Below are 279,884 nucleotides of genomic sequence, written 5' to 3'. Positions count from 1 at the left end.
GTAATTTTTCTATTTCCATAAGGAAACAAGTAATGTCATTTACAGACATAGACTTACAAGTTACATATTTATTATATTTATATTTATTATTATATTATATTTACTTCAGTCGCTTAGAAACCTTCATTAAATTATTAATCTGGCTCTTTACTTTGGAAAATCTATTCAATATCCAAACTCATTGGCAAGCCCCACGCACATTATGAGTGTCAACTTATCTCATCATATTCTATTATTATGTAACATCAATTAGCTGATACACATACAGGCAGTACAATACACAGTATTTATTATAAACACACAAACTGACCAACAGCACCACAGCTAGCCTAACTCACTCCAGTCTAAATGCTGGACAGCCTGGATCATTAGCTTAAAAAGCGCTGTTTAATTTTACGTGCGTGTATGCATTTTTCTTGACGCGGCTCCGAGACAAAGTGGATCAGATCTTTCGCGCTGCGTGGGGAGATTGATTTTGTTACTAAAATTCTTTAATTGTAGTATACTTTAAGATTTGAATATTTTTAACATATTAGAGAGACACTTCTGTAAAAACAATTAAAACATCCCTAAAAAGGGGCTATAGCGACGTTCCTGTGTATAGACACCTATTCACGGTTTGCAGATGTCTTGTCATTTATTTGCCCTAAGAAAGGCCTTTAAATCTTACTGTAAATCCTTTGAATTTAACATTGTTGTTGTGTACTTTTTGCAATTTTCATATTTTCATAATTTTGTCTCTGGTGGTCTTAAAAATCATTTATTTGCACAAACAGGGGCAAATCAGCCTGGCATTGATTATATATATATATATATATATATATATATATATATATATATATATATATATATATATATATATATATATATATATATTTAATTTATTCTTATTAATTCTATTTTCTTACTCAATGTTGTCAGTCCCTTTTAAATTGTAAATGCTCGGCTACACTGGAAATGATGTACTCCCGAGAGGAAAAAAAGGTTTATTGATTGAATTATTGAATTATCGGTAAGTTGAGCTATCCAGTGATTGAGAGTGTTCTTCGTGGAGTATAAATTTAGCCGTCATCCTTCTCTCTACCAACACCTCCGTGTCCTTGAATATTCAGCTGTCGGGGTGTTTTTTTTAAAGTGTTTTTTGGTTTATCACTGTATATCTTATAAACATTTACGTTTCCTTACATTTTATGATTACTAACACTCCTGTTATTTAGATCCTTCAAATAATATAAACACTGATACAGTACCTGGCCAAATATTTAAGAGCTAATAAACCAAGAAACTCTTGTAATATAGCAGAATGACCCTATTCGCTATCATTTACCAAACGTAGCCTAAAAAGAAACACACTATTAATTAATAAAATTCATGCACAAGGGGCGTCCCTACTACTATTAATTTTATTTAAAATACATTGAACAGCATAAATATTAGACTAATAAAAGGCATGAGCACCAGCGGGAATGTCTGAAGAAGGTATATTGTAAATTTGTATTTAAAAACTGAAGAGCTCTGGTTCAGGAGCTCGGATCTGCAGTGAATTGCTTTAGACTTAGTCTCTCTGTAAGAGCATTGGCTGAACAGAGTTTAAATGTATTGGCTTTCAAAACTGGAAGGTGGAGCTCATTATCTTATTATTAAACGGCGCTTTTTACGCCGCTTTTTACGGCGTCAAGAGAGACACTAAAACGCCGCTTTTTACGCCGTCTCAGCTCTGTACGGCGCGCCAAAAGGGTCGAAAAACGCCGTGGGAAACGGCGTCTTCTGTGCTTTTAGCGGCGTTTTTAACGGCGTCGTGAAATCATACGGCGTATATTACGGCGTCTTGAAATCATACGACGTATATATTACGGCGTAAAACCCACACAGAACGGCGTATTTTACGCCGTTCTTTTCGATAAAAGGCGTCTGGTCCAGGCGTTTTTTGGGCCTTTTGGCGTGCCATAGAAAAACGCAGTGGGAAACGGCGTCTTCTGTGCTTTTAGCGGTGTTTTTAACGCCGTCGTGAAATCATACGGCGTATATTACGGCGTCTTGAAATCATACGGCGTATATTACGGCGTAAAACCCACACAGAACGCCGTATTTTACGCCGTTCTTTTCGATAAAAGGCGTCTGGTCCAGGCGTTTTTTGGGCCTTTTGGCGTTCCATAGTGTTCAGCAGGGAGAGAGAGAGAGGAGAGGCGATATATTTCTCCTTTGACGTCGCGAAAAACAAGATAACGTGTAAACCGCGTGGAGCGACTCCATCTCCGGTAAAAACACCACTAATCTTTCAGCTTCTGCAGACCAGAGTCACACAGATCTCCATGCAGAGATCCGCGTTTTAATGCTGATGTTATTTCATGAGCTGATGTGTTTAACTCGGCAGTGCACTAAAACACAGAACTGATACAGAACCCTAACTCATTAAGATCAGATCATCTGCTTAGTCTCACACTGGGAAAGATATAGCTAGTGTTAAAGCAGGAACAGGTCAGAAAGGAACTCAATAATATATCCAAAATAAAACAATAAAATAAGTGAATCTCTGAACCCAAAAGTCTGTGTAAAGTTCCTTACAGCACTTTCTCATCAGTTTCTCACTTTAACTCATGAAGTCTCTCAGTACATCCTGAGAGCATCTCTACAGGACAGTGTGTGAAGGTGTGTTTTTGATCTCATTTATAGACTGTAGCTCCAGTAGGTGTGCTGGGTTACTGCTGGAGATAAAACTAGATCATTTAAAAGCTGTTTTTGCATCTACAGCTCTGTTTAAACTATAATTTAACTATTCATTTGTTTTATGACCTGATTTCTAGAGCAAAATTTTAAATGTAAAATATATATAGTCACACACCTATAATAATAATAATATACATTAAATCATATATAAATATATTTCACATTCAAACATTAACAATATTACTCAAGTGGTTATTAAACGTTTCATTTCATATAAGTGTATAGTTAATAATTCAAGGGAACTGATGAAAAAGCATTTACATTTACACCCTTTACATTTTAGTCGACTAAATTTACTGTAATTTTAGTAGACTATATTCTTATGACATTAAGTCGACTAAAACTAAGTTGACTAAATTACTAAATTGTGACTAAAACTAAATGCTATTTTCGTCACAAGACTATAACTAAGACTAAATCAAAATTTGTTGTCAAAATTAACACTGGTGGCAAACCTGCAAGTAGATAGCTCACAGTTGTTGTTACATTGTTTGGTTTTAAATTGTTTTATTATCAATTTATAGAAGTGTTTCATAAAATTGTTTGATGAAATGGTTTCATAAGTATTTTTATAGAGTGATTGAAAAGGCTTTTTTATTTGTTTATCTATTTGTTAACTGGAAAGAAAAATAAAAGAATAATATGCAATATGTGGTTGCTACATTCATTCAGGCTTAAAAAAACGACAATATTGTAAGTAATCCAAAGTAATCAGATTACGTTACTCACTTGAAGTAATGTAACTGATTACGTTACATTTTGAGTGATGTAATCAGTAATCTGTAAGGGATTACATTTTAAAAGTAACCTTCCCAACACTGCCAATCAGGTTGTAAGGAGCAGTAAAGCCATTCCACTTAAGTGCAGCGTTATACAGGAGTTTCAGTTTAGTTCTTCAGTGCCGGGGCTGAAGCAGTATTAGCATTAGCTGCTAACTGCACTAAGTGCTAGCTCTTTTGCTGTTCAGAGGTGAGTATATTAGACTGTAGCCCGTGTGTTTACCAAAGCTAAAACAAGCTAAATGGGATGAACCGCTAGCTAATATCGCCCTGGTTTACGGGAACACTCAGGGTTCCTCAGTGTAGCGCTGTCGGGCTGCATTCAATAGCACTAGCTGTTAGCCGCTAATGCTAATGGGGCTGCTCCAGACTTAATGGAAATCTGGAAATCTAAGCTTACTGTACATAAATGGAAGCACTTTACTCACCCAAATATGCAGTTTTTAGGAGAGAAATCTGTGTAGATTAACATCCAGTGTATGTTTAACTTTAAAATATATATTTTTTTAAGAATTACAGAATTATTTACGTAGAACTACTTAGCTTAGGTTTACTTAACTCAGTTACCACTCACCACCACCCAGCAGCGAGACCTGCTGAATTAGAAGGAAAACATGGCAACACCCCTGTTCCTTACTAGTGTTGCATAATGCACCTTATAACGCAGTGCACCTTATGTATTAAAATAGACCTGAAAATAGACGTTCATTGATAGTGCGCTTTATAATATGGTACACCATATAGTGCAAAAAAACTATATAAAAGTACGTACATAAGTGCCCTCATCATTGCGATGCATCTTGCGCAGGGTGTGAGATAGAACCCTCTTGTATTACAGTGTTAAAAAATAAAGTTACCACATGATTCTTTGTGTAAAAATAATTGAATTGGTACAGAACCTGTACTTTATTCTGGCATTCATAGATCTTTAAAGATTTTAACCAAGATCGATGTAGAAACTAAATTGGGGTCTAATAGAGTTAATGTACTGAAACATGTCTAATTATGTAACTGGAATAGCAAATAATAGCATAAAAATAGATTTAAATGGCTTAATCTGCCACAATTTTTTTTCTGTACTCAGCTATTTATAGACGCTGAAGTGGTGGCATGGTGTTCTTTGTCCCAGACACCCCTTTGATGATCAAATTAAAACATCCAACATGATTATGTACACCAGGTCCTCTGAGAAATCAGCATGTTATAACTGACCTGAATGAATGTTAACTGTACTGTGTGCGTCCGGAGAAGTGCAGGAGCTGTAGCTTTGTCGGTTCGGCCTTCACCACATTTAGCCTTCACATATGATGACTGCAATTATCTGCATCCTGACACGGGGGAGTGATAACTGTTCATACGCTGCTTCTGGTTGGAGTGACCACCAAGGGCAACACTGACCTTAAAATGATATATAACGTGATTAGTTTGCTTCTTTGTAGTTCTTGTGCAGCATATGAATGTAGCTGCCCTATCCTTTATCCTCTCAGTAATAAAATAATTTAGTTGTCATGCCATGCTTCTCTTACAGACCTAAAGCTATCAAACCAATACCTCTAGTAGTCCAGAAGCACAGCATAAAAAAACAGAAACCTTATCATCATGTCATTCTCTTCATTTTGTGCAGACAAATAGATTTAGTTAGACCAGTGTTGAGTGTACCACTGCTGGTATAGGTACAATCCCAATATGGTATGTCAGATGACCTTAGAACATTTGCTGAATACTAAAATATTAGAATTGAAGTCTCTAGAATGGAAACCTATAATGTTTTAATACATTTAGAATTGTTGTGTTTAGTTCTTAACCACTTAGTCTATGTATGTAAGTACTAGTACAGTGCTAATACATTTTTAAGAATGAATTAATTTAATAGACCCTACAATAGAACCATGTGGAACTCCACAATTCCCAATAGTTGCTTTATTAGGATTAGCTGAAGAATTATGGGAATGCCATGTATACAGTCACTGCAGTCTCATGTTTTCTGAGATGTCTCAATAGGCATACTGCATTGACCAGAAAACTAATCAATAATTTGCCCATTTTAAAAAGCAGGCAATGTCTACGTATTAATCCCAGAAGGTGGTACTTTAAGTTTAATCATTAGAAGTACACAGAGTTAAATAGAGTTTAAAAAATCTGAATGGTTACTTAAAAGTCATTATCAATATAGTCTATTAAACCTTTTAAATGTCCTTCATGCTGCTACAAAATTCATTCTCAACACTTATTTAAATAAATGCATTCACATTTATGCACCGCACCTGACGACCTTGTTGCTGAGGGTCAGGATGTCTAGAGGTCCTTCGTTTCTTATACCATGCACAAAGGTGCCAAGTAACCTTCCACAGACATTGAATAAAATCACTCCTCCCCACCAACACTGTAGAGGATAATAACATATTTATGAAATTGGCAATGGTGGGTACAATGTACGGGTGAAGGTGACACTCGAAGTACAGAGTTAAAGTAAATTTACAAAATTAATGGAAATTCAATTCAGTTCAAAGCATAAGTGGCCTTTAAATAAATATCAGCAACTCATGTATTTACAGTATAAAGGCCACTTGTGAGTGAGCGCACTGAATAACATGGAGTAGAGAATTACTACTCCAGTCGAGGTCACTGCTATTGTGAACATTGTAAGCTTTCTCTGGTAGAGCTTTACTGTAATAAGATCACCGCTTTCACAAAATGAACAGTCCAGAGGAAAATAAATCTATTCATTATCATGTTAACCATCCGATTATAAAGTTAAAAAGGTGCATATTATAAGCACAATAAATTTGATTCTATATTGAACACTAATTCTTTGAAATATGTATTAATATGGTTAAAGCTCCTACAAATTCTATTACCGTATTTTTCGGACTATAAGGCGCACCGTATTATAAGACACACTATCAAAGAACGCCTATTTTCTGCTATTTTTCCATACATAGGGCGCATCGCATTATAAGGCGCGTTAAGTGACACTAGAAAGGGTGCCTATATCAAAGTGAACAGGGGTGGCGCCATGTTTCCCTTCCCCCACTGGGGGTGGTCGCTTGCCGGTGGAGCGTCTCAGTATATATAAATCTAGCTCTTTCAAAGTCAAACGAGTGCTGGATATTAATCTACACAGATTCCTCTCCTGAAAACTGTTTATTTGGGTGAGTAACGTGCTTCAGTTTATTTACAGTAAGCTTAGATTTCCAGATGTCCACTAAGGCTTGCTGCACCAGCGTTAGCATAGCTATCCGCTAGCACGCTAGCTAGTCACCTAAACTAGTAAAGTTAACCCAAACTTAAACGACAGCGTTACACTGAGTAATCCTGCGTGTTCTGGTAAGACAGTGAGATATTAGCTAGCGATTCGTCCCCCGTAGCTTGTTTTAACACTGTAAACAAGCAGATTACAGGCTGATAAAACTCACCTCTGAGAGAGTTAGCGCTTAGCATCTAGCTAATGCTAGCCAGGCAAAGCAGCACAGACTTACAGGCCGATAACTCACCTCTGAACGGTGAACGCTTAGCGATTAGCATCTAACTCTAATAATACTGCTCCAGCAGTATTAAAAGTGCTAAATTTAGAAAATACTGATCTCTGAACAGTGAAAAAGCTAGCTAGCTAAGCGGTTAGCATCTAGCTAATGCTATTGCTGCTCTGCACGGAGTGTGTGTTTACTGCTCCTTACACCTGACGGGTAAAATTTAGATAATACTGATCTCTGAACAGTGAATAAGCTAGCTAATGCTATTTGCTGCTCCAGCCTCGGAGCGGCACGGCTCTGCACGGAGTGTGTGTTTACTGCTCCTTACACCTGACGGGTAAAATTTAGATAATACTGATCTCTGAACAGTGAATAAGCTAGCTAATGCTATTTGCTGCTCCAGCCTCGGAGCTGCACGGCTCTGGACTCTGTATAGCACTGAAACTCTGTATAACGCTGCACGGAGTGTGTGTTTACTGCTCCTTACAACCTGACGAGTAAAATTTAGATAATACTGATCTCAGTGAATAAGCTAGCTAGCTTAGCGGTTAGCATCTAGCTAATGCTATTGCTGCTCAGCCTCGGAGCTGCACGGCTCTGGACTCTGTATAGCACTGAAACTCTCTATAACGCTGCACGGAGTGTGTGTTTACTGCTCCTTACAACCTGACGACTAAAATCCATACAAAAGGCGCACCGTATTATAAGACGCACTGTCAATTTTTGTGAAAATTAAAAGTTTTTAAGTGCGCCTTATAGTCCGAAAAATACGGTAGTTCTAGTTTAATTTACTCGGTTACTTCAATCTGTCTTTCCCCAGTATTAAACTATACACTGCTGGTTTCACTGGTTTGGTCGAGCTGTGGAGTTTTTTCATTTATGATCGTCCCAAAGCAGCTCTAGGTTTGTTGTGGTTCTAAACCCATATACTTGTGGCTAGTCTAGGGATCTCATAATCAGAGCATCAGGAAAAGGACCAGAAGCCATTATAAAATATTCATAAACATTAATTCCTGTAAAAGTCAATTTTGTCTCACCTGCCATAACAATCAACCTAAACAGATCAATAACTACAGTCATATGAAAAAGTTTGGGCAACCCTATTAATCTTAATCATTTTTAGTTCTAAATATTTGGGTGTTTGAAACAGCCATTTCAGTTTGATATATCTAATAACTGATGGACACAGTAATATTTCAGGATTGAAATGAGGTTTATTGTACAGAAAATGTGCAATATGCATTAAACCAAAATTCGACCGGTGCAAAAGTATGGGCACCCTTATCATTTTATTGATTTGAATACTCCTAACTACATTTTACTGACTTACTGAAGCACAAAATTGGTTTGTTAACCTCATTGAGCTTTGAACTTCATAGCCAGGTGTATCCAATCATGAGAAAAGGTATTTAAGGTGGCCAATTGCAAGTTGTTCTCCTATTTGAATCTCTTCTGAAGAGTGGCATTGTTCAACATTGTTCAAAGATTGTTCAACATAGTTGTTCAGGGGAAGGATACAAAAAGTTGTCTCAGAGATTTAACCTGTCAGTTTCCACTGTGAGGAACATAGTAAGGAAATGGAAGACCACAGGGACAGTTCTTGTTAAGCCCAGAAGTGGCAGGCCAAGAAAAATATCAGAAAGGCAGAGAAGAAGAATGGTGAGAACAGTAATTTTTCATATATAGTCCTACATAAGAAGGACACTTGATTCATAGGCATGCCACATGAAAATTATGGTAAAACATGTCTTTTTACCTGTGAAAATTAACTGTTGTGCAGAGGTCAAAGTCCATATAAGAAAGTCTGTCCACATTATATGTATGTTTCATATCAGTCTGATAAAAAAAAAATATGATTAATAGTTTAAATTATTTAGCAGAGCTTTTAATGGCCAGTGCGCGTATGCACAGATCTCCACATTGAGGTGAGGCCTTCCCACTAGCACATTTGTGTTCTAACATTATACTGTATCTAACTTTTTAATACACAGATAGAGACATACTTTCTGATGTGATTTGAATAATAATCTATTGATATTTAAGAAAGGAATAATTACAGCAATATACAGCTCTGGAAAAAAAAATAAAAGGCTACTTCATTTTCTGAATCAGGTACTCTGATTTTGTTTGAGTAAAATGAACATTGTTGTTTTGTTCTATAAACTACATACAATATTTATCCAAATTTTCAAATAAAAATGTTGTAATTTGCAGAGCTTTAAGACCTCAAATAATGCAAAGAAAACAAGTTCATATTTATAAAGTTTTAAGAGTTCAGATATCAATATTGGTGGAATAACCCTGGTTTTTAATCACAGTTTTTGATGCATCTTGGCATGTTCTCCTCCACCAGTCTTACACACTGCTTTTGGATAACTTTATGCCACTCCTGGTGCAAAAATTCAAGCAGTTCAGCTTGGTTTAAAGGCTTGTGATCATCCGTCTTCCTCTTGATTATATTCCAGAGGTTTTCAATTTGGTAAAATTAAAGAAACTCATTATTTTTAAGTGGTCTCTTATTTATTTATTTTGGTCGAGCTGTATGCAATATATTCTACAGATTGCATTAATTTAATGATACATATGATATAATCATATCATGGTTGTATAGCTTGTTTGAATGTGCAGTCCTGACTCTGGACTTGCACTGAAAGACGGCCGGTGTTCCAGACTAAACTGCAAAAGATGGAAAATGGAAAAAAAGGAAAATATAGTTAAATTAGTAATGACAGTGGAGCCCACCAGCAGGAGGAGAGCGGCGCTGCAATATTGATGAGAGCTGTACAGGAGCAGTCAGATTTCTTGGCTTGTCTATGCAGTGGCTTAGAGGCATAGTGAACAGCTCATTATCTAGCCTAATATGTTTAATTTCCTGCTTACTAAGCTAAGATTAAGGCTTCACGTTTTTGCCAGACACAGGATTCCCATGCTCTTACCCATAAGACCAGAAGGCAGAGTTCATTAAGTAAAGAAAGGGCATATTATCGACATGTGGATTTTATTTAGTAAGAAATGTTACTGTTGTTATAAATGCATTTGAGTATCAGTGCATTAGATGGTAAAACTCTATGATAACTAGCATTTGTATATGAGGACATTATTTCATTGGATTTGCTCAGTGATGCTCCAGGCTCTGGAAATCGATAGCAGCATCCACACAATCCTTGAGCTGACAAATTCACATTCAGTACAAATTCAATCTTTCTCAATATTGCAGTGGTTAGATGCCCTGTAGTCTGCAGAGTGCTACATTCTGTACACTCGTAATGATCTGAATCAAGGGCCACATCCTGTGCAAAAAAAGACATGGAGTTTTAATTTATATACAGCTCTGGAAAAAAAAAAGAGACCACTTCAGTTTCTGAATCAGTTTATCTGATTTTGCTATTTAAAGGTATATGAGTAATATGAACATTGTTGTTTTATTCTATAAACTACAGACAACATTTTATGTAGAGCCTTTATTTGCAGAAAATAAGAAATGGCTGAAATAACAAAAACATGCAGAGCTTTCAGACCTCAAACAATGCAAAAAAACAAGTTTATATTTATAAAGTTTTACTATTTCAGAAATCTATATTTTTAATCACAGTTTTCATGCATCTTGGCATGTTCTCCTCCACCAGTCTTACACACTGCTTTTGGATAACTTTATGCCACTCCTGGTGCAAAAATTCAAGCAGTTTTAGCTTGGTTTGGTGGCTTGTGATAATTTATCTGCCTCTTGATTATATTCCAGAGGTTTTAATTTGGTAAAATCAAAGAAACCCATCATTTTTAAATGGTCTCTTATTTTTTCCAGGGATGTATACAATCTAACTGTTCAAATGCTTGGCTCATCAGACAATATGTACCATTGTATGAGTTTTTTCTACCTCTACCACTGAGCTTCTAATGGTGTCCAGGCTCTCTACTAATTTTTCTTGGAGATTTGCATTTGCTAGAAGACAGATTATACGTTGGTCGATGTTGGTTGATTATTAATTATTATTGTACTTTTAGTATCATTGACATTTAGTTGATTTGAGGTAAAATAATGAGTGATACTTTGTTTCTTGTGTCTCATGACAAAATTCGTATTAGCATCATAATTAAGCTTCATTTCATGATTGTCAGTCTGCGGTTAAAAAAAGCTATGTGTTTGAAGATGTTTGAAAAGTAAGAAAGTTACTTTTTTCCCTCAATTTGAACAGTAGTGCCGAAACTTGTGTACTACTATATATACAAATTTGTTTAAGAGTAATTCAAGAATGATATATTTTATCTAAATATATAGAACAGGAATAAATGTGTAAATGTGTCAGACATTTATCAGACAAAGGAAACGGATCTACAGTATGAACTTGGAAGAAATGTCCTCTGATTTAGATCTAAATGTCTCTGTACTTCTATTGTCTGTGTGTGCTTTTGCTGCCTTTAAACTGTGTCGGAAATATCGTATTTATGAGAAGAGAGCACATGAACGCAACCACAAACTCATATTTACCAGTGGGGGAAACTCGGATTTTTAGATAAGCCCTGAGGTGCCCAGTTGGGGGCGTGTCAGTAACAAGAGGTCATATGCATCCTGCTCCTACAGTAAACGGTCAAGTTTTAAGCTGTACAGGTTGTTGTTGAGTTTAGGTTTGAGGGCAACTTGCACTAATGTTATTAAGGAATAGCAACAAAGCTCATTAGAAGGACCGAAAAAGTGTTGCCTCATGCACATATATTGATTTTATGCGTGAATATTATTAAACAGTTTTTTTTTAAACAACCTGCTTCACATATAATATAATAAATAAACATATATAATTTGTATGTATAACATAATATACAAAAAAGGAATTTTTCTAATGGCGTCCATTTCCACCAGACCAAAAAACACTCGAACGCATGTCAAGTCGCAATTAGACCTACAAACTTGTAAGTAGGAATTTCCGAGTAGGACTTGAAGGCAGCATTAATCACATTCTGATTGGTCAACTTTATCACTGAAGAAGTTAAATTGTTGTTGTCTTTTTGGACTGTTAGTACCTTAATATAAGACGTTGATGAATAAGAATAATAATAGCTCTTCCATAAATTTTACATACATAATTTCACACCATTAGCAACATTTATATTGTGTATTGATAAAGGTTGGTAGATTATAAGGACTGTGAATGAGCCGCTGAGGCTCAATGTCTAATTGGGTTTTTGGAGTTAAATATTGTTAAACAGACATTGCAGTCGTGTTATATGTGAACGTGTGGGTGGAGGGTATTGGCTGTCTGAGTTGGCTCATTGTCACTGTAGACGAGGCATACATAAAACTAATAAGATCTGGAGTTTAAAAGAGCTGGATTAGTCTGACTCTTGGCTCTTCCACTGTGTAAAACGCTCACATTTTGAGAACATATTTAATAAAGGGCTGAAAATTGGCAGTTTTCCTCTGTCTTATTTGTGATGCATTTCTTCCAATTCTCACCCAAGTCTAAAAAAAAGTTTGTTTTAAGGATCTGTTGTGCAATTAAAGCCTTTTCAACTGAAGCAAGTAAATATATAAAAAAATATGCAGCACATACTCTACTGGCAGCATTTATTTATTAATTTATTTTTAATTTTTTAATTTATTTATTTTCTTTCAAATGCAGTAGTACAGAACAGGTGTGCTTACAAGTCAATACAGGTATAATATATCTTACTTAACAGTCCATGAATCTTTACATCTCCTCCAAAGTCCTTATACAATTCCTTGAGGAAGACAAGGAAGAAAAAAATGCAGTACAAAAAAAAAATTATGTAAAAATATGTAAGCAGTTATATAAAATATGTAACCCTTTCCCTCCATTGTTGTATTTAGGGGGCTGTGGCTTTAGCCAGGAGACGGTTATAATTTTCTTAGCAATCAAAAGAAGAATTCTTGCTATTAATATCTTTTTTTTTATCTCCTCTGGTATAATTCCTAAAAAAAATGATGGTTCTAATGGCAATTCTATATTTAGGCATTTGTTTATTTCGGCAGCATTTAGTTTTAAGAAAAAGGCTTTCAAAGTATTTCAAGTTATCCTGATAATAATATATTAAAAATGAACTGTTGCTCTGCCTTCAGCATAGTACTACTGCCAGTGCCTAGTAGTAATTAATCATTTAAAATGAATTTCATTTATATTTTTTGTTTTATTTGATTTTATTTGACTTTGGTAAGAAGCACAGTTAAAAAGTACAGCCATAGCCATATACACTAATAAAATAATTCTCTACTTTGATATAAATGAGTTATCTTTTCCTCCTCTGCTCATGTCTTTGTTTTCTTCATGTCACTCTCCAGTTTCATCATCAGGAAAGCTCAGGCACTGCTGTTAGCATCAGCCTCGCTGCTTATGAGTGGGTGCGTTCACTTATTACCCGGAGCTGGATCACTGTGGGCTGCTTCGTCCTTCATTTGATTCAATTTACAGAGCAGGCTTTCAGACAGTAGAGCTCAACACACTGCATGCATGTAAAATGCCTCAAACACAAGCTTCCCACAGCAGCAGCACAACGGCTCCTGTATTCTGTTTTTAAAAATAATGATAAATGAGGCAAAATGAAACGGTCGAGTGTTGTTTTTTAAAAATTGGCCAGTCTTTTTTATATTTCCTTTCATGCTAATTAGTCTGGCTTCTTATGTTGTTTACCACCTTCCTCTGATTGCAGTCAGATACATAATCCTAGCGGTCACGGCTATTCAACTTGGTCACCTAATTGGGATCAGTCAATGGAAGAACAGTGGCACTATTATCAGACAGAAAAACAACATGCTAGGATTAGGTTAATTAAAAGCATTAAGAGTTAATTAATTAATTAAATCATCCACAGCTCAGAATGAAAGGATAGAAGTGGGTTCATTTGGTTTGTTTCAATTCTCTTGGTCTTTGAGCTAAAGGTTGTGTTTGTGCTTAATGTGATTTCTACTGTCTCTGTGTCTGCTGGTGATACACATTCATATTTGCCTTGGAAAGCCCATTAATGTTTATGTTCAGAGTGCAGAGGAAGTTTAGTCATTTTTGAAATGGCAGCTTTCAAGACATACCTTAAAACATAGACCCCCGCACACATTACTTGCTTAAGTATTCAGATACATCATTTCCTCTTTCATTACTGAAATAAAACAGTATTTTGAGACTTTTGACTCACCCTGTAGAAAGTATATTTTGGAATTAGCCCATGTTCTAAGCTTTCTTTAACTGTCTGATCTAGAATTTAGCCTAAAATAGCCACATGACATTAATTTACTCTCCAACAGTTTGATCTTTAAAGCTCAAACTCCAATTAACATACTGTCACAGCCATGCAGGCCAACACCTTGTTTCTCCCAAAGGGCAAGTGTTCCAAAGAAGAATATGATCTTCTTAATGTCAATGTAAAAAGATTTTATTTAAATCTATTTTGGATAAACATGGATAGGTCTTATGAGCCGATATTGATGTTCAATACTCTTTCAGCACAATCAAATGATCTGATTGAGCTGAGCTCTCAGGATCAGATAGAAATATTGACCAATCAGCAGTCAAATTTTGGCCTGAAAATCGGCTGATACCAATACATAGCTGAACAATATTCAGTTTTTGTTTTGGGAAAATAAAATTCCATAATACAGGATGCAATTAGACCCTGTAATCACATGTTTTTTTTTTCATATTATCATATAACTGTGCACATGTGACATTGTGTCAGTTAAAAGTTAGTTAAGTTAAAATCATATTGGTCTATTCATCAGGATTTTTGACACAGTGTAAAAAAACAGCTGCCAGATTCACACTGTGTCAAAAAGAAAAACTGCAAAAATAGATATGCAATGTTTTTGCATGACAGCAACAATATGAAAAAATTGTATGTGTAGTTTATATTGTCAAAAGTGGGAAATGTAACTTTCCCAACGATATACAAACATTCAAAATTTACCTTGTAAGGTTCAACAATACACTTTAATCATGTTTTAAGATGCACTACTGTAACTTTATCAACAGATATGTGCATCTGTACAATTTCTTAGACAAAACAAGACAAGGCAAGACAAGACAACCATATACACTATATTTGTACTGGGCACAGATTGAATTTGTCCTCCGCCTTTTACTCATCTGTGCAGTGAACACAAATATATACGCACTAGTGAGTACAATAAGACGTGATTTTGTGAGAACATGTGCCCAAAGCCATTTTTGCGGCACCTGGGGATAAGTGAGGGTAATGGCCTTCCTCAAGGGCCCAACAGTAGGGCCCGCCAAATCAGGGTATCGAACCCACAACCCTGTGGTCGATAGCCCGGTGCTGCTGAGCCACCACTAACCTGTATTTTTTTTTTACGTTTTTTTTTTTGATAATATTAAAAAAGATAAAGACTAAAGCAATTTCATTTTAATGAAAAACAAAATTAATTCTGGTCTCCTGTTAAATCCAAGTTAAATCTCAAGCTGAAAGTATCATATACATTATATCTTTCTCTACTGCCTCAGCAACAACCAGCAGCATAGAATCTAGCACACCATGTGGAGTTAAATCCAGTGTGATCTCCAAACAGATTTTCCTTCCAGACTGTTAGTTTCTGAACAAGCCACTTGATATGCAAGCAGTTTTCCAGCCAGTCTACATTACTGGTGGAGCATCTTCAAAAGGTTCCAGGAACAAAGCTCAATGGTGGAAAGTCCAATAAAGCATTCATTGTTATCCTGCCGCTCAGTTTCTGTAGAATCACTTGAGATTGAAGTAGTATTCCAGATCTAAGTGTGTTTCAGTAGCACTGAAGGGTCTTCAGATTCCAGCAGTAATAATCAATGATCTGACTTTTTTTTCCATTGGACTCTCCTGGTCTATAAGTAATTCAGAGCCGAGAAGTCGAATTTGAATTGAAGCAGCCAGCTTCCACTTCATTCCAGCAGTAGTGAGAGCTTTCTCATACAGAAAATAAACGATTTTGGCAAAGCTGATTGAACCTCTGGTAACTTGCCCAACTGAGCTGAATGCTGCTTGCATTCATTCATTTTCTGCATCAGTACAGGATGACCTTCTTAACTTTTATTAGTCAATCTAAAAAGATTTTATTCCCAGTTATTTCGGATAGAGATGGATTGATTTTACTTGATATTCAGTCCTTTCCCAGCATACACTCTAAGAAATATAAGTACAGATTTGTACTTAAAAGAGTACAAAGCTTGTCGCTGGGGCTGTACCTTATATTGAGGCACAAAAAAGTACCTTTCAGTGAAAGTCCTTTTTTGTACCCATGGTTTTTGTGGCAGTAAAGATTATAAAGATTATAAACATTATCATCAACTAAAAATGGCTCAAAAACTTGATGATACAAAATTGTCTGGCTTTCAAATTAAAAAATGTGCAATTTAAATATATATTGTTCATTAGTACAGTGATGCAGAATACTGAATGTACCCTTTGGCTGGTTAAATGGTACAAATTTGTACTTATTGCTGTTAGAAATGACTTTGTACTTCAGAGGGAACAAATCTGACCCTGTAAAGACCAATATTGTACCTTTGAGGGTACAATTATAAAGAGTGTACCTTCGAGTACAAAAAAGTACTCATATCGTACCTCTGTTTTTTAGAGTGTATGATGTTTCATTAAATATGATACCACATTAGCCCCTGAAACCATATGGTCACATGCCCAGTTAGGCTTAATGCTGTTTTTTTCATGCACTTATTTTCTAAAAACGAATGCATCAGTATTGTGGGACATTGTGCAGGAAAGTACAAACACTGATCAAAAGGTTTATACAAGGTATCTTCCCAATTTAACTTTTTCACTAATGAAAAGAAAAAAACAAATAAAGTAAAATAAAATAATTATTGAACTACACATTATAATTGTACCCACAACGGTAAAACATTGGTCTTCAGAGGGTCAGATGAGTTCCCTCTGAAGTACAAAGTCTTTCCTAATGGCAGGAAGTACAGATTTGTACCATTTAACATTTAAGATTTGTACCATTGGTACATTCGTACCATATACTGTATCATTGTAATAATATACAATTTTTATTTAAATGATAAATTTTTCATTTAAAAGCCAGACCGTTTTGGATCATCATGTTCTTGACACATATTCAGTTGATGATGATGTTTATAATTTTCACTTAAAGGTACTCTATTGTACCTCAATATAAGGAACAGCCCCAGCGACAAGCTTTGTACTCTTTTAAGTACAAATCTGTACTTATTTTTTGTGTGTTAGAAGCAGAAGAAGTAGACACAAAAGACAGAATAGTGTGGATCAAATAGCATTTAACAATTGGTGGAAATTAGAATCCAGAAAGTGAAATTTAACCAATTTTATAAAAGAAATCAAATTGTTATGCTGCCTATAAATCCTGTTGAAAATATTAATTTAAACACAACGCAAAAAATTTGCCAGTGGAAAACTCTGGAGGCATGTAAAAAAACTCTGTTATAACATATAATATGATGCTCTATTAAATTAGTGATTCATTTGATTGGAATCCTTCCTTCTTCTGTACTCTACACTCCCACCCACAGCTATCTGCATGGCATATAATATTACAAGATTTTATACCTAGCAATTAGGTTGCTGTGGTTTTTTATGATCCAATCAGCAACATTTAACAATAATACACACATATAGTAACTTACTCATTAAATAATGTGCTCGTTAATCCTATTTTTATCATAAAATCAGCAAAGTAAGTGCTGTCCATACAATAAGACAGGAACAAGTTGTGTTGCAGGAGAAATCCACAGTAAACCATCTTCATTCAAAATACATAAAGGGAGAATGTAAAGAATACAAAACCCCAGCACTGAGCTCATTCTACTAACATATAAAAGAGCATTTCTGAAAATTGCACAACACCAGCTGCCCTAATGCTGCCCAAGAGCTTCTATGGGTTATCAGATTGTTTCTCTTGGACATGCAGCAAGGCAGTAACACAGGCCCAGTGAATTAAACTGAAATGAATTGGCTGGAAGGCTTGATTTCCTAATGAAAAGACAGTAATGTCCCAAACCTTATTTCATGCAGACTTGGTATTTAGTTACTGCTCTCTCTCTCTCTCTTCAGATGATACAAAAAAACTAAAAGTCTCATATACAGACATTGTACTACATCCCCTATCCACTGATAAATATTTAATCAAAGCATGGCTTACTGAGGGAATATCCAAAGAGATCGTAATGCATGAAATACAGAAAAAACATGCGCTAATTATAATAACAAATAAATAAGTAATACAACACCAAATCTGAAACTGTTGGTACAGTACGGGAAATGCAAATAAAAAAACAATGTTTCTTACATTCACTTACACTTTTATTTCACTGAAAATGCTTTAAATGACAATATTTTTATTTGGAATTTGGGAGAAATGTTGTACAGAGCTGTATATTATGAAATGAAATGAACTTTATCTTATCTTATCAAGAAATATCTTTGGTTCATACTGTCTGCAATCAAAAACCTGTCAAAATAAAAGTAGAAAACACAGAATTTATTTTTGTACTTTATTTACAGTATTTTCTGTACTGTGCCAACTTTTTTTCTGATTTGGGGTGGTGCAAGGCATCTGCGACAGACAATGTTCTTTTCATAAGTACATAAATCTGTACTGTATACAGGGGGGGTATAGGAAACCCATGATAAAAGTCAAAAACGGAAACGCAAACTAGAGTAAAGGCTGCTTTTGCCTCTTTAAAATAATTGAATAGCAGCTTAATCTAGGAAGTCTATCTGGGGTCCAGGCGAAATCATACAAGACATTTATGGGTCAGAGAACAATCTGTTTAGTACTACATACTCTATAAAGAGAATGATAAATCTGATCTCCACAAATGATCAAGGGGCAGTGTCCCAGAAAGCAATTAAACTTTAGCATAGACTCAAACAGACCCAGAATGTATACATATAATTAGTATTTTTTATTAAATGTAAGTGCACTTATTACATTAATTTTCTCAAATGAATCTGATGCATACCATAAAATACATCCTGCCTTTATTTGAATTGTTAGAATGATTTTTGTGACTACATACCTACAACCTAGATTTTTTGGCTTTGATTGCATCTTAAGCTAAACCTACCTGTTATAATTGTTTCAAAAGCTTTGTATGCTTTACGTATGACTTTGTTTATTGTTGATTTGATTTATTCTTTGTTTTGGACTTTTTTTTACTGTTTAAATCATCAGCTATATCTTTACCTTTCATACTTTCAGAAACCTCGAGTAAGTTCTGCTATATTTGCACCCAACCAACACGTTGTCTTTTTAAAATGGGAAATGGGTGTGAAGACAAATAATTACACTATTCATTGTGTGCCTCTTTGTTTGCATGAATAAATCTGTGCAAATGACTGCTAATTACATTAGTGTTCTATTTACTTCTGATTAATTTGTTTCTCTTGTTGCGCACATTTCAGACAGAAGCCAAAGTGTTTTCCACAAATTAGTCCTAAAAACCAGTATGAGCTTAAATGAATAATACTGTAGGTGCACACAAGGCGTTTTCTGTCTAAAATCTTAGATGTTAATGCAGGGAAAAGTTTGTGTAAAGATGTTTTTAATTTATTTACTGCTATTTGCAGTAGTTGTAGCCGTCAGTAGACATTAGTCAGTATTAGTTTCAAACACTGAAACATTTAAGCAGCAATATGTAACATTTTACCTTAAATAACAGCACTGCACTGTCCACTGTGGGAGGTAATGCTTCCCTCCTGTAAGTGAAGCCCAAGATTAAGAAACACCAGTTCTCAAATAACGCTGCCCTAAACACGAAACTGATTACTTAGGCTACTCATTTGTGAGGCACAGTGATAAAATACAATAGTTATCTTTGTTCTCTCAGAGCATATAGTGTAAATGCAATCAAATCATTTAAGCAGCTGCAGAAAAAACAGAGGCAGTGAAAAGTCTGCTAAATGGAACTATTTTAAGGTTACTATGAGGGTCATTAGCGAAGCAGTTTGTAATCACTAAGAAAGAGGACGCAATCAAGAACTAAAGAACTTCTCCACTTGATTCCACTTGAAACATGACATCCCCCTCAAGATGCAGAATGCAGTAAAACAACAGAAACGCCCCTACTGAGACTTACAGTCACTTATAGTGGTTTTAAAGCATACAATCTGTAATTACTGTAAGTTTTATATATATATTTTTTACAGTTAAGGATGTAATGGCATAAATAAATGAGCAGAAGAGTCTGAAATATTGGCTTCAGTTAAAGCTATTCAAATAGACTTTTTCCAACAATTCGGAGTGAAGTATTCCTTAAAGTGCTTCTTTTACAGATGATAGAAATTGACAGCATCACAGCAGGACTGTCGCAGACCCAAAAGTTTCATGATCCAGAGTTCAAAGCATGCAATAACCAGTGTCCTCATAAAGTACAGCAGCAGGGAAGAAGAAACATGAAATGGTGGAATTTAATTACACTTCACAATTAATATGCCTCTAAAAAACAAGCAGACGTAGTCTGGGGCATGGCACTGTATGCTGATGCCATTACAGAATTCCAGACAATTTGTATCAACTGTGCTTAAGTGGATTTAAAGGAAAAAAATTAAATGGCTAAAACCCAAACTAAATAAATAGTTAAATAAAAGTTAAGACATAAACTTCCTTTTTGTACAAATGACCCTCCTCTTCTGTTTTATGTAAATTTATGTAAAAGTTGTCTCTATAAATAAATGAGTAGGGGACTCTAAGTGGTCGAGCAGGCTAAGCGCAGCCACTACAATCAGGAGATCACCGATTCGAATCCTGTCCATGTAGCTTGCCATCAGCTACCAGAGCCCTGAGAGAGCTCAATGGGTCTTGCTCTCTCTTTGGGTGACTAGGTGGCGCTTTCTCCCCGAATCACTCCAAAGGGTGATGTCTCTCATCACAAGGTGTCTGTGAGCTGATGTATCAGAACCAGGTCGCTGCGCTTTCCTTTGAGCACTTGTGCTGGCACGTGCTAGTCTTCACCATCCTGGTGTTGGGGCATCACTAGTGATAGGGAGAGTCCTAATTAATGGGTTGGGTAATTGGATGTGTAAAATTAGCAATAAAGTTGTATAAAAATTAAATAATGTATAACGTAATAGAGATCAATGATTGCATATAAGCATTACCATGGTTACATTGCATTCTGTTTTTAAAAAATGCAGCAAAAAATGTCTATCATGTTATTAATTACTGCCCATGGTCATATCAAAGTTATGTAAATTGTGAGTTCAAATGAGGCCTGATAGGGAAGGCCAGATGGTAGGAACGATCTACAGTGTCACATTTGAACTAGATGATAATATGTCATATAAAGCATTACCTCCCACAGTGGACAGTTCAGTGTGTGGTAATGTATCTGGCTTGCAGCATTTGATATAAAGTGGTTAAAATCCACCCATATCCCAAAACATAATCTATAAAAATGTGACCAGCAGTAAAAGGGTTTAAATAGTTATTTAGTATTATGAAAGCTTGTGAAATTTACACCTATTACTATTACACAATGGAGGCAGAAAAAACTATATTTCCCTTTTCTTTACTAACTGCATTTACATAATGCCAAGAATCATGGGGAACATCATGTGAAATAACATAAAGAGTAATTATTACAAGCTTCTACAATCCAAAAACAGTGAAAGCCTGGTCTTAGAGCCCCCCTGACCTGTACATTGTTTTGTGGGGTTCCCAAAAAACCTGACTCAATAAGTCAGCTCATTAACAGGTGTTGTAAAGCAGAGTGCCCCAGAACCAGGGTTGAGAATCCCTGCTTATAGTGAACCAGTTAAATTCTGTGCTCAGTTAAAAAGTTTTGATTGATTAAGTGCATTGGTGGAAACCCTTTTTATAGATGGCTCTATGTGGAATATTTCCATATAGTAGACCCAAAAAAGGGTCAAAAAAACCTCTTTCAGCTTTTTTTGAAGACACAAATACTGTGCCATGGCCAGCCGCATCATAGGACTCGCAATCGACATTCCACCTCACTGCAATAGTATATTTAAGGTGCATAGAATTAATTAATGCAGGACATCATTAAGACCTCTACAACTCCATTTTGAGATGCCTGTCATGCACATTACTTCTGTATATGTAGCCCATAAGTGTTCCCTATATCAGTCTAAATTTGCAATCCTTTATTGTTTCTGGGTACCTTAACCTTGCTTCCGAATAGCACTGCAATCCGACACTGTGTACAACTATTTTATTGATGATGAGTGTTGAAACCTTTATTTAATAGCAAACCACATCTCTTCTTCTGTTGAATTGTGTGGTTCATTGTACCCTGGTTAGCACGTGTTCACAAAATAACCATTTAGTCCAAGTATGTGGAGTGTTTGTCGAAAGACTGAAACAATGCAGCAGTTTAAAGTTGACATTTCTGACAAAAGCACTTGATGAGGGTGATTAAAATGGTTCTAGTGAGGAGGTTTGTTTACGCTCCTTTCATTTCTCTCTCACAGACTCACACATACATCCATCAATTTCATTTACCCTCAGCCCTGTTTACTCCCACACAAACACACACACACACACACACACACTCCACAAAGAATCAAATTAGCAGAGTCACAGAAAGTGCGGATAAAGTAATTATGGTGGACTGGCACCAGAACATATGCTCTTTGGCATGGACTTTGAGGAAAGAAGAATGCATGTAATCCAGGGGGCAGAAATAATTTCCCGTATTGACTCAGGGACTATGAATCAACACTAAAATATGTGCATTTATTTTGTAAACAAGGTTTTTCTGTCCTGGTCTCACAGTACCTTATGATTTTCTGCTGCTGGTGACATTCACTGATGTCTGAGCATGGATCGTGTTGCACAGAAAACAGCAGAGAGGACCAAGATCCTGCCAGAAAAATCAATACTGCCCTTTTCTTCACTAACTGCATTTAAGTACTGGCAAAGAGCCACTAAAGCACCATGTGACCATGTTCTATTTTTTGTTTTGGAGTAACAGCAGAAATGTTTTGAGTGCTGAAACGAGTTGTACGGTAATCTTCTCAAGCATTCCTCATCCTGAATAATAGGGAAATTATTAGCTCCAATTTTCTGTTCCAAAACCAACAATGGATACCATTATAAAAACTGTTTTAAAATTGTCACATACATACACACATTACCTAACAAGCTATAACATTAATATAACATTTATTTAACATTGGTCAAGATCCTACAAAACCACCACAGAGTATTAGTATTTGGGTTGGACACTGGCATATTGGTGAAATCTTTTCTAAATCATTGGTCACATGACACTGTTGGCTTGATATTTCTGGTTGGTGGACCATTCTGAGAACAGCAGTTACTATTGGGGCTTGGGTAGAGCTTAAGACTTTGAGGCTTTGGTAAAGACTCGAGAGTCTGGAGGCTTGGGTAGAGCTGAATGTTCTGAGGCCTTAGACAGAGCTGAAACTCTGAGGCCTTAAAAAGCCTGGAAGCTCTGAGGGCTTAAGGAGCCCTGGAGACCCAGAAGCCATGGGTTGGGATGGAGCTTTTTGGAGCTTAGGCACACCTTGAGACTTTGGGAGTGCTAGGGGCTTGGGTAGAAACTTTGAGGCCTTAGGTAGGGCTGGGGATTCTGGGGGCTTGGGTACAGCTAAAGACTCTGAGGCCTTGGGTAGGGCTGGAGATGATGCAGGCTTAGGCACACCTTGAGACTCAGGGAACTCTGGGGGCTTGAGTAGAGAGAGAGTAGAGGTCTTGGGTAGGGCTGAAGACTCTCAGGCGTTGGGTAGGGCTGAAGACTCTCAGGCGTTGGGTAGGGCTGAAGACTCTCAGGCGTTGGGAAGGGCTGAAGATTCTGAGGCGCTGCGTAGGGCTGGAGACTCTGAGGCCTTGGGAAGGGCTGAAGATTCTGAGGCATTCGGTAGGTCTGGAGACTCTGAGGCTTGGGTAGGTTTGGAGACTCTGAGGGCTTGTGTACAGGTTAAGACTCTGGGACCTTGGGTAGGTTTGGAGACTTCAAGGACTTGGTTAGGGCTGGAGATTCTGGGGGCTCTGGGGGCTTGGGTAGAGACTCTGAGGCCTTGGGTATGGCTCTAGAAAGCTCCAAGACCTGGGTAAATCTCTGCAAAATAGGTCAACTAGGTCAGATTGAGCCACTTAGAACAAGACAGGATTAGTTAGAAAGTCAAAGACAAACCTGAATTAATTTTCCATGCCAAGAAAGCTTAGCATAGAGCCAGAGAGTAGCTCATGAGTGTTCATATGAGTGGTGGTGCTACGAAAGGCTTGTCCACACATAAATGTAATATACAGTTTACCGCTACTTGACAGAGTCTGTCAGCAGAGTAAAACATCATGAAAGATCATTCAAGATGTAGCACTATTACTGTATATTTTTGGTGTTCTAACAAAACCATGAGAAGTAAATTTTACTTTATTTTTAATTTTATTTTTATTTAAATTATTTTGATGCATATTAATGATGGGACATTTTTCATATCAGCAGCAGTACACTCTCATCATTTATAAATATAGAGGTCTCTTTATGTGATGACGGGCCTTTTGTAGAGTCTTAAAATTGTGCACATATCACTTTACACACTCCTCTCAGCCAGTCACTGAGCAGAACATGATCCATTAATTATTAATTGAAAGTAATGCACACTTTGGCCATGCTGCACAGAGTAGCACTATTAAAAATTAAACCACTTTCAGAGATTCTCTCAAACATTAATTAATTACTTCATGTTTCCAGAGTGCTAAAGTTCGGACCTGGATGGACATGCTTCTGATTGCTTTAAAGTATGTGGAATATCATCAGAACTGTTCAGACAGTTCCTTTTCATCACTGCAGGTGTTTATGGAAGACCATAGCTCAGAAATATTCAATGAACATTTAAGCTTCATTTGTACAATATTGAGAGATGGAGCATATATAATTAAACACATAAAAAATATTTTTAAACATAAGTTGTAAAATGTACTGAAGAAACATGGATATTTTTTGGGAGAAAAATGTTAGGACAGTCTATACCCTGGCTTATATTTGCTAATTTAAACCTCAATTAAATGTTTCCTGTTACCTGTGGTATTGACTGGGAAAAAGGTTTTCCCACTAATTTTTTTCACATGACTGTATTCTACATCATTTATTCATTCTTCTTATCTTGCTTGATAATGCAAAATAATCATTCAATAGTCATCCAAAAAACCATGAAACACATCTACTTCCAGTGGTGTAATAAGCCATGGAACCTTTTTCTGAAAGCAAACTATGATGAATAGCCTCAAGATCAATGCAATTGGAGGTGCATATTGGATCTATATATGGTAAAACCTGAATCACATTTCTTTCGATGAAAGTCCAATTTGAGCGCAGCTTCACATGGGATTGATTTAATTAATCTGGATTGCTCCAATTAGCCTCTTTGTTACTGTCTTAATTACCAGGACAAAAACCGGGACACCCCAGTCTGAATTAGCGTCATGCTGGAGGATTCTGGGCCTTATTTTTATGCAGAGAGGTCAAATGTTTCCGTTCTGCTCTCGCTGCATTAATGAGTAAGAATTTGCATGTGCATTGAATTAGATCTGACAGATTACTGTTCCTTAGCTAATATGTGATGCAGGTCCCTGAAGTGATGTTTTTTTCTCAAAGACAATAGAGACCTCCCATTAGCATACCATGATATTCTGCACCATAATATAAAGTACATTAATTACATAACCACAGAGGGCTGCGATGAATAGAGATGAGACTTTATATCGCATTCATTTGAACCTTAAACAAATGGTACTTTTTCTTAAAGTAGGAGAGAAGAATAAAATAATCAGAGTTTCTTTGCAGAGCCACCCAAGATACCAAGACACACGGCAGAAGAGCAAGACATACCACACTTTGACTCAAAGCAAACATGACTCAACAGAGGTGCTGCACTCAAAGTTTTACCAACAGCCTTTGGCCGTTCAGCAGCTTTAATTAAAGGAAAAAGAATCAGAGTCTCCATGGTAACAAAGTTGGGATGGCCTATTCTGTTGTGTGGGGTCTTGGTCTTCTACTTTTTGTCTTTTTTGTGATTTCAGCTGCTTAGGAACTTTAGGCAAAGGCACTTGGTGAATAATGATGTCATTGCTTTTATTGGCAGACTCAAGCTTAGAGTTACTCAATGCTCCTTGTCATGATCTAAATATATCTGTTGCCATTACAAGATAGAAATGGACATTCATAAAAAAGTAGAATGGACATTAAAGGAGCGAACATTAAGTATGAACAGAAATTGTTAGTTGATATTTTTAAATTTAAGTATTTTAGTATTGCTTGGTTCTATATTGAGGACCTTTATTAAACTAGGATACACCAAGTGGATCTATTTACACAGACTAGCATTTTCATATGTAAAAAAATATTACAAAAACATGTTATATTGTGGGAATTAAATTTTTATGTCCATACAATTTGTGTTTTATAGCTCTGGAAAAAAGTTATCTGAATCTGAACTATTTATAGGTATATATTTGAGTAAATTTAACATTTTTGTTTTATTCAATAAACTACAGACAACATCTCTCCCATCTCTTACAAATAGAAATATTGTATTTTGGAGCATTCATTTGCAGAAAATGAAAATGGCTGACATAACGAAAAAGATGCAGAGCTTTTAGACCTCAAATAATGCAAAGAAAACAAGTTCATATTCATAAAGTTTAAGGGTTCAGGTGCAATAACCCTGTTTTTTAATTACAGTTTTCATGCATCTTGGCATGTTTTCCTCCACCAGTCTTACACACTGCTTTTGGATAACTTTATGCCGGTCCTGGTGCAAAAATTCAAGCAGTTCAGCTTGGTTTGATGGCTTGTGATCATCCATCTTCCTCCTGATTATATTTCAGAGATTTTCAATTAGGTAAAAACAAAGAAACACATCATTTTTAAGTGGTCTTTTTTCAAGAGCTGTATGTTTAAAAACACACTGTGAGTTGGAACCGACCAAAAGCCCAAGGGAGGTTTCCATGGCGAGGGGTATAAAAAGGGTTCAGTCCCACGATGACTGACAGGAACTAGAAGTGGGGACAAAAAAAATCTGTTAACATCTGAGTGGTTTCGAGTCTGAGAGGGTTTTTTTTTTTTACTGGTACTGATCTACAACAGCATGATGTCTAGACACGAGTTCACGAGTGCCATTGACATTCTTTGCTTTGAAAAAAGGAAACATGTTTGTTCACTTTCCTACTTCAGCATTCACTGCAAAGCAGAGAGCAGAGGTTTCTACCATGCATCTCCAGGCAAAGGGATAAAAGAGAGGAAACCACTGTGGGGGAAAATGCCCTTCATTTTATCCTTTAAAGCCTGAAGAGAAAAACGCTTCACTCTCAGTATGCCTAGATATTCAACTCTTTAAACCCTAAAGACCTGTATGTGAACCCATCTTTCAGTTCCAGTTCCAGTCAAACACATATTACAGTACATTTGAACAGTTCATTTGCAAAAACAGAAAAAGTTATATTTAAATACCCTGTCTATATCTGTGTCACTGCAGTGCTGACAAAGAATGACCCACCATCTAAATAATATCTGCTCTGTGGTGGGTTTGACCATTGAATAGCAGGATGAAAGGGGGGTAATAATAAAGTATGCAGAAAAATAGAATACAGGACTACAGTCTGTAATTATAGAACTACAGAGTGCTCCTACAATATGTGCTCAGTGTAGCTGAAAAATGGAAAATGGGTATTGAAACAAAATTGGTCATAATATTATGCTTGATTGATGTATAGATAAAGAAATACTGCTATTTGATCAAATGAATCAACAAAGCACACAGGCCTTCAAAGGCTTATACAGTATTGTTCATAGTCTGCAGACTGCACCCTGGTTATTGTGTCCTCCCGCTGATGTTGTTTACATATGTTTTGAATAGATGTTTATTTGTGTAATGAGACACTTTTTATGCCCCTTTCAATTTACGCCACCCTACAGTCATCTGCCACAAACAATGTTGATTCATCCCTGATCCCCCTGTGGCTGCCACTGCCAGACTAATTTGGCACCGTCCAGCTCCACACAGTGCTCCCTTAGACAGGGAGTTTACAAGCACAGCAGCCGTCCACCTCCACCGTCACAGAAGCACGTCATGTCCTCTATCTGGGGTCGGGGAAAATGTCTTTGAATCATAACATTCTTTGTGAGGTCCTCTATTCAGTCGGTTTATTTTGTTCATGTAATACAATATGTCAATATGTGCTATATGATACTATTTACCAGTCTAACCCCCTGAACCATCTACTATGATTTTTTTAACATATCTACTACTAATTATTTGGTATACACTACAAATTTTTAAGTACCTATTATAAATTTATTCAGATTCCACTACAAAATATTTAGTATTTACTACGATTTTGTAAGGATCCACTATGAATTATCCAGATTCCACTATGGATTATTAAATATTTACTATTTTCTTTAGGATCCACAATGAAAAAAATCTCTATCCATTATGAATTGTCAGTGTCCACTAGAAATAAATAATCACTGTGTCCACTGTGAGTTACTCAGAATCTACTATAAATCATTCAATATTCACTATAGATTCAGTACTCACTATGATTTACTCAGTATATATTATAAATTATTCGTTTTAAATATGTAATTTAGTATGTATTAGGAATTATTACTGTACATATATTATACAGACACTACTATAAATTGTTTAGAATTCAATATTAACTATTCTGGACTAACTATGGATTATTCTGTAACTGCTAATTATTTGGTTACTATTATAATTAGCTTCATAACTGCTTTATTATCCTTCAAAGCAGAAGCCACAAACCCAAAGAATCCATTCTTTCTACTGTGAGTAAATGAACATGAAACAACACAAACAATTAAAACACAGTAATGTATTATTATTTAACCTAGGTTACTTTAAACAGCTATTGTTTGTAAGTATTATAAAGTATTGTTTGTAAGTATTATATAATATAATAGTATTATATTATTATTAGTAAGTATTATATAATTGACCATGCTTTGTAATCTATACATGTATATTTATTTTCATTTTACGGGTTTCCCTGAGAAAAGTGAGCCATTTTCCTCTCCATTTGTGAGATTTAAACAGACATCGTCTCTCAACTGCACCCATTTGAACCTTCAGCATTCCTAAAGAAAGGAACAAAAAGTAAGTGTGCAATATACACTCCCACTCACTAATGTCCAACATGTTATTCATTACATTACATTTTACATTGCATTACATTTAGAAGACATTTTATCCAAAGCGATTTACAAATAATAATGTACATTTAGCATAGAGGACATAGCATAGAGGGCAAAAAAATAACATTTTTAGGCAGGGTCTTAAGGAGGCCAAATGGTTGGTTAGAATAGTTTGTTTGTTAGATGTGTTATGTGAGTTATTTATCACATCACAGAAGTTCACAGTATTTTAAAATTATTAAATATATACTGTAATTGATAACTTTGCATTTTTAAAGTACAACCATGGTTTACTGTAGATTTTTTGTGTCTTACAAAATGCATATATATATATATATATATATATATATATATATATATATATATATATATATATATATATATATATGGATTTTTGCCATTTTTCTTTTTTTATACCACATAAATTGACTATCAACATGGTAGGAGCTCTGGGTGATCCAGAAGACGGATGTGTTGCCACTATGACCCAAGGTGATCAGTTTAAATCCTGAATCATGCTGCTTGCTTTCAGTCAGCAGGAGTCCAATGGAGCATAAATGATCATGTGTGTAGATGGTGCTCCCTGCCCTCATCAATCAAAAAAGTGGCGATGACTGGCTTCACATGTGTCTTCACTCTCCTTTAGGGTTGGGACATTACTACTGACTACAGAGTCATAATGAGTGTGCTGGGATGATTGGCCCAATTCTTCCAAATTGGAAAGAAAATTAGATTAAAATAAATAAATAAATAAAAATCATTTATGTCATTCTGAAGATTGTAAAACCTTTTTGTAAAACAATTTTCCCTTTCATATTAGTTTTTGACGAGATGTGAGACTCAACCTGTGGAGTAATATGCGGCATAAGGCATGTGGCACAGCCAGGTAATTGTCATGGGTGAATGCTTCTAATCTTCCAAAGAAAAAATGGAGCAGACCTCAAGTGTACTGCAGAGACTCTGTTTTACTTCTCTGCCTTTTTTAATAAAGTGCAGCACAGATGCACCTAAATCAACTCCCCTCCACTGAAGGTCCAAGCCAAGTCACGATTGGGTTGCACTCAGGATGCTACATGAGCTCTGGTTACTATGGAGACTGCAGTAAGGTGTTCCTAATCTAATACGTACTGTAAAGATTAAGCACAGATTATCCACCTCACTCCCCACCTCAAGGGACAACTAGTCCTGGTTGCTATGGATACTTTCTCCAGACCCCTCATATTTTTATCAGAAAGAAAACACTGCACTCTGAGCAAAATCGGCTCTGTAAGTTCTGAAAAAGCACTATTTGACTCTCAGTGTGAATAACACTTCAAGCACTTACAAGGGGATTTTTAGTGATTCTACACAGAGCCTAAATCTGTACAATATAAGGGTTCTTTTGGTATACCATTTTAAATTTGTACTACACATACAGTTATGGCATTTAGCTGATACTCTTATCCTGAGCAACTTACAAGGTTATTGTTACTACAAGGGTGAGCCAATGTAGCGTTAGGAGTCTTTTTGTTGTAGTGTCACACAGCCACACAGCCCAGGAATTGAACCCCAGCCTCCCACTGGGTGTTTTAAGAAGACAGGCTATAGAACTATGATTGGTGTGGTGCAATGGGCACCAGTAGGCAGTGGTGTTATGGTACGTGTCCACTGGCACTTAAGCCTTGACGCATCCTACTCATTTAAATAGAAGGAGAGCTGCTGCATGCTAGGTTGCGTTGCGTTGAGCGCAGGACTGCCCTTCGGCCATCGCACTGCGTCCAGCCAATCAAGGAAGAGAAGGCTGCGATTCCAACATACAAAATTAAAAATAAACTTAGGATTGCCTACTGATGTAGCTTCATTTGAATTCAAAAACATCACGGACATGCCCCCACACAGCGAGCCAAGAGATCCAGCCTGGTGACCTGCATTGAAGAAAAGTGCCAGTGGACATGTACTATTACCCATTGCACCACATCAACCACAGCGCTACAGTCTGTCTTCTTGCTTAGTAAATTACAGTTATGTGTAACGCTGGAACAGGCAGGGATACACAGAGCAGGACGTTCACGCAGGCAATGTGGCTTTATTATATAAATAAACAAATAAACAAACCAGAGATAATAATAACGTGAACAGACAGGGAGGCTAACAAACAAGTAACTAAAACAAGACAGAATAAACTAACAGGGCAGGAACAAACACAAAGGAATAAACAAGAATTAAACACGGAGAAAAACACAGAGTAATTAACTGAGAACACGGATACACAAAACAACAGAGGAAGGTGCAAAGACCGACAAATAAACACAGACATAAGGGGACTATATATACACACAGGAAGCACACACCTGGGGAAACAGGTAACGAGGGGCGGAGCTACAAATTACACGCACGTGATGGAAAATTACTGGGGAACACACTGGGAAACACAGGGAAACAGAGCAAGTGCGTGACATCATGCAATGAAAACGTGCAACGGAATTCAGTGCCGTGTAATTTAGACACATCACAAACAGCACAAATGCTAGCACCAATGTTATTGTGTCTCCTTTCACACACAGATAGTATAAAGCCCCTGCCCTTAACCCCATCCATATACTGAACACATGAACACACTAGTAAGCATGGGCGTGGTAGTGGAGGGAAAAGTGGACCTGACTACCCAGAAAAAAAATCCAGATTTTTTTTTTTTTTTGCTCATGTTTCTTGTGTTCCGACATGGATAGGGACCCACTGATATTGAGAGTATACAGGGCCCAGAATTTGCTGCCACGCCCCTGCTAATAAGCACACAAAATTTTAAATAGTGAACACACATGCCCATAGGAGCATGCAGTTAGGGGTCTTGCCCAAGTGTCTAACTGTTGCAGCATGTTAAACCAGGAACTGGTACTCTAACTACTAACTACACCACTGCTCACCCTATTCATCCATACATTCCCTAATTTTTTAGAACCAAGTAAATCCTATGGTAGACATTTTTTAGGAGTGTATCTCAAGCTACAGATATCACACAACTATCTTGGTATTATCTGAGATCTGAGACCCTCTTAAGCCCTATTGTCTTTGTTGAAGATTCACTGCATCCTTTTTTTAGCTTCAGGTCATTGAATGGTTCTCGCTCTTGCATACAGCCAAATCGGAAATCAATGAAGCACATGCGCCAGTTGACCAGGTCTACATGCCTGCTTAAGCAGACGTTCGAGGTGAGCCACACTGAGAAAAAGAAAGTCCTTCCACAATGATGAGAAGCCAATAGTTCCTTCTGCCTCGCTGTGTCTGACTGAGGTGGGCTTATCAAGCAGAATTGATGTCTCAGTGTGTTCGAAAGCTTTACAGTGAAGCTTGATTGATCTGTCAAAGCCATTCCATTTCAGATAAAGACTGACTCTATTTTTGGACTATTGGAATGCTGATAATTATTAGCTTGATCAAGCCATGTCACTGGAGCTGGAGGATAGCAGACGATGTAATGCACACTAAGGCCGTGTTCACAAGGGCATTTTTGTTCCCATCAAAAGCAATCTTCTTGAGGACCACATTGTAGAACAGATTTCTGTGGCTAGAGATGTGCTTCCTGTTAACTACGCATTCACGTATGCATGATTGCTGTTTCTTGCACAGATTTGCTGTGTCGGTCACTGGTTGCAGGACCTTATTAATGTAACGTTGGCCTGTCAAAGTGCCTGTAATGAAAACCAAGAGTAATCTGGCATCGTACAAAATTGAACTCTTCACCATGACACCAGCCTTCTGGATGTGTGACGCTTGACAACAAACTGCAAACTGCAAAAGTTTCTTGTTAAAGATGATAAGACCAACCCTCTTTGCTGAAGATGACTGGCTTTGAGATGGTTGTTTCAATTATAGGCACATAACAGCTTAGTGTTTCTTTTACTCCTTTTTAATGCTGCAATTTCAAAGAGCTTGCCTTAAGGACTTGTTGTAGAAATGAAAATGAAAGGTGGGCTACCCCCACCTCTCGTCCGGGGTACAACTCCCCTGCGTGTTCGTTTGATAGAGAGAGTCAGACAGGTGGAGTGAAGTTGAAAGCAAACCAAGTATTTATTACAAAGTACTGGATCCAGGAGAACATACAAAACCAATTATTAGCTGTCTCAGTATAAGTTCTGACCCCCCTCTGATCTGACTCCATGTTTATACCCCAAATGACGTGAAGCCTGCTGATGAGGCGTTGCTAAAATCATCTCATGTTAGTAGGCATATTTTCACGTGTTAGTGTTCAAGTTTCACAGGTCTGACCGGACCACTAATGTTTGGCCTTGATTGTGTCCAGCCGGACAGTGTGGTATTGTTTTAAGAATTGACTGGGTCCAGTCAGACAGTGTGATATTGTTCCAGTAATTAGACAGTGCCGCCCTCCCTATGTGCGCGCGTCCTCCCGCTTTGGTAGGTGAAGGACTTTGCACGCATAGAGAGAAAGGCCACACTGTTCGTCCCGAAGCCTCCTTTGTATCAATTTAGTTAATACAGAGTGCACTAGCTGATGATTGATGGTCGTTAGTCAAAGACATGCAGTAAACAAAATGCTTCAAGCATGAGCTACACGAGTCTCACAATAAATCTCATATGTTATATGTTAATGTGTTAGTGGCGCGTGGTTAGACCGCCATACAATAGACCCTATGTGTTAGTAAACGCCTTATGTGTCGTGTGGGTTAATTTGTCATAATAAAGTCTGTGTTAGTCACATGCTTGATCAAACAATGTTTTACTATATATGTAAAGAATATACTGTGATTATTGGTTAATCTTCTACATAAATGCGTGTAAAATACACTGTGAGTAAAAATGATCAAATGTAAGGTGAGTATTGGTTAATGCATATAAAATACAAGGTTTCACACAGTGATTATGTAATTATAGATACTAAGATAAGTAATCATAATTGAAAGATATTTGTCAATACACTCAAAGTAAAATAAACAGTTACTCTTCAGACTCATACTACGTCACGGCCGGCAGTATCACCAGACTTATCCTCAGTTGAAAATGTGTGTGATTCTATTCTATGATGTGTCATCAACACTCCACCCTTAAAGAATCTTCAGGATTTTCAAGCTGCACAGGATGGATTATGGCAGGAACTATTAAGAACATTTACAACACTGTAGCTTAATAAATATTGTCAATTTCAAACAAACATTTATTGTTGTTCCTGGTAACCTTTAACTTCCCACTAATAGCACTGCAACCTACAGTACCAGTCAAAAGTTTGGACACATGTGCTCTCATTCAGTGTTTTCTTTCTTTTTATGATTTTTTCCATTGTAATACAGCAAAATTATTAGGTAAACAAAAAGTGTAAAAAAAAAACAGAATATGTTTTGTACTTTAGATTCTTCTAAGTACCCACATTTCGCTTGTGTAACAGATTTCCTGGAGGTGCTGAACAATAGTTGCTGCTTTTCCTTTACACTGTAAAGCTCCAGCTCATCTCAAATCATTTCAAATCATCTCATTTGGGTTTAGGTCTGGGGATTGTGGAGGCCAAACACGCTTTATTTGTTAACTATGTAAGTCAATATGAATCCCTTAATTGTTATAATATTGTTAATATTACTTGACAATGTAGACAATTATTAAATAACAAAATAAAATAAAATATTAAATGAGGAGGTTTGTCCAAATATTTGACTGGTACTGTATGTGAGACTATTAACAAGACAATGTTAAATTACACAAAGTGTTATATAAAAGCAAGTGAAAGAATTAATTCTATGGTTTACTTTGCAAAACAAAGAGGCCACTGCAAGAAAACAGTTGCATGACAGTGACTGATATGAGATGGGCTCGGGTGGGGCTTCAGTCAGTCACGTCAATAATGAGCAAAATGGACAAGAAATTAATTGCTATTGACAGCCCATATCTAGTTCTGCACAATGCAATCCTAAGGTTCTATAAAACGTGTCAATAATCTGAATAAGAGTCGATATTGGTTGCACATTTCCAATCCAATGATACCTGATTCTGTTCAATCAGTTTTTCTCAATACTCAAACAACTGATTAGAAAACCTACAGCCTCATCAGGCCTTTATTGACAAGACTGGTGACCCCCGATCTATGAGGGCAGCTTCTTCAATGAAGAATCATAACCATTCTCATCAATTATCATTATTTATATTTACATTAGTTACTGAGTTTCAGTACTGACAGCAGGCCTCCTGCCACTAACACACCTATAAATCAGCTACAGGTACCAAATTGTCCTTGTATGTATGTATTCAAACAGTAACACAACCCTTTAGTTGTACTTTAAAAACTTGCTATGCTGATGCTGTAGCTCTTACTATTCACTGGTTTATAAAAAGTCACTTCCTGGGGATGTACCAGTAAGTGCCCAATCCAGACTCCATATTACTTCCTAATGAACGTCCATAGCTGTTGATATAGAATAATTGTCATTATTAGTTGAAATTACGTCACTATTATCTCATTGCCAGCCACAATGGGCAATTCGGTGCCCGTAACAGAGGGGCACAAGGCTATCAATTCCAGACAGGATATTAAACATTAGGGGGTGCAGAGCCTGGAACATTGCATTTGGAAGAGAGAATATATCTGTAAAACCACTGATCTGAATACATATCGCCTCATCAGTCATGTGGTCTTCTTATTAAGTGCCCTGGTGTCCTACTGTGGGTGGAGGTGACCTCTGCTGAGGTAGGGTGATCGTGTGAGTCCGCAGTGCTTCTCGCCATCTGTTTGTGCTGGTCTGGAAGACGGCTTTCTTCTCTGTTTCATCAATCTTCCATCCAGCTCTGTCTCCATTTCTCCATCACATTATAGTGGGTGCAGTCAGACAGCAGTGCAAGAACAAGTCTGAGTTCTTTTTATTATTAAGTGCTGTTACGCTGATTCCAACTCCTGGAAACTCATAGATACTGTCCTTTTAGAATATTCTGTCTACTGGTCATTATGCTTCTTAATGGAGTGTATATATCTTTCTGCTGAGCGTCCATTTTCTCTTTTCCTTTTAACAGCATAATGGTATTTTCCCTGTAAAATGTTTCTTCCTCGCCTCATGATATAGACCTAGAACAGGCAGAGATGGACTGCATAACCTTACATTATTTAAATGTAATTAAAATTCCATCAAATACATTTTATGTTATTTTTATATGCAAACACAAACTGGCAGACTTCCGGTGCCTCCATGGTTAAAAAAGTGTCACTAAAATACCTGGGTAAGTTGAATTTACTCTAGTAATTTGACATAATTCTTTGCCTCAATACATTTTTTTGAGGTTTGCACTGAAAATTTCAGGTAATTACACTTAAAACATTACTTTTTTATGCCTAAATTTAAGTTATATTAATTTATGTTTTGGTCAGGTGAATAAAAGTGATTTATATATAGTCTTCTTATATATAGTCGTCTTGATTTTATGTATGTAAAATACAGATTTTAAATACTATAAAGTTTAAATATTATAAAGTTACCAGCATAGCACAGCTAACACAGGTAATAACTCAGCTTGCTCTTACAACCAACAATATAGAGACCGCAGAGTTAATCATAATATATGATCTTATATATGAAGTTTGAAGTGTAGCTTGGGAGCTTGGGGGTAATGTCTACACACTGATGGTGAGCTTCAGAAACTGGGGGACACACCCAAATGCCTTAACTAACAAATACATGGTGCTAGAAGCCAATAGAAAAGATGTGGTCAATGGCAACAAGTAATTATGATGTGCCCTCTAGATCAAGAACATTACATCATGTGTCTTAATGAGTGCCCATCTTTGGTTGCCCTTTGCCCCTTCCAATAAAAAAGCTTCCTGTCATGTAGTGTCTTCTATGCCAATCCTACGAGACATTGTCCTTCTACAAGTGCATTGTGGATTAAATGTGATGCCATTAAGGTGCCCATAGCAATAGGATAAACGGTATTTGATGGTACAACACTAAGTAAATTATGATACTATGATTTTTTTAAATATAATTTTCGTTATAACAGCGGCACGGTGGCGTAGTTGATAGTTGGCTTCCAGCATGAAGGTCTGGATTCCCAGATAGATGTGTTGACTCACATGTGTTGACCCCGTGCATGAATATATCTAAATCTGGTTGAGATGGAGAGTCAAGTAGAGTGAGAATGTGTCAGTCTCAGAAAAACTCTGAATAATATCCACTGATTCTCTACATGGTTTGCTATGAAAACACCCTTAATTAGCATTATAGATGAGGGGTTCTTAACCTGGGAGTCACAAACCCCATGGGGTCACATAATTCTATTGATTTTGGTCCAGTTTGTCAATATCTATGTAGTATTATGACCATTTTAACTGATAGAGAGAGTGTTAGTGTGGCTTTTAGGAAACCTAGTCCTGATGTTGTTAGTAAAGGAATTTGTTTGTCATCACCTGTGACCAGAAATGATTACTGTGTGCTTCACTGTCAGGGAGCAGTGTAACCCCACTGGTGGGTTAATTGTACTTCTACTTTTATTTGAGAAAGGTTACCGACATGTTAAAAAACCTAGATATTATCATTATGGAGAGCCAAGTATCTTAATCACCTTTTTCATACCATCTTATCACATTGCTAAGTGTAAAGTGTGCATAGACTGGCTAGTTTAGATTTATTCACAAGGTATACACTGTATGATACAGCATATATAAAAGCAAAAGCCATATTAGGTCTTAATCCAGGCATGGTCCATAATAAGATGTTAAATTTTGGTTATGTGGGTTTTGAGCAAAAAAAAAATAAGCTTGATTTAATTTTTTAAAGCATTGTTATTTTTTTGCCTGTCCAGCCTTTTATTGTACAGTTTTTTTACATTTATAAAAAAAACACAGGAAAGACCACAGCCTGTGCAATCCTCTTCTCTGCTTGTAAGGTATTTTTATGATCTGCGCTGCTTTCTAATCTCACTTTTTCACAGTCTTTTTTTAATGCCTAATGTGTTACCCATTGTTCACACAGTAATCAGCAACTAGATTATATAAATCCTTTGCTAATATAATTAAAATGACGCTCTTATGCACCCAGGATGCCTTCTTATTAGTGGACTACATCCTGTTGAATTACTGCACAGTAATTAATTTTGTATGTTTTGTAACTTACTGTGAATAAGAGCATCTGCGGATAATACAAAATTTAAAGGTCTCAAATATAGCTTGGCACAACACAAAAGGCATTTGTGCACCTATTTTTGGATCATGATTCAGTATTCTGGAGAACTCAGAACATGGATATCTACTCAGTCCTAATAAAAAGGGTCATGTGCTCAAATTTCTAAAGCAGCTCACACAAGCAAAAATCAAATGATAAAAAAGAATGTTACGAAGCAACTAATGTAATTTTATTACCTGAACATAGGCCACAGCCTAAACTTATTCTACATATCAAAATAAACCCAAACTTAATTCCTCAACATAAAGCTAAATTTAACCTAATTTTAACCTACAACTTACTCTAAACCTAAACTTAACATACACCTCAACCTAAATTTAAATTTAACATAAAACTCAACCTGAACTTAAATCTAACCAAAACCAAACCTAAATTTAACTAATGTGGAATTTTTACAGTTTCTGCATGAGATTTTTTCATGAGTTTTTTAAAATTCATTAATTTTTTTCAGAATCTCCATAATGAGTTAAATAAATCAGGATGAATGTAGCATGTTTTCCCAATTCATCTCAATGTACATGACAGATTTGGCAAAATTGGGCCACCAATGGTGGGAGCTGTGTGATTTATATATATTTGACAATGTATTAGTAAAATATCCTTGGAATCCTCAGGATGCACTTCTAGTCGTATGTACATATTTTATGAAATCTTAACTCTCTCAATTACAATGTTCTTTTGAAAACTAATGTTCTGTGGCATTGTTCAAGCTCCTTTATTTTTAAGAGAGTATATCTGTTCTAACCAGATACCTGCTGTGATGTTAAAAAAAAAAAAAAAAAAGGTTTGGGTATGCGCTACTAATAAAACAGCTTCCCTTAGCAAATGCTTCTGAGAGACAACGGGATATTTTGATAACATATTTTGAGCTACAGAGCAGAACCACATGATGTCAGTGATAAAAATGTCTTCCTTTCAAGGCAGGTTGAAACACACAATACACAACATGCAGAAAAAGATACCTGCTCATACAATGTTTCTTCTGATAACAATAGTACAGACTCCTTCTCTGTGCTGCAGCAACAGCCTCTTTTCTTATGGTATAGCTTTACACTAGATTTTGGAGTTGGTTGCTGTGAGCGCTTGATTGCAAAAAGAGTATTACTCATGTTAAATTATTAGAATGGTACAATTGGATCCTTTATTGCATTCCATTTACCTCTGAAGTCAGATGTCAAAGTTGGGAATGATGTCGCACCAGAGTTGCCTGTGTTTCAGTTTAATATTAAAATAATTTTACACTATTTCAAAACATTTCCAAAAAAAAAAGTTTCCTAAAGGCTTTGGACTTTACTCCAATTGATAGGACAATTAATTACTTTTTTACAATTATTCATTTTTTTGTTGTTTTTTTTTCTGCTCCTGTCCACTGTTCTCATGTATTTAGTCTGTCCTTTTATTAGTGGCCATTACAAAACAAAAAGACAAAGAAAAAGGCTTTATCACATATGATAAAGCAGGGTACAACACAACAGCGTCAAACAAAAAGCACAACAGAGAACAAAGGAGCACATGGGGTATTTATACACAGGCACAGACAAGGGACACCTGGAGAAGTAATTAGGGGGCTGTGTTACAAATGAGACAGGCGGGGCTAAGGCTGAAACAAGACCAACACTAAACAGAGCGATGTGCTCAAGGAGCACATAGAGAAGAAAAAATACAAAAGAACAGAGGACAGGGGAAGAAAGGACCAAACACAAGGAAAAACCCAAGACAGACACAGGCTAAGGTGTGACATATAGCATTATCTCCCAGGTTAGCATTGTTAGCAATAACAATGTGCATTGATGCATTGCACAATATTCTGTACATCTAAACACCATGAAACCTGGACAGGACTTGGTGTAAGGCTGATTTATTACGACACAATAAGAAGAGAAGAGATCAAAAACTATAAAATACTGCTGCTTGTATTAGTGTACGGCAGCCATCTTGGATTTTGAACTCACTGTTAGTTAGGCTTTCCAGACATGCCAAATAGTAAATCTGATTTGTGGGGGCATTTCAGTTGAAATTTCCTACTTGGAACATGACAATTCTGATATCCCAGTTCAAATAGAGCACAGCATCTGTCTTCAAACAGCTGATTAGTTATATAATGTGTGTTCTTGTTTGGCTGAACTGAAAATGTGTCTCCACAGCAGCCCTTTGCAGAGAATTTTAGGCTCATAAGCAGCTGCTCCCAAGTGTCCTATATTAATGGTGAATCATACTATGGATCATAAAAGTTGCACACACTCTCTTTTCATTGCTTGTGTCAGCAAATTGTACACCTTGAAGTAGCTGAATAGAAACATAATACAAACATAGAATAGCTTTATTAACTTTAGTCCATCTACCAATATGTTTGGCTAAATCAGAACCATTGTTGTTTTATTCTATAAACTACAAACAACATTTCTTATAAATTAGAAATACATTTTTTTAATTTAGAGCATTTATTTGCAAAAAAATAGAAATGGCTGAAATAACAGAAAAGATGCAGAGCTTTCAGACCTCAAATAATACAAAGAAAACAAGTCCATATTCATAAAGTTTTAAAAGTTCAGAAATCAATATTTGGTGGAATAACCCTGATTTTTAATCACAGTTGTCATGCATCTTGGCATGTTCTCCTCCACCAGTCTTACACACTGCTTTTAAATTCAGTTCAGCTTGGTTTGATGGCTTGTGATCATCCAGCTTCCTTTTGATTATATTCCAGAGTTTTTTTTATAAAATTAAAGAAGCTCATCTCTCTTTCGTGGTCTTTTTTTTTCCAGAGCAGTCATGCAACATGCAAATGCAGAAAGTGTGGCTAAAATAAACTCCTTCCAGTGTTTTGCTGAATTGGCAAGATATTACTATAGTGGGCAGTGGTCTGAGTGGGTTTGTTTAGTGTGGTCTTATGCACTATAATGATAAGGCAGAGGCAGTTGGCACTGCTCCCTCCTCAGTCTTTTATCTTCTTCTTCTTCTCCTTCTCTGCAGTTATAAAATGGAAACGAGTTCTGATCAATCACTGAGCGTGGTGCTGGTTTCATTACAGTTCGGCGCCAGACAGGCCTGCTCGGTTGATGGTACTCCAGTTTATTACCAAAACTGTCTGCCCAGCAGGCCTACTTTCATTGTGCTGTTGGCACTGACAGCCGGAATCAGCAGAGAGGACTTTACCAGAGCATTTGTGCCACACAAACCCCACTGGCCCTTCAGCAGAGATGATGCCAACAGTGATTACTAGCATAACAGCACAAAACCCTGCTCTGTAATGAGGCCTAGTGGTCATTTGAATGCAGTTCGTTTCGGAAAGTCCTGTTCGGCACACTGATGGGGTTTGTTCTGACTGACACATATTATGACATAAGTTAATAGCATACTTTTATTAGGTAATCCTGAAATAATTCTTAAATTAATAAGAACACTCTTTGACTACAACCTCAGCCTCAAAAAAGTTGTAACGCTGTGTAAAATCTATTGGCAAACTATTGCATTCTGATTTTATTTACATATATAAAACAGAATGCAATTATTTTAAAATTATATAGTCTCATACTGGTGATCTTCAGGCCCTCAGACACTGCTTTTAAAACAGGCATAATTTTGTACTGAAAATCACAGCATGGGCTCAGAAACACTTCCATAAATCATTGTGTATCTGTGTACACAGTTTGCTGTACATTCTACAAATGCAGCATAAAGCCCTATCATGCAAAGAACAAGCCATATGTCAACACCATCCAGAAATGCTGTCATCTTCTCTGGGCCAAATCGCATTTAAATTGGACTGAGGGAATCAATTTTCATATTTCAATATGCTCTATTGTGAATAAAATATGGGTCTATGAGATTTGTAAATAATTGCATTCTGTTTTTATTTTAAATAATGAACATTTTACAGAATCCTAACTTTTGGGGAATTTAGGTTATACTTTAGACCAAAAAGCATGTGTGTGGGTCCAGGTTCCTCACTCTCATACTTCTATAACGTTTATACTATTATCACACTTGTTACAGAATAGTAGTGTTGTTTGGGGTTGCTTTTTATGTATTATAATAATTCACATCATAACACATGGTCTAATACTTTATTATTTTTTTCTATACATATGTTTTCTTGTCTACTGTATATTTAAACACAGCAGAAGGATACATAAGTTATGTAACAGGGTTTGTTATTGTGGCTTTTTAGTTTATTTTGTGATTTTTTTTTTTTTTTTGTGAACCTAATCAAGAAACTCAAGTGCCACTGCTGCCACCTAATGTGACACTCAGGAGGTACAGGACAGAAATATCAAAGGGGCTCAGCAGCACTGCAGGAAACATCTTAAATAGAACAATCTTCATGAGGAAGCACAGTATCATGCTTTACTCACTCTGCATGCTCTTCACTCAGAACGAGTGTTAGCTGAAGGGCACTCAGACTTTTATATTTACTCTGTGCAGCTTTTGTGGGAGAATTTTTATGCTGATGCTTTTTTGTGCTGTATTGTATGGAAGCCCATTTCCGCCACCTGAAGAAAAAAAAAACGTCCTCAACTAAGTCATAATAATGAGATAGAAAAGTCATAATTATGGGATAGTAAGTCATAATTATGAGATAGTAAGTCATAATTATGGGATAGTAAGTCATAATTATGAGATAGTAAGTCATAATTATGAGATAGTAAGTCATAATTATGAGATAGTAAGTCATAATTATGAGATAGAAAGTCATAATTATGAGATGACTTTTTATCTCATAAATATGACTAACTATCTCATAATTATGACGTACTATCCCATAATTATGACTTTTCTATCTCATAATTATGACTTAGTTGAGGACATTTTTTTTTCTTCAGGTGGCGGAAATGGGCTTCCATAGTATTGCAACTGTACATAAGTCATGAATCCTGAACAGATTTGCATTTTCAAACTGTTCAAATGTCCAAGCTGAACCTTTGTATTAGGATCCTGCTGAAGTCTTTGAGTAAATGATGAATCTTACCACCGATAATCTTCTAATCCAAGATGGATGGAGACTAAGGCGCAATCCCATTTCACCCTTTGGCCCTACTACCACTTACTCCTACCCCTCGGTTTTGCATGTGCACACCAAGGGGTAGGAGTGTCCTGATTCTTGATAGGCTGGAGGGGTAGGGGAAAGGGGGGATAGGATAGGGCTTGTTAGCCCTTTAAACAGAGATTTTTTAGAGGCACACTTCAAGTCGAGGTATATGAGAATCATTGGTAAAATGGCAGAACAAGCGACCAAAGAAACCCACAAATGTAACTACTTTTCCTGTTAAAAGTGAAGATCAGCACCATTTTACCAGAGCTTAATGTGTAGTTTCAATGTTTTATGGCTGAATTCTTCATAACAAGCATTAAAAATATTGCTAGTAGTTGCAGTAGCTAGCTAACTAGCAAACAGCTAGCGAACTTTCCCGTTCCACCTTAAGTGGTACAAAAAAAGGCAGTGGCTGCGGCATTTAAGGTGAAACAGGAAAATATAATAAAATTAAAGCTAATTTTAGCTCCCCATCACAGAGGAATTAAAGAATGGACAATAATAATTCTTTTCTGCACACCCCCCCCCCTCCTCCTCCCCCCTTTCTGAATACATACAATAAAGCCCTAGCTAACCAGCAGCTTGTTTACAAAATTTAGCATCCATGATGATGTGTCAGGTGCTTGAAGTGTTGCCCTAATTCTTAGGTGGAGGATTTCAACCCTTTTCTTGTAACTCTATTCCAAGGGTTAGGGTAAGTGGTAGGGCCAAGGGGTGAAATGGGATTGGGGCATGTTTACAGTCTTGTAGACAGCATTCTTATTACTGGCTGCAGTAATATAAAGAAGCACCAGTTTCTTTCAGGTCTAAAGAAAAGCACTATCAATAGAACAGCACACTCTATAGCATTCACACAGGATCCTATGGTGACCATACTTAGGGATACCCACTGGACCAGGGACCAGGCCCCAGGCCAGGGCAGGGCACAGTATGAGGATTCTCTTAATATAATTTTTAAATGTTAACAACTGCTATGATTTAAGCAACGATTCTCTCAGGCAGCCAGGCTGGCTGATGATGATACCGAGGTTTATTATGAGCACTGGGTCAGTATTCATCTCCTCTCTGCAACAATATTAATCTACTCTCCCCTTTTCACCACATGCAGGTGCTAAGCACTGAAGTCAACTAAAGGCTAAAGACCTAATATTTTGTTGTCAAGTGCTGCTCCCTGTCTTTAAATAAAGCTACTTTTTAAGCCCATTAGCTTTTAAACACAACTCCATTCCACACTACATTTACTTTAATGTTCTCTAAAGCACAAAGAGTGCTTTGTGGGCAGAGAGCCCAGGAGGACGGTTTTGAATGTTTATCCAAATGTCAATGCTGCCACCTATGGTGATTCAGAGGAAGTGCGGGATATATAATTTCTATTAAAGGATGACTCTGGTGTAAAATTGACTTTTGGTGTAGTAAAACATAAAAAGTACTTACCTTCTCCCACAGCATTCTGAGATCAAGAAATTTTAACAGTTTGTCCAAACACCCTTCAGACTGGGTGACATGGGGCATAATTAGCACTGATAAAACGCTTTTTCCACTGGTATCCAGGCTCAAAGTAGCTCCACACCTTCTTGGTAGAAACCGGAAGGCCCTGACATTTAAATCGAGGCATTAATAACTTAAAAAGTGCACAAGAAGCTTATTAAAGAACACTGTTTACATAACATAACACTAGCTTCTGCTCCAGGCACCGCCATCTTTGTACTGATAATGACAGACCAGACATATATACATAGATTCCGTATAGCCTGCCTCCTGGCGCTGGCTGTTACATGTAGGGATATATATGTCTATGACATTTTCACCGCGGTCACGCCATCTGCACTTAGAAAACGCTCGGTCGCGCTATCCACACAGAAAACTGGAGTGCGCGTCTAAACCGTGTTTTACTGTAGCAGCGTGCACAGCGCACCCGGAGGAGCGGAGACTGGCGCTTCTCGTGCAGAGACTTAAAATGGAACAGAAACGAGTTTTACACCTAAATAAACATGATTTAACGAGGTCTAATCCACAAATATACACCAGAAAGACCACTTCTTATCTGTAGAACAGTGTAACGTTTTGAAAAGGGTTGGAGTGTTATTAAATAAGCAAATCAAATTGTTATAAAATCACAGCCCTAAATTCTTAAAGATCTTATTCTCATGTATCCCAGATATATGTTTGAAGTGATATTACTGTATCATTTTTGAGTAATTGAATACCAAAACTATCTATTCGGTTTTGTATAAAAGGGATTTTGGAGTGCTATAAAACCAAAAAAATCTAATTCTTCTTAAATCAGAACATGAAATCCTTAAATAATACCTTCCATACTATTAATGTCATGCATGTATACTGATTGTACAGTATCATTTTGGAGTAAATGAATACCAAACTTAGGAAAAATGTATATTCGGTTGTGCATAAACCAGATTTCGGAGTCCTATAAAACATGCAAATCAAATTGTTATCCAATGAAACCAAGAAAGTCTTGACAATCACATTGCATACTATTAATGACATGAGTAACAAATGATATTACTGTATCATTCTGGAGTAATTGAAGACCAAACTTAGGAAAAATGTCTATTCGGTTGTGCATAGACCACATTTCAGAGTCCTAGAAAACCAGCAAATCAAATTGTTATCCAATGGCACTAACAAAGTCTTGAAGAACACATTCTATACCATTAATGACATGAGTAACAAGTGATATTACTGTATAATTTTGGAATAATTGAATACCAAACTGAGGAAAAATGTCTATTCGGTTGTGCATAAACCAGATTTCAGAGTCCTATAGAACCAGTAAATCAAATTGTTATCCAATGGCACTAACAAAGTCTTGAAGAACACATTCCATACCATTAGTGACATGAGTAACAAGTGATATAACTGTTTAATTTTGGAATAATTGAATACCAAACATAGGAAAAATGTCTATTCGTTTGTGCATAAACCAAATCCTATAAAACCAGCAAATCAAATTGTTGTCTAATAAAACCAAAACAGTCTTGAAGAAAATATTCCAATCTACCAAGAACATTAGTCACAAGTGATATTACTGTGTCATTTTTGAGTAATTGGATAGCAAATTTAGAAAAAAAAATGCCTGTTCAGTTGTGCATAAACCAGATTTTGGAGTCCCATAAACCATCAAATCAAATTGTTATCCAATGGAACCAAGTCCTTCTTGATAAACACATTCCATACTAGTTTTATAGGACCCCGAAATCTGGTTTATTCACAACCGAATAGACATTTGGTATCCAATTAATCCAAAATTATACAGTAATATCACTTGTTAAATATTAAAAAAATATTTAACACGGGAAAAATGTCTATTCTGTTGTGCATAAACCAGATTTTAAGGTCCCATAAAACCAGCAAATTAAATTGTTATCCAATGCCACCAAGACATTCTTGAAAATCACATTCCATACTATCATTGACATGAGTAACAAATGATATTACTGTATCATTCTGGAGTAATTGAATACCAAACTTAGGAAAAATGTCTATTCGATTGTGCATAATTTTTTAGAGTCCTAAAAAAACAGTAAATCAAATTGTTATCAAATGCCACCAAGACAGCCTTAAAGAACACATTCCATACTAGTAAGGACATGAATAACAAAGGATATTACTGTATCATTTTGGAGTAATTGGATACCAAGCTTAGGAAAAATGTCTATTTTCTTTTGCATAAACCAGATTTTAAGGTCCTATAAAACCTGCAAATCAAATTGTTATCCAATGCTACCAAGACTACCTTAAGAAACACATTCCTTACTATTAATGACGTGAGTAACAAAGGATATTACTGTATCATTTTGGATTAATTGGATACCAAATTTAGGAATAAATGTCTATTCGGTTGTGCAAAAACCTGATTTCGGAGTCCTACAAAACCAGCAAATCAAATTGTTATCCAATGCCACCAAGACTGTCTTGAAGAACACATGTCATACTATTAATGACATGAGTGAAAAGTCATATTACTGTATTATTTTGGAGTAATAGAATACCAAACTTAGGAAAAATGTGTATTCAGTTGTGATAAACCACATTTTGGAGTCCTATAAAACCAGCAAATCAAATTGTTATCCAATGCAACTAATAACGTCTTGAAAACCACATTCTATACTATTATTGACATGAGTATCAAGTGATATTACTTAATCATTTTGGAGTAATTGAATACCAAACTTAGAAAAAATGTTTATTCGATTGTGCATAAACCAGATTTCTGAGTCCTAGAAAACCAGCAAATCAAATTGTTATCCAATGGCACTAACAAAGGCTTGGAAAACACATTCTATACTATTAATAACATATGTATCAAGTGATTTTACTGTACCATTTTGGAGTAATTAAATATCAAACATACGAAAAATGTTAATTCACTTTTGCATAAACCAGATTTCAGAGTCCTATAAAACCAGCAAGTCAAATTGTTATCCAATGCCACCGAGACAGCCTTAAAGAAGACATTCCATACTATGCATGACATGAGTATCAAGTGATTTTACTGTATCATTTTGGAGTAATTGGATACCAAACTTGGAAAAAATGTCTATTCAGTTGTGCATAAACCACATTTCAGAGTCCTATAAAACCAGCAAATCAAATTGTTATCCAATGTGACTGAGACACTCTTGAAGAACACATTACATACTATTAGTGACATGAGTAACAAAGGATATTACTGTATCATTTTGGAGTAATTGGATACCAAACTTAGGAAACAATTCTATTTGGTTGTGCATAAACTAGATTTGGGAGTCCTATAAAACCAGCAAATCAAATTGTTATCCAATGCCACTGAGATAGCCTTAAAGAAGACATTTCATACTATGCATGACATGAGTAACAAAGAATATTATTGTTTCATTTTGGAGTAATTGGATACCAAACCTAGGAAAAATGTATATTCGATTGTTCATAAACCAGATTTCGGAGTCCTATAAAACCAGCAAATCAAATTGTTATCCAATGCGACTAAGACACTCTTGAAGAACACATTACATACTATTAGTGACGTGAGTAACAAAGGATGTTACTGTATCATTTTGGAGTAATTGGATACCAAACTTAGGAAAAAATTCTATTTGGTTGTGCATAAACTAGATTTGGGAGTCCTATAAAACCAGCAAATCAAATTGTTATCCAATGCCACTGAGACAGCCTTAAAGAAGACATTTCATACTATTAGTGACGTCAGGAACAAAGGATATTACTGTATCATTTTGGAGTAATTGGATACCAAACCTAGGAAAAATGTATATTCGGTTGTTCATAAACCAGATTTCGGAGTCCTATAAAACCAGCAAATCAAATTGTTATCCAATGCCACCAATACAGCCTTAAATAACACATTCCATGTTATTAATGACATGAGTAACAAAGAATATTACTGTATCATTTTGGAGTAATTGGATACCAAACATAGGAAAAATGTATATTTGGTTGTTCATAAACCAGATTTCGGAGTCCTATAAAACCAGCAAGTCAAATTGTTATTCAATGCCACTGAGACAGCCTTAAAGGAGACATTCCATACTATGCATACCATGAGTATCAAGTGATTTTACTGTATCATTTTGGAGTAATTGGATACCAAACATAGGAAAAATGTATATTCGGTTGTGCATAATCCAGATTTCAGAGTCCTATAAAACCAGCAAATCCAAATGTTATCCAATACCACCAAGACAGCCTTAAAGAATACATTCCATGTTATTAATGACATGAGTATCAAAGAACATTACTGTATCATTTTGGAGTAATTGGATACCAAACATAGAAAAAAAAATCTATTTGGTTGTGCATAAACCAGATTTGGGAGTCCCATAAAACCAGCAAATCAAATTGTTATCCAATGACACTAACAAAGTCTTGAAGAACACATTCTATACTATTATTGACATGAGTATCAAGTGATATTACTGTATCATTTTGGATTAATTGGATACCAAACTTAGAATAAATGTCTATTCGGTTGTGCATAAACCAGATTTTAAGGTCCCATAAAACTAGCAAATCAAATTTTTATCCAATTCCACTGAGACAGTCTTGCAGAACACATTCCATACTATTATTGACATGAGTAACAAGTGATATTACTGTATAATTTTGGATTAATTGGATACCAAATGTCTATTCGGTTGTGAATAAACCAGATTTCGGGGTCCTATAAAACTAGTATGGAATGTGTTTATCAAGAAGGACTTGGTTCCATTGGATAACAATTTGATTTGATGGTTTATAGGACTCCAAAATCTGGTTTATGCACAACTGAACAGGCATTTTTTTCTAAATTTGCTATCCAATTACTCAAAAATGACACAGTAATATCACTTGTGACTAATGTTCTTGGTAGATTGGAATATTTTCTTCAAGACTGTTTTGGTTTTATTAGACAACAATTTGATTTGCTGGTTTTATAGGATTTGGTTTATGCACAAACGAATAGACATTTTTCCTATGTTTGGTATTCAATTATTCCAAAATTAAACAGTTATATCACTTGTTACTCATGTCACTAATGGTATGGAATGTGTTCTTCAAGACTTTGTTAGTGCCATTGGATAACAATTTGATTTGCTGGTTTTATAGGACTCTGAAATGTGGTTTATGCACAACCGAATAGACATTTTTCCAAGTTTGGTATCCAATTAATCTAAAATGATACAGTAATATCATTTGTTACTCATGTCAATAATAGTATGAAATGTGCTTTTCAAGACTTTATTAGTGACATTGGATAACAATTTGATTTGCTGGTTTTATAGGACTCCGAAATCAGGTTTTTGCACAACCGAATATACATTTTTCCTAAGTTTGGTATCCAATTACTCCAAAATGATACAGTAAAATCACTTGATACTCTTGTCAATAATAGTATAGCATGTGTTCTTCAAGACTTTGTTAGTGTCATTGGATAACAATTTGATTTGCTGGTTTTATAGGACTCTGAAATGTGGTTTATGCACAACCGAATAGACATTTTTCCTAAGTTTGGTATCTAATTACTCCAAAATGATACAGTAAAATCACTTGACACTCATGTCAATAATACTATGGAATGTGTTCTTCAAGACTTTGTTAGTGCCATTGGATAACAATTTGATTTGCTGGTTTTATAGGACTCTGAAATGTGGTTTATGCACAACCGAATAGACATTTTTTCCAAGTTTGGTATCCAATTATTTCAAAATGATAGAGTAAAATCACTTGATACTCATGTCAATAATAGTATAGAATGTGCTTTTCAAGACTTTATCAGTGGCATTGGATAACAATTTGATTTAATGGTTTGTAGGACTCTGAAATCTGGTTTATACAGAAGTGAATCAACATTTTTCGTATGTTTGATAATTAATTACTCCAAAATGGTAAAGTAAAATCACTTGATACTTATGTTATTAATAGTATAGAATGTGCTTTTCAAGACTGTCTTGGTGGCATTGGATAACAATTTGATTTGCTGGTTTTATGCGACCTTAAAATCTGGTTTATACACAACTGAATAGACATTTTTTCTAAGTTTGGTATGCAATTATTTCAAAATGATACAGTAAAATCACTTGATACTCATGTCAATAATAGTATAGAATGTGTTCTTCAAGACTTTGTTAGTGCCATTGGATAACAATTTGATTTGCTGGTTTTATGGGACTCCGAAATCTGGTTTATGCACAACCGAATAGACATTTTTCCAAGTTTGGTATCCAATTATTTCAAAATGATACAGTAAAATCACTTGATACTCATGTCAATAATAGTATAGAATGTGTTCTTCAAGACTTTGTCAGTGCCATTGGATAACAATTTGATTTGCTGGTTTTATAGGACTCTGAAATCAGGTTTTTGCACAACCGAATAGACATTTTTCCAAGTTTGGTATCCAATTATTTCAAAATGATACAGTAAAATCACTTGATACTCATGTTATTAATAGTATAGAATGTGTTTTTCAAGACTGTCTTGGTGGCATTGGATAACAATTTGATTTGCTGGTTTTATGCGACCTTAAAATCTGGTTTATACACAACTGAATAGACATTTTTTCTAAGTTTGGTATCCAATTATTTCAAAATGATACAGTAAAATCACTTGATACTCATGTCAATAATAGTATAGCATGTGTTCTTCAAGACTTTGTTAGTGCCATTGGATAACAATTTGATTTGCTGGTTTTCTAGGACTCTGAAATGTGGTTTATGCACAACCAAATAGACATTTTTTCCAAGTTTGGTATCCAATTACTCCAAAATGATACAGTAAAATCACTTGATACTCATGTCAATAATAGTGTAGCATGTGTTCTTCAAGACTTTGTTAGTGACATTGGATAACAATTTGATTTACTGGTTTTATGGGACTCCGAAATCTGGTTTATGCACAATCGAATAGACATTTTTCCTAAGTTTGGTATCCAATTACTCCAAAATGATACAGTAAAATCACTTGATACTCTTGTCAATAATAGTATAGCATGTGTTCTTCAAGACTTTGTTAGTGTCATTGGATAACAATTTGATTTGCTGGTTTTATAGGACTCTGAAATGTGGTTTATGCACAACCGAATAGACATTTTTCCTAAGTTTGGTATCTAATTACTCCAAAATGATAGAGTAAAATCACTTGATACTCATGTCAATAATAGTATAGAATGTGCTTTTCAAGACTTTATCAGTGGCATTGGATAACAATTTGATTTAATGGTTTGTAGGACTCTGAAATCTGGTTTATACAGAAGTGAATCAACATTTTTCGTATGTTTGATAATTAATTACTCCAAAATGGTAAAGTAAAATCACTTGATACTTATGTTATTAATAGTATAGAATGTGCTTTTCAAGACTGTCTTGGTGGCATTGGATAACAATTTGATTTGCTGGTTTTATGCGACCTTAAAATCTGGTTTATACACAACTGAATAGACATTTTTTCTAAGTTTGGTATCCAATTATTTCAAAATGATACAGTAAAATCACTTGATACTCATGTCAATAATAGTATAGAATGTGTTCTTCAAGACTTTGTTAGTGCCATTGGATAACAATTTGATTTGCTGGTTTTATGGGACTCCGAAATCTGGTTTATGCACAACCGAATAGACATTTTTCCAAGTTTGGTATCCAATTATTTCAAAATGATACAGTAAAATCACTTGATACTCATGTCAATAATAGTATAGAATGTGTTCTTCAAGACTTTGTCAGTGCCATTGGATAACAATTTGATTTGCTGGTTTTATAGGACTCTGAAATCAGGTTTTTGCACAACCGAATAGACATTTTTCCAAGTTTGGTATCCAATTATTTCAAAATGATACAGTAAAATCACTTGATACTCATATTATTAATAGTATAGAATGTGTTTTTCAAGACTGTCTTGGTGGCATTGGATAACAATTTGATTTGCTGGTTTTATGCGACCTTAAAATCTGGTTTATACACAACTGAATAGACATTTTTTCTAAGTTTGGTATCCAATTATTTCAAAATGATACAGTAAAATCACTTGATACTCATGTCAATAATAGTATAGCATGTGTTCTTCAAGACTTTGTTAGTGCCATTGGATAACAATTTGATTTGCTGGTTTTCTAGGACTCTGAAATGTGGTTTATGCACAACCAAATAGACATTTTTTCCAAGTTTGGTATCCAATTACTCCAAAATGATACAGTAAAATCACTTGATACTCATGTCAATAATAGTGTAGCATGTGTTCTTCAAGACTTTGTTAGTGCCATTGGATAACAATTTGATTTACTGGTTTTATGGGACTCCGAAATCTGGTTTATGCACAATCGAATAGACATTTTTCCTAAGTTTGGTATCCAATTACTCCAAAATGATACAGTAAAATCACTTGATACTCTTGTCAATAATAGTATAGCATGTGTTCTTCAAGACTTTGTTAGTGTCATTGGATAACAATTTGATTTGCTGGTTTTATAGGACTCTGAAATGTGGTTTATGCACAACCGAATAGACATTTTTCCTAAGTTTGGTATCTAATTACTCCAAAATGATAGAGTAAAATCACTTGATACTCATGTCAATAATAGTATAGAATGTGCTTTTCAAGACTTTATCAGTGGCATTGGATAACAATTTGATTTAATGGTTTGTAGGACTCTGAAATCTGGTTTATACAGAAGTGAATCAACATTTTTCGTATGTTTGATAATTAATTACTCCAAAATGGTAAAGTAAAATCACTTGATACTTATGTTATTAATAGTATAGAATGTGCTTTTCAAGACTGTCTTGGTGGCATTGGATAACAATTTGATTTGCTGGTTTTATGCGACCTTAAAATCTGGTTTATACACAACTGAATAGACATTTTTTCTAAGTTTGGTATCCAATTATTTCAAAATGATACAGTAAAATCACTTGATACTCTTGTCAATAATAGTATAGAATGTGTTCTTCAAGACTTTGTTAGTGCCATTGGATAACAATTTGATTTGCTGGTTTTATGGGACTCCGAAATCTGGTTTATGCACAACCGAATAGACATTTTTCCAAGTTTGGTATCCAATTATTTCAAAATGATACAGTAAAATCACTTGATACTCATGTCAATAATAGTATAGAATGTGTTCTTCAAGACTTTGTCAGTGCCATTGGATAACAATTTGATTTGCTGGTTTTATAGGACTCTGAAATCAGGTTTTTGCACAACCGAATAGACATTTTTCCAAGTTTGGTATCCAATTATTTCAAAATGATACAGTAAAATCACTTGATACTCATGTTATTAATAGTATAGAATGTGTTTTTCAAGACTGTCTTGGTGGCATTGGATAACAATTTGATTTGCTGGTTTTATGCGACCTTAAAATCTGGTTTATACACAACTGAATAGACATTTTTTCTAAGTTTGGTATCCAATTATTTCAAAATGATACAGTAAAATCACTTGATACTCATGTCAATAATAGTATAGCATGTGTTCTTCAAGACTTTGTTAGTGCCATTGGATAACAATTTGATTTGCTGGTTTTCTAGGACTCTGAAATGTGGTTTATGCACAACCAAATAGACATTTTTTCCAAGTTTGGTATCCAATTACTCCAAAATGATACAGTAAAATCACTTGATACTCATGTCAATAATAGTGTAGCATGTGTTCTTCAAGACTTTGTTAGTGCCATTGGATAACAATTTGATTTACTGGTTTTATGGGACTCCGAAATCTGGTTTATGCACAATCGAATAGACATTTTTCCTAAGTTTGGTATCCAATTACTCCAAAATGATACAGTAATATCACTTGTTACTCAAGTCATTCATAGTATAGAATGTGCTTTTCAAGACTTTATCAGTGGCATTGGATAACAATTTGATTTAATGGTTTGTAGGACTTTGAAATCTGGTTTATACAGAAGTGAATCAACATTTTTCGTATGTTTGATAATTAATTACTCCAAAATGGTAAAGTAAAATCACTTGATACTTATGTTATTAATAGTATAGAATGTGTTTTTCAAGACTTTATTAGTGGCATTGGATAACAATTTAATTTGCTGGTTTTATAGGACTCTGAAATGTGGTTTATGCAAAAGTGAATCAACATTTTTCGTATGTTTGATATTTAATTACTCCAAAATGGTACAGTAAAATCACTTGTTACTCATGTCATTAATAGTATGGAATGTGTTTTTCAAGACTGTCTAGGTGGCATTGGATAACAATTTGATTTGCTGGTTTTATGCTACCTTAAAATCTGGTTAATACACAACTGAATAGACATTTTTTCTAAGTTTTGTATCCAATTAATCCAAAATTATACAGTAATATCACTTATTACTCATGTTAATAATAGAATGGAATGTGTTCTTCAAGACAGTCTCAGTAGCATTTGATAACAATTTAATTTGCTGGTTTTACAGGACTCCAAAATCAGGTTTTTGCGCAACCAAATAGACATTTTTCCTAAGCTTCGTATTCAATTACTCCAAAATGATACAGTAATATCCTTTGTTACTCATGTCATTAAAAGTATGGAATGTGTTCTTCAAGAATGTCTTAGTGGCATTGGATAACAATTTGATTTGCTTGTTTTATAGGACTCTGAAATCTGATTTATGCAAAAGTAAATGAACATTTTTTGTATGTTTGATATTTAATTACTCCAAAATGGTACAGTAAAATCACTTGATATATATGTTATTAATAGTATAGAATGTGTTTTTCAAGACTTTATTAGTGCCATTGGATAACAATTTGATTTGCTGGTTTTATAGGACTCTGAAATGTGGTTTATGCACAACCGAATAGACATTTTTCGTATGTTTGATATTTAATTAATCCAAAATGATACAGTTATATCACTTGTTACTCATGTCATTAATAGAATGGAATGTTTTCTTCAAGACTTTCTTGGTTTCATTGGATAACAATTTGATTTGAAGGTTTTATAGGACACCGAAATCTGGTTTATGCACAACCGAATATACATTTTTCCTAAGTTTGGTATTCATTTACTCCAAAACGATACTGTACAATCAGTATACATGCATGACATTAATAGTATGGAAGGTATTATTTAAGGATTTCATGTTCTGATTTAAGAAGAATTAGATTTTTTTTGGTTTTATAGCACTCCAAAATCCCTTTTATACAAAACCGAATAGATAGTTTTGGTATTCAATTACTCAAAAATGATACAGTAATATCACTTCAAACATATATCTGGGATACATGAGAATAAGATCTTTAAGAATTTAGGGCTGTGATTTTATAACAATTTGATTTGCTTATTTAATAACACTCCAAACCTTTTCAAAACGTTACACTGTTCTACAGATAAGAAGTGGTCTTTCTGGTGTATATTTGTGGATTAGACCTCGTTAAATCATGTTTATTTAGGTGTAAAACTCGTTTCTGTTCCATTTTAAGTCTCTGCACGAGAAGCGCCAGTCTCCGCTCCTCCGGGTGCGCTGTGCACGCTGCTACAGTAAAACACGGTTTAGACGCGCACTCCAGTTTTCTGTGTGGATAGCGCGACCGAGCGTTTTCTAAGTGCAGATGGCGTGACCGCGGTACATTTTCTGTATGTAAACAGTCTGATCGGTGTTTGGACAAACTATTAAAATTTTTATTCATCAAAGGTAAGTACTTTTTAATCATGTTTTACTACACCAAAAGTCCACTTTACACCGGAGTTCTCTCTTAAATATAACATATTCTATAACATAATGCATTTAGTTGTCACAGTGCCTGTAATGTAAAACAAAGTTATGGTCACGTCTGATTTCACCTCATTTGGTTTTGGAGGGAAAAAGAAAATTAGGTCTTAAGTGTTGCTTTTATCTGAGAAAACCAATAGATACACGCATACATAAACAAACATACAAACAAATTAATTAATTAATAGTGGATTAACACAGCTGCATAAGGTATAAAAGCAATATGAAAACAAAATATAATTTTACTGTAGACCAGAGCAAAATCAAGTTGTGGCATGTCCATCTAAGAAACATGCAATCCAAAAAAATGAATTTCCAAAAATGTCACTTCCTTATGACTGACTTTTAATACATATTAGTACATCACTATGTTAAAACAGATGGGCAACATCAACATTGGTTTCATTTTAGATTGAATAGTTTTGCTGAATTAAGATGTGAACCCAGTTCTGTCCAGCAGAGAGCAGTATCTATACATAATGTGAAATGATTAAATGGCTTTTTTCCTTCAGATGTTATTGTTATGAATACTTTTATTTTTTAGAGATATATAAAATTATATAAAATATATAATTTAAAAATAGACAATAAGCAAACAAAGATTGCTCTGTAAGTATTGTTCAAAACAATTAATTAATATTTTATTGTGTCTTCATTTTGTGTTTGTTTACAGATAGCAATAATGACTAACACATTTATATTTGTGCTTACATCTAAAAATGTCTACAGTTTAAAAGTCTTAAAATACTTTATTGGAGAGTAAGTTTGATGCTTTGTCACAACTGGCACTGAGAGCGCACACTCAGCTCTGCCTGTGATATCCAGTCCCCAGACTACATTGCCCAGAATGCACCACACACTGACATCACTCCCGTTTCAGATCACATGACACTGCTGCACCTCCAGGAAGCCAATCACCTGAATTTTGACATCACCTGCTCTAGGCTTTATTTAAGTCACTCACTCCTATTCACTCATTGCTCATTCTAGCCTGCTCTCTGATACGGCCTTGCTGTGTAAAACCTCTGGACTGTATTTCATTTGTGTATGTTATTTTATATATATATATATATATATATATTTGCAGTTATTGCCTAATGCGTGGTTTTGTTAACTAATGAAGAAATTCATGTTGATTTATATTTCATTTATGTTTGGTTGAATGTATTCTAATGCTACACACCAATCAGTTGTAAAATTCAAACCACTTGTGTGACACAAATGAAGGAACATTGATTATTGTTGGCTGATGCTGAAAGTGAAAAGTCAGATCTTACTAAAATTGGGCCAAGGAAGGGCAATCAGTGAACCAGTGAGAGGGTCATTGATGTGCATGGGGAGCAATGGCTAGCCCATCTGTTCCATTCACACAGATGGCCAACTGCAGCACAAATTGCTTAAAACTTATCACAGCTTGCTTCTTACTGGTTTAAATAACTGCAGACTAATCAGAATGCCTACGCTGATCCCTGTCCACAGCTGAAATTACCCACAAATGGCAAATTAACATCAGAACTGGAACATAAAAGAAGTTTGTCTGGAACTACCAGACACATGTGGGTCACACACCTGGGAAGGAGACGGCATCAGGATGCACTGTGGGATGAAGGCAGGCAGCAGAGGCAGGTGTGATGCTGGGAAACATTGTTGCAGACCAAATGTTCATATTCAGGGCAACTTGAAATATGCCTTGTAATACTGCAAAAGATTGTTCTACAAAGGTCTGAGTTTAAGGTGTTGAAAGGCTTTTCGTGTTGCTGAAGCTTTTTTAATTTATTTATTGATTGCACAACCCCAATTTTGAAAATGAGGAGTCATAATAAAATCCTATTTCTGACATAAGCATTAGTAATCATGATAGTTTAATCATAGGTAATGAGGTATGTACTCTTCTTAATTAATACAGAATTTTACTGAAGGTCAGTGAAGTGCTGATAGAACTGGGCTGATATGTTCAATTTTTTAAGTTTTAATAAGGACCCTGCCTGCAGCATATTGAACTTGCTGAAGTTTATTATGGGTTTTGCTGGACAGCAGACAGTAGTGCTCTGAAGTACATGCTCAGGTCGAGGAGGTAAAAAAAGGACAGGCAGCTTTCTTTTGCTGTTTTTGCAGCTATAGCTGCACAGCTGCACCAAGAGTGTGTGGGTACGAGAGAGAGGCACGTAGTGCAATGCGTCACATGAATTCAGATTTGACTGTTCACATTCATGTCACATTCATGGATAGGATACATATCAGATTTAGGACCACAAATTGAATTGGCTAAAATCTGATTTGAAAAAAATGAATTTGGCACGTTCACACAGTCATGGGAAAATTAGATCTGAGCCACATTGAGCAAAAAACTTCAGTCTGGTAATGTGAACGTAGTCTTAGATTCATCTGTATCTACAACGTTCTTTCTGAAGACCTCAGGGAGCTCTTTGGATCTGGCTGTGGTGACCACTCACCTCAACAATAAACATCAAACCAAACTAATGCCTTAGGTATAATTACAACAGAATCCTCCAAAAACTGTAGCTGATTTGCTGCACCTGTTTCTAATTTTAGACATTTTTAAAAGTAGTAATAAATGTGGGCATGTCCTACATTTTTCTTACAAGTAAATTGCATTTCTCTTGATTTTTTACACTTTTACAGTTTTATTCTAGAAAGTTCTTCAGTTTTATATGTTTAGTGATATAACATCTCTATCTCTCAGTACTGTGCAAAGAAGATCAAATGCCCAAATGTATAAATATAAAAAATGACAAAGGTTTGTGTGGCTTGTTCTATTTTTCCACATAACTATATTTAAATGTAAAATAAAATATATTTTGAAAAATAGAGCTTTCAGTTTATCAAGATAAGTATAAACAGGGACATAGACAACTGCATTTACGTACTGAAATTATTCCTGTGTTTTGCTGCTAAAATTCATTTCTTGTTTCACCTATCATTTTAAGTAGTATAAACTTCAGTCAGTTTGTAGGAAAAAGCAGTTAGCATTAATGTTGCCAGAACATGTACTGTAGCACGTACCAATAAGTTATAACTGCTATTTTGGGCTCGTGTTTATGGCTTTTATTATCTTGTACAATGAGCTCTGATGAGTCTGTCGCTTATATATTGTAGTATCATAGTTGCTTTTTTTAAGCACCATATGAATATACAAGACAGACCACATCATATCACACTATAAACAAACAATGTTACAGTAATTTCTCTTACATAGAGCAAAATAATTCACTTTATACATGAATTTACAGTTTTCCTTTATACACACAGTTCACTTCATGTGTTTCATACTGTAGTTAAAGACACTGAGGACAATGAGGATGATGGCAATATTGTGTATCTCAGCACAAGCTGGTATTGACACACAATGATGAGCAGAATAAGGCTGAATAACACAGTGAAGACAGAAGAGATACAGGGATTAATGGTATCAGCCAGTGTTGGGTCAAATTCATGTATAAATGAAAGTCTGTCAGTTCAGTTCAGTTCATTTAAACCAAAGCATTTATGGCATCTTGTCGACATCATGTCAAGATATATGTATTTCCACAACCCAAGTCTTTCTTCTAAGCCCACTCAGGCATTTAGCACAGGACATATGATTTTCATTTGCATATGTCCCATCCACTTGGGGTCTGTTGTGTCTCTGCTACTTGGCAGAGTTGGTGCTCTTTTTTTTATGAGGGTATTTCTGTGCTATGCCGTAGGGCACGTGTGCAGCAATGGTGCCCATCTCCACAGCTCCTTCTACATGGAACATCTGATCGTCAAAGTAAATGTGGGGTCGTATTTTCTCCAACATGGGGCCTTTAGGAGCCCCGGCCAGAAACAGGGCTTCATCTGTCTCCAGTCCCCAGGCACGGAGAGTCTTTAGGGCACGGATACCCGAGCTGGCTGCACTGCGGGCCGTTACTAAGTAGGTGCGAATGGGGCAGTCCAACCTGTGGCCTTTAGCATAGAACTTCTTCTGGAGCTTTCCAAGAGTCTCAAGAAAACCCTTCAGAGGACCCTACAATTTAAACAGATGTGAAAAAATATGGATTATGATCTATATCATTGTATCTGTATCATCATTATCATGCATTTAGTTATTGTTATACTTAGGATGTAATAAAAGGGAGTGTAAGAGTGATAAAATTTATAAAATGTCATATCTCTACATTGTGTATTATTTGTATTATTTATCCAGGTATCAAGTATTGTGTACCTCTGTATCAGCACCGACTCTTGTGTCTGGCACTCTCACCACAAGTGTATTTTTAGGCCAACTATTTACACTAGCTAGGCTATATTTTATGAGTAGACTACAAAACACAGATGCAAGTCTGTTAAATGCCATAAGTGTAAAGGTAAAACAATATTTGTTTATGTAACTGATTGAGTTTTGCTTTGTGTTTTGTATACAATGAATTAATTACAAAATTTAAATTATTAGGATTACCCCTGTATTAAATGATTACTAAGCCAGTATGCCGTACAGTGTTGAAATTCAAAAAGTGTAAGTAACATTGTAAAATGCATTTATTGTACATTACCAGCCAAAAGTTTGGACACACCTTCTTATTCAAGGTTTTTATTTTTTATTTTTATTCCTACATTGTAAATAAATACTGAAGTCATCCAGACTATGAATAAACATAGTCTGGATGACTATAAGAAATCGTGTAGTAAGTGAGGCTGGTAACTTTGATGAACTTGTCCTGTGCAACAGAGGTAACTCTTGGTCTTCCTTTCCTGGGGCAGTCCTGATGAGAGCCAGTTTCATCATGACATTTTTGATCGTCTTTGTGACTGCACTTGAGGATCCTTTTAAATTTCTTGCAATTTTTTGGCTTGACTGACCTTTATTTCTTTCATGTTTTTCTTTACTTAGAGTAGTTCTTGCCATAACATGGATTACATCATTACTTAAATATGATTATTCGCTGTATACCAACTCTACCTCTTTACAACTTTACAACTGATGCTTTCAAACACATTAGAGGTCAAGAAGGTTCAGCACAGCTGTTAACTGAAAGCAATTCCAGGTGACTCTACCTCATGAAGCTGACTGAGAAAATGCCAAAATCTACTTTAAGGTTGTTTAATAAATTATTCCATATGTTTTTCTTTAACGTTTAAGTCCAAAGTTAATGTCCAAACTTTTGACTAATACTGTATACTAACCTCAACAGTGCAAGTTTGGCAGGTTATTACAAAAACTATAAAAAATGTATATGATTTTTACTTTGCCTCTCCAAAATAATCACAGTTATTAAGAAGCAAACATAAATTGGTGCGTACATGATCCAGCAGTGTGTTCTCATTTTCTCTTTCATGCTCAAAAAACTTGTCCAGACCATGAGCTTTAAATATGCGTTCTGACTCGTCAGAAAACAGAACTGCATCTCCATCAAAGGCCACTCTCAGCTGGGTCTCTGACACCTCTATCTGCTTCTCTGGCATGAACATGGTTGCTGCTGCAATGCCTGAGAGAAATAAACAAGAAATATAAATTTAAATAAAGCAAACTTGTAATCTGGCTACAGTTCAGTATGGAGGGCCAGCGAATGGGATCCATGACACATAAAAGCCAGTAACCATTGGAACCCATTAGAGGGCTGCAATTCAACGAGGTCATTGGATTGTCACACATACAGAACTCTCAGCACTCGCCACAGGGTATAATTTACTGTGGTAAATTTATGTTAAAAGGATTTGAAACATTGTCCTTGGCTGCAGTGATTTACCCTAGTTTAACTGTAAAAAGATTAAGTGGATCTTTCACTATAAAGAGAGGTTGTGTTATTGATTCCACGTATAGAGGTAATACTGTTGGACCTAAAACTGAACCCTGGTGAGCTTAAAGTGAAACAAGAGCTAGTGTAAATAGGGACTCATCAGTTAACACTAAATATTGACTATCTGTCTGGTCCTGCTTACACCAGGATAACTCAAACTCATTCAGTTCAGGCTGCGTTAAATGCAGCAATGTAGGCCTTCTTTATATCGTTGCCAGTGTCAAGTAAATCACACGTGTGGCCTAAACAGTGTATTATTAATATCAACATATTATATATTAGAAATTGAATCGAAACTGACACTGTAGAACCTTTAACTCAATAATTTCCATATTAGTTATTTTGTTGTTTTTCATTTCATTTTGTTCATACTTTTTTTTTATTCTGTCAATATGTTATAGGCAAGGATTATATTTTTTTGTTAATGGGAAAATCTCCATTCAAAAGGCTGTGTATTCTTATTTTAGGCTTAATCCCTGTCTAGAAAATAGCCCCTTAGTTAAATTTACACTAACAGTGTTAATTTTCCACTAACAGGTTTGATTGAACACTCGCAAGTTTAATCTGTCCTTTTCCCCAAAGTATAGTACCACATGTAAAGCTACAGTATGTGACTCCCCATCCAGTCCCTTACACAAAAGATACATGGAGGGAAACTTAAACACTGAGCCAACTGAGCAACTCCAGAAGTTGCTCTGAAGAGTAACAATGCTATGGGTGTCATTAAAACAATAATCCATTATTTGTAATTCAGTAATTGAGGTAAAAAATCAATATTGATTTGTGCTCAGTGTGCCCAGCACTGAAATGTACAATACAGTGTGGGTGGGATAAAAAAGATTTGGGTGCTTTTAAAATGAAGACAATAATAAAAAGGGAGTTAAAAGTTAAGACTAAGAAGTATGCTAAGAAAATTGTATGAAAAGGTAAGTTTGTAATCATAATCAGAGCATTCCTGGCTCTGACATCACATTGGGGCAACCTTGACCAGTTGGCTAAGCAGCACATCATTTTAAAATCATTGACAGGTAACCTCTCCGATTACCATCTAAATATACCACTGCAACTCATCTACCCTGCCTGTAGCGAGTATTCCTGTCTAATATCCAACATGGATAAACAACACACAACTGGATGGATTTTACAAGACAAAGGGAATGGCTTGAATGTATGTTTGAATTTATTCATTAACTTATTAAACCCTGTATAGATGGATACTTTATGTATTCTCCAACATTACTGCTGTTATTATTAACACCAGTTTCATAGGCCCAAATTAGAATCCTGTGGAACGCCACAAAACAGTATTTCTGCATTATGATTAATTATAATAGGATTTAAGGGGTTCAAGTATATTAATATATTAAAGTATATTAAGTTCAGTTTTGAGGAACTTGTTGCAATGCATGTTTTGATAGTGTGTAATGGGCTGTTGACAAGAATTTTACTCATTATGGCTTGTTAGTCACATTCAGAACATTTAGTCAGTGATTAAAATACAGGTTTTTCATAAATTCCCACTGATCTCTTAAAGCTGCTCACCTTCAGACAGTGCCTCCTGGACCTTCTCTGCATCAGCTGACAGGTACAGGTTAGTGTGCCACGCTTTCAGGTAGCCAATGGGGCTGCTTCCTCCTGTCATGCAGAACCGCTCAATAAACAAATCTGTACAGAAAGAGAAATTACAGTTAGCTATTTGGTATTTATTCTAAACTTTAGCTGTCCTGCAACATTATCACCTTACCTATCTTGTACCTTCAGTATTGTTAATGAGTTTTGTGGAGATAAGTAAAACACATGGTTTTGCATTTGTGACACAATTCGGAGGTATTTTGCAGTCAGAAGCAGAAGCAGTCTATACCTGAGCACGTAAACACACACACACACATCTTTACAGCATTTTTGCAGAGAAAAAGCTTTCAAATAAATGAAATAAAATAAATAAATACATAAAAATATTTGCACTATTCAGTTGTTGAGGTGCAACAGTAATTTTAGTGGTTTGAGTGTACAGAACATTTTATTTATAATGACAGTGACAGAAACATGAGTATTTCTAAATAGTGTGTGAGAGCTTTGCGTTTCTCAAATCAATATAAATACAAAAAAAAATACAAAATGAGGAAGGGGTTCGCGAAGGCAAGACAAAAATATATAAACCTGGGGATAGGGGCATAGCCACCGTGACCCACTGTAGTATGGAAGCACAGAGAGACAGACATGGGAAGTAAAGGAACTAAAGGAAGGAAAATGCCCTCTACCACACCCAAATAAACTCAAAGAAACATATACTTGACGGTCAAGTTAGGCTCTAGTAGCTTAGTTTTAAAGTTTTTTTGTTCCGTTTTGCCTCAGCCCTTTGCTCACCACAAGCGGCTCTCTCCCAAGTGAAGGCAGGGTTGCTGGCAGCCTAATCAGTCCAATGTATGCCAGCTGGGACAGACCGGGGCTTCAAGTCATGGCATGGGGCAGACCCACAGTTCCTCTACTTCTGCAGGTCTCAATAGACACATCTTTACAGATTTAGCTTAATTCAGTTCTTGCTTAAAACCAACCTACTTTTTTAGTCTGACATAGACTTCATGTTAAGAAATTTAGAAAATTTGGATTTTGTAGAAAGAAATTGGACCCATTGTTTTTATTATACCTCAAAAAAAATTAAATGCAAAAATTAGTTGAACTGAAATGTCTGTGCACTCTGTGTATTATGATCACTGTGACTCTGAAAAGTAGGACAGAAATCCCAACAAAACACGAGGCTTAATCTCTCAGAATCAAATGTCACCCAGACATTTAATTAAGAGACTTTTGTCGGTGTGGCATTATCCCAGTATGGTGAGATTGCTGTGTGTATATTCAGGATGGTGGGAAACAGAGCCTGGTGAGAAGCTCTGAAGTGTGTTCCTTCTTTAGCTGATGACACTCTGCACCAGCACACACAGTGCCCTGGCCAAACCTACAGAAGGAGAAGTCATCAGCAGGTATTACAGGGAAGTTGGTGGTGTGGTTTAGGTTTCAGATTAAGACTAACTCTGGCAGGTGGAATCTTCTACATCTGTGTGTGCCAGCCTGCTGACAGTGAGAGGGTGGTGTAGAGATACAGCATGATGTGCTACAGAGAAACTGACATGAAGCTTAAAGCACTGCTTTCCTGGACATGGACATGAATCCTAGTCCTGCAGTAAACTTGGACGGTGATAGAAGCTATTTTTATTCAGCGTTTAATGCTTTCTGAGAAACTTTGAGAAAAGGAAGAATGATTATTGATTAATATTGTTCTGCCTACAAAACAGAAATAAACTATGTTTTGGGAATAAACTGAAGAACATCCTCAGAGACAGAGTTAATAATACAGAACTAAAGATAAGGCTGTAGATTAGAAAGTGTGAATGTTTGTACAGTAAGTGGTTGTGAGTGAACAGTAGCTGGCTGGTTTATTTTTAGGAGACTGGGGGTACAGGAAGAACCCTAAAGCACGTATTTCCCCATGAGATGAACAGCAGAGCGTGGGAGACTTTCCAACCTTGTCCTTGATGTTTTAGTTCAAACATTCATTCATTACAATTGGGCAGATCATCTGAGGACTGGTCCAGCGCACTCATTTAATAGCACTGTAACAACAATCAGCTTTCTTTAAAATTATAACAGACTAGTGACTCTGTTTTTGTCTTGTCTATGTTTGCATACATGTTTTAACATTATGCTAATTTCTAATGAAACAATCACAAGAAATGTTTCCAAATTATTTTTATTACAAAAAATAAATTATAGAAAAATAGATTTTATTTGCATTAAAGCCCAGAACATTCATTTCCTTCTACTGTAAAGTTACAGGTTGGAAATGATGCAAATCATTTGTTGTGTTCTTGAGCCTATTTTAAATGGTTTGATCTGATTTTTTTTTTTTTTTTTCAATCTAACCTAGTGGATTTCAAACTGCCGGTTGTAACTCACTAGAGTATTGCACTGTCAGATAAATATAATGTTTATTTTTATTTTTTTCCTCTAAAGAAGAGCTTGTATCAGTTTGTATAGTTTTAAACCAGAAAGGGGAACCACTCTGACTCACTACACTTTTTTAAAACATTCATGTTAACAATAGCTTGGTCTGAATTTGTGCATTATAAAGCACTGACTACATGTGCAAATCCAGATCACTACATAAAGCTCTATTAAAGGGAACTGAATTTGACATGGTGCTAAACAATTTCAGACTCCTAGTTATGTGCAATGATAGATTGTGTCATAAAAACTGACATAATGTTAATGCAGTTAACATCTCAACAATGCAATTAATGAATTGTTTGAATTTCTGTCTTCATTAGAGAAGCTGTGTGTGAATCTTCAAACAAAAGAATGTGATGAATTAAGTGCATTCCATGTCCAGTCTCAAGTCCAGAGTTGATAAGAATAAATCTCAAGTCAAGCCCAAAGTCTTAAATTTCAAGTCCTAGTCAAGTTGTCAATGTTAGTGCTTTAATATTTAACACCTATACAGTAGATTAGTACTATTTTTAATTAACAATTTAAAAAATGTAAAGTTTGTATTTATTAAAACAAAAATAAACTACATTTTTAGACACATGAGTGTCTGGAGATTTGAGTAGAAAATTCAGCACTACATTTTCATATACAAGCGCAAAATGACAAAACCCCACTATACTGTATAGTGAAGAGAGCACAATTTCAGTCATCAGCATGATCATGTGCACTAGAAATGTGCTGAATCACATGTAAGTGGAAACCAAAAGGTCATGTGGTTGTGGTTGCTTTGAGAAATCCTTGTAAAATATTGTATATTAAATTGTTCATACTAAAGACTGAATGAAGTAAATCAAAAGGCAAAACATCCAATCTTTTATTATTTGACTAAAAGTCAATTTAAAAAGTACTTGTTTTAGAATAATATATTTTTGGAGGGAAAAAAGTATGCTGAGTAAACTGTGTAGTTATGTGTCTCAGTGTCACAGATCTACCCCATGTTTTTAGGGTAAAAAAAAAAACAGAATATGTCTATTACAACTTATTATTGTTATTTTTAATTTTGTGCCAAATATAAATAAATTCTGCTTCAGATAATTTTTTAACACCCACTAGCTACAAAATGTCAGCATCCCCTTATTTGTTGTTTTTACTGAGAGAGGCCGAAGAACAAGCTGTTGCTTGTTGGTTTTGTGAATTTGCCACCAGGACGATCAAAGCAGGGAACAGAGCAGGAAGTGGCTGCCTCGTGACACGAAGGTTAGAAGCTGCTGTACAGCACTGTGGGAAGATATGATTGGCCAGCTGGATATATAACCACCAGTGAAACATACGTCAAGAAAAATGACAGAACCTGGTGAGATTTGCCCTGTACATCCTAAACCGTGACCTTCTGAAGCTTATGGATAACTGATACATGAATATGTATTACTGACCTGAGCACAGCTGTGTTTGCAGAGTATTTAACATCAGTTGTTTAGGCATTTGAGATATTGAATAGTATGTAACTGTATCCACTGTACAAAACAGCATACATTGTTTTGTATATACAGTATATCAGTACCTATGACACCACAGTTAAATTAACTGCAGTGTTATAATTATATATTTGTAGTACTTAAGTTTGAGATATTTTACCCATGCAGATATGTGCTCTCCTTCTCACTGATTTAATGTCCTACTTTAATTACTGTCAACATATTTAAAGAGACAGTCATGCATGCATTGTGGTGTGACCTCCTTTCTGATGAATCTGATGATTTCTGTAATGACTCTTTCTCTCTCTTTTAGATTTTCAGAGCCTATCAGTTCTAATTCTGCATTTCTTTGCTTTAGTGATGCATTAAATGGGCAGAGTTTAACTTTTTTTTCATGTCCACAGTAGCTATTGTTGCTCTGACAACCAGCAAAAGCTGCTGTTGTGGCTAGACCTGCCAAACACCTTGTTTTTAGGATGAATATATTTGGCTCTGCAAAATGGTCACAGAAGCACACTGATGCCATTTTTTAGAATTAGAATTGGGTTCCATTTTATTTGGATGGTCCAATGCTGATGCCACGTAGATGCTCAAGTAACAGTCAACTAAATGTCAATTAAATGCAAATTAACTCTTAGTTGAATGATTCTCTTTTGAATGTTACCTTACACCTAACCCTGTACCCTAACCTTAACAGTTAAAATTTAAGTTAATGGTCAGGGTTAGGTTTTAGAATTGATTTAGGGTTAGGATAACGTTTTAGATTAATGTTAGGTGAACATCTATGAGGCATTTATAATGGACCACTTAAGTAAAGTGATACCAAATATTTTGTCCCCTGGCTAATCAGGAAAACTACTGCTTTAAAATAAGTTCCGCTGCTTTAAATATTTGATTTACGCAGTAATGTTGGATCTTATGTAAAACTTTCACTGACTCCCGCTAAAAGGCAAATGTCTGTGAATATTCCTGTTAAGTTTTCATTTGGTTCCCAAGCTGAATGGTCAAAATTGGGTATGCTGAGTACTTGGAGTCCTGCTGTTAAACAAACTATTCAAATGCAGTGAAGACGACAAACGGCCATTTGCTGATATTCCCACTGGAGGGGGTCCTGTCAGTCGATCTGAGACTGAGCTGAGGTCAGCAGGGATGACACAGCTGAGGTTTGGGAGGTTGGCGGTGTTTTTGTTTACGAACATGAATCCGATCCAGATTGTCACTATTTTTGAGGATTAACAACTGCAAGGCTCATTTTAGAGGTGTGTGTGTGTGTGTAACTGTGCCACTGGTAGCCTTTATTAAGTAAACCTTCATTTACTCTGGCAGCAAACACATTGTTAAACATATGAATGAAGTAAACAAGGAATCAAAAGTTCAGAGAGCAGAAGTTGGGGACCTCAAACCTTGTGTCTGCAACTGGTCTAAAGAATTTGTTCAGCCAATCGGTTCAGAATGACGCTTCATGCTATAATAATTCATTACATGAAGTAAAAAAAATCCCAGATCAATTTATTGCTTGTCACTTTTCACAAATTCACAATTACAAACCATGTCCTTTGATTTGTCACTGTAGTTAAGGTGCAGAGGAGGTCAAAAGACACTTACTGTGGTGGTTGATGGTGTTGATAAGCCTCACTCCTACGTTTGCGTGGTTGTAGGTCACCAGAACAATATCAAAAAGCTCCTCGCTCTCTGGATACAGTTCCCGTAATCTTGTGTTAACTGACTCCAGGGCCTGAAAGAATACACATACAGATGTTCTGCTCGTTATAGTGTACTACAGAGCTTTGTGTTTAGAAAGAAAAGGCTTAAACATCTTATGTAAAATGATTGATGCCTTATTTTACTTGTTTTAGACTTTAATATTGTTAGCAAAATCAGCCATTTATAAAAGAGAGTGCCTTTCAATAAATGTTTCTTTACAAAAACATTCACTCAAACAAGTTTATGTTCCTCATATACTACATGAGCTATGTAATAATATTTGATTTTGTTGTGAATTCTGCACTTTTACAGTCTGCAACTCTGTGAACATGGGTTAACATGGGTATTTCAGCATTACCTTAATAAATGGAAACGCTGGTCCAGGAGCAAAAGGTTCATTCTCATGTTCCACCTGGTATTTGAGATACTCCTCCACTCCTTTCTCCTCAAACACCTTCTGCTCTTTCTCTGTACGGAACAGCACCCGAGATGACACCGCTATTGTCACTGCATTCTCTGGCTTGGGCTGAGTAGAGAAGAAAAAGTGCAGTGAGAAACAGGCTAAGAAAGAAAACAAGTAACTATACACTGTATTAAAAACCCAATTTAAAGATATGTTGTAGACAATAAGCAATCAGTTCTGCTTCTGGAGGACCTGAGTATTTCACAGTTTGGTGATTTCCCTGCTCTTATTTAAAACTATAGCAATTAACTGATGATTTAACCCCTCATAATCTATAAGCTAATACTTGAGTTTTACATTTAAGACCTTGATTTTAATATTTATTATGAATTATTCTGTATTTGCTGTCATCTACAATTAAGTATCTTAAGTGTATAATTCTGTATCTACAATGTATTATTCCGTATCCACTACGAATTATATGGTAACTTTTATGAATTATTCTGAATCAACTATAAAATATTCAATATTTAGTATAACTTTGGCAGTATTCACTCACATTCATTCACATTTATATAGTATCCAATTTATTAATTATCCAATACCTACTACTTTATGCATTATTCAGAATCTACTATGTAATGTTCATTATTTACTATGAACAATATATGTTGTTTGGAAGTTTAAATGGTTAAATGAGGTGTGTCTAAGCAGGGGAATCACTAAGCTCCAGAAATGCAATTGTATACCAACTGTAAACCTTCACAAAGACAACATTCCTGTTGTTCTCATTGCTGGACTGCTCTCCCCATATTCATTACACGCACTTCCACAGAGAGACTGAAAAGTTTTCTACATATTTCATAATTTATTTAATTAATTCAGGCATGTAGGTTTGATACTGAGAGTTTGGTTTGACTTGACAGTTTTAGTAATGTCATGTTACTTCTAGAAACAGTTCAGACACAGTCTGTCATGCTGTAGATATTAATACCAGCACATACAGAACTGTATAGTAAACAGCCATGCATGGAGTCAGTCACATCTCAGCTGACAGTACAGTGACTTTACAGTGTGTAATGGAATGAGCAGCAGAAAGAGAAGATGGACATGTCAACTTCAGAAGGGAATTCTGCTAAACAGCAGTGTGTGAAGCACGGCACGACAGCCAGGATTCACCCCCTATGAGTGTATTCTGTTCTTAGGGGATGACCTAAAAATGTTGGGTCATGTACACTACATTACAAGTTTGGGACCAAGTGACATATTAATAGCATTTGCTACTTGTATACAATATAAAATGGACATAATACATATTTAAATACTACAATCTATTATCAAAAATGTTTGGGTAGGTGTAATTAAGTTTATATATATCAAATCAATTAGATTAGTCTTTATAACTTATAAAGAGCTGAGAAAAGTAATACGGGTAGTAACTGATAAACTCATTACAAAGAACTATCAGATGTTAAATACCATCAACATTTATCACAGAAGCAAACCAGTACAAGACAAATTGTAAGTATTTATATGTTTATAATTACATAATCAGCAATCTAAATGCTGTAGGGGGTAACACCACATATAAAGACACAGAATCTAAAATATAAAACATATTCTTGTTTGTTTAACATTTTTTGTTTACTAAATAATTTAATATGTTTTTCTTGATAGTTTGGATGAGTTTTGACTGGTACTGTATATGGTCTCCCCCCAGCAATATAAGTTAAATTGCCATGGGCAGTTACTCACGCTCAGTGTTAAATAATAACTATAAGTAGTATTTTTCTACAATTATTTAAAAAAAATCACTAGGTTTCAGCAGTGAGTCAGTAACCACTGTGCTTTTCAAATTGACCAAAAGCACACTAAAGTACACTATGTGAGCAAACATAGGCTCTTTCACAGTTTCTTCTTTAATCAAGGGTTTTAAAATTTAGAGTTTACCCTGTTTTTGTTGAAGTAACTGTCTTTACTGCCCAGGGTAAGCTTCTACAATAATAGATTCTGCAGCATTGCTGTGAGGACTTAGCATTTAGCGACAAGAATGATAGTGAAGTCAGGGCTAATGCCAAACTCTAACACAGGTAGTGACTGATAAACTCATTAAAAAGGACTATCAGAAAGCCGGTACAAGACAAACTGTAAGTATTTATAGGTTTACAATTACATAATCAGTAAGCTAAATTGTTTTAGTGGGTAATGGCACATATATATATAATACACAGGTCCTTAATGCCAATCATGGCAAATGTAACTGCTATACCAAGAAAGTTACATGTATGTATATGGCAGCGACGATAAGACTTGAATAAAGATTTAAGAGGCTTGCTTTGAGATAATTGTCATAAATCTAAAAGTTCTATAAGGTGTATATATCAAGGATTTTATCTTTCTATTCACATTTACAGTATAATGCTCTACTAGGATTAGGCTTAACAACACAACCAGTGCTCTGTGTGTATGTGTGAGTGTGTGTGCATATGTGCAGAACAGCACGACCCTCAGGGCAGCCAGCATTCAACCCCCCAATCAGTGTGTTCTCAGGGGGCTGACATGTGAAAAGGACAGAGCATGTAAGCCGAGAGCATCTGTGACAGAGTGAAAAACTGCAGCTCCTCCCTCAGGAACACATCCGAGGAGATGAGGACACGGCTGGCATTCTGTAGAGGGGGTGTCTGGGAGATCCTAAAAGGGGTCTGGGGGTCCTTTTGATGAGATGTTTTCGGGGTTGGTGAAGATTTAGCTCTGAGACCCTGACATTAGCCTGTAGGTTGCTAGTTTCCGTGGCTATGGTGGCACAGTATAACACTGCCAGGGCACTGGCATTTACTCTGCCAGTCCAGCTCAGCCAGGCTGACCCATGAAGCCTCGGGATCTGTCCTTAACGTAAGCAGCAGTGTTTGGACAGATGCCCTTAAAATGTGGCCTATTTAACTGCAGGGTGACACGTCACCTATTTACCCACAAAACACATACGAAGATGGAGGAGCTGGACTGGGCCTGAAAAAGGGGAAATGTCTTTGAATTCTGTGAAATGAATTTCATCTTATGTATAGTTTTCACTATTCCAGGAAATGCTTTACAAAGGAAACTAATAAAGTGTATTAAAGGAATACTACAGGAATACTACTCTTTTAACCTAAGCTCTGTTAATGATATCTGTGACATTCAGTCATTTACCAAAGCCTTAAATAATGATTATAGTAATAATGAATACTGAAGTCATCTGTACTATGAATAATACAAATGGAATCATGTAGTAAACTTATATGTGTTAAACAAATCAAAATACATTTAGGTTATCTGGGGTGCTGTTTACTTGTGGTCTCTGAGGCTGATACCCTGTGAAACAGAGATAAATCTTGGTCGTTCTTTCCTGGTACAATCCTGATGAGAGCCAGTTTTATCATAATGTTTTGGATGGTCTTTCCTTTACTTAGTTGAGTAGTTACGTTTACATTTACGGTATTTAGCAGACGCCCTTATCCAGAGTGACTTACAACAGTGCTTCGATGTTATTTCAAATATCCAAAGCTAGCTTGTAGATTAGGATCAAGTGATACACAGAGCTTGATCATGTTTAGAACCCTAGGAACCTTTTTTTTTTTTGGATTAGTTTAGGAACTCTTTGAAAAGATGCCTCTTTCAGTTGACGTTTGAAGACCGCAAGTGACTCTGCTGTCTGACAACCAGTGGAAGTTCTTACTATAATATAGATTATAATATAATATAGATAATATAGATATTAGAACATTACTCAAATACGGCTGTACTATATATGGTGGTCAACAGCACTCCGATCTTTTTGTATTGTGTTTTTGAAATAAGAGTTTGATGAAATAAGGTAGATACTGCTGTATAGACTATTATCACTATTATATTATAACTTTTATGTTTTTCTCCAGGTAACTAAACAAACTATTTGGTTGTTATCTGCAGTAACTCAGTTATCATTGCGCTTTCCAAACTGAAAAAGAATAAAATACATTACGCGAGCAAACATCTGGAGACATCTGGATGGAGACATCTGCTTATTTATTGTGTCTTCTGAAATCAAGGGTTTAAAAAAGTGTTTACTCTGTTTTTGTTGAAGTAACTGTCTCTATTGCCCAGGGAAAGCTTCTATTAGATTCTGAAGCATTGCTGTGAAGCCTTGATGGCATTCAGTGACAAAAGTGATAGTGAAGAGAGCCCTTTTCTTTTGGTAATACATCTCTACAGATACTAGACAAGCTGTGTGTGTGTGTGTGTGTGTGTGTGTGTGTGTGTGTGTGATTTCACATCAGTGTTAGCAATGGGTGGAGCAACTTAATGTAGATGAAGGCATCCACAAACATCTGGACGTATAGTGTATAACATTCACTGATAAAATATACAGTACATGCATCATTGGAAAATCAAAGTCAGTATAGAATGTTAGTCAATATAGAACACGAAACATTGTTATTAATACATGCAGTTTGTCTAGATGTGATATCAAAAAATGTTTTTTCCAAAAAAGAAACAAAAATGTAGCTTGAGTTTTTTTGAGCTATTTTTGCTTGCAAGCTTTTTGCATTTGTACCCCTTGGACGATGTGATTTGCATCATGGATTTGCATCCACACTTTAGCCTCTGCTTTCATGACTACATTACTGTCACTGTCAACTGACATAAATTTCATAGGCCCTTATATAGAACCCTGCGGGACTCCACAATATATAGATACGGTAAAGCAGTCATCACATGATCCAGCACATAATAGTTACTGCAGAAGGGTTAATACCTGAATACTAAACCTAGATTTCAAAGGATTAAGTCACACAAATTGCTGATTGTGCAGACAGATCTGTGCAGATTTATGATGACCTTGAACGATGTGATGAAAATGTGCCCAGTGTAATATTAGCTGCATGTTAAGTCAGAGCGTCTGAAAAAAAAGCATTAACATGTTTATTGTTAGTATGACCCAGCAATACCCCATGCGTTCAGTGCAGATCTGTCCGGGGACAGGATGTTAATGAGAGGGCAGAGATGAAGTCACTGCCACGCAATTCAGAATACTTACAAAGAAAATGCCTCCCTCCACCTTCCGGGCCCGTCTCACTGGTCCCTTTACAAAACACATTTCATGTCAGTCTCTGAGACATATGTGAAAAAACTGCATATATATTTAGATATGATGTAGTATGAGTGCAGATACAGTAATGAAAAAGCTTCAGGAGCTGTGGTTATGATACATTTAGGAGATTAAGGCAGCAGACAGTTTCATCAATAAAAGCTATGAGAGGTTATTGCTGTATTTTATGTGTTTTATAAGAAGTATAAAAATTGTGCGTTTTTCAGGTGGATAGAAGTGGCTTATTTTAGCATGCCTGTAAGGTGGAGCATGGATGGAAAGGTGGTGATGAAAAGCTGTGCTGAGGGTATGATACTGTAAGGACAGACCTATCCTGAGTCAGTGTTTTATATAGCCTTTGCCCGGTGCTTGGAAAACCTACTCATAGTGCTTCCCCTGTTGTGATGATATTCATAGTGTGATCTCATCTCTCTGCTTTCTACTTTTAATACAAACCTTTAAATTACGCCCTGCTAGTATAACTGTGTATTTATGGAAGCCAGTTGTCGAATCTATTCATCATTTTACATGGTTATCTTCAGGGATATCTTCAGTTTGTCTAAGATTAAATGAACTTCATTACACTTAATATCCACCAGAACCATTACCTTAATAGATCTGGTAGATACATGGGTCTGGTTATCTTAACAGAATTAATTAACCATACACACAACTGTTCAGTGGGAGTGTGTAAAGACTGGGGAAGCTGCCTGTTGGCTAGCTGAGCCATGCTAGCACCAGGATAATGATTAGACGAGGCTCTTAGCCAGCATGCTAACATCACTGTAGCGATGTGGAACAAGGCCCATAGCCTCTCTGCTAACACCATGTTAGTATTGTGGGAAAACCTGGTTGCCAACATGGTAAATGGCTACATGGTAGAGGTAGTGGATGAGCCTGGTGCTAACACCACAGTAGTGATGTTGGACAAAGCCAGTAGTTATGTTGGCCTATGTTTTGCTTTAGGGCATGGCTTAAATATTTCACAGCAGTGCGTTTGTTCATTTTTTCAGAAGTTAAAAATATACGTTAATTTACTTTTTACTTTACTGTAATTTTCCAAAAACTTAACCTTAAGCAGCTCACTTAGATCAGCAGCAAACACTGACAATGTAAGGCCACCACATATATATATATATATATATATATATATATATATATATATATATATATATATATATATATATATATATATATATATATCCAAATATTTGAGTCTGTAGAAAATGTGGAAAGTAGAGGACCCGGTGTGCAGCTTTATTGATTTTTGGGGGGATTTTTTTGCATCTATACACCAACTTTTACTCTATAATGAAGTAATAAAGTATAAAGTTTAAGCTTTTAGGTTTTTCTTTTTAAACTAATAGGATGTTGTGTAGTAGTACAGAACAAATTGATAATGATCTAAAAAAAAGACAACTTTTTGTATCCTTCCTCTGAACACCTATGTTGAACAATCTTTGTTTTTAGATCATTTGAGAGTTGTTTTGGTGAGCCCATGATGCCACTCTTCAGAGGAGATTCAAATAGGAGAACAACTTGCAATTGGCCACCTTAAATACCTTTTCTCATGATTGGATACACCTGGCTATGAAGTTCAAAGCTCAACGAGGTTACCGAACCAATTTTGTGCTTCAGTAAGTCAGTAAAATGTAGTTAGGAGTATTCAAATCAATACAATGATAAGGGTGCCCATACTTTTGCACCGGTCAAATTTTGGTGTAATGCATATTGCACATTTTCTGTACAATAAACCTCATTTCAATCCTGAAATATTACTGTGTCCATCAGTTATTAGATATATCAAACTGAAATGGCTGTTGCAAACACCCAAATATTTAGAACTAAAATGATTAAGATTAATAGGGGTGCCCAAACTTTTTCATATGACTGTAAATATGATTTTTACACGTAGAATGTATGGACAGAAATGTTGGACGTAAATGCTGGATGCAGGATGTAAATGCTTTGCATCACAATATGAATTCAAAAGAGATTTGCAAAATTCTCCACATAGAAGCAAATACTGTATCTGGCTGTGGGATGAAAAATGGAATATTTATAGAGCTTTATTTGTACTGCACCCCAATTCTTCAGCTATAATTGGTCTAATCCCCATAACCTTTCTAATGGCTCTCCAGGGCTTTGAGTCACTGTGTGAGCTCTGGTGTTTCCCCCGTTAATAGAATGCAGTAGGGGGCAGGCAGGCCAGGTACAGAGTAAATGAGAGGAGAGGGGAAGATATTAAAGGGTAAAGAGGGAAACAGGGTTATTAATAGATGGGAAAAGGCCAGCAATTGTTGGAGCCAGAAAAGAATCAAAGGCTCTTGAAGAGAAGGGAGGGTTGGTGGGGCTCTGAGCAACTGGCACTGTTCACTTCAAACAACACACACATATCTCATTCACAAAACTGCTCAGAAACTTATTCATATCATTCTTATAGTCTCTTTTACTATATCTTTGACCTCTCTATATATATGTTTTTTTCATCCTTTTGAAATACTAATACTTCAGTACCGTACTTCCTTCACTCCACTGATCACGTGACGCTATGGTTTTCCTGCTCTCCAAGCTACTGATTGTTTTCACCTATCCTTCCCTGTATAAATACCCCTCAGTTTGCTATGCTCAGTGCTGAGTATTGAATCTAGTTCTCCTTTTATTGTTGAATTTACTGTGTATAACTACTCCCTGGTATGTTGTTTATACTTGCTGCCATTTTGCTACTGACCCTGCCTGTCCCTCTTTTCTCCTGTAAGCCTAGTCTCTTTGTAACAAGCTTTGTGATTTTTTTTATCTGTGGGTGTCCATCCTGAGTTTGGCCTGTGTGACACTATGACCAACCTTTATTTCCCAATATATATTTCTTTAACTGATCCAATTGAATTTCAGTATCAGTTTGAACACTATAAAGCTGCCGAAAACACTCATAACAGAAAATGAATTTGCCTATTCTTAAAATGCCCCAGCTGAAGTGGAATTCTGAGAATACCATCTCTATCATTGGCACTTCTGGCCAGAGCACTCCTACTACACTACATAACTTTGGCAGACTGTGCATAGATACATTTAAAATCCTGTAATATTACTTTATCACACTAGAATACATGTTTTTCTTCTGATACTAGTTCTATATCTTTCAGATTGTCAACAATTGCATGTTTGCTGCCCTTTTAAGGTAAAGCATATTTTGTATTTACAACAGAGGTGTAAAAGGAATTTGTACTCCTCAGTCATTTTTTTTTTTGCAAAATGTTGCTTTAAAATTATATTTAAAAATAATACAGTCACATTTGTAGCAGTAATTTAAGAAGCATAATTACCTTTTATCTTGAGCAGTAAAGTTGGTTGAGGTTTTAGTGTTTATTCAGCATTGTTCAGCCTAATCTATACCAGTCATTTTTATAGTATTTATAGTTTAGTTAAGGTAGTTTTTGACTTTTTTCCTACTGATATAATTTAAAATTGGCTTTGCTTTTAATAACCAATTAGTAATCCTTAGGGTGTAATTAAAGTCACAGAGCACATGAGGGTAAATGATCAGCATGTATTCATTCTCCTTCAGTTATTCTGGTCTGGGTTCTACCAAAAGTGGTAGAGTGAGCCCCAGACAGTCTCTCTACTAATGAAGATGATCAATATACTGTTAAATTTAAATAAACCAAACCAATTCTACTAAAGTGAATCTGAAGGTGAAAGCACTGCAACTGAACTCTGTTTTGTGTGAACTCTAAAATGAGCTCAGTTCTAATTCCAGTCTTCCTCAGCACTGATGATATTCATACCACGACCACTTTATAACTCATAGCTCACCTGGGAAGCACTGAATTATGAGTTGTGTTGTTCAAGCTCCTCATATGTTGTGCTAGTTTATTGCACTGCATATTATATTATTTTGTTGAAACATGAAACCATTTTTGTTTTCATATTACTATATTATGATTGATTGGACAGCATATTGAACCTGGGGAGAACCCGGGGAGGTGTTCTAAGGACATGTATTTTGTTAGTAAATTTAAATTAGGCACAAACAAGTTTTAGATATAATGTGTCAGGCACCTCTGAATGCTTCTGAAATCCACCACTCAGAAATATATCTATGTAATTATGAATATGCTCCCTGTGATGCCAGGCACACTGTTTTATGATGGTTTAGAAAAGTTTTGGCCTAAAATGTATTATTTTAAGTTTTAAGTTCATAGCGAATTGGTGCATCATCAAGGGTAGATCATCATCGAAATATGAAACTCAGCAGACATTGGTAATGGTTTTGAATGGCAAAAAAAATCGAAAGGTGAATTGTTGTGCAGCTGAAATGGGAGGAATGAGGGATGACAAAATGACAAACATTTTGGGTCAGTGGGTCAGTATAGCTGTGGATAATAGCTCAGTTACCTGCCCAGAAGGAACTCAAGTTTGACTATCAGGACACAGAAACTCTATGGCTTGGGCATGTGCAAAAAATAATTGGACATAATTGGAGGAACAAAGAAATATAAAAAAATACATGCAGTTTGGTGGCTCTTAAGCAAAGGGGAAACTGGAATTTGCAAGGGTGAAAATGAATGTGAGTAAATTGGAGTAATGAGATACGGGTCAAAACAATAGTGTGTATATGTGGAGCAGATGTACAGTAGATAGGTGCACATAAGTATTGGGATCCTATTAGGAAAAATAAATTAAATAGAGTCATACAAATATGAAACCACCATAAATAAAACGACTGTATTCGTGTTCTTAACATCATAAACCCTTGTTCCTATGGCCTATACTATACATTTAAGATTTTCAAATTTCTAACTATCGAATGCAACATTTCACATTTAACCACAGCTAAACTTACATCTCAACCAATGATTTATGCAGCAATTAAAAAAAAAAAAGTGATGGATTTCACTTTTAACCCCACATTCAGCACAGTGTTTACTTATGGAGTGTGTACAGCAAGTCACACTGTAATTCAGCCCCCTGTCCTCGTCAGCAGTCTCACTTTTTTATTGCTGTCCCATCTGACAGACGGCATAGCTATATCCTGAGTGCAGGGTTAGCGCACTCGAAATAAGCAGAGGCCGGCTTGACGTGAGCCGCACCTGCTGCAGCTCAAATGGAATTATCCCTCCACTTTTAGCTCTGTTACTTAACAGCCCTGCCTCGCTCACTCTCACTCACTCGCTCGCTCGCCCCCCGACCCCCACCACCCCTTACCACCCCCCAACCCGTCCTGGAAATGTGGCTGTGTTCTATTTCTCTTTTATCAAGCCTGACACAAACAGCATTAAACAGCCAAAGAGCAGAAACATTAAAGGCTGAGAGCTGTCTGCTGTCAGAGGACTATTTATTAAGGAAATTAATCACTTTTATGTGAGGATTTATTAACTTTGATGGCAACAGATTCACTTGCATCAGAAGTATCAACAAACCTGTAATGCTGTCAGTATGTGTGCACTTTAAAGTGCTAAGCCACATTCATTTCTCCAATAGTGTATGGATACAGAAAAGAGAGAGAGAGAGAGAGAGAGAGAGAGAGAGAGAGAGAGAGAGAGAGAATGAGAGAGAGCAGTGAAGAAGCAGCTGCAGAGGTGACCTGAGAAACACGTGTGCAATGTAAACATCTGACATGCTGAACTGTATAGAAGAGTCCTGCAGCCCTGTGTGTTCCACCCAGCAGAGAATAAAGAATAAGCAATGGAGAACCAATGGAGAACCAATGGAGAACCACTGCAGTGATGAGTAAGCTCACAGAAATGAAATGAAGACCACGCTTAAAAATAAAGTTCCTCTTTTACACACTTTTATATACATCTCATAGATTTGTCGGGTTGTAGTTACATAGTAATTACAATATAATGTATAACAATAACTTTATAAGATTATTACTGCACAAGATTTCAGATTAACAATCCATTATTGTAGGGGGTTGTAGATACATATCTACTCTAGAACTTCTAACAGTTTCTGAATAATAAAACTTAGACACAGTTTCTCAGACAGAGATTAAGCCTAGCGCTGGATTACCCAGCAGAGAATAAAGAATAAGCAATGGAGAACCAATAGAGAATCACTGCAGTGATAAGTAAACTCACAGAAATTAAATGAAGTTCCAAAAAAACAGGCTCTTTGGAATGATGACATATAGAAGAAACATTTCTAGTTTGTTTATGTATCTTTAAGATAGTTTAATAAAGTATTTGTAAAGATGTAAGAGTTTAAACATTTGTAAGCTTGTAGTTACATAGTAATTACAATATAATGTATAGCTTTAACTGACTACAAGATTATAACTGTACAATATTTCAGATGAATTGTTGAGTCCAATATTGTTGGGGGTTGTAGATACATAACTACTTTATAACTTTTAACCGTTTCTGAATAATAAAACTTAGAGCCAGTTTCTCAGACAGGGATTAAGACTAGTGCTGGATTACGCAGTATTCTGAATTGAGATTCTCCATTGAAAGAAAGAACATTGGACAGGTAGAACTAGGCTTAATCCCTGTCTAGGAAATCCCTGCCCTTTGGAAGTTTAAACTGACAAAAGCCTAAAGTTCAGTGTAGTGGGTTTAGGGTTAAATGGTTGTAATGATTAAAGTACATGAGTCTTTAGTTTAGGGAGTAGTAGATACTGTACATAGCTACTATATAACAGTAATAGAGAATGATATATTTTATACTATATAATAATAATATCAGAATAATAAACTTAAGATTAATATAAGTAAATAAATAAGTATACAATTTAGGAGGCTTTAGATACATTCTTTACTTAGATGGGTTGTAGATGTATAGCTATTATAACACTATCTTTTAAAAACTCATTAGTAAGTTTACTAAGCCTTTAGTTTGGAGGTAGAATCTTCTAATAACACATACACAAAACAACACCATAATATGACTGCAGTAGACAGTGTTGTTGTTACATTGTACTTACTAATTAATGTATTGAAAAAATAATTAAGGTAAATGAGCCTTGAATTAAGATGTGTAAAAAGACAGGTACATTATAATCAGTAATTGTTGCTCAGTATAATAGTAAATGTTTTTAAATAATAGCATGTAAAGTTAGTAGCTGAATAACATGGAAAAAAGGTTTAATTGGTTGTAATAACATTGTACTTACTACACAATGCATTGTAATTACTAAATAATAATACTTAAAGTGAAACAGCCTGCAGTTTGCAGTACTAATTGTGCAAAGTTTATGTGCAGCAGAATTAAAGCATCTGGAAAATATGTAAAAATGCTAATCTAAGTAAAATACACAGTGTAATGTGATGGAATATGTTAATGTGGTAGATATCATACATAATACCACACAATGTACAGTTGGTTCAGATTATGAGCAATTTACCTACTGAATAAGGTTATAAAGATTTTTTTTTTACTAATTAAAGTTTTTTTTCCATAGATTTGTACATACAATGCAAATAACCTGAAGAACCACTGAGGAGCTTGTATTTTTAAGCGTGAAAGCTCACTGCTCTCTATTGAATTAGTCAATGCACAATTCATTACAAGTGTTTTAATGAGGAGGGGTACACAAACATAAACAAGATCCGAAGTGATCAGAACTTACTGATTTGGGCTTTTTGGGACCCACACTGTCACAGAAGCCCTCTTTTTCATCCCAGGACACTTTGCTGTCTCCATTAGAAGCTGGCGGAGGGCTAAGGGCCATGGGGTCCTGGCCCTTCATGACCTGCACGGGGTCAAGACTCATTCTTCTGGACTCCACTCATTAACTGCTGTTCTGAGGGTTCCTCACTCACACTCAAACTCTGCTCACAAACATACACACTCACTTCTGCACATCCACACACATACAGACAGTTGCCCTCTATATGACCCCCATGTTGTAAAGGTCTGTTAATGCTGCTGATGTTCTTTTAGGTCTCTGCTCCTGGGTTGTGTAGGGTTTATTGGAGGTGCAGGATTTGCTGCTGCCGCTGCTGCTGCTGCTGTTGGTGGTGCTGCTGCTCTGGTTGCTCTGGCTGGGGAATTATGAGCCGTGTAATGTTGTGTGTCCTCTCGTCTCTGACGCGGTGCCCGCAATCTGCTTCTTGTGCTCTGGTTTGATATCCGCCCCCTCCCGCTTCTCCCTCCCTCTCACTCTCTGATATACACAGACACACGTCCACCCCTCTCCTCCCAGCTATACCCCTCTATTTCAGGATACCAAATGCTGTGTATGTGTTTCCAGCTACTCAGGCAACAGTAATACGACCAATATAATGAAGATATTTAAACCTGATCTGAACTGTTGCAATATGGGCAATATGTCAAGACATAGTCCAAACCTTTCAATTAAAGCACAAAAGGGCTTTTGTCGGGGAGAAGATTCATGCACTTGTTTAGTGGCCTGAAAACTCTCCTCCTCCTTCTCCTCCTCCTACTACCACTACTGATAGCTCTGATAGTTGATGAATGGTTGTTGTTGTTGTTATTGTTTTTTCCTCTTTGACAAAAATGATGACAAACAATGCAAACAAATATCAGAAGCAGGATTAAAATATGAAAAATATGAAAAAAAAACCCACAATAAAACTAAATTTGTTTTTCAGCTAATGTAGTTTCTTTGCAAAAGGCCTCTAGTTCTGAGAAATCTGAGAAGCATGTTTGTTTAAGCTTGTTTAGGGTCTATTACTAGATTGTGTAAGTGTTTTGTCTCTTTAGGCAGATTTTGCATTAGTATCCAAATTAATTTTCTCAGTGCTACTGAAACACAACCCAAGGCTTGCTAGATCCACCATCACGCTTTACAGTTGACAATGTCTTCTTAGTACAAAAATCCAGTTCCTTTTAAACACATAATTTCTGTTTATTGCTGGACTTACAAATCTCATTTTGACTTCCACAGTTCCCCTGAACTGCAATTATTTAATGACATTCTTCACTGCATAAACCACAAGCTGAAACCCCTTGGCTATCTTCTAATAGCCTTTCCCTGTCCTGTGGGTTTCAATCACATTTAGATCTTAAGGCAGTGGCTTGTAGGTCCTGGTTGTTAGCATGGGGTTTGAAGAGGTTTACAGAAAATATATGTAAAATTTGAGCATTTACAACACTTATTATCTCAGATGTGGGACTAATGATTATTATCTTATGTTATCTAATCCAAACTTCTGCACAGAAGTTACAATAAATATGCATTAAAATGAACTAAAACGTCATGTTAAATAATTCATTTGGTGTTATTTGGTAAACATGTTTTGCATACAGCTGTGTGTGTGTGTGTGTGTGTGTGTGTAGGGCTGTTCTGATTCTGCCTTGACTGTGATCATGGGCCCTGACTGACAGGGCAATTTGCTGTGATGTGTGATGTATGTATGCTGTGCTGACAGTGCAATTGACGCTGTCAGAACCCACTGTGAGAGGCAGGAATACAGGCACTTTATTTCTGAATCAGTCAACAACCAATTACAATTAATGTCAACAATTAATGTCATCTGTAATGTCACTGTAACAGTAACGGCCTTGGGTTGTTTAGTGTAACATACTGTGTTTATACATGATGACTAATGAGTGACATAAAAAAGAATAAAATAACACTGAATTCAAATAATACTGGGATGTATTGTTTACAGCATGTTTTTACAAAACTTTAACATGAGTTGCCTTTAAAATTGTACTATAGTAGTTTCAGACTTTGGAAATCTGTATGTACCTTTCTAGTCCACCAGAGAGCAGATGTTATGTTCTTATTTATGGTTTTTACTATTTTACTAGTTTATTATTTAATTTTCACACTGATGTAATAATTTTCACAGGATGATGCATAAAGGTTTAAAGAGTTATAATGAACAATATTTCTTAAAATATTCTTACACTCAAATAGGATTACCATAAATGTGGTGCAGAGGAGAAATTCAAAATCATAAAAGCTTATAAAATAGCTTATAAAAACAAATAAAACATGTTTAAAGGAATAATTCTAGGTTGAACTTGTAAATATGATGCTCTAAGGATACTTTTAATTTTATCTGATGTATTTTATCATTTAAAAGATCATGTAACTAAAATAAAAGGTACATTAAAGACCAATATAGCAAACTGACATTGAATTAATTTGTGTTAAACAACTTACATTAAATATGTATATTTGTATATATGTGTATGTTTGGATTTTATTGTTATAGCTTGTACTTTGTACTTTGTAGAAAATAATTATTTTAAACTTCTAATTTAGGTTAGAATTATTAGTATTATTCATATTAATCTTATTATGTTCACCTAATAGCATTGGGAGTGTAGAAGAGATCAGCCCAACCATTTAAAACCTTCCTTAAATTAACATTGATGACAGAATAATTTTCCATCATCAACCTTATCAGATGTTCTTTATTATTATTATTATTATTATTATTATTATTATTATTATTATTATTATTATTTCGTTTTCTGTATATATAGACAGTGTCTCCTCATTTGAACTTCCAATAGAGTGGAGTGAATGTGATATCCATGCCTTGAACAGACACATATAAATAACTTAAGTACATAGCTAAATAAATAAACAGGCCGCTTCCTTCCTATAGACCTGCATATATACAGAGAGAGAGAGAGAGAGAGAGAGAGAGAGAGAGAGAGAGAGAGAGCGTGCTACTAAAGTGTCTCTGTATCACTTCTGCTTTGAGGTTGATATTTATTACTGAGCAGTTATATAAGATTTTACTGAAATGTAGTGCATTTATATTATATTGTTATTAATTATATTTAACTGAAAAATTAACCTGTTTATACTAACCTACAAGCACACATGTACACCAAAATCCTAGCTATTAAAAAATTGCTTTTATATAGTATTGTGGCGTGGAAGAGGAAGGAAGACTTGTGAGACTCATGCTGAATGCTCAACAGCTCCTTTATTGAACAGGCTTGCCACTCACTTACAGCCTTTAACAAGACTAGGAGAGCTAAAACCATTAACCCACAGACCTAAAATAGCCCAAAGGCCACCAACCCAGCTGTGTGTCTCCCAGATGGCAGATCCAGAGTGGTGCCCACCCTCTCTGCATAACCCCTCCGAAGGGAGATGCCCCACCCCTGTCATCCTCGCACCATGCCTACAGGCAGCCACACACACAACCCAGAGCCGCCACAGTATTTTAATAAATTTCCTTTATAAATGTTGTGAACTGCTTTGAAATGATACTGCACGTTTTTTTTTTCTCTCTTTCTGTGTTTTAAATGCAGGTTACATTGTAAAGGAGCCACAGAATCCATTGTAAAGGTTTTATTGTGGTTTTTCTTGCTTTGTTTGGAAAATCCCCTCAAAGTCCAATATATATTTTATTTTTGATGACCCTTCATTTGACCATAATAAAACCAATTATAGAAAATTTAATTATAATTTGTGGGCATTTTTTTATACACAAAACTAAATTTGCTAAAAAGATACCCTTATTCCAAACTTTTGTTTATTGAGATTTATATAATTATATACATTTACTGACTAATTTTGAAAAATTAAAAATTAAAAATGTCACAAATCCATTGATATTTTAAAGTTTTTCAATTTTATTTGATTCCCAATATTCTTTATTCTATTTGTTTTGTTTGTTTAGGTTTGTTAAAAAAAAATTTATGTAATTGTGATGTTGATTATGCTGTGTATTTGACATTGTGTCTATTTTAGGCTGTTGGATTGTATTGTATACAAAAATAAATTTAAAAAGAAAGGTGCAGGTTATATACAGCTCTGGAAAAAATAAAACACCATTTAAAATCAAGAGTTTCTTTGATTTTGCCTAATTAAAAACCTCTGTGATAATCAAGAGGAAGATGGATGATTACAAGTCATCAAACCAAACTGAACTGCTTACATTTTTGCACCAGGAGTGGCATAACGTTATTGAAAAGCAGTGTGTAAGACTGGTGGAGGAGAACATGCCAAAATGCATGAAGATATGATTAAAAAACAGGGTTATTCCACCAAATATTGATTTCTGAACTCTTAAAACTTTATGAATATGAACTTGTTTTCTTTGCATTATAGGAGGTCTGAAAGTTCTGGATCTTTTTTGTTATTTCAGTCATTTCTTATTCATTCAAATACATGTTTTAAATGGCAAAATTTTTATTTGGATTTTGGGAGAAATGTTGTATGTTATTTAAAGAATAAAACAACAACGTTCATTTTACTCAAACATAAATCTATTAAAAGGAAAATGTGTGTTTTAAGACTTTTATTTTGAAGGGTGCCTGAGTGTCAGTTGTCTGCGGCTTCATTAGGTTTTGAGTAAACGGGGAGGAAGAGCGGAGCCAAGTGTTTTTCCAGATACAGAAGAATTAGCGACAAGTTCCCCGGTCATGAGTTTTCCCTGTGTTCTTTAGGATTCTGAGTTTATAAGACAGAACGCCCTAGCTCTTTATTTACTCTTTATTTTATGCGCAATGGAGCAGCCGGTACCTAAAAAGTGAGTATCGCCCAGTTTGTGAACACGGCTGTTTACAGGCCTGATATCCCGCCGGACTCCCATATCACCCAGATTTCCTGTCTCAGATCTTCTCACTGCTCTGAATGTGAAGTTTACAGATCCATAGATGTCTAGATTCTAGTTTACTCCGGGTTTATATACTCAGATTACCCGTTTCCTTCAGCTGTTTCTGTTTCTTATATTGCTAAATTAGCTTAGCTAGCCTAGCCTGAGCTAGCCAGTGTTTACAGTAGCAACTGAAAGCGTCAGCAGGTCAGAGGGAGCCTGTCCCTATAACCCAACTACGACAAAAAACGTGGCAGTAGTTCACCCAGCTCTCCAAGCTAGTTTACTCTACCTGGATGTGTTCAGTTATTAAACCTATTATTATGTGTTCTGACAGTAAACTGAAGAAACTCAGTGAGGACAGTTTAACCAAGCAGCCCGAGGAGGTCTTCGATGTGCTCGAGAAACTTGGAGAAGGGTAAGTTAATGCCTATTACTTCACTTAATTAATATAATGGATTCGCTTTTCCTCGCTAACTTGACTAGTTAATCCATCAGTCAGGACAGGATTGTGTCTGCAGTTTTGCACTGTATGAATGAGACAGGAAAAATACATTTCACTGACTCAAACCCAGAAGTAGTTGTTCAGATTAAATACAACTTTTATTGGCCTGGCTAAGGCGTTTTCCACTCACTGGGATTACTTTTTTTCCGTGTATATGCCACTTTCTCAGGAAGAACTTATTATATCCCTTATATTCTATTTAAATGTTTTTAAATATTTCTGTATATCCCTATACATATTTATATGTATACCCCTGAATTTACACTTTTGGTTATACAGGTTGTGTTTATACTGGTACTGCCATTCCCTCTTAATCCCCCCATCACTATTGTACTATTGTTTTGTGCCTTTGGGAAAGAGAGTAAAGTAATTTCAATCCATGTTTCAATTTCAATGTCCTGTACATATGCAGTATTGACAGTAAAACTACTTAACCTGACTTGATTTACATTTAAAAAGGAGTAGCATAAATGTGGTGCAGATGGTAAATATAAAATAATAAATAGATAATAAATACAAACAAATAAATAATACTAGATTAAATTTGTGACTACAATGCTTTCAGTATACAGTTCATTTTAACTGTTGTATTGTATTTTACATTGATGAATAAAATGAAATGTGCAATGAAGACCAAGATAGCAAACAGACAGTGAATCACCATTCAACATCCATTGAAACAATGTTGACCTCCAACATCAGAATTTGTGTGCACATTGACTTTACAATAATTAATCATTGATTCAACATGATTCAATTATGGTCAAACGTGTATATCTTGTTTGTGTTCTATACTTAGACATTTAAAATATAATTATTAATATTATTTATGTTATTAATTATTATTAATTATTATTAATATGGCATCACGTGATGCTGTTGTTATTGTCATGGTTACATTTACACTAAGTGATAATGTAAACATGCTCGTGATGTTACATGTACATGAACCATGCATATAAATGGAGAGTTTACTCAGAAAGTGTACAGATAAACACCTCTGATTCTCTGTTAGGTGTAACCAACCTTTTAATCCAGTTGCACATAGGCCAGCTTTGAACACCAAATATCTAATACATTTGTAATAAAGGGAAGTCTGTGTTTGATTAGATAGTTTGACCTGTGTATTTTGTTATCAGGTAGATAGATGTCTTTGATGAATTTTAAATTAATTTGCTTGTTTAATCTGCTACTTGTCTGTGTAGGTCCTATGGCAGTGTATTTAAAGCCATTCACAAAGAATCAGGCCAGGTAGTGGCCATTAAGCAGGTTCCTGTGGAGTCTGACCTGCAGGAAATCATTAAGGAGATTTCTATCATGCAGCAATGTGACAGGTAAAAGTTCACATCCCTCTACTACACAGAGTATATTACATAGGTAGTTCTATGGATACAGATATAATTTTTTTTTAGAAATGTATAGCATTACTTTTAAGAAATTCAAATAAGCTTTTCCCCCTTTGTCTAGTCCCTATGTGGTGAAGTACTATGGCAGTTATTTCAAGAATACAGACTTGTGGATTGTTATGGAGTACTGCGGTGCTGGCTCTGTGTCTGATATCATCAGATTACGTAATAAAACAGTAAGTACATTTATCACATGGTTATTGGAAAGAAGGGAAGTTGCTTTGATTTTGGTCTCAGTGTAAACTTAACAATCCCTTTTCCCCTTTTTTGTAGCTCACAGAGGATGAGATCGCTACCATCCTCAAATCCACCTTGAAGGGCCTTGAGTATTTGCACTTTATGAGGAAAATTCACAGGGACATCAAAGCTGGGAACATTCTCCTTAACACTGAGGGGCATGCTAAACTTGCTGATTTTGGAGTGGCTGGGCAGCTTACTGTAAGTGTTGAGGGCTTTTTTTTTGGGAAGGGACATTCATTTGCAGTGCTGATACACAAGTATGCTCATTTTGAGCTATGTTTCCTTTTCTATCAAAGGATACAATGGCAAAGAGGAACACTGTAATTGGCACTCCTTTCTGGATGGCTCCTGAGGTGATTCAGGAGATCGGTTACAATTGTGTGGCAGATATCTGGTCCCTTGGCATCACCTCCATAGAAATGGCAGAGGGCAAGCCTCCCTATGCAGATATTCATCCAATGAGAGTGAGTTTTATGTACGCATTTTAAAGTTTATGTTGAATAGTGAAAAGAATGCTTCTTTTATACTTTTCTAACCCCATTCCTCTTTATTAGGCTATTTTCATGATTCCAACAAATCCCCCACCAACCTTCAGGAAGCCAGAGCTTTGGAGTGATGATTTCACAGATTTTGTAAAGAAATGTCTTGTAAAAAATCCTGAACAGAGAGCTACAGCCACTCAACTGTTACAGGTATGTAAAGCTGATTGATGCACCAGATTGACATGGATTTAAATATTTTAAATTCTATTGAAAGTCATTTTGGAGATGCACAAATGTATTCATGTAACCTGGGCCAATAAAATAACTAGACCCATAAATGTTGACATTTGGGACCAGTAGCATTATTCCTGTTATGTTTCCGCGTCTCATTCAGGCAGCTCTGTTTTGTTTTTTAGCATCCATTCATTACCAGTGCTAAGCCAGTGAGCATACTGAGGGACCTAATCACAGAAGCCATGGACATGAAAGCAAAGAGACAACAGGAACAGCAGAGGGAACTGGAAGAGGAAGATGAAAACTCGGTAGGAGTAGCATTTAATGTTGGACTTTCTGTTAAACTTACAGTGTTGACAGTTTTAATGGTTCATTTCCTGAGGCAGTACATGTTGTTAATAGCAAATGCTATATTTCTCTACTGTAGGAGGAGGAGGTGGAGGTAGACTCTCACACCATGGTGAAATCCGGCTCAGAGAGCGCTGGCACCATGCGAGCAACAGGCACAATGAGCGATGGGGCACAGACTATGATTGAACACGGCAGCACCATGCTAGAGTCAGACTTGGGCACCATGGTGATCAACAGTGATGATGAGGATGAGGATGAAGATGTAGGCTCAATGAGGAGTGAGTGTTGATTTGTTTTAACACACATCCTGTAAGATTTACTCTTAAATCTTGTATATTTTAAGTTTCTTAATATTTCTGTATTTACACATTTAGGAAATCCTACAGCACCGCAAGCTCAGCGCCCATCTTTCATGGACTACTTCGACAAGCAGGATTCCAATAAAGCACAGGAGAGTTACAACCACAACCAGCAAGACCCTTACCTCATACACAAGACTGCTTTCCCTGACAACTGGAAAGTACCACAGGATGGAGACTTTGATTTTGTAAGTACACTTACGGCTTGTAATTTGTAATATCAGTTTATTTAAGACCAAATTTTAAAAAAGTCAAAAACTGCTTCATTAGCAGACCTTACCTATTTTAAAACTGTCTAGGATAGGCCTTAATATTATAATGAGCGTTTAAGATTTTACCCGGCTCTCTTTTTTTTTGTTGTAAAATTGCAAGGACTGAGAATCTAAATTACTTAACACTACATATGTGAACCTCAAATTCTACAGATAAGCTGTGTTTATATTGACTTAAACTCTATAAGTTAGCTTTATAAACTTAAAGAGGGTTGGATCATGTAACCAGGAAATGATGTATTTGAAAAAAGCCAAGCATCAGCTATTTCAGTGATAAAGGTAAATCCTATATTAGCTTTACATCAAATGAGTTGTCATGACAATTCTGGCAAAACATAAACTTTAGTAAGGAAAACTATCCAGTAACATATATCCTTAATAATATTATAACACAATGTGTTACAAAATTTGGATGTATTGAAATAACTGAAATTGAAGGTAATCACAGATTTAAAGATTAGAGATGTGTGAGTGTGCTGTTTTAGTTATTCATATGCTCTGTATTATCTATGCGTAGCTGAAGAATCTAGAGTTTGAGGAGCTGCAAATGCGCCTCAGTGCTCTGGACCCCATGATGGAGCGAGAAATCGAGGAGTTGCGGCAGCGCTACACTGCTAAGAGGCAGCCCATTCTGGATGCCATGGATGCAAAGAAGCGCCGGCAGCAAAACTTCTAAGACAGACGGAAGGAGGGAAAAAAGATCAGAGGAGTGAATTCAAAACTGGCAGGCCAGATATTCAGTTCCCTTTCGAGTCTTATATCCAGTTTTAGTACTGACGTCTCACCTCTTACTGTAAGCCTCCTGCTGTTTATTGGACATGGGAGCATCTAACGAAGTATGAAAGTGCTTTTTTTCCTTCTTTATATCTTTTAACATGGCAACTCACCTGAGACCTGAGCCTCATCTTCAGTTGGTCCCTGTATGCAGAATTACAAAACAACCTAATTTAATATAAATCGACAAGGGAAGAATCTACCACGTGCATGAAATGAATGTAGTCAGCAGTCGGTCTTATGAAGAAATATTCACGGCCCTAAATGAGTTCCAATTTAATGAAAAGTGCAGGCAAATATTGAATCCCCTTAAAGAGGAGAGAAAAGGAGTAAGGAGAGTTTTTTTATGTACCCTTTTTATACCATTATTTCTCTTAATATCCAGACAGTTTTCTAAATGTGGCTACAGTGCAGAGTATGATAATGTCTGGAATTGTGAAGGATGATTGCACAAAAAAAACTGTTTGTTGGAATTCTAAGCGTTAATTAAACAAAACAAAAAAAGAAAAACCAAAGACAATCATACAAGGGCCTTAGAGAGCTTTCAGTGGACAGCCTAAACCTATTTTTAGACAGAGTTCCCTTTGTTTGGTGTAAAACTGAACTGAGAGTTCCAGTCTTATGGGACCATGTTTTAGTAGACTTGGGGAGTTTTCACACCTGTAGTTCGGTTGCTCTAATCTGAATCAGTTAAAGTGTTTTCCCCTTGGTTTGGTTTGTTTTCGCACAATGAAAAATCATATGCACCAAAAACTTGAAATGGTCTCTCTACTTAATGAACAGAGCTGCTTGTGGTGAGAGGAAGAAAGTAAATACAGGAAGAAGGTGCTGTGTTCCAGACCGTCACTTCCTGGTTTTAACCGGAAACTCGATTTGGACCAATGTGCAATTTAAATTGGAGCAAAAGCTGACTTGGCATTTGTTCATAAATGTAGTAATTACCTAGGCAACATATTAGGTTTACACTTGATTATAGAGGAGGCATTTCACTTGATATTGTAGAGTACTCCTGATAGTTGTGTTCAATCAAGATTAGATCACATATTTCACACCATAAACAAGATTGTTTGAGGACAAACCAAAACCATCTCCTCTCAATGGTCTCACTGCAGTTTCTGTTTGTGGTCTGCAACTGGACCAAGGACGAAAACGAGTCTCAGAGTCTGAATAACTGAACTAAACTTTGCAGTGGTGAAAACTCCCTAAGATTGACTGTTAAAGGATTTAAATTACCTTTTTTATGTATCCTGTTTTCAGCAGTAGTTGAAAAAATGGAGCAATTCATATGACTGTATTCCCCACTATTACTAAGATCATTTCAGGGACCCAATCTTGTTCTGTAAATATGCATGGACTATTTAAGTTTCATATGTTTTGCTTCTCATTCTGAATGTCATTTTTTTTCCTTCATTTTTGAATGTTCTGAAGTTCTGTCTGTTTCATGTTGCTCTGTTTCCTTCTCTGCTAGTGCCTCCTGAATCATGTTCTGTATGGTAACACTCCTGTGAGGAAGTGTAAATCACATGCCCTCAGACTCCTCCACTTTATCTCAGGGGTTGCTTAACATCAGCTTCTCTTTATCCTTTTCTTTTGGTCAAGGATTTATTGACTTTTCTAATGTAACTTCCATGTCTACCAGCATTATTATTACTATTGGTTTGTCTGTTACTGGTACCTAAGCAATACCACAAAACTCCAAGCATAATCTGAAGAAATCTCTGCAACCAAGATGTCCTAAAGAGGCAAGTAAAAGACAGTGTGCGATGTAGTATGTGGCCCTTTATGCGGACGTTTTGCTAATAATGTCTTTAAATTTAAGATTGTGTGAAGATTGTATGTTCTTGTTTTGAAACGGTTACATTGGTTTCACAAGAAATTGTTGATGAAGTTAGTTTAAGATTGTGCTTAGAATGCCTTATGTCTTCTTTTTGTGAATTATATCACTATGTTTCTTACTTCCTAACATGTATTATAGGCACATTTCCACTGAATACCTTAATTTATTATTATTCATATCAATTATTGCTGCTGTTGCATGAAAACCTTTTGAAACTGAAATTGAAAGCAGGCTCCTCGCAATTCCCTCTAAATCATAACAGCTATACAGCTTAAGAAGTCAGCCCTGAGTACATTGTGATTTGTAAGAGGTTTTTTAGAGAAGGCTTTCTTGCAATAGGAATTTTAAAAGATTTCACTCCCTCTAAGAGTGTTTTGTTTTTTGTTTTTTTAAATAAAGTTTCTTGTGTCATGAGTTTTTCATCTCAGCTGGTGTGGACTTCCACAGTGTCTAATTTTCATAATTATTCCAGATTTGATCACTTACGTTTCTGAAGCTGTTACTTTACCCAAGTTGTATCGCCCTATGTAAAGGAAATCTTATAAACTAAGACTGATGCACAAAACAACTAGTGTTGCATGTTTTGTTAAGTAGAACCCTTTAAACTTTTGATGCTCGATACTTCAGTTCTTCACTCTCAAGCAACCTTATGGACTATATGGACAAAAGTATTGGGACACCTACTCATTCATTGTTTTTTAGTTGTTCCAAAGGTTAAGGGCATCAAAGAGTTTAATGGAGTCTATTAAACATTGAGCCATTAGATGTTCAGTTTAAAATGTATTATATTTAATATAGCATGTAGACAATGTAGACAATGCTCTGGACTCCCAATCGCCGACTGGTTCAGGTATCTAGCAATGCCAGATAGTTTCCAGGTGTCTGCGACTCGCTGAGAGTTAACCGATTTGCCGCGAGCGAACAACAAAAAACTGTTGGCATCTGGTCTATATAGAAAACCATCAATGACACCAAAAACTGTGGTAAATATATATATATTTTTTTTATGACACATATTTTAAAAAATTATGATTGGGCCTATAATTTATTATGGATACTTAAAAAAGTAATGTATTCCCACCATTATTTTATTATGCATACTGAAATAAATGTGATTGGTGACATTTTTTTATTTGGTTAACATGGTGTAAACATTCTAACATAGTGAGAGTAGCTTTAGTACAGTGTCCGAGGTATAATATTTAACCAAATTATACAAAAAGGCTTGAATATTAAAACAGATGACAACTTTTACAAAAAGGCTGTTCAGAGATTATTTTAATGCGTTTATATCTTGGTTACTTCGGTTGATTCAGGTCATGTGGTGTGGAGCGCAAGTGCTCAACCCTGCCTCATTTCCCCACCTGTATTCAGACAGGCCCCGCCTCCTGCGCCAGCACTGATTGGCTAATGTTTAACTCTTCTGGATTGTCATTGGTTGGAAATGTTTTGCCTTCAACTGGGATTGGCCAGTAAGTTACATTCACGCGCGGAAGGGGCGTGTCTTGTCGGAATAGATGTGTGAATTATCCCAAATATTATCTGTGCAGCAGCGAAAACTGCGAGATTTACCTGATTAGTGAGAGGCGAGCTGAGAGACATGTCTGCACTGATCAGGCGGATTATAAACACTGCTGCTGCACCCGCTGCTATCGGCCCTTACAGGTACAAACTCAACACTTATACTGTCAGACTGAGAGCAGCGACACTGCTGAATATAAGCTCATGTGCTGAACTAGCTCTCAGCCTGTCTGCGCTCTGATCTATAACACAGATCTGTGTTAGTGAGGTGAGTTAATGATCAGTGGAGGGTATTTGCTCGGGGAGGCGTTGAGGCTATAGGTGAAGACAGTCATCAGCTCACAGACAAGTAAAGTTTATCCTCATGCTGTGAGAGATGGCTGCTATTCAGAGACACGTACCTTACACACCTAAAGCCCCCATTAGACAGGGCATATACAGGTAGGTAACTCTATAATTAATTACTATATATAATCAGCAACACTGCTGATCTAACTTAACTATAGTTTATTAGAACATTAGCTTGCTAACAAGTGCATTAACAGGTGTAACTAACAGTTTTGCCCTGCAAAGAACGTCTGTAGATGCAGGAGAGGTGGATTATATTTGCAAAATAAGTTACTACCCAGTTTTCCAATATTACTTAAAAAATATGTAAGTATGCCTTTATTGTATGAATCCTATTGAAAAAAGCATGTAATAAAATTGTAATTTGGTTTGCATTTTATTATAAATATATATTTTTTCAATCATGTGATTAGGCCTATGATTTATTTTAGTTTTTTTTTTATCATATGATTAGGCCTATGATTTATTATGGATACTTAAAAAGTAATGTAATCAGACCAGTTTATTATGCATACTGAAAAAAATCATGTAATTAGGCCTATGTTTTATTACATAAAAAAATAATTAGATTTAAATTTTATTTTAGATGCTGAAAAAATTAATGTGATTAGGCCTATATTTTATCATGTATACTATTTTAAATCCTGTGATTAGGCCTATGATTTATTATAAATACTTAAAAAAAAAAACACGTGAATATTTTAAACAAATGTAATTAGGTACACATTTTGTTCACGATACTTCAAAAAAATCATATAATTAGGCCTGTGTTTCATTCAGAATTTTAAAGATATATCACGTAATTTATTTTGGTATCAGGTGAGCATAAAACGACTCTTTCAGGCTTTAATTGTCCAGCATAGTACAGTATATAACACTGAGCTCAGAACAGGCCATCTGTGTCTATTGAATACAAGAATAGTCTGTCTATTTCTAGAAAAATATATATATATATTTTTCTTTACATACTTTTAAAAATGTATGTAATTAGGCCTGTATTGTACTCAGTACAGTGGTGACTTGGGGGAGGGACTGCCCGAGCCAATGACGAGCAGCAGAGTAACTGAGTAACTGACGCTGACCTGAGCCAAACTTCTCCAGGTTTGTAGACTCTTAAAAAAAGTGCTTCAAATGGTTCTTTGAATGATGCTGTAGAATAACCACCTTTGCATCAAGTGAATGTTCTTCAGGTCTTTTAAATGGTTATTTTATTTTACACATACCTATTATTATTTACATGTTTTTATGGTACCAATAGCGGTTCTTCCAAGGCTTTGCTCAAAGAACCATTTAATGCACATTTATTTTTAAGTGTGTACAAAACTTCTGAAACTTTTGGATCAAATATGGGTCTACTCAGTGACCCTGCTGCTAGCCTTGGCTAAGACTGACTCTTCCCCAAACCATTAGAGTCCACTATTAAAAAATAGACCTGCACGAATTGTGTTATGTTGGACAGCTGTATTTCATTTTTCAATAGATTATTTTGTCAAAAAGCTTAGTATAGATGTAGGTCAGTTTTTAACTGGCGTATGACCAATATTACAGCAGGGGGCAGGGAAGTACAAAGTCTATTGTAAGCTGCTGCCACCCTGTTATACATGCAAAAACCCTTACCATATTCCATGGAGTAAATATGTATTTGTTACTTATAAATTCAGCCAGGCAGTGGTGGTTGACCGCACTATGTACATCTCTGGGCAGCTGGGAATGGACACAGCCTCTGGACAATTAGTCGCAGGAGGGGTGCAGGCCCAGGCCAAGCAGGTGAGAGTCGGAGCCGCCTGGATTAAAAGTTATTCTGTTTTGTTAAGTTTAGTGTATCGACTGAGTCACTGAGCTCAGAACAGCCCATCTTTAAATATGAATACAAAAACTAGTCTGTCTTTAAATAAATATTCTTCTTTGTTTTCAAAGGCCCTCATTAATATGGGGGAGATTCTGAAAGCAGCTGGATGCGGATATGAAAACGGTGGGTTAGGTCCCAAATGAATAAATGTTAAGCATATCCTGTTAATTGTAAATCATGCATGTAATCTTGAGTTGTTTTTATTGCAGTTGTCAAGACAACTGTCCTCCTGGCAGACATGAATGATTTCAACAATGTCAATGAAGTTTATAAGCAATGTAAGTAGGACCTACAAAAAGGTTCCCATAGCTTGTTTACAAGCTCACATGCTTTTAGAAACTGCTTTTTTATTTTTTATTTTATTTTATTATTGTTTCACAAGAGCACAACTGGCCATGCTCTCTCTGGGTGGGCATTTTTCTATCATAGGCATCACTCACAATGTGATGTTGGTCAGCACAGGCATCTGTTAGCTGATGTATCGGAGCTGGGGCGCTGTGCTTGCCTTTATGCACGCTGTCTCTGTAAGTTAAGTCGAGGCTTTTACTGTCGTTACATTTGAGTACAGGTACACAATGCAACGAAATTACATTATCAGTAAAGCTGCACCAGCTGTGGTTTGAAAAGAGGTGGTGGCTGACTTACCTTTTGCTCCTGTCTGAGTGTTTAGTGTTGGGGCATTGCCATACCGGTCAAGTCTCCCATTTTGGCCTGGCAACTATCGTATTTTACCCTGTATCTTTCCCGCCGTCCTCCCATATTAGTATTTTCCCAGAAATTTCCCATATTATATTAGAATAATGAAAAAAAAAAAAAATCCTGTGCTTCTCTAAACTGAATGTAGTCCAGCTTAATTTAATAAACAAGAACAAGACAATTTGAATAAAAATGAAAAAAAGTAGTATAGGACAGTTTTGAATTGTAGTTTTTTGACTGCATCATGTGTGTTGAGATAATAATAATAATAATATAGCATGAAAAATGTTTTGTTATATAAGTAACTGGTGTTCAAAAGAATGTTTCAGGTGATTTTATAACAATAATACTAATTAAGCATTATCAGCATGTCTGTGTCTTTGCAGGACGATGCATTGGTCTCTTCTAAATTACTGGTCAAAGGGCACACAATGGTATCTTTGGCCTGTGTTGGCTCTTTGATATCATGCAGTGGGGTAATTCAATAGTAGTATCTGTGTGTAAGAGGATACAGTGCAGTGAGGTGAAAATAAAGCTTCTTCTGTTCCAGACAGCAAGTCTACACTGACTCCTACCACACACAACTTTCCTTTACTCCACATGCAAACATGATCTAAAACACACCACATCTGGGGTTTTTAATATAAAATAATGGTATAAACATAATGTTACATGTTTAAAACAGGAAAATAAGGTTTTTATCAAAGATAAAGAAAGGGAGGAATAGTTGTATGTCTTTTAACAGGGAGAAACTTAAGAAGTAGCAGCCTTTTAGGGTCGAGGCAGCTAACAGGAAATATGGAGGGCAGGAAGATGAATAGTCGGGTGTGCTGCTGCTAGAAGAACGGAATATATTTCTTCCTTTGCACTTTTACCAGCTTAAGATATCCTTTTGGTATCCGTACTGTTTTCACATTTAATAAAATATTCTCCTAACGTGTTGCTGAATAAATGTTTATAAGCAGAAACATACTAAATGCATAGTTAATGGTTTTAAACAATTTGTTTAGATCAGGGGTCACCAGTCTTATCCATAAAGGGCCAAACTGGCTGCAGATTTTTATTCCTACCAAGCAGAAGCACAACCTAAGACTTGCTGATTAAAAGATTAAAAGACTGAGACTCATTACTCCTTCTGTGTTAAAATAAAAATGAAAACTTTTGAAAATGGAAATAAAAATAAAACATTTGCAGGTCAGATTGGAGACCCCTGGTTTAGATAGTTATGCTTTCTCACAGTATATATATATATATATATATATATATATATATATATATATATATATATATATATATATATATATATATATATATTACCATAAATGTATATGGTCTCTCAATAACTAGCAGATTCACATTCAAACTACATTTTAAGTGGACAAAAGTATTAAGACACCCGCTCATTTATTGTTTTTTTCTGAAATCAACGTTTTGTCTGTCTGTACTGTCCAGATTCAAATTTAATTGTATCCACTATTTAATTTATACCACTCTAGCCCACAACTGAGGTGCCAACAGGCATGGCAGCAGTAGGTTCACAGGTTCAATAGGTTCCACAAACATATTTTATCATAAAACAACTCCACACTAAGTTTACTAATCTTAATTAGTCCCCTCTGTTTAGCAATATGTCTAAAAATTCACTTGTACACAAAGTAAAAGTGATAAACATATAATTTTAGATATATTGTACATGTCAATAAGTAATACGTTTTTTGTGTGTGACAGTGGTAATATATATTTTACTTCTACTCTACTTCTGTTCTGATAATCACTTTGGTTTCTCAATCACCTGTTTCTCTCCAAAGTCTTCAGCAGAAACTTTCCTGCCAGGGCTGCCTACCAAGTCGCTGCTCTACCCAGAGTAAGTATGCTGGTCTTAGAGAATGAGGAATGTGAAACTTTGAATCTCACAAAATTTCTACTGTGAATCTTCCAGATCTGTCAAAGCTGCGTCCTAAACAGCATGATTATCAGTTAGTTTAAAATTCTCCAAATAATTATCAGTCATCAAACTGCAAATTCTATTTGGTTCCAGTTCTATTAGTGTTTATATCTGTGCTATATAGACTGAAAGATATAGACTGATTACTGAAAAGAAATGAAAAGATGGCTTTTTAAGCTGGAAGGAAAATGGCTCTAATTTCTTTTGGCAACTTACACAGCAATGTAAGAGTGAGCCAATTCAATCAGTTCATTACATTTATCTCATCTAGTTTAACAAAAAATAACTTGAATTGCACTCCCATTTCCCTTAGACAAAGGCTCAGGCTTTTATACACTGGTTAAAGTATTTACGTTTTCATGACCACATTCTGCTTTTCCTCATTTTTTTCCATCATCATTCCCATAGGGTGGTCTGGTTGAGATTGAAGCAGTTGCAGTACTGGGACCAATTACAGATGCATCCTGACTGACCGCCGCAAGCGTGCATAAACTGTGAGACTAACTGAGTATCCTGACATTAGGCCACTGACATCCTCTATCCTGAGAGAGATGCCTGTAGAGTTTTGTGTAGATAAACAATTGCAATTTGTTGCAATTTTTCATCCATGGGAGCTAACTGAGAGCTAATCACTACACCCACATCCTCTATTCCATAATACAGTGTAATTAAGAATTGAATTATTACATGTAATGAACAGTATTACTGCCAAATGTCTGCAAGGCATATCTGACAGAGACTGATTTGTATTTCTTAATGCATTTCTTACAATAAAATGCCAGTCAATGCCTGTTAATAAAATTATTTTCATAATTTTCAAACTGTATTGGTTTTTTTCTGACGTTTAAGGGTATATTGCAGAAATGCTGCACGTTACAAAATTAAAAGATTAAATCTTGTTTTAAATGAACACAGTAACAGATTTATTAGTCTAAATAGTTTTATAGTATAGCATAATAGTCTAGGTACATTTACAGTGATGTCCCATAGTCTTTGGCTCTGTACACTGTCCTGTACAAACACAAAGAAGCAATATGAAGGATATGAACATTACATAATTTAAATCTCTGTAAAGTTTCTGTACCCAAAGTCTTGTATTTATATTGTACATTTTAAATTCTCTAAATTAATCTATCTAAGGTATTTCATTTAAATACATTCATTAAAATATTAAGTATATACAAAAGTAGTTCCCATCACCGCTGACAAAGATAAATAAAGGCACTGTGATGTCTGCAAGACCCCAGTCTGAAAGATCTGCAGTCTGCATCTTGGCAACAGGCTAGCAATCCTAAGTTATCTCAGGTTTTAAGCATCTCTGCTGAAAGGTTCCTCGTTTGTCGTGAAATGTTTGAGCAGTTTTTCAGTTCTACCATCATCATAACCCAGCGATGTCTGCAGAATTCTGCCTTAGCTTCCCTCACTGGGTGCTGAAGGACAGATAGAGAGAGAAAGAAATGTGTTAGCATAGGAGAAGATCAGAGATGATGCCTCTAGTTAGTTCTTCAGAACGTGTACTCACCTGGTGTCTCCTCTGTTGGGGCTGGTTCTGCTGGGCTTTCTGCTGAAGCTGCTTTTAAAGAAGAATCAAAAAAGACAAGCCGTTAAACTAAGCTCAGTTTTTAGAATTGCATTGACTGTAATTGTACACAGAGTCTAGTGAGCTCTTTAGTAAGACCTTTCACTAATGTTTGTAAAGGCAGACTGCATGGCTAGGTGCTTGATTTAATACACTTTTGGCAATAGAACTAAATAAAAAAAACACCTGAATTTAGTTATTAATAGTGTGAACAGGCATGTCCTAATATGTTTCAATAAAAGCTGCATTCCAAAGTGGAATGGTAGCACTGTATTATTGTATGGTGACAGCATACCTCAGTTCTTAAAATCATTATAAGTTAGATTATATTAGCATTGCTATTTCGTGCATAAAAATGGTTCCTGTACGATGTAAGTCACCAGAGTATAATTTTAAATGTACAAGTTTCATGAAGAGGTACTAGGAACTTTTAGGGGTTCTTCAATTTAAAGTCTTGAGGAAGCACTTGAAATTATTTGGGGAACCTTCAGGAAAGCTTAAGGTGCTTCAAGGAACATGTTCTTCAAAAAATCTTTTATTAAAGGTTTCTCAAAGCACTTAATGGGGTTGCTTCACAGTTTCAAATTGAAAACCCCCCAAAGATTCTTAGTCCAGAATCAAAGAAACTCATCATTTTTAAGTTATCTCTTATTTTTTCTCTACAAAAATAACCGTAAATATAAAACATGCAGCAACGTTACGTTACCATAATTTATCTCAAAAAGGAGGTCCTTGCTAAGCTAAAGACAGCTTGAGCAATATGAAGTGCTGGACACTAATGTGTAATGTGCAGCAATGGAAATGTATTCTCTGCAGTGAGGAAGCAGCAGGACACCTGTGGGATGGACCGGACTGATTAAGTTCCACTGAACACCTTTGGGTTTAGTGAGAGAGCCTTTTGTGGTCCAGGCCTAATTGGCCAACATAGGCTATGACCTCACTAATGCTCTTGTGGCTGAATGGACTCAAATCCCAAAAGAAACTGGCATTCTAGCATTTAGTGGAAACCTTTCCTAGTAGAATGCAGGTTGTTACATTAGTAACACAAAGGGCAACGTCTCTGTTAATATACTCAAATCAGCAGTATCTTAGTTGTTTTTCTTTTAAATTGAAAGTAGTGGTGTTTTTGAGTGGAAACACAACAAACTATTCTAGCATGCTTGGTGCAATTGCACATTCTTACCAAAAACTTATGTACTTTCACTTTAATTTAAAATAGAAATGTTTGGATAATCAATATACATAGATCAATGTTGATGTGTGCTGTGCTGGTATGCGTACATCAGACACAGCAGTGCTGCTTGACTTCTTAAACACTGTGTTCACTCACTGTCCACTATTAGACACTGTCCACTATTAGACACTCCTACGTACTGTAGCTGCTCCACCTTGTAGATGTTAAGTCAGAGACATTTTGCACAGTTTGTGTTAGTCATCCTCTGTTCCTTCATCAGTGCTCACAGGTTAACGTCCACAGGACACTGTTGGTGGTCTATTCTCAGACCAGCAGTGACTTAGAGGTGTTAAACAACTGGTCCACTTATACCAGCACAACACACATTAACACACCACCATTATCATGTCAGTGTCACAGAAGTGCTGAGTATGATCCACTTCCCAAATACCTGCTCTGTGGTTGTACAGTAGACTCCTGATCACTGAAGGACATTAAAAGATAATAAAGTATCCTGAGAATCAGATACAGGGATACTGTCTGTAATTATAGAACTATAAAGTCCTCCTTTATGATTGTGGAGCTGAAAAAATAATAATGGGTGTAGAAAGAAGAAGGTGGTCATAATGTTATTTTTGATCAGTTTATGTCCAATACTTAGAACATATGGACAATGCATCAGATATCCAATATAAAGAATATATTGTATATGAATGTGGTTTTTTCTTTATTACTGCTTGTCAATCATATCTGATTGAGTTCTACTTGGTGGTTGGTCATTTTGCATGCAACACTGTCAAAGAGTCCTGTTCACATTTTCACACAGACATTTGCATTAGTCGACTCAACATTTACATACATAATCTCTATTATAACAGTGAGGCATGAGACCCAGGGATATCTAAACCTGCAATTAGGTCACTGGCTCCATCCAGGAAGGTATAGCAAGTTGTCATACAGGTTATTTGCTCTGTGAGTCATTCTGAACAAGTTAAATATCACATTTTGGATCATATTTTTTCAAAAGTCGTAAGGTCTTAGGTATTTTAAAAAGGTCACTCTATCTCATGGTCTGACGTCTTTCATTTCACTTCTGTCTACCCTCTCAAGTTCAGTTCATTAAGTGACAGAAAATTCTTGTGTAACAGAAACCCCTGGAAACCCTGCCTGTGCAGAGGAAAGGGAAACTGAACCAGAGCAGATATGAACTTTGTCAATCATTGAACAGTAAATAAAGGAACCTTCTGGATTATTCTGCATTAGTTTAGTAGTTTAATAGTACATAATCTTTATATATATAACAAAAAAACTGTTACATTAACTGACATTACACCGCATTTATAAAATGTTTGTTATGGACAATATGGACACAAAATGAATGTGATAATACTGTTGCATATCCAGATATCGATGTGAGGTATGATAAATTGAGATTCTACATTATATTAAGATCCTTAAAGGTTTTCATCACTTGGCTTTGCTGCACTTATTTTTCCCAGACTATAACAGTAGTTTAGTGTGAGAGTTCACTGCAGAACCCTACGTCACTCTGCCTCCAGCCTAGTTTTGTCTGTCACGTGAGCACAGTCTGTAGCATTAGGAGCTCACACTCTCTTTTTAAAATGTATTTACTGTGAAAATTCATGTCAAAATGGCCAATAAAAAGAACAAATTATTATACAGCCCTGCTCCTTAATCAAAACAGCATTTTCGTTTCAGCATTTTGTATTGGTCAGATATTGATGTCGGTCAACTAGATTCCACTGCTAATACAAACATACCTCCTTGGTTATTTTCTGTTTTGTGTGCATCAAACTACCAGTCCAGCACTAAACTTTTAAAAATACAATAATGAGCCAAAAACACTTTTGTGAGGACCACTTATAAAAAAAAAAAAAACCTTTGCCGTAACATTGTTACATTACAATTATCTTATTACAGTGGTACATATCCAGGTCTGGAATGTATATTAGACAATAACCAAACAGTCAGTTTTCATAGACGACAAGTTGGAATCAGAAGAAATGAGCAGGCATTAACACCTGATCACCTTTGACAAGTGCCAAAGTGTTAAGGCCATATTTGTTGAGTGCTCCTAGGCAGCTGTGGCAAGAAACCATCAACAAATTGGTAACAGGGTGTTGGGCACCTAAGGCTCTTCTATATGCAAAGGCAATGAAGGCTCTGATGGTTACATTAGAAATACGTCACAGAGGCACTTTTTAATTTTTTGGTGAGTGAGCTGATTTGGTGGCACCAGCATATAGCAGGAAGGTTGTCTTAAAGTTGTACAAAGCTTCATTTTGAGGACTGGAAGGATATTGTTTTGCATGTCCACCAACAGGGAGCGTGTGATTGTTTTGCATGTGGATGAGATATGTTCCTTGAAACTGGCTAGCTCATTTGCATGGTCAGGAGCCGGAGATGAGTGTGTGCTACATACCTTCATCTTGAGTTGCAGGTGCTGCGGATTCAGCTGCAGGAGCCTCAGCCGAAGGAGCATCGGCTGCAGGAGCATCGGCTGCAGGAGCCTCGGCTGCAGGAGCCTCAGCTGCAGACGCTTCAGCTGTAGGTGCTTCAGCTGCAGGTGCTTCAGCTGCAGGAGCCTCAGCTGCAGGAGCCTCAGCTGCAGCCTGACTTGCAGTTGCTGCCGGAATTTCAGAGCTTACTTGGGGCTGTGAACTTGCACTGGCCACCTCCGGAGCAGGCGTAGTCTCTTTCTCATGTACTGCCTTTTCAGCAGCTGTTCCTTTAAATATGAGATAAGGAGATTTCCATGTTAGATTAGTCTATCATATTTATTTTGTCAGGGACCAAATATCTTTTTATGATATAATTACTCATATAAACACAATTTGTATGTCAAATATACTTTTATATAATGCATTTTACAACAGCAACAGGAATGCCGTAATACACTGCCTGGCCAAAAAAAAAAAGTCGCCACCTGGATTCAACTAAGCAAATGATTTGGTGTGTCCAGGTACATCAACAGTATGTGCTGAAAGAATGAGCTCAGCTGACTACCTGAATATACTGATTTTTTTTTTCCTGATGGCACAGCCATATTCCAAGATGACAATGCCAAGATTCATGGGGCTGGAATTGTAAAAGTGTGGATTGGGATGTGCTGGAGATCAGACACTACCATAATCAATGTAAGATCTTGGTGAAACATTAATGCTGGATTGAACAAAATCTTGTGACATTGCAGAAGCTTATCAGAACAATGCCACAGTATATGTGTGCAGCAATCAAAAATAAAGGCAGTCCAGTGTGACTTTTTTTGGAGGCAACTTTTGTTTTGGCCAGGCAATGTTAGAGAAACATAAAAATATAAAATCCCTAGTGAGAAAACAGAAGGCAACAGTGGCAAGTACTCCTTCTGGACTGAAGGCATAAACCTTAGAATGAACCAAGGCTCAAAATGTGTTAAAGAAATCACTTTCGCCACCACTTATGTCTAAAGAACACCACTTATGTTATTCTGTCAGTAGTGACAGTAAGATAACTTAGATGAAGTAGTATCATAATAATCATAATAGTAGCATAGTCCATATATATTCGTTGTAGATATATTGCAGTGTATTGAAATATAGTGGCAACTAGGCACATATGATAAGTATGTCCAATATATCCCTTTTTTTCAAAGGATCTATTATTTGAAAGTAACTGATTTCATTACAAATGTAAATAGATAACATTTACTTAAGTAACAGATAATGGTGGCTGGAGTCAAACACAAACAAACAGCAGGTCAGTGAATCGCTAGTGGATAAAGCAGGAAACTCCATTATTTAACTGAGTGATCTTAGATTACACTCTACTCCCGCAACGAGACAAGGTGAATAGTCAGGGCAAACTCTCTGCCCTCTAATCAGGACGGGGTGGCACTGTGGTGAATCAAGTTTTTCATTTTCTTTTCACGTTTTTGAAAGTATATATTTCGCAAAGATGATCATATCAGTAAATTTCTATAAAGTGCAGAGTGAGGCCTAATGCATAATCAACACAATCAACATCCACCAAAGTATTTCTAACTGTGTGAAAGAAAATGTAAATTTCTTGTTAATCATTGCATAACACTGCAAGTTCTTGCTGATCCATTAACTTAGGCTTGGCTTAATCATCATGGTAACAGTGCTACATGCACAGTCAATGATACTGGTCTTACTCTTGTATTTGTTATTTACACACTAGAGTAAAGCAAGGTGAAAACACTTGATTAACTGTACTGTACATTACTATTCTTTAGTATTAATTGGCAAGTACTCAAGAATTTGTGAAATGGAATACTTATTGCATGTATTTTTACTAAATTACATTTCCATTGGTAATCAGCAAAAATGTGAATCCAGCTAAAGTAAACAATGAATTTACTAATTAATGAATATTTAAAACTTCCTGTTATGTTAGTGTTTTATTATTTATTTACAAATTCAATAAAGGAGTTTTTTACACTTACATCTCATGTAAGTAACTATCAATGCTATAGATTCCACATAGTTTTACATAGTCCCATTTTTAAGATAAAATACATACTGTAGTTACATTTTCTTTGGACCTTCAAAGAACTTCTTACAAACCTCATACCAAAATATTTTTCTCTTTCTTTTGAGAAAATCAGTTGAGTTATTGTACATTTTAATGTACATTTTTGATTTATTAAACATGTCTGATCAAATTTATATAAATGTAAAATGAAAGTTACCACACATGTGCCCTCAAATGTGTCTTCTGTGATTAATTTGTATATAATTACAGCTGATGAGCTGTCACATCTCTGCTTATCATCACAAACCATCAAACAAAGCTTGATTTTAACTTTCATTTATCTGTTAAAATATCTACATTTATCTTTATAAGTTAAATTCAACTGAAACGAATTAACACATTCCAATGCTGTTCTATTTTTACTTATTTTTACTTATTTTCTGCTCCACTTTGTGACCTTATTTAGGCTGATTAAAATACTTTATTTGAACTTCTACAGTTCTGATGGTACCACGATTCTCAGTATGAAATGAGGCCATTATGTTTATTAATTTCATACTTAGTGCATCCACCTTATAATTATTAATAATTCATTACTCTTTCTTAGGAGAAAGGAAAGGTCATATTAACTGGAATGTCCAGGAAAGAAAACTTTACAAATATGCCTTTTAAAATGCCATTGAGAAATCCTGAGAAGATGCTATTCTGAAGCTATCCACAAGAAATGTAAAATTGAAACTTCTTCTACACATTAACTAGACAACACATGTCACTGCTAAGCAAAAGATGACAACAAAGTAGCATCACCAGGTCAGCAGAGTGCATGTACCAGTCTGTGGCCATGACCATGAATAAGAAATTACAATAGGAACTTTATATAACTAAGTGTCTATAAAGAGCCTCACCTGTGGTGCTCGCCCCGTTACATTCCTCTGTTTTTGAGTTGGGTCGAGTTGTGTCCTGAGCTGTGGTGTGAGTGCTGGCTGTACATCCCATCGTGTCCTGCGTACATAGAAATAAATGCACAGTGGAGAAAGTGCTCCTCAGCCCGAGCTCTCTCTCTCTCTCTTTGTGTGTGTGTGTGTGTGTGTGTGTGTGTGTATGTGGACAGACCGGAGGACAGCGGTTCTGCTGGACTAACACACTCTCAGCCTGTTTTGCGCATGACTCCAGTGAGCGCGTGTGTCGGTCTGTTATCATGTTATGTCTTTTCACACCCGCATTCAGTCAAACCACGCCTGCGTAGGTATTAACACATGAAAAACTTTACTCAGTGACTTAAAATCAAAGGGAATAAAAAAAATACAGTTAATTAAAGGTCTTGCAAAAGACTAGGGAACAACTAACTAGATTTGTAATTACAGTGCTTGCAAAGTGCTAGGTTGCAAAGGTTGCTTCATTTTTCATTTCTTCTTCTTATTATTATTCTTTTATTGTTCTACTAATGTTTCTATGTATTTGTCTACCTTTCTATCAGGGTTGTACAAAATTAAAAATTGAATTGAGATTGACCACTAAATTCCGATTCAATTCTTGAATTTAATGAATTCAAATAGCAGGAAGTAAACTGGAATTCCATTAAATTCTAAGAAATGTAGTAATCCATAATTAATAATAAATTGCATTTACCAAAACAAAATTAAGATGTTGTTAATTAATCAGCATTAATGTATGTATACTTGATGCTCGTGTCTGTATTTTCTTTTGGAAGAATATAAAATTATCACATTCTCAATGCTAAATGTTAAGAGCGAATTTCTCTGAATTACGATTAATTAAATTCCACGCCTGTCTATCTATCTGTCTGTAGGTGTGTCTGTCTTTATATATATATATTTTTTTGCGCTTAGTCTTTATTACATTTATTTGTATTGTTGAGTGTAAAACTGAATCAGCCCTGAAAATCAGCCCCTCTCTCCAGAACACGCGGCGCTCGAACTCTCGCGATATCAGCGTGTGTTTGTACGAGAGCAAAGCACGCTGGGAAGTCCTTTCTCTACGAGGCCATCTTGGGATTCACCAGGCGGTAAGCGCGGCTCTCCGGTTAATTTAGGAATAATACTGTTTTAATGCGGCTTTAGCGTCGTATTTTCGTGCTGTTCTGAAAGGGAACGGGCTAATCTGTCTGACTGTTGTGTTCAGGTTGGCCAGAACGGACTGAACAGCTACAATGGTGGCCGCTAAGAAAACGGTGAGTGATTCACGTGGAGCCGCTGGCCTCGAGTTCGGCCGAGCCTCAGCTCATAACCTGGGCTTTTCTTATTATTACTGACTGACTATGACGGTATATGAGAATAGTCTGAGTGCCGTAACTCAGAGTTTCAGTGTTAAAGTCTCGTTATCAGAGAGTGGGTGTGCTGCCTGTAGTGAACAGGGTCTGTGAGGAGCTCCGGGCTGGGCTCTGAGGGCTGAACTGCAGCAGTAACTAGCTGCTCTGACACGCAGGGTTTTCCGGCTGAACTGGGAACAGTCTGTTCAGTCGGAGCTCTGAGGTCGAGCTGTTTCTTGTTAAAGTGGTTTGATATGGGTAATTTATGCTCGTTGTACTTTATATACAGGTTATGTTCTATACAAACATAGGGATGGATTGATTAGCCTATACGCTATGACGGGAAAAATAGAGTTAAAGTACAGGACTGGTACCTCAAACATTTGAGGTTACTAGGTTAGTATTTTTTTCAGTATCCAGCTATCTAGCATTGCATGTCTTGAAGCCTTAGTTTACTCCATTCTTATCCCTTAGTGTTTGTGTAAAAAAAAAAAAAAACAGTATCAATCTAAAGTGTGGACATCTCTTCAGTTTTTACACTGTAAATTAAATCTATACAGGTGTATGTTCAGCTATTTAGTAAAAGTTCTGAACAAGCCAGAGTTTGGAGTCTTCTAATTAGCCACATTTAGCTTTAATGACTGATTTGCGCACACTAAGATTCAAGATTCAAAGAGTTTGCCATGTGCACAGTAAGAAAAGTTTATCGTACAATGAATTGGTGTAAAGAGTGTGCCCTATCTTATCGTACACAATATCCATCTTTTTAAAATATTGTGAACGATATTATACCCTGAAATATCGTGCTGTAATACCCACATCTAATTATCACATCAGGGTACTACTTTTTGGCTGTTTTTAGTTAAAAGTAAACTGCATACTGTTCTCATTTCCTATTATATATCTACTAGAGACAGATTATATCTGTCCAGTATCATGTACTTTAATCCTGGAAATATGTGGAGAGATTTGGAGAGCATTATTAGTATCATGACATTCTGGATCATTGACTTTGTTACAAGTCTGATAAATATTGTTAGGGATGGTCCATATCATCAAATGCAATAATAGAAATATGTTAGGGGGTTGTGGAGGACATTTCCTACTTGTCCCTTAATTTTTTTCATATTTTATAATGTTAATCTACAATATATAAAATTAAGCAAGCCACTGAATAAATGAGAAGACATCCAAGCTCTAGACTGGTACTGAACACTGACTGAAGATTAGAAATGCTGGCACCAAGCTACAGGTAAAATGTAGTGTATTATCACTACATGTAAATGACTAGAATATTATGAGTGATGTATTAAGTTCATTAATAGAGAAGAAATTGAGTATATGTAAGTGTTGTCATTAAAAAAACTCTCCTAGTAAACAGTGTACACAACTGATCAAATGTAATTAATTGATATTGCCCTCTGAGTGTGTGTGATGCGACTGTTGACAGTGTACTGATATTTAAAACACATCAATTTGTCATGTTAAATTGTTCAATTATTCGCTGCTTTCATTTAAGCTATGCCAATGGATTTGTTTTGTATGTAACATGACACCATCTCTTCCCAGTCTTACACCTACTTTAATGTTTTCCCCACTCCAGAAAAAGTCCTTGGAGTCCATCAACTCCAGACTCCAGCTGGTAATGAAGAGTGGCAAATATGTGCTGGGATATAGACAGTCACAGAAGATGATTCGCCAAGGCAAAGCCAAGCTGGTTATCCTGGCCAACAACTGCCCTGCTCTCAGGTAATCACAGTTAAACACTTCCTTTAACATGGCTCATTTTTGGTTTGTGTGCAACTGCTCTGAATAGTATCTTGGTGGCTCATTTCACATTTGTGAATGTAAATTTATTCCAACAATACAGCCATTTTTAGCTCTTGCAGTCATGCAAAGGTAGTTAAACTTCTGCAACAAGGCATAGTTCTATGGCAGCATATGAACATTTTTATGGCAAAAGAAATAACACCAGATATTTTGATTCATTTATTCAGGATAAGTAGTGTAGTTTAAGCTATGCCTATTGATTCTGTTGCTGTATATTTTATTGGTGAATTGTCAATTAGGTCTAACTTAAAAATAAGGATTTAGAAGAATTAAAACAAGCCCAGAGTTATTATTGTGCTGATCTTCAGTGGATTTCAGTTTTAAAATATTATTCTTACCCCCTCTCTCCCTGCTTTCAGTCACCAATAATTCTTGTTCACTTTCAGGAAATCGGAGGTCGAGTACTACGCCATGTTGGCCAAAACCGGTGTCCACCACTACAGTGGGAACAACATTGAACTTGGCACAGCCTGTGGTAAATACTACAGGGTGTGCACACTTGCCATCATTGATCCCGGTAAGTAATCATGTTTAAAATGCTCTTCAGAATGCATTTTATGAAACATTTGGAGAAATGAGCAACAACTGTCCTTTGATTCATCCACTGATCTTCAATTTGTTTTTTTACCATGACCTTCAGAGGTATTTTCTATTAGTGGTTATATCTGAATGTCTTCTTGCAGGGGTGTTAACATTTACAAAATAAAATCTAAATGTATTCATACTTTTGTCTCCACAGGCGATTCTGATATCATCAGAAGCATGCCAGACCAGCAGCAGGGAGGCGAGAAGTAGAGCAGATTTCCTGGAAGTTGTTATAAATAAATCTGGTTAAAATGGACTTATTGATTTGGTGTTTTATTTTCATTGTCACTGTCCAGGCTGTGGGGCAAACGGCTGGATTGTAAAGGGCTGTGATTTCTAATTCAAATTCTTTATTCTTTTTAGTTTGAAAGGAGCTTTAACTAGTCTCACTCTGTGCACACAGTGATGACTGTCTCTAATTTAAATCTATAATGTGACTCATGGTGTCAGGGTGGGTGATGTGGTAAAATAATGACAAAAGACTAACATTACGCAGTATCTGGTATTTTGTTATGCAGAACAAAAGCAGTTAACTATATAACTTGAACTCTGATGCATATTCAAAATCTGAAATGCACACTGTTGGTCAGTGTTCTTGAAGCACAGACTATATTAATGATAGGCTCAAAATATTGTGCATCACGGTCTCGCATAAGAACACAATGTTGACGTTTTGACCACACCTAGAATGCAGTATTGTGAAGCTAACCAACTTCTGTAGAATCTTATTGATGATTATTTAAAAAAAATTGTAGGGAATTTCAGCTGTCTTTAAATGTACATAACAATGGATAATAAAATCAAACATTTTGATGTTTATGGTTATCCTTAGGATGTACCAAAAGAGGAACAACTAGAGTGAATGAGAGTGGTTAAGTCTCTAGTTTCTCTCAGCAGTGTTTGTTTGAAAAGTGTACTGTGGCTTTAGGGTTGCTGAAACGGCTTAAATTTAAACGCTAAATTTTAACGCTATTCTACAGTAAAGACTTGGTCTTTATTCAAATTTAATGTCTTGGAGAATCTGTTCTGTTAAAATTAAGCCCTGGCAGAAATATGCAGGCAGCAGTGGAAGTAATGTTGCATTTACTTAGCTAATTAACTTTTTTTTGCAAGTTGTCCAAGTTGTTTTTAGAGTAATTTGACTTGAGTGCATTTATGTTAAAAAAAAAAATCACGGTTACTCCAGCATTTTCATCTCTGTTCATCCAGTTACACTTGGAAGCAATTTTAATTTAACACGTCTGTTGCTTTATTCATACTCTTCAATAGTTTCCTTCTCCAATCAAAAGGTCTGTTCACTTATCAAAAACAATCTGTCACTAAATTTAACAAATCGAATGCAGCTACAGTACATTCTGTGAACATCCAGTACTGAATCAATTAATCAATACTACTTGCACTCTTTTCTACTTGAGTAAAAATTTTGAAGTAAATACTTTTACTTGTCCTGTTTTGGCTGCTTTATCCACCTCTGGCAGTGACAACAGTCAAATGATTTTCAGTCAGCTTTATTCTTTATAACTTACTACTAATAAAGTTGACAATGTGTATTTAATAGCTGAACATTGTTTAAAAATTCACTAAACCTAATATGAAAAATGATGCCACAGTTGGTACTTTAATGCATGTGTAGATTTTTATGAATGCCTGAATTATTTTAGGCAATCACATTTTACAGTTTTACAATAAACAAAAATACACTAAGCTGGTTCCAGCTTTCTCAAATAGCAATTGACAGGTCAGTTTTGCAGACTGTAGACTTGCCAGGAGTATATATATTTTTTCATTCTGAATCCAATTGAGCTCTAGATTGCTTGTTGGGAATGTCATTGTGAGCTGATAATCTTTTGCCTGAAGAAAATCTTTTAATCTCTTTGGCAAGATGTATTATCATGTTTAAATATGAGGTAATAATTTGTAAAAATGTTTTAGTTCATGCTTTGCTTTTAAGACCTTCCCATTTTATTTATTTTTTGACTATGCTTACTGGGAATAGCCAATATGTTTTACATGTTTTGATTTCTACTGCTATTTGTAATTTACAGGGTGTTTCCTATTTTTTTATATTCTAGTTCAACGTATTGAGCATGTTTCTAAGCATGAACTGAACAAGCTTTGATAATATGGCATAATATTCTCCTAGTTGTAAGGTGTCCCAGGCAGTAGACATATCAAGGGCCGAGTGTAAAAACAAAAAAAAAGAAAAAATAGTGAACAAGAATTGAACAGTTTCTTGCGTACCTGTGGTCGGTGGATAGCACACTCAGAACTGATGTCATGCTGCTTCAGCATCCACAGCTGAATTCTGAGGGAGCACAGTCAGCAATGCTGTCTTTTGGTGGGTAGATGGCGTTCTTTCTCCACACAATGCTGTGAAGTCAGCCATGATAATGGTTGATAGAGGCATCTGTTGGTTAATGTATCGGGAATATGGCACTTTCCTGTAGGACTGTTTATTAATAGTGTATTGGCAATAGTTTCACGTGTATGGGGTAAGGCATGCGTTTGTTCTTACCATCATAATGTTAAGTGCATTTAAAGTGATATAGGGAGTCCTAGTGAGGGGGTGGAATAAATGGAGAACAAATTTGGCAAACAAAAAAAATATAGCATACTTTTGAGCAGTATGTGCTTGTTGAGGAATCTCTGACTGCTTTGCCTCTATAAAACACTCATAAGCTTTATCCGGATGGGATACGTTCCTCAGGGGGTCCTGGGGAAATGTTCTCTTTTATGGGGGGGTCCTCTGAGAAAATTACAGGCTGAATTTTTGCTGTTATTCCTGTCCAGACACAAATCTCTTGAGTTTCGTCTCGCGTTTTATAAAATAGCTATTTGACCACTTTGACGCACCTTGATTACACTTTGGGTGCGTTTTTCCACAGAGATCCACGTAAACACAACAGTGAGTGGAAATAGAGGAGCTACTGAACACCATGTCATGACAGAGAAAGCCAAAATACACACTGGTCCTCCTGTTTTTTTCAATTGCAGTCAAGATGGAAGAGTTCACAGGCGGCCCCCCTAACAAATTCATCCCATCCGGATAGGGCTATTGAGATTTTGCCCAGTTAACAGACTGTGGACAGGGGCAGCACCGCCATTTTAATAAACAGCCTACCATCTAGGCCGTCTATCAGCCAGGCCCCTTCGACTTCATCGCAAGTGGTGTTGTGAACAAAAAACCTAGACTGCAAATGTATTTTCTTTAATAATGAATCCAAGCTAAAGGTGACCCAATAGTGTACGAGAACCTTCTTTCAGTTGTACAGTGTTGTGTTCCCTAATAAACTTACAATTTTGCTCTAATAATGTAATCATTTTATAACATTACATTCGCACATATTAATGTCCATTTCATTCAATTCCAGCAACCCCTTGAGTTGTTATTGCAGGTTATTGTATTACTGCAATTTTAAGGCCAAATAGTATGCGTTTTTTTTTGTTGTTGTTGTTACTGTCTAATTATTAGTATTTAATTAAAGTATTTTAGTTCCTGGTGCCATATTTAACTAAATGAAAGTAAAAAAAAAATGTTAGTCTAACCTTTAGTTACCCATATAAAAAAGGGACTGGACTGCAACGTGTAAAACGAGAGGGATCACAGTGCAGCGTTGAAAATAACTGAATTAAGACTTACAAATTACGCAACTACCAGTGAGGAGTATCTGTTTCATAACCTGTTTTAAATCTGTGTCATAACAGTGGTCATGATGCGTATCTTGGGGCGGTGACAGTAACAGTGTAAGGACACTCTAAACCTTGCACCAGGCGCTTTAAAGGATTTACAGGTTTAAGTTTGTTCTTGGATCACAGCGCGCTAAGATCTGAAATCAGCTGTGTGTGTGTGTGCAAGCCTGGGTTTTACATTGCATGTTTATTATATACAGCTCTGTAAAAAAAAAAAAAGAGATCACTTAAAAATGATGAGTTTCTTTGATTTTACCTATTTGAAAACCTCTGGAATATAATCAAGAGAAAGATGGATGATCACAAGCCATCAAACTAGGCTTGAACTACTTGGAATTTTGCACCAGGAGTGGCATAAAGTTATCCAAAAGCAGTGTGCAAGACTGGTGGAGGAGAACATGCCAAGATGCATGAAAACTGTGATTAAACCAGGGTTATTCCACTAAATATTGATTTCTGAACTCTTAAACTTTATGAATATAAATTGAGAAGCTCTGCATCTACATTTTTTGTTATTTCAGACATTTTTTGTTATTTTCTGCAAACAAATGCTCTAAATTACTAAACGCAAGTGATCAAATGTTTTCCAGAGCTGTATTTGTTTATAGAATTGTTTATACTGAACCATTTCATGGTGAAATTCCAGTTCAGCTGGAATCTATTCATTAAATTTTTTACCATAAAATGGAATGATGGTGGATACAGCTAATCACAGAATACAATATTTAAAAATGATTTTAAAGTATGTTACACTGGCAGTGATTTTTATTCACTGTATATGGATTCACATGCAGCATCGGATCATAAACACTGCTGATTCCCACAGGCTCTGCTGAGCAATGTGAAATCTGAAGAGAGCCAGTGCAGCTGGCATAAGCGCAGTGCCCTCAGGAACACGCTCTTCCTGTGCCCTCTTTTGAGAGAGGTGGAGCTATCGGGAAGGGCACGCTCTGAAAGCTTTAGAACACACAGGGAACATTTGATTTCCTTTCACTTTGTTAGAGGCGTAAAGATCCAGCACAGATCAGTCAGTGCTTGTCGAACACTGTGTTAAAGAGGTGTTTAAAAGATTCAGAATAAATAATCCCATCTCCTCCTGTTTACACCTTGTATAAGCACTGATTTATTTTACCTCACCAAAATCTGTCGTGGCATTTTGAATACATTTTATACTGTATCGTAGCTTATTGAGGAGGGAGGAAGCTAATGTTTATGTATATTAAGGAACTGTACCTGAATTAGACAGGCATATGTTCTTACAGTATGCTCTTGGTAGGGTGCTATAAATAGCTTTTTACTGGCTCCTGGAGGTACACTGCCATGTGTATATGTATTGGTTTCTCATCATGAATCTGCTTCTTCTAATAAAGTAACGTCTTTTTAGAGTTGGTCGAAAACCATTAAAATGTGCAGGACCACTGACAAACAATGGCATTTAGGCACCTCAGTCAAAAAAGAAAAATCCAATATTTTAGTATAAATATATATACTATAATAAAGAAATCACAACAAGCATTACTAACAAAGAATAAGCTGAGGCCTAAAAGGTAAAAAAAAAACACTTTCCGGGAGAAGCATCTATTTGACCGCACAAGACTAACTATGGAGTGGTGGTGTAAAATAATTAAATATTACATAAAATAAATAATTTTTCCGTCGGGCGACACCTGCACAAATAATACAATCTAAACAAGCCTGCAGCATTTCCTGTGGACTGATGGGATTAAAATAGAACTCCTAATGTCTTCAGTCCACAATAAGCAAAGATATGTTAAGAGAAAAGGGGTCCAACATTTCTCCAAAAAAAAAAAAAGAAAAAAAAAAAAAAAAAGAAAACCACCCCAACTGTTAAGCATGGGGGTGGATTCACTTCACCACGCTTTAAGCTTGTGTAGCAGCCAGTGGCACATTTGATTATTTTTCTGGAAAAGGAATGAATAGATTCAACTAAATAGACTAAAAATAGTCTGGCAAAATTGGATGCAAGATTTGTCTCTATTAAGAAACAGAACGACCAACCTAACAGTGTTTAAATAAACCATAGTTAGTCATATTTAGAGGCTAGTAAAAATATACTGGCATTAACTAAATACCTAAGGAAAGGTAGCCCTTTTTGGCATGACTGCACACTGATGGCAAGCCATTGGTCAGGGACAGACACCCATTATTCAAATAAAGGATGCCAGGAACCAATAGTTATATTAACCATTAACATTACTCTGTCATTGAAAGTCAGTATAACTCAACAAAATTGAGTAAATACAACTTTTTAAAGTAATTTTACAGAGCACTTAAAAATCCTAAACTACACAAAAAAAAAAATTGGCTACCTTCTCTGGCCTTCTTAGGTGCTCAGCAACCCTTAAGGCTCTGATCCTAGAATTGGCCCTATGTCAGCCCGTATTCTGTAGCATCCCAGCTTAAATATCTGTGATCCAGCAGCGTTTGGAAATGAAAAATTGAGCTAAGGCTCTAAAAGTCTGCAGCTACTACAAGTTGATTTGATTTAATTTCAGGGATTTTCCACTGAAATCGCAGTCTTAAGTGATTGCCCCAGTTTAGTCAGCCAAAACTGCACGTTTACTAAGTCTTAATTCCTAAATACTCTCACAGGTCAAAGTATCTCAATCAGCCAGGCACGTGCAGCGGGCTTGCCATAAAATGAGGACGAATGAATGAGTAATGAGGAAACAGCAGGCGGTCAACAACAGCCATCAAACGCAGCATGTTTGGCGAAGTGAACAAGTGGTTTATATTTAGTAATATCCTCAGAGCTGAGAGCTGAGCCATCAAATAGGTCACTGGAGGAGCTGCGGAGTGTCTTGCTGTGTTCGTTTTTCACGTCTTCTTAACACGAGAGAACGACTGCTCTGACCCGTGCCTAAGTAAAGCTGACCCAGTTGTGCACATGCAGGCGGGGGAAAGTAGGTGAGCATGTCTGTTCTGGTAAAGCAAAGGTAAAGCCATCCCTCCCTTTCAGAGCCATCCCTACAAATCCACACTCATCCATCCACTCCCTTTCTGGAAACTGCGCATGAGATTGGAGGGGTGGGGTGGAGGATGAGGCAGACAGGCACGTGACTGTTTAGGGCAGAGACAGATTTACTGGCCTCTACTTACTCATCCCAGACAGGATCTGATAGGATTTTAGCTGAGCAAGATCTAGATCTTTCTCACGAACAGTAAAGACACAACCTCCACCGCCATGATGATTAAACATCATCAGAATACTTTATGGTTTAAAAATGAGACATAAACAAGTGCAGACCCAAATACAGAATATGGAACAGGACAGGACACACACCCGTTCTCTTTACTCAGAAGAATTGTTCTGGATTTTAACAAGTTTCATTCACGCTACATTAAACACATATTTCTGTATATCAACCTGTTACTGTTCACACAGCTTCAGTACAAATATTACAGCCAATGGAATATCACAAGTCTGTCCGAACAACCCTCAATCACAAACCACATTAAATATCAACAATAAAAATACATCATAAATTGTACATTTTGGAAGATGTACAGTGTGATTTTTTTCCCCCAAGTCATCTCATTATACCCAAACAAATATTAAACCATTTGCTGGAACAGGTTATAATGTTAGATTGGAAAGATTGCAGTTATAAAACAGAATTGTCTAAATCCTAAATCTACCCATCTACTTGTTTCATAGGAACAAACAGCAAATATCCGGCTACTGTACGTTATAGATGTATGGTAGAAAGTAGTACCTAAAGCAGTGTTTTACTGTATTTCAACCCAAAGCTCTTCTGTACCATAGCTTAACAGGAGTAAACAGACTCTTGCATTGCTTTAATTGGTTGATTAAATCTGAAAATGTATGAAGGGGGATTTTCTTTTTTCCATTTTATTTCCAAATCAGTTTCTCTCTATTGTGTTTCTAATTTATGAATCTTTTTTTTTCAGCTTTCAAATATTTTTTGGAACACAATCTTTTTGTTAGGTTTGATTAATGTAATGATCAGGTAAAATGGGAAATTACAAATTTAACATGTTTATATATTTTGTATGTTAGCATATATATGTATATTACATATATACTTGATCAAGTAAGGACAGTATAGTGTCCAGAGGATAAAAGTATCAAATATAGACTTCATCTAATGTTAAATAATTATATTTATCTAATGTATTATTATTGTTATTATTATTGTTGTTGTTGTTTGTGAATTGTTATAAGCTCACTATTAGGTAATGGGTTATGTCAGTTTTACCTGTGAACATTATTGTGTGTGTTTGGCAGTATTCGATTTCGGAGTAAATTATTTTAATATTGGCCATATTTGACCAAATGATGTACAGTAACAAAAGCATCATCTACCTGAATAATGTCAGAAACTGGAAATATGGAATACATGGTTATGCAAGATATTTTCCCATTATAAATGATTATAATATTCTAAATTATTATAATATTAGAAATGATTTAATTTCATTTTATCTATACTTGGGAGCTTTGTGTTGAAATAGAGCATAGTGGTGCTTCAACATAGTTTTGCATAGCTCTTTTACTGTATATAAAACATTACAAATGATTAAACTATGTAAGAAGCTATATGAAGCTGGGCAAACATCCAGAGATTTCATTTCACTCGTAGTCAGGCTAACAGATAACCTACACTGTTCTAGCTATGTTCTAGCTATGTTATGGTGCTGTGCTACAATCTACTATTCAATACTATTCAATCATTACACTGACTGACTGACCTAGTATAGAACGAACATCATGAATTATGTGCAAAAATAATGCAGCATGCAGCCAAAGAATGAATGGCAACAAAGTAGTAATGAATTAAATAGCAAGCGTTAGCTTTTAGGAGAGCTGATCTCCATTTCCTTTTACCATCTTTGTCTTATCTGCAGGTGTTTTTTTTTAATCATGTATACTCTTAATGCAGATAAGACCACAACAAGGAGGGAAAAATGTATGAAGCATAATGAAAGTATTATTGTGAAAATCATTACATACACCTCCCGAATCCTTAGCCTCAATTCATCTGCACTTGTATACACAGTATATCTCTGTGCATAGACCTTGAAATTAAATCATGCTGGCTTTAGGCTCCTTGCATTGTCTGAATCCACCAGTAAGTAATTATTCAAAAGTACAACATTACCAAAAGATTTGAAACTGCTCAACTGCGTTAAATCTGGGAAATTGTTGGTAAAAAAAACATCATGTTAGAGATTAAAGTATGTAGGTTCATAGAGTTTAGTAAGTATTTTTTTTTACGTAGTTTCAACCACAATTTGGGTCTCTGGGTTTTCTCACAGTTCAGTATTAATACAAAGAAGGTAAGACAAAAATACCCTGGTCACTACATTCAGCAAGATCCTGGGTTTCAAACCGCCATCTGAAAAGTGCTCTTACATAACCCTCATGTTTATTGCACGCGGTGCATTTTTCAGGTATTTCAGTAGACAACAGCAGTACTGAGAAGTTCACAGTATTATAAAAGGGGAGGTCAGTGCTGTGCATAATCACTGGAAGTGCAAATCAAATTGGAGCTGACGCACAGCACTTGGGCTGCCAGGACAGCTGTGCCTTGCAGAGGAAAGGACATGTCAAAGTCACACTACTGCCTTCAGGGAGCACAGAAGAAAAGAAAAGAAAACGCCACAGAGTAAGAAGAAGAGGGCAATAGGCAATAGTGACAGAGAAATCCTTTCTTTTCAAGGGGGTTGGGGAGACGAGTGGGGGGGAGTCAGAGAGGGGAAAATCTCTGTCTGTCTCATGCTGAAACATACTGAGGAGGCGGCTCCTTCGGTGGAATGGCGACAACCTCCTCATAGGACGGAAGCAGTACCTAAAGAAACAACACAGAAGACAGTATTTCAGTAATTCAGAAACAATCTACTGATAAGCTGCTATCACATGATATTGATTTTGTTTTAATACAGTTGAACCCATTCTTCCTGATTGCTGTTACTCTATGTCAAGAAACCTCAAAGCTATAAAAGAAAATCCAGCTCAAGGATACAGCACAGTAAAAATACAGCTCTAAGATGATCTTTGATGGTCAATCAGATTGAAAAGCTAGTCATTCAGGCAAAAACATACCATACGTTGTTCATACTGGATCATGTTAATAATGTTTGCCTACTAGAGGTTTAAATATAAGTAAATATTAAATCATATTGTAACGAATCACAAAATTTTGCTTTGCGATGTTGTATGTCTTTTCAAAAACATGGTTTCTATTTTTAATTATTAGTTTACAGTCAAATACTGGTGGCAAGAGAGTGGTTCAAACCCTGCCCAGTTGATGATGGCAACTTCGGATCCAACTGTTCTGACTGCATAAAGAAATTATTTTTTATTTTGTTTTTTATCATTATTATTGTATTTTTTTTTTTTAAACTATAACATTTTTAAAAATATTGGTTTAAGCAATCATAAAATATCGCCTTGCTTAAAGTATCAAAATATATTGTCAAATATTGAACTGATCTTGCAAATACACTGTCTTTTTGTCAACCTGTTGGAATTATACTGGTCATACTATCACTCTGCTTGGTCATGTTGGTCATGCTGGTCAACCAGCTGATCCATCAAACTCATACAAATTATAGATTCTAATGACATTGAACAATTACATATGCCATGTAATTGGTCATGTTGGTCATGCTGGTCAACCAGCTGATCCATCAAACTCATACAAATTATAGATTCTAATGACATTGAACAATTACATATGCAAAACTTCAGACAAAGTGCTATCCATAATCATGTATCAAATTATATATTATAAAAGCCCCCACACTTTCAAAAACAGCAAAAAGAGATCACAATATATCTACAAACATAACCTGGAAAAATCTCTGAAAAAAAAAAAAAAAACTTGATTAAGACTAATTATACACTGTACATGATAGTAAGGCACATATTAGTAACAATAGTGACCAAAAATATCTTATTTCTCAAAAGTGATATTGATACCCAGTGTGGGACACAATGACAGAACTAATAAAAACACCAGCCCTAACTCAGTGCTATCTTATCAATGTAAAGTCCATAGAACCCCTAGCGAACTTTACCATTATCATATATGCTTCCAATTTGCTTGGCGTTTCACACATAAAGTAATATCAACACTGCGTTAACAAGTTCAGATCTGGTCTAATATTCATGATTTAAAACCAGGATAGCCATGACTGGACTGTGCTGTGTCTGATTCTGCCTTACAGTCATACATTTAATGTAATTGTAAGTAATAATAACTTTAATTTCATTTTGTGTATTCTTTAAACAATCTGAAAGACTTACCAAACAATGTATATTTCTGTTTAAATTTTGGTAATCAATCAATACCTATTAAAAATGAAATCTGAAAATAATTTTTGCGTGACACTGAAGTGTGTATACTGTTGTAGATGATATCACCCAGAACTACACTGCAGGCCTTTCCTGCCTCCTGTATCTTCATCACAGGGCTCAGTGTTTGCCAGTAACTGCAGGGCATCATGTGGCAGCTCTTTGCCCTTGAACAGAAACTGAATCATAAAGATAAGCCTTAACTGCATTATGAAACAAGGGCTAATTTGAAATGCGCCCAGAATATGCTCCAAGGGGATGCTATTCTAACCTTGGAAGGGGGTCCGACTGCATCAATGAGAGGATTTCAAATGAACTGGACAAGCATGGCCAGTTACATAATGAGCTGGAGCTGAAGAGCGAGAATGTCCTGTTTTTCAATGTTGTTTTTTTTTTTCAGAGCAGCTAAACACGAGTCCCAAGCATGGCTTTAATCTATTTAACCAATACTGACAATCCAGTTACTTACAGAGCTAATGTAAAGATAAATAAATAGAACATAACACTGTCCAGAGGCTATGATGAGGCAGAAGCAGTGAGACAGGAGCTAGGATTACTTGTGGCAGACGTTGCAGGGGATTAGGCCTGGGCAGACACAGCACAGTGCCCTCGTTATTACTCTCCATACAATCCCTGACTAATCACCACTAGGGACATAAGGAGATGGCTACAATCATGATGGACTTGTCAGAAAATCTATTAAAAATGAATGATGCACAATCATTGTTTTAATGGCTAAATACTCCAAATGTACTGTACAGTTGTGGTTGGAATTTTATGTACTGCACACTATCATGGACATACATGTGAAAACAAGCCAATAATATACATAAAACACACTTAATATTTAGTGTAAACGTTTCTCTTAACAATTGACCAAATAATTTTTGAGCCCTTTTTGGCAGAATCCCTTTTAAATTCTAAAGTTGACTTCCTTATTAAATATTCCACTTACTTTGGACAGTGCACCAGTTTCACTGGCAGCAAAATACCCAAAGTGTAATACCACCACCACCATGCTTAACAGTCTGTACAGTGTTCTTGGGGCCAAATACCTGACAAGAAAATTTGAACTGCTCCAAACACACCTAGGGTCTTTGCCTGATCTATGATCACACAAATCTACAATCATCTTTCTCCTATCTGCACCGAACTCTTTTGACTTCCCCATTGTATTGTGTGTTGGTCACTGCAATGAGCGCTGTTTATGAAGCCATTTATGTTATGTTATGTGACTCTGCGATTTGAATGTGCTATACACTGAAGTAGAACCCAGGTTTTACATTCTAGACACACAATATGGCACATACAATAAAATTCGCTTAACTTACTGTGGTATCATTTGTAGTGACATAAACCAAGACCTCTGTGGTGCCTCTTCCACTAACATATCTGTAGCAGTTCCATACACAGGCAATCAGGTAAGCCTAGAAAAAAAAACAAGAACAACATAACCCAAATGACATTTTTCAACATTTTGAAATAAGAAAAAGACAGAGAAGCTTTATTAGACTCTGCACTAGCAACATTACAAGGGCTACTAGATATTCCATATTCAAAGTAAATGATAAATAACTACTATTATACTTAGTATTGTCATTAATATTAGCTATATGTATTGATGTAAATTTAACAAATATTACCTTAAAGGCCAGGATGCAGCCAATGAAGAGCAGAACTGCAAAAACTAGGCACATGTTGTTTGTGGACATCAAGTCCTCTTTGTATGGAAAGGTCCCAGGCTGTTCAAATATAAAGTGAGAAACATTCAGAGACTATTCTATGATCTGTTATACAGAAATCCTTTCCAACAAATAATAATAAATAGTGATGTGTTTTAACTCTGCTTACCAACTGCTGAAGGTAGTCCTGAATGGTGTTTGGGTAAACCACAACACTTATTGCTACCAAGGTGTTAAGGGCAAAATCAAAGATTTGGTAGCAGAAAAAAGGAATGATCCAAGCAGCATGTTGCTGAAAAATACAATTACAATGACAGTTTTAACAACACAGCTACAATTGTTTTTAAGTAAAATAGTGTAAAATCTTTTACCACAGACAGATTCTTATACATATAAATATAAATTGAATGTTCAATGAGTAGAGATAAAAGCAAAAAGGCATAGTTGTACAAGATACAAGACATTAGTTCATAATGTGGCTAGTTCTGAGAATGGAAAACAGCAACATTAATGTATAAATTTTGATGTTTGGAGGCTTTTGCATTGGTTGTCTGTCCAGTTCCAATCTAGCATATGTTCTATAGTGATATTTTTCAAAGGAATTTGGTTGTACCAGTCAGTGTATTGTAATTAATTAGATGTCCAGTCTAACTGGTAAAAAATTAACGAGCAAAGAGTACGTAATTAAGTAATTTAAAAAGGTTCATAATAGATAAATCATGTAAACATATAATTTGTCTACCTTACTAAATTCACAGTGCAAAGCAATTGACCAGCTCATTAGTTTTAGTTTGCTCTTCATTTATTTTAATTGTGTTCCCACAAAAATACAAAAAATAAACGTTTCCGTTCAGCATACACTGATTTCCTTTCAATTACTTGAAATCCTTATCCACCAGAGACAAAATACCATTTTCCAGTATTGCCACGTGACTAGAGCCTAACAATAATTTTGTTATGTGGCTTTTTCCTATTTTTTTATCTAAACAAGTATTAACAGCAGATGATATTTATTATGACAATACCTTATAAGCACCGTAGGTTGCCATCCCACAGATCAGAATCATTAGTAGGGAAATTGCAGCAGCGATGCACATATCTGCAGATCAAAACATTACAGACATCAGAATCAAATTCAGATTCAGATTTATCTCAACCAGAAAAATATGACATGCTACCACAAATCATCTTTCACAATGATATATATATTTATTTTTTTCAAATAGAATTCATATATTTTATTGTATTCTTTTTTTTATTATTTTTTAGTGCAGCTAAGGATGCATACTCAATTTGGTTTACGATACTGGGTTAATATTGTGATATTTAATATTCTATAAAAAAATGGTTAGAATTGCCAAGCTGAAGTGAGTCAAATCTGATTTTTTGCCTTACAGTGACAACAGATCTGCATGGACATGTCCAATTTTTTATCTGCTTGTAAAAATCCTCACAAACTCTAAGGAGTAAAAATGTATCGAGAAACAACTTTCTATAGAACAGTAAATATGTTGTGATAACTTTACTCAGCCACACCCAGGAAAACATTAAGCACTTCAATCTGATTTTTTTCACTTAAAGTGCAGCATTTCTCCTAATCTTTACAATTTTCACATGTGAAACCACTGCCTGACACAACCAGGGATTACACGGATTACTGAAATACCATTCATTTAGGATTATGAGCGAGCATCATGAAGTCTGACGCCATCAGGTAAACTATCTATCTCTTACCAGCACTTACGTAGCTCGGGTCAACCCTAACTTAAACAAACACTTAATTCAAAGGTAGTGGAGAAGAATTCAGTTTCAATTTATTTATATAACATTTAAAAACGACAAGTGCTGACCTAAGAGATAAAGCTGTGTGAAATCTAATCATCTAATCTAATCTTGCATCTGCCCACTGCAGTGTGTGGCAAATCCAGCTAGAGCCTAAACTGCTGAAAACGCTGCTGAAATCATCACTCTGGGTTACAGAAATGTCAGTGCAGCTACAGCAATGATGTAATATTATTTATACGTTTGTATATCGTCGCTGTCCTATGAAAAACACTTATCTCCATTTTTGTCGATTTTCAGTTTAGTACATAATTTGAACAGACAAACTGTCTTTTACACTGTGTCAAAATTTCTTGATGAACGGACCAATAGAAACTCTTCAAAATTACCTGAAATAAACTGTTTTTACATTGACTTCCATTGAAAGTTTACAAGGTTTTTTTCCCTCTCCTGTAAAGTTGCTGTTTTGGAGATAAGTGTTTTTCATTGGACAGCGACGATATTTAATATATTCGTTATAAATTCTTTAGCCTTTGTAGCACAAAACTGTTTGCATCTGTCATTTTCAGTTTCAAACTGATATTAAATCTGAATGAGATTTACTGTATTTTTTTTTTATTACCAATTTCAGGTATTTTTATTAAAATACATTAAATCAAGACAACATTTATTTGTATGGTTTGCTTATGCTTAATTAAGACAAATAATGATAATGCATTTATTTTCTACTGCGTACGTCCATATTTACTACAAAACTAAAAATATGTCATCCAAATATGAATTATTCAGATTATTTAATGTTTATGTAGTAGATTTTGTTGCTGTTGGAATTTTGGAAATCCTCTGTCTTGTGTGCCTTGTGTCTGGTTTTATAACATAATTTGGGAGCACCAGCTGCTCTTAACACTAGGTGAAACCTTTGTGATATCTGGACCAACAGCAATTGATCCAAAATCCTTCAAATCAAAATGAGTTACATCAAAAAAGATTATTTTCATGATTCTGAATGACATTTAATGTTTTTTTTTTATGTTTCAGGTACACAGTATTGGCCTAAGAATGACAGTATGCTGCCGCATGTTCTGCAGCACACACCATAAGGCCACTTGTGTGGACTTGGCAAGCAGTACCTAGAGTACAAAGTCCTAACATGAGGTAGCCAAGTATAAGGATATAGAACACAAATCCTTGTTAATTATAGCAATCAGTTTTAATTACTCACTCGTGCATTAGCCTGTGGCTGTATGTGGCAACTACACTAAACCCGTCTATAGAAACAGTTTATTTAGGACATTCATTTTGCATACATGATTATATTACTTTTACTATGCAAAAAATACATTAAAACTCATCTCTACTTTTATAACTAGCTTATGAACTTTTCTTTTATTTGGAATTTAAAAATACGATAGTATGTTTTCTTTATACTTTTTTTATATACTATTTCCTAAAATGTTATTTAAACAATCACAATGTTTAGCCTTGCTCACAGTATTGGAATATTCTGTGATATTTTGTATGAACTGTAACCTCTGTTTAGTGATAAGTATCATATACACAGCACTATGAATCAACCAAATCCCATAAATGTAAATGATCAGTATTAAGCAAAAACATGGTATCTCAATTTTTGCATCTCAATTTGTTTTTTACAATAAGCTAAAATGAAAAGGAATGCACCAATGTGGGAAATCTGGGCAGAGGCCAATATTACACATGTATATATCCGCCGATGCCAAAGCCAATACTGATATACACATTTATAACTTACAGAGAGACTAGACACCCCGGTATAACTTTATGACTTTAAAATTTGCTTTTATCAATGGATTTTAAAGGAGCATGGCCAGTGTTGGCCAATAGTAGTAATGCAGAGAGCATCGCTTAGTCCTTTACAGACATACAATAAGTACGTCAGTGCGAATCGGTTTAAAATATTGGCCATAAAAATGCAATTATCGAGAGATACTGACAAAATACTGATATCAATCATCCGTAAAAATGTATAAATGGACCAACACAAATGAATGGGAATAAAATCTTTTTACACTGTCTTCCATCTTCCGTACTACATTGGAGATGCAACATTTTTGCAAGATAAACATTTTTTAGCACTAGCCTTTAATACAGTTCAATCAGAAAATGTGAGACAGCACCGTGGATTCATTTTTACAGTGTTTATTAAACTCTTGCACTGTATGGATTAAAATGCTGACTTACTTGCATCGTCCATGACGTCCAAATCTGTGCCGAGTTCAGCACTAGTGAGGTGGTAGTGGTACTGGACCGGGTCATTTAGAGCAGACAGCAGGATTAAGAGAACCACTGCATTGATGAGCTGCATGGGACAGAGGGAATCATGAAGAGCTAGTTAATCTGCAAAATCTAAATATCAAAATAATTACAGAAATTAAATGTGACCTACATATAAACATAAAGTAATTGGTGTCCCAGAGTCTGACTCTGATAGTAGGTTAGAACATTCACGTATAAAAGCTTTGTGCTACTATCATCAATCTTCATCTAACCTACTATCTGCTTTCTGTCCCTGCTGACACCATTCAACATGATGTGGAGCATTAATATCACAAAGTTCTTAATATAAATGTCTTTCAGGCAGCTTACTATACATTACATTACAGAATGCACAGATGCAGTGTACCAGGTTAGACCTGCAGCTATATTTACATTTTATCATTCACATAACCTCTGTTCAAACACACACATGCACATAAAATAAAGTATTACATGAGTTATTAAACCGAATGTATCCAAAAGTTAGATACAGAGGTATGTAACTAAACAATTTTAGAAAAGTAGCAATATCTATTCTAAAACACATGTTAGCAAATTACATTGTAAATGTTTTAAATGCAGCAAGGCTGTTTTTTCTTGGGCATTCTGTCTGGTTCAGTTTGTTAGCAAAGAATAAACATTGTGGCATTTAATGTCTGACATGGTAATTTAGTCAAGTCTCAAGTACTGATAAATACATATTTTTTCCCCACATTGTCTAGCATTTGTACAGAGTTTATGCACAAAAAAATATTTTAGGTTTTTATTAATTAAATAAGCTGTTTTTTAGTTATTATGCTTTTAAGTCCAATACATGGCACTCTAATTGACTGACCATGTATCGTACATTGTTCAATATTCAGACTGAAATACTCCTTATAACTTCAAGATGAATGGGCGGACATAAACTAGTAGATCTATATACGGTTGCTGTCACATAAAAACCTTTTATTACAAAATGTCAACTTTACATGACAATTAAAAAAAATCTTTCTGTCAAAGAATTCAGTTGAAGAATTCTATTGCTCCATTTATCATAACATTCAGTGAAATTGTAAAGATCTATCGGATTCACATTACGCCAAAATGCCAATGGAAATGTACATGGCACAAGTCAGATGTTTTTTACATTGTGTCAACATTTATACATTGACTTCCACTGAAAGTCGCTAAAGCTGCCATTTTGGAAATATAAGGTTCTTGCAAGAACGCAACAAAATGTAAAGCTGTGGCAGATTAGGTATGTCTCTTCATCATGAAGCTATAAAATAGTGTTTTAATTTAAACTGCTTTTTAAGCAATGTACAATAAATGTGCATTTGTGTGTGTGTGATATTAATAGACATGGAGTCTCAAAAGTAATGAAACACCCACATAAAACTAAAACAGTCTGCCAGGCAGTGATCCAATTTTAGAAACAAGCTGTGGCTAAAGGGGGAAACCTGTTAAGGCCATGTTTCCTGGTGTCTGAAACTAGAACACTGTCTGCCAGCCTGATTTGTTCCATTTATATGGGTGTTTCCATTCTTTAGTTCCTGTAAGTCGTGGGGTGGGACCTCCATGGGTCATTAATGTCAATCAAAAAGATTTAGGTGACAATGACCTCTGCTGCCAGTTCACATGTGGTTCCTTTCTTGGAGCACTGCATACTACATACTGGAAACACCCCACAAGACTTGCTGTTTGGGAGATGTTCTGACCCAGTTGTCTAGCCATCCCAATTTGACTGTACCACTGCACAGATTATTGAATGTTACATTTATTCTTACAGTTGCCCATTTTCCTTTTAACACATCAACTTCATAAACTGAGTTCATCTGCTGCCTTATATATTCCAACCATTTCACAGGTCCCACTAAAGATTTTTTTTTACTTTACCTGTAACTGGTGTTATTGTTATGGCCGGTTGGTGCAAAGACAAATAAATTCATAAACAGTCTGGTTTTGTACAGACCGGTGAGTACACAGTACATTATGAAACATGAGTTACATACTACGGCACACAATTAGAGGATGCTGTGAGCAAACTGGTTTAAGCTGGTCACAGTCCGCTTTGCTTTCTACAGAAGACGCTGAAATGTTGGACAGCTCCGCCAGCTTTTACCAAGTAAATCAAACCAGTCAGAGCCTTCTGACCTTAACTATGACTCCTTTCTTACAAGAATCCTGATTTAAAATGCAGCAATGTCTGAAAAACAGTGCTATATTTGTGCATGTGCCTGCTTTCTTCACAAGGGCATCACTCTGTTTTTAGGTCATTGCTTTACTTACATACATGCCTTATGTGAAGACATTCTACACAAATATTTAAAAAATGTCATTTTAATGTAATACTATATCCAGCTTTCTGTTCCCTTCAGCTCTGCCGCTGACTCACAGATTTAGGTAAGAGGTCAAGGATTTGACTTGATTATGGAGCTATTTAAATACAAACAAGCTTCCAAACTAAGCTTGAAGTTGAAGGTTAGTCTACAGTTAACAGCGTGTTTCTAACAGAAATTCCAACAAAACTACCCGTGCATGTATACACTGCAGCAAAATGGACTTTTATTGAGTTGCAAATTCACATGCAAATAAAGCTTTAGTTGGCCTTTTAATTAGAATGTTTTTGCTTTTTTTTGCAGCAGCTTCAATGAGATGTTTCCTACCTGGAATTTTCACAGAAAACCTTTTAAAATTCAACATCATCATGTTAATAAGAATATTTGCTTGCACTTTGAATGTTATATTTTTGGTCAGAATGTGTAATTGCAATGAGCAAGCTAAAAAGCATTTTTAAAACAGGATTCAGTTGTGGTCATAAATGAGCAGATAAAAACGGAGTTGTTCTGATAGCTCCATGTTTGCAGTAGCTCTTAGCTCTTGCAGCAGCAACAACAGCAGAAGCAAGTTGTTCAGGTAACCAGCAAAAGCATTTATTATAATATCTGGAACTTCGGTCTAATGTTACTTATAATAATAACAATAATTCAAATGTTCTATTACACCTTTAATTTTGCAGTATTTCCATTCTGACATTGTTTTACTGTAGTAAGTTTTACTGTAAAGTTGAGTATTTGCTTCCAATTTACAATAACAGTTTGTATGTTTTATTTGGTGAGAATGAGTATGTGGGCCAAACAAAAAGTAGTAAAAAATAGCCAGAAAAAACACCCTAGGACCTACCAGACAGCCTGATTTTAAAATGAATATGTTTGGCTTTGCAAGGATGGTAGCAGCACACTGATGGCATTTATTTTAATGACTCCCCACGCAGAAACACTGGCCAAATTAACTAATTTATTTACTTAACTACTAATTTAGCTAGCTAAAAGAAACATCTTAAAGACTGCTGCTTTAAATGGTGTAGTAGTTAGTATTGGACTTTTCACAGAAAACTTCAAATAACGCTAGCCTTTTAATTCAAATATTCGCTTCCAATTTTAATAGTGCAGTAGTACTCTTCTGATTCCTTTTTACTGGACTTTTCACAGAAAACTTCAAATAATTTGGAATTGGCCTTTTAATTTAAATATTCGCTTCCAATTTAAATGGTGCAATAGTTAAATTCTGTTCTGACTCCTTGTTATAGGACTTTTCACAGAGAATATCGAATAACTGAGTTAATCTAGCCTTTTAATTCGAATATTTAATTCCAATGTAAATGGTGTAGTAACTAACCTAGTTCTGTTCTTGTTACAGGAACTTTCTAAGAAAACATTGAATAATACGGAGTTAAACTTTTATTTCGAATATTCCATTGCAATTTTTATGTTGTAGTAGTATGAGTTCTGTTCTGACGTCTTTGTATTGGACGTTTCACAGAATACTTTGAATAAATCAGTTAGCCTGTAAATTCGATTTTTTTTGTGATATAGCTAGTTTAAATTGGGCATTAATTCTATTCGGTATCGAGGCGTCAGGGCAAAACTTCTTCACGATTAATCCGAATTTAAAGGCCGATCTGAGCGCTGTTGTTATAGCAGCAGCAGGAGCAGCAGCCGTTGCTGTGTAGTTAAATCTAAACCGCCATTGGAGGGCAGTGAACAGAGGACCCATACTAAGCTGGCCCAAATCTGGCTCTGCATATAAATGAACGGAAAAGGAGAAACGTAGCGAGATAAAATCGCTGATATCTGCCGCGGGTCTGCTGTTAGTTTGGTTGTTTATCTACTAAATGAGGTAGTTTTAGCGCGGTTTACTGACCATGTACCAGACCCCCAGGATAATGGTGCCCGTCCGGACGTGACAGCAGAGGCAGCAGCTCGTCGTGTACCATCTGTCCCACGGAGAAATCATGTTTCCGGCCTACAGAGTGCAGCTATCGCATGTATAGGTGTGTAGAATGAAGCGGAGAGCCCGCAGTGCGCTGTTCTGCTCCTCCTTCTCCTCCTCTCACTGCTCCTTGTTTACTCCTCGTCCTCCGGGCCGCCTGTCCTCCTCCGTCCTGCAGCACTAACAGCGGTAAACAGCTCCAACAGCTCAGCCCAGCTCAGCGGACCACGTGACCGGGGGGCCAGCTAATGTAGCCAGACAACCAATCAGCGAGCTGCTACAACAGCCAACCAGTGAGCTTCATTTAGCCTGAAGGAAGGTTTTGGTCTATGCTGCTGTACATACTGATAGAGAGGAGAAAGAGAGAAAGAGGAATAAAGAAATTAATAAATATGTATATTTAAAATTGTTCAAATTGGGAAAAAAAGACAAATAAATAAAATATTTAATGGGCTCATTGATATGTGTCACAGGCCCTTCAAAATATGAGTAAACTTCCTAAAATAACTTTTTAACTTATTAATATATATATATAAATAATACTGAAAATAATAATACTGAACATCCTGAGAGCATCACAGGCAGTTTTTACCCCCAGTTGTTGTGCGCTAGTTGCTCCTATCCCAGTTGTTTTTTAGTAGTACAACTTACCTTTCCAGCCATTTGTCACTTTTATTTTAAGTCAAAGTCAAAGTGGTTTTTATTGTCATTTCAGCTATATACAGAGTACACAGTGAAACAAAACAACGTTCCTCCAGGGACCATGGTGCACATAAACACAGTGTAGACAGAACAAAAAGTGCAACAGTACAAAAGTGCAGACAGACAATACAACACAATACAGACAAAGAAATAATAAATATCAAGACAGTGTGCAAATTATGCAGTGTGCAATAGAGTCCAGTGAGGTAGTATGGTTTTTTTAGTGCTTTCCATTTTCTGGGGTAAGTGGGGTAAGAGTGACAGTGTGTGCATGTACAGAAAAACCATCAGTTCAGTCACTGCAGTTGAGGAGTCTGATGGCTTGGGGGTAGAAGCTGTTGCAGAATCTGGTCGTGCTGGACCGGATGCTGCGGTACCTTCTTCCCGAAGGCAGGAGGGAGAACAGGATGGGTGGGGTCATTCACAATGCTGGTTGCTTTACGGATGCTGCGGGTGGTGTAAATGTCCGTGATAGAGGGGAGAGAGACGCCGATGATCCTCTCAGCTGTCCTCACAATACGCTGGAGGGTCTTGCGGTCAGAGACGGTGCAGGTGCCAAACCAGGCAGTGATGCAGCTGCTGAGGATGCTCTCAATGGTCCCTCTATAGAAGAGTGTGAGGATGGGTGGAGGGAGACGGGCCTTTCTCAGCTTCCGGAGGAAGTAGAGACGCTGCTGGGCTTTCTTGGCTGTAGAGCTGGTGTTCAGGGTCCAGGTGAGGTTATCTGCTAAGTGGACACCAAGGAACTTGGTGCTCTTAACAATCTCCACAGAGGACCCGTCGATGTTGAGTGGAGAGTGGGTGTGTTGTGCTCTCCTGAAGTCAACAACCATTTCTTTTGTCTTGTCCACATTCAGGTGAAGGTTGTTGACTGTACACCAGTCTGTCAGCCACTGCACCTCCTCTCTGTATGCTGACTCGTCGCCTTTGGTGATGACCCCGAACCGGACTGACTGGGGTCTCCCCGTCAGAAAGTCCAGGATCCAGTTGCAGGGGGGGGTGTTGAGGCCGAGTGAGCTTAGCTTCCTGGTGAGGTTCTGTGGGATGATGGTGTTGAATGCTGAACTGAAGTCTATAAACAGCATTCTGACGTAAGTGTCCTTCTCCAGGTGGGTGAGGGAGAGATGAAGGGTGGTGGTGATGGCATCGTCCGTGGAGCGATTGGGACGATACACAAACTGCAGGGGGTCCAGGGAAGAGGGCAGTTGTGGCTTGATGTTCCTCATTGACTAGCCTCTCGAAGCACTTCATGATGATGGGTGTAAGTGCAACGGGACGGTAGTCATTGTGGCAGGACACTGTGGACTTCTTCAGCACAGGGACGATGGTGGTGGACTTGAGGCACGTTGGGACAGTGGCGCTGCACAGGGAGATGTTGAATATGTCCGTGAGAACATCGGTCAGCTGGTCTGCGCACTCCCTGAGCACTCTGCCGGGGATGTTGTCTGGTCCTGCAGCTTTCCGTGGGTTGACTCTGCGCAGAGTGTTCCTCACGTCCACTGCAGTCAGGCACAACACCTGCTCGTCCGGCTTGGGCATGGTCTTTCTCACCAACGTGTTGTTTTGTGCCTTAAACCGTGCATAAAAGTTATTCAGGGCATCAGGGAGGGAGGTATCACGTTCACAGGATGGTGGCATTGTCCTGTAGTTGGTGATTGCCTGGATGCCCTGCCACATGCGCTGTGCGTCCCCCGTGTCTTTGAAGTGGCTGTGGATTCTCTGGGCGTGTGCGCGCTTTGCCTCTCTGATGGCTCGTGACAGGTCGGCTCTCGCTTTCCTCAGGGCCACCTTGTCACCCACTCTGAAGGCGGAGTCGTGGGTCCTCAGCAGCGCACGTACCTCAGCAGTCATCCAAGGCTTCTGGTTTGGGCGTGTAGTGATGGTCTTGGAGACAGTGACATCATCAATACACTTGCTGATGTAGCCAGTGACTGATTCTGCATACTCAACAGAATCGCCTTCAGTAGCAGCCTCCCTAAACATGTCCCATGCAGTGCACTCAAAACAGTCCTGAAGGGCAGAGATGGAGCCTGCCGGCCAGGTTTTCACCTGCTTCTGAACTGGTCTGGAGCGTCTGATGAGTGGTGTGTATGCTGGAGTCAGCCACACACACATGTGGTCCAAGAACGCGAGGTGGGGGCGGGGCTCCGCCCGGTACGCGCTGGGGATGTTTGTGTAAACAAGATCGAGCGCGCTCGCTCCTCTCGTTGCAAAGTCCACAATTACTCAATGCTGATTATAAATGCCTTTTAACACTGTTTTGTAATATTAGTATTCTTATTCCTATATTGTAATTTTACTCCTATGAATATTTGTAATATAAAATAATTTGCATTGTAAACGTTTCCTAGCTGCCTTTACAGTCTTTTGTAATACACAATAATTACAGCTTTTCCAAATAACTTTGGTCTGTAGTGATAAAATTAACATATAAAATAAGCCATATGAATTACAGTAGTTATATTTGGGTTAAATAAAAAATTGAGATATACACTGAGGGAAGTGTATATGCAGTAAAGACAGAGCATGGTACATGTCAGTAAGGATACATGTCGTTTAGCTGCCATGAGCAGCAGCTTAATCACTGTTCCAGCTTCTGTAGATTCTGTATAACCAGCAGCAAAACTATATGAATCAGTTAAAAAAACTGGTCCTAAACTGGACCAAAAAGAAATTTCTAGATGAGCATTTTTTACATTGTGTTAAACCATGAACTTTACTAAAGCATGAACAATAAGGATGAAAACTGTAGCGATACTGTAGCTGTACTACTGTAACTACTGTAACTATAGCGAGTAGCAATTGGCAAAGAAGCATATGCAGTTTTTCACGGAGCAAGGCAGATCAATCGACCATTTGGCCTTAAGATATTTTTTATTTCTTTACTTTTAATTATTTTGCTCTTGTGTCCCAATTAATGAGGATAAATGTAAAAAATGTTTTCCATTTTTTCCCCTTAATTTTAGCAGTGGGTTGTCACATAGAACTAATTACTTCATTACTTGAAACCAATTAATTAGTTGATATTGTAAGCGTGATTAAGCTGTTGACATTTTGCAAAAACTTGCTGTTGCTGATGAGATGTCAGCCAGTACATGCAGGACACAAGACTCAGAAAACACACAGTTGAGAAGATAAGCGAGGGAAAGCACTTCATTTGGGAAAATAACTGAACAATCACCTTCACTTCCTACAGCATGATCTCAGGGATATTGACTTAATTTTTTATATGTAATGCAAAATTATTATAATGTAAAAATGTTATTTGATGCTTGTCTTTCAAGTATCTGTTCAGTTTAAAAACATTTATAAAATATATAAAGCAAAAGTAGTACACAATATACACAAACATCATCTATGAAGCATGGTGAACGTAGTGTTATTAAGGCTTAGTCATGTATGCTTGGCAGTGTGGTTGGTTCACTTGTTAATGGTTTTGGTCAAATTTTGAACAGGCTGCTTAACTAAAAAGATTAAATTAAATACACAAGTAAAGACAGACTAGAAGCACGTGGTGATGTCAAGGAATAGTAGACATCTGCTGTGTCTGAAACACAATATTTTAAGTCTACTGAGACTTAAAAGTTTAGTAATCCAGTAATCCATTACTACTTTGTCATCCAAAACACAGATTCATGCCTCTAGTTTCAAACACAGCCTTGAGTTCAAAAACCAACTAGTAAGTATCTGGGTTTTTGGGGGTGGTTTGAAATGCAATTACAAGTGGATTTGTACAAAGGCATCTCAGGTTCCCACTAAAGTCACTTGAAACAATAACCATGTAAAATTCAGTGTTGGTACATAAATACTGCAGCAACCCACGCAGATTGTGATGTCCGGACACACAAATCACATTTGATCGCTTACTAAACCTCAATAGAAATGAAAAAAAAGGACAGTTTTGACATGTCCACACAGACTCTTATTAAAGCAAAGAAGTGGGTCACTTAGGCTTCGTAATGTACACAAATCATGACTATGAGTTTGATTAAACATTTCTGAAGATCATGAGAAAGAGGTATTCCATTAGTAAACATTTATGCTGACTCATCCTTTCATTACCTTGAGGTCACATGACATTCACATTTTGATGAAAAACATACCAAAAAACAATTTACTAATGGCCTTGGAGTCCAATAGATTACACACGCTCAACCCCAAAACGAATGAGAAACAGGCATGAGACGTCAGCCAACACATGCAGGACACGAGACTCAGAACACACTGTTAAGACGGTCAGGATAAGCAAGGGAAAGGATTTTATTTGGGAAAATAACTGAACCCACACCTTCACTTCCTACGGTATGATCACTATGGCTGCTGGCGTCATTTTTAATCCGAGATACGAGATTAACTGAGATTCCTGAGCCTCTGTTCTGTATACACCGGGTCCAATCAGTGTGATTCACCTAGAGCACAGAAAACACCACCACACAGAAAAACAATGATCAAATGTTTCATTTATTTTTTAACAAATCAACATAGAAATATTGCATTGACTTCAGTAATCATCCATAAACCGGAGACAGATATAAATACATCGGTTTAGTCACCCCTCTAATGAAAAACTAAGGCAGGTGTTCTGATTCTAAACCAGAGTACCAGATACGCAGGATCTACCATAGTTTACAAAAAGGACCATGGGATGAACACCCAGTCAATCCACATATGGACGCATTTAATTCAAGGCTTAAAGCCTTTAAGAAAAAGAACAAAAAAAAAAAAGGAGGGAAAGAGAGAACAATTTTTTTTGATCTAGCAAAAGCTGCAGTCTTGCCAACAGCGATATCCACTTCATGATCATTCATTAAAGCCTTTTTTTTAAAGAGAGTATTACCTGTATGAGTAGACAAAGAAACTGGACATATTTGATTACAATGTACGGTTATAAGATTCGTGCAACAGTAAGTGCAGCTCTGACATCAATCAAACTCGAAATTAAACAATGATAATTCCACACCTCTTGTTCAGAAGACTTGAAATAGAGATAGATGCATACACTACAAAGAACAGATTAAGGCAACAAATTCCTGATACTGATACTATTTTAGTAGCATGGAAGTAAAGCTGCTCTTACCATCTCGGATCTCTCATTCTCTCGATTAAAATCGTTTTGAACTACTCATTACAAGATATCAAAAAATGAAACCGGAATTAAACGTTCACATTTCAACAAGATCAGAAAATAAGGAAAATAGAGACTTTTACAACCTTCAGCACAGTGCAATTAAACAGAATTATAGAAAAAAAAAGCCCTTATTAATTCTGTACATATGGCGTGGCTTTTTCTACAACAGAGGTTGCAAGAGAAAAATAAGCACTGAATTCATCTGACCGTTGACAAAGTAAAAGAATGCAAACATCTCAAAAGGTCTGTAAAGATCCATGAGAAAATATGCTCAAGAGGACAGAGGAGGGAAAAAAGCACTGAGGAGATGCCTAGTGTTAGAAAAGTCTCTGTAGTAATTTATACTCTCATTTTGTTCCAAGCCAAATCACCAGATGGCAAAAAAACAGTAATATACCAATCTCTCACTGCCCCTACTGATGACTTTCAAGTACTTCATTACAACTCGTACTGACTCGCAGTGCCTCTCTGTGGCCTCTAACACTAACTGCTACACTGCAATACAGCTGAAATCAATTCAGCAGTATAAAAGTGCCACAGGCAGCTGTAATCAATGGAAAGCATAAAAAAAAGTAAACATCCTCAAAATTTAGCAATTTCCCAAACGATATTAAACAGCTCAGATCTAGCCGAATAAGCGCTTGCAAAAGTATCAGTTGGAAAATATTAATTAAATATATATGCACTGTGTGCGATGCCAAGGATGATGACCATTCCTTTTCTTCAGTGTAACATAGTGCACATATGTCGTTTTCTGATCCGTGGATCATTCTCTTCTGCTGCAGCTCGATTTTTTTTATACTGATTTAATGTTTTAGCTGAGTTGCTCCAACTCAGTGTTGATGCTTTTTGGAATTTTGACTTGTACAGTAAGTTTTCTGTATAAAAGTCTGTACTCTGAGATTATTGCATAAACATTGTCAATTAGTTGCATATCACGGTTGCTCATGTTTCTCTTCTGGCCTTTTTCTTCTGAACTTGCTTCGGGGGTTCCCAATTCTGGTCATTTTTCTCTGTTGAAGGGGGGGGGGGGGGGGGGGGGGGAGTTAATTACATTAAGATCAACATTATGCAAAGTAACAAATTAACAGCAATAGATGCCCTCATTCTCCCCATTATAGGTCATTGTATCACCACAATGACTTTAAAAGGTAAAAATTGCTGCATAACCCAGCATAACATTTCTTAGTTCTGACCAATCAAACAATAGTGTGGACTAAAGCCCAGCAGCTAGCTAATGACATGTAAAATACTATGGTGAAAACAGTGACTGAAGCCTTTATAAAACAATACTTTAGACATATTTTGACAGACTATCATACAGTGTTCATGGGAGAGTTATGGGTAAAATTAATGAGCATTATAAAAGCAGTATGAATGAGAGCAAGAAGCTACAAACAGGGCTGGGAAAATGTACTTAGACATGTTAGCATACAATGCAGTATGAAAGACAACTGCAGTCTTCATTATATCTCACTCCCCCAGGAAAGTGTAACAAATCATGTTTAAGATGTGCAGCTTCACAAAGTGCAATATATTTCTATGGCATAATTTAATTTGAACACTGGTCTCTGTTGAGTGTCATCCCTCTGGAAGCCAAACCACTTCCACAAGAATATGCCTTTTTTCTTTTTTGGAATTGCAAAACGATAACATGCATGGCAGGCTCAATATCTTACATATAAAATAGTTTTAAATAAAGTAATATTTACATGATATTGCCCTAGCTACAGATTAACTGCAGAGAATACAGAGCCACAATATAAAATACAAATACAGTAAGTGGTTTAGCACACACTTTGTAGTCACTATATTTACAGTATAAAATGTTTGTGTACTAAAAACTGGGATTTACACCTTGAGGTTAATGTGAACTGTTTACTGAAATACTGAAGGAAATATATTTTTGTCCACTTGTTTAGCCATGATCCAGCTGCATCCCCTACCTTTACAGCAAATCAGGAATCTACTTCAATAGATTCACTAAATTAACATCTACTACAGTATTTCTAAAGTGCTTACTCTGACTGGCAGATGAAATAACATTCTGCTTGGCTGGTTCCTCCTGTGGCACATGAGGACGGGGCTTATGGGTGCTGCTCTCTGCAGGAGCAGGTAATACTTCTGAGTTCACCTACAGAGAAGTACACACAAGTATCCATAGTCATAAAGATGTATATTAAAAAAAAAAAAAAAAAAGCTGTAAATCCAACATTATATATATATAATATATATATAATATATAATATATATATATATATATATATATATATATATATATATATATATATATATATATATATATATATATATATATATATATATAAATAAAACATTTAAAAACATTTAATGCATGAAATATTTCTGACAAACTCATATTTTCTTATCTTTTTAATACAGCTATACAAACGCAATGCGTTAAATACTAAGTCTCTGAAAAGTTATACCTGTGAAGCAGCATTTTCATCCTCTGGTTTCTTCTTCTTTTTCTTCTTTCTCTTGGACTTGCCACTTCCAGATGGATCTCCCTTCTCTTTATCATCATCACCTGAATCTTGCAACTGAGACACATTCTGCACAAGAAAACACACAATGAGTACAACATATAATCTCTCAAACACTTCCAAACCAATACAGTAGGCATGATGAGGCTCTTTGTAAAGGCAGGATGTGAAAATAATTGACAAATGCATGGTTGAGCTACCAAGCAGCTCATGCACCGACAGACTCAAACTTTTTTGACTGACCGCTGGTGGCTTGGAAACAGGTGTCTCTCGGACAGCTGGTGTCTCCACTTTGGGTTCTTCAAAGTTCCCCCACACCTCGGCCGGAGCATTCCAGTCGGAACCCAAATCCCCACTTCCAAGACCATCTGAAACGATTATTAAATGTCTTTCACTGTGTATTCAATACATGCTTTTGACTAAATAAATGCACTCTTGTATTAATTAGCCTTATAAACATTTATTCATAAAATGTATCTTACTAATTCCAGACCACTCGCTGTCAACATGAGTCCAGTTCCCCAAATCAGCAGAAGGATCTCCAGCTGAGAGACAAAATGTGTGTGATCTGGTCAATATACGTATATTTAAACTTATATTGACAGTTTCAATAAAAATTTTAATACGATATCCTTTAATTCAGAATAATAAAAAGAGCTGACTGCAACAACTCCATTTCATAGTTTCAGTTATTGTAACAAAAATGTAATGTCCACATGATAAATTCAATTAAAATGCAATGAAAAGAAAAATAGTCAAATGGCTACAATTTTTTATTAAACTACAAGAGCTATGTTAACAGTACAATTAAGTTTGTGGCCTGACTGACTGGCATATAACCTCACATTTGTTTTCCTAATGTTTGTATTCAAAGTTGACTGCTCAATGCATCACACCCGGCCTTACTTTGACTAATGCATTTGGCTGTCAGCCATGTGCACCACTATAAAGTGTGCGTACCTGATGGGTTTAATCCAAGCATGGCGAAGTTCACAGTGTTCCGCTCAGGCTTAATTCTTCCGGTCATGGCAGTCCACGTCCCTGAAGAACAGAATCGAATGTAGCATTTATCCATGCATGAGCTATAGCTTCATGGTTGTGCAGTGGTTGTTATAGATGCTACTCTTAAACTGTTACAATAAACCTACAAGCAAAATCGCTCTGAGTAACTGAGACCAGCTCAAATCGTTTAGCAGGTAAGCTAATTTAATGCATTATGAGTCACACTACGGGCATTTTTCATGTAAAACGTGAAATCTAATGCGAGTTCAGGACAGATGATTATGATAATCCCTTACCATCTGATTCTTGTGCTCGGGTCAAGGGCTCAGAGTTTCTCTGTCCAGATTTCTTCATGTTGACAGACCACTTCTCACTGTCTGAGGTGTTTGCCTGAGGTGTGATCTTCAACATTTCATTCCATCCTCCACTGTTCACAGAGCTCATAGTATTCCAGTTGGCTGGTGCTGTAGATAGAGGGAATTTATAAGCCATTTCCTATTGCCACAACTTCCCCCACAAATTCAGAAAGTTATTTTAAACCTTCTTCAAATCTAAAAAAATTACCTGGAGTAATGACGGCCTCCTTCTTCTCAGACTTCAAATTCAATGATTCTGCCAAGAGAAAAAATTGACAATTTAAACAAACACTAGTAGCTTTAAATGAATGAAAACCAAATCCTGCTGCATCTCAAAATTTAAGCATCCCTTATAATTCTGCCCCTTAAAATCAGCTAATTTTTTCGGATCCTCTGTTAAACATTAAGCAAAATGAAAAGGCAGTTTAAAAAAAACCTTTGTTCTTCTTAGAGATGACTGGAGCGATAACCACAGGTTGTGCTGTCTGCTTGCCACCATGCTGGCCAGCCACAGGGCTGCCGGGTTCACCAGGACCCTTTTCTTTCTTGCGCTGCTGACGCTTCTCGCGGTTACTGACCATGGTTTCCCAAGCACCTATCAAAGATTAATTTCATAACAATAAGACATATGCTAAAAACATTGTTACATTTTGTTTGCAGTGCTGCATTTTAGTTCATTAAGGGAATGATTGTTAATACTTTTTCTAGCTACCACTAGAGAAAATGATAAAAAAAAATAGACTTAAACAGGTCTATAACAATAAGCCTTGTAAATATGTACCAAAAATTGTCAATTCATTTTTACACAATTCCTCTAGTGAATTAAGCTACTATACCGTGCAGTCAGGTGTAAGTATTAAGTTTAGATTGGCTATCCTGCATTGTACCTCAACTTAAAAAGGTGCTACAAGCTGAACTACTTCTGCAAGAATCTGCATGAATTGGCAGGGTTTAACTGTAGCATCCGCTGAAAAAGGGAACTTAAAATAGTTTTTTTACAGGTTAGTATCTATATATGGGATGTACAGGATAAGGGGAAACTTTTTTCATTAGTGTGCAATTGTGTTCAAATTATATATGACAAATGAATATGAATCACCTGATAATTAACTGGCAAGAGGCAATAAAAGGCAAAGCCTAACAGAGGTATTCCTAACATTGAGTACAGCACAAGGATTTTAACTTTCACCTACAATCTTAAGTATTTGGAATTGTGACAATGTTGTAGAAACCAATACCAAGCGTCATACCTTCATCAGGTTCCTTTCCGTCTGATGCATTTTGGCCTTGCTTGCCCTCTGGTTTTGGTTTCTTCTTATTTTTCTTGGCCTACAGAGGGGAAATAAAAGCAAATACTGGCCTTGACTTCTACTCTTTAGTACAGTATAACCTGAAGGAAAAACTTGATTAATTGATTAATGATTGAACCGATAAACTTAAAGCCGTAGAAAACTACTTTTGTCAAGGCAGTAAATTTCTTACTGCACTGGTTCTATATCTGTATGACATAGAAAAGATATAGAAAGCACAGACATTTTATGACTGACATAAAATTAACTTCAGGAAGGGTTGGGTAAAGACGGGCAAATGTGATCATTCAAAAACTACAGACATACATTTAGCACAAACTCCACTTAAATATGTGTCATGGATCCAGCTTTAAATTAAATATCTATTATATATTTTTGCTGATCCTTCCCTAAGAACAGCCCATAATTTCCCTAAAGTAACAGTCCTTAAAAATAAAAAGCAATTAGCAGTAAGACTAATTCATACAAGTTAAGCTAACATTTTTACCTTATCATCAGCAGGTGGTGAAGGCTGCTGCTGCTGTTTCTGCTGCGGTGGTTGCTGCTGCGGTTTTTGCGGTGGTTGCTGCTGCTGCTGCTGCTTTTGCGGAGGCTGCTGCTGCTGCTGTTTTTGCAGTGGTTGCTGCTGCTTTTGCGGAGGCTGCTGCTGCTGTTTTTGCGGTGGTGGCAGCTGCTGCTTTTGTGCAGGCTGCTGCTGCTGTTTCTGCGGTGGTTGCTGCTGCTGCTTCTGTGGTGGTTGCTGCTGCTGCTGCTGTTGTTGTTTCTGCGGTGGTTGCTGCTGCTGCTGTTTCTGCGGTGGTTGCTGCTGCTTCTGCGGGGGTTGCTGCTGCTTTTGCGGGGGTTGCTGCTGCTGTTTTTGTGATTGTTTCTGTGGTGGAGGTGTTGCCTGTTTAGGGCTCTCCTGAACAGCTTTGATTTCTTCTCGAGGCTCAGTAACCGTCCGGCCATTTGGTTGGGTCTTCTGCTGCAGAGAATGACAATTAGGACATTTTAAAATGTAAATAGTCTTTAATGTTTTAGCAATATCCACGCCTACAAATAAAACATTTTAAGGAATACCCTGATTTGATTGAGTGGATTTGAATTAAAACAGAAGTACATATGTACAGGAACTGGGTTTAGTCTTTTTTAAGCTTGATTCAGTTTAGATATTTAGTTTCTAACATTCAAGCAGAAGGCCTTCTGGCACCCTGTAAGTGTCATTAAGTGACACTCACAACCTGTGGAAGTATGGAGCATTCTGAAAAAGAAAAATAATTCATTTGTGGTCTGTTTATTGTCTGTAGTGTGACATATGCTAGATAAAACTAACATTTGTTATTTATGTTTAAGTTTAACTAAGCCAAAGCATCAAGGAAGAAAAGCCTTTTTTTTTTTTTTTTTTTTTTAAATACCATTATCGCAAAAAAATATCCTGAAATATTATGACAATTTTAGGGCCATATTGCCCAGCTCTATTTAATATCATTGATTTTTTAAATAAACAATGAATGAGGTGCCCTAATTGTTTTGCCTTTTATCTGTATGGTGACAGACCCTTTTAAACCAATTAAGTCATATATAGTTACTTACTCATTATTATAATATTAAATACATTTAGACAACAGCCAATTGTCCTTCTTAATTGTATTAAGAACAAGACACTAAACAGTATAGGTGTGCCTTATCATATTGTACTTTATAGATCCACTAAAGACAGACTGTATAAGTCCAGTATCATTTATTTTACTTTAGTTCTGGACATATGAGGATATTTGGAGTACATCATTATTTTTCTATTTTATTGTAAAAGTGTATTTTTTTTTTTATTTAGTTTTTTTGTTATATTGTCAAGAGTATCGTTATATTATTTTAGGGCCATATCACCCACCACTTGTAGATAGTACTATTAGAGTAGCGGGTTTGATAATCTGCTGCTACCGGTGTATTGAGTCTTTCTGTGTCAAAATATCGTAATAAACATTGCGTATCGTGAATTTCTCTTAAAATATTGATATACAGCTAATATTTAAACATATTCTCCAGCCCTATTTTAGCTATACAGTGGAAAAGTGAGCGTTACAGTGTTAACTGATACAATCTAAAGCATGACGAGGCGTTAAGGAGGGTAACCACTAGCCAACCTGGCTAGCTAACGCTATTTATCCTTAAGCCAGCTAGTAACTTAAACCCAAAATGTGCATATAATCTAGCTACATAACTTACAAGAGACTTAAATAACACTGCGAATTAATTGATTAGCTAACCTAGATAAATGGCGTTGCGTTCGGCTGTTTACCACTTGGTTTAGTTAACCTCAAGACTAAATGGGAAATCCCTACAGTGACACGTCGCTGAAGCATCTTGGCAGTCTTAGCTAGCTAGCATTATGCTAACCGCTAGTCAGCTAACTAGCTAACAGCTAGCTTAGCTAAGCTAGTTCAGTGGTTTTAGGAGATTAGCTAATATTTAACAACATTAGATAGATAGTTCAAGTTATGATTTGTTCATTTAGGTCGAAATGCGCGTTTAACACAGTATTTAAGGCTGACAATACCGCTGGAAATTATTTAAAACGGTAACCCCAACTGCAATTGTGAGCGGTGGCAACTCCAGATCCGTAAATAGAAATCCAGCCCGAATTTTGGTTCAAACTGCCAGGTCAGCTTAACTGTAGCGCGGATATTCTGGCAATTTGTACAAAACCCTGGACTGGATTCCTACTCTAAGCATCGGGCGTTGCCAGATCTCCTGATCAGAGGCATCAATCTGTGCAGTCTTGCATTGTCGAATCCACGAATCTTAACGCTATCTATCGAGGTGAATGAAGAGAAATAGCTCAAGCAGGGCGCACCTTCTCGCTTGCCTTCTTCTTGTTCTTTTTCTTCGGTTCCTCGGTTCTCGCACTCTTCGCCGGCTGGGTCTTCCCGCCGTCAGTCGCGCTAACGGCACCGCTGACGTTGACGTGATTTTCTCTCGCACCGGTTCGCCGTTTTCTCCTTGTGGCTCCGCCGCAGGCCACGACCCACCACACCGCCACCAGCAGCCCCACCAGCACCGCCGTCAGGATCGCCCAGGACGGCCAGAGCTCCGGGCTCACGCCCAGGTCCAGTCCGAACTCATTGTGGAGGAAATGCAGTCCGGAGGACGCGAGCCGCCGGAGACGATCCGACACGAGCTCGGCCTGCTCCAGCGCTGCGGCTCGCCAGGTTGCTGCCATCTTACAGCACGGGAACGCGCACGCCTGCCCTCATACGCTTTTACGTACGCAAGGGAGCACGCGCACGCGCACACGTACAACGCCACGTGCACGTGCACGTACACGTATAACGACACGTAAGCTTACTTGTCCACAAGACTCTGTCCATTCATATGCTTTAGTATTCACAGAATATTGCCTCATAAAGATCCCTTTTTATTATTATCAATATATCACTGATGAAAAGTATTCTTATTTTGGGAACCTGTATTATTGGTTTCTTTGGTGAATGACAGAGAACTATAAATAAATATACATATGCATATACAGCTCTGGAAAAAATGAGACCACTTAAGTTTCTTTGATATTACCAAATTGGCATAAAGTTATCCAAAAGCAGTGTGTACGACTGGTAGAGGAGAACATGCCGAGATGTAAAAAAAACTGTAATCAAAAACCAGGGTTATTCCACCAAATATTGATTTCTGAACTTGTTAAACTTTATCAATATGAATTTGTGTCCTTTGCATTATTTGAGGTCTGACAGCTCTGCATCTTTTTTGTTATTTCAGCCATTTTTCATTTGCAAAAATGACAATATTTTAATTTGCAATTTGGGAGAAATGTTTTCCGTAGTTTATAGAATAAAACAACAATGTTCATTTTACTCAAACATATACCTATAAATAGCAAAATCAAAGAAACTGATACAGAAACTTATATGGTCTCTTATTTGTATAATAAAAAAACTGTATAATAAATATATAGACTTAATTTAATACATATATAGAATTTTAATTGCCACATTGTACATAAATACACATACATTTTATGGTAACAACTCTTTCTAGAAGTTAATTGCTTGAGATGCTGCAGAGTAGACCAGTGAGCTAAATTGTACCTGATCATCTTTTACAGTCAAACTGGGGATTTAGTTACCCATTCTAGCAATCCTACAAGTATTTTTTCAGAAGTTTTCTCTGTCTCCCAGACTGAGGAGCTCACGGTCCTCAAGAAGCACATGGCTGCCTATTGCTAGAACAAGATTTAAGGGTTTAGTCAGAGTGTTTCTAATCCTTGAAATTTCAATCACCTAGCCTTTCCTAATGATGACTGTGAGAAAGCCATAACCCTAAAAAGCTAAATAAATTCGTTGGTAGAAGTTATCTGAAAGCTGATACCTTTTGAGGTGCCAAACATCCTATTGTGTTCTGATATTTTTACTCTTTACTTATTTAATCCAAAGATAATTATTCAGTAATTACACAAAAACAATACAAACTGGATGAGTACTGCTGAACTGTATAAGTGAGGAACTCAAGCCCGGACCCATTGTCGGTTCTGTGTAGTTTAAGATGCTGCCACTAATTTCTGTACTGACGTGAGCAGTAAAGCTGTGGACTGAGATCAACTTTACAAAAAATGACAGCACGCATAAAATCAAAGATTTACTATGAAGCAGTGGTAAAGAAATTCCAACACCAGCAGGGCAGTACAGTAACATAGAAACAAATAAATACACAAATCAGGCATGATTCTATTATTTTCCTGTAAAACAAACAAAAAATCAACACTGGGTAGCAGGGTCAACGTAAATTAAGCAAAATCCTAATTCTGAGGGTGTTTCTTAAAAAATTACATTTGATTAGTCATTTTAGACTCTTTTTAGACCTATTATTTTATAATTTAAACATATAAACAAATAACACTTCTTAAAGTATGTCTGCATTTGATAACACAGACTGAGGTAGTTGAAACTAATTTTACTTAAAATGTATACAATAAAACCAGTAAAATACTTTGTTTGTTTGTTTTTAAATGACTAAACTGTCCATTTGCAGTCAAGTATCACTGTTCAGCTACATTGGCCTATAATACTACACACAAAATTAATATTTCACCAAATTAAACCCTAGAATTTTTCATGGCTGTAGAATCAGTTTTACAATTACATTCTTGGTATTTAGACATCAGACTGTGTACACTCTGCCAGATATCCAAATAAATATAGAACCTCAGAGCTGTAAGTTAACTCACAAAAATGTAAAAAGGCAAAACAAAAATACTTTTTCTGGAGTAACGTAAATAAACCGCATTTTGTGAACTAAATACTTTCACTTCATCTCAATAGATGTGTTCTCCTTAAGTAGTCTTTCAGACAACACTGTAAAGCGTTAGAAATCTGCATCAAGAGTGAATTCACTGTCCATTGTGTTTGACATCACTCCAAACCGCTGGTACTCAGCCACTCGTTTCTCAAAGAAGTTGGTTTTTCCTTCCAGTGAAATGGACTCCATGAAATCGAAGGGGTTCTCTGCTTTGTAAACCTTTATAGGACAAACACAGCATGTCAACATTATATTAATTTAACCAGGCTTTCAAAAAGACATCATTCTGCACCTACAGCTGAAACTACACTGGAAACTTACTAGGACTACATAGGTAGAAATTAGGGGTTGGGGATGTGGCCCTAAAGTACTATCAAAATACCTATTACATGGTATTAAGGGTATTTTACAGGATTATTTCAATATAACAATATTTATAGTTATATGACAAATCACATCAAAAATATCCTATTAATTTTTAAGAATATGCCACTAAAACAAATTAAATGTTTTAAACATTCAGAAGAAACCAAAAAAGTACCCTTTGTCTTAACTGATCTCAGTCTCTGATAATGTAACAAAACTATGTAATGTAACCTACCTAATGTAAACTACCTCAATACAACAGTGCAGAATATTTATTGCAGACATTTAAACTGCAAACATATTATTATACAGCTTGACACTAAATGGCTAAACAAATATAAAATAGACTGCTTTTAAGGCATGGCACATCCCTTGTAAAAACACTATTAACAAAATTAGATATCACTAACCTTTGGCATTCCTAAGTCTGTTAACAGCCGGTCAGCCACAAACTCGATGTATTGCTTCATTAGAGAGCAGTTAATCCCGATGAGGTCAACTGGTAAAGCTTCGGTTAGAAATTCCTGTGAAAACAAGCAGTTCAGGTATGGTTCTGATGTTCTGACTATACAAAGCATCCTGCACTGTATTAATAGACCATTTAAATTTCACTGACCTGTTCAATGCTCACTGCTTTAGTGATGATATCCCTCACTCTGTCAGCCGACGGTTTCTTCACCAGGTAACTGTACATAAGGCAGGCGAAATTACAGTGCAAACCCTGATGGAATACAAAAGTCAATCAGAAATGAATTTATGTAATGTCATTTTTAATTTACAGTTTTGGTATATATCACATCACCAGGATCACATACTCTATTTAACACAGTATAAACTTTGTTGAAGTGATTGTCCATAGAAACCAGCACCAATAATTTAGTCAGTGAATAATTTCTGACAACTTATTATTAGGGTCAGATTATTGCCCACACATCAATATTTTAATTTAAAAAATAAGACAGAACAAAACAGTTTTAATTTAATTAAAATTGTTACAAGATTTTGAATAAGAGTGAGGTCAAAATGTTAGATAATAACCACTATACCTCAGCAACAACTCCCCACAAACCTTTAGTGTTCTGTTTGTTTATGCTCACTCTAAATAGACCCAATAAAATGGAAATAATATAAATAATAATAATTTAAAAAAAACTTTACTCACCTCATCTCTGCTGATGAGCTCATTTGAGTATGTAAGTCCAGGCATCAAACCTCTTTTCTTCAGCCAGTAGATGGCAGCAAACGACCCAGAGAAAAAGATGCCTTCAACTGCTGCAAATGCTATCAATCTCTCCCCTGTGAATATCAGATTAATCAAAAGTTAATCATCATATTTTTAATATTAATGATCAACAGAATGAGTAATGACAAATAAAAACTCACTAATTTTTAGTTTGTATGTAGATTATTTCTTGGTAAAATGCAGAAGCTAAATAAACATAATTCTAAAAATATGATTTATATGCTTCTTAAATAAATAATATATATTAAAGAAATGTTTTGTAACTTGCCAAAGGTGGAGTTTCTGTCAGAGATCCACTGCAGAGCCCAGTCTGCTTTTCTTTTCACACAAGGCATGGTCTCAATGGCATTAAACAAATAGTCTCTAGAAAAACAATGGAGGGAACATAAACATCAATAAAACTAATTGATTACTTAGTTTTCAGATAAAACAGATTCTGTTTTGTTTTTTTAGACACATCGAACAGGTTGTGTCCTTTCCTGTTTTAGATTTTTCTGTTGTACATGTAGTGAGCATGTGTGAGATTCACTCATCCACTTGTAGCAAATCAACACACTAACACTATACCACCATGTTAGTCTTACTTGGCTTACTTACTGCTTTTATTTGTTACTTTATTATACGTTACCACTGTGCACGCTTTGCTTGTAAAATGTTTTGAAATTTATGGTAATTTGTAGGGGTGTCACGATTCTCTAAATCCTCGATTCGATTTCATTTTCGATTTGAGGGTCACGATTCGATTCGATTCTCGATTTTCTTGTTTTTTTTTCTTGTTATTATTTTATGCCTCATAAAATTTAAATAATATATTTATTATTATTATTATAAATATTATAAATATTATTATTATTATTTATTAAGATATATATGGTAATGCCATCTAGTGACTTTTTTTGGTAGCAACAGTGTGCACTATTAAAACAAGCAGTTTATCAGAGCTGTGTGTGGATGGCTGGTGAAACTGCTCACTTACATGAAGCTGCAGTTCTTTATCAAACCACTAGTCGGAGCTGCAGCAGCACAAGCCCCGCTCTCTTCACTCAGTCACTACTTCAGTACAGCCCAGCCACGGGCTACAGGGCTCAGCCAGTCCGTTTTTACTGTTTCTGTAAACAAATAAAGGTTTTAACCCCACTAACCGGATAATACAGCTCACTACAGTTCATCTTTCAGCCCAAGCAGCTAACAGCAGCAGGTTAGAACAGCCGACACGGAGTCACTGCTCGGATTACATTATAAACAGGTCAGTTAGCGCGCTGCTAACCTCAGGATGTTTATAACTACGGAGTTTAGTGGACACACCACGGCCGCCAGGTAAGTCTTTTAAAGGCTACTGAAGACTATTAAAGGCTATTAGAGGTTATTGAAAGCATTATTGGGGGGCAGAAATCAGTACAGGCTGGTTAGATAAGTGATGTGGTGAAACTGTGACTAGCGCTGTCACAGTGATGTTTATTAACGTCATTAAAACAGATTTTGTCAGGTATTGTCTTATAAATATTTACACATAACTTATATCTCTCCTGAAAAGCTTTTATTTTAGTCAGAAACACCCTTGTGTTTACTTTATCTGAGAGAAAGATGTTTTTTTAATTCAATGGAAAGCAACAGGTGTAGTCAATTATAAGTTTAAGATTTTTAATCCACCTCACTGTGATCTATAGTCAGTGTTCTCAAGTCACACTGACACACGCATTTCAGCGAGTTCACACGCTCTCACCTGCGCGCACCCACCCCTCCGTCAGATACAGATACAAAACCTGCGCGCCCAACCCCCGCCCCCCCTCCCCCGTTGGACAGATAAAAAACAGTGATCACACTCCCGCCGACACTCAAAACTTGAGAGCCCTGTCTATATTTCTATAAATCCGTTTTCAGTTTCTCCTCCGTGGTTTAAAGGCAGCTGTCTCTCACACAGCAGAACTGAGGGCAGGGCTGCGCTCATGCAGCGGCTCTCTCTATTTAAATGAATAGGATGCCCTGTGTTGGTGCCGCGCCATTTGCGTGCCGCGCCATTTGCGTAGTGCGCTGCGCTATTTGCGTAGCGCGCGCGGGAGGGATCGTCGATCCTCTTTTTGACTTCGATACTCGAGACCATGACCTCATTTCGATTCGATTTCGATAAAATATCGAGATCGTGACACCCCTAGTAATTTGTGAATTAAATCATAAAAATGTATTCAGGCCTGCCCTAGAATTTTTTTTCATTTTTTGTGTTCAATATAATGTTTACTCACAGAACCACAAAAAACAGTTCCTGTAAATGAGACCTCAACTGAAGGATGCTGCACCTGCCACCTGCATGTGAACACTGACTGCACAATGCTGACTGCAAATTGGACCCACAGTGAATACTCCATGTCCCCTGAGGTGGCCTCTCACCTCTCTTTTAGATCCCTGATATAGGTGTTGATCAGCATGCTATACATCTCTGAGTGCACACTCTCTATGAGGATCTGGAATCCATAGAAAGAACGAGCCTCCGGAAGCTGAACCTCCTGACTGAACCTCTGCACCTGCAGACGGGAAAACAAAAAACAAGGTCATAATAGTAACTAACTAAGCAAACTAACAATAGCATATCAGTGGCAAATCTGTGTTAATTATTCTTCCAAAATTGACATTTTTATTTAAACTATGCCATACATTTTCATGACTTCAATAAAACAGTAAGCATGTACAAATTGATATTCATTTCCATTTCTATGTCCACCTTTTGATTTTTGTATTTTGTTACAATAAATCTTTTAATCTCGCTTTTTTAAATAAAATTACTCCAAAGCTTTTAATGGCTAATATGGGCTATAGATCACTGCTATTGAAACTGCCCTAAAACAAATCTAGGCATGTATTTTATTACACCAAATAGTAAAGTCTATGATAAGCTCACCAGGTTTTCGTTGACAATGCCATCACTCGCTGCAAAGAAAGCCAAGACGTGTGATATGAAGTGTCTCTCACCAGGCTTCAGTTTCTCCCAGTGAACAAGATCCTTTGATAAATCCACCTGCACAAACCGAAACAAATAATCAGCAACTGACTTCATCCAAATGCATTCTTAAGACTAATTTATCACACAGGCTAAAGTCTGAAAAGGCCTGAAACCTAAGACCTGAGTGGGCAATATAACCAAAAAATAAAATAATGTTTTTGCAAACGACTTTGTATAAAAGCACAGAGCCTTATTAAACAGTGACAAATTTGCAAAAATAAACAAATTAAGAACAAACAATAAGAAAACCTTTAGAACACATAGTCAGATAACTGCAAGGAATACTAAAAAAAAGCTAGCATTAATGTCATCCTCTGTCTTACAGCTAGGGACAATCCAACTACTATCCAAGAAAAAAAAACATTGCTTAAACACTATTGCCATGTTTAGACCAATAAGCATTTATTCAATAAAAAAATCCAACATTTAGAGCCCAAAATGACATATTTCTACATTTTGTTTATGCACATACACTAACACTAACCAAAGGTCATGTGACTACTAATACTGTGGCCCATGACTTTTGCCAAGATAAAAACTCAGGAGGATATGAAACCAGCAGGATATGCATCTGAGTTTCCAGCACTGAAAGTGTGACTTTAACCTAAATTGCTTAAATCTACACACAGACTGTCCTAGCCAGTTGCTAGACACAAACATTATACACCCACTACACCATTTACTCCGCGTAGTAATGCCTTCTATGATGCATTCTCTGTACACATGTGAAACTGTGGAGTCGAGAAAGAGATATTGCACTTTTATTTACAGGCCACTACAGAACATGGTCAGTGCTAGCTGGTAAAATGTTTTCATAATTAAATATTATAAGCAAATCATTATGTAATACACAAGTACAATGTTTCATAAGCATTGGTAAGGCACTGAGAGAGGGCAGTATGGGTGAAAAAACACTGACATAAATTGTTTTGGAACTTTTTGGTGGAGAATGTTCCTGATGTTTTTAACACTAGCTGACATAATTGCTTTAATGGTACTAACTGGCCCTAACAATACAAAAACAACAGTTATTTCACGTGGGTTTCCCACAGGAGGCCTTATTAAACTGTACAGAGGATCAGAACATGTCACTTTGGGTCAGTAAACATCAAGAACACTTCAAGTTTCCCTTTACACAGCTGGTCAAACTTGAGCAAATAAACACAGATTTTGGAATCAAGCAAAGTCCACGCTTTAGCTATTATAATGCTTTTTAAATGAAGTAAAACTGCTGCTGTCCACAATATTTAGACATGCTAATTTATACAGCCTAAATCAGATTTCTGACATATCTAGACTCTATCCAGGTTAATGTTTGATAATCTGGACAGCCAGAAAATACATGAAATATGACTTCTGCAGTTTGGATCTAACATATTGGTGGAGATGGTGATTATTTTAAATGGGATTACAATGGGATTTGTACATAAATGTCTCGATTGACATGCTAGACACTCACAAATGGTTTTAACATGTCATTTGCTTCTATCACAATGCAACATTTAACAACCTCATGCAACAATCAACAATCTCAAATACAGCGTGACAGAAGTGAGGGGGTCTAAATAGAGCACTATGTACAGAAAACTCTGGGATGGGAAGCAGATAAACTGAGATGACAGTTCACCTTTTAACACAAATGACCTGGAACAGCACTTTGGCTTCAGGGCAAGTCTCTGAATGTCCTTGAGTGGCCCAGCCAAAGCCCCTATTTAAACATCTGTGGAGGAACCTGAAGATGGCAGTTCACAATTGCTTGCTATCCAATTTGACAGTGCTTGAGAATGGTATAAATGCCCTGATGTGTTAATCTTGTAGATACATATCCAAGACGACTTGAAGCTCGTAACTTGCAGTAAGAACTTTTGGCCTTTGATTTCTTATTATTTTACAAACTCTTACCCTGTCCCTCCCTAATCCTGACCAATCGGTTTTGACAAAAACAGTGAACTCCTAATCCTCTACAGCCTCATGTTCTGTTATTACCCCCTTACACACACCAACACAGACAGTATACAGTGCAAATAGATCAGTGTATCATAAACACAGACCTTCATTTCATGCTGCAAGAACTGAATGTATATATTCAAAATAAGATGCTTTCCTCTGTTTGAACAGGACTGATTGTGTTCTTTGTAATGTTCAGTACTTAACGATTGTAAAGATTACATCGCCCACCCCTATAGTTTATTATGTGCAAGAATGGCTTTTTCTCTGGTCTCCCTCCATTGGTGTACTTGCTAAGCTTCATAATGCACAGGAGGATCACTAACCAATGAGGGTCTAAAGTGGCTGAAGTAATTGGGGGGGAGGAGCCTACCCTTTTAAAGCAGGAGCAAAGATGGCTGCTTAAGGTAGGACCTATGTCAGACACTGCTGTGGGTAAGGCTTTTAGATAATTTAAACTGCTTACATTGGCACTACTTCAGTCAAGGTATTTTATCTACACATTTTACAACCAGTCAGCATTTACTCATCACTGGAAATCCAATGTGTGCTTCATTATCTACTTTAACTGTTTGTTTTGAGAGAAACTCCAATACATGTTTATGCAATGAGGCAAGAACTCCACCACATTGATGATAAACAGCTGTTGCACTGGTGTGGTCAGCAATGACTGACAGGTTTTAATGTAGTGTTTGAAATCTTTCACTAAAAATGGAATCATTATTTGTTGTTAACAGTACTAATAACTAGGAAAATAATAAAATAACACCCTATCATTTATAGGATAGCCCAGAAACAACTAAGACCAATCTGAGATCAGGACACTTGGTGTGAATGTTAGGTCATGTGTTATGTTATTGTTGCCTTAAATGTCAATATTTTCAGATGTATTTTATGTAATATCTACCTTTGGAACAAACCCAAATCAAATTAAGCACACACTTACCTCTTCTACTGTCCAGAAGGAGGCCTGGGCCTGTTTGTACATTTTCCAGATGTCTGGGTACTGGATGGGAAAGATGACAAATCTTCTTTTGTTTTCTCTGAGGAGCGGCTCATCTTCTGTGCTCTGGGGATCCACGTCTTTGTGGCCATTCTGACAAACAAAACCAATTAGTTCCACATAATTTTGAACGGGTCTAAATCTCTTTTTATAAAAGCGCTACATTATTTTAAGCCTTCGTTTTTACAAAAACTTGTTTTACTCTAAAACTATGGATCAGGTTCCCAGACAGGGATTAGGGCTAGACTTGGACTACATTGCATTTCTGAATGGAGATTTTTTTTACTAAAAGGAAAATATAGTCTATGACTACGTTCACATTACATGCCCTATTGCTCAAATCTGATTTTTTTACTTAGATCGGGTTTGGCCATTTTGACGGTTCACATTGACAAATGTAAGTGACCTGTATCTGTAAAACTTTTCCTAAAACGCCTCACATGCCCAAATTTAAACGTGTATAAACATCACCTTCTTCACCAATATTCATATTTGAGAGACAACTTGTAGTTTTATAAAGGGAAATAAATGCGTTAGCAGCTCATATGTGGAGCATCTTTTGCTCGAGTGGAGAGAAAACAGCTGGTCTGAAGTTCATGCTCAGGTTGAGGAGGTGAAAAAAAGAACAGGCGGTTTGATTTTGCTGTTTTTGCAGCTATAGCTGCACAGCTGCACCAAGAGGTGTGTGGGTATGAGAGAGAAGCACGTTGCGCATGCGTAAAAGCAAAAAGACACAACGAATTCTGAAATTTGACCATTTGCATTCATGTTGCATGTCCATGGATCGGACACGTATCCGATTTATGACCACATATGAAAGTCATGAATAATTTGATTTGAGTCACTTCAGCCTGGTAATGTGAATGTAGCCTATGATTGCCCTGCTAAAAAAAAAAAAAACAAGCTCAAGATCAGCTTTTGTGGGTAGCTGGTTTTGGATGGTCTTAACTGGTCCTTAATGGTCATCCAGACAAAAATGTACCTTATTATAATAAGCTAGTTTAGCTGATTATTTGATTTTGATCATGCTTGCCCTGCTAAAAGTTCAAGTTCAAGACCAGGCTTTATCTCTGTCTGAGAAACTGCCATTTAATATACAGCTCTGAAAAAAAATTTAGAGACCACTTCAGTTTCCGAATCAGATTCTCTGATTTTGCTATTTATAGGTAAAAGTTTGAGTAAAATGAACATTGTTGTTTTATTCTACAAACTATGGACAACATTTTTCCCAAATAACATATAAAATAAAAATATTGTCATTTAGAGCATTTATTTGCAGAGAATGAGAAATGACAGAAATGACAAAAAAAAGATGCAGAGCTTTCAGATCTCAAATAATGCAAAGAAAACAATTTTATATTTCTAAAGTTTTTAATATTTAGAAATCAATATTTGGTGGAATAACCCTGGTTTTTAATCAGAGTTTTCATGCATATTGGCATGTTCACATCCACCAGTCTTACACACTGCTTTTGGATAATTTATGCCACTCCTGGGGCAAAAATTCAAGCAGTTCAGTTTGGTTTGATTGCTTGTGATCATCCATCTTCCTCTTGATTATATTCCAGAGGTTTTTAATTTGGTAAAAATCAAAGAAACTCATCATTTTAAGTGGTCGCTTAGTTTTTTTTTCCAGAGCTGATAGTATATAAGGTTAGGTGTGGAGGCAGCAGTAGGGGGAGCCAGTCGGTGTGGTGAAGACAGGTTTCCTTGCCAGAGAATTTAAAGGGACGGTCTGTGGTCACTCAGTGGTAGTTTATATTAGTCTTTATTTAAAGGTTTAAGAGTCTTAAAACGAAACAAGGACAGCTAAAACACGTTAAAATTGTACAGTAAGTATTCCTGGTCCTGTTCAGTCGGACACGGCCTCGACATTATCTAAACAATCTATTTTTACCCCATTCGAGCTTAAATAACACAAACTAGTTATCTAAGAGCCTAACTACGTGTGCTGTCAGGCCGGATGACAGCATTCAGACAGACAGCTGTTCTCACACAGTAATAATGTGTGTTTTATATAACTGTAGATTTAGCTACAGGTACACTAATAAACCCCGGGGGTTGTGTAAGGTCCTCATTCTGCTCTTTATTATGAAAGGTCGCACAACTGCACACTGTGACCACACTAACACCACTAACCTAGCTAACCCTGGCTTAATCACACGGTCCGCAGGACGGCGAGCAGCTCCTGCTCTTATTACCTGATATGGCCCGTCGTCCGTCCCCACGTTCATGATGTTGGTGTCCATTACAGATGCGCCGCTATGACAGTGTTACTACCGTCCCTGTCATCTGAGGCGAGTGAATAAAAACACTGAGGCAAAACAACGGCGAGAGGCTTCAGCACAGCGCCCCCTCCGGCCACACAGAGAACCGCACAGGAGGACTTCAACCAGAGAACCACTGAGCTAACAGAAACACAACCCTAACAGACCCTGTGCTGAATAAATCATACCTTACATTTAATAACTGTTCCTTTATTTTAATACATTCCTCAAGGGAATAATTTGTTCCCTCAAAATAATAAAATATTCCCAAACTATAAACACTTATACCTTAATTTAACAGTTTGTCCACTCAGTTTAATAATTATCACACTTTTTCTTTAATTTAATAAAACAAATTCCATATCAGGGTTCTACTTCTTCTACCTGTTTTTAGCAAAAGAAAAATTCACACGGTTCTCATTTCCCATTATAAATCTACTAGAGACAGATTATATCTGTCAAGTATCATTTATTTTACTTTAACCCTGGATATATGGAGATATCTGGAGTGCATTATTAGTATCATGGCATTCTGCAGCATTGACCTCTATTACAAGTCTGATTAAATTCTTGTAATTTTTAATATCTAAGGAAGGGGTGTGACATAAATCGTATGCAATAATTAAATAAAATTTTCATTTTGATGCAGTAGTGTATTCTTGAAAAAAAAAAATCATTAATTTATATCGGCAAGAGTACAATTATCACGAAAATACCATGAAATATCGTGATATTATTTTAGGGCCATATCACCCACCTCTACTAATACCTTAATTTAACAGTTTGTCCCCTCAGTTTAATAAGTATCACACTTTAATTTAATAAAACAAATGCCATATCAGGGTACTAGCATAATTACATATATTTAGCCCAACCCATTCAATTACAATGTGTTGTAGCCATGCTTTTTGAGCAAGGTATACACTACAATAAAATATAGTGTGTGTTAAAGACAGCGATAACGGCCTAATTAACAAACAATCTGTTTTAAGAGATAAAAAGTGTAACATTTTATTGCTTATGCCCTGTTTTGCAAGTGTCCTTTTTGAAGAGTTAAATGATTACTGAATGAGCATGTGACAGAGCTGTGGTTCATATTCTTGCTTTTGGCCTTTGTCCTTAATGAGGCTGACTGAAAGAAACAACTATAATTGATTGAGGAAGGATCTTATCAGCTCCTGAAATCATCCAAAGTACAACTTCAATCTACTGCGCACATTATTGATTTGTGAATGAAAAACAGCCTACACCTCATCCTGTTATGAGTGGAATTATAAAAACCAAAGGGCCAGACGTTTGCAGAAATGAGAGTGCAGAGTTCTGATTCATGTTTTATGGATAAATTAATCAAACTGAGAAGATAGATGGACATATCAAAAAATAAACACAAAACTGAAGGTTTTTAACATAAACCACTGTCAATTAATAAAGATCTTCAGCCACTGGATAAAGACACTAAGTCCGGTAATACAGCACATATACTCAATGTCTGGAAAGTGCTTTTCACTCAAAGCTTCAAAGACTAATTTTTATTCTTCGTGCCTGACTGTAGCTACAGTTAAACCTGTTTTAATATTTACATTATCAATCAAACAATGTATGAACATGAGACACATTTACTTTGAGTTTTGTCTACATAAAAATAGAAAAGACCAGTACTTGTTCTCTGATTTTAGACAGTCTTGTCTGTCTAGGCCGATATGGGGCTCTGTCTGTGCGCAGCAGTTAAATCCATCATATAGGAAAATAGGGCAGTGTGTAGCAACAGTATTTAAAACATGTTGCAGGTAGTACAAGGAGTGCTGCCTCGATATTAGCAGCCGGAGCCCAAGAGGGGGCAGATGGTGTTCTCGCCCCCATCACTCACAATATAATGCTATGTTGGCTGATGTATCAAACCTGGAATGGGACTTTTCTTTGGGTGCAATGGCTGTACAAAATTAATTACAGGCCTAGCTAGAAAGGTACACCATAAAAATGTATACCTTCTCTGTCCCAAAGTGTAGGGCGCACAAGATGTTGCTGTAGAGTTGATTTATTAAGTTTATACTATCTGAAACACTATAACAAATGAAAGAAACTGAGTATTATGAGTCAAAGAAGTGTATTAAGTTAATATATTTCATTACAACACAATATTACAGTCAAAAACAGGCTATGGTCCATTAGTGCCTCAGACAAAAATATTTTACATTACATCGCTAAAGGGTGTGATTTCATTAAATGGAGGGGTGTTATAAATTTTTAAATCAAAAGACATTTAACAAAGCCTTTTGGAAGGTAAACAGCACAAGAAGATATGATCAAATGTTTCATTGTTGTACTACATTACAAAATACACCTCATCTGGCACCTTTTTTTTAACTCCTCTGCTGGTCCCAAAGTATTGTTTCTTCAGGGAAAATGATACAAGCATAGCCTGGGCTCATATTATATACATATCAGACTATATTGTGTTAGATGTTTTTCACTCCATAATCATTACATTTTAGTTATGGAGACAAAAGCCATTTAGGTAAGTTGGTTTTACTTACAATGAAAAATATGATCAAATCTTTAAAACAGCTATTTATTGTGAGAAGCCTGAGAGGAGCTGTCAGAGATTAATAGCATGAATCTTGCAGCGCTTATGGTGACTGTTACTGGTAGTTTGAGCACACTGCCTCAGGCACTTGCACATTTCGCTTGAAGTCACCTTCTTTCCCTACCCAAATGCTATATAAAGCCACTTTCCCCAAGTCCCAGTTCTAAAAGGTTTCTTTAATATCAGGCATATGTCCTTGGTACTTGTACAGTATACTGGTGTGACCCTATAGTTCTCATTCTATAAGCCTTTTTAGGCCACAAAGTCAAACACAGTACATAAAGCCAAGGGACAGTACATATTAATACAGGGAAATACTGTCACAATCCATGTACTGAAGACACAACCAAAGGTGCACTCCACAGTTCTAAAAACCCAGGGTCGACTAGGATGGAGAAGCTTTGATATAACAAATCAATATCAAAATTTCCACTCTGTCAATCTACACAAAGGGTTGCAACACGTCTGATACTAGAATCTAAACTCATTAAAATCACATCAGATTTTAATATAGACAAGTGCATAATGGAGCAATAGACAACTCATTTACAAGACTGTCAGCAGGTAATCAATATAGAATTAAATTAATTGAACACTTATGTAAACGATTCTTGATTAAGAAACCCAATGACTGGATTCCATCTCCACAGTCGTCCATTTTGTTGCATATGTTGTTAATAAACATGGGGCTCCTGGACTCATTCCTATGGTGGGCAAGGAAAACGAGCATTTCAATCAGTAAATTGTGAAAAAATTAGATAAGGATAATTTATTGTGTGATCCCAATGCCACTGGTCTTGTTCCTTTACTAGTGGCTACACATTGTTGTCCCCACCCATAGCTGCTGGAATGTTCACTATGCAGGCCATTTAAATTCTGACCACTTGACTTGAAATGCCCAAGTTAGGGGGTCAGCTTCAGATTTTATCCAATTACAAGCAATACTGGACCAAGGAAAAATTCCTCATTGTGTTGTCAAGAGAGATTCCAGCCTCCTGCATCTCAAACCTGAAAGACAGAAAGTACATAGATAAATGTGACTTTTAATAACTACTTAACTTTAATTTTTGTTTAAGTTTTGGTTAAAAAAATAGTTATAGTGTGTTTAATTTACATAATGACCAGATGTGTCCAGACATCATAATTTGTTATACATTTAATGTATTATGTACTAAAACAAGTAAACAACAAGCCTGAAAAGAGAGCAGAAAAAGCACAGTATCCATTATGTTTGTAATTACCAGTCGTCTGTAGAAATAGTGTAATACACAGGTGGCTTGTCTGAGTTATTGATGGCTGCGGACTCCTCTTGACCACTGGCCCCCATATTGTTGAAGATCAGCCAGTCTCCCACAGTGAGCTCAGGGAGAAGGCAGTGCTCCACCACCTGGTCCAATGCGTCACAAGAGGGACCCCACAAGCTGCTGGGGAACATCGGCTCATCTGCTGCAAGTGACATCTGAGGGAAAAAAACAAAACAAAAAAAAACACATACTCAAACGACCAGATCTGGTAGTAAAACCAATTTTGCATGTATATGGTTCTGTGTGTTGAGTGTCCATACCTTGTGTACCTTGGGGGATGGAATGGTGTTTCCCAACAGCTTTCCCATAAAAGATCCATAGACACCATCATTTAAATAGTACAAAAATTCTGGCTCATCGCTTGGAGTCAAATCTGCAGATGATTTCACAGAAATATAAAAAACTCAAAAATAAAAAATACTACAGACTATATAATAGTGGCATTTAATATCCACTGGTGTGTAGTGACAGAATGTACGCACCTTTAGTCTCAACATGAAGACTGCCTGCTGCCACTTTCTTTCCAATGACATTTACAACCAAGGTGAAAGAGGAAGACACATAAAAAGTTCCTGGCTCAGCAATGACGCGCACTCCAGACATAACAGGGAAATAGGCCTCCAGCAAAGGCCTAATAGCAGCATGAATCTGATCACAAAAAACAATTATTAAATGTAATTATTATTAAAATGGTGAAAATCAACAGTTTCAAATTCTACTAAAATTAATAAATAAAACAATTTTAAATTTTAAAATATTAAGTTTGGTTTACCTGTTTCAACTGAAACTCTGAGCCACTGAATCCACCACCAATATCCAGAATTTCCATGTTAAACCCAATCTCCGCCTGCAGAACAACACAATTGAGAAACTTGACAAAATATATTTGAATAAAAAGGCACTCATACTACATGCTTGTAAATGTGTTAAAGTCTTTTCTTTCCATAATACATATTCACTCACCCCCATATCAAATACACAGCGGGCATCAGACAGTGCGTGGGTATAAACTTGGGGGTCTCTACAAGATGCTGGTACCTGGAACCTGTAAGATTGTATACAAAGACAATGTGGTATAATTAATACTCTGGGAAGTCACAAAGCATATCAGGTGTGTCATGGTCACTACAAATATAACTTACATCACTCCAACCACATCCACACCCAGCTCCTTAGAGGTTTCCAAAAGGTGCCTGCAGCTCTTCAGGGAGCACCCAAATGCCATGCTGGCCTCTTCTGTCTGAGCTTCAGTGGACAACTGCAGGAGCAACCTGGAAGGAAAGGTAGAATGAAATTAAGCCATGCGCAACAAATTATTAATGCAGAAACAAGTATGTTTACATTGAAGCAGAAACTCACTTGGCATTTGGGTGAGCTCTGGCAATTTTGCAAAGCTCTGCTTCGTTGTCGCACACCAAGTAGTTGATGCCATTCTTGGTAGCATGTTTGATGTGCGAGAGCTGCTTGCAAACACCAGACAGAATGATGTTCTCCGGAGGGACGTCATGGTTAAGTACCAGGGAGATTTCAGCCTGAAAATAATATTGGGTGGGAATAAAACAATTAATAAATGCCACTTAAAGAACAAAATAGCATTTGAATTGTTGCTTCTTAAATTACGCAAATACACAGTGAATGAATTACCTTGTTTGAGCAAACAAAACCAACTCCTAGAGCAGCCAGAACCTCAATGACAGCAGGACTGCTGTTATATTTGACTGGGTAAAAGGGCCGGACCATGGGCAGCATGCTCTGCCAAAGAACATGCTGCTGCATCAAGGCCCCAAGGTTGGCCACAACAAATGCATTCTTTTCAGCCTGAAGATCAGATAGAGGACAGATCATGAGCCACCATCAACATCATTAATGGCAAAATATGTTCATGCACGCCTTTTAAACTTAACAGTATTTTATAGAGCAACTTGACCTAAATGTAGAGCACATGTCAGTCTTTTATTAAACAGAATAATACATGGCTCCACTAACCAGAGCTTGTTCATAAATGTGGTTGTCAATGACATCTTTAAGGGTTGTTCCTCCTTCCAGCAGCTCAACAATGTAGTTTGGTTCATCTGTAAATCCTTTCATCTCAACCGTAGTCCGCAGATCCGACAATCATAAAGAGAGTTTACTGAGCCTTTGGGGTCCTGTTAATATGCAACAAACTGCAAAGAGAAAGCACAGAGCACAAGATGAAAAACTGACAAGATGAAAAAATGACAAAACTGGTGGAAAATGTGTACAATCAAACACATTATTTGATTTTAGATGTTAGTCATTTATTTCCATGGTCAGGTATTTTCCAATAACTTTAAGAATGATTTCTTGTAACTTTCAAACAAAGTACTGATAGTTTGCTGACAGCTTTTGTGAATATTTAGTGGCTGTCTCACCCTGCACTTTGTCTCTCAAGAGTTCATAGTCAACACCTACAAGCTAATAAGGCCAAAGAATGCCAAGAATTGTTAAACACGTTCATTGAAGCTAGGCTTTTTAAATGACTTCATACGTGACTAGCTATACCAGTTCACAGAGTGCTGTAAGCCATTAATCCATTATATAAGACACAGTGTATTAAGTTTGTAATACTTGGGGGCCACTCACATGGACAAGCTGGGAGATGGAGCTCTCCCGCTATCAACTAGGATCCCAAGGCGGCTCGGCGTTGAAGTCGAACTGCTCCCGGTAGAGCGCCTCCCCTAGGCCTTCTGGGTACCTCTTATACACTTGGACAGAAAGAGGGGAGCCCTGTCAGGAAAAAACAGAAGAGAGATGTTTAAATTAACATAACAGTACAAATCACTAGAAGTGAACAAACAACAGTCCAAACAATGTGAATACCCAAAACTGAAACAAGGTAATCTGTTTAAAGTAAAATTCTTGTTAACTATGGAACGGCACAGAACGTAAAAGTGTGAGAATAGTAAGGATTTTTAATTAGAGCTTGGGTTGGTTCTAAGTAGCCTCAGGACCAACCCAAGGTGGACAGCAGCACCAATCCTAATACAATCTGGCTTTTTTTGATGCCATTGGGCCAAACTGGAAAAAGGCAAAAAGGAAAAGAGGAATGATCATACGTCCATTAATATTTAAATCTCTTAAGATGCTGATAAGAAGAGCAAACAAATACAGTAAAAGAAAACTAAGCCCCAATTTTGCCGATTTTTTCAAGTAGGTCACTTTTGTTATCAGTGACATTTACTGGATATTGTAGCACAATTTCAGCCAAAGTATACACCACATAGCTTATGCTGTAAGTAAGAATACAAAAGCAGTGACAACACTCACACAGACTGAGTACAGGGATGACATGAGTCTGTAATCTAAGCTAATAAACTGGACTTCTATTTAGAATATACATGGAAAAATAATATAGAAATGGTCATATTCTAGTGTGTCCTAAACTTTGATTGTAAACCCTTTAAAATTATTTTTAACAATGCATTCACCAACTACAGAAATAGTACATTGCAAAAAAGTCACCTTCAGAATAATATCCTTGTAGGAGGTTGGTGTGCTGTAGTGGGTAATAACACTAACACCACCCTCACTGGGGCAGACTGGGATCAGGGACAACAGACCTGAGCAATAAAAGTCCCTGAGTACATCCCCTAACACTACACCTGATGACTATCTGTGTAACCTGATTCAGATGTCAACTGCTAAATAAAATATGTGCATAAATGTAAATGTAACATCCTACTTTTTTTCATTTCTCCAATGTGGTATAGTAAAACGTGTATTTTCATTCATTTGACCAATTTACTAGATTTTAATGTTCTCACAATTTGAAATACAAAAAAATATTATTTTTCAAATTGTCGATTTTCCCATCCACTATGAAGGTATAATTCAACCTATTTATGTTACAAGACAGTGGAAAATTAGAGACCTGTTTAAATATACATTCCTTAATTTTCCACATTCAGATTGTGTGGGCCTGTAGGGAAAGTCTGTGGGAAGTTTTACAGTAATTTTCTCATTGAGCCTCAGTCTGATAAACGTTATACTGACATAATACTGCTAGTAACCATTGTATAGCTGATATATAAAATAAGAGTTTCTGTTTGTACTACATTACATTTTAGCAGTAAAAAAGCAGAGTTAGGCCTTGTATCGCTGTTGACATTTTAGTTACAATGGTTAGTCATCGATTTTGGTTACAACAAATAACTAACTGAACAGCAGCAGATTTCTCTTTTACATTATAAAACTGGACGAATATAAACGACTGTCTGTAACTGTGGTTATCTATTAAAAATACCCACAACTACTTAAAACTATGAGATAGTAAAACGTGTCCTATTATTATAATTAAACGTTGCGCAACGAGAGAAACATTTTGCTGAAGTTCACGTAACGTGTTCCAGCAGCGCGCTGACGTAGGACTGTGTCACGGGTCACCACAAACCCGACCGCACAAAACACAACTTCTACTAACCTGACAGATCCTCCAGATACCGCTCCGTTTACACAGAACGGAGGAAAAGTCACCCCACGTCTCTCTATCGTCCTCTAAAACACTGGCCAGCTTGACACGGCAAGTTAACGAGCTAAACTACACCTAACGCAGGTCACAAGCTCCCGCATTTAGTCAACTAGCTAACCGAATGAATAAACGGCCAGACGTCCTCAGCGTAGATCCAGCGCTGGGTTAGCCAACACTAACTGTAGTTGTGTCACATTCACCCACACCCAACAACACACAGGAGAGACTTCTAGGTTTATTAACGCCTTTAAAAAATCTTGTCACGCTTTAAATTTTAAATCTACAGCCAAAGCTCACTTTCAGAACAGATACCAACACGCTTTCTCTACCAGCCGAGGGACAACAGCAGCCACAGCCGCGCCGCCATGTTGTAGCTAAAGCAGCTCGCTCCCTGAAGAAGCTCAACACTGGCGGGACGGAATCCGCCACACAAGCAAACCCGTACTTACGTGAGATAACGGCCTGAAAGATTTGGAAAATCGTCTTCTCTTTTTCGGCGGAATTTTTAAAGAGTGGTGGGGACACTGGTGAAAGAAAGAGGGGAGGCTGTTGTTGCCATATGCCTGGGTGAGGGGAGCTGGAGAACGCGCTGGCGGGCTTCCACTGCCTGATCCGAGTAGAGAAGAAATGGCAGCTCAGCCGAGGAGATCAACCAGGGAGCGGAGGGTCTGAGTGTGTGGGAGGGGCCTTCATACGAACTAGCCAATGAGCGTTCAGATTTAAGAGGCAGTCGCGATATTAGGCGGAAAATAACAATAACGTCCGGCTCCGATACCAAATAAGGCAGTACCGTTACAATACAGCGGACACGTTACAACACAGGGAACAAGCAGTATTTATTTATTTTTTTAGGTTTTTATTGTGGTTTTAGAGAACTTTACAGAATAGCATTTACATTTTTTAAAGTAAAGAAATAGTATTGCCAGACTTTTTGTTATAAAAAATAATGGTACCACTTTAAATTACTATAGACTACCTTTATAAACGGTTTATAAATGATTTATAATTAGTTTATTAATAGTTACTAATTAGGTTATAAATGCCTTAAAAATAATGAATAATCAGTTATAACACATACATAGAAAGGGCAACAATGGCCTGTTGTTTGCCAAATAGTGAACCCACAGCCATCTATATTGTTGCCCTTTCTACGTATGCGTTATAACTGATAATTAATGATTTTTAAGGCATTTACAACCTAATTAGTAACCATTAATAAACTAATTGTAAACCATTTATAAACCCATTATAAAGGTAGTCTTATTTTAAAGTGGTACCAAAATAATATTAAGCTTGGAGTGAGACAGTGATTTTAGATCAATGAGGAACAGTCTAATTTTAGACAGACTGGAGGTAATTCTGGCCTTGTGTAGATGGAATTTTCCCAGCAGGGCTATAAGCTTTATGGTATTACAGGAAAAGCAGTAACACAAATGGGCTAAACTATCACTAGCCCACCAAAATTATTTAAAATATGTACTTGTTAATCTTTATTAAATAAGAATTTCTTTAAGCTGGGCATAATTTAACACAACAAAATTCTGAGTGTAGGCCTATTACAATAATTTCATTATCGACTTATCATCCAATATATGTACATAACCATGGTTATTTTTGCATACCATAATATTGACCATTATTTTTGTTTTATTTATTTAGCATATCTGTTAATTTCCAATTCAAATGCTATTTAAAAGTATTGTGTAAACGTATGGCATAAAAAGCTTATAAAATTACAGTAATATTGTTTATCAAATTTTTTCCTGAGAATACATTCTTCAAGAAAGTAATTATTGTGACAGGCCTAATCAGGTATCCTCCATTGAACGTGTGTACTATTGTAATACATGCCTTGGCATGCTGGTTGCATTAAAATGAGCTGGAAGGTATGCAAGCTGCTTTAGCATGTGATGATTCATTTGCCTACTTCTTGAGTACTGATGTGCTGGCTGCTTTAAAATGGGCCAGCGGATGATGGTGATGTGTCAGCTTCTTCACGATGTGCAGGTTAGTGTGCTGGCTGCTTTAGGATGGTGGACACTGGTACACAAATTTAGGAGGCTGTTATTGCTGGATAGAGAGAGCTAGAGAAAGAGCAGGCATCCCAATCCGTTTGTCCAGTGTTTTTTAGTTTATTTACAGACAGTGGTTTCTATATCCAAGCAAGATTGAAGCAGATGCTTTAAATATACAATTATGGACAACTAAATGGGGTCCCTATGAATATTGTACTGTAATAAAAAAAAGCCTGATATGCTGAGAAACAGATATTATTAACAAATATTTCTGGTCAGTTTTGTAGAGAAATGTCTTTCATGGGTGTTTTCTTTTTATAATGGCCTCTGGTGCAGCTTGGTTTGCCAAAGTATTTGAGTTAAATCCCCAACAGATTGCAAAGCTGCAAAAACTGCACAAACATGTTATTGTTTACAGAACAAAATATCCACAGCTTAGCGGAAATCTCACAGAATGTCCTTTTCACTTTGAAGTATGATAAAATATTAACACTGCTGATACTTAGCTATCTTAATAACTGTAACCTGAAATATACATTACGAAGTTTTCCCTTATAACAGAATAAGGATCACAGAACACAATCATTAAATGAATGAGTGTGTAAAGTTCACTCTTTGCTTCTAACTACAATGAGTTCCTTGCCATAGAAATGCCATAGAAAGTATTTGTGATTACTGAAAAAGCCATTTTTTGTAAGAGGGATACGATGAATAAATTTTTTTCTCATTTACAAATTAAGGTTCCTCGAGTCTTTAAAAGGTTCCTTGTACTTTTTTAACACATAAACTGGTAGATTTGGAAACCAGAATTGATTATTCTAGGGTATCGTTCACAGAACCCATTTTTATTATTAAAATTAAAATGAATGAAGATGGCACAATGTGTTTTACAACTGAAACTTTTATATATACAGTAACCACAGGACAGGAATATATTGTGTTCCATGACTTGCCATGCTTCATTGGAAGTAAAGAATGCTGCATTGACCTGTGGGATAGTGTGTAGGCTGTCCTGTATTGAATTTGGATGCGATTTCTGACACGTCTGAGTCACGTCAGTTTGTGTGGACAATTCTAACCAGATACTGCTAATCATAATCATTATTATGTATGATGCCTTCCATGATGCATGCACTTTGTCCATTGTTCAGCCTCACTCACAAAGTTACACCTCACAACTTATACAGGTGTAGGCCTTCCCAAGCCATCCCCTGAGGTAATACCTAATGATCAACGTGCATACCGTTCTTCCATGACTTTTGGCATGTCATTATAGAATACTGTATGTTCTAAATGTCAATATAAGCTTATCTCTCATTAGATGTCTTATTTGTTGCGCTTGTATTTGTAATGACTTTTTTCTTACAGTTAACAAGAATAGCACATCCCAAACGAATAATATTATGTCACATGCTTCTCATTTTAAAAAACAATGTTATTGATATGGATCTGAGCTTTAGGCAACTGTCAAGCTGATGCTTAGAATAGGCAAATAGTTTAGACCTATTAGAAATAGTCCAGATATCCCATGAGCTTATTTGCCCAGTCTACAGCTATGAAGCTTTGTTGATTTCTGATTATAGACTTAGGTTCTTTTTCAAATTAAATCCAAATCTTTCCTAAAATATTTAGGGGAAAGGCCTGTGGCAGGTCTAGCACTGAATGACCCATAGAAAATAGGACTGCTGAGAGAATGAGGCTTTAGGCAAATTCCTCACAGTACAATGGTGAACCATTTCTGTCATCTAGAAAATTTCTAAAGTGAATATTTGAATGCCACATTGCATTTAGTGGAGTGTATTTAAAAATAGCTGTGAAATATATTTATAAAAAAAGAATAATGTAAAAGCAGTTTTCTACAGTCTCATTAGCATACACTAATATAGATTACAACTAATCACAGATTAAGTAATTATACAGTAACTGTGAAACATCTGGAAAACCTTCTGATTCAGTGTTTTTTCTTTGTATTATTTTGTTATTTAATACTAAAGACATTAAAACTATACAGAAACACGTGAATTGTGTAGTAAACAAAACATGTGTTAAGCCAACCAGATTTCGTTTTATACGTTTACAGTAGTCACCTTTTGCTTTGATCACAGATTTGCACATTCTTGGCATTTTCTAAATCAGCTTAATGAGTTCAATAGTTTTAGGGGAGTTCCCAGAAGTGCTGAGCGATTGCTGGCTGCTTTTCCTTCACTCTGTTGTCCAACCTACCATAAACCGTCTCAGCTGGGTATAGGTTGGGTGATTGTTGAGGCCATTTTTTTACTACATAATTCCATATGTATTCATTAATAGTTTTGATGTCCTCGATTTTCTTCTACATTGTAGAAAAATACTAAAAAATAAAGAAAAACTATTGAATGAGAAGATGTGTCCAAACCTGGTTGACTGGTAATGTTCATGTATACATACCTGACACAGGTCAAGAGCTTTCCCAGTTGGATCAAAGCAAAGTAAGTTTGACCTGAGGGATGGTGTGCTGGCCAGCGTGGTTAGTGGAGGATTGAGCAGGATTACACAGCAATCTGTCTGAGATCCAGGCACATCAACTGTTCATTTTAACAACAAAGCTATATTTTATTAGTTTATTCCCTAAATTTCATGTAAAGTTTATATAACTTATGTATTTGAGGTTTTTCTTTTGTTTTGTTTGAGTTTTTAGACATTTCTTCTTTAATAGGGTGACCATGAAATGCTATTTTTTTTTGTTCTGATGAAGGCCTAAGTATGCTGCCTCACATTTGCACATTTTAATATCTTTGCCATGTGATAATAAATCCTTTTCATAATTTTTCTAAGATTTTTTTTTTTACCAAGGAAAAACCTAGTCTAGGAAAAAAATAGTATATTTCTTATGGGTGCATATGGAGGGATCGTACTGCTTTCACAATCCCAGAGCAAAGTCCTGAAGGATGAAATGTGAATATAAATGAACTAATGATCTGAATGTAATTTTTAATGCTGATATGCTAGTAACTAGCAATTTCACAATAATATACCAATCACCAATCCCTAGCAAAAAACTGCATTTGCAATGTTTTGTATACTGGTATGCTAGTAAACCATCACTAGGCTAGCACAGAATTCTACCAACCACTGACCATCCACCTCTCACTAGCTCTGGGCCCATTTCTCAAGTTCATCTTAGACATTTACTGGTACTTTGAGCAGAGGAAATACATTTTTTACCTTTATTAAATAGATATTTTGGTTATCTATACTATACAGACTTTTTACTTATATTCTTTACATTTTCACATAAATATCTGTATACTTTCTACCCCTTCCATTTAAAAATAGCCTTGTTACTCCTATTTTATTTTATTTTGGATTAATTGTCATTGTTAAAAAGATCTCTATCCAAATAAATCTCTCCATCTGGATGGAGTGAATTTGATTGTGGTTGGATGAAAAGTAAAAACATATACCATTCCAACACCCTATTGGTTTATAAGTAATCCATCGCACCTGCACACGTAAGGTCACACTCCAGCAAGAACATAGTAAACATATGTAGCCTATGAAGATGATCTGTTTCTTGAGAGAAATATCCCAACTAAGCTTCTTTAATATATTTTCATTGTACTAAAATGCCTTTATTTTTAACTGGCACATATGTGGCTGAAAGAGGGAGCCTATTTTTAAACATTAACATATAACGTTAAAGTCATTATGGCTTTAAAAAATTGTGTTTTGGGGAGGGCGGTAGCGCACTTAATGGTATGTTTTCACCTACATTACTTACTTACATTACTTTTATATTTTAAGTAGTTCTGAAACCAGTACTTTTACACTTTTACTTGAGGAAAAGGCTTGAGGTGATACTTCAACTTCTACAGAAGTATTTTAAAACCTAGTATCTATAATAGATATAATAGACTTTTCTATATAAAAGTTTACAAAGCCCTTGTCTTGCTAATGTTAACTGGTCAGATGCCAACGTCAGGCCAATGTAGGCCCGACGTCTAACGTTGGTTGACACCCAACGTCTGGCCAACTTGGGCCAAAGTCTAACATTGGTTGGCACACAACGTCAGGCAACGTAGTCCCAACATCAAATATTGGTTGGCACACAACGTCAGGCAACATAGTCCCAACGACAAATATTGGTTAGCACACAACGTCCGGCCAATGTAGGCCCACTGGCCAAAATGACGTTGGACCAACGTGATTGGCAAACGTCATGCCAATGTAAACAATGACTTTGAGCCAACATATACCTGCCGTCTGGGTATACTTCTACCCGAGTAATGAATGTGAATAGTATTGTCACCTTTGACTTTGAGAATATTTGAATAATCTTTGAGCCAATATACATATGGGAAACTTATTATCCCTGCTAATAATGTCCTGCTATTAAAGAATAGATTCACATGTTTTGCAGCAGCAGATCTCTGCTGTCTTGCTCTCTCCACACTAATAGGGGGCAGTGTGGTCGAGCTCAGGCTTAAACACTATCTGCAGTGATGATGGTGGGGTGCGTTCACTGCACCAAGATTTGTCCTGTTTAAAGTGTTTCTTTTTCTTTCTTTTTCTCTGTGTTAATTTAAATTTTTATTATTTTTTTTCAATTAATTTAAAACGTATTTTTTTTTATATTATTCGATGTTGTGAACTATGCTTTCTGAAGCTAAATCTTACGTTAGAAACCTTTCACATTTGGCGCAGCTTTTGAGTCGTGAACGCGGCCTGCGCAGATCAGCTGACTTTGAATGTATTGAGCAGAGCTGTGATCTCTGTGGCAGGAGGGTAAATAACGGATGTCGTCTGCTGTCATTTTAGAGCTAAAATAACCAGATATTATCCTTAATTTCCGTAGAATTGTGTACTGAAGAGGCGGGCGTACCGGGTATGTATGTGCAGATTAATAGCAGTAGATTATCCCCTGGTCGTGACTGTGCTGTAACGCTAGACTAATATTAAAGGGCCAATGGCCAGTTTATCCCCTGTTTGCATATAACCTAACTATAGCTTAGCTTAGTTTCTTTTATTAGTTCTCATCTAAACTGGTCTCAGATCAGCTGTGTATACGTGGTGTCACTTTGTTTAGTGTTTAATTGCAGTATTAAAAGAAAGAAGGACACACCAGGTACAGTAGCAAGCCCAGTCAGTCCTTATGATCAGGAAACTCGTGACTGCTATTTGAGGAATAAACGAGGAACTGAGAAACTGCAGGCAGACTTGACTAATGATTTCTGATCAAATTCTGCTCATAAATACACAACAAAGTGTTCTCCACATATCACAGCTCCTCACCTAATCCTGTGCTCAATAACAGTGTATTTAATTCACACTACAGGAGAGTGATTCCCTGGTGTGCTGCTCTGTCTGAGAGAAGTCATGACTGAATTCTGGCTCATATCAGCTCCTGGAGAGAAGACCTGTCAGCAGACATGGGACAAGATGAACATCGCCACCACCCAAAGCAACCTGTCCACAAACAGCAAGTTCAGCATTCCAGACCTAAAGGTAAAGATTCTGTATTTTGATACATTTATATCTGTCTATAAGTCTGACTGTGTAACCTGCTCCATATCTGAAATATCTGAAAGAACCAACTACTAACACATTGTATGTGTATTTATGGTGTTGACCACGTTGCTACATATGCTGTGTATACATAGTACCCTGTATATTCAAATTAATTTAATTACCCAAATTACTGTTTTAAAAGCAATTTTTCCAATTTGGATAATCAAGATTGTACCTCTTTATATAAATAAACTTTCAGATGGAATCTCAGTAGATTGACATTTGTTTCTTTCAGAAAACTGTAAAGAATAAATGATAATTGAAGTTACACTCATATAGTGCCTTTCTAGAAGTCCAAGGGTTCTTTACAGTTTACATATTTTGCACACAACCATTCATACCCAGCACTTATCCACACCTCGGTGACAAGCGTCAGCCAATAGCGCACAGCGTACTCTCTACCGGAAATGACCGTCCACCTGGAGGACTGCATCAGGCACTACAGCATTTACCCAAGACAGAGTGCCAATGCATATCTGGGCACTCAATCATACATATATTTACACACACAAACTTACATACATACCACACACTTACACATACACACCAGATCAATTTAAAGTATCTAATTAACCTGATCTCCATGTTTTTGGACTGTGGGGAAACCGGTGTCCCCGGAGGAAATCCACACAGACACAGGGAGAACATGGAAACTTCACCCAGATAGGGACTCATACCCAAGATCCCAGTGCTGGGAGGCAAACGTGCTAAACACTAAGCCACCATGCCACCGCAAATAAATAACTATTTTATCTGCCAGTGATTTTCTTATATTAAACTTTTCCTAAACTAAAATACAAGGAGGTATGTTTATACTGTGTTTATTATAAAAGCTGCATGTAAGTTTGAAGGGGTCTGCTTACATTAAATAAAAAAAATAAAAAAAATTTAATGTAAAGAAAACAATAGTTTGTGCATCACTTTAAATGTTGCTGTTTATGAATAAAGAAAAATAAAGTTGTTATGTAAGAACTAAAAAAAATATTTGAATTGCTCATATATATGAAAAAAGCAGACCACAGAAAAATTAGGTTATATTTTTTCTGTAAGTACATAAATATTGATGTATTAATCATCCAGAAGGATTTAGTCCCAAATTCTGCTTTTAAATTGACTTTATGTTGATATTGGACTGAAAACTATCAGACATCATCAGTGGCTCAGAATTTTGTATGCAGGCTGTGTGTATTGGTTCAAGACTGTAAGGTTTGATGCACACTGCCTAATAAATGTGTTTTGGTGAAATATCTGTTGCTGTTTTCCTCCATAGGTGGGAACACTGGATGTGCTTGTGGGCCTGTCAGATGAACTTGCCAAACTGGACTCCTTTGTTGAAAGGTTAGGTCACTTTTTTCTTTTCATTTTTATGTGTGTTAGTGTATTAGTGTGTGTACATCTTTCTTAAAAATCTTTTTTTTTAAATTATGTCTTGCTATACTACTTAGAAATTGCTTTATATTTAAGATTTCTTATATATATAATAAAATATATATTTCTTATAAATATAATAAAATATACAAGTGAGCAGGGGTAATTTACAGATAAACCCACAGAGGTTAGCTCACCTTTACATTATAACCCTCAGGGAAACAAATCTCTCTGTAAGTTTCCCTTAAATATGCTTGAATATGTGTATTCAGATGATGGATCAGTGAGGCCCTAAAATATCAGGGAAATGGAAAACACATTAACCTAGCTTATTATTGCAGATATGGTCTAAAACATGCAGTATTTAAAAATAGATAAGGTAAATATATTTTGTTTTTAAAGTTTCAGATTTGTAGCAGGAATGAAATACAAACATACTGTAAAGATGTTACAATTATCTCTCTTTTTTCTTTACGATGTCTCTTGTATTTTGCTCATTTCATTCTAGCTGCATTAGTGAATAAATAACTTCTTATATAATATAATTTGTTTCTTTTTTATATTCAATCTCCTCAGTGTGGTAAAGAAGTTGGCCCAGTATATGACTGATGTTTTGGAGGACAGCCGAGATAAAGTCCAGGAGAATCTTTTGGCCAATGGAGGTATGGGGAAAAAAGCATCTCATATGATCTATATAATCGCATAGTAGTTATATACATTTGTATAATGTTTCTTTGTTCTTTGTCTAGGAGACAGAGGAGTTCAGAATCTAAAATACACTAATCCTTGTGTCAACACTTGTTTTCTTGCAGTTGATTTAATCACCTATGTAACAAGATTTCAGTGGGACATGGCTAAGTATCCCATCAAACAGTCTCTGAAGAATATCTTAGAAATCGTCTCAAAGGTGAGGACCAACGAGGAATATATCATAAGTCAAACACTTGTAAAGTGATCATAACAAATATAGTGACAATTTCTCAGAGAGGGATTAAGCCCAGCCCTGGTCTACACAAAATTATTAATAGAGGCTTTTCCATTGAAAGAAAACTGTAGTCTAAAAATAAGCTTAATCCCTGTCTGGAAATTAACCCGTAGTATTGGTGAGTATAAAAAAATGTTTTTTTATCTAAAAAAAAAAAAAAGTTAATTATTTCTCTGTTTTCCTTTTTAATTTTAAAAGCAATTGACTCAGATAGACAATGATTTGAAAGCCAGAGCTTCAGCATACAACAGCATAAAGGGCAATCTGCAGAACCTGGAGAGAAAGAATGCGTAAGTGGGAGAGTTTAAGTTACTATAAACCAATACTATAGTTAGTGCTAGTCTGAGATATGCACTTTTTGTTCATAATTTACCACTGATTCCCTGAATTTGATTGTGTTTTTCCACTAGGGGGAGTCTTTTGACGAGGAGCTTGGCTGACATTGTGAAGAAAGAGGACTTTGTGCTGGATTCTGAATACCTTATCACTATGATTGTTGTTGTTCCGAAGTAAGTTAAAATACATTTTTGGGAGCATTTGTACCATTCAGTAGACTGGTGCTCACTAGGCTCACTAGTGGATATTTACACTGGCATGTCAAAAGTCACAGGAAAGCAGTATCTAAATTGATCATTTAGGCTACGTTTACATTACAAGCCACGTTGCTCAAAATTGGCTATCTTGACGGTTCACATTCACAAATGTAGGTGACCTGTATCTGTGTGTAATGTGAACAAATCTGTCCCTAAAATGCCTCACATCGCACATTGATATGTGTATAAACGTTGCCCTCTTCACCAACAAAAAATCATATTTAAGAGACGAGCGTAGCGTAAAAGCAAAAAGAAGCATGAATTCCGATTTGACTGTTCATATTCATGCCACATATTCATGGATTGGATATGTGTCCGATTTAGGACCACATATGACAGTGACTCAAACCTGATTTGAAAAAATCAGATTTGGCATGTTCACACAGCCATGAAAAAAATCACAACAGGACATTTCATTTCCATAGTTATTAGACTAGGCATTACCACCTGCCGTGGACAGCACAGTGGGTGGTAATGATCATGATTAGCACCATCTGGTTACAATTATCTGCAGAAATTACATTTATATTCAGTGTGAGAGGCACCATATGCATATTATGCAGGTCAGTTCTTTAGCTTCCATGGGACATGGCTAAAGTCATGGGACCCAATTCTAATTCTCGTGCTATTAAATTAGCTATAGAAGCAATGTTTCTCTATTAAAGTGCAGTGATGAGTTGAGTCAGGAGCATCAGAATTGGGTTTGTGACTAAACAAACAACAGTAGATCACATGGAGTCAGTCATGGAAAACAATCATTTGTGTACATGTTATGAACAAAACATTTCAACAAAACATCTTCTTTATCAGTTGATTTATTAATATACATCCAGTTTAGACATGTACATTTATGTTGCTTTATTTTACAGAACAAGCTATGCTGAGTGGCAGAAGACATACGAGACCCTTTCCGAAATGGTAGTTCCAAGATCTTCAAAGTAAGTGATGTGGATTTCTAATGAAAATCTGATTGTTAAAAAAAGGGCCCTGTCCTCATGGTTTATTGTTTTGCAGACAACAAAGAAAACTGTTCCTACGGTTATAAATATTGTGTTAAGTGTTTTGGAAAACGGTGAAGTACTTATAATGAGTACCAAATACGTGCCAAGCTCGACTCTTGTAAAGAGCAATCTTTGGGCATTATGCTTCTGCATCTGTCCCTTTGTTGGAGAAATGGGCAGACTGACCTATGTAATCAGCCATCCCAGTGACTATGGAAACCCATTATCCCCCGTCTGTGTACTCGTGGTGACAAACACAATAACAAGGACCTTAGCCCTGTACACACGCGCACACACAGACAGCTGTTAGAGAAAATGGAAAGGTCCTGGTCTTCTTGAGAACAGAGATACATACACTGCAGGAGGAAGTGCTGACTAATTCAACATTTAATTTAATAATCCAACAGGTTTTCAAGCATGTTTGGTCACTTTGGACTGTTTTTAGTGCATGTGGATACTCCGTGTTGGCTGTATGAAACTCTTTGGCATTAAGGTGGACTTACAGTGTGGCTGGATGGGGTGCTTAATGAATTTCATCACACTTTGCTGAGCTGAAATAACTTGCCTCTCTCAGTCTCACTCTCTTGCTTGCATTATCACCCATGCTGTGCTACCACAGATGTTGGTATCAGAGCCCCTTTTGAGATTACAAGTACAAGTAAATGAGCCTGATAATGGGCAGATAAACAATACCCTGATTGGTATTCATTCATCCCTACCCGTATCTGTATGATGTGTTCCTGCTGCAATAGGAAGTGGAAGAATCTAGTATTAATTGAGTTTGTCTCCAATTGCTGTAGTGTCAGCTTCTAGTCTTCTATTAATGCTTTACTTTAGGTTTTAGAACAGCTTCAACGCATGCCATTGTATAGAGGACCATTATTCTAGAGAACATAGATCCAATGTTGCACAGCCCACAGTCTCTCCAGAGGCCTTTGGATGGAGCTTCATCTCTCCACTGAACAAAGTTCCTTTGCTCCACAACCCAGTGCTGCAGTGCTTTATAGCTGTAGCTGTAGCCACCATTGGGTGGAACTCCATCACTTTCAAGAGCACAAACTCAAGACCTGAAATTGGACAGGGTATATCTTTATATGTTGGCTTAGGTGGCTGTCTTGTTCATTTGCTGGTGCTTTTGACAGTGATTGGGCCATTATATAAACTGTGTGTGGAGCAAACTGCTTGTGTTAGCAATAACTGAACCTTATGTGGCAGAATTCACTAATAAAACTGTGTGCTGTATGCTGGGGGGTTTCCTATCACAGTAGTAACAATTTCAGTTGCTTGAAACAGTCTTGTTATTTCACTGCAGTGTCTGTGCAGGACTGCAGCAGAGTGCAGTACTGGATGCAAATAATTCTGAGCTCATGCTTCTCTCACAGTCTGCTGTTTGAAGACCAGGACAGCGGACTGTTCAGCGTCACACTCTTTAGGAAGGCCATAGATGACTTCAAACACCAGGCCAGAGAAAACAAGTGAGTATCTCAAGCACTGTATGAGCAGATAGCATGTGTACATACTAGCAGTGTGGCACGAGATCTCGCAATAATAAAACGGGACTATATTTCTTGTCCAGTTTGAACATGTCATAGGCAGTTGAACTAATCCCTTAGAACTGTACTGTATTTAAAAAAAATGTTCTGTCTCTGCATTTTAAGCATAGTCTTAATATAACTGATTCATTTTTTTATTATCAAGTTTTTATTAAAAATTACAAATGCTTTCGTATGCCTACACAATGTTTTCGTATCTCTTTTAAATCCCATCTGCACCCTACCCACCCACCCCCCACATCCAACCCACCGGCCCACATCCAACCCACCGGCCCACATCAAACCCACCGGCCCGCATTCAACCCACTACTTCCAATTCACCTTACCCACAAACATCCCTTCCCACCCAACCACCACATATTTACACAATATATACATAAAACAAAATTACTGGTTATGATTATACATAATAGTTAAGTTACAAGAGACTCAAGAGCAAAAAAGGGAAACCATATGTTTAATATTACTGGTTGTGGTTTGCACTTATTGTTTGCACTATATACGACCTAGAAAAGTTTTTTTTTTTTTTTTTTCATTATTTTGTTTATGTTTTTTTATAGTCATTTTTTTGAGAGAAACCAGTCAGTTGAGTTTGCATTATTTGATTTAGTGAAATAAAACTCATTTATCAATTTTGAATTTTCTTTTAAAATATTTTAAAATCTCATCTCATCTCGTTCTCATGAACATCTCGGCTCGTTTAATCTCGTGAGATGAGTGTCTCATCACACCCCTAGTACATACACTACTCATATTAAATTAAAATTGTTCAGTTCCAACCAATGACTAAAGTTCATGCCAGAGATTTACTGCAGCACACACTGCTTGAGGTCATGTTGGTGATATTGTTCTGAATAGTTCAGTATAGACTGACAGGTTGAATTTCTTGTGCTAGGTTTGCGGTGCGTGACTTCCAGTATAATGAAGAAGAGATGAAGGCAGACAAAGAGGAGATGACACGACTCTCTACAGACAAAAAGAAGCAGTTTGTAAGATTCCACACTGCACTTCAAAATCTTTTTTTTTGTCTTGCGTTACATACATGTGCACTGTTTAATATACAATGAATGCAATTTCTTCCTTCTCAGTCCAAGCAATTACTTACATCAAATAATGCTAAAAACATCATTGTATCTTATCTATCGAGATACATCGACATACCAAATGTCATGGACAGCATGTAACATTGTGTCCCATGACTTTTGCCATGTTACATGAAAGCTAAAAAATGCTGCACTGGCCTGTGGGATGTTGGTGTGGGGTCTCCTGCATTAAATGTGGATGAGATTTCTGATTAATTGGCTTGTCTATTCACATGAACAATCAGTACCACCTACGGACTGTCCACTGTGGGTGGTAATGTGTTCCCAGTACACACGTGATACTGGGAAATGAGGAATGTTAAACGCCCTCACGACCCACAGTGACCCAAGACAGTGGGACTGTGGGAGTGCATGATGAGAATTTGATTGGAATATTAAACTCTGCTAAGAGGATTAACCTGTTTTTATATTTGTCTGCAGGGGCCTTTAGTACGATGGCTGAAAGTGAACTTCAGTGAAGCTTTCATTGCTTGGATCCACATCAAAGCTCTGAGAGTTTTTACAGAGTCAGTCTTAAGGTATGAAAACAAAGACAATAAATAAATAAGAAAAGCATAAATGTTTATTAATGCATCCATTTAAATCTTGATATTTTTCCCTCTAATCTGAATCTGATAGGTATGGATTGCCAGTCAACTTCCAGGCTATGCTTTTGCAGCCCAATAAGAAGAACATGAAGAAACTGCGGGAGGTCCTGCAGGAGCTCTACAAGCATCTGGACAGCAGTGCTGCTATTATTGATGTGAGTTACCATGTAAATCTTAAATCTTGTGGGAAGCTTGTTGTTCAGATTCTAAACTGCAGTGTTTTTCTAACATTTCCTGTCTTTGTATCTAGGCCTCCATGGACATCCCTGGATTGAACTTGAGCCAGCAGGAATATTACCCCTACGTTTACTACAAGATTGACCTCAACCTTCTTGATTTTAAATAAAGCTGCACCAGCACATTTCCTTCCATGGAACGCAGGGACGTTCTGCTGTAGGGAAATGCTTCAGGATTTTGAGTGAAATATGATTCTATTTAGTATTTTTCTTCAAAACAGCCTCCATAAGAGGCTTACAGGGAAGAGAACACTGAAGGCACATGACTCAATGTTCCTTAGCATGTCATTCACTACACACCTACCCCTAATGTGCGCTATTTTGTGACCAAATAACAAACAAAAAAGAAGAATTCTTACCTGCTGAACAAAATGGTCATTTATTGACAGCATGTTATGTACCTTTCAGATTAAAGAACAATGTACTTTTGGAGCTTAGAGCTTTTAAGTACCTTTACCTTCCATTGAAAGCTTCCTAATGTAAAATAAATCACTTAATTGCCCATCAGTCCCTGAAATAAAATATTTAGGCTGATTGATAGAATACAATTACTCAAATTAAATCAAATTAACCTTGAAAAAAAGAGAAAAAATCCTTTATTAGCTCTAGGTGTCCACACTTTTCAGTCATCATGCTCCTGGTCGTGTAGATTGTATCACACAGGCAAACAGCCATATTTGAATCGCAGGTATTGAAACCCTGTCAGTGCTCAGTCGATGTTGTGGACATTAATATGTGTTTCTCCATTGAGGTGTTGTTATGTTGAGGCTTTAAGTTGTTTTTGTTCACTTGTGATTCCTGTGTTTGTTGTGTATTTCTGAAATTAGTGATTTCCTTCAATCCTCTTGTCAGGAAACAGTATCTTAATGTTTTGTGTGTCAGTTGTGAGATCAAGATTTATTTATATTTAAAGAAAATTGTGATCACCTGTGTCAGAAATGAACCACTAAAAGACCAATAAATGTGTACAAAGCAAACTGTCCTGATTTTATTACAGTAAAAGCTGTGCATAATTAGTATACAATACATGTTTATGTTGTTGATTTCAATGATTTTTAAAAAACATTTGTCTGAATACAAACAGCAACAAAAGAACTTAAGAAGAATTTATTACGTTCTTGGCTGTATGTTTTAAACATTCAGTGTGCTTCATATAGTAAAATGAAAAAAAGTAATTAATATAAAATAAAAACTCATTTAAAACACAATCAAAAGCTATCTAATAGTGCACAGAATAATATCAGTTTCAGTTAGTTTCAGTTTCAAATAATTGAAACAGCTCACCAAAACCTTTACCTGTACTTTATATTTGACAATATTTGATTAACTTTACAGGTCCTCACTCATCTTAATTTTAGTTGTTATATTATTTTTAGCCTCGCGCTGAATTTAGCTCCGTGCTGCGGGAGGGAGGGAGAGAGAGAGCGCAGCGCGGCGCATTTTGCCTGATTTCTCTTGATTAAAAAATCAGTAAACATGTGAATTTAATACCATATATTTTAATTCACTTGATAGGACCTTATTTATTAAAACGTTTTTTTTTTTAATCACAATGCTGCGCGCGCTTTCCTTTTGACTGACGCACGCTAAACTGTTTGATCCAGTTGGTATATTATATTATATTAATACCATTTTAACGTTTTTCGTTTCTATGTTTTGAAATTCGTTAGATTATATTTTTGTCAACATTTTGGGTTTATTTTCGTTTGTTATTTTTCTAATAATAATAGAATTTACATAATTTATTTTCAAAGTAACATGCCCAACACTGGCTGACAATGAGCAAGTTTCCTGGCACAACCAGCATGAATGACATGTTTAAAAATAATACAGAAATGTAGAAAAATGAAGACGAAGACAAGCTGTAACATAGATATAAATAATATTAGGACAATAATAACAGAATAATAATAAATAAATAATAGAATAATATGCCAATTAGGCATATTTGTAACAGTAGGGTATGTTAATTTTCATCCCTGACTCTAATTCATTGAAGTTATATACCTGATTTGATCTTTTTCTGTACAATCCCTGCTAAAGTTTTAGGTGAAGGAGACCTAAAGAAGGTCAGTGCATGTTTCTGGAAAAAAAAAAAAAAAGTGGGTGTTGCATCGCATGGTTACCATCCATCGTGATGTTGGGTCATAAATGAGGATGGACGATGATATCATCCATCGGCACAACCCTATTTCTCGCATATTAATAGGCCCCCTAGCTAAATTCGCCTTGAGCCCCCAAATTGCTATGTCCGCCACTGGGTGTGTGTGTGTGGTATTGAGTAAGTTAAGGTTCTGGGGTGCGTTTCCCAAAACGTTCTTAACGCTAAGTACTTCGTAACTTCGTACTTACGAACAATCTTAAAATTACGAGCGTTTCCCGAAAGCCTTCGTAACTAACGTAGTACTTAAACTCGTTCGTAACTTTACGAGTGGTCTGACCCACTCGTAAATAACTAAGTTCTTCTTAACGTGGAATCCACGTGCAGTTCTGACTCAAAAACGAAAGAGGCCGCTTTTGATCCTTAAAAAAATGCATTTAAAGATGCATTCAGCATACGTATTTATAAAAAAATAAACAATAAAAAAAAGACTAAATTCCAGACTATTTAAATTAATTTATTAACCTGCGCATATTTATTCATAGTATTTGGGTTTATTATATGGTTGAAATAATCGTATTCACGTGAAGAAAAAGTTACAATTACCTACAAATATAATTTTTATTCACACATATCACACACATATGGATTAAATTAACGGTTTTCCCCAGTCTGACAGTCGTAGTAGTAAACAAATAAGTAAATATATTTTATTTGGCTTTTTATATCATACAAAATTATACCTTTGTGGCTTAATAATGAAGAACTGTATATAAATCGGTGGTCTAGTTTTCATCTGGCTTTGCCTTAAACCTCACAGACACGGGGGCGGAGCCACCAAAGTGCTACTTAAAGGTCCTTCGTAAGTATGGAGACTTAAGAGTGGCTTCTGGAAACAGTCGGAAAAATGGCGTTCTTAAAGTTAAGTCGTTCTTAAAGTTGTTCTTAAATCCCTAAGAACAATCGCTATCGGGAAACGCACCCCTGATTTGTGTGGTATTGAGTAAGTTCAGGTGCTGGTGTGTGTGTGTGGTACTGATGTGTGTGGTAATAAGGGAGATGTGCTCGCTCTCTCTCTCTCTCTCTCTCTCTCTCTCTCTCTCTCTCTCTCTCAGCAGCTCCTCCCTCAGTGACGCAGGCAGGGATGGGGGGTTAAGCCTGGGCACGGTGGTGGTCGTATACAGTGTTACAGATAGAGAGGAGCGCAGTACTGTACTGGAGGAGGAGGAGTGTCTCTCAGTAAAGCAGTGGAGCTCACATGATCTGAGGGCTGTTTTTACGGGCTTTGCTCTGTTTGCTCCCTCGCTGATGGGTTGCGGTGGAAGCCGAGCAGATGCCATCGAACCGCGCTATCCGGAGAGCTGGACCAGAGAGACCGAGTCGACATGGCTCACCAGCACCGAGGCTGAAACGCCTAATGGCGGCAGCAGCAGCAAGATCCACCCGGGCTGTGGAGTGGAAGGCGGAATGGCCTCGAAGGAGAACAGTAAAGTGTCAGGTAGCCTGGGTGTCAGAGGGTGGGTGTCGGGGGGCTCTTCATCTGTGACCTGATGTGTGGGAGTGTGAACGTGAGTGTGATTACACCTGTGTAGTTAAACACATGCCAGGACAGACAGATGTTCATGTAGGATGTGGAGGATGCTGAAGGATGCTGCTCAGAATAGATAGTCAGCTGTAGCCTAAATGAAATTACCCTGCTCAGGATGATCAAACTGATTAGACTGCTTGAACAGCTTAGACATTGACCAGGATATAATAGGGTCTGACTTTAGAGTCTGACTTTGATGGTTTAGCTGATCTACAAGCACGGTCAACCTCATCAAGCTAGACAACCAGCTTGACCAGCAAGACCAATTTTTTTTTACTAACATCTCCAAGTTAGCAAGACGGTTCACCAGCATGGCCAAGCATGATCACAATCAAAATGTTTACCATACCATATGGTATGTTTTCTCCTGGAGGACCAGCTTTTTATCCATCTTGACCTTCAAAGGCCAGCTTAAACTGTGCATTGTCAACACACTGGGTTAATTTATCCATCCCATTGACCTATCTTGAGGGTAACCCACAAAACCATATGTCAAATTTTGTCAAGTCATGTCAAGTCCAGTATGACAGATGAGAAATATTCCTCTCCTGTACATGTCTTCTACTTATTTTTTTAGGGTTTTGCTTAATTCATTTACCTGGCTAACTGTTCATAATACTGTAAATCCATCATTCAGCTCTCATCCAATAAGACAGGCTTTTATTCAAGCTTAAGTTATCTTGCTGACTGAGCAATTGTGCATTGCATGCCATGGCATTAGAGAGCTAAAAAGGGCAATTAAGACCCCTGTTTGGTCACAAAGATGACCAGAAAGAATTAGGAGACACCAGGTTGCTAGTGTGCAGTAGGGCTGCAATGATTAGTAGCAATGATATAATCGATAACGTTAATTATTTAATTTGTAAGAGTCCTGCATTACACAAAGTGCTGGGGACAGAAGTGCAGTGGGAGATGGCTCACTCAAACAGTTTAAATTCAACTTCAACTTCTTCAAAAGTACCCAAACACAAAAGATTATATATTTATTTGCTAAATATCAGTACTTTCCACGTTTAAACAGCATCCAGACATTTAAATGCCTTTTTAAATCTCATGTTCAGCTGTTTTTATTGTTTTTAGAGATGGAGAACATGACAGAAATAATCGCTGACTAATCGACTAATCGAAAAAATAATCGTCAGATTAGTCGACTATCAAAATAATCATTAGTTGCAGCCCTAGTGTGCAGCAATACCTGCATAAGTATGCCCTTCATGTTATGCATCAAATGAACATCTAAACAAGCCTGCTGCACTTTGGATGGAATGAGCATTAGCATTTTTGTAAAAAAGAATGTAGAATCTCCAACTCTTAAGCATGAGGATGGATGCTTTTCTTGCTTGTCTTGCAGGTCAACCAGCTTGGTCATGCTAGACATGCTGGTTACAATACTTGGTCTTGCTGGTTGACCTGCTTGGCAATGTTGTTCATAATGGTCAGGCAGTTTGGTCACACTAGTTGTTTACCTTAGTGTGGTTGATTGTGCTTCAAACATATGATAGTCAACAAACATAACCAGCTTAACCAGCTTGAGCTGGCCATACTGTTTTTTTTTTTTCAGCAGGGTTGACACAGACCTCGAAATCAGTGGAATCAATGGAGAGACCTCAAAAGAGCAGTGTATGCAAGATGCCCCAATTTGCTAGGAAAATGGTTGAAATCTCCCTAAAGGAAAATTGAAATTTAAAAACTGATACTTACAAGAGAGAGGTTTTTGAGCACTCACCATGCAGGGTTTCCAGATGTTTACTGTAGTTCTTTTTGTTATTTATTATAAAAATGTAAAAAATGTCATCTTTTATTTTATTTATTAGGTATACACAGAAACTACAAAAACAGTTTTATGGCACTTTATTAATGTTTTATATTTTGTAACATGAAAAAAATAGTGAATTAGAAACCACTGAATTTAAAATCTTAGATGTTCCTCATACTCATAACCCTCACTGTTGGGATTGTGGCCATCAAATCTGGACCTTAAATTCAGTTTCCATTCCTGGTCTTTGCAGTCTTTGCTACATGTTGTTCCCTTAATTTCCTATAATTACAAAGTTCAGGACTGTAAACTGGATTTAAGGTCTGGATTTAATGACTTGGCTTCTAATATATTTTCTAATGCAGTAAGAACACTGCTTTGTAAAATACCCCTGGCATTTGTGATCCTGTGATATCTCTCATAAAGAAGAATGGAATCATTAAATGTAGTCTTTTTGCTTCACAGGCAGAGGCACAGAGACTCGATCTTCCTTCTCTTTCAGAGAGAGGAGGATGGTGAATGCAGGCACACAGTGTGGGAAGCAGCCCTTGGCCTCCAGTACCTGCACAAACCAGCAGAGACGGTCTCGTCGGAGCTGCCCGGAGGTTTGCTGTTGCTTTTTTGGTTCAGCAATTCTGCTTCTGTTTTTATTGAGAAGTGGAAAGGATGGGATGCTGTGTTATCTTGTCCGATCTTGTTTTATCTGTGTAGCTGGAACACGTGTCCCATGTAATAGGCTCAATGAAAATTGATGAGTTGCATTCAGGACCAGCTGTGTCAACGTTTGATTAGTTGAAAGATGTGTGTGCTGAAAGATGTGTTTCCTGCTCATTTAATTAAACTGGTTTTGTCGTGTTCTCTTACAGCAAACAAGTGACTCAAAGTGGAGAACGTCCAAGGAAGTGACTGTTCCCTCAAAGGATGTTTCGTCAGGCAGTGATGTGGCCTCACACCTGGCGAAGCCAAACGGCGAGAGTTCAACCACACAAGACAAGGAGATTAATACAAAGGGCTCCAGTCAAGTTAAATGATGGCACTTATAACTGTTAGTAAGCCGTTAAAGCAGTGAAGGGGAAGGGAACTTAAATGACTAAGATGATCCCCAGGGTGCTCCCTGACAGAACGGGGGGGCCGTAATGGTGCCGTCATAAAGTTAAGCCATTTGAGGAAGCCCATTGTATGATGGAAACTCAAACATGGCCCATTAAACCATTATCTTGTCTTATTTAAGGAAAAAACTTTTTAGGGTCGATTAATTAATCCATTGTTTTGTTTCATGTTGTGGGCCACCTGCTTTGCACATCGTCTCTAATCAGAGAAGCAGTACTGGAACTGAATGTACTATGAGGTGCATGAGGCCGGCTTAGCAACCTGCACGCATGATTATTTATTTATTTTTTCCTGGAGGGCTGAAAGCAAAGAGTTATCTATTTAATGTTTATTCAGTGTTTCCCAGCAGATGTATGCTGAATCATGATGACAAATATGATCAATAGTATAATTCTAATGTTATTATTGTATTATTGTATTAATGTTTCATTATATTCTGTTTGATCAATGTTAATTAAATGCTCAAGATCAATGGGCAGAAGTGTGCAGTGTCCATGAACAATTATTCAGGTCGTGGGTTGACTTCCTGAGAACTGGGCTGAGAACAATGCCTGAAAAATACTTGCTTTAGCAGACAAATAGAAAACTATTGGCACCATGCCTAATGCCAGATGTGAGCTAAAGGGGTATAAAGCTTTGAGTTCTCTGCAAATGACAGCTAGATAAGTATAACAGTGCCCCCCAGTATTGTTCTCTAAAGGCCCCCAGCACTGCTCTGGAGCATTGTTGTTCCATCCAGTACATTTGGGATGGTTTGGCGTTTTGGAGATGAGGTGGGTTTGGATATGGTGTTGATCATCTAACATCCTGACCTCACTAATGCTCCTAATAAATGCAACCAAATCCTCACAGCAGTGCTTTAAGATCTAGTAGAAAACCTTCTGTGGACAGTAGAGACAGTTACTCCAACACAAGCAGGATAAACCCTTTAAAGAAAATTCATACTTTTTTATGAATGAGTGGGTGTTTCAATAATTTTGTTTATATCATGTATGCACCAGAATATATTGATGGCATTTGATTAAGCAACTTATATTTAAGGCATGTTACACAGCTAGATGAATGTGGTCGTAGGATTCTTGCCCAAGTCTTAAAATGATTTAAATACGAAGGTGCTAACAAAGGTTATGTAAGTAATGCCATAGCAGAACCATATTTGGTTGTTTAATGAATCATTTTTGTAGTCAAGATTAAAGATGTATAAGAGATCTTTTGGCTTCATAATCAAAATGTTACACTGCTGATTGAGCAATTTGGTTAGTGGTCCTTTTTACCCTTCTTAAAAGAGCAATACATGCAACTCTGTCCTACGATCTCACAGAGCTTTTGCCTACCCATAGATCACAGCTCACTTTGGAGAGATGCAGTATCTTGGATGTTCCCAGTGAATCATCTTAGATTTATTTCCCTGTGTGAACAATTATGACTCTGAAACTGTCTTGAGAGCTTTGTTTATATTATAACTATGTATTTATATAGATATTTAAAAAACAAAATCAAAGAAAGTTTTAGTTTAAGTGAACAGTGGATGGAATATACAGCTCTCAAAAAATAAGAGACCACTTCAGTTCCTGAATCTGTCATTTAGAGCATTTATTTGCAGAAAATTAGAAATGGCTGAAATAACAAAAAAAAGATGCAGAGCTTTCAGACCTCAAATAATGCAAAGAAAACAAGTTCATATTTATGAAGTTTTAAGAGTTCAGAAATCAATATTTGGTGAAATAACCCTGGTTTTTAATTACAGTTTTCAAGCATATTGGCATGTTCTTCTCCACCAGTCTTATACACTGCTTTTGGATAACTTTATGTTACTCCTGGTGCAAAAATTCAAGCAGTTCAGCTTGCTTTGATGGCTTGTGATCATCCATCTTCCTCTTTATTAAATTCCAGAGTTTTTCAATTTGTTTAAATCAAAGAAACCCATTGTTTTTAAGTGGTCTCTTATTTTTTTCAGAGTTGTACATGTATACATATTTATATAAGTCCCAGTGTTTACTTATTTAATTTTAAACTGTAGGCCTTGGGATACTCTAGGCTATTCCCTCGGAACCATTGGTGATTTGATGGATAATTTGCCGCTGCACCCTAGGGGAAATGTTGTAAGGCTAACCAGGTCTAGGAAGTGTCATCATTTTTTAATGAATCTTGATGAGATCTGAAGTGTAATCTCAGAGATGTGTAATAAGAGGTGTATCGTGAATGTTTTTTCATGGTCCTTACAAGACGATATTCTAACAAAAACATAATCGAAAAATCTAACAAATGTTTTATTTAGTTGTTCATAATTCTGGTCTTGTCATCCCCCATCCAACGTATTTTAGAGTATTGCCTTGTTTTCACACCCACTTGCAACTGTGAAAGAGCTTGATTAATTGATTATTTGAATCAGGTATGTTGGGAGAAGGAAATGCTAAAGAGTAGTAAAGCACATAGTGGAGCCAGGACCAGGATTAAAAACATGGTATGTGCTTATCTTGTCCACCAGATGGTGCTCAAACAATATGTTCACCACTTCACACTATTGTTAGTCCACGTGGATGGAACCTGGATGGGTAACCCAACTGGAAATCAAAAGTTTTTGTCTATGTGTTTCATGTTGGTCCCACATGCAGCCTAAATGGAGCCTAGATGGGTTCAACTGGTTCTCAGTAACAATGCATATACAAACCCAATTCATGTACAAAGTCAAACCCTACCCATGCGAGCCTTATATTAACATGATGGTTGGGAACTGGCTGTATCTAAAACTATGTAGCCTACTTTTATTCTCCTCCGTGGTTCTTTTTTCAAATATGAATTAAGCCTAGCCCTAGACAAAAAAAAAATTCAGTGGGAAATCTTTATCAAAATGCTGTGCAGTCCAAAACTAGGCTTAATCTCTGTTTGGGACGCTGACACTAGAATACATACTAGACTAATGAGCAGACTACAACTACTAAAAATACTGTACTATTTTAAAATATGGCAGTGTGTGGTTTTGGATTCTGCACCTTTCTTCTAGTGACTGATTAAATTAACCTTGTTTTTTCCCCACCTAGTCTAGGGCTGCATGATAATGGAAATGTTTTGATATTTTGTTAAGCTGCAATATAAATGGCAATAAAAAATATACATACATTTATTTTTACCAAATTGTGTTGTCAAAATGAGAACAGAGTGATTGTTTTCTTTGAAAAAAGGTGGAAAAATGAAAAAAGTCTAATTTAACATTGCACAAAACAATGTACATCCTGCAATGCAACAATTGTGAATGTGTACATTGCGATATCAATACTCAAGGTATAGGTTTCACAGCCGAGATGGATGGATGGATGGATGGATGGATGGATGGATAGATAGATAGATAGATAGATAGATAGATAGATAGATAGATAGATAGATAGATAGCTAGCTAGCTAGCTAGCTAGCATGGGCGTGGGAATCCCAGCCTGATAAGAGTTTCATCTAAAAGAATAACATCGTCATATGACTCGCTCCTCAGAGAAGCACTGAGAGTGCTATTTTGTAACGCACCTGGTTTCCGACAAGCCCCGCCTCCTGCGCTAGGATTGGCTGGAGGACTTTATAGTCTCAGGTCCCACCTGTTAAAATTATAAACCTTAGCAAAAACACAGGAAAGAATATAAAACAAAATATAAATATTTAAATGTATTTATTAAAACATGATTAACATAAATCATGATTATTATTATTATTATTATTATTATTATTTGTTTTTATTTTACTATTTTATATTTATTTTAATTAAGAAATGTTTGGTTACCCCTATCTTACAGTAATAAATCACATCAAATTTTGGATGTTTCTTGAGGTTTATTTGAAAATTATATTACTTTTATCACTTTTTTCTCTCAGTGGGGCTTAGGTCCATATGTTGGGGAAAAAACTCCATATACATATTTAAATATTCTATCGTGAGTGTTTTGCTCTGGGACAGGTATTGTATTGGATGCCCCTATTGTAATTGGAAGTGGTAGTATTTCTCTTTTTTATAGTTCTCTTTTTTAATAAAACAAACTGTTTGAAATGATTTATTATGTATTAATTGAGAGAATAAGGCACAAAAGTGCAAATATTGTATATATATATATATATATATATATATATATATATATATATATATATATATATATATATATATATATATTTATTATCCATTATATTCAATATATTATATTTTGATATTAAATATCAGATTTTATCAGATATTTATCAAATTTTACATTATACGTCTACATTTTTATATGTCTAGTGGTGCATGTCCACTAATAGTGGTGGTGCACTATTTCTACATACTATTTAGTGCGGAAGAATGTGGTTTGGGACGTTTCCTTGGTTCGTGAGATCATCCAATCACAGAGCAGGGGGCGGGGCATGTTCGAAAACGGGTGAGAGAAGCTCGCGGCTCTGAGCGACTCCACAGCAACGGCATTTTCCAGCTCTGTGAATGAAGTCGTGCTGATGCTGGAGGAGCTCTGTGGGTAAATGACAGAGCGGAGCGTAAACAGACCCGTTCCCAGCGTCTCCTCACCGGCGAGCCACCTCTGACACTGTGCGGGGAAGGTCTGCGGCGGGGGAAGAAAACGCGAAAATGGCCAAACGGCCGGGAAACGACGACGACGGAGGAACGTTAACGTTAATCTCAGCGACGGTTGGCCAAGATGTTCAGGAGCGGGTGGAGGAGAGCACGGACGAGGCCTTGTCTCTGGAGGAGATTTTAACACTTTACAGTCAGCCGATAAACGAAGAGCAGGCGTGGGCTGTTTGTTACCAGTGCTGCCGGTTCCTGGCTCCGCGGCGACGGGCTAAATCTGCCCTGAGCCCGGCCAGGAGGATCGAAGGACCGGGCGATGTGCGGATCCGTAAAGATGGCACGGTTCAAGTACACAACCAGGACAGCCCAGGTAAACCCAAATGACATAGCCAGCAGGCTGTATTCGTTTTAACGGATTAAATCTCGGATTAGATTAAATTAAATAGAAATGATTAAATAAATTAAATAGTTTATTTCCAACACCCTCCTTGTAACTAGATAGGTTAGCTAGCTAACATACCCAGTGCTATATATATTCAGTTTTTTCTTTTTTAATTTAAAAAGAAATAAGAAATAATTCAGCTGGTCAAATTTATCTTATTTAAAATGAGCTCGATCACTGTCAGTATATGGGGGTTTACTAAGGGATTGTACGTTGAAACTGTAACCTAGCTAAATATAATTTTACAGCTGTGCTATATTCATTTTATTTAAATGTTTTATCTTAAATAAGCTGTTCTACACTGGGAAATGTTGGTTTGTTTTGATATATTTAGAACAGGCCTTTTTATTATCAGCTAGTGGGGACCCTGCACCTCTGTCTCATTGTAAACAATGGGATCTGATCCAGCTGTGACACTTTGCTGCAGGGCCAACACAAAGGCTCTAACCTACTAGCTACTAGCACATGCTGCCCATTAGCCCCCTTTAAAACCATTCTTTCACCAGAGGAAGATTAGAATGTCATATTCTTATATTCTCTAGTACTGCACTGTGATGCATCTTTAGATGATGATGATAATGATATAAATATAAAGGATGAATGGTATTGTAATGCTAATGTGTAAGGCATTATATCTAGCTCATATACAGTTGTGGTCAAAAGTTTACATACACTTGTAAAAAAACATAATGTTATGGCTGTCTTGAGTTTTCAATAAGTTCTACAACTCTTATTTTTCTGTGATAGAGTGATCGGAACACATACATGTTTGTCACAAAAAACAGTCATAAAATGTGGTTCTTTCATAAATTTATTATGGGTCTGCTGAAAATGTCACCAAATCTGCTGGGTCAAAAATATACATACAGCAACAAAATTTGTCAATTTTGGTGATGTAGCGAGTTGTGTCAATCAAATTAGCTTCATGTCATGGCCTCTTCACTTCTTGTAAGTGATTCTGATTGACTACAGCTGTTGACTTCTCATGAGCCCATTTAAATAGGGCTCATTTGACCCAGTGATTAGACTCAGCTACAAAAGCTACAATGGGAAAGTCAAAGGAACTCAGTGTGGATCTGAAAAAGCGAATTATTGACTTGAACAAGTCAGGGAAGTCACTTGGAGCCATTTCAAAGCAGCTACAGGTCCCAAGAGCAACTGTGCAGACAATTATACGCAAGTATAAAGTGCATGGAACAGTTGTGTCACTGCCACGATCAGGAAGAAAACGCAAGCTATCACATGCTGCCGAGAGGAGATTGGTCAGGATGGTCAAGAGTCAACCAAGAATCACCAAGAAGCAGGTCTGCAAGGATTTGGAAGCTGATGGAACACAGGTGTCAGTCTCCACAGTCAAGCGTGTTTTACATCGCCATGGACTGAGAGGCTGCCGTGCAAGAAAGAAGCCCTTGCTCCAGAAAAGGCACCTTAAGACTCGGCTGAAGTTTGCTGCTGATCACATGGACAAAGATAAAACCTTCTGGAGGAAAGTTCTCTGGTCAGACGAAACAAAAATTGAGCTGTTTGGCCACAACACCCAGCAATATGTTTGGAGGAGAAAAGGTGAGGCCTTTAATCCCAGGAACACCATGCCTACTGTCAAGCATGGTGGTGGTAGTATTATGCTCTGGGGATGTTTTGCTGCCAGTGGAACTGGTTCTTTGCAGAAAGTAAATGGGATAATGAAGAAGGAGGATTACCTCCAAATTCTGCAGGAAAACTTAAAACCATCAGCCCGAAGGTTGGGTCTTGGGCGCAGTTGGGTGTTCCAACAAGACAATGACCCAAAACACACATCAAAAGTGGTAAAGGAATGGCTAAACCAGGCTAGAATTAAGGTTTTAGAATGGCCTTCCCAAAGTCCTGACTTAAACCCCATTGAGAACATGTGGACAGTGCTAAAGAAACGGGTTCATGCAAGAAAACCATCACATTTAGCTGAACTGCACCAATTCTGTCAAGAAGAGTGGTCAAACATTCGACCTGAAGCTTGCCAGGAGCTTGTGGATGGCTACCAAAAGCGCCTAGTTGCCGTGAAAATGGCCAAGGGACATGTAACCAAATACTAATGTTGCTGTATGTATATTTTTGACCCAGCAGATTTGGTGACATTTTCAGCAGACCCATAATAAATTTATGAAAGAACCAAATTTTATGACTGTTTTTTGTGACAAACATGTATGTGTTCCGATCACTCTATCACAGAAAAATAAGAGTTGTAGAACTTATTGAAAACTCAAGACAGCCATAACATTATGTTTTTTTACAAGTGTATGTAAACTTTTGACCACAACTGTATAGCTAGCTAGCAATATAAGCGTTGGGGGTAGGCAATATGGCCCTAAAATAATATTGCAATATTTCATTGTATTTTCGCAATACTCTTGGCGATATGACAAAACATTAAAGAAAAAAAAATCAAGAATAAACTACAGCAACAAAATGATTTTTTTTTTATTATTGCATATTACATTACAGTACATTGCATTTGGCAGACGCCTTTGTCCAAAGCAACTTACAATAGTGAAGTACAAAAGTAATAGTAGTTAAAGGTAAAAATGCTTATCATAGATAAGATGCTTATCATAGATAAGCATATGATGTGATATGGCACACCCCTAACTGAGATATTAAAAAATACAAGAATTGTATCACATTTGTAACAGAAGTCCCTAATCCAGAATGTCATGATACTAATTTAATATCTTCTCATAACCAGGATTAAAGTAAAATGAATTGAATGAATACTGGACAGATATAGTCTGTCTTTAGTAGATAATATAATGGGAATTGAGAACAGTGTGAATAATTCTTTTGCTCAAAACCGCAAAGAAGTTAGGGGTATATTGGCACAATATATTAGAGTATAATATTGTTCATGATATAAAAAAATGTTGGCGATATTATTACGTACGATACAATATGGCACATCCCTAATAAGCATCTTAAGGAGCTGCAGAGATGCTCAGTATGAAATAGGAAGAAACTGTAAGCTAAATATTAGCTCATTATATGCATTTATAACCTTACAGAAGGAACTAGCAGTAGTCCCAGTTTGTCCCTTTATAAAAAATATTCCTATATTTGCATCATACAAGAATATTATCGGATATCGACACCAGTCTTCACTAGTCGTATCAGTGCATCCCTATTTTCAACGTTTTTTGCATTGTTGTGTTTTTTAAAATATAAAGTAACACCTTGTATTGTCTCCAGCCCCCCATTATCTTCATTGCATCAATAGAAAGTGGTTGTCACCTTATTCCTAAGTATCTACAGTCTCATATGTCTCAGGATTGCCTCAGGGCCCTGGTTTTGGTGTTGTGTTTCAGTTTTGACTATGCTGGGGCTTCATCCGACTCCTTTTCATAGAAAAAAAACCCAACCATTTGCTGATTCAATCCACCCTATCCCCAAGATATTGTCATAGGTGAAGGCTATTTATTTCATAAATTCCTGTTGTGTACTGAACATACCTTCTTCTTTTTATTTTTTTGTCACCATATACTTGAACATTTGTGTTCATTCAGTTTCGAGTTACAACTGGCCTCATTATAGCTGCTGAAAGAAAACTACGTTAAGGAGCCAGGTTATTGGGTTATATAATCAATAGTCTCTTTAGGACAGGCCTTTTCCTTTTTGTCTTAGCACAACAGTTAAATAAATGCAAAAAACAAACACATTTATTTTGTTTTTAGGTGTTTCTTTCTTGTAACGTTCTTTGTATCATTTGAAGATGAAGTAGACTTGGGGTTTTAATGCACAATCGCTTGGTGAAATATAATAGCTCAAGACACTGTTCATCTTTCAAAGACATCAGTCATCAAGGTTGAAAAAGGCCTCTAATTAGAGAGCGGCATGGATTAGCCTGGCTAGTCATGAGGCCTGAAGTAAGGCATTGAAGGCTGACTTCTTGGGACCAGAGTTTAAATAATATGTCAAACCAGTGATCTGAGTCACAAGCTCCATGTGAATGAGTGTAGTATGATGGTGTGTGTGTGAGAAAGGGCTAGACTAAAATCTTCCACTGTACAAAACTGTGCTTTCTTTTTCCCCTATGAACCTGTGTTTGTTTTCACTGTGGGTCTCAAGACAGTTAGCGGGTGCTTGGTTAAAGAACTGCTGTGATTATGTAGATGCTGTCATTTAAAATCAGATAAGTAACTTTTATTACCTTGTGCATTTTTTTAAAATCTGCTTCCTTAAAGTAGTGAAAGACGTGGAATGGTTTGTTTCCTAAACAGAATTGCTGCTAAAAGGTTTCAACTACTGCTCTCTTGATGCTAATCCAACCTTTTCCAAATTATATGGCAGAGAGTAATATAGAACACTCACTGAGCTGTCCAGTTATAATGAACATCTGACCACAAACAGACTGACTTTAAGCATTCAGTGAAATCTCTCATATCTGAAGGGCACTCCCTTACAAACATTTTTTTATAGAATCAAAGTGGTTCTTTTATGCCATCAATATGTACAAATATACATTTGAATCACCTTTTTTTTTTTTTTTTTTAAAAGGATGCTAATTTGTGTATGGTATCTAAGTATTGACTGCATGATACTGATAATGGACAGGAGCCAACATTGCAAACAAATATAGTCAAATATCCTTCCTATTTCTCCAAGAATACACATTTAGAAAATTAAGTCAAATTTGCACAGTAGCTCAGTCTAAACAATGTTCGAACCTGATCAATTGTCAGTTGGAGTAAAAGAACAGTATTATATAGGCCATTTTAAAAAGGTTTTTCATATAGGTAAGTCTTATCAACTACCTAACAGTGGCTAGTTTGTAAGTGGTAAATTACACGAATAATAAGTCAGTTGTAGTCTGATTTTTTTTTTTCTTTTCAGTTGATAGAAGCTGTCTGCAGATTTCGGCTCAATAACAAAAGGCTTATACACACCGGCTAATGGTTTCTGGCTGCTGATGGTGAGCTTGACCGTTTTCAGTCATGATTTACTCTGGCTGAAACTGATCCAACCATCAAAGAGAATTACAGAGTGTGTGTATTCATTATTCAGTTCGAGCTGGATAAATAAGTCTCGCACTCCATTCGTGTGTCTTCAGGCTTCACTGAGGCATAGCTTATTCACTATAAAGCAGTAACCCAAACTCAGCACTTGGATTCTGCTTGTTTTGGGATTTGTTGGGCAGTGTATTTTAGCACATCTTTTTTTTTATTTTTTTTATACAGTTATGAGTTCTTAGTATTTTGTCTCTTGGCCGGTGATTGGTCTATATCCCTGTATTTAGTTAAATCTTTGGAATTAGCAATCTTATAAAATTTGCAAAATGTGTGAACGTTTTTTAGTCAAACAGCAGTGTTGTTGGTTCCATACTGCAGCAGTGTGTCTGGAGTACACTGTGTGTTTTTTGTAGGGAGGAGCCCATTCTGAACCTCCTGCTCTCTGTGGGACTGTAAGTCTGTTGGCTGCTGCTGTGCTAGTCTTGAAAGCCTTAATTGTAAGATATAGGTTAAGCTGAATTAGCTCACTAAGTCATTCACTGTGGGATTCAGCAGCTCATTAATACATTCAGTTGCATGCTGTGTTTAACACAGGTACTAGTGTTAAATTTCACTTCTTATCTTCTTAGAAATGTGTTTGCTTGAGAAGTGCTATTGTTACAATAGTTATCATGTTTCAGATGGTGAATTTAGATTTTTATTGATGATATTTATTTGAATTTATCAAGTGTGACAGACAGTGGTGAATTATCAAGCAATTATCAAGCATGGCTGTGAGTACAGCTATATTTAGACCCTTCAGATATGCTGTTTTTTATTAAATGTAATATTATGTAATGAATTTTAAAAACCTGAGAAATAGTTTGGTCAACTTGGGTTAGAGTTTTTCTGTTTTAAAACACTGTTTGAATGTATTAATCATTTTCAAAATTCACAGTTACCCTGTAACAGGGTAACGTAACATAAATATACTATTAGGATACTTCAAAGCTACAATATATGATCTGCAATTAAACTTATTAGAGGTGGGATAAAACATTGTTATCGCAGTATATCGTATTGTTGTTGTTTGCAATACATTATTAAAATATTTATATTTTATTGAAACAGAGGAGCTCTAAACTCCCTATGACTCGCTCCCAGTTTGTCTTACCGCTACTAAATTACTACTTCATTTCTCAACGTGATGCCGCTAATAAAGTGAATAGGGTAAACCTGTGGTGAAGAATATTGTAATATTTAATATAATATGTATTATTCTGTAAAATCAACACCAATAAATCCATAATTCCTGGATTTTTCCTATTTAGAAGTATTTATCCTCTTCAGTGACACAGGTGCCGTAATGTATCATGTATCACAGAAATCACATTATTGTGATATGATCACTAATGATAAGCATAGAGAAATAGAAGCGTTACATATAGTTACTTTAATCAGGACTACTAAAGTCCCGATATTATGCAGGGAGATGATTTGAAACGTATTGAGATTTATTTTGTTACAGAAATAGTAAATATGCAGTCATATTGCCCAGCATTGTCATCTAATGCATATTTTATCTGAACAGTACTTTAATAAAGTAGCTAAATCAGTAGCTGAACTGAACACCAGGTAGGGTTGGTAGGTAGGGTAGGTTGGAAGGTAGGTGGTTGTTTTTTCTGTGTGTGGACTTTTAGATTCTAAAAGCACTGACTAGCTAAATTGTGTCTGTTTTTCTGTAGGTTTAGACTGGGTTTAGTGGGGTTTGGGATGTTTTAGGTTCTTTCCTCAGGCAGTTTTCCTGCCTCAAAGCAGGCCGGACCAGTCTGTTTTTAACTCCCCAATCAGGTTTTTAATGAATTCATGCATACTGTACCAGGTAGGCATACTGCAGAACCTTTCATGTCCATGAATTAAACAAAGGCTTTACAGTTTCACCCTGTTTCTATACTGCTAATTATGTAATTCATTAAATATTTATATATATATATTTTTTTTTTTACAGATAAACACAAAAGACTGCCTTCATCATCAACAGAGGTGAGTCATGGAAATATTCCAGCATGTTTTTAAAAGAGTGAGACCGGTTTGGAGTGTTAAGGAACAGTCAGTCATGGTGATGATGTTGCTTGGTAAACTATTATCAGTAATGATGCTGTTCGGGTGGAGTTGGTCTTCAGGTCTGTGTGAGGAAGCTGCGCAAAGGTTTGGAGACACTTTGTTCTGTTTTGGGCTTTTGATTTTTAATTAAGAATGAACAAAACATTTTGTTCATTTTGTTCACTTTAAAACAGCTGTTTGTTAACTTTGGGCATGTGTCGTCATCATAAACCTGCTCAGCATCATAATCATTAATGTGTCTACCTTGTTATTGAAGGACTGGTTTGTCCTGGAAATTATTTAATGTCTTTGTAGCTGATTAATACTGACATTATACCAACAGTTCTATGGTCACAAAATAAAATAAGCCTTTTATAAACCCCCTAATACAAAATAAATCTACTTTTAATGCTAAAAAAATAGATCACACACTTTGTTGACAGTCTTAGGTTTCTTTTCATACTGCTGGTCTGCCCCCCTGGCTTGGCTTGTTTTGGGGAGGGGCTTTTAGTCACTTGATTTTAGTCGCTTTTAGTGGATTGATTGAACAGTTTGAATGTCACTTTCTGTACACACAGGCCTAGTTTTCTGTTTATTTATCTCCTTTTCATTTATTTCCTTGGATACAAACAACAGCACTTTTTTGGAGTCCTGGCATTTCACCATGCAGGAATACGTGTACACAGCAGTTGTTCTCATAGAAGAAGGTATTTAGCCATGCAAGCCAGCATGAGACAAGCATTTTAGCAGTCACGTGACAAAGAAAAATGAACCAGTCACGCAACCCCACATTTTTAGAGGTTCTGTTGTCTACTCACGGCTTGAAAACAGCTTTCAAACTTGACCAAACACTAAACACTAACACAAACACTTGACCAAAAACAAACACTAGAGTGAAAATGCCCCTAACTAAGTATCTTTTACCTGCTTAGGTCAAAACACCCCAAGGGTCCATTAAAACAAGGACCTTATTTAACCTGTCTAAAACAGCCCTGTTTAAAATGGCCTGTCTGAGTGCCTGTTAATAAATTAATAATGAGCCACTGCTCTCCCCTTTTTCACTCTTTTCCATTACTCATCTCACCTTGGCTACATGAGTTCATAGGTTTTACTTCAAAGGCCCAATCATATTTCTCATTTTTGTACCCCTACTCCTTGTTCTCAGGTGTTCCACGTTTCCTTGGAATTGAGTTATAAAAGGAAGTGGTTGAAATCCTCCCTCTAGTAAATAAAACAACCCTCCAACAACCTGATAACCTCAAACAAATCTGCCAGTCTGTTGTGACAGTAGAGGAGTGGTAAAGTTTAGTAAAGTTAGGGCATTGTGGCTCTTAAAAGGATTTAATATCATTACCTCTAATTCCTCTGTGATAGGGTCCTGAATTTAGTTATACTTGTATACTTGAAATTTCTTGTTCCACCTTAAAGAGACACTAAACCCTGAACTATATTTTTCATTAATAGCTGAAATGTGTTCCCTTGAAATAATGAAACATAACAGCTCTGCTTAAAAAATGTATACACATTTTCTAACCTTTAAAAAAACTAATTTACATCTCTGCAGCGCCCTCTCAGGTATAATTGTGCTATAGGCGTGGTTAATGTGTCCATGTACTTTGGTATGCAGACACATGACAATATGCATGCAGATCAGTCAATCAATAATATCGCCCCTCTGCTGACGTCCAACCATCTGCATTTCACTGCTGTCAAAGGGACACTGCTGCTGCAGCTTAGCCAGTCAGCTCTTCCTCTTGCCCTGCCTCTAAACCCATACATCACCCAGTGCCCCTCACAAACTGCCCCTTTCTATTTTTAAGTCTTTTATTTGAGCTTGAGGGTGAAGTCAGCTAAACTCAGGGGGATTGGTGCCATCTTTGTTATAAAATATTACCCTTAAATTCCTTTTATATCTGTTTATAAATAAGGGTTAGTCTACTGTTACAGTTATTATTTGAATTCAACGTTTGTGTCCATACTGCTGCGTAATGCAGCAGTTTAATTTCGAGTTCAATTTCAGCACAAAACCAATTAGTTTTTCCTCTGGTTTGTTTAAAGACTGCCTCAACTTCCTGTATCTGGTCTGAAAATCCTAACCATTTATAAAAGTGCTTTCACACTACAGATAAACCAGACCATGGTTCATCAAATCTGGACAGAGAACACCTCTTTTGGTCTGACCAAACTCTGGTCCTTTGCTCTGTATCATGGTTTGCGGCCCCTTTCACATCTGCTGCTTTTGATTGGACACAAACTGAAAAATCTGAAAGTTTGTACCAAACAAGGCAGGTGTAAGAACTCCCTAAAGGATGCAGCAGCTGGAACAGGTGGCAGAGTTTAACTACATTTAAGGTGGAATTGGACATTTGGATAGTTAGCTGAGACGCACTTCTAGTGGGTTCATTCCCATTTGTCCTTGTTTGAACTCACTAGCTAAACATTTACTGTACTTTACTTTACCATGCAAGTGCACAAACTTATAGTTTTTCCATATGCCTGCTTAAAAAAAAGCGGACAAAAGAAATATTCTCATTCATTAAGTGATTTTTGTCCCTAAGTTTGGGAACACCTTGCTTTGAAAGGAGGAGAGCAACGAACACTGTGTGAATACTGTGTTTATTGCCGCAGGGCTGTACGCATGTGCTTGTGCAGCTAATGTTCTTCCTCAGTGAGGAGAGTTGATCATCTGGACTGTGTCTGAGCCTGCTTAGCTGTGAGCTGAAGAGCTCTGTGCTGCTGACTCCTCCATCAGCTGGAGCCTGACTCTGTGGGGGGAAAATTTGCCGGAGGGAATTAAAATGTTTGTCTGCCTGTCCCTTTTCAGCTGCGTCTGTGGCTGCCTAATTGTTTTACCTCACCCATTCTTTGGCAGCCATCATCAGCAGCCGCTTGTGGTTGGTAGACTTGACAACTGGAATGAAATGTGCGTTCACAGCCTGGCCCAGAGCTGGCTGTTTTGGATCTTTGGGTTCTTTCATTGCTTCTGCCCAGTTTGAGCAGTGACTCAGGCTTCCCTGTAAAACAGAACACAGATGGTCATGGTTTCCTGAGCTCTTCACCAAGAAAAGCTGTTCAGCCCTAAACAGAACATGACACAGCATGCTTTACACACGGTGATTCAGCTTATAAAACAGAATGGAGTGTAGAGATGTGTTAAGTATGCTGTCATTATTAATCATTTACACTCAGAAACAAACACCTGTGGATAGCTATAGTGTTTTTCATATTTTTATATTTCTTTCAACGTTTGTTTTTCTTTTTTCTATAAAAATGCATTTTATTATAGCTAATTTAAGATAATTTTAACCAATTAGATATTTAAACAATAATAGAGGTAATAAAAACAGCATTAACCTTATATGGCTAGCTTTAGCTTTTTGCCTAGCACAGGTAAAACAAAATCACAAGGCCAAAACATCATCTGGCAAAATAGCTTGTTTTCTTTAAAACAAATGAATTCAGAGTGGCATCTCTTTTATTTCCACTTCCATACAGTACTATGTATCTTTGGTGGAGCAGCACAAGCACTTTCCTGAAAACTCTGCTGAAGTGGAAGTGAACAGTGCTCATGTAATTCTGCATAATGCAGTCATATAGTTGTATTACCGGTATATGTATTATTGCTCTGTAAATTATATTTACAGCTGTGGTAAGAACCCAATTCTCTCATAATGCTGCTTTAAATAGGCCTTTTTCACAGTTTGATGTTGTTCAGTTGATACATTTTTGATTATCCTACAAGTAGGGCTGCACAATATATCATTTCAGCATCATTGCAATGTGGATGTGTGCAATACTCATATTGCAATTTAAACTTAAAATTTACAATGTTAACATTTGCCATTACATATTTATAAAAGGCAGATTACATCTGTCAAATATAATTTATATTACCCTAATCTTGTACAGATTATTAATACCATGTCGTGTTGTATCATTGACTTGTGGAGAAAGTCTGGTGAAAGTATTTTTTCTAATCTATATTGTACAAAGAAAGTTTCAATGGCAGATTATTATTATATATTTTTTTTTTTACTATATTTGGCAGCTCTAATCAAAAACTTGCAAAGAGCTACTTGCAAAGATCAGTGTTTATGGTGCAAGTGGCGATCCCAGAGTGGGTCTGCACAATGCTGCTGTAATCCTTAACTCGCAAATATGAATCTACTCATCTGTATGGATTGGCTTAATTTGGGCTACAAAAAATTGCCCAACGCCAGCGCATAGCTGATTAATTTATCCAGAACTTGTAGTCAGTGTGGCACATTCAGCAAACGTATTCTCTCCTGGCTAAGTGTGTGATAGATCTGGACAGCCCCCAGCAGGAACAGCTAAGATATTAAAAGCGATAGTTTTGAAAATCACAGTGTAACAAAGTAGTGCTGTAAGATCAATTGTAATTTTATTGTATCGCAATACAAGTTTTCATGATAAACACATTAAAAGAACTGCGATAATGTTGTGATTAGCAGCAAACTAAAATTTTATTAACACTGCATCAACAGAGGGAGCTCTTAACGCTGCAAACTGTTTTCACTTGATATTATAATGCTGGAGGCAGAGCGAGGTAGAGAGAGGTAAGGGTAAACAGTGACAGACACACACACACTAAACTGAAAAAGAGGGCAGCCATCCAAAACACTGGAGGATCTTAAACTAATTTATTCATTTAGATCTTTGTTCATAGTGTTTTACACTAATTTTCACAATATTCAACAATGTTCAATTTTTTACCATATCGTACACTCCTACTCTGAACCTCCAACACATTTGTGTTCCAAAAGAGAGAGAGCTTTAAAATTACCAAATAACAGTTACATAACAGTCTGTACTAGCTAGGGTAACTTCAGGGGAATAAGGTCCTGCAGATTCTTGTAACACTGGACATCATGCACATCACCTCCAGACTCTGCAATTAAATTCTCACAGCAATTAAATAAAATTATAGAAAATTAAATAAAATATAAATGATAGATCTTACAGCCCTAGTTCAGGGTATGTCATTTCTATGCCCCAAACTTGCATTATCTGACTAAAATAAATGCAGTTTTCCATTCTCTTGTACCTTCCAGCAATGTATAGCCCTGCTTTTACCTGATGTGATTCACCAGTTCCCTGGCCTGGCACCAGTTTGCTTTTTGGTATTAATGTGACCAACATGGAGAGAACTGACCCACTTTCACCATTAACTCAGCTTTTGTGACAGCTGGAGTCTAAATGCTTTCTAAGTAAAATAATGATCAATCACTCTGGACTTCTGGCCTCGGACCAGGGACTTCATCTCACAAGCTATCAACCCGAGTGCAATCAAAGGCAGAAATTTGTGAGTCTTCCAGACATTGAGTGAAATAGTCTATTCATCTCCATGTTGGCAGCCAGCTAAAACCAAGCTGTGCTTAGAGAGCAGGAGTGCACATACCTCACTGCAGGACTCCCTCCCTGGTAGAATCATATGCAGACAGCTGACTAGAGACCACACTGTTTTTACCGAACATCATCCTTCCCTTCCCCTCAGGAGATAAACAACAGACTGATCTAAGATCAGTTTACATCTCATCTCTGCATGTGCAAGTGTTAGAAGCTCCAGACTTATTCCCTATGCTGCACAGACAAAGAGGATTAAACCTGAGTTCAAGTCAGTAGTTTAAGGTGGGATTAGCAGACTTCTTATTAGGAGTTTTAATGCTTTTCTTCCTTCCCAGTTTGTAGGCAGATGTAGATGTAGAAAAATAGGTAGGGTAAGAGGTAGAAAATTACATAATAATGAAACATTAGGGAATAGAAGAACAGAAATGAAAAACAGTTTGGTAAATATAAATTATTAGCTTAAACTGTCATGAGCTAACAGAGTTTTGTTCAGGTAACTTTTAACTGTCTAAGTGCTAGTCTTGTTGACTGGTCTCCCTCTGTCCCTTTACTTAGCATCATACTAGCCAAAACAGGGCATCTGTTAGTCGATGCAGTGGAATAGTGCTGTTGTTCTCCTCCAAGCATATTGATCTATCCATTTATGTTTTATTCATAACAGTTGAAAAAGAGGCTTTAGTATGTCCTGTTGGAAGTATGTGCTAATCTCTGCACTTGTATGAGTGTATCGGATCACAAAACTCTCAAAAGGGATTAAATCATGTTTTACGGTCACAGATAAATTCCGTCAAAAGGAATTTTCAATACAAGAGTTTTATCAGATTTGTAACAGAAGTCATTGACCCAGAATGTCATGATACTAATAATGCACTCCAAATATCTCTATATATCCTGGACTGAAGTAAAATAAATGATACTGGTCAGATATAATCTTTCTCTAATATATAAAAATGTGAAATGAAAACAGTGTACCCTGTTAGTACCCTGATGTGATAATTAGGGGTGGGTGATATTTCAGGGTATAATATTGTTCATGATATTCTGAAATGTTTGCTGATATTATCGCATGCGGTATGATATGGCACCCCTGCTAATATTTACTTCCAGACTTTTCAGTTTCACATGTATGGGAGGAGGCTGCATGCTGACATCACCAAAAAGGACATGCCCCTTGCAGCTGTGTCGCGCAACTTCTGTGCAAAACGTGGGGATAAATGGAGGCTTGTGTGGTGGTGGTTATTTATTAATTTTACAAACATGTATGTCTGCTGCAAAGGCTTTGTTTTAGCCTATTTTTGGTGCATTCTTTACTTTCCATTGTATGTGTGCACACAATTGTGGATAACTGAAGGCGTGGAAGAATACATCAGATGCGTCCTTGAAATTGCTCTGAACATAGGCTACATTTCTAGGCTGCATACACAGGGTGCTTTATTTTGAAACAGCTTTCTTTTACATAAAATGCACTGGTTCTTGGTAGGAGCCTGTGCTTTGGAATGCAGCTCGTGTTTGTAATGGGTGGATAAATTGGGGTCTGGGTTCTTAACACCCTCAGGCCCCTCAAGGGCTTCATTACCTGGATTGATAGTGGCTTAAATTAGGGTTGGAGCTGTAGATTAGCTTCTAGGATGGTAGGAGTTCACCAGAGCCAAGGCTGTGAAGCCCTTAAAATGGATTAAAGCAGTTCTGAGATGCTGTTTTCTAATACTAACAAACTGACACCCTTCATCAATAATGCTGCCCCTCCGTTCCTGTCCTCTCTTCTCTGCCTGCATGAGTAAGTGAGTGGTCAGGGCTAACAGGAGTTGTTTGTTTGCTGCGAGGTTGGTGCGTTGACCTCGTGGTTTAATCCTCGGAGGGTTGGTCTGGAACAGCACAAAGCCTGTTTCTTTCACTCTGGGTTTGAATCCCTCCTCAGCTGACTGTGTGTGTGAGAGAGAGAGGGAGGAAGGATGAGGTAAAGTGTATAAGTATGCTGGGTCACACACAGTCCTGAGTGACGCACATAGAAGTGTTATGTACTATTCATTCACATTTAGTATCATTATAGCATTTTGTTCACATAATCACAGAGAAGCGTAATCAGATCTGTTCATTTGATCAACACTCAGAGGCCTGAAGTTTGGGCCAGGATTCTAACAAAGCCTGAATGCTGCTGACCTACAAGAAGCCAAGATCTCTGAAGCTCAATTTGCATTTGTATTGGAGTGTTTTTGGAGTGTGCTGCTGGTCAGCTGAGCTTTAATGTGAGTGATGTGTGTCAGTGACTGTGTGTGTGTGATGTGAAGCAGTGGTGTGTGAAGGCCAATCTAAACCTTGCTGAATTCACCTTCATCGTTCACTGACACTGACCTGCAACCCCAGTCTGCTTTAATGGGGCTTTCTGGAATTAATGAACTCCCATAACCCCATAAGCACATTCTACGTTACTATAGCTACAGTGCTGCGCCTCACCACTATTCTCTCTCTTCATTCAGGCTGAACAGAGTGTTGTTTGTTAGGCATTGAGGAAACTTTCTGAAAAAATACACATTTATTATATACATATTTTTTCTATTGCTCCAAGAACAGTCTTTAATGTTTAGATAAAAAGGTATCTGATGGCAATAGCATGTGTTCTATTGTATGGCACACAATAATATCACCAAAAATTATGATGCACTTCATATGATGGTATTGCAATATTTTGAAAGCAGCCTATTTTTTACTAAAAAAAATATGGATGAATGATCACACGCAATGAAACCAAGCTGAACTGCTTAAATTTTTTACAGAAGGAGTAGCATAAAGGTATCCAAAAGCAGTGTGTAAAACTGGTGGAGGAGAACATGCCAAGGTGCATGAAAACTGTGAAAAAAATGGTATTCCACCAAATATTGATTTCTGAACTTTTAAAACTTGTTTTCTTTGCATTATTTGAGGTCTAAAAAAAGCTCTGCATCTTTTTTGTCATTTCAGCCATTTCTCATTTTTTGCAAATACATGCTCTAAATAACATTATTGTTATTTGTAGTTTGGGAGAAATGTTGTCCGTTGTTTATAAAATAAAACAACAATGTTCATTTTACTTAACTTACTGATTCAGAAACGAAAGTGGTCTCTTATTTTTTTTTTTTCAGAGCTGTTTATAAAATAGTCTAAAATAAAAAATACACGTAAAAGTAAATGTTCTAAGTACAGGCTTAAATGATGCTTGTTAATTTTTTTTTCCTTACTCTGGTTTATTCCTGTGACGTCAGGAGTCAGGAGCTGATCTCTTGCTATTAAACACTTCTAAGTAAATGAAAATGTAAAGCTTCTATTATCCGAAAAGTGCTACTTAAATCTAATTAGTCATTTGCTTCTTTTGTTTTGCACTGTAGAGCTGTAAGCCTAATGTATTCTGCTGATCTATATTCCCCATTCACAAAACCAGCACGGAGTCTTGTACACCATGATTACCTAACAACATACAATTTATTTAATTATTGCTCTTCCTTACATGAAAATAACTTTCTCCCTGATCTTCCCACCGAGGAGGCAGCTTGCCCTTGAATTGTGGAGGTTTGTGGTGTTTTGTGTAGGTCTGGCCAGCAGTCAGCCCCATGAAGCTATCACATCCTTTCCCAGGGGACTTCCAGTGCTGGTGTCAGTGAAGTGAGACGAATGGCTTTGGGTTTCGGAAGCCCTCCTTCCCCCCTCTGAGAGGATGTTGCCGATTTTATTGAGCCGGCTCCTCTGAGCTCCCCGCGGGGTTCCTGGCCTGCTTTGAGCATTAGCTCTCATTTTTTTTAACTGAAGAGAGAGAACACACACCCGGTCCATCCCCAGACAATGCAGTTTTGAAGAATGGCCTTCTGTATATTTTTGTATACACAGCTCTATGATGCAGTTATATACGTTATGAAATGTATAGCCATTGTCTGCTTTAAGTGCTTACCGTTTAATACAGTTAAAAATTAATAAAAATAATTTATTGAAGAATTATGTAAGTATATCATGACTGTCACACAAACCTTTTTTCTAGGTCTGGGAAATATTATGTAAAATCTGTATATTTAAATCTACAGGGTGAATAAAGCGGTGGCTTTATACTGTTCATATCGATATCGGAATAGTATTGCATCGATTGAAATTAAGAAATAGGCCTACATTGTGATGTACATTGTTGTCCTATCGTTCGGCCCTACTGACACTTTAATGCACGATAAAAACCTTTATAATGTGCTGTCTTAGTCATATAGCACAGCCTACCTTCTTGGATATCCTTTCTTTCTAATGTGAATCTGGCAGTTTTGTATATTTGGGCAAATTGTCATGATGAATAAACAGAAAAGCTTTAAAATAGAAAAAAAGTTAATAATTAGGAAAATATATTACATTGACTTACATTGACAGTTGAAAGTTAGGATTTTTTTCTATTCCTGAAAAATATGGATTTTGGAGATTTGTTTTTTGTTTGTGGCAGAGATAATCTAATTATTATGGGCCTACTATTATTAAAAGAAAAAAAAGTTTCAATAATGATATTGAATTTTGATGATGATATGATTTTTGAACACATTTCAAAATACATTATTTACTGTGAATCACAGACTCTTGGTAACTACAGGGTAAATTAAACTATGATTGGTCCTTTTGGTGCTTGTATTAAAAAAGGAAAAGGCTGCAGTTAAAATAGACTGTCTGGAACTTTCAGGTACATTGAGCAGCCCAAGCAAATCCATTAACGGAAAGAAATGAATGGAATGTTGCTTGAGTTAGATTTTTCAGACAAATCGGAGTGAAGTACAGAGGCATGTTACATCACTGGAGGGGAGTTGTGTGCCGCTGGGTTATGTAAGGAGTGAAAGGTGCTGACGGAAGACCTTTCACCAGCGTCTTAATTCCTGAGTTACTGCTTTTCACCCTGGATGCCTGAAGGAGCTCTGAGGACTCTGTGGAGATGAGGAAAGCTTGGCTGAGGGACTGAAAAGAAACTGTCCCCTTTGTGACACTTTCAGGGCTTGTGTTGGTCTTTCCTTTGTGTGCCATGCAGGGAGTCATCCTCGTAGTGTTTGTCTGAGGGGGTGAGTGTCCGCGTCGCTGTAGTGGTCTGGATTCAGCCCAGGCTGTTACATAAAGCTGTCTCTCTCTTTTTCTCTGTCCCCTCACAGCAATCACACTGTGTTCCCGTGCCAAGAGCTTATCTGAGTGTAGATCCTGATCCTGCACATCCCAGTCAAAATCTCTGCCCCTGACTGGCCAACCAGCGCGTAGCCTCAGACACCCTTACAGAGGCAGACATAAACAGTGGAGGAGAAATGCACAGCTCATGTGAGCTTGGAGGACCAAACTGAGATTGTAGGGAGAGATAATCTGGTGTTGTTGATGGTGGAAATAATAGTTTGGTTTATAATTGAATGAGCTGTAATTGCTTTTATTAGTATTTTGAATGTATATTTTTGAAGAACATTTAGATTTGCTGCTGGGTAGCCCTTCATATGTCCAGACATGTTTATTTGCCCTTGCTTTAATGTTTCCTCAAACAAAAGAGTTTGAATGGTGAGTTTGAGTGTAATGTCACCATGTCTCCACTGGTGCATATGGTAGCTGAAGTTGAAAGGTTATGGCTGATCCTTTAATACATCAGCATATGAAGCTTACAGCGAGGTTTATATATAAGAACTCATGAAAGTTCACCTTCTGCTTTACCATCTGACATTTATTGACTCGTCTTTCGTGGAAAAAAAGGAAAGAAAATCGCTCGGTTACTGCCGTCTGACAGCCAGAACGCTAACCAGTCAGGCTAGGCTAAGCTAAGTTAATGCTGAGCTAAAAATCAAGCTACGCTCGCCTTCGCCTTCGGCTCGTGCCTGCGACCGGATCACAGCCCTGATGTTATTCGAAATGTTTCCAGTGTCTCTGGCAGGAAACAAGCCCAAGTCCTCCTAATAAAGTCCTTCTCAACTGCAACATGTAGGTAATAGAAGTGTGTAATAGAAAATGGGCAACTAGTCCTTGGCAGGTAGCAGCTAGCCTAAGGTTGGTGACAGGAGAGTGATGGTGAGTGTTACATCAGTGTCAGGGTGGATAAGTGGGCAGTCATGAACTGTGAAAAAGTAAACATGGAATTGGTTCTGATTAGATGTTTAGTCTACAGAGAATGTTAGCAGATTATTGAATTGCGGAAAATAACTCTGACCCTAACATCTTTACTAAAGGGTGAGAGCCAGAAGGTAACATGGATACGAGGGCACCCTAAAACAATGCCCACAAACATTAGTGATTGGGTGCAAGGTATGTGACATCACCAGCATCACAGTTTACCACAATTTCCCTAAATGTGTCTAAAGGACTTGTACTTTAATAATTAGGAGAGACCATACTTAACCATTTTACAATGTTTATAACGGTCATAAGTACTGTTAATTGTGCCAATTATAAAGTGTTACCAAACAATGTAACAAAGTAATGTAACGTAACAAAGAGTTACTAACAAAAAGAAGTGCATGCATATAAATGGCAAACCCTTCCAGCTTCAAGAGAAATAATTATTTGTTTTGGATTGGATCATTTGGATCATTTAACAAATTATAACAAATATAATTGTTTATGCCTTGAAGTGCTGGTCTCAGATCAGTGCTCAGTGCTGGCTGCTACTCTGTCCAAACCAGTTAGAGGGAGGAAAAAAAAGTGTACTGCTAAGTCTAATTCACGTGTGCAGTTTTCATTGTTTTGTGTTCTGTAGCAGATCACTGCTAAGTAGAATATTGCTGTTTTATGTGCACTCATGCGTCATGGGCTCGTGCTCTTGGCCCCGTCACAACTGGATTCCTCTCTGGGCAGCTGACTGCGGAGAACCTCTGCGTGAAGGCGTTGGCATGTTAACTTAATAGTGGAAGCAGAGCAAGCCACCTTCCACCGAGGTGGTACATCAGTGTTGAGCGTGTTTATGAGGAGATGAGTGAGAGAAAAGCGTCACTGCTAGCCCCATCTCTGCACTTAGCCCGTGGTGGTGCTGCTGGAGTGTGGTCAGTAATTAAGTGTCTCTCTCTTTCTCTGAAGAGGAGTTTAAAGAACTACAGCTGGTGTAAATAGTTTAATCACTTTGGCATGGCAAGAGCTGGACTTCATTAAAGCCTGACGCTGTGTTGGACAAAGATTGGAACAACTGCTCTCTGTGCCAGAGCTCGTGTAATTAGCATGTTGTAGAATTTAATGTATGTTTAGCTAATACCTTCCAGAGAAATGGCTCAAGTTATTTTTGGAAGTGAGTTAATGGAATATTTCCCAAGAACGCCGGAACGGTTGCTTGATGAATGTTCATTCTAAGCATTTGAGATCATCATTCAACCTCATGACCAGACCCTGTACAAGTGATTAGCTGGAAACCCAACCACCTTTCTGTGTAAGGAGATTATGTATAAAAAAAAAAAAAAAAAAAACATTCTGTTTGAATGGCTCATCTCCGTGGCTCATGCTGAGAGGCGGTGGAAGATGCAGAGTTCCTCAGTGCCTCCGAGCAGTGATGTCATGTGAACAGCTCAGAGAAGCTTCTGTGTGTGTATGTGTGCATTGTTTTGTGTAGCGTGAGAGACCGTGCTAGGTCAGAGGAAAATAACTGCTTTATACTGTCCATCTGGAGAGAAACATGAACAGAGAATTAGTATCTATAGAATTAGAGATAACCATGATGCTTTAATGGGCCTTTATTTTTGTATATGATATTGTACAATGCTTATTATCTACATTACCTGTCAGAAAAAGAATGCCAGCAAATAGTGCTCTTAAGCTTTAAGTTAATTGACTGGACTTGCTTACAAACAGTGGTATATATCTATATTTCTAATATCACCCTGTACCATTGGACACTGTATGTTTGAATGCAGATGCAATATGTGTAAAACCTATATTGTTGTATAGAAGAATTGTGACACTGTTATGCAAAACTCGGACCATAAACATCATAGATCAGCAGTCCACTTTCCAACAGCACATTTATAACTTGTATTACACTCACTACAGCTTTCGTTTCATTAGTAGATTATGCAACATCTGGATACGGCCTAATCTAATTGTGAGTTGAGTATATTAATACACCCCCAGTGACAACTCTAATGTCAGTGTTTCTGCAGTTCTAATCTAATATAACTGAGCTCCTCTTTACTTTCATTCTTCTATCTTCATTTCTTTATGTATTAGAGAGGAAAGAGAGGAGATGGTGAGAGTTGTTTTCATCCTGTGCTGTCAGTTCAGTTCCACATGGTCTGGCCTTCCTTCTTACCCGTCCTCCTTCTCTCGCTCTTTCTCTCGTTCTCCGCCCTGTCCTCATTCCTCCTGAGTCACAAGCCCCTAAATGAGATTGTGATGTGTAATTGGAGAGAAAAGTCCTGTTTTCTGCAGCTCGTTTTTGCATGTCCGCTGGGACAGAGTGTTCTTTCTCAGTCGTTGCCTGTACTTCATCCAATTTACGCAGGTCCTCTAGTGTGCAACGCTTCAGACCACTCAATCTAGCACTTCTGCAAATAACCTGAGATACTGCATGGGGAGTAGCTTGTCTTACTTACTTCTTTTGTGTGAATGTTTGTATGAACAAGTTTGCCTAAAACTAATACCATTAGTTTAATAAAGAAAAATAAAGAAACTGTCACATAGAGGTAGGCAAGATGATAATGTTTTATTGTATCATGATAATCATAGTCCAATAAGTTGCATGAATTAGTTACATTAGTATATTTTGAATATATGTCACTGCACTTACTGTGAGATAACATTTTAAATTGTAAATCACAATATTTTGAAAAACTGTATTGTTGGCCATAAGGCATTTAATACAATATTTTGTATTAATTTAAGTAAGTACTAATGCAACAAGATAAATCTTATTTTTGAAAAATAGTAAAACAAGTTTTACACAGTCAGTAAAAAACGCAAATATATATATATTTTTAAATATTATTTCAAAAATAATTGCGATATTATTGCGAACGATATGATATGGCACACCCATTCCTACTGGCACATTTAATCAGCCTCTGTTTGTTTATCCAACTGTGTTGGTCATTTGTTTGTTACATGTGTTATCGTTTTGTCATTTAGCATTTGCTCTAGTAATGATAAGAAATAGAAACCAGGCCACACTCTTTGGCAATGAGTTTTTAAAATTCTGGATTAAAAAAATATCTATCATAATTTGCTAAATACAGCTCTTGAAAAAATAAGAGACCACTTAAAATGATGAGTTTCCTTGATTTTACCAAATTGAAAATCTCTGGAATACAATCAAGAGAAGGACGATCACAACCATCAAACCAAGCTGAACTGCTTGTTTTTTTGCATAAGGAGTGGCATAAAGTTATCCAAAAGCAGTGTGTAAGACTGGTGGAGGAGAATATGCCAAGATGCATGAAAACTGTGATTAAAAACCAGGGTTTTAACATCTTTAAACTTATAATTATAATATGAAGTTCTTTTGTTTGCATTTTTTGAGGTCTGGCAGCTCTTTTTTGTTATTTCAGCCATTTCTCATTTTCTGCAAATAAATGCTCTAAATGACAATATTTATGTCCGTAGTTTATAGAATAAAACAAAAAAAAACAATGTTCATTTTACTCAAACATATACCTAAATATACCAAAATCAGAGACACTTATTCAGAACTGTAAGTGGTCTCTTATTTTTCCAGAGCTGTATATTCTAGACAGGTGTGAGACATATGTTTAGCAAATTATACTAAAGCACTTTGCTTTTTTCTGCACTTGCAGTTGTTTTGGTACCTGGAGTTGAAAGCACAGTTTGTCCAGTTTGGCTGTGGTGGTCTCCAGGTTTCCAGACTGCTGTAAGCCAAAGCTGTTCATGTGGCCTTTTGTCATCGTGACTCTGGAATCAGGTGCTTTTGTTGCCTCACTGTGGGAAAATGAGCCTGTGCCTCTGTGGCCTACTGTGGATCTTTGTCTCGTATTTGGCACAAGTGAAGGTCTGTCTGTCTGTGTCCAGTAGCGGCTGTTCTCTCTGAAAGAGATGCTGCAGTGTATGGTGTTGTCTATTAGTTAATGACTAGGATTAAATGAATTCTCCCAATGTTTTTTTAGCCTAATCTTTGTCCACCACATCTGCAGCATACAGTTGATTACCACATGTATTTTGTAAAAATTTGCAGGATATCAAATCACATATTACCATATTGTCACTGTACTCCATTAGCAGTACATTTAGTTGCACTTTCAGTGTCTGTGAGACAATTTTCAACCCAAATGGCCAATTATCATGGACAATAGCTGTCTCCTAGACATTTAGTTACTGTTGTTATCGTTTTGTCTGTCAAACTGTCATCTACCTGGTAATACCATATAATAGTAGTAGCTTATCTGTACTATCATTTGTGCTAACAGACCAAAATTCTCACAAGAAAAACTTGCAGGAAAAAAACATTTCAATAGATTTTATTACTTAAGAATTAACTAGTTTTATCAGTCAAATCAGGGGATGAACATTTATATATATGCGTGTGGTGTGTGGTGTGTCTATATATATATATATATATATATATATATATATATATATATATATATATATATATGGATGGATTGATGTTTTGTGGAATAACTCTGGTTTTTAATCACAGTTTTCATGCATCTTGGCATGTTTCCCTCTACCAGTCTTACTGGTAGAGGGAATAGCTGTATATGTATATGTATATACATATACTGGAAACAGTAATCAAATAGTATAAGGATTATATTCAGGCTTTGTTTCATATCTGATTAGAAAAAGTTTGGAGTGACAGAAGCTACTTTTAGATAAGCTAATGATTAAGCTTGGATTTTATACTACTAACTATATAATCACATTTTGTAACATTTCCTGCTTAAACAGGTACAGCATGTACTACATTGATGTGGTTTGTGTACATTGTGTGAAGAGGGATGTGCGTGTGTGCGTGTCCGGCTGTGTGTGTGCATGTTAATGTAGACTATACACATGGAAACATTTAGCTAGCATAGTAACACAAGGCCCATATTTAGGCTCTGCAGATAAGCTTATGCTTGAGCTGTTCAGTTCAGCAGCATTAGATGCTGAATAAGTTATTGATTGAAAGTTAAAAAAACTGCGAACACTCCACAGTCCTCTTTAATTTGACTCATTATCAAGCTATATGCTAACTTTGCTAGCTAGTTGAGGTTAACATCTTTATAACATTATAACATCATCATTTATTGTTAGATATCATATCAAGTGTTGGACTCTTATCACCACAAAGGTGAAGGCTAGCTAACTGGCTAGTTTCTTCTGAGTGGTATAAAGTGCCACCACATCTTTTTTCAATATTCTGCTGCTAATGCAACATCATTTGACAGGAGGAGAACGCTAACTCTGCAGTTCTGTTATGTTGGCTAACAGAGACCAATGTAAGCTAGCATCTTGTTGAGAGGTGGGAGAGAGAAAGAGAATAAGGCCGTGCTCCCTTGGTCAGCTGGCAATGTAATTATGTTAAAAGCTTATTAATTTGCTTTTAAGTTAATTTAAAGTTTACATGATAATCCATCTCTTGTGTAAAGATAATTCTTATTAGCATGTTCATGAGATTTACAGTGATACAGAGTATATAGCCACATTTTTTTTTCACCTTAAACACTAGGGAGGGGTGATTATGGCACTAAAATGATATCACAGGATTATTTAGGAATATTTCAGGATATTTTTGCAATGATGAAAAAACTAAAGTGCAGAATATTTACTGTATGCATAAAACTGCAATCTTAAAAACTACAATTTTACAAAAAATACCATTAAAGCTTCACAGTGAATAGCAAATAAGAGTAGTGCTATTATTACAATATGGATTTTTAAAAATGATTGTTTAAAAAATAATGTCGATACAATTTGGATCTGGCACACTCCTGTATAATGCCTGTAATTTAGGGCTGGGTAATATATTAATCCATCCATCTCTAGAATATATATCTCATATTCATCTTTAGACACATTTCTAAAAAAGTGCCTGTCTAAAATAGGAACATCTACTTTTTGTATTTTTGTTATTACGTTTTGGGCTATAATATTGCGATATTTATAGTATAGTATTGCTTTTCAGCTAAAAAGTATCGAGCTATTATTTATTTATTCATATCACCGAGCCATACTGTAATTTTTTTTTTTTTACAAAATCAAAATCTATGTCAGAGCATCAATTAGTAAGTATTGTATTTGTGTAGTTTACCGTTACATCTCTAGCTCTGTATATTTCCAGAAAAAAGAAAAAGTAAGAACGCCTCATGCACATTCGTTTCTTCTCAGTTAAGGGGAGGTAAGAGAGAGCTGGAGTTTGCTTGTCTTGGCTTCCACACCCTCAGCCATGTAAACATCTGCACATAGGCTGACTTTATAGTAGCTGTTGGCACCCATTCAGCTGTTCAGCTGTTGTGCTTTACAGTGGTCTATTACACTGAGGTGGATTAGATTACATAACATTAAGACGCTTATGATATTTATTTTTATCGTGAATGGGATTAGCGTTTGGAACAGGAGAGTTGATGTACACCACGGCCAGTGATTCCCAGGAAACGGTGCTGCTGCAGGATCAATATTTGAAAGGGATAAGCTGGACCTGTTTGGATCTGTAAGATGTTTCAGTTTGTCATAGGTGGTGTAAAGTACTGAGACTTTTTTTTTTTTTTTTTTGCTTTTGCATACTGCTGTAGTGCTTGGCCTTTGACTCCTTCCCTCATACACAATGTTCAGCAGGCCTACGCCCTGGTTCCTGCTGGCCTGGCCAAGCCTCACCTGTTCGGCTACTCCCTTTAATAACAAAAATTGCACATGCTTTTGTCTCGTGGCAGTGATAATGCACTCCAGCTCTAAGCTAGAGCTGTGCTCTAAGCCATTTATTTAAAAAATTATTACTTGTCCTATTGCAGAACACCTTTTAGATTACTGGGTAAAGGAATGAGGATAAATCTGTAATCCATGTTTGCTCCCGGGTCTGAAATTCAAGCCGAACCGTTTTCCTGAAAAACTGGCTTGCTTTTGAAACTCTGTGGGCATTATAATACATATAACAATGGAATGTGAAAAAGGAAGTAGCCTAAAGGGTGCATGATTGCGTGTTTTTAATGGCAAACATTTTCTACTTTACGCTCTGAAGTTTGGATTCAGTTTAGTTTTTTTAACCCTGCAGTACATTATAGAGGCAACTATAAAGTTAAATATTACATACAGAAATAATTTAAAACTTAATGTATTTAATGTGCTGTGCCATCTTGCAGTAGGCAGAAAATCGACACATGCAAGCATGGGTTCCCCTGTCCACCACCACTTACACAAGACTTTATATCCAAAAAAATTAAGACTAAGTATTCCTGAGGAGAGACAACTGCAACATGCAACAAATAGTTTTCATATAAATGACACACATATAAATGACAGGCAGACACATATTAAAAACAGACAGACACCCAGTCAAGACAGACAGACAGACACACTCTACAGACAGACACACATGGTAAAGACATTATAGCCAGACATACAGTAAAGTCAGTGAAACTTAAATTGTAAAATCAGACATAGACATATTAAAACAAATAGACAGGCGTAGTGAGACTGACATTCGGACAGTAAAAAAAACAGACAGACAAAAATAGTAAAAACATGCAGACAGTAAAACATATCGTAAAACAGGCAGACAGTAAAGACAGACAGGTAGTCAATAAGGTCGTAAAGACAGATGGACATTATATGACAGACAACAGACAGTAAAAACAGACAAGTAGTCAGTAAAGAAAAAGACAGACAGACAGATATATAAAATACATTTAAAAATCTAAAAGAAAATTAGCCAACTTGAGAGTAATAATTCATGGCTAAAAACTAGGTCTGCAACAATTAGTCGATATGATTGACAATGTTGATTATTTAAATTTGTCGACTACAAATTTCATTGTCGACTAATCGTTAATTTGTAACAGTACTGCATTCCACAGTGCTGAGGACAGAAGCGCAATGGTAGATGGGTAAATGTCTCACTCACAGCTTATTCTCAACTTAGTCTGTGTCCACGAAAGTGCCCAAACCCAACAGAAATGATTGTTGACTAATCAACTAATTGAACAATTTACAGCCCTACTAAAAACCCTGACAAAAAGAAAAACCCATTTCCTGAAAAATGAAGTTACAGGAAGCTAAGAGTAAAAATGTTCTCAAGTTTTAAATCCGCCTGAAGCAAATTCCTGTCACAAAATGCAGCGTTACGTAAAGCTTGCTCTTCTAATTCAGTATGCACTTCAGGAACAGACAGACTTCAGGAACAAACTGTAGACTGCTACATTTTGGTTGATAAAGTTATCTAGAAAAAAAAGCTGTGGCTTCTTATCCTAGTCCTGAATTATCCCCTGCCCTGCATAGTTTAGAGTTTCCTCTGCTCCTAACACACATGACTCAATTGATCATTTTATTAACAAAGCTATTCTAAGTTGACATTTATGTGAAAGGTCATGAAACCTCTAAATAAGCAGGACATACTTCAGGAGTACTTCAGGACAGAGATCTGGTGGTACACCAGATGACTAACAATTTTTTGCAGGCATCAAATTTTATAATGATTGAAAGATTTAAATTGGAATTTGGAATCAGTTACTTGTTTTAATGCATAATCTGATACAATTATTACTATAATCATTTATAAACAGACATTTTATCTGCTCATCAATTGGACTTTGTAGAATTCCAAATATTTGTAAATTATAATTAATAGTTAATCATTAATTAACTAATAATCATAAGTATTTGATAGTTATAATTAATAATTAATCTCTGTTCCATGGGAGACAAAGATCATGTCAAAGTTCACTGTATAATCTTGCACTTCTCCCCAGTAGGCCCAGTAGGCACTTACCAAAAAATATTTATCAGTAATAATTTGCAGATTATGCTTATGGAAATACTAAATGACTGAGCACTGTGTGTATAAGGTTAGTTATAGAAATGCAGTGTTGGGTCAGCTGACTGTGGTGGAGAGTGTTTTGGCTTATTAACTTTTACCTTAAGGTTCTGATGTGAGGGCTCCCTCCACCTCACATGAACTGTTCTTCAGCCACAATTCTATTACCTGTGACTAATTTTCTAGTTGGCTGGGGAAGTCACATCACTGGTCTACTCTGTGTCCTGTTTGTGAGTCTGTGTGTGTAAGTGTGTGCGCTAGCGTTGCTGTGTTTTGGTGTGATCACTTTTATACTGTAAATAACCCTGTGGCCTGAACTTACCCGGAGATGGCTATTAGATATTAAAGTGATTTAATATGAGGAGGATGGCTAAGTGAAGGCTCCTTATGATATCAGCGGATGACATCTTTGTGCCCACATACGCAGTCACGCAAGAGTCTAGCACAGCGTTTCTCAACCTTTTTTCTATCACGACACCCTTCAAATATATGCGAGATGTCACGGCACCCCAGTTTACCGGGGTGGGGGGGGGGGGTGCTGGCGCAGTACTTCAGGTGAGAACGGGGGGGTGGGGGGATTGGGGGGGGTGCTGGCGCAGTACTTCAGGTGAGAAGGGGGGGGGGGTGCTGGCGCAGTACTTCAGGTGAGAACGAGGGGTGTTGCTGGCGGAATAAAATAGCGCGTGCATCGCGTGGGGGACAAAAACTTTACAGTGTGTCCCAATTTAGGGGCTGCATCCTTCAGAGGCTGTATTCGAAGACAGATTGCGTCACAGCTGCGCAGTAATACACCGCCTCTGTGGGTCGCATCCTTCAGAGTATGCTGCCTGTGAATTGGGACACACCCCGACACGAGCTGACTCTGGAAAGGAAATATGCACGTGAGGCGCAATATTTTGACGGCACCCCCGATGAAGCCAGACGGCACCCCAGGGTGCCGCGGCACCCTGGTTGAGAAACACTGGTCTAGCACATGTCGGTTCACGAAGGATCTGACCCCTGGACTTTTTTTTTTTTTAGCAAATTGCACGTGCATGACCTTCCTGAAATAAAATGTGGTCATTGGGCTGAATGTCGTTCTATAGTACCAACATAATTAATTTCCAATAGAATAGGACTCTCTAGCAGATAGACCTGAAGCTATTGGTACTATTCCTAATACAAGCCATATGCTGGAAGGGTACAAAGTAGTGCTGCATGATAAAATAATAATAAAAAAAAATCTTTTATTTCATTATTTTAATAAGTAACACACACGATCAGACTGCACGTTGAAATGCATGCTCATCCAAATGCCACAGGAGTTAGATCAGATTATTTTTCATGTTTTTTACGAGTCAGCGTAGCTTACAACAGTATCTTTTTTATGCATGTGCGGTGCTTTTCCTAGCAGGGTTGCTAAAATTCTCACACCAATGCTCTAAAAATTGGAAAGCCTACTTTGGACAGTAGGGTCAAACAGTTACTTCAAAAAAACAGGATGAACACTATTTAATACTCTTGATTTTATAAGAAACAATAAATGACAAAGTGTCTCAATACTTGTATCCATGTAGTGCATTTTCTTTTCATGTGTACAAAGCTTTTTATGTTTACTTAACTTGTAAGTTTGATCCTTTTGTCAAATATTGAGTTTCTGTAACACATTTTTCTGTGTATTAGTACTGTGCTAACCCACATAGCGTGGGGATAAGCTTCTTATACACCACTGTCCCCCTCATTTTGAAAATGGCAGTCAGGCACATGAGGCTCTGATGAGATAGATGTTTATATGGATTTATCAGTTAGAAATGAGTCTCATCAGATTATATGTTGACCAGGTTACAGAATTAAAATTGTTATTATATCTGGCTGCTAGTGACCCCAGCACATGTATGTCACCTGCAGAAATAATCAGAGCTATTATAAAGGATATAAAGTGAGTGCACTCGGGAGTGTAAAAATAAATTGCAGTGATGCATCAATCTGATTTTGTGGTGTAATGGAATATGTATTCATAGACATGAGATTCAGAGAAGCGAGCATGCCACCTATAAAGCTATAAATCATGTTTACATACGTAGTGGTTTACATAGTTTACATACATGGTATTGTGGGAACTGTAGTATTACAGGAATGAGATTATTGTCACTGTAGTCTGAGCAGCACCGTAGTCTGAGGTGGAACAAACTGAAACTGTCTGCTTAAACAAATAAATAATAATTAAAAAAAGAAACCTGTTTATACTGTTTCACTGTTATATACTTGTGCCGAACAGTATTTCTGACAGTATTGTTATCAAATTGAATTATTGTAGTAGGGCATATAGGCCACATATTACACACTTTTCTAAAATATTTGTTTGTGTGTATGTGTTTGTTGTAGATAATTGAGTCGCTGGGCATTATGATCTACAAAGCTCTGGACTATGGGCTGAAGGAGAACGAGGAGCGGGAGCTTAGTCCTCCTTTGGAGCAGCTCATTGACCTAATGACCAACATGGCTGACACAGAGACAGACCCCTGCCCTGACGAAGGCTACGAAGCCACAGAGGAGGAAGACGAGGGCGAGGAAGACGAGGGGGAGGATGAGCAGGCTGAGCTTTCCAATATTCATGGCTATCGTGACATCATAACGGTAAGGAGAATATTTCATCCTGCAGCTGGGAATGGGCTGCATGAAAGAAGGAATGGGGGGCGCTTGAATGCTAGATTGTTGATGCCCTATTAGGTAGACCTTGAGTTGGAACGGTTGTAAAAGCATAAAGCATAAACACAAAGCATAAGGCTATTGGTTCAACAATTGGAACTTTGCACTTTCTCTAAATGCCATGTTCCTGTTCAGAATATTTCTTCAGCTGTCAGTCATTCCTGAAATGGGCAGAGCATGACTAGGTGTGGGGAAAAATGCCATTGAGCTGGTTGGAGGTGTCTGTTGTAAGCTTGAATTAACATCATGGCTCCATCGTGCCCCGTGTTGTCATGCTTTTATGGTAATGACCTTAGCATTAAATCTGTGTTTGGACCTGCCGGTTGTTCAGGCTTTGGGTAGGAGGTTAGGCATAAAGAAGTCCTGATCCTGGCAGATCCAGGCATATTTTAACTGATTGGGTATTGGCTATTTCAATTGCAATCCACATTCTGAGTCTTTGTTTAGACTGTAGTGTTCATAACACCACCTGGTGCCCTCGAGGTGCCATTAAGAGACATTTTTGCCTAGCTGGAAACCCTGAGGAGATTTCTCAGCAGGAAAAAATCATCAGTGTTTACCTGTTTTACATATTGTCTTAATCTAAATACAGCTATTTAGTAAACGTTCTGTTTTAATGGTAGGAGAATAATAAACATCACCAGCACATTTAGAACCAAGTGGAGACTAATGCTAATACTAACAAAAATACACTACAGAAACCCAAATCTTAGCACATTCATCTCACTATAAAACACAAAGTTACTGCAGTTTTTTTAATGGAACTGGCAGCAGAAAAGTGAATTAAAGGGTTTTCTTATCTAAACTATGTGACTGTATTATTTTTATTGATACATGTTACACAGATTGAGAGACTTGGATCGGATTAGGGCCAAAATAACCTGATTAGGACATCCCTAATTCCAGATCAGGGCAAAGGTGTGAGAGTTGAAAATGTGCCAATATCGCGAAAAAAACACACACAAAAAACGGGCGTATTAAAAGGAGAAATGCTTTTAAATGTGCTTTTTGGCTGACCATTGCTTCAAGTGATGACTAAAGACTGTACCCACACTGAATGTGGTGCTAAACTGCTGTAAGCTGTGGAAATTAGGTCATGCTGCTCCGAAATGAAGAATTCTGTGTGCAGAACCGAGTGACAACATTTATTTTTGAATCCTCTGAAGCATTTGTGTCTCTGCAGCAAGGGCCTCCCTTCACTTGAATGCAAACACTGCTGTCGTCAGAGTTCTCTCTCATCTCCTGTTGATTAAATCAACTCCTTCAGGCTGTCTACATCTCAGCTTTTCTACTGAGGCCCAACATTCAATTTCTTTTTAACCAGGTGCTGGTTATTTCTGTGCTGTAATAGGAACCGTCAACAGCAGCTGTGGATTTAGGCTGTTTACTAACCAACCACACAGCAAAATGGAAAAAGGCCGCTCTGTGTTGTGTACACAGCCTAATAGTGCAGGGCTTCAGCCATGACTCCATGTGAGCTGAGGTGCTCTGGAATGGAATTAGCATCCAGTAAGCGGCGTAACAGTCATGCCGGGTCAGAACAGCTGCAGTATGAAGGTGCAGCGTGAGGGGCTGGTTAGATAACTCTGTGCCTTTGTGCCTCTGTCTCGGCCTTCACTGCAGAGGTCCAGCGAGATGGGGCTGGCTCAGAGGAATCAAATGATACGGTCAGTTTGATTCCCTTAATTGAACTTCTAACTCTGCCCCACAGAGCTGAGGTGCCAAAGGAATGGTGGTTATTTTTATTCTTTGTGGGTGTGTGTTTGTGTGTGTGTGTGAGAGAGAGAGAGAGAGAGAGAGAGAGAGAGAGTGGGTGGGTGACTGGGAGCATCTGGGGTGAGGTTTGACCCTTTGAGGTATGAAGCTCAGTGGTTGTCTGAGTGCACTTATGTGGAATGAGGCAAAAGAAAACACTGCGTACTGCCAGGGACTGAGCTTTTATCTTCTTTGTGATCTCAGTCACTTTTTGACCCCATATCTCTCATCATACATATAAACTGCACAGGTGTTTCAGACATTTTTGGACAAAATGTACCATCACAGCAATAGTGTCACAAAAAACAAACAAACAAGCAAGCAAAAACAAGTTAAAGTACAAATTAATGATACCCCAGTATATTTCTAGATTTCCATATGTTAAAGTGATAAATGTTCCCGTTTTCACAATTACATTCATGAATGGAACATAATAAAAATACTATTCCTAAAACCAAACCAGACAATATGTTAGTCCCAAGTAATTCCATTTGAACCAAATATTAAATTATGACCTTATCACCACTAATAAAATATTTTATTGTCATACTTCTTTTTTGTTTTTAACAAAATGTGAACATCCAGAAAACTGGTTTAAGCAATGGTTCGGTCCAGTCTCAAAGCATCATTGCTCCTCTATCGAAAGAAATATCTAGCTTTCAAAAATTAAAAGAAATAAAGAGTCAGAAAAGTAAAATGTTTTTCTCAAAGACAGTTGGCTGTAGTCTGTATTGTGTGGTGGAAATTAACCTGTTATTTTAACTTGAGCTTGAGGGTCTGATGGGGCACAGTTAGCCATGTTTTTTTCTGGGTGTGTAGATAGCTCTCTCTCCCTACATCACTCCTAGTGTGATGCTGGTCAGCTCAGACGTCTGTTAGCTAATGTATCAGAGCTAGGGATGCGGCGATTTCCTCAGAGCTCATTAGCTGCATAGTAATGCTGCATCAGCTGTAAGGGATGCAACAATTAGTCGATATAATCGACAATGTCAATTAGAAAAAAATGTCGACTCCAAATGTTTGTTGTCGACTAATAGTCATTAGTAGCATTACACAACTTATTCGGCCAGCGTCTCTAAAAGTGCCCAATCACAACAGATTTCACATTTCCTCACTAAATATCAGCACTCTCCTCATTGAAAGGTCAATGTTCTAGACATTTGAAGGTCATTTAAATCCCATGTTCAGCTGTTTCTATCCTTTTAAACCAATAGTGAAAGTTAAAAACAGGATCCATACCCACAGCAAACAGAGGGAAGCCATGACAGAAATAATTGTTGACTAATTGATTAATCGTAAAAATAATCGGCAGATTAGTCGACTACTAAAATAATCATTAGTTGCAGCCCTAATCAGCCGCAGTTCTAAAAGAGAGAAAGTCTGACTTAACATGTATCAGGGAAGTCTTTACCCTCCAAGTGTTGGAGGCATTGCCCATTCTGGAGTGGACCAACAGGAATCTCACTCAAAAAAAAAAAAAAACTATAAAAGTTTTCAGCCAATATTCTAATCATGATTCAGTATAGTTACACATTTATGGCTTTTGATTGATGCTTTTATCCAGAGTGTTCTTAATTTGAATCAGTATAGACAGGCAGGCCAATGTACAGTAACACTACCCAGGGACTCCAACTGGTGTAGCAAGGTGTACTTAGGTGAAGAATTGGACTTGTTGGTGTTGACGTAAGGTCTTGGACCGTAACCAAACCAGACCATAACAAATACAGCTATAAATGGTCCGCCCCTAACACACACACACACAAACCTTTAAAGGCAATTCTCTTTTAACACTCAGAATAGTTCGGACTGAAGGAAGAACAGGTTTTAAAGGGTTGTTTGCACTTTCTCTAAATGCCATGTTCCTGTTCAGAATATTTCTTCAGCTGTCTGTCATTCCTGAATAGGGCAGAGCATGACTAGGTGTGGGGAAAAATGCCATTGAGCTGGTTGGAGGTGTCTGTTGTAAGCTTGAATTAACATCATGGCTCCATCGTGCCCTGTGTTGTCATGCTTTTATGGTAATGACCTTAGCATTAAATCTGTGTTTGGACCTGCCGGTTGTTCAGGCTTTGGGTTGGGCCACCACAGGAATGTGCTTAGCGAAATAATAGCCATTTGTGTGTCTGGACAAATATTCATGTAGTCATCAGGCACAGTCGCACAGTAAACATCTAGAAAATGATTTGCTGGATGTGGGGTTTAGGCTGGAAGTAAAGATGATCATCACAGAAGAACAGGAACCTCTCCTTTAATCCAGTACACACTGTTGTGTATATATCCTAGTTGTTGGAATGCATCTTCCTGAGATGATCATCAAGCATCACCCTGTGTCCTTGTGTAGGCAGTGCTGCTTTGTGAAGCAACACAGCTTGTTTGTGGTGGCTACAAAAAACAGTGTCATAATATTTTAACACATGCCAATTATTTGTATGAATCACTTTTCATTGACATCTCTTTGTGCAACTTTCAATAGTTGTCTTTTTGTAGTTTTGGTAAATGATAAATATAATTAGGATAGAATTGTGTTTGGATGTTTTATGTTTAGTATAGGAACAACTTTTTGTTCAATTTATTTGATATAAATTAATGGTGGTTCTAAAGAAAATAGATAGATAGAAAATTAATGAAGATTGGCCAACAGGCTGCTCCAATTTAGCCATGAAACCTCCCACACTAAAATGACAGGCGTTTCAGTTTCATTGTCCAACGCCTGTCATTTTAGTGTGGGAGGTTTCATGGCTAAATTGGAGCAGCCTGGTGGCCAATCTTCATTAATTGCACATTGCACCAGTAAGCGCAGAGTGTGAAGGTTCAATTAGCAGGGTAAGATCACAGTTTTGCTCAAAATATTGCAATGCACACAACATTATGGGTGACATACTAGAGTTCAAAAAAGGAAAAATTGTTGGTGCATGTCTTGCTGGCGCATCTACAAGTCTAATGTCAGCCACGGTATCCAGGGTAATGTCAGCATACCACCAGGAGGGATGAACCACATCCAACAGGATTAACTGTGGATGCAAGAGGAAGCTGTATGAAAGGGATGTTCGGGTGCTAACCTGGATTGTATCCAAAAAACATAAAACCACAGCTGCCCAAATCACGGCAGAATTCCATGTGCCAGAACTGTCCGTCGGGACAATAAATTATTGTGGTCTACACCCAGGTGTTTAAGTTTCATTGTTTAACCCCTGTATATGTTTGGAAACCTGCTGTAAACTATGGAATTACAACTCTAAATCAAAACAATGAATGTAGCATAAGGTTTATTTTGTTGGTCATATGATCAGTCAAATTATGCTGAAAGACATATACTTATTTTTTTGCTTTCCTCAGCTTTGTACATCCCACCTCCCGAGTCCTTCGGATGCCCCTAACCACTACCAGGCCGTGTGTCGGGCTCTGTACGCTGAGACCAAGGAGCTGCGAACCTTCCTGGAGAAGATCAAGAGTGCCAAAGAGGTGATGCCCTTTACATAATACATATTACTAAAACAAGAGGATGTTATGCACAATATAAGGCATGTGTTTCTAAATATGCACAGCCTGTGTTACTTTTTTTAATGGATAGAGTGATGGATTGATTAATCGACAGTGGAAAATAACAATAGATTAATTCATCTTGTTGTTTAAGTCAATAAACAGTTTTTGAGTTTAGAGTCAACCAGAAGAGTGAGTAAGGACATTGTGCTAAAATTAAAACATAAGAGTTCATGGAAAAAAATGCTATAAATTATGAGTACAATGAATATAACATACGTATGATGAATATGGTACATACAGTATGACTAGATAAAGTATAAGGCACTATCCCCGAATAGATAGCTAGACTAAAGTTTATGGCTGGACAAACTTTGAAATTGTAATATACAGCTCTGGAAATAATTAAGATACCACTTTAGTTTCTGAATCAGTTTCTCTGATTTTGCTATTTATAGGTATATTTTGGAGTAAAATTAACATTGTTGTTTTATTCTATAAACTACGGATAACATTTCTCACAAATTCCCCCAAAAAATATTCTCATTTGGAGTTCAGAAATCAGTATTTGGTGGAATAGCCCTGGTTTTTAATCACAGTTTTTATGCATCTTGGCATGTTCTCCTCCACCAGTCTTACACACTGCTTTTGGATAACTTTATGCCACTCATGGTGCAAGAAGTCAAGCAGTTCAGCTTGGTTTGATGGCTTGTGATCATCCATCTTCCTCTTGATTGAATTCCAGAGGTTTTCAGTTTGTTAAAATCAAAGAGACTCATCTTTTTTAACTGGTCTCTTATTTTTTTCTCAGAGCTGTATATATTGTGTATATATTATTTAAATAAATAGAGTAACCAGATTTCAGATTATAAGCATGCACTTTGTGTATCCAAGTTTGTAGTAAAATAAATGACATTGGTCTCTGGTATGTTTGTCATGGTACATGATACATTTGTTATGTCACAATGATAAACCTGGAGCAATATATTGCACTGCCCTTCTATAGATAAATAGATGGCTAGATAAACGTATAGATGGATGTGTTAGTATTGTATAAAATACATTGTATGCATTTACATGAATGGCAGATGCACACTGGCATAGTGTGAATAGGAAACAAACTGTACTGCTTTGTTTGCAGGAAACAGTAGGAGCTGCTGCTTTGTTCATCAGTATGTCTCAGCGTCTGGATCCTATTGAGTTGCACCTCTGTGCTGAACAGACATTGATCACTCAAAGATAAAAGCCGACTGTAAAGCACAGTGCTGGGGTCAGTTCCCTCCTGTGCTGAGGGTGCAAGAAGGAGAACTCTCTGTCTGTTAGAGTTCTGCTATTCCCTCCTTTAATGCATTTTTAAAGCTATCTGCCTCTCTCACTTGTTACTCACTGTTGCATAAAAGAAGGTAACTTTTGTGATGGAGGATTTCGGTGCACTGTCCCAAAGATTACACTCAGTGAAATAATCCATAATGACAAAACCTTTTAGATAATGATAAAACATTGCATAAATGATGCAAGATGTTTTCATGTAAGCAGAGAAAAGCCACAGTTTGAATTGTGAGCTTTTTATTGTTTACATGAATTTAAGTGATAAAAAGGATGAGTGTGTGTGAAGCGAAGGGGAAAGCTAATGGGTTTCTGTAAACTCTCTTGATTAGGAAGATTAGAGGTTTAATTTAAACTCTGCAGTTAATGCTAAATGCCTGCGGTGTGCTCATTTCTTCTCATTCCAACATTACAAATGAAGTATATTAGAAAATTATATTGAGCTCGACAGTGTTGCTGCAGCTTATTAATATCCTGCGGTGTCAGAATAGAAGCACGATTTAATCAACTGTGTTTTGACTGGAAGCAGAGAGTGGGTGAGAGTTACTAAAGGTACTGTATAAAAAGCTCTTTTTGAAGAAGCAAAGGATTTACCGTTCCTGATACATAGTTCATGTGATCTATCCTTTATTAAAAAGTGGGACTGAAAAAATCCAAACAGTATCAGGAGTTCCTCGAAATGTCAGGAAACACACCTGAGTTATTCTCAGTAACATTTTATTAAATGTATTTAAAAAGAAAGAAAAACAGTACTCTTCTTTTCACTATGCATTCTTAAACAAAGGTGCTTGATATGGATCTTTGATTGGAAGATGCCGTAGAAAAAAAATACTTAAAACAAAAGACTTATGTTTTTACAGATTTGTAGAGAAGTATAAAGTGTTTTTTTTTTTTTTTATGCTCTCACATCTTTATTACAAATCATTTTTTTTATGGTACTGCTTACACCTTCATGTTTCTATATACACACATACATAATACATTGTGTGTATATCTATCTGTCTGTCTGTCTATATATTAGAAAGCAGTATGTAAATTATTATGAAGTAGCTGTGCTACTACAGTTGGCTTACACTGGCTGTGCCACTCTAATATCCATTGATTTAATCAAATTTGTATTAATTTATATTAGTTTTCAAATGTGCAGTCTCTCTAAAGCCCTATCCAAATGGGATTAGGTCTACATGGGTCCTGGGGTAATTTTCTCTGTGATTTATTTCCCGTCTGGAACGACCATGTACGTGTTTTTTTCAGACGTCCTCTGAGAAAATTACAGGCTGAATTACCTAGGGGTTTTCACTGATCTCTGTGCTCCTCCGGTATTTTGAGTCCTGTCTGAGTTTGGTCACCTCGTGTTTAATAAAATACCTATTAGTCCACTGCCACACACCGTAATAACACTTCAGGTGCACGTTTCCACGGAGATCCACTTAAATACAACATCGAGTAGAAATGGAGGAGCTACTGAACACGATGTCACGTGACCAAAGAAGCCAAAAAAAACTCACTGGTCCTTCTGTTTTTGAACAGACATCCCTCTGAGAAACTTATCCCGACCGGATTAGGAGCTTAAGTTATAAATGTGTATATTGGCATCAGCATCCGCAGATACTATAGTAAATAAATGTGTAATATCTGATATCAACCCAGAAATTCACACATTGGTGCTTTCCTACTTTTTTGCTTACAACATAATTCCAGATGTGGTCGTTTTTAGTTTTGATGTCTTTAAAATTAATCTACAGTGTAGAAAATAATAAAACAATAATGAATATTTGCATAAGAAGGTGTGCCCAAACTACGTTAATTAGTGTGTTTTAGTGAGTATCTGTGTTATGATTTATGCTACCCTTGAGCTCGTCTCTACTGTCCCACCCAGTAACTGCTTAACATTGCTTAGTGCGAGGGGTTCCTCCACTGCTCCGTCCCACTCTGTTTGCTGAGGGATTGGCCCATTATCCGCTTCCTCGTGACTACACTCCCAAGACAGTCACCCGTGGACAGCATGGTTCTCGCGTCAGCTCGCGTAATGGGTTTGTCTGTGCTGGGTGTGCCAGTTCGCCTCGGGCCACTTGAAACTTTTTAGCGAGTTCAGCCTCTGCCTTATCTGGATTGCAGCTATGAATGATTCTATCTGAGAATGACCCCAGGCATATCAATACTGCAGAACAACATGTACAGCGCTACAGCAAGTGCTGGCTAGTTGTGTTCTGAAACTGTATACAAAATCATTATTAAACTAAGTGAGCTCGCCAGATACAGGTAACAGTATATTCTAAATACACCAGTCAATATCAGCACAGGACAAAACAATACAGGGTTTGATTATATTTGTTTCTTATGCAGTAAAGAAATAAGAAATTGATGGGTTATTTTAAAGTCAGCTTAATGGTGCTTTCAGTGGCTTGTCTAAGACTGCAGTAAAATTAACCAAATGTTAAATATTTTATACTGTTGGTATACTGCAGTTGTGATCCTGAAGATCATCATTCTTCATTAAAATTTTGAACAAATTATTATTCTTCAAAATTAGTATGTTCCACCTTTTCTTAACTTTCCATCACAATTTTCTTTAAAAAACAGGGCTTTTATTTAACAACCATTCTTAAGAAGAGATTTTTTTTACCCATTTACGCTGTTTTTCACATGTTTTTATTAAGATTTGTATAATATTATTAGAGCATAGCTGTGGTTTAAAAGTGAATCATAAATTTGATGTAGACTTAAACATCATAAATTTGATGTTTGTTTGGCCTTCTCTCAAGAACAAACGTAGGAATATTTACAGGAAGATACTGGTAAATGTTATACGACAAACTGGAACAATTCACAAGCCCCAAAATGTATCAGTTTAAATTGTTAAATTATTAGAAATTTAACCAAATTTAAAATGGAAACTAAATTAGGTTTGGGTAATATGCTACAGTATTCATAAAATCATGATATTTTCAATGATACGCTGCATATACTTATGATATTCTGACCTATAAAAAGTATCAGTAGAGGCAGATGGAGAGGCAACTCTCCAAATATTCTGTCATACTTAGTACATTCATTTTTATTCATACCCTGCTGGACTATATCACTTAAACAGGACTAAATTACAATCTTTCTGTTGGTCACCATTTCTGTTAGCTTGTGTGGTGTAAGAACACATCATGAATCTGATGTAGACCATTTGTTTGTGTTCATTTTTAAAATTCTTTGAGTGTTTTTTTTTTTTCTTAAAAAAAAAAAAAAAATATATATATATATATATATATACAGTTGTGGTCAAAAGTTTACATACACTTGTAAAAAAACATAATGTTATGGCTGTCTTGAGTTTTCAATAAGTTCTACAACTCTTATTTTTCTGTGATAGAGTGATCGGAACACATACATGTTTGTCACAAAAAACAGTCATAAAATTTGGTTCTTTCCTAAATTTATTATGGGTGTGCTGAAAATGTCACCAAATCTGCTGGGTCAAAAATATACATACAGCAACAAAATTTGTCAATTTTGGTGATGTAGCGAGTTGTGTCAATCAAATTAGCTTCATGTCATGGCCTCTTCACTTCTTGTAAGTGATTCTGATTGACTACAGCTGTTGACTTCTCATGAGCCCATTTAAATAGGGCTCATTTGACCCAGTGATTAGACTCAGCTACAAAAGCTACAATGGGAAAGTCAAAGGAACTCAGTGTGGATCTGAAAAAGCGAATTATTGACTTGAACAAGTCAGGAAAGTCACTTGGAGCCATTTCAAAGCAGCTACAGGTCCCAAGAGCAACTGTGCAGACAATTATACGCAAGTATAAAGTGCATGGAACAGTTGTGTCACTGCCACGATCAGGAAGAAAACGCAAGCTATCACATGCTGCCGAGAGGAGATTGGTCAGGATGGTCAAGAGTCAACCAAGAATCACCAAGAAGCAGGTCTGCAAGGATTTGGAAGCTGATGGAACACAGGTGTCAGTCTCCACAGTCAAGCGTGTTTTACATCGCCATGGACTGAGAGGCTGCCGTGCAAGAAAGAAGCCCTTGCTCCAGAAAAGGCACCTTAAGACTCGGCTGAAGTTTGCTGCTGATCACATGGACAAAGATAAAACCTTCTGGAGGAAAGTTCTCTGGTCAGACGAAACAAAAATTGAGCTGTTTGGCCACAACACCCAGCAATATGTTTGGAGGAGAAAAGGTGAGGCCTTTAATCCCAGGAACACCATGCCTACTGTCAAGCATGGTGGTGGTAGTATTATGCTCTGGGGATGTTTTGCTGCCAGTGGAACTGGTTCTTTGCAGAAAGTAAATGGGATAATGAAGAAGGAGGATTACCTCCAAATTCTGCAGGAAAACTTAAAACCATCAGCCCGAAGGTTGGGTCTTGGGCGCAGTTGGGTGTTCCAACAAGACAATGACCCAAAACACACATCAAAAGTGGTAAAGGAATGGCTAAACCAGGCTAGAATTAAGGTTTTAGAATGGCCTTCCCAAAGTCCTGACTTAAACCCCATTGAGAACATGTGGACAGTGCTAAAGAAACGGGTTCATGCAAGAAAACCATCACATTTAGCTGAACTGCACCAATTCTGTCAAGAAGAGTGGTCAAACATTCGACCTGAAGCTTGCCAGGAGCTTGTGGATGGCTACCAAAAGCACCTAGTTGCCGTGAAAATGGCCAAGGGACATGTAACCAAATACTAATGTTGCTGTATGTATATTTTTGACCCAGCAGATTTGGTGACATTTTCAGCAGACCCATAATAAATTTATGAAAGAACCAAATTTTATGACTGTTTTTTGTGACAAACATGTATGTGTTCCGATCACTCTATCACAGAAAAATAAGAGTTGTAGAACTTATTGAAAACTCAAGACAGCCATAACATTATGTTTTTTTACAAGTGTATGTAAACTTTTGACCACAACTGTATATATATATATATATATATATATATATATATATGTATATATGTGTATATATATATATATATATATATATATATATATATATATATATATATATATATATATATATATATACATATATATATATATATATATATATATATAAAACTACAGCCCTGGGCTGTAATATCTAGGAGCTCCTAAAAAGCTTAATTACAGCGTGTTAGATTGGTGTTGGAGCTAAACTCTGCAGGGTGGTAGATATCTAGGGCATGGATTGGCACCCCTGCTGTAACAGAGCTAAACATTAATTTAATTCATTATCACCATAAGCAGCTCTTCCACCACGAAGTATAACCATTAAAGTGTGCTATGGATTTCAAGCATCTTAACACTCAAAAGTGATTACATGAACAGCATAAGGCATAAAAAACTTGGCACATTTATTCTACAGATTGATGCTGTTTGGATGTGTGTATTAATATCACTGGTTATTTTTTTAACACAATCCAATCAAAGCCTTGAGTGTATAAGATGATTAGTATGTGAGTGGTGCAGATTCTGGTCTTGTGTAAGCTTGTTGGTAGAAAATGTGTCCATTCATATTTATTCGTTAATATTTAATGATGTAACATGTAAACATCATACATTTTAATCAGCTTTCCCTTACATATGTTCCCAGGCATTGAGCCAAATGATATGATTAACATATTAACTGAATCACATGACCAAATAACACCGCAAACAGATTCTCACATCATGTTTTTCTACAGAATGAACAGAGAGTACAGATTGCAACAGCAGGCTGATGTGGGTGAGCAGGAAGCGGCTGCAGTGTTTTTAGAGAAAAGAGGATGGGAATGGAGTGGGAGAAGGAGAGATGCTTATTCTGTAGAGGAATTGTAAAGCAGTGGAATCAGCATTCTCTCCACAAGGCTTTTTTCACTGTTCCTCTGAAGTGAGGATGACTGACGGGAAGAGTCCGATCAGGCTCTGATGTTTCATGCAGCCCCAGGCCACCAAAGACCCAGAATCACATTGTGAATGTGTGTTTCATATAGATGAGGCAGACAGGCTGCTTTTTTTATCCCAGCATTTCTGATTAAAAGTGACTGAACACAGCAGAGATGAAGCGGATTAGGATATTTGTGTTCTTTACTTTAGGCCAGTTCATTACAGCTGTGTTACATTCATGATATTGTAGCTGCAATGCCTTACGGGTGCCATAAAATACATTTATTGAGTATGTTAAGCTGTTCTTTGATGTTTAAATAGTAAGTATATAATATTGTTTAGGGGTAAAAATGCTCAGATGCTGTTTTAATTTAAATCTTTGAAATGTAAAAAACAAAAAAATGCTTTATTATGCTATATTATCATAGCGGGATGAAATCTGAATTATATTGTTTATCACAATTATTTCTTGTACAATATATTGTGCAAACAAAAATCTTTATTGTGACTGTCCTAGTAACAGTGCTGTTTTGTTTTTTTGTAATGGTGGTGCAAGTTCTCACAGTAGCCATGTAGCATAGTAGCATAGCATTTTTTACTGCTGTAATAAATATGTAGTAATTTGGCAATGATTATGCTATTAGCTGTTAGCCTTGAATGGATACTTCTTTGCTATGGATCAATACTTTAAAGTTGTTAGATGTAGTATAAGGTAGTTCATTTTAGTAGAATAAAATAATGAAAGCTTTTTGGCTAAGGTTAGCTTTTAGCTTAGCACAGATACCGCCTCTCTTATCAGATTCTATAGTCCTTGCTTGCTGAGTTTGAGTTAACTTTCTTTGGAAACTTGTGCAGGAAATCTGAATTGTACATTGTCAATAGTTCCCAAGTCTAACTTGCTATTGTTGCTATTTTCTCTGCAAGGTGTACAGGTGAAGAAAGAGTAGCTGAAGGCTAGCATTAGCTTTTAGCTTAGTAAAGATTGTTTGCTTTATGACTTGTCATAGTGCTTTTTAGTTTCTCTTCTGAGGTCAGTTTAGCACTACTACTCTGATATGGTCAAGTGTTGTTTTTGCTGAGCCAGATATTGGAAAGAAGGAATAGTAAAAGCCCAGTTGGCACTGGTTAGCTGTTAGCTTAGCATATTTACATGCTCTTCTATGTAAATGGGGGTGTAAACAAAATGAACCAGTGATGTTAGTTAACAGTCTTGGGGTTAAATGGCTTGTTATACAGCCCTGTTTTGGTTATGCTGGATTTTGTTTTGAGTGAGGAAACAAGTGTTTGGGTTTACAGTATGTCACTTCCGTATTGTTGCTGTCCAGTATATGTGTATATGCAAAATGGTTACTTTACAGGAAAAGGCAAAATGTCTTAATGTTTAGTAGAATGGTTAAATGGTAAAATCTTATTGGATAGGGTTAGCTTTTAGCTTAGCACAAATACCTCCTCTCTTCCCAGATTCTATCCTCTTTGCTTGCTGAGTTTGAGTTAATTTTCTTTGGAAACTTTTGCAGCAAAACACTAGTTTTTGGGTTTCACTTTCCATATTGTTGCTGTCCAATTAATAATGTGTAAATCCAAATATAATTACTTTACAGGGAAAGGCAAAAACATATGTTAATGTTCAGTTAAAGTCAATTCAAAATAAGATTTTATTCAATATGTATACATATTTTAATAGGTCTATTCACTCAGAATGTTTCACATTGTACAGAGCTTTTTAAACTAAAATTGGACAAAATGTAGATATACTATTGTATACTGAATTAATCATTATTTATTATTCTAGCTATGTCACGTTTAGGTCTGTTTTGTTGTATAGTTTGTATTACTCTAATAGGTTAGTTTAATAGTGTAAATAGTGCAATTCTTAATTGATAGTAGCAGCCCTGTAGTGAAACAGTGATGGATGTATTTTGGGAAGGCCACAGCCTCTGTCCTCACAGTTCCCCTGTTGTAGTAACTCTTTTACAGTGAGTGGTTCAGCCTTGTTGGCAGAGCTGCAGACTGTTAAAAAGCCACATTAGCTGCACATTGATTGCATCCCGCAATGTTCGGTTCGATGTTGACACAATTTGATATACTTTCACAAGAGCACAGATCAATTTACAGTCACGCAGGACGAATAAAACAACAAACACTGTTCTTATGCTGAGCCAAAGCTTAATCCCTCTGCAGTTACATGGATTTCACACTTTTTCTTTTCTTCTTTTTTTCTTTCTTTCAGAATCTGAGACGTATGGAGGGAAACATCCCCGAGGAGCCTGTGAAAGACCTGAATGAGCTGCAGAATGCTGATTGGGTACGAGCAAGTTTCTTCAAACCCCCATGAGTTTAACTATAGAAACTGGAATCTGAATGTGGGCACTGGTCGATTGGTTATAGGGTTCTTGGCATGCTTTGGAAGATTATATGAGAAGATCTTTGTGTAGAGTGCTGCTCTGAATGCAATTTAAATTAAAATTTAAAGTGTGTGTGTGTGTGTGTGTGTGTGTGTGTGTGTGCATGCGAGTGTGAAGCATGCATGTAAATGTGTCCTGATATTATGTGTACATATGTGTTCTTGTGCTCTCCAGGCGAGGTTTTGGGTGCAGGTTATGAGGGACCTGAGGAATGGCGTGAAGCTGAAAAAGGTTCAGGAGCGACAGTATAACCCTCTGCCCATAGAGTTTCAGCTCACTCCCTATGAGATGCTCATGGATGACATCCGCTCGAAACGCTACAAACTCCGCAAAGTCATGGTGTGTTAAAAATAAATACATGACACTGCAAAACACAGATGTTATATTAATTATGATGTCTAATTTAGTTACATTGTCGGCCAGCCTCATCTAGCAGCCCACCCAGTTCATCATATTAATGTCATGTGTCCCACCCCCTCTGTCTAGCGCTAATCAAATTGCATTATTCAACTGAATAAAATTAATATAGCCATCATTATTATTTCTTCACATTTTATTAAAAAAATATGAAATCATAACTGCTTTTCAGAGTTTTATTATTCCGAATGAGGAATAATACTTTTGTGACTTATGGCTTGAGCTAGGTCCAGAATTTTGTAACCAGTACAGTTTGAAACGTGTTCTTATCTGAAGGGAAAAGGCTTTTGTCATTGGCATTATCTTTTACAGTCTGTTGGTTTAATCTATTGCAGTGTGTATAGTGGTCCAACATGAGTGCTGGTTAAAGTTAATGTATCTAGACCAAATTAATAAATAAGGTTTTAGGTTTTAGGTAGCATTTAAGCTTTTAACTTCCTTATAGAGTTACAATGAATAGAGAAAGCTTACTTTTTTTTCTTTTTTACTCTTTCTCAAAAACAAAGATTAGTTGTACTTATAGTTAAACTTATAGTGGTCTCACTCTTGCCTTAGACTGTAATTGTTCAAAAAGTAAGCCTTCAAAATGAATTTATTTAATCAATAGTTAAATGACAGTTTTCATTTTTTTTAAAGAAGAATTTATTATTTCTATTATTATAATTGTTTCTTTTGCCATCATTTTTAACTCTTCATTTGATATGGTCATTTCAGACAACAAATACGAATGAGTAATTGTTTCTTGTTTCTTAAGTTTCCGTGTGAATGTTGTTCATTAGAAATCTTTTAGGAATTCTGCCTAGGGTTTCAACTTTAGTTCCTAGCTGTGTTAAATTAAATTTTTTGACTCGTATTGATTACAGATGTGTGGAACATTCTGTGAATACAGGCAGAAACCACCTTGCTTTTCAAAGCTATTTTGGGTCCTTTTGTTTTCTCAGGTCAAACAGGGAAAGCTGGTTTATCACTTTCCCCATTTTGTTCTTTCTTTCTCGACGAGAGCATGCAGAGTCGATTTTTTTTTTTTTGTGCACACAGTCCTCTTTTATTGTTCCGTGTGCCAGCATTTTACTCTGAGCAATGTTTGCTCTTCTTATCAGAAGATGACTTGACTGACTGTTCTTTAAGTTGAATGGTAGCAATGTTTTTGTGTACATCAGAATGTAGGCCCACTGTATGTTTAATGGCACGTGCATGAGGAAACGACAGTGCTTTGATAAGTCATTACAAAACAATTATAAAACATAATTGAAGAAACAGCGTGCTGAGATCTGCCACGTCAGAGCTGATAGCGATTCAAATATGTATGCGTTGGGTGAAGTAATAGGTCAACTTTTATTTGCCTCATTCACCTTTGCCCCACGTAACTGATAACTGAGTGCTTAGACGTTGGTGTTTAAAGTCGTTGGTCTTTGTGAAATCTTTTTTTACCTTTTCATACTTTTACTTAATGAACGCTCATCTAAATTTATAAACACCGGTAAACCCTTAGCAGATAGACTTGTTGGATTACACGCCACTGACTTTCTGTTGCCACTGTGTTACCAGCCTGTCTGTCACTAAAGTCATACATTCTACAGCAATGGCACTGATGACCTTGTAGCGTGTGAAGAGACTTGAATATGACCATTGACCCCTGTCCGTCTTTTGTCTTCTGCAGGTGAATGGTGACATTCCTCCCAGGTTAAAGAAGAGTGCTCATGAGGTCATACTGGAATTTATACGATCTAGACCTCCACTTAATCCTGTGAGTGTATGCACACACACACACACACACACACACACATTCTAACAAAACAAAAACAACATTCTTCTGATTCACTTAGTAGTAATTATGTTGTCATTTTGTATATTGTCCCTCACTGTCAGACAAAAAAAAAATCTGTCACCTTCTTAGCTTTTAATAGAAGTCAGTTAAAAAATGTAATAAATTTATAATTAACCCTAGTGCTGGGCGATATACCGGTTCATACGGTATACCGGAGGGGGAAATTCTTTTTTTTTTTTTTTTTTTTTATAATTTTATTTCAATTTTTTCAGATTTTCTCCCCAATTTACATAGCCAATTACACAACCCACTCATTAGGACTCCCCCTATCACTAGTAATGCCCCAACACACCAGGAGGGTGAAGACTAACAAATGCCTCCTCTGATACATGTGAAGTCGGCCAACGCTTCTTTTCGAGCTGCTGCTCATGCAGCCAATACTCTATACTAGAATCACATACAGCTGTGTGTATCATTCTGAATGTGTGCTTTTTACTGAACTTGTACAGGACTGGCATATTACAGTAACAATTTTATACATTTATACACTTTAATATAGTGGGTTTTATATCATATATCATCAAAAAATTGATTGAAATTGATCTGTTTTTGTATAACATTGTATGTATTTATTCTTCACCTGTACATGCTTTTTTTTTATAATGAGCACAAATTGAACTCTTGGCAAAGACAAGAGCTTAAAAACGTGCTGCATGCTTTAGTTTGATGTTGATTGATTCTTATAAATCTATGTCTGTGTCCTTAGGTCTCAGCTCGAAAGCTGAAGCCCCACCCTCCAAGACCCCCAAGCCTCCATGAGCGCATCCTGGAGGAGATAAAAGCCGAGAGGAAGCTCAGGCCTGTCTCTCCTGATATGATCCGCAGGAGCCGGCTTGGTTAGTGTTCTTTTACAATGTACTCACTCAAGACAGACCCAGTTACATGAAGACTTCCAGTAGATTCCAGCACAGCATGCAGCCCCTGATATCCAATATATAAATAAATGTTTATGCTGCTTTTTGTAGTGGCTTTATTTATCCATGCACATCTTGCTTTATCCATTTATGAGGTCAGACGAAGCTTTAGGCTAATAAAGTGTGTCTCATACAGTGCTATTAGCTAAAATGCCACAGGAATGTCATGTCATTTATGAAGAGGAGAGTGTATGAGTGTAATTTAGGCAGAAAGAGAGAGGTCAGAGCAGGTCATTCCATGCGGCAGTGTGGATGTGTGACAGTGTGCCATTCTCTCATGCATGGCTGCCCTAATGCTGCTGCTCCAACGTTGCCTTGTGAATTTGTTAGTTGGCTCTGGCTCTCTTCTCCATGCTCATGCCTCATCTTTACTGCTCTGCTTGTGGCTTTTTCCGAAAAAAAAACAAACAAAAAAAAAACACCTGATTAATCTTTCATTTCCTTTCACTTTGTATGCTCTCCAACTGTTTATCCAGACTATTACAAATTTAATTTTGTTCCTGTAAAGTGGATCATGTGCCAGTGGTTTTATTGATTGAGCTGCACAGTTTAGTTAGAGCGTTGTCTGTATGCCAGTGTTATTCTTCTGAACAGTTTGTTTTTATTGCTCATTATAAACTTTTCTGTGCCTGTTTTTTAGATAAATTTAGAAACAGGATGATAAAATGATTCTCTAACATCTAAGCGTATGTTCACACTAGCAGGCAACAGAGTGCCAAGGAACCTGTTTTTTCCTATGTGAATGCATTTGTAACAGATGAATAATGGTGCAGTAAAGCAACATTTTACAAAAAATTGCTCTAAACATTTTTTTTGACTGTTTTAAATATGGTGGTCAGAGGTCCCTGCCTTCTGTTCTGTAAACATTCAGTTCCATTTTGTGCTCAACATAGAGGAGATGCTTTTTCAATGTTTCTTTTTTCACATCTTTTAGAAGAGTGTTAATGATATTTCAATTACAGATATATAACCATGTTTATCAAGCTTAGGAGCTTTGTTTAGCTAACACATGTTTATACTGAACCTGGAGCATGTGTATGCCCACATTTGTTAGTATGAATGCACGGGTAAGGTTTAAATGATCTCAATGCAATACCAGAAACTTCGAAAAATAAGCCTTCACAACTATGTTTTACTGAAAACTCGGTATCTAGGTGTATTGTATTGTGTAATTTAAGTGGTGGGTGTGGAGGGAGTGTCTCATCTTATGAACCCACCCAAGCTCATATAACACAGTCTACAATGCTGAAGCGTGAAATATAAAAAAAATCCAACTCAACTGAAGTTTAAATTACTTAAAATGTTAGTAGACAAAAAACCTAACAAAGTGAATAAAGTCAATAAAGTTTTTTCCCCCCAATATTGCACAACCTTAATTCAGAATTGTCTGAATGATTGTGTGTGCATTTCCAATGCATTTGGACTACATCTTACTGTTTTTTCTATGTATAGTGCCTAAGAACAACACATTAAAGTGTTGAATATCCTATCAGATATCCGTAGATTTATTATATTTTCTATGAATTTATTTATAGAACTGTTTTAAAGTATATAATTCATGCATTGCACATCAACAGGCATATTTTAAAAATACTGTATATAAAACTCTTACCACAAATCTGTCTATAACTTTGGTGATAAGCACCTCTCTTAGGAAAAAAAAAACTCGCTAAAATAGAAAGGGAAATCAGAATGATCTAAAAAATAGAAAACAAAATCTCTGATTGGTATGATAAAGTGTTTTCCTCTGTCAGTCTGTTATTATTATCTCAATAAAGATACAGATACTATCTCCAGTTCCAACTAAACTTATACAAAGCACTATTAGTGATACTTTGATTATTCTATAGGGATTGTGCAAAAAAGAGAATTAGATGTTGGAGTGATGTGAACACACTTAGATAGTGTTTGTACCACTCTGTGGAGAACAGGGTAAAAGGAGGTTAATAATGTATGCATAGAAACAGAATGACTATGTAATTATAGAATACAAGTGCTACTATATGGTAAGTGGAGTTGATAAACTGAACAATAAATGGTGTTGATGGTGTAATTTATAAAAAAAAATCAAGCAGTTGTGATACTCTACTAAAGTACTATGAGTAGTTTCCAAAAACATTGTTTTGACTACGTTGAGTTATCTCATTACAACCTAAAATATACCCCAGTAATTTCTGTTTCTTTTTATTTGTTTTTTTTTGCATTTAATGCTTTTATGTTCTTTTGTAACTAACTCATTGCCTCATTTATTCTTTCCCTCTCCTTTCCCTTTTCTCCTGTAACAATGTCCTGATCTCTCAGTAGCTCGACCGCTTAGCATGTCTGTGAGTTTTGACTCTTCAGGTAAAGACTCGGTATAGCTTCTTTACCGTGGTTCTCTGATCCTGTAGTTGATGTTGTGGTAGACCTCCTGATTTAGTAGCTTTACCCCCTCATGTCCTGTGTGCAGTTATGTGCAGAAGCTTTCACTGTGGTGCACCCACACTCTCCTGAAGAGAAAAGGAGCCAAAGGAAGGAACGGGTCAATGCAGCGTCCTCAGCCAGACAGCCAAAGACTGTCTCCATTATCTCAGGGTCACTTTGCCATTCTGTCGATATGGCCAGTTTCTTTTCAGGAAGCACTGAAAAGTGAGACCCTACATCCTGGGTTTTTTTCCACAGCCACTGATGAAGCAGCATGAGCCCCTCCATAAAACAAGCCTATTTCATTTACTTATAGTGTATTATATAATGCAGCACATGTTGAGGGTGTTGAGGGTAAAACCCTCCAGGCAAACAGACCATGCTACTCTATTAAATAAAAAAAGGAATTCTTGGCAAATTTTCAAAATCTTACGCTCCTTCATGTAAATGGAATTTTCAACAATTAGTAATAATGTCAGAACAAGTAAATTTAACGTAAATTAACTTACATTTTACTAATTCAGATGCAATTTTATAGCCATAACCTAGCAAGTCTGTTCTGCTGGCAGAAGGCACTAATTTATTTATTTATTTTATTTATTTATTCATTCATTCATTCATTCCCCCCAGTTTACATACAACCTCCTGGGAGGAAGGATACAAAAAAAAATAAAAATAAATATGAAGAAAAATACAAAGGTGCAGTATATGTATATACAAATGTGAACAAATATATATGAAAGAAAAAAATATATATTGATAACAATAACAAATAAAACAGGAACAAAGGCTGTCTAGCAGATCCATAGGGAAGACACTTATTTCTATACACTTTTATATTAAAACTCAAGGTGCCATGCTTTGCATGATTTTTACTGTAATTATCTGACATAATTGACTTTTGCTGACTTTTTTATTTGTTGTGGTAACAATATAGATAGCATAATGGATCCATTGTTGTAACCAAACTGTAGGACCAGGTATCTGGCCCAGCTCCAGTAATGCCTATTTTGCAATGAGACATGAAGTGCAAATGTCTAGTGCGATTGTGGTTTAACACTATATATTTGTAATGCAAGTATATTAATGTAAGTAAAAGAACTAAGAACTGTAATGTTAGCACTTAGCCATATAATAAAACTAAATTACACTACAATGTTAGCATTTGACCATATTAGCTATTAGGCACTGTAAATACATTTGACCAGATCATCTGTTAGATATGTTACTTTAAAACTAAGCTAATTTGGACTGCTATGTTAGCATTTGGCCATATAAACTATTAGCTATGATACCTTACAACTAATGTAACTTGGAATACAGTGTTAGCATTGTTAGCATTTGTGTTAGCATTTGCCCATAGCAACTTGTATCTATAATACCATACAACTAAGCTAACTTGGAATACAGTGTTAGCATTTGGCCATATCAACTGTTAGCTATAATACCTTACAACTAAGCTAACTTGAGCTACAGTCTTAGCATTAACTTTAAGCTTTAATATAACTAATCTAACTTGGATTGCAGTGTTATCCATTGGTCACATCAGCTGTTAAATACAGTAAGTAACTTGAGCTAACTAGCTAAATAACTGTTCTAGCTATGCCAAATTGTCAAAAAAAAAAAAAAAAAAATATATATATATATATATATATATATATATAAATCTCATAGCTAATACCGTTATGTGCTTATGATGATTTTTTTATTAATTAATTAAATATTGTTTATTTATTAGCATTAGCTTCTGCCAAATTCCAGAGGGCAATTTGCTGTTTCACTGTTGTGGGCGGTATGTTTTAAAGTAGCTGAGTGGCTGCCTTGTTCTCTCTCAGGTTGTAAAGGAGAATGAATGGGGATTAATCATAACGCTAGCTTTCACTCTCACGGTCAGCTTGCCATTATAATCCCAAGAGTCAAGGCCAGATGATGCTGGACTCACAGTTATGTAACGGCAGCTCTATTATGCCATTGCTGACCTCAGTGCATCTCTCCTAAGGCTGTGTGTCAGGCCCCTGTGGGCAGTTATCACAACTGCTGGCTGTGACCCTCTCCTCCAGCTCCTTTTCTCTCTCTTTTTTAGTGCGCTCTCAGCCCCCACTGCCACCACGCTGCACAGAAACTTATTGTATTGATGAGTTGCTGCTTCTTTGCTGTGTTTGCGCTTCTTTGTGCTGATATCCAGCTCACACAGTGTGCCGCACTCCCGGAAGCATCTCGTCATCCTTACGGATGCTGGCTGGCTAACTTCACTGTGTTTGTTGTGCTTATTGGCTGAGCTCACTGTGTGATTGTGGCTGGTTTGAGTGCGAGTTTGGTTGTGAGACAAATGTTGGACACTTGTTGTAACCCACCCAGTCACAGTACAGCTCAGAAAGGGCAGGCACTGCTAAAGCAGCAACGCATTGTTGGTGTTTTTGGGATCATATTGAAGGATATGTTCCTTTCTAGGCGCAGGCAAAAGCATGAGCACTCCTCAAGACTTGTTCCGAAGCTCAGGTAAAGTATAATGAATGCACGCATGAATTTTGGGACACTCTCACACTCTTTTAACGTAAGAGTGTAGGAGATGTGGTCTGTTTTTTTTTAAGCTTAAGTATGAGGATGTTTTTCTCATACTAAGCATGTGTAAGGAGTAGACTTACATTAGAGTTCCTTTTCTTTTCTTTCTTACTTTTTCTTCTTTCCCTTCTAGCCAGGGCTAACTTTAGTTTTTGGGCTTATATAAATCTAAATCTGAGGGCATCAATATTTAATGAAATGTTACTTTTTCTGTGCTCTGCTCACCCACACAAATTACTTGCCAAAAATCACAGATGCAAATGATGCACCCATATTTTAGTGATATAAATAAATAGGAGGGCTGTATAAATAGGAGGGCTGGGAGATATGACTGAAAAACCTCATATGTCAATATGCTTAAGAGAAATGTTGACTTAAAATATGATACAATATTATAAAGAAATACTCAACAAAGAATAATTCTTAAGTATCAGCATTTGTGTGTAAACACTGTGTTCTGTATATTTAAGTAGTACATATCTGTAAAGTATCTGTATATTATTGGTACTGCAATTGTCAGGCCAATGTAAATGATAATATAACTTTTTTTTACAGAATAATAGAGTGATTTTAAATTGAAATCAACTTGACTTTTAGTTAAAAGGTTTTCCTAACTTGAATTTCTGTAAAGTTGTGTACAGCTTTGGAAAACATTAAGAGACTGCTTCAGATTCTGAATCAGTTTCTCTGATTTTGCTATTTATAGGTATATGTTGGAGTAAAATGAACATTGTTGTTTTATTCTATAAACTACGGACATTTCTCCCAAATTCCCAAAAATAATTGTTATTTAGAGCATTTATTTGCAGAAAACGAGAAGTGGCTGAAATAACAAAAAATATGCAGAGCCTTCAGACCTAGACCTAGAGCTGTGAAATCATGTATAGAACTGTGTTATGACATGGTGTAATTTCACAGTGACAAGATTATAAGTTCAAATCTCAGAAGGGCTCAGCACTCCATTGTCAGATGTGTACAAGTCTGTGGACATCATGTGGTGTTTAATTTATGGTCATGTGGGATGTTCTAACCTAAAGAAGCAAATAAGTGAGTGGAAAGGACAAAATGCAAACCTTAGCATGTGAATTAGGAGGAGTTAACTCAATAAATGCGTACCTAACTTTAATTGTTTTATAATGTACTGCTAATGTAAAAAGTCTGAATATAGCCTGTGTATAACATGAAACTTAATCTTGAACTGCTAATTTTCTATGCCAGGAACTGGCCTGGTAGCTAAGTCTGCAAACACACGCCTCCATTATCTGAATAATCTTTATTGCCACAGATCTCGGTGTTATCTAATGATCCCCTGATTGAAATTACATGCAGTATTTCACTGTGAAAGCTCTCATTGCTTCTGTTCTATAACTGTTTCACAAGTTAGTCACAAGTTGTAGTATCATAGGGTCAGAATTGTGGCATATTCAGTTAAATGAGTTCTTTTAAATGAGATCTAATTAAGTACAGTACATTGCTGCCCTGTGTTTGACTCTGCCTCATGATGCCTTGTACAGACTTGGACACCCCTGATGCACCCAGGAAGTTGGCGATCAGCACGCTTACCCTGGCTAATGGCACACCACCTGCACACAGCCCTGTGAATGGAGTAGCAGGGGCTCAGCCGCTCTCTCAGAGGAAGAGACTGCTCAAAGCACCGACGCTGGCCGAGTTAGACAGCTCCGACTCTGATGTAAGTGTGTGCACGTACACCCATTCGGAAAAAATAACACCTCCTGCATGGCTCCAAAACTAAAGCATAACAGTAGTTAATGTAAAAGTGCGTTGATTTGGGCTCCATCGCATATGACAGTAGTAGTTCACACCTATGTGATCTGTCTGGTTGCCAGATTTATAATCAGTCGAGAATTTTCTCCCAAATTTCCATGGCCAATTACCCAACCCACTCATTAGGACTCCCCCTATCACTAGTGGTTCCTTCGACTCATGTAAAGAGCCACCGCCTCTTTTTGAACTGCTGCTGATGCAGCATTTCCGAGTAGCCAGCTTGATCAGAGAGAAGCACAGCGACTCGGTTTCGATACATCAGCTCACAAACGCCTCGTGCTGATCGACATCACCTTTTGGAGTGATGTGGGGAGAGAGCGCCATCTACCCACCCAGAGAGAGCAAGGCCAATTGTGCTCTCTCAGGGCTCCGGTAGCCGATGGCAAGCTACATGAACAGGATTCGAACCAGCAATCTCCTGATCATAATGGCAGTGCTCTGAGCCACTGGAGCCAGCTGGGATGACAGCATCAGAAATCATTGTTCAAATGTTTTAGGCCCCTGTGGGAATTTTAAATAAGGAAAAGGTTCTTATCTGTGAAGTAAGTGTTTATTAGTTCAGTAAAACACTAGCATTACAATAAATACAAACAGCAATTTTACAGCACTGTTTTCTTTAACCCATCTCCTAATCTTGTGTTATTTCTTGTTCTCATCATATCAACTCCTGTTTTGGTAAATCAAATGGTGAACTGCTGATGGAACTGAACATATACTAATGCTGGCTGAGGGCATCCAGGAGAAATGTGGAACTAAACTTTGTTTCTTCAGTTTGGCTCAGGATACAACCTGATACAAATTAGAAATTCTTGTTACTTTTTACTGTGTTCATGTTGATTTGCATCTGTTTAAATCATATGCAGTGCTTTTTTCAGGCAAAACACTCATATTGCTAAGATAAATTAATTAGTGTCATTTGCTTAGGTGCCTAAAACTTTTGCACAGTACTGTATAGCCATGCAGAACATGTTTATCTACATGATGCCTTACAGAACCTGTTTAAGAATGCGCCTCCGTTCTCAAACATTAAGCATCTTATATTGAGGCTAAATGCAGCACAACATGGTTCTAAAGCCCCTTTTTTATTGAACACCTTTCCCTAAAAACTTCTCCTTGTGCTATGTATTTAATATTGTGATCATTTAAATATATGATCATTACATTCACACATGCAAGTTTTATTTCCTTCTAATGTGAATGTCTCTTTAATTTTAAGTAATTCTATACAATGCATTTTTGTTGTTTTAGCAAATTTCTGTCAGACAAATGAAGTACATTAAGAGAAATAATATTGTGCTAGTTGTAATTTACAGTTTTCTACCCTCAGGATGAACCTAGCACCCATCGGTCAGCCAGCAGCTCCAGCATGTCCACCTCGATGGTGGACGACACCTCACCGGAGTCTGTAATGGACAAAAAGAGTAAGGCTTGAAAAACTAATGCTTTACTTTCCTTTCTAAAAGTACTGCACAGTCAATGTTCACCGTTTCCCCCTCTCTTTATTTTTTTCTCAACAGCTCTTCCACAGTTCCTTCCCATATCTTCCACCCCTCAGCCTGACCGCCATACTGCTTCTCATCGGAGACACTCTATAGAGAAGGAGGCTCCTACCAGCGTCAGGCCATTTGTGCCTCCGTCTCGCCAAGCTTCCAGATCACTGGTGAGTAACACCTTCATTAGACAATGGATCATGTCCCATGGATTCAGATCCACTCAAATGTTGTATATACTTTATTATGTTCCTGGCAGCCTGGGGAATCTTTAGTAAAGGCACTTTGAGGACAGTGCTCAGTGAAGTCAGTATAAAGCTGTAGGCTGTCATCACAGACAAGGCTGTAAAACTAATCAGATTCACAAGACTGACAGCACATCAAGTATTGTAGAAAGGGCAGATGGAGGGAGGCTGGTGAAGAAGAACATTTGCAGAGAATATTTAAAGATTGTTTTAAATTAAACATGCAGATTAATGCTAAAGTTCTAAACACAATTCCTGTAATCTATACATGAATCCTATTGATCATAAAGCTTCTCTTCCATTATCACTTCAATTAAAATATCTTTTAATTCACAAAATTATAGTATAGCTCATGTGTCTGTACCTTGTGCTGTCTGTTTAATGATGGGTATTTTATTCATAATGTGTGGAGTAAGCGAACAATGTATTTGTGGGACTATTTTTTTTTACTATTTATTTTACTATTTATTTTTTGGATTACCACAGTATATTACCATAATGTATATAACTGATAATTGGTATTTCTTGCTCCTGTCTCTTTCCTGCGGTCCCTGTGGTCAGGAAATGCAGTTCATGTTTTAAGCTTCTAAGGGACAAGCTTTACACATGCATTTCTGGACAAGCTGATAGAATTTGAACATTGACTAATAGTAAAAGAAGCATTAGGACTGATCTTGAGTAACATTACTGCATTTTACATTAGTATGACCATGATATACAATAGTTAATCAGTGTTGCACAAGTTTTGCATGCCTGGTCCTGCTGGCTTCATCAAAGATAGTAGTGCCATTAGCAGACATGCTGAAACTGGGGTAAAGATGATGGAGATGCTATTCACCCTTTTACAAATCAGTGGAGCATTATGATGTTTTTAAATATGTTATTCTATTGATGTATTAGTGCTGCATTTGTAGCTCTACACAGTAAAAGAGCTGTGATTGATTCTTTCCTCCTTTGCATTCTGCCATAGCTGCCAACGGAAAACAAGGTAATCACCCCTACTGCCTCATTGCTTTTACTAACATTCAAACTTTTTAAAAGTACATAAAAGAAGGTCAGAATAAGGTCAGATTAAAAGGTACAGGGATTAAGTATAGTTGTAGACTATAATTTTCTTTCAATGGAAAGTCTCCATTTAAAATGCAGTGTAGTCCAAGACTAGGCTTGATCCTTGACTTGATCCCTGACTTTACCCTTTAGGTAAAAATCTTAAGGCCTATCCAAACGAGATCAGTTTCTCAGGCGGTCCTGGGCGGTCCTCTGTGATTTTATTACTGTCCAGAATGACCATGTATGTGTTTTTTCTCTATTACAGGCTGAATTACCTACTGTTAATTAACTCTGTGGTCCTCCGGTAATTTTAGTCCCATCCGGACTTACATCTCTGAGTTTTGTCACCCTGCGTTTAATAAAATAGCTAATTGTCCACTGCCACGCACCACAATTACTTTGGGCGTGCGTTTTCACGGAGATCCACAAATACAACATCGAGTGGAAATGGAGGAGCTACTGAACCAATTCCTCACGTCACAATGCAATGTCATGTGATGGAGAAAGCCAAAAAACTTTTTCAATTGCAGTCCGCATGCAAGAGTTTTGTCACAGAGTAGAAGTGTGAAATATATTTTTTTACAGACATCCCCCTGAGAAACTAATCTCGTTCAAATAGGGCATTAAAGACACTCAGGTCTTCGCACATGATTATTTCTTTGGCATTTATCACATCAACTACAACAACAACTAAATGTTCAAGTATTGTCTTACTTAATAATCAAAAATATTCACTCACCTACGAGTCCTCATAATGTGTTGGCTCATATCTCATATCACGGTTTTACACTGTATCAAACAATTTTTAATGAATGGACCAATAGGAATGCTTAAAGATTTTTAGTGACAAGTAAAAAAGATTTTTATTATAATCTAAAAAGTTGCTATTTTAGAGACACAGGGTTTTGCTTCACAGAAAAGAATGAATGAAAATGTTCTGGGTTACTTGCGCCAGCCTGGTCACTACAACAGACTATTGTTATTCCCTTTGGATGAGTAAGCAGTGGTATGCAACAGTGTGAAACAAGTGGATTACAATTCAGACTACACAGATACTGTTACAACACTAATTCCTCCCTAACATGTGGTGTGTGGGTACATACAAGCCAATATGTGCGTTTTTCAGTGAGCAGTATGTGGTGGTGTGCTGTTTAAGGTGCATATGTGCTTTTTGTTGGGTTTATAGTGTGAAAAAGGTTACTCAACTTCATCTGCCATTAGAAACCTTGCTTTTTGTGCATATTTTTGTTGTGTTTTTGTTTAAGCTTGGAAACTTCTACTCACCATGCATTTACATTCAAAGCTATGGATTAACTGGGTTGCAACATATAACAACACAATGAACACAGTGGGAGGGAACACTGTAAATCCTGCTTATGTTGTTTCGTCTTTTCACTGTTTTCCATTTGTGCTGTGGTTGTTTTGCTCATGAGGCATTTCCATTGGTTTGGTAATATGGTGTGGGTTGTTATCGTTCACGTGAATCTTAAACATGTTTTTTATCCCTCCTGATACATTTATCCTGCCATATTTACCATCGCCTCCTTCCCTCGATACTTGGTTCTGCAAACAAGAAACAAGACCTGCTTTGTAGCGATGATTGATGCATGTATGTTTGTTTGTGTTTGTTTAGGAGGAATTTTGCTACCCTGTGGAATGTCTGGCTCTGACAGTGGAGGAAGTGATGCACATCAGACAGGTTCTGGTCAAGGCTGAACTGGAGAAGTTCCAGCAGTACAAGGACATCTACACTGCTCTGAAGAAAGGAAAAGTGAGCCCTGCTATAATTTACCTTTTAATTGTGTACACAGTAGTTGTGTACACAGGATCTAAAGCTTTTTTTCTGGAAGGGTGCTCAATATTTATCTAAAGCTGGGAACATGGCCCATGTTTTCTTTTTTTCAGCTTTGCTTCTCTTGTCGGACAAAGAGGTTCTCAATTTTCACCTGGTCCTACACCTGTCAGTTCTGCAAGAGGTAAGCTTATACACTGAATTTTTAGCATTGGAAATTATGTGTTAAAACATATTTGCTGTTGAGGTGAAAATGTAAAAAAGAAAGAAAAAAGTTTACTACCTACATGCTGATATTCTGAACTTCATAGCTCAAGAACACTGTACAGTCACAGAACACATATCAAACCAAACATTGCCATTATCCTGTAATTTTTTTTTTTTTTATCTATGAGAAACCTAATTTGGAATGGTATTTATCATTACAGCCAACCCAGGTTCATAACTCATGTGCATACAGCAAGACTTTACTACCCTAGATAAGCAGCACAACACTCTTAACCTGTCGTCAAGTGTAAGAGAGTAATCCAGCTAAGAAAAAGTCATCCAGTGCATGTGTACTAGCGGTGTGTGCATATGCATACATGCTTTTTTTTTTACCATTTACACCATGGAGTGGCGGAAGCTGATGAATCAGTTTAGAAGGTAATTTTAGAGTCAGTTCAAAGTTTGTTTAATATCTACTCACAGTCTCCATGTCTCAGAGTGCCCAAACACAACAGATTACATGATTCCTCACAAAGCATCAGCAGATCCTAAAGTTCATGAGTCAGTTTCCTGGAAAGAAAACTATAATTTTTTTTTTATGGAAAATCTCCAGTTAAATGTTGTGCAGTCCAAGATTAGGGTTAACCCTTTCTGGTAAACTGCACCTAAATGTCCTTAACTTATTGTTGTGCTTTGTTTCACATATTATTGTGCTTTCTCTACTGGGATGTAAAAATTGTACTTTTATTTATTTATTTAATAAAAAACTAGGGGAAAATATTTTTAGTATTCTGTGTTTGGACTTTGAACAAATGTTTCATTATGTTGAGAAAAAAAAAGAAAACATTTCAGTGCATCACTAATTCCGAAATAACGATACAATAATAACATTTTTCACATTTTTTATTATTAATTTTACCAAAGAAAACATCACATTTTTTTTCCTTCATATTTTTGTCTAAATAATTTAATTTGCAGGATAAATGATGCATCCCTTGAATATTTTAAATGTACTTTGAAGAAAAAAGGGTCAGTTAATAATAAGTGTTACAGACAACTTTTTTACACTTGTCTCCTCTTTCACAGGCCTGTTTGTTCACAGTGTTGTAAGAAGGTAAGTGTGACCACCCCTCATATATGCATCTAGCAAATGCTGATAATTTAATATTTCTGCGCATCGTCTAATTCCTCTGTCTGCTTCTGTTTAAGATGAGGCTGCCCTCCAAGCCTTATGCCAATCTGCCCATTTACTCTTTGGGAACCAATACCCTGCCTAAGGAGGAGTCTGGAGCCACAGCCCAGCCAGAGAAAGCGTTGGGCAGCCATCACCACCGCCACAGCCTGAAGAGGTAACTCTTAAACATTTACTCTTCACTGCTGGATTAACTCAAAGCTTTGCTACAGGACATTACTGGCTCTAAATCTGTATCATCAGAGCTTTCTCAGAAAGCATGTGCTTCAAAAACATACTGCCTTAGAGCACATGACTCACTACTGGAGTTCTTAGTGATGTTGAAGTGGTGGTTTGCAGTAGTGGGCTGTATTAATTCAGGATTCTTCCAGGATCCCACGATTTTGGGGGATTTGTTTGAGTTAAATTCCTTGATTTTGGAGCTGTTTTCATATTTTCAACACTTGTCTTGCTTGTTTTGCTTTGTTTGTTAAAAAAACTTTATTAAGTGCAAAGTAGACTTTTTATTTGTTTTTGAGTGTAAAAAAAAAATTAGGATTGCAGTATAATAATGTAGGAATGCACTGAAAAATAATAAAATGAAACCTTTGGCCGAAAGCCCATTACTGAAAACTGAACATGGGTTCATAAATGAAGCATAAATGTGCATTCCTATAATGATATGATGCAAATATGTGACTCTGTACATTGTAAAGAGCAGACATTGTACCATTTATGGTATCTAAGACATTTGCATTGCCTGAACACTAAAAACAGCATCAATCAACACCTCTCTCCAGTAGGGTCATGCTGTATCTCACCCTGCTCCCACCTCCTAGCTCTGATGTCATGAATAGATAAGGGAACAGCACAGATACAGCCATATTCTATATTTCATTATAGTCAGTTATTGAGCATTTAAAAATATATATCATACGTCAAAAGTAACAATAATATTTAGGACTGTTAGCCATTTCTCCTTTTTTCCTCCATTTTCTCCCTAATTTACACGGCCAATTACCCAACCCATTTATTAGGACTGCCCCTATCACTAGTGATGCCCCAACACCAGGAGGGGGAAGACTAGCACATGCCTCCCCCGATACAAGTGAAGTCGGCCACCAATTCTTTTCGAACTGTTGTTGATGCAGCATTGGCGAGTAGCATCACAGCGCACTCGGAGGAAAGCACAGTGACTCAGTTCTGATGCATCAGCTCACAGACACCTTGTACTGAGCGACATCACCCTTTGAAGTAATGTGGTGGGGAGAGAGCGCCATCTACCCACCCAGGGAGAGCAAGGCCAACTGTTTCCTCTCAAGGCTCCAGTAGCCAATGGCAAGCTGCATGAACAGGATTCGAACCAGCGAATCTCCTGATCATAGTGGCATTGCTTAGCCTGTTGGACCACTCTGAGCCCTAATAATGGATACTTAAATATAAAAGGATCCTAGTTAGAGCAACACAATGGGTTTTTATTTATACTTATAAATGTCAAGAACATTAATGCAAATTATGAATAAGGAACGAGGAAATATTCTCTTCAAGGTTCAGATTGTTGATCTTATTACTCATCTTTTCATGAGTGAGAGATTGAGACAGATAAGACATAGAGAAAGAGAGGAACAATGAGAGAATGGAGAGATGTGTAATACAGTGAGAGTTTTTACAAGAATTAATCCGTATTTCAGAATACATAACAAACGGTGCAACAAGCACTAATGATATTTCCTCTCGACATTTCATTATAAACAATGTAAATATTAGCAAGTGCAAATAAATGCTCACACTTGCTTATCTTCATCTCCACAGATTTTCTAAGCATGGAGAGCGTTCATCCTCCAAAGACGAAGTGGAACTGCCAAAAGAGCTGACAGAAGACTGGAGCACCATGGAGGTGTGTGTGGACTGCAGGAAGTTCATCAACGACATCATCAGTTCCAGCAAGCGCAGCTTAAACGTGGCTACCAAACGGGCCCGTCTGAAGCGCAAGACCCAGTCCTTCTACATGTCTCCTTCCAACTCCAGGGATTTCCGTCCTTCAGAGCGGACTATTAATGAAGTATAGGGGTTCTCTCGCTGCGTATCATCATCGGTTCCGTGTTTTGTGGCAGCCGTGCTGGCTGTCCCTCAGAGTTGGGAACTAAAGGTCTGGTCGGGTCATATGATTAATCCCATCTGTTTAGGCTGTTTTTGTCTTGGCGAATTGCTTCATTGCTCTTTGTAAGAGAGTCCAAGATCCTGACCAGGAGTCAGGCATGATGGGTCTCGCATATGACGGCATGGCTGGATCAAACGGAAGATCTCAAGTCTAAGTCACTGTAGATTGTCTCCAGTTCCCGTCCCCTTTTTTCCTTCTCTTCCATTTAAGAAGTGCCAGAAGTGACTGAAAGAATGAGCCTTGTCCTACTTCCAGCATGGGTCCTTTCCGTGATCGAACACGCCCCGCTCCACTCCACTCCACTTCTCCACTGTCTCAGGAAAAGGCAGTTTAAGTCTGGAAATCTAAGTGTGGAAAATCTTTCTACCACAAACTTTAAAGCTAATGTCTACCAGCTTTCTTTCCTTACAGATGTGCATGTTCTAACACTGAATGAACTCAAGCCAGGGTGAGGCGACTGAGAAAATCAGCTAGATGAGGAGAGATAAATGAGAGAAGAAGAGTTTCTAATGCTTATAGAGCATTCAGTTTTTTGTTGAATGCTACTGAAGTCCTGAATGTACGTTTTCATTAAAGCGTGAACCATACAACTGTATGTAAATAGTAAGCTGAAGTATCAGCCCACAGATATGTTAAAAAAAAAAGAAGAAGAAAAAAAGTAAAAAAAAAAAAAACACTTCTTATTGGCCCCACTCAGGGAGAAGTGAAGCAGTCAATCTCTGAGAGACGGACAGGCAGATTAGGTCTGACCAGTCTGCCCTCCTCTGCCCATTAATGATTAACTTACCAAATGCTTTTTTCCTCATTTGGTGTTTGTTTAAACTGCTGCTTTGTTAGGCACACGGCCCAAATTCGTGAACAGTTTTGATATCTACAGAAATTCTTTCAGGATATATATTTATATTTTTTGCTCCATGTTGGTGAATGAGGGTCAGATATATGAGCAAATACCCAAGCCCAGGTCCCTGACCACCTCCTGTTTTTCTAGGGAATGTTTGGATGCTAAATGATGAGGTTTCATAAAGAGTAGAGTAGTTAGTTTGCTTGTGCCAAAAACAAAACTCTCCAGCAGTCTGAACTGTATGTGTCTTGGACCTGTCCTGTACAGTAAATATCAAACATTCTGACGCTAAATAATGCAAACAGATTATTTTCAATGAAATAGATTGCATTTAGGAACACGCCAAATCATCGTCTTATATATTAATACATTCTGTGTAGTCTCTTATATTATGTGTTCATATGATTTTATATTAATATAATTCTTGTAATTATTTCCATTGTTCTGTTGGCAAATTATTTTGACATTCATTTTCATAGAAAGCACTTTTACAAGAGAACAAAATGCTGCATTTCTTTCATGTTTTTTTTATTATTATTATTATTATTATTTTTGTTTCCAGTCTCTTTTTTTAAGTGCCATGTAACATTCCAGAACTCCTAGGACTGTCCTGCTGGTATGAAGCTGTTGAATTAACCGTGGGCTGAAGCTTTCTTAATCTTCAATACATGGTTGTATACAGGTAGTACCATTACAGGTAGTGTTCCTTCATTTCTTGAACTCAAACAAACAAATAAACAGTAGATCAGTGTATTGCAGGTTAGTAGATTGGTTTAATACCTCTCACATAACTGTGCAGAATCCCAAACTGTTCCGCTGACTCTATTGCCTCTGTGTAAAGGAAGAACGTGCATGTAAAACTGGACCTGCTGTTTTTTGAAGTAAATGAATTGACAATAAACAAAATTTGACTACTGTAACGATGCAGTTTTTCTTTACAATTACTGTATTTATTTTTTCCTCCTTATAGAGCAGATTCTGTTATTTTGATTGTTCATCATTTCTGTTCAGTGCAGTTGTTGGGATGTAAACAAAGTCTTTTATAGTAGTGTAATGTAAAATGGTGTACTGTAAAGAGACCCATTGCCTCTGATTACTTTACAGTGGTGGGAATAGGAAATAACACAAATCTGTTTTCAAAATGAATGAATCTATGAGCAAATCTACACAAGTGTTTACTTATAATGTTATTAACAGTAAAATACTAGTAAATGTGGGACTTTTAAGCTGTATTGTCCTACACATACCTATCCCTCTGGAGGAAAACTTTGCTATAAAATTGCTATAAAACAGGGGTGGGTGATATGACCTTAAAATAATGATATTTCTTGGTATTTTTGCGATAATGATACTCTTATTGACACGACAAAACTCTGAATTAAAAAAAATATTTAAAGAATACACTACTGCAACAAAATGAAAATGAAATTTTATTATTGCATACAATATGATATGGCACACCCATAACTGAGATATTAAAAAAAGAAAAAAATTGATCAGATTTGTAACAAAAGTCAATGATCCAGAATGTCATGATACTTATAATGCACTTCAAATATATTGATATTTCCAGGACTGAAATAAAATAAATGATACTGGACAGATTACAATCTGTCTCTAGTTGATATATAATGGGAAATTAGAACAGTGTGAATTTTTCTTTTCCTAAAAACAGCGAAAAAGCTGTACCCTGGTGTGATAATTAGAGGTGGGTGATATGGCACAATATTTGAGGGAATAATATTGTATACGTTATTTAAAAATGTTGGACATTTTATTGCGTATGATACAATATGGCACATCCCTATTATAAACCATGGGAAAAATATATATTTTCCTTTTTTTTTTACATCAACTTTTTGGATGTATAATGTTAGTCTAGATAACAATAACTTTTTTTGTGTTATGCAATGAAATTTGACATTTGCCTTTAACCTATCTATACAGTGACCACACACACACACGCAATTAAGTGAAAACACACAGTGAACTGTAAGCACATGGCTGGAGTGGTGGGCTCCATTTGCTGCAGTGCCCTGGGGTCATGGAGGGTTGGGGACCCATTGGTTACAGCTTGGGAACATGGATATTCATCTCTTTGGTTTCAATCCATAACTTATTTGATCGAATCACTGAACCACCTTAAGTTTCTCTTAAACATAGGATTTTACAGCAAACCCCTTTCAATGGCTTTGTTTATATCGACAACTATTTATTTACAGTACAGACAAAAGTTTGGACACATTGTAAATACTGAAGTCATCCAGATTATGAAAGAATCGTGGCGTAAACTTAAACGTAAAAAGTGTGTAACAATCCAAAATACAAGGTGAAGCATTTACGTTACTCTTATTTGGGGTGCTTTTAACTTGTGGTGTCTGAGGCAGGTAATTCTGATGAACTTTTATGTTTATCCTGTGCAACAGAGGTACCTCTTGGTCTTCCTTTCCTCGGGCGGCCCTGATGAGTGCCAGTTTCATCATAACGTTTTTGATGTTCTTTGTGACTGCACTTAAGGATGCTTTCAAAGTTCTAGAAATTTTGAGAATGCTGTGCTTTTTAGTGAGCGTATACTTCCCTCTAGTGGTGAATAGTGGCCAGTCTTCTCTCCTTGTTCAGTGGCAGTGTTTTCCAGTGCTTTAGTGTTCAGTCTTACACTATAAAAGGATCCTTTAGTGGTGTATAATCCTGTATACAGATGATACAACTGTAGAACACGTGTTAAGTGGTATTTTATATTATGCATCATATTCATTTAAAGAGAAAATTAGGGTCTTCTTGTTGTTGGATCAATTTCAAAATCTAGTTGCAGTCTGCATTTAATCCTGAAGGTGGCAGAATATCTTCACCTGAAAGTGCCATCAAATATTTTAGCTGATCAGCATTTTACATTTAACTGGGTATGTTCTTGTTAAATTATAACAAATCCTAACAGGTTGGTGTGTGTGTGTGCATGTCTGTTTTCTATGTTTCGGCTTGGTAAAGCCTTGTTGTGCCAAGCTTTGCCTCGTTGGATATAAAGAAGGAGGCTAAAGGTGTGAATGTAATGTGATCAGGCTGAGGTATGTTGCACTGTGACACTGCCTGCATTTCACACATATGTATTTTAACTTTACGGTGAGGAAAACATAACTCTAAAAATAACAGTTTGTTCATGTCGTGACTGATGGCTTCTGTGCTTCTGGCAGGTGTCTGGTAAGTGGGCTTCTCTGCCCTCAGATAAATTGTGTACATTTTTCAGTCACATGAATGAATGAGCTGATTGTGTACAGCTTAATTAGAAACACATACTTTACATGTGTTAAATGGTTAACTCGCAGGGTCACTATATTGAGTTGTGGCCAGAAAATTGCATACACTCATTATGAGCGTGATTGTCATTGCAATTTTTTTGTACCAGTCAAAAGTTTGTACACCTCTTCCCATTCAATGTGTTTTTCTTTCTTTGTATATTGAAATATTGAAGACTATATTAAAGCTATACAGGAACACATGCAGAATTATTTTATAAACAAAAAGTGTTAAACAAACCTGAATATGTTTTATTTTTTAGCCACATTTAGCTTTGAAGACCGATCTTAACACGCTTGCTATTTTAATCTTAGTGTCTTCATGAAGGAGAGTCACCTGGAATAGTTTTCTCAGCATCTTGAGGGAGTTCCTGGAGGTGCTGAACAACAGTTGCCACTTTTCATTCACATCTTAAATCACCCATTTCAGTTGGGTTTAGATCAGGGGATTGTGGAGGATAAAACACTTTTTGTTTACTATATAATTCCATGTGTGTTTCTTAATTGTTTTGATGTATTTCATGTTGATACAAAATGTAATAAATTAATATATAAAGAAAAATGCTGAATGAGAGGGTAGGTACAAACTTTTAACTGCTAATGTATGTCAGAAAGCGTGTACATTCTTTTTTTTTGGTGTTTTCTGAAATATATACAGTGTCAGAATTGTACATATGCTCACTTTTAATCCTTATTAATTTAGTGATGTGAAGTTCCAAAATATACATATTTTTTATTTGCCATGGCTATAATACCTCTTAAATTATTGTTAGACATCATGATGGACTACATTTGATAATTTCTCTCTTTATAGTTCATGGTTATATCACTATGGACTGAGAGGCTAAAACTGGTTCACTCTGCAAAATGAATAGAATAAAATAGACTTTGAACAAATATCCTAATCTCACATTAAAGATGTTAATGGAATTAATTACATGGGCTTTTGGATTAGCCTTCCTACAGTCCAGATGTTTGTGGTCACATAGTGGCCCCCCTCCCCCATCCCCAGTAATTTTAAGTTGCACCCATTGCTGACAAAGATGTGCAAGTGCACACATATAGCTTTGTGTGAAATGTTGTTTCAATGTTGTATGTTTAACCTTTACTAAACCATAACTCACATTCGGGATGCCTAAAATTGTATGTAAGAGGGGGAAAAAAAACTGTATGCTATGATGAAAAATTAAGGTAACACTTTACTTGGATGGTCCATTTTATGGCCTTGTTGATGCTCAACTGACATTCAACTAACACTGAATTGAATGTCCATTAAATTGAACTTAACCCTATGTTGAATGTAAATGATTTAAAATAGAACCTAACCGTACACCTAACCCTAACCTTAACCCTTAACCAACCATAAAATCTACACCTAACCCTTACCCTAACCTTAACATAAGCTTAAAATCTAACCCTAAACCCAATCCTAAAATATTAAGATAAGCATTTGGATTAGAGTTGAATGTAGGGTTATATTTAATAGAGAATCATTTACTTTCACCTTTTAGTTCATTTGCATTTTATAGACATGTAGTTGAATGTCAAGAGGCCATCAAATGGACCATCCAAGTAAAGTGTTACCAAAATTAACAATTTCATTATCTCTCTCTCTCTCTCTCTCTCTCTCTCTCTCTCTCTCTCTCTCTCTCTCTCTGTCTCTCTCTGTCTCTCTCTGTCTCTGTCTCTGAATATACATCTCTGAGAAGTAGGAACTGTACAACTACAAAAAAAACCTTTAATAACTACAACAGTAAAAGTAATAGAACATGAAAATACCCCCAGATCTGGTAAAGAATTGGTGCAAAATTAAAAAGTTACTGCAAATGAAAGTAAAAACACTTTTTTTCAATCCCTCCATCCAAACATTTTTAAAAATGAAATGTAAAATGAAATGTAAAATGCTTATTCAATATGCAGAGGGTTGAAGACGCAATGTTGATTCGGCGTTAAAATTTCAATGTTTGCACCACCATTTAACATTAAATGTTGTTTTAACAGTGTTTCAACATGAAAACAACAATCAATGTTGCTTCAACCACATTTCCACGCTGAAGGTCGGTTGTGTGCCAGCTGGGTTACTTCACTTTATTTAGGATGAACAATTCTTTTTGATACCCTTGATTGCAGAATAGCAAGAATGAGCAGGTGTCCCAGGACTTTTGTCCATATGGGGTATATTTTTTATCATAAATTGGCAACATTAAAAGTGTTTTCACTTATTCTGCTCCAGAAAAAAAAACTATGTTATGTCTGTGATCTTCATGACTATAATGCGTGTACATTACATTAAGGTCAGACTACAATCCTAGAACTATTGTGATTGGGATATTGATTGTACTGAACAGTCTAATTTACTCATCTGTTTTAATAGTCAGTTTAGGCTCTTACAACCCGATTCACCGTTACTCAGTTTCAGACCACAGCACCAGGCTTTAAACAGATATTTTTAATGTGGTAGACTGTTCTCATCACAGCAGTGACACTGACACTGTTACACTGCATTGCTGAGGTTTTTAGACACGTCATTGTCACTGCTGGGTTGAGTGGTCCACCATCCCAAAATATCCAGCCATATGAGTCTCCAGTGTTCAGAAATGACCATTGAATAAGGGCTTGAGGATGACTAACACAAACTGTGAATAACAGATGGGCTACACTTAGAGCTACCAGGCATGGGTTTGCCATCTTGGAAACTAATGTGATTATTCTGACACCATTCAAAAAAACATCAAAGTGTGTAGATGGATCACTATCAGTCATTAAAGAAAACACACATTACACCTCTATTTACACAAGTTAGAATAGAACTAAATCATGTTCATGAAGTTCTTTTAAAAAAAAATCACTCACACATAGAGATCTCACCGGCTCTGTTCTTTCCAGTTTCAGTCAATTTCAGAATGAGTCTTTTAAGGGCTCTGTCACTTTTATACAAATAAGATGTGTCTGATGCCATGCAAACGATAAGTATTTACCACATTAGTGTTAGTTTGTGCTAAATGACCAAACACAAACAAGCTAGTTCATGCTTAACTGTGATAGAAGCACAAAACTCATTATTTAAAAGTACTCACATCTCCCTCATCTTCTGACTTGCCACAGCAGTAGGTACAGATCCCCCCGTCAGAAGAAGTCTGATATGTTGGGTGGGGCACTATTGGGAATTGATGGGTGAGAGGTGGTGCCAGAGTGGTTCTATGCATGTTTTCGTATTGTGACATCACAATAAGGGAGCCATTCGAACAGCTCAAAAACTATATTATTTCTGATACCAAACACTTCAACAAGTGTTTAGGGGCATGTAAGATCCAAGTGGAAATACAAAAGCATAAAAAAGTGAGTTTTGCATAATATTTTTCATATTAATAAGACATCAGAATACACAGAACGCTTATTTTTTCAGCCTAATTACTTTTATTTTCACTGTTTATTTTCTGTCAAGCATGCCAAATGTTTTAGTGAAAAATGGTATTTTATGAAAACGTGGTTGACCTAGAGTTGCCTTGATACTGTTCACAGCACGGGAGAGACATTTATTCAGCTTAAGCTTTACCTCAGCTAGGTATGGAAGCAATATGAGAAATATGAAATAAAATTGCTATTGTTAAATCGTTGAACATGCAGCAGCAAGTGGCTTCAGTCGCTTTGAAAACAAAACATTGTGAAGGTTTTGATGTCCCTTTTTTCTAGGGGCATTTACCTCAAGTGTGGACAGGGGATTTGATAGCTTGATTTGTGTTTTTTATAGAAATAGCTAAATGAATAATTGAAATGCCTGCAGATATAGTATATTCACATAGATATATTATCTTCAAAACATTAAGAAAAAATATATAGTTTCTTTTTTTCCCTTAATGTTATAATATATATATATATATATATAATAGAAAATAATAGAAAATTCCAACCTTTACATCAATAACAAAAACTGTATGTATGAAATGTACAAAATTTACTTTAACATGAAGGTTTACATTTCTCTATATTTGTAATAATGCGTTTATTCAAAGTAAATCTTGAAAAAAGTTTTCTTACACAGTTACACATTCTGCAGATGCAAGAGGCACGTTATGTTGATATTGACCCAGAAGAAAATCTAAAATGACAAAGGTCAGAAAACCTTGATCTCCTGACAAACACAGCACTCCACACCAATACTAATCCACCACGGTCACTGTGACCTACATGCCTTTTTCCCCTTTTGAAGCCACACTGCCCTCTCTGGTGTCTGGTGCTGTCCAGCTCTCTCTCTGGACCATGCTGTGCCCATCTGCTGCAGCGCTGCCTCTTAACGTGTGCAACGTGACACTTTACAGTGTTCATGCCTCAGTCATGCTCAATTCCATTCAAGTACTGGGAAACATGAGTCAGCCAAGGCACTAAACGAGCTTCAGCCGAGCTCTTCCACGACCCTGAATGTGGCAAAGAGACATTTATTACAGCTTATGTTATTTACAATAACACTTTGATGAGCAGAAATGTTCTATATTACAGAACCATAAATACAGAACTGTCTACACTCGCTTCTCATTACAGCAGCCCAAACGATTTAAAGAAATATAAACACAGAAATACAGAAATAAAAAACACAGTGATCTATGAGGTCACCTCTACACTGTTAGATACACTAGTGTTTAAAAGTTTGCAATCAATGTTTTTTTTAACCAATATAAAATATATAAATATGAAGGTGCTACAGAGGATTCTTTGAGTGCTGTTTTATTTAAATTAACAAAGACTAATTTTTTTAAATATACAGTATGAGGGAAAAAGAGGGTTGGGTGTCCATCTTTTTTATACTGTTGCTAAATATTACAGTGCTATACAATATTACTGTAGGTCTTGTATTTATGTGGTTTATGCACAATCTTGTCCTTTGTGTTTTTTTTTTATACTAAGGGTTACTCACAGGGTTACAGAGCAAGTAAACACCTTTGAAAAAGGGTAAAAAAAATAGAAGGAGTAGTCTGCGAGAAGCACTGGGTGATGTATGGGTTTAGGGGCGGGGCAGAAGGGAGAGCTAATTGGACTGAACAGTGTGTCTCTAAGCGTGTCTCTGTGTTAGCAGGGAGGCGGTTTTATTGATTGACTGATTTGCATATTGTGAGTGTCCGCGTACCAAAGTACACAGGCACATCATGCTCGTCAATAGCCCAGTTGAACCTGAGAGGGCGCTGCAGAGGCAGAAATGACCACAGTAAAAGTGTAGGTTATTAAATGGCCCTTTTTTCTGATGTGGATTTCTCCATTACATTGCTACATTAGACACATTTGTGATATAATGGTTAAGTGCAGTCTCTTTCACCAGACATGCAGTAAACTCATTAAAAGCAGCACTAAAAGAAAATTCAAGTCATTATAAACAGACATTTCCAACAGTTTGGTGCCACTTTTGTGTTTTTTTACTTTTTTGTTCTTTTGACTCTGTTCGCATTCTGGAAGCAGATTGTAGAAAACAGGGCCTTCTCGCCAAGTAAACACTTTAGGGCTTTGCAATCAACTTAATGCATGCAAATACAAAGTGCAGCACAGCAGTAGCCTGTGTTCTTCTAGTAATTGTCCTGTCAGGGAGCTTCACAGCAAACTCTCTCCCTGTTATGCGTTGAAGGAATGTGTTTTCATAAAGAGTTTAAATAGACTCCAATAAGGCATCATAGTTCACTGCCATATTGCTTTTTTTCAGGTCTGTCATCTGAGTTTATGGATTCTAAATATTTTCGGGTGGGTGAAATGACAATATTTTTATGATGTAATAAAGAGGAACATCATGAAACCTTTCCAAAAATGTACCATATATCAACCATATATCAACCATATGTCAACAATTTCTACCTTTTTAAAAACAAGTTTTACACAAAAAATAAAGTGCTACATTTTGACTTATACATATCTCAATTTCTTTTTGACTGCCAGTGTAGTATCATGGGTATGAACAATAGATTAAATAGTCATTCTAAACCCAGAGATTCACAGATCCACTCCCATCTCCTTTGGTTCATTATATAGTTCATGCTGTTAAACATGGTGTAGTATATTCACCTCCAATTGTGTACATTTTGTCTTCTATAGCAGAATCAGCAATGACAGTGCTTATATTTTGGCACATATATTTGCCAAGTATCCAACTGTTTTCCCAAAAGAAAGAAATGGTTGATGTATGTTTTTTATGGGTCTCACTTTTCTGAGGGCTGCACAATATACGGCTCTGTAAAAAAATATGAGACCACTTTAAAATGACGAGTTTCTCTGATTTTACCAAATTGAAAACCTCTGGAATATAATCAAGAGGAAGATGGATGATCACAAGCCATCAAACCAAACTGAACTGCTTGAATTTTTGCACCAGGAGTGGCATAAACTTATCCAAAAGCAGTGTGTAAGACTGGTGGAGGAGAACATGCCAAGATGCGTGAAAACTGTGATTAAAAACCAGGGTTATACCACCAAATATTGATTTCTGAAATCTTAAAACTTTATGAATATGAACTTGTTTTCTTTGCATTATTTAATGTCTGAAAGCTCTGCGTCTCTAAATGCTCTAAATGACAATATTTTTATTTGGAATTTAGGAGAAATGGTGTCTGAAGTTTATAGAATAAAACAACAATATTCATTTTACACAAACATATGCCTATAAATACCAAAACCAGATGAACTGATTAAGAAACTGAAGTGGTGTCTTCAATTTTTCCAGAGCTGTACATTTATATATTTAAAAATACAGAAATATTCACCTGAAGTCACCAGAAATCAATAACTTAATCTATCATGGGAATAATAATTTCATATAAAAAGAAACTGTTAAAAATGGGCAGATATAATGTATTTCTTGTAGATATGTCACGGAAATGAAAATAAGAACAATGTGATTTTTTTTCTTTTGTATCAAACAAGTTGCAAGTCCATATGTCATAAAATCAAATATATAAACCAATTATAGAGTCTGTAAAAAAAACTACAAAGAATGTATAACAACTGCAGCCACCAAACAAAGAACTGCAACATAGCTGAGTTTATAATTAATAAATATTCACAAATGATGAATAAAGGTTTTCTTAGTCTTTAAAAACATATCGCTATTCATTGGGTGATACAGTGTGTCAGTTTAAACCTCAAAAAAGTAAAATAGTCATAAAAAGTATCATGATATTAAATTCCTTGCCATATCACCCACCCTTCTGCTACAGTTCACGATAACGGAAGCCCCTCTGAGAGGAAAAGAAGGTGATGGAAGGAACTCGAATGTGACACGTTGGCCTGTGAAGATTTTGGGTCACAGTTGTGCAGGGACAGGTGTGCGTTGCGCAAGTGTGTGCTCCTGAGCGCACTCCCGGGACAGTCACAGTGACACAGCCACTCATCAGCTCAAATCTCCTTTGATTTAAGACCCTGCAGATGCTGGGATCTGCAGCAGCATACCATCAAAGCCACAGGCAAGACGAGGCTCGGTCTGGAAGGGGGATGCGAGCTTCCTCAGATGGTTTTCCAGTCTCAGCTGCGGCAGCTTCTTTGAATTTTTAGGTGTTGGGAATTTTAACCGGTCCTCCTCTCATCCTTCAGGGAGGGTTGGGTCGGTTAGACACACAGATAAGGGGCAGTGAGCCGTGATCAAACAGCTTGTAGGGTAAAGAACCCTTAGACGACCACGCGTCTGCTTTAGGGTCGTAACACTCGAAGCAGTCAGAGTCTTCTATGACATCGTGGCTGTTGAGGAAGCGTCCTCCGGTTACGTAGACCTTGTTGTTGATGACGGTAGCTGAGTGGTGCATCCTCCTCTCCTTCATGTTCTCACATTTGACAAACTTGTTGGCTTTGGTGTCGTAGGCGATCACTCTTCTTGTATAACCTTTACACAACAAATAAAAAAATATATATATAATAATATATATTTATAGTTATATAAATAGTTATATATATAGTTAATGCGCGCTGTTAATTTGGAATCAGTAACCTGTTACTATTTTGTTTAACGCAAGTTAATTGATGTACCAAGTTTGACCCCCTACTTCCGCTGTAATCTGCCCTGCCCCCATCCAACGCACTGATTAGTTTTCTGGCTGAACGATTGAATGGCGCAATCTTGCGGTGTCCAGCAGTAACACTCCGGTTCAGACTTCTAGCTCCGGCCTGGTCAGAGATCTTTATTTGGTTTCTTTCTCTCTCTCTCTCTCTCTCTCTCTCTCTCTCTCTCTCTCTCTCTCTGTCTCGTTTCTATGCCAAATAGTGAGCTAGATTGATAGCTTTGTTTTGTCATTTGTGAGCTGGCTCTGTTTTTCAGTACAGCTTTTTTAAGTATCATATATTCTTTTATATTTGTTGAATGTGTAAAACTAACATGCCACATGAAGGGAAGCAGAGCAAAGACTTTTAACACTGGGTACTCATCACAGGAGTACATCACTCAAATAGTACAGGGAGATTTAGAACACAGCAGCAACTAACAAACACCACTAACCACACAAAGCTGCAAACTGTTCAGATCACATTTAATCAATATCAAATGGACAGCAGCAACAGTCAGAAAGCTAAAGGAACTCAACATTTTAAATATGCTTGATTCCAAAAACTAAAATAAAAGTCCTGCAGAATGATGCATTACCAAGTTTGGTAAGGTTTAATTGACATTCAATAATTTAAGAATTTGTTCATGATATTTGTGAATTAGCTGAAAGTTTGCACCAAGTAAGAAGGAATATATCCCGTAAAGTACACCCAAAACAGCTGTTATACATTAGTGTATTACATGAACATCTAAGCAAGTTTTCTTTTTTTGACTGCCAGTGTAGCACTATGGTTAGTTAAGTGTTTCTAAACTCAGAGATCCAGCTATCCAATCCCAGTGTCTCCTTTGGTTCAATATTATTTAGTTCATGCTGTTAAACGATGCAGTAAGCTCACCTCCAATTATGTAAATCTTGTCTTCTATAACAGCAGCAGGAGCACAGACATTTTTCACTGTCCTGGTCTCCAGTCTGGACCACATGTTCCGTGATATGTGATAAACCTTGGAAAGATGAGAGATGTGTGACTCATCAAAAAACGACATTGGATCTCAGAACTTTAGGGATATTTCACTGAGATCCCATTTCTGTCTGATCTCAACATGCACTACTTTTTGACATAACTCTGCTGTCAGTGTTGACCACAGGGGGACTGTGTCTGCATTTTTGGGGTCATTGTTTCTTTTTTCCCTCAGGCTCTTAGGGAGTTTTTCCCGCCACTGCCACCCACAGCATGCTCATTACAACTCTGGATCCAGACTTCAGTAAACCTGAATTGTGACAGTAGTGTCTGTACAGAGTGTTCTATTAAATATATTCTACAACTGAAATAAACTGAAGTGTATGTAGTTGTATGTAGTTACCTGTATTAATCTCACTGGATTCTGCATGGAGTCCTCCCCTCCAAACACGTAGATCCTCTGGTCATTGGCAGCCACTGCGGGGTGTAGGACCGCTGTAGGCATGGGAGCCATGGCCTCCCACTGGTTGAACATGCTGTTGTAGCGCTCCACTGTGTTCGATATCTGTTTGTCAGCCCCAATACCTCCTAGAGCAAAGATGAAGTGCAGGTAGGACACGCTCTGATGGGCGTAGCGTGGTTCCAGCATGGGTTCGGCTGTTCTCCACTGGTTGGTCTTCAACGAAAGAGTGTAGACAGTTGCGCTAACTGCACTGTCTCCAGAGGCTAAGCTCAGGCTGAGGCCTCCAACCACGTACAGGATGCTGTGAATGCAGACGTAAGCAGCCTTGTACAGGCGTAGAGGCAGCTTGGCCAACCATTGCCAGCGTTGGGTGCGTTCATCATAGAGCAGTGCCTCTCTGGACGTCTGCTCATTGTTCTTACGGCCTCCGACCACAACTAAAGTCTCTCGGCAGGTGTAGCGGCGAGGCGTGGTCCACAGGGGCTTCAGCTCGCGGGTGCATTTGGCGCTAACCGAAAACATCAGACGCCGCACAGACTCAATGATCTCAGTGCAGAGCGTAGACGACTGGACTAGAGGATCGTTGGCTATGAACTGGAAGAGGTACGTTGGGTGGATGTAACGTAAGCGCACCTTCTTGAAGAGGTCATGGATGGCACCTCGCCGTGAAAAGGGGTCATGGTGGATCCAGGCCAGAAGAGTCTCAAACACTTGCTCTTCCTCAGCGCAAAGACGGTCATCTTCCAAATAGCACATGAGCTCAGGCAGGGAGAGTTCGCAGAAGTCCTCAGAGGCAGCAACATCAGAAAAGCAGCGCACGGCCATCTCCTTGGCCCTGTCTCTCAGGCTGTCGCAGTGCAGGATCTCCGACAGCCGGATCATGCTCAGACAGTTGTCTGGGTTCAGCTGCTCCTGCAGGAAGGTTGAGCAGGCCTCGAAGAGCCTGACGTACTGCAGCATGGACGCAGCCTGCATCAGTGGCAGCACCAGCTCCATCGTTATGGTGATGCTGCCTGTGTAGATGTAGTCCACAATCCCCGCCAGCACCTCAGAGCTAATGCCCTTCAGGTCCACCCGGGCCTGGCTGCTCTCACGGAAGTTGCTGCAGAACATGGCGCGGAAGTAAGGGCTGCTGGAGACCAGGACGTTCCTGTGGCAGGGAATCTCCTTGTCCTCTGTGCACAGGAGCACGTCGGTGAAGATGCGCTCCAGCCTGAGGATGTTCAGCTGGCAGAGCAGGTGGGCTGGAAGCTCCTGGTCCTTGAATGAGAATACCTCAAGTGATGAACAGGCCATTCTGGGAATGATAAGTGAATAATAAGAGTTAGAGGCAATGTTATAATGATATAGTGATAATATAATAATAGTGATAATAATATAATAGCATAATAATGCAATGCAACAAAAGAAAAAAAACACAAATATAAGAAAAAAAACACCCTTTATATCAGAGTTGACATACCAGCTCATTCCCATTAATTATCAAAATAGCCTATATCAATGTATTGTACGAATACTCGCCTTATCTACTATGCATTATTAGATGTCAATCCTAAAAGACCAAATCACTGACAGCACACTTCTTCAGTCAACGCTCCTTATTCAACACATCGGCTAATTTGAAAGCCCTGTGTGTGTTTGAAAACCATTAGTTTCCAAATAGCCAGAAGGAACCCCACTTTGACATACTTGATCTAGTTCATCACCAGCAAATGAAACTCTGACATTTTGGGTGAGATTAGTTCATCTTACTGCAGTTGTTTGAGGGAACATGCTTAAATAATCTTAATACCAGATAAACAAACAAACAAACAAGTGTCTAATATTGAATTATTCTCAAATATGTAGTGAAGATATAATTGCATTGAGTGGCAAGAATATTTATGATGTCAGGATTTCAGATGATCACCTCCTCACCTTATCCCAAAAGTATTGGATGGAGCACCATCATTCCAAAAAAAATTTCAACACTCCAGAGAGCTCAATTCTGGGGGGCTGTATACCACTCTAGCCCATAACTGGCATAAGACACAGTGCAAATAGGTCCATGTTTATCTGCTATGAGTCCTATTTTATTGGCAATACTTCTCTACAAAGACAAGAAGATCTGTTTCTGCAACGGGGGCAACTTAAATCAGTTACTTGTATTTATTGAAAGAGGTCCCCACAAACATTTAAGCATATAGTAGACCTATATTAACTTAATAGTTGGAAGTTAATTAATTATTCATAAACCAGTTATAAATTGTGTTTTATTTGTTTATACAGAAACAGTCAAAAGTTTCTTCTCATTAAATGTGTTTTCTTTCTTTTCATGATTTTTTTACATTGTAAATTTAATATTGAAGATTATATCAAAGCTATACAGAAACACATGCTGAATTATTTTATTAACAAAAAGTGTTAAATAAATAACGAGAATATGTTTTATACTTTAGATTATTCTAAGTACCACATTTATCTTTGAGGACAGATTTGCACTCTTGGTATTTTAATCTCAGTGTCTTTATGAGGTAGGGTAACCTGGAATAGGTTTCTCAGTGTCTTAAAGGAGTTCCTGGAGGTGCTGAACAAAAGTTGCTGCTTTTCCTTCAAGCTGTGAAGCTCCAGCTCATCCGAAATCACCTCAAGTCACCGTCTCAGTTTGGTTTAGGTCAGGGGATTGTGAATTGTGATTGGGGATTGTGAGTTGTTTGTTTACTACGTAATACCTTATGTGTCCCTTAATTGTTTTTATGTCTTTAATATGAATCTACAATGTAGAAAATGCATTTCTTTGACTTATGACTAGTGACTGTAGTTTTTTAAAAGTATTTTAAAAACAACAAAGGTTTATTATATAGTAATTATATTGTACATGCTTTCATTTTAGAATCATTTACAGCTCCAGTATTTTTATGAAATCTTTCATATTTCTTGGACTTTGTCTAAATAATTTGAAATCTATGGAATTCAATTGTTGCAGTGTTCTGTGTCAAAAGTTCAAACTGCTGAATATTCATAAATTTTATTTACATGTAGGCTGAAGAAACCACTCGATTTTAGATAACCTAAAAAAAATGATTCTAAACATTGGCCATCATTTCCTGTTTGATCATCAGGTATTATTTTCCCTGTTTAAATCTCCATCTCCCCTGAGCCCCTAATGCGTTCGTGTAGCACTTGTCGGCCTCATTTTCCCATCAAAATTGATTTTATCAAAGCAGTTGAGTCACATCCCAGCTGTGCCCGAGCGCACACCAGGTTTGCCCTTGACAGCCTCACTGTTTAGACGAGGGCATTTCATGAAGCTATTATTGGCACTAAGTCGTCTAATCACCCCAGAGACAGCTACTGATTTTATTTCTCCCCCAGATCACACGCGCCACCCTGACTGCTATTTCGGGATGTTAATCATTATTGTTTATTATTAACTGCCATCACTAAGACTGTGATGACAGAAGAGAAGCGCTGGTATTCCCCAGCCTTGTCCTACAAAAAGCATATTACTCTAATATCTATTTAAATGAAGCTTAAAAATATTTCTTAAAATAGTTTATGAGTCTCGGGAGCATGTGCAGTTGTACAAATCAAAAATAGAAATTATGATCCAGCTTTAAAATAGAATGAATAAATAAATAAATGCTCAGTGGAAATGATTGGTTTATCCATGGGATAAAAACTAGTTATGCTTGAGAACAAACATTTTATGATTTATATTTTTATATATAATGACACATATACAAGGAAATGCTATGCTGTGCATATTTTCTTTCTCACTGTCTGATAGATAAAATGTTAATGCTAATAATGCTGATTAGAAGTGTAATTAAAGGGAAATACCAATAACTGATTACTGATACTGTAGTTCAAACCTTATTACCCTTATAAGCAGCAATTACATGTTGTTACATGTTAACTCTGCTGAAACTCTATATATACATATAAATCAATAAATAAAATTCCATACTATTCCATAGATATTCCAATTCTTGCTATGGTTAACTAGGTATTGTCACACGCTTCTATGAATGAAGAGCAGCCTTAATCTATTTACACAGAATCCCAGTACTTAATGAATAATATACCATAGTAAGTAATAGGCCTCGGAATATTAAGGGGTTAAACAACCAATTTCCGCTATAAATTTCCCATAATTCAACCTGCTACAAATGTTGAAAAGTTGCCTCTGCCCCCGAATAAACATCAACTAAAAGCTTACCTCAACTTTAGACTGTTCCTAACTTTCACATTCCACTCTGTCTGGACAGAATCAGTCCCGGTTCAGCAGCATTAAGGCCAAAAACATTCCCCTCAGGTGTGGCCCTCAAGAAGTAAAGGAAATAGCCGTCAGACGTGGGCGGCGTAGAGAAGGGTTCATTGAAGTATCTAGAAGCTCGCCATGAGCACGCTGTGTACATTCCAGTTTCCGAGAATAGTTCTGGAGGCTGTGAACGTTCCTGCCTTTGACCCTCCCCTTGTTTGTTCCCACATCGCTTAGCCAGGCACCATGTGCGCTGTGTGTTTACTATGGCAGGGACACGGAGCCCAGCTTAGCCAGGGGACAGACACGGGGCCGGGGTGTGTGAACCGCCCCTCAGTGGTCTTGTGTAACCCAGGAAGCTGGTAAATATAGAGCTGTGCTGATGGCTGGGCTGAGTGGGGAGAACAGCTGAATGGATATCTAGGCCTGGTTACCTTGGTTTGCCTCAGATAATGGAGGTGAGGAGGACGCTGCTGGATTGCTATTCACCTGCTACTCCTAACTCCCTAACTCCAGAGGCCAGGGTCTCTTGCTTCTGGTATTGGAGCGCACCTGCCATCTGCACATTTCAGCACAACATATAAACAGAGTAGCAGAGTAAAAAACAAAACAACATGAATAACTGGACAGAGAGTGAGATAATGAGGGACTACGGCAAATGTGACAGCGGGTTATGAATTATGAGAATGTGAGAGAGTGTTGGACACATGGTCAATGTTAATGCAAAAGTCTATGGAAAAGGTTATTTACTCGTATGCACAGCTGTGCAGTGTGGAGAGAGTGAATTAATAGGAAGTGAATTAATGCAAAGATCCACAGCTGGCTGGGCAGCACCAGGACAGTACAGTAGAAACAGGGCATCTCGGTACATGGGGAAGAGATAGAGAGAGAACCAAAATAAAGAAAATGAAAAATTAGGAAAGATTTTGTCAAACAATGGAGTTGGGGGATGGGCCTGAATAAGGAAAGCAGGAAATGGAACACGCATGACCTATCACCTCCATCAAGCTGACATCAGTGGAAGTGGGGGAAATGGAGAAAAGAGAAGAAAGGAGGTGAGTAAGAAGAGTTTATGTCTGGTGAACGACTGGTGAAGGACCTGCAAGAGAAGTTGTAAAAAGAACTATAGCAATCATGTTCAAAAGCAATCTGTAATCACAGTCTGTAAAAACAGTGGTAATATGTAATAAGAGTAATACAAAATAGTGGTTCATATTAACCCTTTCAGAGCTTGCGACCATTACAATGGACATCATATTTTTAAAGATGTTTTGTAACACATAACACTAATTGAGACATATTGTTCATCCGAATAGACCATTAACCAGCCAATTAAAAAAAGGTTTTAAGACAGTTAAACAGTAGTTTAGCCCCTCCCACTGCACTGAAAAAAATAATCACCCCTTAACCCGGACATTATGGCATGGCAGCACTAGAGCCAATGAGGATCATTTTATGTTATTACTAATTTTATGTTATTTAGAACACTTTTTATTATGATTAGGGATGATTTTTTGAATAAAAAGCTATATCAATATCAAATATCAAATAGGTAAGGTTAAGCACAGGCCTCCAATGCAATTTAATTTTTACATATTTATACACATTTATATTAGAATATTAGAATCTTCATTTGTGTTTATCACAGGCATTAAATAGCATTTTTATATTTTTCCATCACTGGATCATAATTCAGGTCTGTACGGGTTAAAGCAGGGATACCTTTAAAATGTGCATGGCAGGATGCTATGGGTGCCAGGACGAACACAGAGAAACATTGCTATACGCACAGGCACACACAAGTTTTTGACTGTGTCTGAATTGAAGTTCACACTCACTGGCCAAGGGCAAGGCCCTAGCCTAGCAGCCACTCTATACAGTACTCTATAACGTATAGCTGAGTCTGGAGATAAGCTCTGAAAGCCTGAGAGAATTACTTTTTTTACTCTTATCTTTCCTGCACCACAGTGTCTCTGCCTTTTTAACAGTCCACAGAAAGGAAATGACACCTTCACACTGACAAGCTAAAGATAACACCACCGCTAAGATGATTACAACTGATTAATAAACATTCTATCATATGCTACTTTGAAGAGGTGAAAGCTTTAGGCTCCAGAACTCAGCTGCGTCATATACTGGCCTGTTTCTTAGGCCTATTGAATATACATATATTTAATAATATATTTAAATTAATTAAACACTACACACTAAAAGCATTGCTGCATTTTCTCTGCATCCATCAGATATTACCACCCGTTAGTGTCAAGATTTAGTGTCAGCTGACTATTTTCTTTGCCTACAGCTTGTTACTGTGTTACTGGGAAACAGATGGGACCTGACTCGTTAGCCCTATCATCAGTTGCATCCAGGGACAGAGATGAGTTACTGTCATGTTGATTCTGCAGCTCAAGGAAAGCCAAACAGATATGCGTGTAGAGAGATTGGGTAACACTAGGCCGTGGGTGTTTGTAAGTTTATCACGTTGGGGAATGCACCGTGTCTTTACACCCATACAGCAGCTGTTAGGTTAGACACACAAAAAACATTAACTCCAATGAGTACTGAATGAGCATTAACCTTTTCAGCCTAATAATGTTTCTATTTTGGGATGGCTGTTAGCTTAGAGCCATGTTCTTTATTCCTGCTCCTGGTGCCCTCTGCACATTTTCAAGAACTCCCTGCACCACTCTGAAAGAGCTTGCCAAAGAGCTGATCAGGTGTATTGGGAGCAAGAAATGCATTAGAGGTATAGTGAACCAAGAACCAGAAAGTTGTGCTATGTTGTCCTAAAACTGACTGGGATGGAGTTGGACCCCAAAACAAACAAAAAAAAATCTAGTCCTGGTCCTGGCCCAGCACATTTTAGAGGACTGCCTGTTTTATCATACCTACTGCAACTCTGGGTCCTTCCTTCCACACGCCATCAGACTGTACAACACACCACGCTCTCAGTAAACACTAATTTACTATCTCAGTACTTCATACAAACTTACATACTACTCAGTGTAGCTGTAATGCTCACTGTGTGCAATATCCATCTCACTACATGTACTGTGATCCCCTTATCACCATTTGTGCAATATGTTTAACGTGCAATATTTTTCTCACCTTTTTATCTACTATTTATTTGATATTTATTTATTCACTGTTACTCTTTGTGCAATAATACTGGTCCACCTTACCATAATCATATCTCTATGCACTAGATGTATATATTTTGTCTATACTATATATATTTTTTTTAAGTATCTTTTATATATTTCCTGTAATTGTTTTTTGTATATATAGATGTATCATTATTTGCTTATATTTTTTCCTGACCTGATCTGTCCTCTCCTCTGTACTGCTGTAACATTGTAAATTTCCCCATTGTGGGATTAATAAAGGATTATCTTATCTTATCTTATCTTATCTTATCTTATCTTATCTTATCTTATCTTATCTTATCTTATCTTGGAAAAAGTTAAGCCATGAATTCCAGGGCAGAGGGTGCCAGGATCAGGTTTGAAGGACCATGTGCTATTGGATACTGTGTATATTACTATATACTACTTAGTTATGCAAATCATAATAAACACTAATCATTTTTTTGTCTCAATAGATCCAAGTAGATCAAATATTATGAAAAGTCAATCAAACCAATGATGACTGAAGAGTGGTCATTGATATTTTTTGTGGTAACAGACTGTTTTTTGATTATTTATTTATTTGTTGGTATAAACATAAATATAAAACGTTACATAAAAGGTAAAAGGTAAAGATGAAACATTTTTCTTTAAAAAATTATTTCACTTGTAAGGTGAGTAAATTAAAATACAAAGAAATGATTTGGTCAAACAAGACCTTTAATTAGTCTTGATAAATGAGTACATTTGTATGCATTACTTTGTTTGTTCACATAGTTGCATTAATTTAGAGAAACATATCTGCATTTCTCCCTCACACATACTGCCACACAGATGTAGGCCAATTTGAAATCCCCAAACCACAACATTCTGACCACAGCAGACGTTTGTCACCAGTCCCTAAAATATGGTCACCCTACTTAAGTAGACCTAGTTTTATGTGTCTGCTCACATAGTTTTTTGCATAGGTCCATCTATTATTTTACCAACGTAACACTACGTTTACTCAGGTTTGGGTTTACGCTACTCTGCCAGATTATAGGCTAACCAAAATAGATTCTAAATGCCGTAATAAAAAAGCTCAAACTAAGAAAGTTAATTTTAGGTGGTACGCAGTAAAAAAATAGGTTCAGAAATGCTAATCAATATACGATAGATCCTCATTATAAAACAAATCATAATAATAAAATAACTTTCTATTTTTTTGTATTAATTCTACATAAAGACTGGAGAAGTGAATTAAACTCAGTTAAATATATATTTTAGATATATATAGATTTTGCCAGTAGAATTAAAAACAGTTTATTGGATGCATTGTTATACATAAGCCTTCTACAGCACATCCCAAAGATGGTGAACAATACGTGTGAAAAGGATGATCTCATGCTCCCTGAACCACTTTTTTACAATTCCAGCCCCATGAATCCTGGCATTGTCATCTTGGAATATCTCCGTGCCATCAGGGAAAAAAAAAAATCCATTGATGGAATAACCTGGTCTATATTCAGTATATTCAGGTAAGCAGCTGACCTCATTCTTTCAGCACATACTGTTGCTGAACCCAGACCTGACCAACTGCAGCAACCGAAGATCATTTACTTAGTTAAATCCAGGTGGACACTTTTTTTGCCAGGCAGTGTAGATGGGAAAGCTCAATTTTGTTTGTCTGTGAGTAAAATATTTAGCGAGTAGAAGCTTTAAGTGAAAAAGTGGAGTTAATATTCATAGCTGGAAAAAAGATGTGATGCCAATTTCAACCAAAATATGTTAGTTATCATTACATTATACTGAAAAAGTGCACAAAAGTTTCAACACACCCACAAAATGAGCATGAATTATTAATGAATTATCAATATTCATATATCTTTTGTAAGATTTTTAAATGTATTTA

At 36.8% G+C, this 279,884-nt stretch overlaps 13 protein-coding genes across 20 annotated transcripts; 6 read left to right on the top strand and 7 right to left on the bottom strand.

Moving 5' to 3' along the window:
- Nucleotides 1-59,548: 59,548 nt before the first annotated feature.
- Nucleotides 59,549-83,035, bottom strand: nt5c1aa (5'-nucleotidase, cytosolic IAa). Its single transcript, XM_007249331.4, has 7 exons — nt 82,521-83,035; nt 74,897-74,941; nt 69,799-69,966; nt 69,342-69,471; nt 63,820-63,942; nt 61,781-61,965; nt 59,549-60,506 (listed from the first exon to the last, which is right to left on the bottom strand). The coding sequence occupies exons 1-7, from the start codon at nt 82,662-82,664 to the stop codon at nt 60,147-60,149; spliced, it is 1,155 nt and encodes a 384-aa protein (XP_007249393.2). The 5' UTR covers nt 82,665-83,035; the 3' UTR covers nt 59,549-60,146.
- A 4,127-nt stretch (nt 83,036-87,162) lies between these two features.
- Nucleotides 87,163-94,287, top strand: stk3 (serine/threonine kinase 3 (STE20 homolog, yeast)). The gene is made up of 11 exons (XM_007249336.4): nt 87,163-87,360; nt 87,764-87,844; nt 89,137-89,265; nt 89,399-89,513; nt 89,611-89,775; nt 89,874-90,041; nt 90,132-90,269; nt 90,476-90,601; nt 90,721-90,922; nt 91,019-91,191; nt 91,793-94,287. Exons 1-11 carry the CDS (start codon nt 87,338-87,340, stop codon nt 91,949-91,951), a joined length of 1,479 nt encoding a protein of 492 aa, XP_007249398.1. The 5' UTR covers nt 87,163-87,337; the 3' UTR covers nt 91,952-94,287.
- A 1,134-nt stretch (nt 94,288-95,421) lies between these two features.
- Nucleotides 95,422-101,066, top strand: rida (reactive intermediate imine deaminase A homolog). 2 transcript variants are annotated; one of them, XM_007249332.4, is made up of 6 exons: nt 95,422-95,551; nt 97,417-97,522; nt 97,673-97,727; nt 97,814-97,882; nt 100,109-100,164; nt 100,654-101,066. In XM_007249332.4, exons 1-6 carry the CDS (start codon nt 95,487-95,489, stop codon nt 100,711-100,713), a joined length of 411 nt encoding a protein of 136 aa, XP_007249394.1. In that variant the 5' UTR covers nt 95,422-95,486; the 3' UTR covers nt 100,714-101,066. The 2 variants fall into 2 exon arrangements, with proteins under 2 accessions (XP_007249394.1, XP_007249396.1); XM_007249334.4 differs by lacking the exon at nt 95,422-95,551 and adding an exon at nt 95,740-95,848.
- Nucleotides 101,067-101,167: 101 nt separating this feature from the next.
- On the bottom strand, nt 101,168-108,646 carry si:dkey-284p5.3 (uncharacterized protein LOC557830 homolog). Of its 2 annotated transcripts, none has more exons than XM_015605813.3 (4): nt 108,398-108,646; nt 105,442-105,747; nt 101,768-101,815; nt 101,168-101,675 (listed from the first exon to the last, which is right to left on the bottom strand). In XM_015605813.3, the coding sequence occupies exons 1-4, from the start codon at nt 108,486-108,488 to the stop codon at nt 101,656-101,658; spliced, it is 465 nt and encodes a 154-aa protein (XP_015461299.3). In that variant the 5' UTR covers nt 108,489-108,646; the 3' UTR covers nt 101,168-101,655. The 2 variants fall into 2 exon arrangements, with proteins under 2 accessions (XP_015461299.3, XP_007249399.3); XM_007249337.4 differs by having other exon boundaries at nt 101,768-101,818; nt 108,398-108,645.
- Nucleotides 108,647-109,416: 770 nt separating this feature from the next.
- On the top strand, nt 109,417-112,432 carry rpl30 (ribosomal protein L30). Its single transcript, XM_007249338.3, has 5 exons — nt 109,417-109,518; nt 109,635-109,683; nt 111,365-111,510; nt 111,978-112,108; nt 112,331-112,432. The coding sequence occupies exons 2-5, from the start codon at nt 109,663-109,665 to the stop codon at nt 112,384-112,386; spliced, it is 354 nt and encodes a 117-aa protein (XP_007249400.1). The 5' UTR covers nt 109,417-109,518; nt 109,635-109,662; the 3' UTR covers nt 112,387-112,432.
- Nucleotides 112,433-119,064: 6,632 nt separating this feature from the next.
- On the bottom strand, nt 119,065-133,445 carry laptm4b (lysosomal protein transmembrane 4 beta). Its single transcript, XM_007249339.4, has 7 exons — nt 133,153-133,445; nt 128,893-129,010; nt 125,916-125,989; nt 125,060-125,182; nt 124,852-124,950; nt 124,540-124,635; nt 119,065-121,700 (listed from the first exon to the last, which is right to left on the bottom strand). The coding sequence occupies exons 1-7, from the start codon at nt 133,243-133,245 to the stop codon at nt 121,626-121,628; spliced, it is 678 nt and encodes a 225-aa protein (XP_007249401.1). The 5' UTR covers nt 133,246-133,445; the 3' UTR covers nt 119,065-121,625.
- Nucleotides 133,446-138,363: 4,918 nt separating this feature from the next.
- mtdha (metadherin a) lies at nt 138,364-147,450 on the bottom strand. Of its 2 annotated transcripts, none has more exons than XM_049475355.1 (12): nt 147,057-147,450; nt 144,711-145,187; nt 144,164-144,242; nt 143,350-143,508; nt 143,122-143,169; nt 142,854-143,021; nt 142,516-142,596; nt 142,038-142,100; nt 141,799-141,923; nt 141,499-141,624; nt 141,074-141,185; nt 138,364-140,064 (listed from the first exon to the last, which is right to left on the bottom strand). In XM_049475355.1, the coding sequence occupies exons 1-12, from the start codon at nt 147,420-147,422 to the stop codon at nt 139,997-139,999; spliced, it is 1,872 nt and encodes a 623-aa protein (XP_049331312.1). In that variant the 5' UTR covers nt 147,423-147,450; the 3' UTR covers nt 138,364-139,996. The 2 variants fall into 2 exon arrangements, with proteins under 2 accessions (XP_049331312.1, XP_049331313.1); XM_049475356.1 differs by having other exon boundaries at nt 144,711-145,184.
- Nucleotides 147,451-148,836: 1,386 nt separating this feature from the next.
- On the bottom strand, nt 148,837-159,405 carry rrm2b (ribonucleotide reductase M2 b). The gene is made up of 9 exons (XM_007249340.4): nt 159,265-159,405; nt 157,007-157,156; nt 154,012-154,128; nt 153,504-153,637; nt 151,387-151,481; nt 151,038-151,171; nt 150,492-150,596; nt 150,286-150,399; nt 148,837-149,728 (listed from the first exon to the last, which is right to left on the bottom strand). The coding sequence occupies exons 1-9, from the start codon at nt 159,310-159,312 to the stop codon at nt 149,576-149,578; spliced, it is 1,050 nt and encodes a 349-aa protein (XP_007249402.3). The 5' UTR covers nt 159,313-159,405; the 3' UTR covers nt 148,837-149,575.
- A 2,014-nt stretch (nt 159,406-161,419) lies between these two features.
- azin1b (antizyme inhibitor 1b) lies at nt 161,420-168,349 on the bottom strand. Its single transcript, NM_001292029.1, is given in 12 exon segments — nt 161,420-162,922; nt 163,156-163,373; nt 163,479-163,591; nt 163,701-163,866; nt 163,991-164,065; nt 164,182-164,263; nt 164,361-164,489; nt 164,578-164,750; nt 164,863-165,036; nt 165,205-165,383; nt 165,823-165,966; nt 168,157-168,349. Coding segments are annotated over 10 exon segments (1,308 nt in total). The 5' UTR covers nt 165,307-165,383; nt 165,823-165,966; nt 168,157-168,349; the 3' UTR covers nt 161,420-162,846.
- A 6,074-nt stretch (nt 168,350-174,423) lies between these two features.
- On the top strand, nt 174,424-183,669 carry atp6v1c1b (ATPase H+ transporting V1 subunit C1b). The gene is made up of 13 exons (XM_007249345.4): nt 174,424-174,583; nt 175,034-175,203; nt 176,537-176,604; nt 177,211-177,296; nt 177,447-177,541; nt 177,818-177,909; nt 178,030-178,128; nt 179,082-179,150; nt 180,596-180,688; nt 181,662-181,755; nt 182,290-182,387; nt 182,488-182,611; nt 182,707-183,669. The coding sequence occupies exons 2-13, from the start codon at nt 175,075-175,077 to the stop codon at nt 182,800-182,802; spliced, it is 1,143 nt and encodes a 380-aa protein (XP_007249407.2). The 5' UTR covers nt 174,424-174,583; nt 175,034-175,074; the 3' UTR covers nt 182,803-183,669.
- Nucleotides 183,670-185,953: 2,284 nt separating this feature from the next.
- On the top strand, nt 185,954-189,731 carry si:ch211-215i13.3 (brain and acute leukemia cytoplasmic protein). The gene is made up of 3 exons (XM_007249344.4): nt 185,954-186,291; nt 188,603-188,742; nt 189,004-189,731. Exons 1-3 carry the CDS (start codon nt 186,102-186,104, stop codon nt 189,166-189,168), a joined length of 495 nt encoding a protein of 164 aa, XP_007249406.2. The 5' UTR covers nt 185,954-186,101; the 3' UTR covers nt 189,169-189,731.
- Nucleotides 189,732-193,644: 3,913 nt separating this feature from the next.
- spire1a (spire-type actin nucleation factor 1a) lies at nt 193,645-258,828 on the top strand. 5 transcript variants are annotated; one of them, XM_007249348.4, is made up of 19 exons: nt 193,645-194,154; nt 201,187-201,221; nt 223,909-224,160; nt 229,324-229,449; nt 238,868-238,942; nt 239,217-239,381; nt 241,120-241,206; nt 241,994-242,123; nt 244,503-244,544; nt 247,056-247,103; nt 248,681-248,856; nt 250,279-250,372; nt 250,469-250,611; nt 251,657-251,674; nt 253,370-253,507; nt 253,642-253,712; nt 254,822-254,849; nt 254,945-255,084; nt 256,719-258,828. In XM_007249348.4, the coding sequence occupies exons 1-19, from the start codon at nt 193,842-193,844 to the stop codon at nt 256,972-256,974; spliced, it is 2,337 nt and encodes a 778-aa protein (XP_007249410.2). In that variant the 5' UTR covers nt 193,645-193,841; the 3' UTR covers nt 256,975-258,828. The 5 variants fall into 5 exon arrangements, with proteins under 5 accessions (XP_007249410.2, XP_007249415.2, XP_007249413.2 ...); XM_007249353.4 differs by lacking the exon at nt 244,503-244,544; XM_007249351.4 differs by lacking the exon at nt 251,657-251,674.
- A 6,306-nt stretch (nt 258,829-265,134) lies between these two features.
- On the bottom strand, nt 265,135-275,126 carry klhl38a (kelch-like family member 38a). The gene is made up of 4 exons (XM_007249346.4): nt 274,827-275,126; nt 270,566-271,922; nt 270,100-270,205; nt 265,135-269,047 (listed from the first exon to the last, which is right to left on the bottom strand). Exons 2-4 carry the CDS (start codon nt 271,919-271,921, stop codon nt 268,758-268,760), a joined length of 1,752 nt encoding a protein of 583 aa, XP_007249408.1. The 5' UTR covers nt 271,922; nt 274,827-275,126; the 3' UTR covers nt 265,135-268,757.
- Nucleotides 275,127-279,884: the final 4,758 nt, after the last annotated feature.

Source organism: Astyanax mexicanus, chromosome 3 (assembly GCF_023375975.1).
Source record: "Astyanax mexicanus isolate ESR-SI-001 chromosome 3, AstMex3_surface, whole genome shotgun sequence".
Taxonomy (NCBI): domain Eukaryota; kingdom Metazoa; phylum Chordata; class Actinopteri; order Characiformes; family Acestrorhamphidae; genus Astyanax; species Astyanax mexicanus.
Note: the sequence above shows the minus strand (reverse complement) of the source record. Positions and strands in the feature narration are given on the sequence as shown.

Coding starts and splice junctions, on each gene's coding strand:
- nt5c1aa (XM_007249331.4), bottom strand. CDS start 82,664: ATGAGTCTTGACCCCGTGCAGGTCATGAAGGGCCAGGACCCCATGGCC. Junction 61,966..63,819: donor CCAGGAGGCACTGTCTGAAG/GTGAGCAGCTTT, acceptor TATTTCTCTCAG/GCATTGCAGCAGCAACCATG. Junction 60,507..61,780: donor AGAACACACTGCTGGATCAT/GTACGCACCAAT, acceptor TTTAAATTGTAG/GGTCCTCTGAAGGGTTTTCT.
- stk3 (XM_007249336.4), top strand. CDS start 87,338: ATGGAGCAGCCGGTACCTAAAAA. Junction 87,845..89,136: donor CTCGAGAAACTTGGAGAAGG/GTAAGTTAATGC, acceptor TTGTCTGTGTAG/GTCCTATGGCAGTGTATTTA. Junction 91,192..91,792: donor AGGATGGAGACTTTGATTTT/GTAAGTACACTT, acceptor ATCTATGCGTAG/CTGAAGAATCTAGAGTTTGA.
- rida (XM_007249332.4), top strand. CDS start 95,487: ATGTCTGCACTGATCAGGCGGATTATAAACACTGCTGCTGCACCCGCT. Junction 97,728..97,813: donor TGGATGCGGATATGAAAACG/GTGGGTTAGGTC, acceptor TTTTTATTGCAG/TTGTCAAGACAACTGTCCTC. Junction 97,883..100,108: donor CAATGAAGTTTATAAGCAAT/GTAAGTAGGACC, acceptor TTCTCTCCAAAG/TCTTCAGCAGAAACTTTCCT.
- si:dkey-284p5.3 (XM_007249337.4), bottom strand. CDS start 108,488: ATGGGATGTACAGCCAGCACTCACACCACAGCTCAGGACACAACTCGA. Junction 105,748..108,397: donor TAACGGGGCGAGCACCACAG/GTGAGGCTCTTT, acceptor TCATATTTAAAG/GAACAGCTGCTGAAAAGGCA. Junction 101,819..105,441: donor ACCTGCAACTCAAGATGAAG/GTATGTAGCACA, acceptor CTTCTTTAAAAG/CAGCTTCAGCAGAAAGCCCA.
- rpl30 (XM_007249338.3), top strand. CDS start 109,663: ATGGTGGCCGCTAAGAAAACG. Junction 109,684..111,364: donor TGGTGGCCGCTAAGAAAACG/GTGAGTGATTCA, acceptor TCCCCACTCCAG/AAAAAGTCCTTGGAGTCCAT. Junction 112,109..112,330: donor ACTTGCCATCATTGATCCCG/GTAAGTAATCAT, acceptor TTGTCTCCACAG/GCGATTCTGATATCATCAGA.
- laptm4b (XM_007249339.4), bottom strand. CDS start 133,245: ATGATTTCTCCGTGGGACAGATGGTACACGACGAGCTGCTGCCTCTGC. Junction 125,990..128,892: donor GGACGTCATGGACGATGCAA/GTAAGTCAGCAT, acceptor TTTGATCTGCAG/ATATGTGCATCGCTGCTGCA. Junction 125,183..125,915: donor CAACCTACGGTGCTTATAAG/GTATTGTCATAA, acceptor TGTATTTTTCAG/CAACATGCTGCTTGGATCAT.
- mtdha (XM_049475355.1), bottom strand. CDS start 147,422: ATGGCAGCAACCTGGCGAGCCGCAGCGCTGGAGCAGGCCGAGCTCGTG. Junction 142,101..142,515: donor GCTTGGATTAAACCCATCAG/GTACGCACACTT, acceptor TTTGTCTCTCAG/CTGGAGATCCTTCTGCTGAT. Junction 141,924..142,037: donor CAGCGAGTGGTCTGGAATTA/GTAAGATACATT, acceptor TAATCGTTTCAG/ATGGTCTTGGAAGTGGGGAT.
- rrm2b (XM_007249340.4), bottom strand. CDS start 159,312: ATGGACACCAACATCATGAACGTGGGGACGGACGACGGGCCATATCAG. Junction 153,638..154,011: donor GCATTGTCAACGAAAACCTG/GTGAGCTTATCA, acceptor TCCCGTCTGCAG/GTGCAGAGGTTCAGTCAGGA. Junction 149,729..150,285: donor CAGACTTAGGAATGCCAAAG/GTTAGTGATATC, acceptor TGTCCTATAAAG/GTTTACAAAGCAGAGAACCC.
- atp6v1c1b (XM_007249345.4), top strand. CDS start 175,075: ATGACTGAATTCTGGCTCATATCAGCTCCTGGAGAGAAGACCTGTCAG. Junction 177,542..177,817: donor TCTTAGAAATCGTCTCAAAG/GTGAGGACCAAC, acceptor TAATTTTAAAAG/CAATTGACTCAGATAGACAA. Junction 181,756..182,289: donor CAGACAAAAAGAAGCAGTTT/GTAAGATTCCAC, acceptor ATTTGTCTGCAG/GGGCCTTTAGTACGATGGCT.
- si:ch211-215i13.3 (XM_007249344.4), top strand. CDS start 186,102: ATGGGTTGCGGTGGAAGCCGAGCAGATGCCATCGAACCGCGCTATCCG. Junction 186,292..188,602: donor GGAGAACAGTAAAGTGTCAG/GTAGCCTGGGTG, acceptor TTTGCTTCACAG/GCAGAGGCACAGAGACTCGA. Junction 188,743..189,003: donor CTCGTCGGAGCTGCCCGGAG/GTTTGCTGTTGC, acceptor GTTCTCTTACAG/CAAACAAGTGACTCAAAGTG.
- spire1a (XM_007249348.4), top strand. CDS start 193,842: ATGGCCAAACGGCCGGGAAACGACGACGACGGAGGAACGTTAACGTTA. Junction 194,155..201,186: donor ACACAACCAGGACAGCCCAG/GTAAACCCAAAT, acceptor TTTTTTTTACAG/ATAAACACAAAAGACTGCCT. Junction 253,508..253,641: donor CTGCTCTGAAGAAAGGAAAA/GTGAGCCCTGCT, acceptor TCTTTTTTTCAG/CTTTGCTTCTCTTGTCGGAC.
- klhl38a (XM_007249346.4), bottom strand. CDS start 271,921: ATGGCCTGTTCATCACTTGAGGTATTCTCATTCAAGGACCAGGAGCTT. Junction 270,206..270,565: donor ATCCAGTGAGATTAATACAG/GTAACTACATAC, acceptor CATCTTTCCAAG/GTTTATCACATATCACGGAA. Junction 269,048..270,099: donor CAAGATTTACATAATTGGAG/GTGAGCTTACTG, acceptor TGTTGTGTAAAG/GTTATACAAGAAGAGTGATC.